Source organism: Epinephelus lanceolatus, chromosome 5 (genome assembly GCF_041903045.1).
Source record: "Epinephelus lanceolatus isolate andai-2023 chromosome 5, ASM4190304v1, whole genome shotgun sequence".
In the NCBI taxonomy this organism is placed as follows: Eukaryota; Metazoa; Chordata; class Actinopteri; order Perciformes; family Serranidae; genus Epinephelus; species Epinephelus lanceolatus.
In genome coordinates, this window is record NC_135738.1 from 27031690 (window position 1) to 27263178 (window position 231489).

The following is a 231489-nucleotide window of genomic DNA, read 5'->3' on the forward strand; positions in this document are numbered from 1 at the left end:
CACCTGAATAATATAAAAAAAAATATTACATAAAACAACTCTGAGGCTTTTGAGTGGCCGTTGAAATGATTGGAGGCTGTGATTGGTGGTTATTTGGCCTCAGAGGTGGGGTTTATGAAACATCAGGCCTAGTCACATATAAATGTGGCAGCACACATAATACTTTGGGTTGTCCTGGTCAAACTGCTGTGAAACCATGGCAAAGAGTTGGAGGGTCACCTCTTTGGTGGCACTAGCACTGCTAGGGTGCTTAGTTGGGACACAGGTAGGAGCTCAGGACTCAGTATGGTCTGCATCATCATTGACAAAGGGCGCTCCACCTCCTCAGGCACCACAGGTTCGTCAACCTCCAGCACCACAGAGGGTTTATGAACCAAGACCACAAGTTTCGCCACCACAGCCGCAATATTCTCAAGCTCCAAAGGTCCAACCTCCTCCACCACCACAGAAGGCTTATGAACCAAGACCACAGGTGTCGCCACCACAACCTCAGGTTTATGATCCAAGACCACAGGTTTCGCCACCACAGCCTCAGGTTTATGAACCAAGACCACAGGTTTCGCCACCGCAGCCTCAATATTCTCAAGTTCCAAAGGTCCAACGTCCTCCGCCACCACAGAAGGCTTATGAACCAAGACCACAGGTGTCACCACCACGGCCTCAGGATTATGAACCAAGACCACAGGTTTCGCCACCACAGCCTCAATACTCTCAAGTTCCAAAGGTCCAACCTCCTCCGCCCCCACAGAAGATTTATGAACCAAGACCACAGGTTTCACCACCACAGCCTCAATACTCTCAAGTTCCAAAGGTCCAACCTCCTCCGCCACCACCGAAGGTTTATGAACCAAGACCACAGGTGTCGCCACCACGGCCTCAGGTTTATGAACCAAGACCACAGGTTTCGCCAACACAGCCTCAATACTCTCAAGTTCCAAAGGTCCAACCTCCTCCGCCACCACAGAAGGTTTATGAACCAAGACCACAGGTTTCGCCACCACGGCCTCAGGTTTATGAACCAAGACCACAGGTTTCGCCACCACAGCCGCAATACTCTCAAGTTCCAAAGGTCCAACCTCCTCCGCCCCCACAGAAGGTTTATGAACCAAGACCACAGGTTTCGCCACCACGGCCTCAGGTTTATGAACCAAGACCACAGGTTTCGCCACCACGGCCTCAGGTTTACGAACCAAGACCACAGGTTTCGCCACCACAGCCGCAATATTCTCAAGCTCCAAAGGTCCAACCTCCTCCATCACCACCAAAGGTTTATGAACCAAGACCACAGGTTTTGCCACCACGGCCTCAGGTTTATGTCCCAAGACCACAGGTTTTGCCATCACAGCCTCAATATTCTCAAGGGCCAAAGCATTTTCCATATCCACGAGCATTTACTGATTTTCAGTCTCCCCAAGAACCACAGGCCCCTCAACCATATGAACCATACCAACCGGAGCAACCACATCAACCATATCAACCATATCAACCGGAGCAACCACATCAACCATACCAACCAAATAAACCGGAGCAACCACATCAGCCATACCAACCAACTAAACCGCAGCAACCACATCAACCATACCAACCAACTAAACCGCAGCAACCACATCAACCATACCAACCAACTAAACCGCAGCAACCACATCAGCCATACCAACCAAATAAACCGGAGCAACCACATCAACCATACCAACCAACTAAACCACAGCAACCACATCAGCCATACCAACCAACTAAACCGCAGCAATCACATCAACCGTATCAACCACAACAACCGCATCAACCGACATCACCACAGGCACCTTCCAAACACCAGCCTTCTTTCCAGAGTTGTGAGGTGGCAGAGAACCAGAAAGTCCCATGTGGTGGTCCTGATATCACTGCTGCTACATGTGAAGCGATTAGCTGCTGCTTTGATGGCCGACAGTGCTACTTTGGAAAAGCAGGTGGGTTTTCGACAAGGCTCTGACTCCAAAAAGCATAAGACTTGCATATTTGGTTGCAATGAGTAATTACTGCATTGTGTCAGCAATGGATGACTTTCCTTAGCTAGGAAATGATCCAGATAGAATACTATTTTGGTGCGTTGTTCTTGCTTAGTGTTTGCTGTTTTGTTTGATTTTTCTTCGAAAATACGATTCAGTGATCGGGTTAAGCTTATATAACCTTTCCCCACTTAGGCCTACAACATGTCTGATGATGTGCACATAATATTACAGTCACTTTAATAATAAGACCAAGATGTCACCTGATTTGACATCCTTTGGCATAGACCATCAAAGTCCCCTAAGGATGAATCTTCATGACTTTGGTGATCCCCTTACTTTGCCTCTAGTGACACCATCAAAGTCAAGATTTAATTACTAGTACTTACCTTGTTACTAATTACCAGATGTTTACATGCTTAACAAAGATGATCATGTCAAAATTGTCATTATCAGCATCTTAGTCTGCTAACATTAGCATTTAGCTTAGCTGTACCCGAAATAAACCCCAAAATAGTTTTCCAAACATCTGTGGACTCTTAAATTCTCTTTGATCTGCATTTCAAACCATTCAGCTTATAAACACCTGTTTTTGTTCCACCAGTGACTGTCCAGTGCACCAAGGATGCCCAGTTCATCGTGGTAGTAGCAAGAGATGCCACTCTGCCCAACATTGACCTCGAATCAATCTCACTCTTGGGACAGGGCCAGGGCTGCACAAATGTTGACTCGAACTCAGCATTTGCCATCTACCAGTTTCCTGTCACAGCCTGTGGCTCCGTTGTTATGGTAAGACTTTCATTTTCTCTACTTTTCAACCAACAAAGACAGCATTAAAACATTGTTGTTGTTCCCACAATTCCAATATGCTTTGTTTTTTTTATAGGAAGAGCCTGGTGTTATAATCTATGAGAACAGGATGGTTTCCTCATTTGAAGTGGGAGTTGGACTTCTTGGAGTCATTACCAGAGACAGCTACTTTGAGTAGGTCATCCTTGCTTAAAAGATGTTTGTGCAGTCAAAATAAAAGATCTGACTGAGCAACATAACACCAGTTTTCTCTTTACAGATTGCTCTTCCAGTGTAGGTACACTGGCACTTCTGTTGAAACTGTGGTCGTAGAAGTATTGCCATTAGATAATCCTCCTCTGCCAGTTGCTGCTCTGGGACCCATAAGAGTACATATGAGGTTGGCGAACGGACAATGCAATACAAAGGGTTGCAATGAAGGTAAGTGTATATCAGCCTTGCAGCACTGCTGTGTTTGTCAATAATTTTCTACAACTGGCTGTCTCACTAACTAATCTCTGTTCTTGCAGTGGAAGTGGCCTATAGCTCTTTCTACACGGATGCAGACTATCCTGTGACCAAAGTACTGAGGGACCCTGTGTATGTGGAGGTGCAACTCCTTGAAAAGACAGATCCCAACCTTGTCCTGACTCTTGGTCGTTGTTGGACAACCACAAGCTCCAACCCTCACAGTCTGCCACAGTGGGACATTCTGACAGACGGGTAACTACGACACCAACTTACATGTTTTACATTGCGGTCAGTTTGTCTGTTTGTTGTGAAGACTGATTATAATCTGATGAAGCTTACATAGTTAGCCAATGATAATAAAAACCTGTCAATTTTGACATTCTAGAGTTGAAAAATAATCTGCTTCTAAATTTCTGTACTGTAATTATTTTTGGGCCAACACGTGCCAAAACAAAGTATTGCAGGCAAGCTAATATCAGCAGATGTTGATGTATTACCAGGTTGAAATGACAGATACTGACTTCCTTACTCAATTTAATTTCAGTGTCATTGCCTCAATATCATATTCTTTTCCCCCAGGTGTCCATACAGGGATGATCGCTACTTGTCCTCACTGGTTCCAGTCGGTCTCTCCTCTGGTCTGGACTTCCCCAGTCACTACAGGCGTTTCATTTTCAAGATGTTTACCTTTGTAGACACCAATTCAATGGAACCCATGAAGGAACAGGTAATAAATATATCTGTTGATGATAAACAACAAAGCAACCAAATATTGTTGTTTTGCTCTGCTAACCGTGTTTTCTTGTTCAGGTGTACATCCACTGCAGCACAGCTGTGTGCACTGCTGCTGCAGGTCACTCCTGTGAACCATCGTGCTACAGAAGAAGTAAGAGATTAATTTATAAACTGCAGAATTCAGAGCAATATGCACATAAATCTAACCATCTTTGTATGTCTGTCTGCAGAGAGAGATGTCAAGGATGTGGACTGGAGGAGGGCTGAGCCGCAGGTTGTGGTTTCTTCCGGACCAGTGATCATGAGTTCCCCTCAGCAGTAAACAGCACCGTGTCCAGCTCAAGAATTTGGCCATGAACATTTAGTGAAAGATTTGAAGCATTAACATGGTTCACTTATTATTGATGTGAAATGAAAATGACAATGTTCATAACTGTAATGTTTGTAAAACATTTTGAAATAGACTCGAGTTAAAAGTGTGGTGCAGGAAGATCCCCAAATGACTGTAGTCGAGTATATATTTAATAAAACTGACTATGACTGACTTGAAAAGCTTACCAGTTATTGGGCAATACAATTCCCCTGATAAATCCCTTTTAAAGCTTATTAAGTTCAATTTTTTAAACTATGTCAGCGTGATGTCGATTTCACCGGTGATTTCTGAGGTTTTAATTAGTGGTGAAGTTGTATTGGATGGCATTATATTAAAATGTTTCACATAGTTAATCAACTCATGTCTGAAACAGTTCAACAATAAAAAAATAATAATAATTTGAAATGTATTTATAGCTTCACAAAGCATATCCTGATGGGCCAGTATCTATAGTATTGGATTGGACTGCATGAGAGTATATCATTGGTAAATTCAGGTTATTCCAAGTTGCAAGAAAATGTTTGAAAACACTGCCTTAAAGTGGATAGTACGCATTTATCTAAACTCACAGGAGGTACAACAGATGGGTTGAAACTCTGAAATCAGTGGCATTCTAATAGACATGGACTGTTGGTGTCAATAATAACACCAATGATGTTTCCAAAATAATAAATAGATGGAAGGAAATCACTTTTTGAAGAAATGTTTACTGAAAAAGAGTCATAAGTGCTCTATTGGACCTAACTGTTCTGATATTCACTGATATTTTATCACACTTAATTTAAGCAGACTTTGAAGTTGAGATTCTTTACAGTTAATGTTGAACTGCGAGGACAGCCAGGAAATGACTTTGCAGAAGGGCCACTTGTGCAAAATAATAGGAGGCCGGGGGCCAGTTAATAAAAAAAATATATATATATTTATCAGATAAAATGAATGAACAAGGCAAATGCAGTAGCAGCAGCCCCACACAGGTCAGGTGAACGTAGGGCCGCTTCTAGTTTCTAAGGACGAGAGTCTTAGCCTGGGTCTCTGTCAGAGGGTCCAGGGGATCCTCCCCTAGCAGTTTTTTTGTTTGTCTATAAAAGAAGCCCTCTGTAAGGGACTTAAAATGATTCAAGATCTGTATATACAAGACGCAGACACTATGATGTCTTTTGAAGAGCTGAGATCTAATTTTAACCTTAATAACAAACATTTCTTTAAGTATTTTCAGCTTAGAAATTTTGTTAAAGTAAATCAAAATAATCTGCTTACCAGGACTTTATATTCACTTCTGGAAAAAAGTATGATAAAGGACAAGTTGAGGAAAGGTATCATATCAGAACTTTACAATCTGTTGTCATCTTGCTAACCTGAAAACTCACAGTCTAAATTAAAAGCCTGGAAGGAAAACTTGCAACTTGAAATTTCAGAGGAAGATTGGGAAGCAGCTTGCACTGGTGCTCATATCAAATCTATAAATACACGTCATAAATTAATACAATATAAATGGTTAATGCAGACTTATTTGGCACCAGTGGACTTAAACTGGTTTGACCCAAATATACCAGATATATGCACAAAATGTACAGAAAACAGAGGGACTGTGTTCCATTGTATTTGGCAATGTACAAAGGTTAACATGTTCTGGGAAGAGGTAAGAGTTGTGATAGAGGAGGTAATTTCAAAACAAATTTTACTGGATCCTAAACTTTTTCTCTTGGGCTTATATCCAAAGAAACATAATTACAGTATGTTTTTTGTTGTTTTTTTTAATAATGCAGCAGGCCTTTATGTTTGCAAACATTGTATGAATGAAAATAGGCTGTGTCTTAAAATGTTCACAAATAAATAAAAATATTGTGGCAAAAAAGCTCTCTTTTGATGCTTTTTATGCACTCTGGCACCTTATTTACATTTAAAGTACAAAAAAATTCCCCATTGTTAATATATGTATTTTCATTGTGAATTAGAAATGGTTGGCGGGCCACCTGGCACCCTATCTGGCCCACAGGCCATAGGTTGAGTCTCACTGCTGTACACTGAGGATACTGTGTCCTCTTACTCTTAGAGGTCTGGGCTATCAAATATAATCTCTACTAAGAAAGGCCCATAGTGTTTCAGCCAGTCAAATAGTTGGAGTGGGTATTACAGAGAGGAATTTAGTTAATGTCTGTTGTGTAATGTTGTGTCAGGGAAACACAGCATTATTTACTGTATATCAAATGAAAATCATTTGAATGACGTTTAAAATCAACATAAGCCATACAAAAATTAATAGAAATAAAGATTAGATTTTACAAATTAGATTAATGGATACATTGAATCAAATACAAATTGAATAGACCAGAAATACAGTAATGGAGCAATACTATGTTACAAGTTGCCCATAATGCAACAAAGAGATTTAGGTGCATAGAGAAACTCTAGTCAGTCAAAGGCATAAGAGAGACAGTTTTCTCTGAACAGTAAGACAAAAATGGCACAACATGGCTAAGTAGTTTGTAGTTTTGGTAACCTTTTGAAGTTTCGTTTTTAAGTTTGGGGGAGACCGGGGGCAATTGTAACTTTTTTTTGAGTCATTACTCATAAACCTCTTGGAATATTTGGAAAAAATTGACCAATCCAAAATACTACCCACATAGTTACTGTTGCTAAGACAGACAAACTTTACATAAAGAAACATGGCAGTGCTGGTTCTGCTTAGCCAGGTGTTGCCGTGTTTATTCAATAGTTTCTCGATGTTAGGCAATATAAAGCTTCAAGAAGCCGACAACAGGACCACGGTGCTGACCTTGTGTTAGTCTCTCTTTACCGTAGAAAGTTATTGGTTACTTCAGGTGAGCACATAGCCTTACAGATGATATAAACAAAGGAATGTTAGCCTTGATCTTTCCTGGCTAATGATAATTCATGTCATCGTAAAAATATGCCAGCAGCCAACTTACCTGTCCTTTTCCAAATCTCTTTAACGTTACTACAGAACTAAGGAGGAAGCGAACCTGGCTGATGTTGTTGATTTGATGTTGGGCTAACTCCTCCAAATGTATCTGTATGTAAGCAAGTTATTTAGTTAGCATTTTGCTCACATTTGCTAACTTAAGATGTGACAACAATATAATGTGTCTGTGAGGATTGTGACATTCCCCAAGCCACATCTGTTAACCATCCTAATAACTCCTTGGGATCAGGTGGAGAGATCCACTTCCTGTCAGGAGAAATCCAGGAAAAGGAAGTATTTAAGTGTGGGAGTGGCCTATTGGAATCCATTTTGTTTGAGGCCATGCGGCAAGGTGAGTGTGCTTGCTGATCCTGTAAGTCCAGTTAGCTCCTTTAACTTTAGCTTATATTGTAGTTATGCTATGTAGTGTGTGAAATAGAGTATGGTGAATGTGACAGGAAAGCTAGTATCAGCATTGCTTCTGCCTGGAGCTCGCATGTATGGAGCCTGGGTTTGGTTGAAGATGGCAGTGCTGTTTGGGCTGAGAAAGCCATGTGTAAGTAAGGAGGAAATCCAGGAAGAGGAAGGTTATTTAAGTGTGGGAGTGGCCTATTTGAATCCATTTTGTTTGAGACCATGCTGCAAAGTGAGTGTGTTTGCTGATCCTGTGAGTTCATTTATCTCCTTTAACTTTAGCTTACATTGTAGTTATGCTATGTAGCGTGTGAAATAGAGTATGGTGAATGTGCTAGTAAAGGTAGTATCAGCATTGCTTCTGCCTGGAGCTCGCATGTACGGAGCCTGGGTTTGGTTGAAGGTGGCAGTGCTGTTTGGGCTGAGATCACTGTCCAGCCTCCTGGAGGTGTCATTGTTGTGAGGGCTCGTCTTGGGGAGGTAGACTGTACAGCCTAACCCGGCGGGGGAGTGTGATAGCCTAACAAGGCTTCCTTCCCTGGGTCTACCTCCTCTGTGGTAGTATAGGTAAGGTAAAGGAGGTTGTTCGGTTAGTGTGGGGAGCAGTGAGACCTGGCATTAGGGGAGTGTCTCTGGGATGCCAGAGATCACTGTCTAGCCTCCTGGAGGTGTCGTGGGACCAACTAGACAAAACACCGGTGAAAGGAGGTTCCCACCCGATGACCCCAAAGACATGTTAGTTATCACTGCTCACTGGTCTGTATAGTTAAGCCTTGCCATATAAAGCTTATCGTAGGGCTTAGGAGGTTATTCACTGAGTGCTGATCCTTTTTTTTTTTTTTTTTTTTTTTTTTTTTAAGAGCACAAACTTCTTGTGTTTATTTGAATTGAATTAAAATCTGGTTCATCACAAAGACAAGTCTAAATAGCATATGGTTATAGTAAAAACAATTGAATTTCCATTGATGTATTAATTCCATTTTAATTAAAACAGTATAATTTATCATATTGACCCATGACAGTTCTCCAAAGACATTGGCCAGCACTAACTAGTGAGTTGTTTTGGCCTGTTTAAGACATGGAGGAAGATCATGTGAGCGGAAATTCATAACACTGTCAGAATGTACTGTACGGTTATCAAAAGCACCGTGCTCTCAGAGTGGCACTCTAGGCACTTTGTCTGTGGAGACAGAGCAGCAGCTCATCGAGCAGAGTGAATGTGTGAACAACTTAACCATTCGTCAATTCATACAAAAATATAAAGCTCCATTTCTTTGTCCAACAGGGCTCTTAGTTTAGTGTAGAGCATCACTGAATGAATTTATGAACGCACCATGTCAGGTCACTCACTCTCCGGACCGCGAGTGCTACTTGAATAAAGTAAACACTGACCAACTGGACCAGACTCTTCGACCCGTATGCTTTCATTCAGTGGATGGATGATTTGACAGGATTGCTGTAGGACGACAAAGAAGGACGACACTTGACTAGCTTCTTCCAGTTTGTTTTGCTATGGAAACCACGCTAATGTCCCAAAAAGTTAGCATTAGGGAGCAATCCAGTATTCCTATTAGTACTTCCCAGTTTCTGATTAGGTGGGCATGATAACCCTTCATACACATTATACATCCCTACAACATATTTTTTCCCTAATCTGATATGAAGCTTGCGCTGCACATGCGAGCATTTTTGATGATCACGTCCATCAAGTCCTTTCTTATCACACCATAGTTGTCTTTGTTTTTGTTGACGGCCAATGGCGGCTGATAGAATTTGAGTTTTGAGCCATGACTCCTTCTATTCTGGCTCCCAATAACACAACAAGATGACATTTTAAGACTCCTATAGCCTACAGCCCTGTGGTGGCAAGTCGTGTTTCAACAAACTGACGTCACTGTGACTGTTTCCTTGGTTGTCTGCATTTTTTTTTTTTACAAACAGCAAGACTTCCTTGGTTTTTTGTTCAACGTTACTGTGACTTCGACCCTAAAAGGGTCTATAATTATACAAATATAAAACTAAACGTTGACGTGTATGAGACATCAGTTTGTCCACTGGCAGGCAGAGATCACAGAGTATGTGCAGCGTCTCATGCATTATTTAATTCTGATTACTGCAATTTCAGATGTAGCCATGAAGCTGGCATTTAATGCGTTAGCCAGCTTTGTTAGCAACTGCTTATCTGGCAGAATACTACCAAAGCACAACCAAGATTCAGAAACAAAAATGGTGTCATCTTTTTCCCTGCCATATCAAAACCAAAAACACAAGAACAAAAGTGTAGAGAGTTTTTATTTACTTATTTATTTATTTATTTATTTATATAGTTTAAAAGATTACAGAGACAGTGCACATTACTAAACATTTCTGTAAATGTGCCAGCCAACTTAACTAATTTTCAACTGTAGTCCCTGCGCATGTGTGATGGCAACTACAAAAAATAAATAGATAAATAAAACACATACAGTCTACATTTAAACAGGACACTTCATAAGAGTGCATAAAATATGCAAAAAAGTGCAAAAAAAAGTGCTTAAATATAAAAACAATGCACACTTCAGCTTTTGAAAAGTTACAGAGTATTGTCACACACTTAATTTTCTTTTAGCCATGACAGTAGGTTATTAATGACATGTATCACAGTCTCTTCTAAGTGTTTGTGGACTGTTCCATGTGGGAGCTGCTCTCATTGAGAAAGCTGGATTGAACAGTATGTTTGCTTTCTCCATCCAACCTATAGTAGTAACCATGCGTCATTTGCAAAGCCAAGGAAGACATTATTTACTGGCACATTGTTTTGTGGGGTTAATTTAGTAATGCAGCCCAATTCTCAGACTGGCTTGTGGCACTCCTCAACATTGTGTCAGGTTGAAACTAAAACTCCACTTATGTGGATAATAGCAAACATATAAAGTGCAGAATATATATATATATATGTATGTGTGTGTGTGTGTGTGTGTGTGTGTGTGTGTGTTTGTGCACATTAGGTTTTGGCAAAATAATTTTGTTCCAACATAAAATGTATGTGGTTGTTAAAAACAAAACAAAACATGCACTTAGAACGGACACAAATATCCTTCCATAAATGAGTACCACACAGTGAGGTGTGCAGACGATAAACAATAAAAAAAAAAAACGGGGGTATTGATATCACTAAAATAGCATGGCTCTAGATTGAAGCTGTATTTCACATTCATTCAGTAAATCAACTTAACTGCAAGTATTTGAACATCACACCATTTTATTTAACCAATGCCGTTGTACAGTTGGCAGTTATTAAAAGACCTGCCTTTTTCATCTGTTACCTCCCTAGCTATAATAATTTTGTAATACTGTACAGAGTCATATCGAAAAGTCTTTCTAGACTTTCACAGATGTCACGCAGTGGATATAAAGCTCTCTGTTCAGGAAACTGCAACATGGTGATGTTTAAAAAGTGCAAGTGAATATATTCATAATAGGCTACGCAGCAGCATACAGGCAGACCTAGGCTGGCTTGTAGCACATATTATGACAAATTTTGCCTCTGACCCAGAGAAAAGATCAATATGTTCGCCATTGTGCACTAGCAAAATAAACATTTGGTGACAAATAAAGTTTGAGGCCATAAAGACCTATGAAAGAGGTTTTTGTGACCCAAATGTTGGACTTGTCAATAAATACCTGAATGTCAAACTGTCAACCACCTCAGTCTCCTGATCTGATAGGACACGTGTCGCACACGTACAACTGATCTTGTGAAGTTGCCAAAAGGCTCATTTAAGTGGCTGTTGAAATGATAGGACGCTGTGATTGGTGGTTGTTTGGCCTGAGAGGTGGGGCTTATGAAACATCAAGCCCAGTCACATATAAATGTGGCAGCACACATAAGTTGTACACTTGGGGACAGTCCAGGTCAAACTGCTGTGAAACCATGGCAAAGCGCTGCAGGGTCACCTCTTTGGTGGCACTAGCACTGCTAGGATGCTTAGTTGGGACTGAAGTGAAAGCTCAGGGCTCAGCGTGGTCTGCACCATCGATGAAAAAGGGCGCTCCACCTCCTCCACCACAGGTTCTTCCGCGCCCTCAAGTGCCACAGGTCCAGCCTCCACCACCACCGCAGAAGGCTCCTCCGTATCCTCAAGTGCCACAGGTCCAACCACCACCACCACTACAGAAGGCTCCTCCATATCCACAAGTCCCACAGGTCATGCCACCACGAAAGGTTAATGTATATCAACAAGGACCAAAAGTCCAACCACCTCCAGCACCAAACATTCCTCAATATCAACCACCGGTCGCCCAACCAGCTCCACAGCCAAAGTATCCTCAATATCAACCGCCAGTCGCCCAACAAGCTGCACCACCAAAATATCCTCATTATCAGCCGCCAGTTGCCCAACCAGCTGCACCACCAAAATATCCTCATTATCAGCCGCCAGTCGCCCAACCAGCTCCACCGCCAAAGTATCCTCAATATCAACCGCCAGTCGCCCAACCAGCTGCACCACCAAAATATCCTAAATATCCTCAAGCATTCCATGATCAGGAGCCGCAGGACCCTCCACCGCAGCAACCACAGCGACCACAGGTCTATGCAGTGTCACAGACACAGTCCGCTTCAAGTGTTGGAAATCAGCCTCCTGTTCAGAGTTGCGAGGTGCAAACAAATGTGAGAATCTCGTGTGGAGCTTCTGATATCTCTGCTGCTGGATGTGAAGACATAAGTTGCTGCTTTGATGGCCGACAGTGCTACTTTGGAAAGGCAGGTGAGTTTCTGAAAAGACTGGAGGATGCAAAAAAGGTATTTTACATCTTTATGTACTTTTTAATCTATCAATGTCTGTTTCTGTTCCAACAGTGACTGTCCAGTGCACCAAGGATGCCCAGTTCATCGTGGTAGTAGCCAGAAATGCCACTCTGCCCAACATTGACCTCGAATCAATCTCACTGTTGGGACAGGGTCAAGGCTGCACACATGTTGACTCGAACTCAGAGTTCGCCATCTACCAGTTTCCTGTCACAGCCTGTGGCTCCATTGTTATGGCAAGACTTTCATTTTCTTTACTTTTCAACCAATAAAGACAACTTAAAATAGGACCTATGCATGTTTTTACCCCACAATTCCAATATGCTTTGTTTTTATAGGAAGAGCCTGGTGTTATAATCTATGAGAACAGGATGGTTTCCTCATTTGAAGTGGGAGTTGGACTTCTTGGAGTCATTACCAGAGACAGCTACTTTGAGTAGGTCATCCTTGCTTAAAAGATGTTTGTGCAGTCAAAATAAAAGATCTGACTGAGCAACATAACACCAGTTTTCTCTTTACAGATTGCTCTTCCAGTGTAGGTACACTGGCACTTCTGTTGAAACTGTGGTCGTAGAAGTATTGCCATTAGATAATCCTCCTCTGCCAGTTGCTGCTCTGGGACCCATAAGAGTACATATGAGGTTGGCGAACGGACAATGCAATACAAAGGGTTGCAATGAAGGTAAGTGTATATCAGCCTTGCAGCACTGCTGTGTTTGTCAATAATTTTCTACAACTGGCTGTCTCACTAACTAATCTCTGTTTTTGCAGTGGAAGTGGCCTATAGCTCTTTCTACACGGATGCAGACTATCCTGTGACCAAAGTACTGAGGGACCCTGTGTATGTGGAGGTGCAACTCCTTGAAAAGACAGATCCCAACCTTGTCCTGACTCTTGGTCGTTGTTGGACAACCACAAGCTCCAACCCTCACAGTCTGCCACAGTGGGACATTCTGACAGACGGGTAACTACGACACCAACTTACATGTTTTACATAATCTTATGAAGCTTACATAGTTTTGCCAATGATAATAAAAACCTGTCAATTTTGACATTCTAGAGTTGAAAAATAATCTGCTTCTAAATTTCTGTACTCTAATTATTTTTGGGCCAACACATGCCAAAACAAAGTATTGCAGGCAAGCTAATATCAGCAGATGTTGATGTATTACCAGGTTGAAATGACAGATACTGACTTCCTTACTCAATTTAATTTCAGTGTCATTGCCTCAATATCATATTCTTTTCCCCCAGGTGTCCATACAGGGATGATCGCTACTTGTCCTCACTGGTTCCAGTCGGTCTCTCCTCTGGTCTGGACTTCCCCAGTCACTACAGGCGTTTCATTTTCAAGATGTTTACCTTTGTAGACACCAATTCAATGGAACCCATGAAGGAACAGGTAATAAATATATCTGTTGATGATAAACAACAAAGCAACCAAATATTGTTGTTTTGCTCTGCTAACCGTGTTTTCTTGTTCAGGTGTACATCCACTGTAGCACAGCTGTGTGCACTGCTGCTGCAGGTCACTCCTGTGAACCATCATGCTACAGAAGAAGTAAGAGATGAATTTATAAACTGCAGAATTCAGAGCAATATGCACATAAATCTAACCATCTTTGTATGTCTGTCTGCAGAGAGAGATGTCAAGGATGTGGACCAGAAGAAGGCTGAGCCGCAGGTTGTGGTTTCTTCCGGACCAGTGATCATGAGTTCCCCTCAGCAGTAAACAGCACCGTGTCCAGCTCAAGAATTTGGCCATGAACATTTAGTGAAAGATCTGGAACATTAATATGATTCACTTATTAGTCATATATTGTAATGTATGCAAAAGACTTAAGAGTCAAAAGTGTGGTGCAGGATGAATGAAATGGATCCTCAAAGTATTGTAGTCACATTCGTATTAAAAAAAAATATTGGCTTTGATGAGTTGTAAATATTTTCTGATTATTTTTGTGCATGATTTACTTTTTAAAAAAATAAATTGGCAGTAATATTTATGGTTCATCTAAAATAAAACATAATACAATTAACTTTTCTGTAAATAATTTACTGTAAATAATAAATAGTGACTATTCGATTCTTCCTAATTGTCTTGATTTGATCTCAGAATAAATGTAAAGCCAGTAGCATAAAATTCATGTAATTTTACCAGTACTATATCTGTGTCACCTTGATCAGCCCAAACATTAAAACCACTGACAGATGACGTAAATAACACTGATCCTCTTGTTACAATGCAATGTTCTGCTGGGAAACCTTGGATACTGACAGTCATTTGGATGCCAACTGTCACACACCACCTACCGAAACACGTTGCAGACTAACTAAAACCCCTCGTGGCAACAGCACTCCCTGATGCCAGTGGATGCAGGACAATGCGCCCTGTCATACCGCAAAAGCTGCTCAGGAATGACCCGGGGAACGTGACAAAGAGCTCAAGGTGTCGACCTGGCCTGCAAATTTCCAAGATCCCAATCTGATTGAGCATCTGTTGGACATGGCGGTACCCCAGAGTTTCCATGTCTGACCCAAGGTTTACTAGCAGGACATTGCATTGTGATGAGATGATGAATGTTATTTAGCTGTCCTGTGGTTTTAATGATTCGGCTGATTGGTGTAAAGTCCTATTGAATGAGAACATTTTAGAATAAATCTTTAATACTACTACTACTACTACTACTACTACTAATAATAATAATAATGGCATTTAAGGTCGCTTTACATCACATAAAATTTGTAATATATCATACAAAAAGCAACAAAGCACCAGCAAAAAAATTGAATTAAATCAACTGTATAACTTGTAATAGGTAACAGAGAGCAGTGAGTTAAAATGGGCATTAAAATAAGATGCTGTTGTTGCAGTTAAAGTGAGTAAGCCATTTAAAAAAGACAGTTTTGAATTTTGTAATGGAGCCCAGTATACGGACATGAGGCTGAAGTGAGTCCAAGAGTTAGGGTGCAGCATAAGAGAAGGCCCTGGCACCCACTATGCTGAGGCTGATGGCTGGTAGTGCCAGTAGACCTGCTGATGGAGGCCACAGGAAGGGGGAAGGGGTGTACTTCTGAGAGAGGTCTGAGATAAGCGGGGGAAAGATCTTTTCAGAGGTTGTAAAACAGCTATATATGCTTATTTTATGTGAAATTTTTGACAAAATATTTGCAGTTTTAATTGTATTTAGTGTTTTTAACATTGCACAAAGCAACGCCGATGCTCCATAAAAATTGTACATCACAATTTCAAATAAATACTGACTACAGCATCGCAAATATGTTATCAACTGTGCCATTTTTTTTTTTTTAATAGTTCTTCTTGGAAAACATCCCTGACTGATGTTACCAAAAGCCACTTATCTTTTTGTTTTGCAGAGTGTTTTTAAAGTAGTGGCTCGGATGTTGTTCATAAAGTTTTACATTTACAGACAGAGCAATACGGTAATAAACTCAAGAACAACTAAGATACACACAAACAATACTGAAAAGAGTTGTTCTGAAATGCCTCTTTAGCACTGGTGGAGGAAAAAAACAGAATGAAGATTTCAAAAACATGGGGGGAAAAAGCACTGTGCAACTTGGAAAGAAATGTCCCACAAATTGCCAAAAAATAATAGATGCAGAAAAGTATAATTTAAAAAAGCTAGGTAAAAACTATATTTATTACTTTTTTTATTATTATTATTTTGCAGAGTTATTATAAATTTTAAGTATTTTTCCAGGTCATATTCTTGTTTGTTTCTTTCCCTTTTTTTCACTAATTTTCATGTTTTGAATTTTCTCTTTTTCCTAATTCCTGGGGTCATTTCTTCTTTCGTTGCTCATTGCCTTTTTTCCAGGTCTTTGAAAGAAATGAAGCCACTTTGTGTAGATTTCAAAGGGTTAAACAATAAAAATGATTCTCTAAAAATTTAAATAATTTGACAAATCTAAAACTAGAGCTTAAACCTGTATACAAGTTTCTGAAAATGTACAGATGAACTAAACATTTTAACGTTATTTAAGACAAAGTGTTTAATTTGTTTTTTAGTTTTACAGTATTGCAAGTTTTTGTAAGAATTATTCCAGTGCATACAGCCTTCAGCATATATTTCTTTATTCAAACAACTTCTAAATATAATATTGCCATGTTTCAATAAATTCTCATCGTTCAGCAAACTTCCAAACACTCTGCAACACTGATAAAAGCTCTGAAAGCTCAGTTCTACATCAAACAAGACTTAAATGGCATTTTACAGCAAAAGGTAGATTTACAAAAAGGCCTTTCTTATTTAAATGTACAGGTTTGTCAGCTTAAAAATGTACTTGACACTTGAAATTCGGAAAGTAATGTCAGGAAATCCAGCCATCAGATTCCTACAACAGTAAACACAGTGACACAGCAATACGGAGGAGCGTTAGGGTTGAGAACTGATGCTTTGAGAGATTTAGGCCCTTATGAAGCTTCTGTGTACGAAGGAGAGGTGCTAACATACTTCGATTTGAGTGTGACACTGACAAACATGTCACAGTAAAAATCAAAATATATAGTTATCCAAAATAACTGTCATGTACAAAATGTTATTCACTGAACATATACTCAACTAGTTTAGTCATAGTGAATCAGTTAACACTGTGAATGAAAATGAAGTTCATTGCAATCAAAATACTCTGAATTTTTCATTGTGAATCAGATTCTGTATCAAAAGTATGAGTCGCCTTCTACAGAGGTGAGGATATAACCACCAGAGGGCGACGTGACTGCAGAGGAAAACCAGTTCACCAGTGAATTCTTCACAACCAGCAGCAGTGATGGGTGAGACCGAACAAACTAATTGAATCAAATGACTCTTTTTAGTGTCCGGTACGTACTAGGTCAGCCTGTCGAACATTTGAGTGCTCATGAATCCCTGATTTTTAACACACACTGTTATTGTAGGGTTCTGATCACACAGCCTGCTACACTGAGTGAACAAGATGCGATTGAATCAGACTCGAGTCGAGACTGCGCATCCATGTGCCCCTCAAATGCTCATTCTTCTGACTTCGGTGTATTCATGCATTTTAAGGTGTATTGTGGAAACAAAATAGATGTTACAAAGAAGACATGTTTTTTTTATTGCTCAGAGTGTCTCACCAACACTTTGATAGCGATGAGAAAGGTAAACGGACCAGATGAGCCATAAAACAAGATCAGGGAACGACTTAATAGCTTACCTACATACAGGTGGATGATGATTAATGCATTTTATCTTGATAAATTTAAACTCAGTGGCTGGTAATGCATTGAAGATTTTTGTGGGGCGGGCAGCACTAGCTGTCAAACGTGCATGTGCTATGATTAAGTGTCACGGAGAAGCTGACACATTTTCGAAAAAGTGTCAAAGCTCAAAAGGTTCGACACATTAACACGCATCAACTCAAAAGAACCGATCCTGTGACAGGAGTCGGCCTGCCCATCACCAGCCAGCAGGTGGTTTTGATATTAAACTGGACTTTACTTTTCAGATGATGCTTTGATGATGATTTGATCAGATGTAGCGGCTCATTTGTGCAAGCGGAACTGAGCAGAGAGGTGATTAAGTCACACTAGACACATTTTCTGATCCATGTGTTTGTCAGTGAAACACCTCCTCATCAGTCGTAGATCATCATCAATCAGTGATTGTCTTGCAATTTGAAATTTAAGTGCATTTACACTCTGAGCTTTTCTCCTCTGGTGCTGAAGTTAACTGATGTAACAGGTGCAACAATTTGCAGTGAAAACAGTGTCGTCGCTTCTTATCAAAAATGAAACATTGACATTTTATTTGAACATTTTCAGGCACTGGTGATAATGGTGTAATTCCTTTAACAACAGAGCAGGAGAGTCTTTGTTAGTTCTTGCTTTGTGGGTCCAGGCCACATTAAGGGTATGAATGTGGGTTTACCAACAATCACTTTCAAAAACAAAAACTAAAAGAAAACAAAACCACAAACACCCCTCACCAAAGTGTGTACGCTAAACTTTTGAGTCCTCTGTTGCTCTTTGCCGGCTCATGAATGCTAACAGGCACAACACAGTGCGAGCCATAAAACCTCAGCTGTGTGCGTTCACTCTCCTCTCGCCGTTAGTCAGACTTGTCCTTCTTTTTGCCTCCTCCTCCTCCTATGGGAACTTTGCTGACCACTGCAGAGCCGACAGCAGACACTCCTCCAGCAACAGCAGACACTCCTCCCTTAACCAGGCCCACTCCATACCCAGGCAGAGCGGCTACAGAGCTGACGGTGGTCTTGGTGAGGTCGAGACTCTTTCCTCCTATCCAGGTCACACCGCCCACTGTCGCTCCTAAGGCTCCCTTGGTGGCGCCATACAGCCCCCCTGCTACCCTGCCGAAGATGCCTGGCTGCACCTGAGGATGGTCCTTGTTGTTGTCATCTGGTTTAAAACAACAAGAGCAACATTCGAGCAAAAATATGTCACTGGAAAATAAGTAAAAGGACAGAAATGCTCTAAACTAGGGCTGCAACTAATGATGATTTACATTATCAATTAGCCTGTTGATTATTCTCTAAATTAATTGTTGGGTTAATAAGCATCATCAAATAATGTAACACATAAGCAGTAAATGCTAAAATTTGAGAAGCTGGAACCATTTAGCATTTTGCTTAAAAAATTACTCAAACTAAGCAATCTGTTACTAGAATAGTTGCAGATTCATTTTCTGTGGATCGACTAATTGAAAAATCAACTCATCATTTCAGCTCTACACCAAACCGCATCCTCACAAGCCTTTTCAGACAGATACCCTCAAAATATGAGACAAGATTCTGCAAAACTGTCCGTGACACTATGGATGATTATTTATAATACTGATTAATCGGTTCATTCTGTTTTTGCCCAATTGAATAATTGCTTGTTAAAGGTCCAGTGTGTAGGATTAAGGGAGGATTTATCTGGAGAAATGGAATATAATATAATATAATATAATACATTTGTTTTCTCTAATCAGGTGAAAATAAGAATTGTCGTGTTTTCGATACCTTAGAATGAGCTGTTCATATCTACATATGGAGCGGTTCCTGGTCAACAGAGATGCCCCTGTCTCTACATTAACCCAGAACAGACAAACCAAACACTAGCTCTAAATAAGGCCATTCCCTTGTTTGCGTCGGCCACCCTAGTTAGCAGCCGGTCTATGACGAGCAGTGTCAGAAAAAAGACAGATTTGTAACATGACGCTGCCACATACCGTGTTTTTACTGGTTTTAATCACTTGGTCTGTTTGTTTTTAAGAGGAAGACACCTCTGTGGATAATTCTGTTCCCAGTAAAAACTTCCTGATCAATGAACACTGAAGGAATTCTAACCTAGAAAAGTTTCCACTGGTTGCAATCTGCAGTCCTCACCGCTAGATGCCACTAAATCCTACACACTGCTCCTTTAATATGAAATGTCGGTAAACAATGTAAACCAAAATTTCCAAGAGCTCAAGGTGAGGTTGTGAAATCATTCAGATATTCAATTTAAAATGGTTATTAAAAAGAAAATCATAAATTCTCGATTTTGAGAAGCTGAAAAAGTGTAATATTTTTGTTTTAAAAATGACTTGCATGATTAATCAATAATCAGAGCTGTTGCTGATTAATATTCTGTCCATCAAAAATTCAATTAAGTCTTTTAGTACTTAATCAAAAAAGTTTCTTTTGTTTCCTTACTCAGTTTAGATGTGACACATGTTACAATGCACCACACCTACAGTCAGTAACCTAAGACAACAGCATGAATTTGAAAAACAAACATTTCTATGAGCCAGAATCAGTCATACAAGGCTGCGAATATTGATTATTTTATTATCGCTAAAAGAGCTGTTTTTATTCTCAATTAAATCACTTTTTGTCTGGTCTATAAAATATGAGAAATAATTATTTAAAATGAATCCACACAGTTTTCTAGTGTCCAAAGTGATGTCTTCAGATTGTTTGTTTTGTTCAATAATCAGTCCAAAAGATAATCAGAGTTACATTATTATTATCATTATTATTATTATTATCATTATATATTCAAAGTAGGGAAAATCTGCAAATCAGAGAAGCTGCTTTGAGTTTTACATGAAATATGACTTTAAACATGAATTAATTATCAAAATAGCTCACGGTTAATGTTCTGCCAAACGACTGCTCACTTAATCTTCGAACTGTTTCAGCTCTACAATCCTTTCCTTTTTCCACAGCTTTGTCGAGCCCTTTCAGTTTAATTAAATTTTCATTGTATGAACAGGTGAAATTAAACATTATTACACTTGTGCCATCATTCAAAACTAAAAGCAGCCATAATGTGTTGAAGCTGTAATCTGTTACAGTTAAAATGTCTTTGGTAAAGAAAGGACACGGCTCTGTCTTGTTTGAACACAAACATATTGAGTCTGCACACGTTTACCAGAAGCGGATTACCCTTACTGCACAAACAGCTAATCACAATGTAAAATCCATAATCTGCATTTCCATATGTGCCCCACATCTAGTTCTTGGACTGAAAACACGATCTCAAACCTTTGAACACAGAGAAATGTGCCGCTGTCTAATGAGTTTTACAGCTGAACTTACCTGTAGCTACTGGCTCATCGTTGAGGTATGCAGGCATGTCCTCAGGCACCTGCTCCGCCTGACTCATCGCTCTGGGAAAATAAATGACACAATTACCAACAAACACAGATAAATGGGGCAGGGTGCTATAGGGAGAGAGATTCAGTCTTGTTTTCATGCTTTCCTCTTGCCATCCTCAAGTAATTTTTGCCATGGTGTAAACCCTGGTAAAGATCTGAGCCTGTGCTTATATGTTAAGAGCGCAACAGCAGAAACAACTATGACTTTTAGGAGTTTTTATGCCGTAAAATTTGCACACTTAAGTATGATTGTGTCATGGATACACACTCTGTATATTATTAAAAGCCTTTATCCAAATAGACAAAATGTTTGATATGTGACAGCCTACAGAGGAACCCTTAACTTAAGTCAATAGTTCAGAGCAAACAGCACGTAAAGAAAATAACAGGAGCTTGCTTTGGGTGTGCTGCTGATCCTAAAACAAGGCAGACCTGTTCACAGTCAGTTACAGAGCCGTGTAACAGGTTAAAAACTATGGCTGTGTATTAGCAGGAATCTGACAATACAACATCAATCACATATTGCTATATGTTGCAATACTGTGATTTCTTTTCATATAATTTTAACACAACTGTCACTGTATAAAGAACATGGGATCTGCATTAGTATTTAATAGTCCCTGTAACATTCAACAGCTCATGGCACTACTTTTTGGATAATTTTAGCAAAAGGAAGTCACGTGTTGAGGAAAAATATGAACACAATTCAAAATCAAGATACTCAAGAGTATCATTAAGCACCTCCCGAATCCAGTCACACACACATTCACACACATCACATTAGCAACAACTGGACTGGACTGTCCAATTTTATTTTAATTAAATTCTAATTTCTATTTATGCACTTATTTTAACTTGTTTTATTTGATGTCTATTTAATACCACTGTGTTGTTGTCGATGAGGGGAAGTGTGGTTGTTTTCTGTCTTTTATGAGCTGCTGGAAATTTCCCTTTGGGGATGAATAAAGTTTTTCCTATTGTATTCTTCTTTTTCTATTATTTTCTCACACCCCTAGTGAAAACATATAACAAGGGCATAGTTTACAAACTTAAAACAACTGATGCTGAAAACCAAAAATGTTACATATTTGGGTAGTTTGCTGGACTTTGGGAAACACTAACAGCATACACTGACAGTTTATATGTCATGTTATCAGTTTGCTATCACTTTTATATTATTTTCTGTATGCTAATGTATGTGTTTTGGGTGTTTTCAGCCTCTTCCTGCGATGTAAACTATTTATTTTTGTCATTTTTTTGTGATCTAACTTGTGCAAAAACATAAAACAAACTCCATATCCCCAAAGTAGACATGATGTCACAAATTGCTACCTACATTAAAAGCTTTGCTGGCTGCTTTAATGTCATCTGTTAGCCTGTAATGTTATTTCTGCTCATGAGAATAAATGGTGCTTTGTTAGGAAGTCGTGAAATATGCTCCGGGGAAAGTGTTATTCAGTCATGGCGTTTTATTAGGTCAGAGATGAACAAAGGGACGTGTTTAGCAGCTGCAACTGCTCAGTAAACACCATTATCACCGTGTTAGGTTAGCATAACGTTACAGTAGCAGTTGGCTAACGGCCCCACCATTGAGTACAGTGTAAAACTTATGCTAAGTGACGTTAGCTAACCGTCACTGTTTGTTTCGTGGCAGACCGCGTTAACTTATGCTAACCTAGAGTTAAAAACACGGACACTAGCTTAAAAGTTGGCGACTTACTTCGCAATTTAATTTTATAAAACGGTTTCCATCTCACTTTTAAAGCTAAAACATATCCAACTTGTCTTTAACACGCCCAAGTGTGAGGTTGTTTTGCTTTTAGTCGCCATAATTAGCTTATTTGTTCAATCTTGTAGCTGAGGCATCCAGACACGTCACGTCTCCCCCAAAACACTAAACATCACTTTTTTCCACACTTAATCATCGACATTTATTGAAGTTTCCTCCTCTTAGTTACAATAATAGTCGAGAGGAGTTTCTTTGAAGGTGGTTTAAAGGATAAAATGGCTCGTTTTTTGTTGTTGTGCACAACTTCTCATGGCTGACACCAACTGAACACCAAACTGTAACTGAGCACTTACCTTGCTTTGTGTCGTTATCAAACTGATCCAATGTGCTGTGCTGTGCAGTAACGTGAAGGACCTCAAACTACCTGAGTTTAAGCGCTCCCACGGCCTGTAATCATGGAGCTGCTGCTGGTGGAGCTGACTTGTGTTGTCTGTCTCTGGCTATATTTTGGAGGAGGACCTCAGTCTCCACCCATATAAACACACAGAGGTTCACACTGTCTGCGGGATGGAGCTCCAGCTGCCGGCTGCCTCTGCTATTTATGACCACATGCATACACATTAAAGTAGTTATTACTGCCTGGGTTATTGTTTTATTATTTAATGTTTTAGTTCACGAACAAACACGAGGATTTTCTTTTTTATTTATACATAATTGTAATTGTTTTCGTGATAATTAGGAACAGTTTTGTCAGGATGTTAGGGAATTTGTGCAGGATGTTGTGATGCATGTGAGGATAGAAATAAAAGGATAACATATGATGAAGGTTAATTTTGTTTGGGGTCCCTAACCGTCACTTTGGCGGGAGATGACACTGATCCAAATACCCCCCCAAAAGAACATCCGCCCCTCAAAGCGGAAGTGACGTCCATCCTATTGATCCTAAATCGAAGATCGTCTCTTGAAGAAGGAGACGTCACATTGTAGTATTTTAAATAGGCCAATATCAAATACCCCGGTAGAAATTACAAGTATTTTCATGGGGAAAGCAACAAATAAAATAAAATATAATAAAATAAAAGCACGTAGACAAGGCTGGGTTTGGGCTGTGGTAATCTTATTATTTGCAGATAATTCTGGGCAGCATCACTAAGGCACTTCGAAATGGTTAGTTCCCTTCATTACTACATGTACTGACTACTAGTTGTATAGAGCAGACCTGTGTCTGTCACTGGTCAAGAGGCAGGGTAAATCCTACACCTGACAAATCTGACATATTAGGCAGTTTTTGATGTGGTTTGCAATGAATAGTCACATTTAAAAAGTTACTCAAATATTATGAGCTGAAGGGATGTCCTGGTCTCACTGTCTGGACTTGCACATTCTAGTTCTGACCTGATCTTAATTTTTAGGGTGCCATCGTGCACTGAACACCTAATGTAGTGCGGCAACAACAGCACTGAATGAGTGAACAAGGACCAATTCAATCAGACGGAAGCGAGACCTCCGCCAGCCAAGGTCAATGGTGCATTCATGTGCTCCAAGGATGGTCATACTTGTGACCTCACTGTGTTCAAAGCCATGCTTGTATGCTTGGGGTAAGAAGAGGCCTTGTCATGATGTAAAAAAAATATTGCAGTTGTTTGTAGAATTTTGTACAGCCTGTTCTTCCATTGTAAATATTTGTCATCTGCAGCTGAAGCTTTCATTTCTATGTTTTGTTTTAGCCTACTGCTAGGAAGCTGAGGTTTTCTGCTGACTCATGAGTTACTTTGAACACTGTTTTTAAAAGCTGTGAGTGATGCTTTTTTTCTTTTGATGTGTAGAGAATCGTTGTCCCGTTTTGCTGCATCTGAAACTGGTAATTGGATGTGCTCAATGTTTAATGTGGAAGCAACATCAACACTTCAAAGAAGATGTGTTGTTTCATTGCTCAGAGTGGTTAAACAAATTGTTAATAAGGGAAAACAAAGGGAACAGATCAGGTGAGCAAAGAAATATGATTGGGAATTCATTTTTCAAATTATTCTGACACCACATGAATACAGCACCAGGCTGCGGAGGTAACTGGGACGTCTGTTACTTGCCCATAGACTTTAATACTAACTACATACCCAAGATGGTGCTTATTCATTTCAATGGAGTTGCTCACCTGGCACATACGGCAATATAATTTTCTAGTTTCCTGCAGCCCACTGAATATGCACAATAATGTTTTTCCTGCGAGTTACCACTCAGCTCATGAACATTACATTGTGATGATGTCACAGATTTTTAAATCACTTTTATAAGGCTGAGAAAAGTTTTACAAACATAAAAAGTGTTGAGAGTCATAACTGACCTTGTCTACAGTTGGATGTGTCTTGTCAACAGTTTTACAGACGTCTCTTTTACAGTGGTGGTCTATGGGGAAAATGCTTTTTGTGCCACAGGGCATTTTTTTTGCTGCAAACCCGCAGTGGCCACTGGGAAAAATTTGCTGCAAGGCCGAGCAGCTTTCCTGTTGGCCTGTACTTGCCCCTTAAACAACGACAGATCATTGGTCAGTGACTTTTCTATAACATTGTATTGAGCTTACATAGCCTACCTACATACAAGTGAGAAGCTGATTCAATGCATTAAAATAAATAGAGTGCTTCAGGGATGATGTTTTTCTGTAGGCCAACATGGGAGTTAGCATCACCCACCATCCTTCATCAAAAAGCCTGTGGGAATTTTCTATTGGATTTTGGATCACTGCAGAAAATAAGCTCTGTGGCAAACAAATGTTTATGATACATCTTATGTACAACATGACAATCTCCACAAATACACACCACTTTTATGACCAATGTTGTATGACTCAACGTCAGCCATGGTTGGGGTGATGACGTTCCATAATCTCAGTTAGCAACTTAATAGCAACCGCCATTAAGAGACATAAAAGCTTCAAAATAAACGAGTGGGGCACTGACTTATTTCATGTCAATAAACAACACGTAAAAGTCTCTTAAGCTTGTGTGAACCACAGACCTTATTTCAGGTGTCTAACCAAAAACCCATTTACTTCATGATGAGAGAACCAAGAATGGTAAGATGCTTACTCATTTCCAGATTTTAGGACTCATTCCTGAGGCACTCTATGTTTTATCTTTAATAATGTTAACTTATAGGCCTATATGATTACTGGTAATGCATTGCACAGAAGTTTTTTCGGGAGGGAAGCACTTGCTGTTGAACCTTCAGGTACTATGACAGACTCTCCTGGAGAAACTGACCATATTTTGGAGAAAGTATAAATACTTGACCATTTAAAAAGGTTTAAAACATTTAAATATATCAATATGTCTCCCCATCACTGAGTCCTATCTGACACAGGGGGTGCGTTCTGAATCGCATACTTTTTCTTTTTACTTTTAGTAGGCTATATACTGCAGCTGCCCTTAAAAAGTATGCACTGTTGCGTGCAGTATGCACCCAAGTGACCATACTAGTTCCTCATACACTCTCTTACACCCTCAACTTTTACCCTCTTGCTCATATATCCGTTACCATGGGGATAAAACAAAGGATTGTGGGAAAGGATAACCAGAACAGCATGCTGGCTTGCATGCTGCAAAATCAGACCGGATGTAGTTGGACATCCTGGCATTTTTGGCAAACTGCATTTGACATACTATATATTGGGACGTACTAAATCATTTTCTGGCACACTATATAGTATGGTAGTATGGGTACAGTGGGTACTGGAAAGCGGAAACAGAGCACCACGTGACTCCAGCTCTTGTTTCCCGCCTGTATTCGTAATGACTTATTTAGTACCCGGAAACAGCGGCAGAGTGACGTCTCTTTCCCTAAATCTCACCCCTCCAGGCTGCATGTAGATAAAGTGCATGTGTCTGAGAAGAGGAGACACTGTTACTGCGACTGGAGCAGATGTTTCCTGACTGCAGAGGCTCGTAGATTATAAGAGTTTAGAGATTAAGACGTTTGGTTTCCTTTTGGATGTGAAACAAACCGAGTGGCCCAACAGAGTCTGCAGTGTGTCGTCGCCGTCTGGTCAGCATTCAAAAGTTCCGCCGTCTAGAGAGACAGGTAGCTAATAGCAATATTAATATAACGTTAATGTGTTATTATTATTATTATGATTAGAGGTCTGGGGATGTGGAGCTCCACCGTTTAATAACAATGGCAGTGATTCCTGCAGAGCCCCCCTCCAGTCAAATATATGTTGTTCTTGTTGTTGTGTCACCTGGGGGTTTGTGCCTCACTGCAGAGGGGTTTGTGTAATACAGCTGCAGTGATAAGTCATTTAATCGATTCGTTGATAGACAGAAAATGGGTAGCAACTATTTTAATAGTCAAATAATTGTTTTAGTAATTTATTTAAGCAAAAAGCCAAGTATATGCTGGTTGATGCTTCTTAAATGTGAGAATTTAATGCTTTTCCTTGTCATACATAATACTCAATGGAATAGTTTTGATTTTTGGACTGCTGGTTGGACAAAATCTACCATATGAAGAAGTCACCTTTGTCTCTGGGGAATTACACAGGGTATGTTCGCTTTGTGAAACACTGATTGACATTTTAAATCATTTTCTGACTTTTCATTGACAAAACGATTGCCTGATTAGTTTGACACTAGAGGACTGTTTCACATTTAGCTACTGAAGGTGAAAGTTTGTTTGTACTCACCTGAAATCCTTGTTTAAGAGGTGTAGGTGTAGTAAGAGCAGGATTTGTGACATCACAACTAGTTTGACAGCCAGTCATTGTTCAGTATGCAACTTAAACAAGTGTGATGTGGATACTTAAAGCAACAGTTCACCCCAAAATCAAATATACACATTCTTCTCTTACCTGTGCAATACCACTCGAATATAATGGAACTATGTGGACCTCGGCTTGTGGTACTCAAAGCACCAAAACAATACATTTGAAAACTCAACAGGAATGTCATTTTCCAAAAACTCAGGACTTGGTTATGTAAGATAATCCACAGACCGTGTTGTGAGCAGTTTCATGTAGGAACTATTTCCTCTCTACTAAGTAACTCCCAGCAACTGTATCACCGTGCAGAGGGAAGCTCACCCAGCGCCACTGAGCCAGCTAACGTTAGAGCTGAGCTGAGGAGGACGCCATTAATGTTTTCGTCTTGCACTAGATGCACACTTCCTTCTGCGCAATTCTTCAGTTAGTGGGTGTAGTTCAGTAGAAATAAAATAGTTCCTACATGAAACTGCTTGTGTAACCGGGTCATGTTTGCTGGAAAGAGACATTGCTGCTGAGTTTTGAGTTCAGATGTATAGTTTTGGCACTCTGAACACCACCAGCCAAGTGCCATCTAGTTCTATTATATTGTAGAGAAAGCAGATATCTCTATGGCCGATATCTCCAACACTCTGCAGCTCACACCAAAACAATCTAGATTGATAAACAGCACCACAGGTAAGAAGGAAAATATGTACTTTTATTTTGGGGTGAACTGTCCTTTTAAAGGCTCTAGGTCAAATACACTGAGAGTGGAGGGGAGACATCTTGTATTTTCATAGACTCTGGATTGTAAAACATGTCTGGAGGGGATCTTTAGTATAACCAGATCCAGTAATGCTTGTACTCAGTAAATGTCCCAGATGCAGATGGTTCTCCTAATTCAGTGGCTTATTCAGTCTTATGAATATGTATAAAATGTACAATACCGCTGTATGTGATGTTAAAAAAACAAACTATGAGGTCCATCACAAGACTTATTACTCAGTTTAATCTGCATCTAAAACAACATAATGCTAGCCATTTTATAATCATTTACAAATGAGAAAGAGAAAACAAAAATTCTACTCAGTTATAAGATTTCTAATTAACTTTCTCTTGATCTGCCCATGAATGAATCTACTTGCACTTCGGTAAACTGATTTATAACAGATTACATAATGAATGGCTCCATCCTATGTTAGTCTGTTACAGTTAGCACAGTGTATGGGTTGATAGTTTTCATGTGCATGGCCTGTGTGCAGGTCCTTTGAAGTCTAAAAATGTATCAAATTCAGTTTTATAAATTATAGGCCTTAAAGGTTATTACATTTTCTTTAATTTGAATTTGTAAGGTCTTAATTGACACAAGCATTATATATTTAATGTAATTTATCCATCTTTTAATATATTTTTCTCAAAATGAGTCAAGCTGTTTTGTATGAAAGTTCACATTTACAAATACAGATACAAATCTTCAAACCACTGACCCTAATACTGGCTTTTTACTTTATAGTTGCACAAACTTGACCTAACTTACTCTAATAATAACCATATTCCTACATAAAACCTGCCTCTGCACAGGACCACATATATGCTACTTACCTTTATACTTACCTGCAATATTTGAATAAGAAAAAGATGATTTGTCCAAAAATCTGTCTTAATTTCAGTTAAAAATTATCTCGTAAAGGTCTTAAAAAGTGTGCCTGACACCTGTAGATACCTTGTGTGTAATGAGATTTTGGTCCCAGCAGGTGCCACTGTAGCCTCACTGTTAGTAACTCCTCTGTGAGATCTGAGACTGACTGCAAGTAATTCTTGCAGCTCTGCACAACCAAAAGTGATTCTTCTTCTTGTTTTTCTAAAAATCTGAATTAGGTCACACACAGTTAGACACACTGATGTGTCCTCAATGACATGCCTTGCTGACAGGCTAGGTAATGGCCCTTTTTATGTTCAATTATTCATTCATTCATTCATTTTCCATGAGCCCTGTGATAGTCTGGCGACCTATCCAGGGTGTACCCTGCCTCTCCCCAAATGTCAGCTGGGATAGGCTCCAGCCCCCCTGTGACCCCATTTTATATTTAAAAAGGTTAAAACTATTGTGCTTTCTAAAGGCCCATTCTTAGTATAACTCTTTGATTAGTCGATTAATCATTCGATCAACAGCTAAAACCCATCTTCAGGAAACAATTTTGGTAACCAGTTTGTTGTGATAAAGCTGTATTTTGTAACTTTTATAAAAAAAAATGTTTTTGTCACAGTTGTTGAAAGTGTCACTGTTTTCACACAGAACTAAAGGAGAATTATAATCTTTGAGAAAACAATCCGAGACCCGGCCGCCATGTTGAAAACAGTAGAGCAAAAACCAAGCGCTGCCACCAGGCCGGAGCGGTACACTTAAATATGTTTCTGAAAACATTTATAGAGATAGGCAATGCAGCAACAGAATCTTGATTCATATGCCTATTTTGACTGCAGTTCATGAGTCAGTGATTAACAGCAAATGCTATCAGAATCACTATAAGGAGGAGGAAGAGGAACATGATGTTTTTCACATGTACGACTGTGTGAATATAGTGACAGTTTCAGCAAATATGACAAAAGGTTATTTTCATAAAAGTTACCAACTTTAGCTTTAAAGGCATTTCTCAAACATAAATGACCAAAACATTTGCTGGTTTCAGCTTCTCAAATAAGAGGATTTGTGAATTTTGTTTGCCATATGCCCGTGATACTGAACTTGTGGCCCACAGGCCAAATGTGGCCCTTGGGTGCTGGGTGACCCGCTGACCATTTTTTAATTCTCAACAAAAATGAACTGATTCACAGATTTTTTTTTTTTTTTTGATTCTTTTATTGTAAATGGGGTGCCAGAGTGCATTTTTAAAAAGCATCAACATGCAGCTTGTTTATTTAAAAGAATAAAGTACCAGGGGAGGATCCCCCCGATCCCCCGACAGAGGTAGCTATATTATTCATATATTAATTATTAATGTTTATTTAATAACTGGCCCCCATGCAAAGCAAGTTGAGCATCCTTGCTTTATACGATTGAAATATATATATATACATATCAATAAATATCAGTGTGTTTTACAAAACAGTCAACATTTGACATTTTCTAGACTAAACAGTTACTTAATTTATTAAAAAAATAGTGGTGTGATGCAGCCCTGAATATCTTTAATTAACTGGGCAGCATATATTTTTTGTTTTCTGTGTCTTGTTCTGTTGTATGTCTGTATGTGTAGTTTTACGGCAGGACAATATATTATTATCATATTATTTAGATATATCTTAAATATTTTCGTCTCCTGGTTTTCAAGGCTGCATCACAGTAAAGTGAATTATTTTTCTGAACTTATCAGACTGTTCTAATATTTGCTTTTACCCACTTAGTCATTACATCCACATTACTGATGATTATTTATCAAAAACAATAGTAAACCTTACAATATTGTGACAATGTTTGGTCAAAAAATATCAACATAATTGATTATCTCCACATCACTCAGCCCTTTCTAGTATCATGAGTTATGGCTTGACATTTTTGTCAGGGTGAGAGTGGACCTGTGCTCAGTGTCTGTTTTTCAGATCCTGTTCTCTCAAAGAATCTACACGGTTGTACAAATAACATCACACCCCATTATTGTTAGATTGGTGTTTAATTTGGGGCTGGTGAGTCCTTCGAGAAGTAACAGGACAAGAGACATTAGTTAGCCATCAAACCACTGGGCAGCATTAGCTCTCCACCGCCCTCCTCCGCCTCCGTGTGAGCAAACAATAAACTAACACAAATTAGGGCTCGCTGCTTTGTGTCAGATTGAGAGTCCAACAAAGATGCTACACAGAGTGATATGTCATTAGTGAGCAGGTGGGGAAGGACGACATAGAGCTGTTGCCTCTCCAACTAAGTAATGAAGAGGTTTCCTTGGCGACCGGGCTGCCTGTTGCCATCCGTGTGTCGGGGGGGCAGCAGAGATCAAAGTCAGCTGTCCTCAATTCTGCTGTAAGTGGAGGGTTAAACGCCGGGGTTGCAGGGGAAAAGCCCCTCATTAAACTTAACCAAATCTCCTTTAAGACACAGCTGACGTGACGTTTTAGTCAAGAGGCAGCAGGTACATGGTTTTAACTCTCGAGACGGGACTGTCCACAGCTTCAGGCTGCTGCTGCTGACAGTGACAGAGGGTTTGGATGTGTTGACTGTTTATTTCAGTTTAGTAAAGGGTTATAAGTTCATAGCACTGGACCACACAGTGGAAACAAATCTCTAAAATACTGCTTTTGTTGTTCAAATTCTAGTTTGTTTTAATTCACAATAAGTAGACCTGATGAAAAAAAATAGATGAGTCAATTGACAGACAATTTATCAACAACAATTTTAATGATTATTTTAGTTTTTCTCTTTTTTTAAAAATATTTTGTATTTTGAAATGCAGTGTTATTACACTCACAGTCGATACAAATGGATATACAAGCAGTGAAAAACAAGGTTTTTCAGAGATAATGATTTTGTAATTTTAAATAGTTTTATATAATCTCTCAGCCTTGGTTTCATTTAGATTGACGCGTAATTTATTTCTCTCCATTTTCAAGAATGACTATGAAAAAAGTGCTATAATATACTGTAAGTACACATCCAGAGAGGTAGAGGTAAAGGGAAAAAAATAATAAAATAAGTAAAAATGTTTGTAGAAGTTTGGCCTCCCATAATTGCACATTACATTAAAATATGTAGACACATAAGAGCGTACAATAAGGAAAATAATAAAAAGCCAAGAATGTCCTTTTAATCAATTATCTTAAAAAAGTCAGGTGTCAGAGGTTTGACATGATTATTGAAGTTTTTCAAAGCAAAATATGCTAAAAATTGCTGGTTTAAGCTTCTCAAATGTGACAATTTGTTGCTTTTCCCCTGTTTTATTTTATTATGAACTAAATAACTTCAGGTTTTGGATTGTGGGTTGGACAAAACAAGTAATTTCAAATTTTCAAGACATCACCTTGGCCTTTGGAAAGTTGTCATAGGCATTTTTTACTGTTTTCTGACATTTTACAGAGCAAATGTTTAGTTAAAAAAATAGTTTAATTTAATTTTAAAAAAGTCATTCCCGTCAACTATATCAACCTGAAAAGAGTTTACAAACAGGAATCATATATTGTTAAAGTTATAATATGTATCAAAACAGTTGTTTTCAAAGTAGAAATTATCTTATTTAATTTATTTGTCTCATTTTTAATTTTTTTTATTCTGGGCTTTTTCCTATGTCACATTATTGTAACATTACAGACAGGAGCTCCTGTTCCTCAGTGAGCAGTAAATGTTGAGGAGAATCTGCTGTCGCATTTTCCTCCCACTGCTCTTCGCTGGTGTTTGTCTTCTGGTCCCAGCCTCTGGAGCTGTAAAGGGATTATCCATTAGCCTGGCTTTTTGGGGGGTTACTGGTGACCACTGAGGTGTGCCCTGTGTTGTAGAACTGTCCTAATAAGATAACTGTAACCCTCATATGAGCAGCGACACTGCTGGTGGTCCGGTACTGGTACACACTCAGCTTTTTGACTGGGGAGAGCTGCGAGAACAAGCAGTGTGAAAGGCCAAGTAATCCTTTTTAAGCCTTTTGTCATTTATACAGGGATTTATTTGTCATTAAAGAATGATAATGGTGTTTGTGGCACAATTAGGCCTCTATCAGATAAAAAAGTGGGCATTTAAAACACTGAAAAGCAGTTTGATGTCATAAAAAATAACTTTTGTGCACCTGTACAAGGGATGATTTTTATTATAACTTTAAATCATTTTAATTTGTTTTAGTTGCTGAAGTGTCCTCCATTTTGTCAACAACGTCCTTTCCTGTTTTGACTGTTTGTAACCCTGCTGCTGCCGCACCACAGTTTTCTGCAGCCACACTGATTGTTAGGTTTCTTTAGACTTCTTTTATGTATCTTTGTGTACTTTATTTTTTATTTTACGTCATTTGTGTGCATGACTTTTTCTTAAAGTGTAATTTCTCCAGGTATGATAAGAAGGCATTTTAACCAGGGGCGTTCCCAACAACTAATCTCTGATTAACCTTTTGAAACCTGAGCAAATTGGCTTGATTTGTTCAAAAACATAGGAGCGAAAGAAGAAATGACCAAAAAAATTAGCCATAAATTGGTAAAACGAGAAAATTAAAAACAACAAAATTAGTTTATATTAAAAACAAACAAACAAAGGAAACTAAAGTTAAAAACAAACAAATACAGAAAGGACCTAGAAAAGTGCTTGAAAATTAAAATATAAATACATTACTTTAAAATGTAATTATAAATGTAGTTTTTCTGCAGCTTTTTTTCTTTTTTCCCCTAGTTTTTTAAAATACATTTTTAATATATATATTTTCAATTTGTGGGACATGTCTTACCAAGTTGCTCATTGCCTTTTTCCCCGTGTTTTGAAAGAAATTGCACCAATTTGCTCAAAGTTCAAAGGTTTAAATACTTGTGAAAGGCATCTGAAAGCAGCACAAGTAAATTGATGTTGCTCCAGGTTTCAAAGGGTTAAAAAAAGTTCAAACTTTGACTAATGGAGTAGTGTAGAAGTAAGAAAAAACTCAGAAAAGAGAAAAAATTCTGCGCAATTTAATCAATAAGATTAAACATTGTCCAAAACATTACTGCATTAAAGTGCCATTTGAAATCGTTAATCACGTTTCAGTAACCAAAATCGTACTTTAAATGCCGCTGAAATGTGCTACACTTTGCACTGTGCATTATGAACACTGCACATAGTCTTACAAACAAGACAACAACTCACTAAATAAAAGTTAGTGAATAACATGAACTGAAAATGATATTCTTTAGGAAGAGAAGTCTTTCATTGGGTGAACACAGTCACATAAAATAATAGTAGTTTTAATAATAGGTTTAACCAACTAGTATTTCTGGTACCGACTAGTCAGAGTAGCAACATTAATCGACTAGTCAACTAATCGCCCACAGTCCCTAGTGTTGACGTACACTGCACCATCTGTGTGAGACCTTAATAACTGGGCTGGTGATTTATTGCCTGTACTCAGCAGTGTCTTTTTGAGAGGAGTCCAGACAAAAGCTGAGACCCTCACCCTCCCGCTGTTTTTAATAGTTCTTTAGGATGTGCAGGGAGAAGAAAACAGTAGTAATGTGGGGGCTTCAGCCTTCAAGGAGGCAAAGTGAGAGAAGATTGAGTGCAGAAAATGAAAGTAGTTTGGAGAATGTGAGATTTTTAAGATGGTTCAAAGGGTCATCTACCATTGTTAGAAGCTTGCATCAGTTTTAACTTGGTAATAATACTTTTTTTAGAATGTTAATGTTAAAGCTTTAAGGTGACATCGTCCCAAAGGCTGCTATGTTTTTTTTTTAATGTTTTTGGCTGCTCTGTAAGCCTTCAGTGACCCCTCTCCTCCTCTCCCGTCCCCTCCGGAGGGCGATAAGGTGCTGCTGGAGAAAAGCTGGTCTTATCTCCCTGCTGCCCTCTGAAGCAGTCATGTTTTATGGGTTGTAGCTCTTTTGTTTCCTTGTCCGCTGCCTCTCCCTGATCACTCACACTCATTCCTCATGGAAGTTGTTTGAAGGCCTAGAATAGCTTTGGAAAAGAAGCCCCCCCTCCTCCTCTTCTTCTTCTTCTACTCCTCTGTTCCCTCTTTATTGAATCCCGCCTCCGTATCATTTATCTCTGGACCCCCCCTTCTCTCCCTTTTCCTCAGTTTGAGGGGGCCGTTAGGGGGCATCCTCTTTTCTCTCCCAGCTGGGTTTGTTGACACACAGTCAATCTACGGTTCCCTTTCACCTCTGCCACCCCTCTTTTTAACTCTCACACCCCCTCACCCCTCCGCCTTACCCTCCACTTTCCCTCAACAGTAAAGCTGCCACAGCTGTGGACTGTATTAGCATAGCTGCTGAGGAGCGGGGGGGGGGGGGGGGGGGGGGGGGGGGGGGGTGCGCTAAATATATATTGCAGCCATTACCTTTTGTTCAACAGTTGACAGTTTTAAAACATTTCGGCCTGTCTATGTGCAAAGGGAGCGAAGAGAAAAGGATGATTTCAGTGTAACAGCTTTTTAAATATGGGACAGAGGCAGAGCAAATCACTGAAAACAAGTCGGTATATAATTAATGCAGTTTTAAAAAAAAAAAAAGGGAAATTAAAATATTTTCTATTTTGCACAACAAAAACATGTTTTCATGTCTGACATTTAAACGTCATTTGGAAACAGTCTCACTTTGTCCTGATAGCTCAGAGGAAAGGAAACCTGTTTTACAGTGATTGATGTTTAATTTAGGCTGAATGATTTTTTTATTCCTGCTGTCAGCAGGTGTGGGAATGAACAGGTCCAGGTCCAGGATGACCCGTAGCTCCAGCTCTCAGACCAGGCACAACGACCCCGCAGAGACCCAGGAGGACTCTGGGTCGGGTCTGTATGGAAAGCAGCGAAGGAAGCAGACAGACTCTGCTTTGGCCCAGGACCTCAGTCAGATGAGTGTGAGTGGACAGGACGGTTTACCCATAAGGTGCGGACATATTACAGTAACCTTTACTTGATTTTTTTAAAATGTATGATATGAGAAGATGAATTAGAGCAGGAGGTCACACTGTAATACCAAGATCAGCGATTAACAAACAGAAAAAAACACGTTTATCATTATTATTAGTAAGTACATGCACATACGTATACACAAATACCCACATATACGCACACTTGAACATACATGCAACAGGTACAAATCCCCAGATTGGAGTGGAAGCAATGTGTCTACTGCTAGCTCACCTAGCACCACTGAGCTAGCTAACGTTACAGCTCAGCCGAGGAGGACGCCATTAATGTTTACATCTCGTGTTGTCATGAGCCTCTCATCCATGAGTAGATGCACGCTTCCTTCTGCGCGGTGATGCAGTTGGGCAGTTTCAGATTACATTTCAGACCTGTTACCTCTGCATAGTTTGAGATCCTCGGGCAGAGGTCTTCTGCTTGTCCCAGAGTCCAGGCTGAGGACCAAAGGGGACAGAGCTTTTGCAACCAGGGCCTCAAGGCTCTGGAATGACCTGACCGAGGATATAAGGCTGTCTGAGTCACTGGCTTCGTTTAAGTCTCTCCTAAAAACATATCCTGACTTTATCTGAGCTTTCTGTCTATTTTTCTGCTATCTTATTGATTTTATTTCCCATTTATTATCTTGATTTTACCTTTGGCCTTATTTTATCTTTTACTAGCTGACATTTTATGACATGTTATTTGTTTTATTCCCCTTGTGTTTCAAATGTGTTAAGTTTTATTGTACAGCACTTTGTAGCTGTGTTTTGAAAGGTGCCATATATATAAAGTTTATTATTATTATTATTATTATTATTATTACATTTTTTGGTGGTTTGAGCCCCACAAGCCGAGAGCCATCTAGTTCTGTTATATTCAAGAGAAGGCAGACATCTCTATGGCAGATATTTCCACCACTCTGCAGCTCGCCCCAAAACAATCTAATCTTCATCTGAAAAAACTCTTTGTAAAGAGATTATGTCTCTTGGTTATACATAAACTGTTTAATATAAAATCATTTTTGTTGCAGGTAATTTTGTCAGGTATGTCACATATGGATCAAGTTGTGTGTATGTGTCTTTTCCTGTCCTGCTCTCCAGTGAAGGACAGATGTCTGAAGGTAGCAGTGACCCTGTTCTGGCTGTTCATTCCTCTGGGTCCACCTCTGGTCAGGACAGTCCATCTGCGTTAGCTGCTAAGTCCTCATCCCGGGGTGGTCTGGCCTCTGTGGCCCGGCTGGTGAAGCTCGGCCGCTGTAAGAACGTGGTGGTGGTGGCCGGAGCAGGAATCAGCACAGCCAGCGGCATCCCAGACTTCAGGTTGGTGTCTGTCGAATTTTGTTCTCTCCGCCCTCCTCTCCATCGTCGCGTTACTATTGCTGAGTCTTTTTACCTGAAGTGTAAACCTGTTCAGTGAATATAGAAACTGTCCAGACTCACTGTTACCTGCTCTTTACTGAAAGCATCACCATAATGTCAAAATGTCTCTTCACATTTTCAGGACTCCAGGAACAGGTCTTTACGCCAACCTGGAGAAGTACAACATCCCTTACCCAGAAGCTATTTTCAACATCGACTACTTCTCCAACGACCCGCAGCCCTTCTTCTCCCTGGCCAAGGCTCTGTATCCCGGACGTCACCGACCAAACTACATACACTACTTCATCCGCATGCTTCATCACAAAGGCCTGCTGCTCCGAATGTACACTCAGAACATCGATGGACTGGAGAAACGTAAGTGAGATTTTAAAGGGAAAAAATATACTAAGAAATTAAACTCTGTAATGTAAATATGATAGTATTCCTATGTACAGTATGTCTGTGAACGCACCACCAGGAGGCACACTGGATTTGTGCAGTGTCTCTTTTTCATGACCAGTAGTTGCACAACTTGACACTTCTGTTTTATTTCCCAGAATTAACTTTCTTGTTTGCTCTTGATGTCTGTTATAATATTCAATAACTTTTTTCACAGTGTGTGGCATCCCAGATGAAAAGCTTGTGGAAGCTCACGGTAGTTTTGCCACAGCTTCCTGTCACCTGTGTTATACTGCATACCCTGCAGAGGAGGCTAAGGTATGTCTGACCCCTTGTTAAAAAAACATTCTAATTCAATATAATAATTTGCAGCATTTGATGTTGATGTAATGCTGTCCTCATGTGTTTGTTTCGCAGCATGCCATAATGAACGATAACGTCCCCATATGCACATTCTGCGCTGCAACAGTCAAACCTGACGTTGTGTTTTTTGGCGAGGACCTCCCTCAGAAGTATTTCCTCCACACTAAAGACTTCCGCAAAGCCGACCTGCTGATCATTATGGGCACATCTTTACAGGTAAATATTTTTGATATCTGCATTCAGTTCCTAAAATGGGTTCTAGTACATTTTGTGAGCAGATAAACCCTGAGCTCAAACAAAAATTCACTGTTTCAGATTGAGCCATTCGCCAGCCTGGTGAACACAGTGCGCTCCACTGTGCCACGGCTCCTCCTGAACCGACACGCTGTGGGTCCCTTTGAGAAGGTCCCCTTGCGAAGAGGAGACCGCGTTGAGCTGGGTGACCTGGAGGATACAGTGCGGAGGTTTGCCGAAATGCTCGGCTGGAATGATGAGATTGAGGAGCTGATGAGGAGTCAGGAAACACTGGTAGGTTACATTTAAACACTTGGCCTTTAACACTAGGTTATACAAGAATTTACAAACTATTAATCACTTTTTTCCCCTACCTAATTTAGTGATCATCACATCTCTGTAGTGGAATTAACATCATACTATGCATGCATACTCTAATCCACCAGCAGATGGAGACATGAAATACTTTTCAATGTATATAATATTCACTCATTGTGCAAATTTAGAAAAAGCAAAGCCTCTTTCACTTTCTCTTGGCTCTATTTAAAAAAACACCTCTGCTGACTGTTGTAATAATCTCTCTCTTTGCAGAGCGTCCCTTCATTGATAAGCAGCCCTTCGTCAGTGAGTGGACAGACAGCTTGCCAGAGCAGAGGAGCTCCAGAGCCTGTAGGTGTGATGGAGACATCCAGGTCCAGACCAGCAGGTCAAAGAGCAGCCAGCAGCGGCGGCGAGGAGACAGACTCAGAGACGGACAGCAAGAGCTCCGTTTCATCCAGCCTGAGCAACTGATGCTGAATGTTTTACTAACGATGGCACTGGAAAGGTTTGAGACGATTACTTCTCTCCTTCGTTAACACGCGTTACTTTTTATCTGGTTATTTTCTTCTTGCTGCAAAATGGTTTTCATTGTGTGCAGTGGAGTGAAAGTACATCTTACCCCAGAAGAGTGTATTATGTTCATATGTAAATCAAATTATCAGTTTATCAAGCTACCGACGAGCATAATTAAAGCACTTATTATAGAGGGAGGGTCCATTCAGAACACTAGTAAATAAATATCAGAGCCCTGTAACAAATGTTTCTTCAGATGTTTTATACGTCCCATGTCAGTTCACTTGTTAATGTTTTATATCAGCTCAACACTGTATTTTAACAATATTTAATAAAAGTATTGTGTAATGTTTGCATCATTTGTCCTCTTTTTATAAGGTTAATGTAGTTTACATCCAAAAATGACAACTACTCTTATTCTCCAGTTTATTAACGTATCAGTGTAAATAAATGTGGTGCTATTTACAGTATTTAAAGAATGTGCAAAAACAAAAAACAGAATTACTGTAACATATTCTTTCCAGATGGAGAAGTGATCAGCATGCAATTTCATTTATCCCTCTATGATTGTGGAGGAAACAGAAGGCGTTACACAGGAGCACACAAGTAAACAAAAAAATATTATTCTACAGATGCATGACAAATTTTAAGGGAAAAAGCTAAAGAAATGAGCATTGAGACGTAAGAAATGGTGACTAAACGGTTTGGAAAGTATTAACGTTTTGCGAAACTTGTGCTCTGGCCTTTGTAGTCATCAGACTTCTATTTTAAAGGGCACCAAAATTGTTCTGGAGGCTTGTGGTGGCCTAATACCTCACTGAAACACTTAAAGGGTAACATTGTGTTTTTAAACCTGGACCTTATTTTCCCATGTTTTTGTGTCTAAGTGACTAATAGGAACAACATTTTTTATTTTGGTCCAGTATTTAACGAGAAGTCTGCAGCCAGCAGCAGTGGAACAAGCTACAATGTAACCACATGGGGCATTTGTGCACCATCTGCATCAACATAGAGCCTACGTCGTACCCTACGCCAAAACTTGAGGAGCACCTCCCCAGAAATATAACTACACCTCACGGCAATGCAGACCATCTGTCTATTTTTGTAAGCTGAAACCATTTCCCTCAGTGGAAACAAAGCTTTTGTTTACTTTTATTTCACAGATAAAAAGCAATACATTTTGAAGACAAAGCCTCAACAAAATAGCATTTTTAAGTCTCAGGTGTGATTTATCCTAGCTTCATATGAGCGGAGGAAAAGCCCGCTAGCGGCTAGGCTAATTTACACAATGTAAAATGGGATAGGCTTGTGCTAATAACGTTAGCATGTTGTATTTATGGGGAAAATGTGCCAGATAAAGACAAATGGTTTGTCTGTGTATACTGCGTGTTATAGTGAAGCCAATTTGTGTATTTGTGTTTGGAATAGTCACTATTAAGCCATGTTTAATGTGTGTTTTGAATCAACTAAACTTCACAGAAAACCTGCCACCGACCAGTGTTTTGGAGGTGTAGCTGCAGAGTGACACAGACAAACTACCGTACAAGTATAAATGCTCACGATGGCATAGGCCACGTCATAGACTCTGCATAGAGCTGACGTACAAGTATAAATCCTGCTTAAATGTCAATCAACATTATGGAAAGGATCCTTTTCGTCTAACCAGGAACAGACTCGTAAAAGAAAGAAACACCAATTTTAGCATGTATAGTGCCAACATATTTTCAAATCTAACTGGGTGATTCAGGGCTGTGTCTGGTTAAACAAATAGGATCTTCATCTAAACAAAAAAGTCCAACTTTGCAGGGATACTTCCCATATTGTTCTCAGACATGTAGCATAACAATCTGAGGCTGTCAGTGGCAAAAAACAGCACTTTTGGAGAACTTAAACTGACTGTGTGCAATGCCCCGAGTGGTTACACTTCAGCCTGCTTTGCCCCTGCTGGCTGCAGCCCTCTCGCTATACTGGACCAGTTTCAAAAACTGTTCTTCCCATTAGTCACTTGTACACAAACACATGACAGAATAGGGTCAGGTTTAAATATACACAAGTTAGCCTTTAAAGTTGGTTTCCCCTTTAATTTGTGACTCATCTATATATCTGACCTTTCACGACTTAACAAGTAGAAAAAAAATTAGTCACATGTAATTCAAAAGGTGACTCAAAGTCTTCTGTGCCTGTGTAAGGCCGACTCCAGGCAATTTAAATATTCCTTTTAATCCACTTATCTGAGTTACTGTGTGTGTGTGAGTAGGCAGTGGTGGTGACTCACAGGTCAAGTGAAACAAACATGTGCTCATCATGATTATTCACTATTAATCCAGTGAACTGTCACCGATTCCCGTAATAATGACACATGTTCTCTGGGTATAGTAATATTCTATTTCTCTGGATTGTAATCAGCTTTTTTTTTTTTTTTATACATCAAACGTCAGTAATCTGAGGCAGGGTTTCAGTTCGGAGGCCAAATCTGTTGTGTAGTTGTAGCCAAACATGCAGCTTGTTTCAGAATTGGCAGCTTTTATATTAAATTAATGTTTTACCAACACAAAGAAATATTACTTAGTTCATACAGACACTAAACATGTGGATTTGTATAAAATTAGCAAAAATTTCAATCTAGAAAAAGAAAAAAAAATATCACATCACCGAAACCTGATTTAACATCATGCACATTTGGCAAAAATAAAATAGATTAGAAAACAATCATTGTAGTTTAGACATTTCTTTGTCAAGAGTCCACAACAGGCAGAAACTATCTGTTTACTATCATCCAGCACAAGAAAATGTTGCATCGCTCTAATCAAATTCCTCATTTTACATGAAAGGAAGTGCTCTCGTCCAAAACACCTTTTCAGTGACAGTAAACCTGTAAACCAAGCCCTGAATTCAGAAGGTTTCCTTGGTGACTAACTGGTGTGCAACATTCATGATAATTACACAACCAAACACAGACTCACTGTGAGCAAATTAAATCTATCACACACCGACACGGCCCCATTTCTAAATATACATCAATCCTGTGGTCCATCTTGGACAGGCCCCATGATTTTAAACCAACAGTTTTCAATGATTTTATGTTTAAATGTGTGTGTGTGTGTGTGTGTGTGTGTGTGTGTGTGTGTGTGTGTAATGTGCACTTGAATCATCTAGATATACAAAATCATCATGTCGCAGAGAAAAACAAAATCAGATAAACATAAAAAAAGTGTAAAACAAAAAGCAGAGGTGAAGGAATGATTATTCAGACCCAATGACACTTTGAACAAACTATAATAACAGTGCTTTCAGTGAGATACACATGATCCAGCAAAGAATTATATTATTACCTCTATTTCTTTCTTTTTTTTTTTTTTTCTTAAACTCAAGGAGCGGTAAAGTAAATGAGGAAGGTGCAACAGTAACCATGGAGGCCTCCTACGCATTACGATGCCACTGTTTGTTGAGTCTTTCAGCCGTGCATCAAGTCCACTTCCACTGTGGTGGTGAACGTCTCACTGCTGTGACAGGGCCTCATGATGAGCTGTGTCCCAGTTCAGGGCTGGATCACCAGAAGTCATATTTCTAGACTGAGTTAATATCGTGATACCAGGATTTGAACTTTGATTCCAGTATAAAAAAATGACACTCAATGCCTCTTTTGATACCACAGCAAAATGACAAAAAGCTCATAAACTAGGATATTTTTTTTCTTTTTTTCATAACCTTGGATTGAAAACCTGATTGTAGATCTGTTTTTTGTCACTTTGCTAATTTTGATACTATCAAATGTGTAATTAACGGAGATCGTATTGTTTGAAACACTTGCTATCGATAAAGTATTACAGTATTTATACTTCTGACAACCGTACGCCAGGTTCACACTGGATGCGGAAGCACAGCGATTTTCTGTGGAGTGCTGCCCCCTTTCTTTCCGTGCTTATGTTCAGCGATTAAGCTGTTCACACAAGATGCACTGTGGCCCCGAGCACCACAGCCAGCATGCGATCTGCAGCGATAGTTTAGGGCATCTGGTCTATTTTTTTCTGCAAGCAAATCTGGTAAGAAAACACACTGATAATCTAGTATGAACAATATAAAGGATATATTAGATATAATATAAAAGATCTGATACTTACTAATTATATAATATACAACTCATGCTCACTTACTTCACATATTTGTCAGTTGTGTCTGAACAGAGAGCGAGAGAGACGATCAGACACACACACAAGCAGACAGAGAGATTTATGTGTAATTAGAAAAGAGCAGATTCGCAATTTGCTTGCTGACCGGTGCTGAGAAATGCGCTTCTGGTGTGAACATGACAACTCAAAGTGCACTTCTGCATCAGTGTGAACACAACAAACATGATGACAGACTAAATACATTATAACAAGCCAACATGTTGTATAAGTAGACCTGGCATAAACGTACAGATGAATAGACGTTACGTGGATACCTTTACCATTAACCTGATACGCTACTTGCCAGTTGTGCTGCATTTGAAGGGCAACTTCCTGGTAGTACGAGTTAAAAACCGGATCCTAAATTCCAGCATTAGTTTGAGTGTCAGTGAGACTGGTCCTGACTCTAGATCCACACACTGTGCTTATATCTACCAATTTAAGTTTAAGTTAATGGAGTATGAGTTATTGGGAGGTATCAGTACAGCGCGTGTATCTACTGACTGACCATTGCTACCTCTGCTCAGTTACCGTAAACAGGTTCAGCCATCTTTAAACTCCTCTAAAGGACCCATCTTCATGGACACCTTCCTTCAAAGGATCCAGACCTTCAAATGGGACACAGCTCCAGATGTGTACGGGCCAAGTGGGCTTCGCCTGGAAAATGTGGCCTAAATGTGCAGTGCACTAATCAGAGTCTGATCCAGAGTCCTCGGGTGGATCACAGAGTGTTTCTTCGAGAGGGGCTAACGTCCCATCAGGCCTGACCCCCATCGGGCGGATCACGTTCTGCCTGTGGACACAAAGAGAAAAACTGCTGCTTAATAACTGTCCACACTTTCGGATGGTTCTGGCAATCCATGGTGTGGAATGATTTAACTGTAGTGAAGGCCAGAGAGAGAAACTTTTACCAAAACTACAGGATTTTAAACCAACACAATCTGTAAAAAATCTGGGTGTGATTCTTGACTCTGAGCTCTGTTTTATTCCACATATTAAAAACATAACAAAGGCAGGTTTCTACCACCTTAAGAATATAGCCAGAGTCCGCCCGTTTCTCTCTCAGGCCAGCACGGAGGTGCTGATGCATGCTTTTATCTCCTGTAGGTTAGATTATTGTAATGCCCTGCTCTTCTACTCTTCCCAAAAAGAGTATCTCAAATCTACAGTTATTACAGAATTCAGCTGCACGAGTGCTGACGAAGACCAGAGGGCGGGAGCACATTACACCAGTTTTAAAATTGCTGCATTGGCTCCCTGTGCGCTTCAGGATCGATTTTAAGGTTCTTTTATTAGTTTTTAAATGTCTTAACGGTCTTGGGCCTTCTTATTTATCTGACCTGCTTTTACCATATCAACCTTCGCGGACGTTGAGGTCCTCCGGCACCGGCCTTTTAACCATACCACAAGTTAGGACTAAAACACACGGGGAGGCGGCATTTAATTATTATGGCCCCTGATTGTGGAACAGCCTGCCAGAGAACCTCAGAGCTGCAGAGACTGTTGATGTTTTAAAAAAAAGGCTCAAGACTCATCTTTTTAATCAGGCTTTTAACTGATCTCTTTACTTATCTATTTTAAATTCCTCTTATAACCGATTTATCCATCTATTATCTATTTTTTATTTATTTTTTTATATTCTTACCCTTCCTCTTTTTATGTTCTTATCTCATTTAACCTTTATCTATGGTTATTTTAGTTAGCCTATAGGTTTTAGTTTTGATGCATTTTATGTCTCTGTTTTAAATCATTCTTACCTAGCTACTAACTCAATTTTACGAGCTAAATATGTTTTTGTTGGGTGGGAGGGTTGGGTTTTGTTTGGATCTTTTTGATGTTTTTAACCTCTGTGAGGCACTTTGTGTTACTGTTGTATGAAAAGTGCCATATAAATAAAGTTGATTTGATTAGTGTTGGGTACACCTGCTTCCGTTGCACAAATTAAATTCACCACAGAGTCAGTGAATTCATCGATGTAATCAGTAACATCAATGGTGTCCTCGAACTCCAATTGGCTTTGGAGGAGGCGTCGTGATCCATCCACACATCCCGACCCCCAACAACACTCCTCCCGAATACGAGCGGCAACGCTCTGTAGCCACCTCTGCACGGCACACAGCAGTGATCCAGAGCAGGAACAGGACAGCACCTCACATTCCCACTGATACACCACTCCTTTTTTCACCATAAAACACACACCTCATCCCCCTCTTTCATTAGAGTTTAGGAAAAGAGTCCCCTGGCTAAATGGCACTGTCCAGGATTTAGCCAAGTTTTGGTGAAACAAAGGACCTAACAGTTCCTGACATCCTGCTGGAAGCTTATGCGGCATGTAGGTTGGTGAGTTTATTATCCAACACCAATACAGTGGCTAGCAGGATGCTAGTTCCGCTGGTGCCCATCTTCTCCACCTTTACTCAATGTTTCTACATTTGAAAACCTCGACCTAGCTAGCTAGTAGAAGTTTGAAGAAGGAAAGGTTACAGACTTGTGAGTTGATTTCCTCAGCCCAACCAGTGACTCACAGTCACCACTATCCAATGCCAACCACAAAAAGCACCACCAACACTTACAAAATAGACCTAAGAGCATAAATTTAGCACGAATTCAGAGAAAACATCTGCACCTATGTCGAAAAATAGTGTCTGACTGTCTTCATGTATGTTTCCAATTAAAATAAAACTCGGCACCCAGGACCCTTTGTATCCACGAACAGAGGGCTTTCACTTGTACATCTTTACTCTCTTACATCCAGAACTCAAGGACCCTCACTCTACAACCCCCCACCCTGCTTCATGGACACTTTTGCCCCTGTCTGACCATCCTCTCTCCCTCTCCCCCCTCCTCTCCTCTGGCAGTTTAATTACAGGATCAGCGCTCAGACTAATCTCCTCAAAGCCACGGCTGCCCCTTCATCCTAATCCAATTATACCTGCACTGTGTGTCACCACTCCCTCCAAGATGATTTATCAGAGAATTATCCGCCAAAGATTTAAAAAGGACCCATTTGCATTCATTTGAGGAGAGATTCAAATATAAATGGCCATGTAATTCCTACTGATTCCCCCAATTACATTTAATTTATCCTGGGAAATATACAGGTTATGTAAGTTCATTAACAAGAAGGTGGAGGGGACCTGTGGTGTGGTTATATCTGAAAATATTTAAGCATTTTCTCTGTGATAAAACCAGCAAAGAGGCATCACCTGTCCACAGCCTTGTATCACTGGTGAAAGTCAGCAGGTACAGTGAGGACTAACAAGACACAACAAACAAAAACATAAAACATCATCTCTCCCAATTAGTGTAAAAATAATCCCTCCTCTCCTCCTCAGCAGTGATGGAGGACTGGGGGTCTGGCAGATGTAAGAGGGGGTGGGTGGAGGTGCAGAATATGTGCTAATTGGAGGACCAGTTAAGCAGTTAGGGGAGCACATTCTTCCAGGGCTCCGACTGATCTCCTTAGAGTCTGTACTGAGGGAGCACCTCTCCCGTCATCATCACATCTCCTTCACTGAGGAAGAGAAGAAAGAAGATGCAGCCTCGGAAAGGAATCTTCCTCTTTTGGGCACACGTGCCTCATTACAGCTCAACCCCCTCTTTGGCTTAACAATGACGAGGTCAGGTTTCTTACGTCCACACATTTGTTCGCCCCTGTCTCTTCCTTTTTCGTCCACGTTCCACCCAAATTGCTTTGTTGTTAGTTGTGCCTCTGTCTCAGTCCACTCCCTGCCTTGCCAATGACTGGCTCCTCAGAATGACAAGAATAAAGTCGGGACACGTGTTATCAAAAAACCTGAATGCGGCACATAAAAGGAACCAGGACTCTGTGTCCCAATTAGGTGATAATTAAAGGAGCGGCGATAATCATGCTGCAGTGGCGTGCCGGTTGCTTCCATTTACTCTAGCTGAATGCTGCGGCGTGCTGGAAGTCCGGGCCTAATTGAAGCTGCTGCTAACAGCAAGAGATTCTTCCTTTGATGAATCGGTTGGCAGGGAGCGAGCGCACTGTTACCTTTGTACAGGTATTGTGCTTGACTAATGTTAGCCTCTGCTCACTAGAGAAAGGTCAACACAAATACAGCAGGGCTCTCTGCAGAGCAAACAATGAATAATACGAATAATTTGAGAGGGCGAAGCAACAGTTGTTCAAACTGAGAAAGTTAATGATCTTAGTCAAGCCTTTGATAAACAATGAATTGTGTTTCTTTTGCAAAGACTTCTGTGGCTTTTTTTTTTTTGCTGTTTAACGATCTTTCTTGAGAAGCATCAATTGTGAAATTCTGGGCCTACACTGAAATTTTAAGGTGCAGTGTTTATGATTTAGGGGGATATGCTGGCAGAAATGGAATTTAAAAAGTATGTTTTCTTAGATGTATAATCTATATAAAAAAATAAGAATTACTGTGTTTGCATAACCTTTAAATGAGCTGTTTATATCTACATAGGGAGCAGGTCCTCGTCTACAGAAATCGCCATGTTTCTACAGTAGCTCAGAATGGACAAACCAAACACTGGCTCTAGATAGGGCTATTCGTTATCTCGATGTTTTAACGTGAAACTGCTTTATTCAGTGTTTTTACCAGTTTAAATCAGCAGGTCAGTTTACTTTGGAGAGACAGAGACCTCTGTGGATAATTTGACTCCCAGTAAAAACCTTCTGAATGTGAGCACACATCAGCTGGTGCTGGGCTAGTGGCCTGTGTGCAACAAACCGAACATTGTCTAGGAAACACTGGTTTGTAATGTAAAAGTACTTCATTCAGTGTTTTTACCGGTTCAAATCACCTAGTCCGTTTGTTTTGGAGACAAGAGACTTCTGTGGGTAACTCAGCTTTAGGTAAAAACCTCCTGAACAATGAACACTGAAGGAAATTTAGCCAGAAGTTCACGCTTGGAAAACTGGAGAAGATTCAGCTGGTTGCAATCTGCAGTCCTCACTGCTAAGTCTTACACACTACTCTTTTAAAATAACAATGTAGCTGATAGCTGAAGCTGATGTTTTCTTGTTGTTTATACATCATACTGTCCTCCTCCAAATATTAATGAAAAAAAGGAAAAAAAATCTGTGGTGGCCTACTTCGTAGTAAGATGCGTGTTTTTCTTTACAAAGATGAGCATATCAGCCTTGTTGCAGCTCTATTTCTCTTCTCATCCAAGATATGAGATGCAGAGCTTTACAGCTGCTCACTGAAAGTAAATGTGAAAACAAACTGTACGTGTGCACAACAGTTGCCTTTTTACGTCATGTCAAAGTCAGGTCCAGCCAGTGGTGAATCAGCAGCTTATTTGTGATGTAACTGTCTTCCAAGTCTGATCGCAAATAAATGACAGCATCTAGCCTGCGTGAAATTAATGTGACATAATATAAACATCAGCCACTGCCATTGGGGACTGTCATCTTATTTGCCAATAGGCCGTTAGAAGTCAACAAAGTGAATACTGGCAGATACCAATGTTCGCCTGATGAATCAGTGATGCTGAAACAGCCTGTCAGGGGATCTGAGGAGAGCTCAAAATACTGATATAAAACTAAAACCTATCCATTTAGTCTGGCTTTTATGAGGTGTTTTATAATTTTATGGCTTTATTAGGTTCCGGGCAGCTAAGCTCCCAGGACACTATTGTAATCCTAGGTATTATTCTTTTTCTTTCTTCTTCTGAGGAAATCATACTTCCCATGGGTGAAAATTCACCAAACTTTGCACAAAGGTCCAGTCTCATGCCAGATAAACTCAGCTGTAAACTCAAGCCAATAGTCCTGATGGTGGCGCCACAGCAAGCGTCTCAAGTTCAAAAATTTGAAAATTCACAACAAATCAACCATACGTGTTACAACCTCACAACTTTCATCAAACTGTAGCCCCAATACTGAAGAAACTTTTGTAACTTTAAACCTATTAAATACAATTTTTGCTCAATTGACATCAAACTTGGTACGGGGCATCTTCAGACTGTCCTACAAAAACTACGTTTCTCAGATTTTTGATTTATCAAAAATTGAGCCTACAGTGCATCAAAATGTTTGACTGTAAACGGTACTGTACTTGCGAAATAAATCTTCAATGTTCATGAAAAAATGACAAAATTCTAGAGTCATGGTAGATGATGTGTGGCAAATTTCAGAATTTTATCTCAAAAACTGAATTTTTGACAGCATTTTGAATTTTGCTCTAATGTGAACAATTGGAGTCAATGTATAAATGGCAATTTTAAACATCAGTTTTTCACTTATGGAGCAAATCAATCATTGTTAAAATAAATTACCAACATCTCCATGCTGTCTAGATGCAATACGTGTATTTTCAGATTTTTGTTTCGATAACTGAATTTTTTACAGTGGTTTGAAATCTGCTTTTCCATGTATGGACGGCTGCTAAACCTGCACGTCTGGCTTAGTCAGTTTGTGAAGCTACACATGAATTGTCACTGACTAATTAGCTCAGTGAGACAGAAATTGATTCTTAGTCTCAGAGGTTGTGAGTTCAAACCTCAGCTGATGCAAAAGGCAGATTGTGTTGCTAAATTCCTAAATGTCTTCCAATTCTTCTGCTTGTTGCTCAGAATTGCCTAAAAACGCCCGGACCCGACCCATCACTGCGCAGCAGCTGTGATTACTTATTTATCATCATTATTTACTTTTTCATTTTTGTCAAAACTTTGTTGACCATTGTGCTTTTTTAACATTCTACCATTTTAACAGCCTTTTAGTCAATCGCCTGTACAGCACTTTAAAGTGCACTGATAGGTGCCATTTAAGTTAAGTTTGATTGATAATAAAAAAAATTTCCAGTTTACTATATTTACCTTGACAACTTGTCAAACATATTGACAAGTTTCTGGGCTTCGTACTCCTTCTGCTCCTCCGTCATCTCTTCGATGGGGTTCGGCATTGGCTCCTCCACGTGACCAGTGATGGGGTTAATGCTGCAACAAGCAGACGAGGAAGCTTAATGTAAAGCTGCAAACAGATTCATACATTATCAATGCGTACACATTAATGTGATAAACAAGCTGACATCAGATTGTCAGGGCTTTATTTTAAGACTTGTGCAGAGCACTCACAAGGGTTTTGCAGATTTGTATTCCTCTGTGTCTGAGTCTTCATCTTCAGAGTACTGAGTCTCTCCTCTCCCTCCTGCGAGAAGTCCTCGAGCCACAAGGAGCCCTGCTGCGTTTCCATATCCTGTATACTTCAACAGGTTGTCCACTACAAGACGACACCACAAATACACAAGGTTGTGAAGTTAAATATAATAATTTAAATGTGTGATGCTGAGCCATGCTGAAGTCACAGATATGCAGTAATCATATATCTGACAGTGCCCTCCTTTATCAACTGTGCCCAACTAGAGATGTCATTCCTGCTCTTTCACTCTCATGCTTTCTCATCTGGTGTTCGTGTTCTTCCCCTGACCCAACCACTGCTCACCGCTTTCTTTGCAGAGGACAAAGAGAAACTCTGCAGCCGTCTGCTTCACACCCATGTCGACGTGTGTCATAAGGCGAACCAACTTGTTTCTGGTGGTGGTGCCAATTTCTGGCCTGATCTTCACATCTTTCAGTGGGGGAAGTACCTGTACATACAGACATTATAAATAGTTCAGATTATTGTTTTTCCATCACTATAACCAAGCTCTGACACCTAGACACTGGCTAATGAACACACACATACACACACATTAATGGCTTTAAAGGCGATTAAAATCTGGCTGAGATGTCATTACTTTACTCAGACATTTGAGGAGGGCAGCTGCTCGCCTCTCACATCACATATTTTAATATTATCTCTGTTTAAACCTGCTACTGTACCTGAGCTTTGATATATCTGCGGATCTCCCTGTGATGTCTGGATCCTTCAGTCAGAAGGCTGAGCACCGGAGTCAGACCCTCTTTGTAGTTGGAGCCCTGCTTGGAGTGACACAAACCACAAACACTTCACAAGCTGCACAAGCTGGAACAGTGGACTGATTTTAATCTGTGGTGCACAAATGGGAAACATGAGGAAGCGTGGATGAGAAACTGAATGACATGCAGTACAGCACTGTCATGTGTGGGTGTATTTAAAGGGTACAAGGTCCAGCACTGCTTTTAAATATCAGCGCACCATAGCTGGCTGGATGTGAGTCTATCTATGTTTAGTGTGTAGTTTATACATAAGCTCAAAATATTTCTGTTACGTCCTGTAGCATCAACAACAGGTGTAAATTTACTCCACTAGTGTGATGTATTATATTTCACCATTCATACTAGTTTATTTTAGGGACATATTAGAATATTAGATGAACCATTAACCACACATAAACAGATATTTTGGACAAGTAACTTTCAGTGTGTAAACAATGCTGCTGGTTCTTCCTGTATTCACCACAGAGGATGAACTTTACCTTGTCCATCCTTTTCTCCATGAAGTCTATTAACTTCTGGATTGCATCCATGTTTTTCCCACCATATATCTCCAGTCCTCCCTGGACAGGCACGTCGATTAACACGTCCAGGCAGGACACAGGCAGGTTATTCAGCAGGTTGACAGCATGGCTGCAGATTAGAAAACAGAAAAAAACTCTGAATATTGTAGATCTTTACAAAATGTTTGATATTTTACAGTGGGGTACATAAAGGGGAGACATTAAATCAGCGGGGTCTGTGAGGCTGAAGAGGTCCAAGTCCCAAAAAAAAAGGTAGGTTTAAGAAGTGAAGTAGATGATTAAAGGATGAAAGCTCTGGAACATTTTGCCTGAGACAAGTTGTTCAAAAGTCAAAGACCCCTCGTGGCAAAGGACCAAATCACCTCTTGTTTTTAATCCACATTTTGGAACAGCTGATGGGGAGCTGCCAGATGACCTCAGGGTGCGATCTGGCTCACACGGGGTAAACAGGGGCTTTTAAGTGAAGAATGATTTGATTTTACTCCCACCTGTGCCACATTGTTTAGTCTACACAAGTCTGTGTTGTCAGGACAGCAAAACACAGAAAATAAAGTTTTATAATGAATATTTTATCAAGATAATTACGTCAATCCCCAGCTAGAAAATTCTACCCTCTAAAAAGTTGGCACATTCATCAAGGCTGCCCGAGTTTTGAGATTTATCTACTTAGTCTGAATATCGACTAGACCTGCAACAATTCGATAAAATGATTCGTTGATCGACAGAAAATTAATTGCCAACTATTCTGATTATCAAATAATTGTTTTAGTATTTTTTAAGCAAAACAGCCAAAAAAATGTTGATTTTAAGTTTCTTAAATTTGAGAATTTGATGCTTTTCTTTGTCATACATGATCATTGAAAAGTTGGGGACCTTTCATGTTTCACTATGACATTTTGTTAATAAAACAATTAGAATGAAAAACAGTTGATTTTTTTCTTTCTAATTAGAAATAAAAAATAAAAGGCAGGTTAATCGATAATAAAAATAATCGTTAGTTTGACAAGTTATTTAACAATACAGCCAAGAAATTACATCACTGTATTGTAATCTGCTGCTTTTCTTTGTCAAGTTTAATAGTAAATGAAGAGTCTTTAGGTTGTGGACTTTTTTTGACATTTTATAGACCAATTAATCAATTAATTATGAAAATTATCGGCAGATTAATGGATACTGAAAGTAATCATTGGTTGCAGCCCTAATATTGATGTTACTACTGTCTAAGAAGACTTGCAATAGCTAATCAGAGACAAATAATGAGGGTAAGGTAGGAAAGAGGACCTAAATAGTGAATTTAAAAAAGGATGTTTGTGTTTGGTGAGGAAAATCTGAAATTTCTTCTTATATTCATGATGCACACTGATTTTAAAGCTGGTTCTGATTTATAAAAAGTCAAAGGCCTCAAGGCCGTTTTCTATATAAAGACAACTTTACCCGTTTACACTCCCCCACTCCACCTGTCATATAGTTATATTCAAACAAAGTAAGGTTGGTCAATGGGCCAAATTCCCACGACCAGTTGAGCCACTAACTCGACAGGTCAAGAGAAACATCAGTCTCTTTTACATGACACTATTTAAATTTCAGTTTCTGACCACAGATTCTTGGCATTCCTGCATTTAATTACCATGAGAAGAAGATACTGCTGCAGTGTTAGGATAAGAGCATCTAGAGGATGATATCCCCCAACAAGGCTCTGGCAACACATGTCTGTTTTTGCCACAAGTCACTGCAGTCTGCTATCGAACCGTAAGCTATCAGTCTCACTTTGTGGCAAGGCTAGTCTCTCACTCACAGCTGCTCTGTGGACACAGTGCTTGTCCAGAGGGGTGCTTATATGCAAATCACAGCAGGTGACAGCAGTGCATGGGTTCAAGTTAGTTTGCTGAGTGGTGGTGGAAGCACTTCGTCAGTCTGTGTGCTTTTCAATGCAAATCAGTTTCAAATAGTCTGACCAGTTTCACAGGTTGCAAAGTGCAAAGTGCCTTTATTCAATGTTCACAGTGTATCTTACTAAAGATTAAAGGGTAACTTCAGTATTTTTCAACCTTGACCCTATTTTCCCATGTTTTTGTGCCTAAGTGACTTGTGGGAACAACAGGTTTTTTTAAATGGTTCAGTATTGCACAAGATGGCTGCAGTCAGCAGTGGCAAAACAGGCTTCGATATAACCAGTCAGGGCATTTGTGCACCAACAATTTAGATCTACTAAAAGTGCTCATTTTGCCACTGACTGGCTCAGATGTTTATTGTAAGTGTCTAGAGACTAGAGACAGAGACAGACCTTTTTGTTAAAAAGGGATCTCCTTTTTGATTAACCAGAAACAGCCCCGAAATCACCACTGCCAAATTTATCAGACACCAAAGAGGTCTATCCCTGTCGGGCCCTTTAAAGCAGTGGTTCCCAACTGGTGGGTCGCTGTCCAAAGTGGGTTGTGGGCCCATTCTGAATGGACTGCAAGTGACTTTCAAACATGTCAAGTTTGAAAAAACACACATAATTTTAAAGTACAGTAAATTTCCAGCACAGAGCTTTTGTTTTCAAGTGCCGTTTTCTGCTGTAGAGTGAGTGACTATCTGACAGCTCCTTGACAGAGACAGCAAACTAGCTCAATGACATGGCCAAACACAAGTATGAGACTGAATGTATTGAACTGTGGGACCTCAAACTAATAATTAAGGAGAAATCTGGACGCCGTGGCCGGACCAGTTGGGAACCACTGTTCTAGCAGACGTAGCAGACGTAGCAGACTAAAGCCCTGACTGGTTACATCGCAGCTTGTTTGAACCAACTTCAAAACCTTTGGTTCCCTTAGTCACAAAACATGGGAAAATAGTGTACAGGTTTAAGTTACCCTTTAAAATATTAAGATCAGTAGAGGTCAGACTTCCCACCTGTGTGCTTCCTCTGTTTTCTCCTCTGTCTCAGTCTTCAGCATCAACAGATGACGCAGGATGGCAGCAATGAGTCTGAACTGGTGGTCATCCTCCTATCAAATCAAAGATGTACAAAAACATGAATTCCAAACAGACACTTTGATCGTTAAGAATTAAAGCAAAACAATGTGGGAGAAAAATACTCAAGCTACAAGGACAGGGACCTGGAAGCTCAGGCTTAACTGCAAAAACAGCTGCATCTAAATTCAATGAAGCATCACATCCAGTCTAAACTGTAAACAGAGGAGCTCTAGGAGAGCTTTTTTTGTAGATTTCAAAAAACAGGATGAGGAAGAGGAGTCTTCTACAGTATCGAAGAGGAAAGCAGGGTCAAACTTAAAAACTACAATCTCAATTTGGTGTCATCAAGACTTACACTGTCAGATGCAGCCTTTGCGGTCATGTGTCCCCTTCAGTCCAAATTGCATGAAATGTGGCAAGACCGCTAAGTTTAATGGTGATTTTCAGAAATCAGCTGTAGCTACAAACTACTGCATGATACCTACATCATGAATGGCATCAATCAAAATCAAATACTTGCCATGCAGTCCAAAAGCATATGTACCAAATAGCGTCCCATTTCATTCACAGGATATAATGACATTGCTTCTTGGCCTCTGTGTGTCTGTAGACCTTTGAGCTGCTTTAGTTTCAGGGTCCTGGTGTTGTGCATGCTGGCTCCCTGTCACACTGTCTAGGACATCTGATAGAACAGAGCCACTGTAGATGTTATCAGAATCAACTGTGATTGTCCGACTATAGCATGTCAAATTGTATGCGGTAAAGAAGACCTATCTTAAGTTGGACATTTCTGACAGTAACTAGTCTGATTTACATGTGACACACTGGTTATTACACACCCTCAATATGAAAGATAATAAAAGACAAGCACATTTTGGTGAGTGCAACCTGTCTAATCATGTCTGTGATTTCCAACTAACTGTGTATTTCATGATCAAGTTGCAAAATAAGTTTGATATGGATGAATATAAAAGGCTTCTATAAGGATGACTTTAGGTCTGTCACAATGTTTCATGGATACTGACCCCAGCAAAAATCACATCATCATCATTTTAATATTTTCAGTGAAAATTACCTTTTTTTGGCATTTTTTGCAGCCCTACTCAAAAGTTGGGCTGATATGAGGAAATGTTACATTGCTGAATATCGTATATATTGTATGTTACTTACTTAATAAATAAAAAGATATTTAAGTGTATTCAGTTCTGCCTTTCTGCCGCTTTGTATTTACTGCTAAAACACAACAAATTATTATATTAGAAAAATGAAAGGGAAATATTTTCAACATTCTTTTACTGAACAAACTGAACTGAAAGCAAAAGGCATTGAATAAAAAAATAATGATGATGAAAAAGAAAGATCTCTTTCAACTAACACAAAAAATTCCTGTGCGTAATATTGCAGTATTTCATGATGTGTTTATCACATAAGTTGACATCACAAAGCTGCAGCCCTACTCAGAAGACCATTTTGAGTTGTCATCGACAGAAAAGCACAGGTGTAAAACACTAATATTAACAACAACTGTGTACTGAAACTGGCACACCTACACGAGGACTCCCCCTACACACCTGATACTGATTTTGTCACCAATTGTCTCAGCTGCTCTGGCCCTTTAACTGGTCACAGCTTATCACGAATTAGATGAATGTCCCTGATGGTGTGTAAACTGACATGTAATGATTATCTTAATGATGCAGTGCAGAGCTTGTGCATTAAATTTGGAAGTATCTTGAGCTGCACTGTTTTAATTAAGATACTCTACATTGTATGTCACATTTACACTGACAGTAAATTACTAACAGGTCAATTGTTTTCTTCAGAGAAACGTAAAAAGGATAAATGGTTAGTAATAGATATAATTTGGCTGTTGTGGGGAGCAGGTATATGATCTCTCTGGACAAGGACAGTCTGTAATTGAGCAAATGACAGAGCCAGAAACATTTACGTTTCTGGTGATGCATACTTGATCCTCTCTTAAACCCTGTGCGCAACGACTGAGAGAACAAACCCAAATCACTAGCTTGCTGCAAGAGATTTAAAACATATAACCACAACACACTCACCTCACCACCAGAGTCAGACAGTGTGAGGTTGAACAAGGCCTTGAGTGCCTCCATTGCTCGCTCATTGTCCTCAGCAGGCATGGGCAGGGCCTGCTGATCTGGACGGGCAGCTTCATAGGGACCAACCCAGCGCACATCCAGGGTGTGCTCCAGCACCTCTGTCAGTAGTCTCACAGCATGCCATTCTCTCCTCAAAACCCCTCTCACATCAGGTCTCAGTGCAGACAGCAGGAAAAGAAGGCGCAGTGTGAACAGGCCCACCTCATGGTGCCATGTGCGGGCTGTACGCAGGCTGGCACAGAGGCCGTGAGCCAGCTGCACATCTACACTGACCTGCTGGGCGGCAGGACTGTTGTACACCACATTGCATAGGCACTTCAAGGCCTCCACCACCACCCTCTCCTCCTCCTCTGACTGGGTGTCTTCCTGAGAGTTTTTCTGGTTGTCATCTCCTTCCTCTCCAGCATTCAGCCTCGCCATGCCTCCCAGGATCAACATGCCCTCCCTGGTGGCTACAGGTGCGAGGACACGCTTGTCTCTGGACAGGATGCGGAGTGTCACCAGACATGTTTGCTGACAGCTGGGCTGCACCTGCCTCCCGAGGACTGACAACACACTCTGACACAGCTTCTGAAATGACACAGAGCGACAAAATTATAGATTTCAACATAACTGAGCTGCCCTGATGACCTAATAACCAGCTGCTCATATAACTAGTACTTACACTCCGCAGGGTTTCTTCCTTTGGGTCAAAACTGAAGGTGTGACTGTTCTGAAACAGATAAGATGCTCATTGTGGACACCAAACAACTCATATCACAAACACATATTAAAAATGCCTTATAACAAATAGCCCAAAGCCCTAGCATCTGTGAAACGGATGTGATTATTTCCCAGAGATCTCAATGAATTAGCATATCTGTGATTATATTGCTACGTAAACTCTAACGTTGGGTGTAAGTTAGTAACATGGTTTGTGAGCAGGCAGTGTTAGCATTATCAGCACTACGTTAGTGTAAACAACGTGTCCAGGTCCTGTTTGCCTCATTCGTATGCTTGGTGTAATATGTTTAACGACACATCATATGGCAGTGCTAACACGTTAGCTTATTCGGCTAAGATGTTTAGCTAACTCAAAGCGAGCTGTTTAGCTAGCTAGCTAACGTTAGCGTCGCCGTTTGTTTTGGTTAACGTGAAAACGAGTAGAGACGCCGCTTACCTCTCGATTATACTGCTGCAGAAGCTTCTCGATATCCTCTTCGTTGGCAGTTTCAAGCTGCGACACGACGGTATTCAAATCCATGGTGGATATCTGATAATAGAGTAGTTAGCTTGGTTTAGACGTGACCAATGGGTGTTGTGCAGCTAGCTAGCTAGCTGACAGGCTAGCTTAGTGGGATAGTGCCAGTCAGGTCTGCTGCTGCTGTCATCAGGGAAACTCCCCTGACTGTCTCCATCACCGGGCTCACTCCCTGTACTACAAATACATGTGCAATACAGTTTTTTTTTGTTTTGTTTTTAATTATAGCATCTAAATACTCCAATCAGCAGTCTGGTTATTGACACTGACACTGTGTTAAACATATATAAAAACAAAATGCAGTGATTTGCAATTTTGTTTTGTACTTTTTACTCCTTTTTTTTCACTTGATGCTGCAACATGCTCCAAAAAAGTTGGGACAGGAGCATCAAAAGACTTGGAAAATTGTTGAATGCTCATAAACACCCATTTGGATCATTTCACTGGCAAACATTTTAATCAGTAAAAGATTAAAGTGTCATGATTGGGTATGAAAGGGACAGCCTCGAAAGGCTCAGTTGTCCAAATGCAAGAATTGCATTTGAACCACTGTGGGCAGAACTGTGTGGGCAACCAGTCCAAAAGTTTAAGAAAAATGCTTCTCAAAGCACAGTCTCTGCACATATGGAGCAAGGCTGTAAACCAACACTGAATGTGTTATTGACTATATTGACTGTGTGTGTGTGTGTGTGTGTGTGTGTATGTGTGTTTATATGTGGGGGTGGGAGGGGCGGGTTTTCAATATGTATGTAATATTTTTGTTTGTTTTTATTCTGTGAAGCACTTTGTGCTGCATTTTTAATGTATGAAAAGTGCTATACAAATAAAGTTTGATTGATTGATTGATTGAATGACTGTGACCTTTGATCCCTCAGATGGCACTGCATTAAAAACCGATATAATTGTATAAAGCAGTGGTTCCCAAATGGTGTGCCGTGGGATTTTGTGGTAACCACACATTATTATTGCAATAGTGAACTGGGCCTATACAAAAAGTTATCAACAATTTTTTTATTGACTGTATCAGTATGTTTTGTGCGAACTAATTTCTTAATAAAGATGAAAAACTCCAGCAGAGAAATGTAATTTAATTCAGTTTAATTTAGAAAAACATTCACAGGGAACCAATCTGTCACATTCACGCGTAGGGATTATTGGCATGTGACATATCAAAAACCCTGATTGGCAGCCAGTGTGAGAGGTGATAACATTTAAAAGAAGATTTCTGAGAGTGGGACACTGGATCACTTTATTATACAGAGCAAATTACAACAAAGCACCAGCGAAGACAACCCTACCACCAAAAGAAAAGAGAGTCGACAGTATCACGAAAGCTACCTGTCTTATTTTTTCTTATTTTTATTGTTTTATGTCATGATAAGAGTGATAACACACGTAATAGAAGCTATTGTGCACAGATATAAATACAGGCGTGCCTTGAGACTTTGGCTTGCCCTTTGGTGTGCCTTGGGCACAAAAAGATAGAAAAAAAAAAACACTTGTATAAACGATATTAATATATCAGGAACACTTTGGAAAAACACACAATTCGTCTCAGCATCTACAAATGCAAGTTAAGTCTCTACAATGCAAAGTGAAAGCCATGTATCAACAACATTCAGAAACATCACCGACTTCACTGAGCCTGAGCTCATCGGAGATGGACTGGCAGAAAGTGGGAAAGTGTGCTGTGGTCTGATGAGTCTACATTTAAAATTGTTTTTGGAAACCATGGACATTGTGTCCTCCAGGCTAAAGAAGAAAATGACCATCCAAACTGTTACCAGCTCAAAGTTTAAAGCCAGCATCTGTGATGGTGTGGGGCTGTGTTAGTGCCCATGGTACATACGGGTTTTGGAGAAAGATATGCTGCCATCCAGATGACATCATATTTCCATCACTGCTGATCGAAGCTAATCGGAGCTTGAGCCGAAATATATCTGTGACTACTGCAGAGTCATTTGTTCCAGCAGTGAATGCAGATTGCAACCTTTCCCATTAAATACAAGAGTTGGATGTTAAGTTGTAGTTATTTGTTTTTTTGTGCAGTGGAAAAGGGGTTAAAGAGATGCAAAACCACAGGGAGATTTGTAACGACTAAAAGGAGATACAAAACAACAACAAAAAGACGCTACACAACTATAAAGTCTTGCTCCTATGTTGGAGAGATGGTGTGGCCTTCTGCATGCCTGTGCCCAGTGCCCAGTGCCCCAGTGTCTCGTTATCGGCCCATGCTTCACAGAATATTATAAGATGTCCTTCAGAAGACTGGGTTACCACACACACTGATGTCAAAATATCTTCGTATGAAAAAAAGCTTGCATACAAATTCTTATTGAAAAATTAACAAACATGACTTTTTGCATTGGTTTAACTCGTAAATATCATGGTGTGTGACTGGGTCAACAGTGTTAGTGAGACAGAGTATGTAGCCTATGAAAACTATTTATTAATGGAAAACAAATACTGGAGTGTTGATTTGAGCGTACAGAAAAAAAGTTGGGAAGCTTTCTTACAAAGACTCAGACTTGCTGGAGCCACTTATGTGACTTTGCAGACATGTATGCCTCCTGATGAGTTATTGATGAATCAGTGCCACTTTCAATGTCTTTAAATGGGTTTAGGATATTTGATGGTTGCAGTTGGCTCACGTCAACAAACTCCAGGGTTTGAACCTTAGTTTGTTTTCTCTTTGTCCGTGTAGTTTTCCTTCAACAGTTCAAAGACAGGCACACGAATTGAATACTTTAATCTGGGACTATACGAACATTGACCCAGTTTGTTGTTTTTCCTATTTAGTTTCATACAAATAAATGATAGATTGAAGAGGAAATATGGTCAAATCAAAGTGTGATAGACTCATTTTAAAGCATATAAAAAGGGAGGTACATGTTGTATAAGCAGTGTCTTGGTGATTCCAGGAATGAAACCTTCTGGTCATGCAGCACGTTTCTCACAGCTGACAGTGATGTCCTTGTGCACACCCAGGATCACCAATCTTCCTCTGAAATCTTCAGCACATATTGATATTGACACTCAGGTCAGATGATTAAACCACAGTAGTGGGTTGCCATTTTATTTTGCTCTTTACAGTGTTTCTGCATTCAGAGTCTTGGTCGTGAATCCTGCAGCATTTCGGAGAGACACAACACAGAGGATCTATGTTCCAATAAATACAAATCTTGGCAGGGGTTAGAGGTCAAAGGTTACGGGACTGAGGTGCAATGACCCCAGCACAGCAGGACATTCTCTCTATAGAAATGTAATTCTTTCTGCAGTGTGGCCCTTGTGCTACTGGCCCAACCCCCCACTGTGTTGTCACCGCATGGGGAGAGGAGCAACAATCAGCTCAGACGGCTTCAGAAAATGTTTTTGCTTTTCCAACACCGGAACGTAAACTGGTGATTTGATGGAGGGTGAAAGTGGCATGATGAATTTTCAAAAGGTGACACATGTCAGTAGTTATAAACTCAACATATTTAGCACTTTGGTGACAGGTAATTAATTCTATTTAACTTGTACAGCTGTCAAGCATGGAAAGTATAACAAGAGGAGGGCTTAACAGATCAAAATGATTCAAGACTTTTCTTCAGTGCCTTCACTGATTATTAAGTATTATTATGGATACAATGATGTGTTTATTTAAAGGAGCAGAGTGTAGGATTTAGTGGCATCTAGTGATGAGGATTGCAGATTGCAACCAGCTGAAACTTCCCCCATGTGCCAGACAAGAACTCCCGGTCAGGATTCCTTCAGTATCCACTGTTCAGGAGGTTTTTACAAAGAGCCGAATTATCCTTCGTCATTCCTTTCCTCCCCAAACAAATGGACAAGGTGATTAAAACCAGTAAAACACTGAATGAAGCAGTTTCACGTTATAAATCAGTGTTCTGCCAACGCTGTTCGGCATGTCACAGATGGGCTGCTAGCACCTGCAGTCTGCTTACGATAACTTAAGATCCAGATGTGTAGGAAGTTTTAACCGGGAATTGAATTATCTGCAGAGGTCTCCTCCTCTCCAAAATAAAGGCCCAATGATTTAATTACAACATTAAGAAAATTAGCGTTCTTCCAACATAGCAGCTTCTAACTTCGGTGGCATGCATGGCCCTGTCTAGAGTCAGTGTTTGGTTTGTCCATTCTTGGCTACTGTAGAAACATGGCAGTGCAACATGGTAATCTCTATAGATGAGGCCCCGCACCCTATGCAGATATAATGAGCTCATTCTAAGGTAACATGACAACTTTCATTTTTAGGTGATAAGACACTATAGAAACACTAATACAAAAATATTATTGTATTCTATTCCCTTTCGGCTAATGCATCCCCCTAACCCTACATACTGGACCTTTAGTTTTGTGAATATTTGGACATGTTTGTGGATGGTTTCATGAATGGAAAAAGAAGACAATTTGACAAAGATTTTAAATTGTCACCACAGACAGTTTCCAGTGCTTTTATTTACAGAAAAGTGACTAGACTTCATGTTACTGTACACTTTGATAATTTCCCTTTTTATAAATACCCATAGGGTAATAGGTCCTCAGTAGCTTTGAGTGCATTATAAAACACACAACCCTAGGTTAATGCGTCTTTCACTAACCATACAAAACAGAGAACAAAGTACCAATTGTAACATAGAAAATAAAGGATACACCATGTTACAAAGTTACAGAAAATACATACTATATATATATGTATATATATAGTATATAGTATATATACATATATATATATATATATACATATATATATAAAAAATCACAGAAAAACAGCAAAAAAGCTTGCGACAGAATATACTCGCACAGTTGTTTTGAGTCACAGCATTCAATCATTTAAAAAACACTATCCAAGATGGAGACACCTTAACACACTGATCGAGAAGTTTATATCTGTCGTTATGATGTTTTGGCTTTGTGCCACTGTATGTAACTGGTGTCCCAAATGAATGTTAAGGCAGTACAGTTCATCCACATCCTGCAGCAAATGAAGCTGCTGCAGCGAGCCCACGACAAGATGCTGCACAGTGCTGAGCAACAAGAGGAGACAGCGGCGTCACTGAGATTGTGTCAGTGACACAGCTTACAGCACATCGATCCGTCAGTCATCGACAAAACTGACTGAGGGTTGGTGGTTGTGTGCTGACTCGTGAGACCGGCGAGGGAAACAGAGGTGTACATTCCTTAAAACAAAGGCACAGCTTGGCAGCAGCATTGCACTCTTATAATGATTTTGCTGCAGGTTTTGACAATCTATATGATTTGATTTTTTTTCCTCCAGCAGTGAGCAAAAACATCAATTGTTGAAGAAATTTCATTAAGCCTCCGCACAAGTTACACCACAATCATCAGAGTCTACTCAAATGCGTCCATACCATGATTCCTTATACCTTGCATTGGTACTCTCCTCTCTCTGCTCCTCCCTTTTGGACAGACTTGATTGGAAGTGTTCAGAGACTCTGCATCCACCGGTGTGGCAGGCCTGGAGCTTGAACACGGCTACCCAGAGCAGTGTTTACAGGCTATTTCGCCCAGCCTGTGGTGGCCTCTCCATTGATGTAGGCGAAGCCGGGGAAATGCTGCGAGTGTTCGTACTCTGAGTTCCTGCGTGGGCCCAGGGGAGAGTACATGTCCCCAGACGCGGCATAGCGAGATGAATGCATAGGTGGGCTGGTGTAACAGCTGTTAGCTGGCGACACATCTGGCCACCGGGGGGCGACAGGTGCGGGGTGCAACCGAGGAGTGCTGCCCATCAAGCAAGGCTCCATTCGAGACATCTGGCCGTTGAGCTGGTACTGTGGAAGAAAAGGAAAGAGGTTATGGTAATGCAGTAATGTCATCTATTGAGAGAAGTATAAAATATACAGTGAGTAGAGAGAGCCTCAACTAAAGATTATTTTCATAACCAATTAATCTACTGATTACTGTCTCCATTGTGTCTAAAATCGAAATATATTCAGTTTACTGTCATATAAGACAAAGAAAAGCATGTTTTGTTTGAAAAGTGACTCAAACAATTCATCACTTTTCAGCAGAGGTGGGATCAAGTCATTGTTTTACAAGTCACAAGTAAGTCTGAAGTCTTTGCACTTAAGTCCTGAGTCAAGTCCCAAATCTTAAACTTTGAGTTTCGAGTCCCTAACAAGTCATACACCAAATTTAATGCCATATTAACAAGAGATTTATATATGAAATTTACATTTACATCATGAATGCTTTATAAAATGTGTATTTATTTATCAAAACAAGTTTGTTGGAAGTTGTTGTGTCTTTGTGTATAATATTTTACCTGCATATGTTTTGCATATTGAAAATCTACCGTGTAGTTTTTATATGTGAATGAAATGATCTTTGGTATCATTATTCTAACCGTCACTTAGTAACAAAACTTTCGTTTGTCATGGTTCTCTCCTGCAACCTCACTGGGTATTGTCAGGTTTAAATAACATGGATCTGGGGAGTTAAGTGTCGACTTGCTGGTAATAAAAAGCGTTATGTTCGATGATTCAGGAAATTAACTGATTCACAGCAAACTTTTTAGATAACATACTTATTAATCTTTGGGTTTGGGGGCAGGTATCAAGTATTTTCAAGTCAAAAGGCTCAAGTCTGAGTGAAGTCTTGAGTCACTAGAGTTAAAGCCTTTTTTGATTTTGTTAAGTCAAGTATGAAGTCATCAATTTTGTCACTCAAGTATGACTGAAGTCCAAGCCATATGACTCGAGTCCACTCACAAACAAAAAAGCCTGCCCATGACCTCTTAAAGCGTTCAACTTCATCATTGACCTGAGCTAACATGTGTTCATATGATACAACTTTCTTCCATTTTTCAAAATCTGGAGGGGATGTATTTTTCCAAAATAACATGTTTTTTTAAATGCTGTGAGCAGTAAAATATAACACATATTCTTTGTAGTGTCCATGTTGTTTCCACATTACAACTTAAAGCTCATGAACACACCAAAGTCAGAAGAACGACCTCCCAACTCAAGAAATAAGACCATCTGAGGGGTACATGAATGCATCATATCAAACTAACAGATATGAGGGTGGTATGAATCTTCAGCTCAATGTAACTGTTGCAAAAAAATAAAAATAAAAAAGTGTATTTCCCCCAAAAAAAACTATTCCTTTAATGAGGGTCAACATGCTGCCAGGAATAAACTAGTGGAGAAATAATGAATCTTTTATAATCTAATTATGAATCAGCCTATAAAATCACCACCATGTGTAACTTTCACATTGTCTTACATAAACTCACTCCAGGTTGCTGAAACCAATAAACTGCCAGAGCATTTACAGAGGACATGACCTCAGTGTCCTCAAAGGTAGCTATAACCCTGTTGATATCATATTTGATGCTGCATTAGCCCTGTAGTGTCGGGCGTGAACTGACCCTGCCAATGGTAATTTCCTGTCAGCGGAAATTACTTCACAAGTTGTACCACAGTGGTCAAAATAGAAAATTAAGCCACTTAAGAAAATTAGCCATCAGCTCAGCTGAAAAAGTGTTTTTCCTGTGTTATTTTTGTTGCCTATGGTGACTGAACCCAAACAGCTCTGACTAAATCTGCCTGTTGACAAAAATATTTTGGACAGATGGGGATCCGACAAGGTTTTGTGTTGGCCTCAGCTCCATCTCCAACCTCTCACACAGACAAAGCGCAGGCATTGTGCCCGATTTAAGCTCAGACAGGCTTAAAAAAAAAGTGGAAGTAGGACCCTTTTCCCTTTTCTCACTAAATATAAACACGACAGTCGAATCCATTATGAGGGATCACGGCATGGAAAAAGACAGTCAGTGCAGGTCAGAGAGCAGAACAGACGGCTCAGCTGCCTCTTGTTCACAAGCAGAAAAGAGACCATTGAATAACAATATTTTAATAAACGCCCCCTTGCCCTGCTCTGTGGCTACTGGCTTAAACAGATGAAGAGACTATTGAGAGCTGGAAAGAGGAGTAACAGAGCAGGGCCCCTCTTGGCCCCGGCCGAGCCACCTTTCACTGTCTGCTTCCGCTGTGTGGAGAGGGTGATTCGGGGACTTTTAGAAACACTGCGACCGCTGAGGCCCAGCTGATCTCCTCCCACTATAAAGGCAGCGGAGGCTGGAGGGCCCTTGACAGGAAATTACCATCAAAAGAGTAAACTCACACCAGTCGCTACATGGGCTGTAACATCAGCAACGCCGTCGTTAGGATGAGAGTTAGTCTCGTATTTCTAGTCTCGTATTTACTTTGCTGCTGTGCAAAGAGCTTCAAGAATCCCCACACATCATCTGTTAACATCCACATGTTCATGTACTTGTTGTGTCTTGAGACATGTTTCTGGGCATAGTCATACACATATGCTTCTGGCAATGCAAATAAATAACAAAGCCCAGCTGCACACCGCTCTGTATTCTAGATACATACAATTTACCCATTAGTTACAGTTTAGAGACACACACACAATCATATTCACACACAACCTGCAGCTTTCACTGGACGCTGTTCTCGCCACTGAAAAGTGACTAAAAACATTTATTCAAGTACTCTAGCAAAAGTACAGGTTTGAGTTACTTGTATTTTGTTTCAATATTTCCATTTTATGCTACTTTATCCTTCTACTCCGTTACATTACAGAGGTGAATATTGGACACTTAACCCGACCACATTCACCTGACAACTACAGTTATTTTGCAGATTAAGACCATATGTCAAGGATTTAAAACTTAGCAGCGGTGGAAGGTAACCAAGTACATTTACTTAACTACTGTACTTAAGTACAAATTTCAGGTACTAGTACTTTAATCGAGTCCTTTCTTTTAATACCACTTTACATTTCTGCTCCACCACATCTCAGAGGGAAATATTGTACTTCACTGCATTTATCTGAAAGCTTAAGTTACTAGTTACTTTAAAAATTAGGATTTTTTTCAATTAAAAAAAAAACAGTTTATGAAATATGATGTTTTCTTATAACTTAAACTACCCAACAATTTATACAAGAACAGGTGAAATTAAAAATTGATCTGCTGATTAGTCATCTGACAGAAAATTAATACAAAACTATCTTAATATCCATTTTAAATACAAACACGTTATTGTTTCAGCTTCTCAAATGTAAAGATTGGCAGCTTTTTCTTTTATATTCTTCAACATGTTTTTAATAATTTTGATGCTTGGACAAAACTATCATTGTGTAGGTGTCACTTTGGGCTTTGGGTAATTGTGACGGCATTTCTCAGTATTTTCTGAATTTTTCCAGACTAGACCAAACAATTAATCTATTAATTAAAATTGTTAAAAAACGAGATTTTGCCTCAAAACCAAATCCTGTTTTCACATCAACGCACGATTAATAATAATCTAATGATATAATATATAATGGAAAAACAGTCACAGGGGACATTTTTCTGCATTGAGTACTTTTACTTTTAATACTTTAAGTACAGTTCCCTTAATATACTTACATACTTTCACTTAAGTACAATTTTAAATGTAGAATTTTTACTTGTTACAAAGTATTTTCACAGTGTGGTATCTGTGCTTTTACTTAAGTAAAGGCTGTGAATACTTCCTCCAGCACTCAAACTTAGTCCATCTTTACCAACTGCAACTTTACAAGTATGTATGTATGTATGTATGTATGTATGTATATACGTTGTAGGGCTGGGCAATGTATTGAAATTTTATCAATACTGTGATATGACAGTAGATATTGTCTTAGATTTTAGATACCATAAAATCATTATCTTGATTTTAAATACTGCATTACAGTAAAGTACATTATTGTCATATCAAGGTATTTTGTCAAAATATTGTGATATTTGATTTTCTCCATATCGCACAGCCCTGTTATGTAGTATGTATCAATAATAATACGTATAATAACACATGACATTTTTGAGTCAATTTTGCCGATAATATTAATGTTTGTTTAGTTATGTATAATAGTGAGTGGAGGACTCAAATTCCCTAACTGATTTACATTCATTTTAAATAAACTCAGGAGCTTGAGTGACTTGGACTGACCTGTGCAGACGACCGGTGATAGGCAGAGTAGTGGAGGGGGGCGGGGATCGCTGGCTCATGGGCCAGACTGGGATACTGGCTCTGGATGGAGTGAGGATGCTGGTTGGCGTAGCTGCCATAGTTGTAGCTACCAGTGTACCTAAAATGGAGTAAGCAGGTCAAAACTCACCACAGAAACTCTCAAACAATATGAAAATGAATTTTCATTATAAAATCCTAATTACCCGTGCTCCTCTCTGTAGACAGGCATCCGGTGGGTGGAGGACGGAGGTGGGACTGGAGCGGTACTCCTCATACAGGACAGCTGCTGTCCAGCGTCTGGAGCGGAGCCGCCGGCTGTTGTCACTGTGTATGTAAGGGACCAGGTATATGACTGAACAGCGCCTGGTAGACACATATATGGACACAGAGAAGATGTGTTGGCTCAAAGGAACTATGTGCGGTGAGACTTGTGCTCGTTTAGGATGTCTGTGTGTGACTGTGAGGCCTGTCTCACCTGTGGTGGTGGTGACTCCGGTGTACTCCGGGGACACGGCTGCTGTGGGGGAGCTGGCTGAGGAAACGCCCACAGAGTGGACCGAGCGAGCCGGAGAGTAGGATCCTGGGGACGGGGAGGTGGGGGTGGTTTCTGTCAGCGTGAATTCCTCCTCTCTCTCTGCTGAGAGTGTCAAGAGAGAACAGACAATCAGACAATGATAAAATATGCAGCTGAGAGCTCTTTGTGAGTTGTACCTGAATGTGTACACATACAACATATACATGGGGGCAAAGCATATGTGCCGTGTGTACAAAATACGGTGATAATATGCCTGATACATAAACAGTAAAGGTTGACTCAAAAATATGCAAACGTTTTCTTTTATTTCTTTTGACAACAAACCATTTAAAGGTTTCTTATACTGCATTTATAAAGGTTTAGATGGGAGGTATACTTCAAATAATTTGATATAAGTATTAGATACAGTAGTGGGTACAATTCATACTGTTACTGCACTGTGTATGAGTGAGCTGTAATATTACAATCAGCATTTTCAGTCAGAGCAGCAGTTAAATGGAACTCAATTCTCATTCATATCAGAGATACACAAGTTCCAGTGTTTCTAAAATAACACTTAAAACATGACTCAAGACAAACCCATCAACTCTGATCCAAAGTTTTTATGGAAACGACTGTTTTCTGAGACTAACGTTTTATATGATGTTCCGGCTGTAAATGCTTGCAAAGTGTTTGTATTGTACTGTCTGTATTGTCTTTTAATAATTCCCTCTCCAGGGACTGAAGATGCAAATAAGCTACATAGCTAACCTTGGCTTGACACTTGAGTTGTTCATGGCCCCTGCTGTTAAATGAACACATATACACATATAAGATCAGTAGCTTGAGGTCTCAAGCATTACAGTAAATATCCTTTTATACTTGTTTTCTTAAGAGCACCAAGAAACCAGTTAATTATTGAAAAATAGTAAAACAAAGTAGCTACTAACAATTGTTTTTGTTACTGATTATTCTTTTAATTTTCTCAATTATCATTTTGACAGTTTGGTGGAAAAAAAAGATTTAAAAAGTTGTTAAAATGTCCATCATGATTGTAATATCTACAATTTTCTTGTTTTGTTGGACCAACAGTCCAAAACCATAGCTGTTAAGTTTATTTTCCTCACAATTTGTGAGCTGGAACTGTATATTTGGGATTTTTGCTTAAAAAAACACTTAATCGATTCACTTTTCATAATGTCTTTTGTGATTTGTAACGTTTGTTGTATGATTTTGTTGTTTGATTAAATGTTGTTTTGTATTTTTTATATTTATAAGTATTTATCTGAAACAGTTGACATCATGGGACGCAAGTCAAATTTCATATTTTTTCTGACAATGAAGTGAAATCAGATCAAACCAAATTAAATCCACAAATAACAGGACGTAGTTGTTGGAAACTTCCAATGACACAACCCTCTTATTCTGCTACTACACAAGCTAAGGTGCAGGTTTCATTTCAACATTGGGGAGGACACATTTGAAACTGGGCGTTTGGAGATCTGCTGCCAAAAACTTTGAGCATCAAACACTTAATCTGCATTCTGGTAATTTTTTATGCACCAAATTGTGCCTTTTCTGCAGCTATTTATGGTGTAATTGTTTTTAATTGGCATGGGGAGTGGTGGTACATACATGTTCTAAATATTGAGGGGGACGTCTCCCCTTCGTCCCCCCAGAAATCTTCATCTATGTACACAAGACATTTTTACAGTTGTACTGTCATTAATAATTAATCAGACCTCCAGGTCGCGGTCTCACCTGTGCTGCCCTCTCCCTTCATGGCCCTCATGAGGTCGTTGGCTCTCTCCTGGCAGTGCAGGGACTCCAGCAGGTAAAGCACATAATCATCAAACATGAGGTGGATCAGGTGGAAGGACCCTGCGTACAGACAGACGGACAGATGGATAACAGGAAGTGTTATTTGTACTCAGAGGTCATATGGAAGTTTTAATGTGTAAAAAAATGCTGACATTGAGACTCGGATATGTGGAAAAAAGACAAAAGGGCTGTCCACGTTCAGGGATAGGAGATAAATGATGATGAACATTGAGACTAAATCATTTCTGAAAGCATCTGAGTGATGACATCACATCCTGCACACTGACAGGAGGGCCGCTGTTATTAAAAAGAAGCGAGCGCGCTTGTTTCCGTGTACCGAGTCACTGCCAGAAATATGTCAGCTGACCCCGGGGTCGCACGGAAGATGAGACCGTGGCATGTGAGGGAGTGTCACAATTGTGTCATTGTGCGGGTCGCTGCCGCTGCCGTGTGCATAATAAACACTTGTGGCTATTCAGGGGAGTGGGGTGTAATACTGAGCGGTCATAAAATGGAAAAGACAGGCAAACACATCGGGAGAGGGGAGGGGCGGCCTTTGTTAATTAGCTGTTTGTGCACAGAGACCTGCTTTATCAAAACACTGCGACCAGCTGTGTCTTTGATATTCACAGACAGGGCCAAAGGACACAAGCAGAGGAAAGAGAAGCCATTTTCTTTTCTTTCATTTTTACTACTTCACTTATTGGAAACCTTGGTGGTGCACAACAAGCTATTAAAGCAGCCATTTTACTTTACTCCTCCTCTCTCCTTGTTTCAGACTTGAGACCAAGACCCCAGAGGAATCTGGAAATGCTTATGTGGTTGCACTGAACCCTGAATAAAGTTTATAAATGTGCACCAGTTTTCACTTCAGGAGTGATGTGGACCTAAATGTGAGATGTTTTTTTGTGAACCTGTCTGAACAGCAGATCAGGACATGACTGGATTACTGATATGAAATCTTTGGGTAATAAGGGTTCCTTCAGCGTAAGTTAGATTCAAGAGTTTTTAAGACTTTAATTTCACTCTAAAGTAAATGTAAGACCATTTTTACAATTGCCAGAACCAAAGAAAAAAAAACATTAATCACTTTGGGTTAGGGACCAATTTTGCCCAAATGTTTATGGTAATATAAAACATGAATTTGTATAAAAAACTTTTATACGTTTTATAACTTACATTTTTTTTTTTTGCATGAAATACTATGCTATGGCAAAACAGCCAATTTTCGCTAAATTTGAACTTCCCCATGTCGTCCAGGGTGCAGTGACTAGCAGACAGTGGATCCTCTGGTCTGAGCATCTTGGCCAGCAACAAAATATGTGTGTTGTTTTTTCCGCTATCCTGATCTGTGTCACATTAATGTGAGAGGAATCTGATAAACTATTTAAAAAAAAGAGAGAGATTTTACCAATTGTTTTGAGATTCTACAAGGCAACATCACAAAAAAAAAAAGATTTCTTAAAATCCTACTTCCCATGTCTTAGTGTTATTAAGACTTTTGAAAGATTGGTTTAAGACATTTTCATACCAATTAATTAATTAATTAATTATTTTTATATTAATATATTAAATGCCTTTCAAGACTTTTTGTTTGGGGTGGGAATCACCAGAGACCTAATGATATATTATCAAGGTACGTGCGTCTCAATAGAATATAATTGTGATTTTAAACATTCTGCGATATACTGAGTATTGCGATAAAACATATTGCGACATTTTCCTTTCTTCAACTCCAAATCATGTCCCCATAGGAACTCTGCTTTAACTAGTAAGATAAAAGATTTCAGTCCATTCATCTCATTTTAATTTTGGCAAAATGTATTTAATAGGCTGAAAAAGCAATTGATTTTATTATTCCTTGAGGATAATAAAAGTTTTATTTGTATTTGCAATAATAATAATTCATATAGTAAGTACAGATACAATACTGCCATGCAAAATATCACAGTACTATGCTGTATCGATTTTTTCCCCCCACCCATACTTTTTAAGGATCTACAGGAACCCTGATTATTTTACAAAAAACAGTGAACAAATTATGATACTCCTTGTAAAAGGTTCCTCATGTATAAGGAAATATGGTCCATTGATATTAGGATAAATCTGAATTACAAACATATTGCCTCATGACAAAAATAAATTCTGCCTTTTGTGATCAGGATTTTAAAAAAAGTCTAAGATCTCAGTGTGCACAGTCACATTCAGGTAGATTACCATCAGCTGCTGAAGACACATAAACAGGCAGGTTTAATGTTCTCCTTTGAGAGGAAAGACTGTTTGTAAGTCACTGTCATTATATGGTGATTTGAGGGCCACACTTTGGATGGATATTTATAAAGGGATCGAGTTGTGTTTTACGAGAGAAGCTTTTATGGTTGCAGATTTTATTTGTTGAGCCTTGGACTTTGTTTGTAATGGCAGAAGTTGTGTTTTTGTCTGACAAATGTTTCACCACTGCAACGGTGTATTTCGTATCTGATAAGTCTGTAGTATGTGCCCTTGTAGCCTACGTGCATGACAAAATAACTGAATTTCCTGTACAGTCATTAGGCACTGCTGTGTGTTTCCTGTCTGTTGCATTCAGGAATGATGACAAAGCAGCTCACCAAAGCTGGGTGCGCTGTGGAGGGTCATATCCCGGATGACTCTGGTACCAAAACACGACCACATCAGCAGGAACTGTTGGGCCACCTTCTTCAGGCACCCGGGCCTCTTCCCTGCCACCTAGAGAGAACATTTCCATGAGAAAAGAGGGGGAAGGGTCGGGATGCCGGGGTAGAATTAACCCCTGGGTCCACATTGGGGCTTAACCCTCAGGAACGAAAAACATGTCAACAAGTCAACTATTTAATTTGCCCCCGGGGACACGCCTTCCTATTGAACTATTGTCTGGGCAGTCCAAGACGTTGCCAGGGTGACCAAATTTTACAAGCCCATATCTGGCACATAATGGACGCAAATGGGAAGCTTGAAGACATCATTAACTGGGAGGATTGCAACGTAAGTGCCTCTGTGTAAGAAAGACACGCCGAGACGAGTGGCTTTCAGCCGCAGGTGTCTTTTTAAGGGGGAAGTAATCAGACTACTGCTGCGCAAACACTTCAGACATTTTAGTTAAAATCACTGCTCAGCATCACACATGGAAAATTATAAACTTTATCGGTGCAACATAAAGAAAAGACAGAAACTTTATATAAAAACATGCTGAGTCAGACTGGGTTTAAACACCTGTTTTCCCAAGATGAGTAAAAAAAATTGTGTCTGACCTTGACGACACAGCGGTCCACCATCGAGTCCAGCCACTCGATGTACGCCTCAATTGGAGACTGCTCCTCCAATAGACGGTCAAACTCCTGATATACTGTGACAGGAGAGAACGTCAGGTTACATTTCTATTACTTGAAAACTAACAAACAGGAAAATCAGATGCACAAGGCTTCTTATGCAACAACTTCTCCGTATCTGCGACCTCTGATCCCGTCAGGACTGATTCAGAGGAGTGAGGCTGCAGTGAATTGGAGATGCTCCGCAGGGTGTTTCAGAGGAGAGTGAACTTGTTTAACCTTTTGGTCTCCATCATTAGTGCTTTGACTCTGCTGGTCGTGGGAATGATTGTCCCTCGGGGTGTTGTTTGTGTGGTAGTAAAGTGTAATTCTCCGTCTGGCCGGGTGTGTTAAGAGTGGCATCGGTTTAAAAGCGTGGACTTACAGTGGATAATAAGCTGCCTGTGCTCCTCTTGTGAGTCCTCCATGGTGTAAAGTGTCTGCTTGGTGATGCTGTTCAAGTCCACATTCCTCCAGTCCTCCAGCATTTGAAAGGTGATGTCGGCGCTGTTTATCACAGTCCTCGACGCCTTGGGACAGATAAATCGACAATATTACACACACGAGCATACCCATATCCCTTATCAGCTGTGTTTGTTCATATGGATTTTATTAAAAAACATTCAGAGCACGATAGCCACCTGACATAGATGATTTAATGATGTTTGCCGCTTTAGAATCTGAGAAAATCTCCTGGATACTGCAAATATAAAAGGACAAAAAACATGGTTAGTCCTGTTAATGTGTCAGCATTTAAACTTTCTTAAGATGTTAACCATTATGAGATGCAGATTTCACACTTACATTCAAATTTGATATTCCTCAGGTTTTCAGGAAGGTCGTGAAGTGCTATTTTTAGCCACTCATCAAGCTGTTTGGCAAATTTTCGGATAACCTGAGTCAAACTGCGTCAGCGAGAGAAAACAAAAAACACAGTTAATCAACAATGAATCAATTAGACACCATAAAAAGTGTCACACAATAGTAAAAATGATGCAGAGATCCCAGAACTGAGGGTGACGTCTGCTAATTACTTCTTAAATATTCAACTGAGCAACCTCAGTCTGCTGAGGAAGAATGAGACGTGGTGAAAAGCTACAGAAAAAGCCAGTAAGTGGACCTTGAGTCAAAATGCTGTCTTAGAGCACAAAAATAAACTTTCACACCCGACACAGACATTCAGTTGACTTTCGTATGTGACACAGAGAAGCAGAAAATCCTCACATTTGGGAGGCTGGAACCAGAAAATTTGAGTCGATTTTGTCACCTGACTCACACTTAAATTTCTCAATTAGTTTAATTTTTCATTTTTCTTAAATCCAGACCCAGGTCTCCTACTCGTTTTCCATTTTAAGATTCCATACTTTTCCAGAATCAAATGTCCAGACTTCTCTGATAATTGTTCAGACCATATTTGACATCTGAGTGCAAATAGCTACAATCAATGACTTGAAAAACTTATATTATCAAAGAAACAGGCATCTGTTCAGCCTTGTTATTCACTGAGTTCATGGAAACAAGATGAACACAGCCATAAAGATTTCCATATGCAGTAAAGACGACATCACTGCATAACACATTCACGTTCAGTCAAGCCTAATATTTGGTTAGTTGTGATGCTATTTATATACACAATTCAAAGATCATCTTTGGATGTCTGGAGTTGGTACAGTTAGAAGGCTGTGACGCACAGGCGTAGAGGCAGCGTTTGGTCGCCCGCCACACATCTTGCCTTGCTTCTCTCACACAGTGGTAAACATTCTGGCTGAGCAGGCTGCCTGCTACAAACACCATGAAAAACACTCTGCTTGTATCATCAATTTATTTTTAGAGATTCAGATTTTTTTAATTCTCTCTTTTCTTTTTTCCATACTTATCCAGACTTGGAAAGTAATCTTTTACTTTTTTTTTTAATTTAAATGTATCTTACTGATGTGTCCACAAAACATCTTTGGACAAGACATGTGATGGAACTGCAGGAACAATTTCTTTTACACAGTAATACACTAAAATTACACTGCTTACAAAGCAGAATAATATGGTAAAATACATAGTTAATGAAGTCCATAAGCCTTCATAGTAAATGGTATTATTAATAAAGAAAAAAAAACTTGTAAGGTCGCCTTCTGTTTGGTAAACAGCTTAATTCTCTGAACTAAATGATAACCATCATATTGTTTCTGCAGCACCTTAAATTCATTCTGTAGGTTTGCACAAATAAAAGAAAACATCTGCTGTTCGGTCAGTAAAAAAAAGAAACAATGCTATCCAGTTTTGGTAACAGCAGATAGGAGAATGGCATCACTTATTTTAGGAGTGAAGGTTACAGCAGGTGCTCACCTGTCAGGCAGTGCTTGCAGGACGGTGGGCATCAGCACCCCAGAGATGGCCTTGTAGAGGATGGAGTCGCAAACGCCGACTATGTTCACCACGGTGGGGGAGCCGAGGACAGGGAGCATGTGGGGCGGCATGCCCTGCCAGAAGTGCAGCAAGAAGCTTTGGACCTAAAAGTACCACACAAAACACACACACACACACACACACACACACACACACACACAAAGCACACACACGACATTCAACATTACAGGAAATAAAAGCTACAGGAAAGAGTTACATTCAATCAAAATTTTTCTTTAAATAGATTTGGGTAAAACAGACATGGATCTGTGAAATGATTTCAAACAGACTTGCCTCGTCAAAGTTGGCTCGAATAACAGTGTCCAGTATCCTCTGACAGTGCGTTCTGTACATCATGATGAAGGTTGACACCTGTGGGCGACAACAGAGTATTAATCAAATTGCATCACAAACTTAACAGTTTTTTTTTCTCCTTTGGGGAAAAGTACAAAACACAAAAACAAGAGAATAAATCTCGTACAAAGCATGTGAAGCAATAAATACATGTTACAGGTCTGGGCTGGAGTAATATAAAACGAGCTTTAGAGATCAGCAAAACACAAACCATTTAAAATCATGGCCCCTCTTTAAAAGCCGGACAGCTAGTGCCTGTCCTTTGTCCATTGCTAGATCTTATTATCTCCCCCAAAAGATTAAGAGTTAGTGAGGAGCCAGCACATAAATCCTCAAGGTCCTTCTCTAAATGCAAACCCAGTGAAGGTCCCGAGGCAGATAAAAGGCTGGAGCCAGAGGGGGCGCAGAGATGGCGAGATGGCAGGGAGAGGTGGGAGGGGGGGAGGTTGGCTGTAAGGATGGACTTTTAAAACTCCTGTTTACCCTCTCTTCTGGCAGGCTGGCGGGCAAATTTAGGTCTTTGACATTTGGAAACTCTGGCAGGAGCGTCCCCAGTTTGGAGCGCGGTGAATACGCCACTGTCTGCTTCGTGACCTCTTTCTTCCCCGTCTCGTTCACCCACGCCGCTCCCTTCTTGGAGTACATCACATCATAATACTGAGAGGTCTCCTTCACCGCAATGCCGTAGTAGTGGTACCTGAATGAGGGGAGCGGGTGAATAACGTCTTTAGAGTACAACTATAAACTATAGGAAACCGTGAAAAATAAAAACTTGGAATGAAAAATAATTCACACACACTTTATAAAGCAACATATATCTGTGTATCTGTTTTAACTAATACATGTATTATAATTTGTTATAAAGTAGTTTAAAAAAGTGAGTTTCATTAGATTACAGCTTTCTGTTTATATAAATCAAAAGAACAAAATAATCTTATTGAAACGATCCTTATCAATTAGAAACTTTGCTGCTGTGAACATGTATAAATGTAAAATTTTAAACAGCATGTAGCCTAATCAACTAGCTACTGTCAGTCCATATGTATTTGTTTATTTAATCTTAATTTTTATCTTATCTTCTAACTTTATATGCTTACATTCATTTTATTCATTCATTTTCCCCTGGGATATTTTTTTAATATATTTATTTTAACTTTCAGGTTAACTGTCTTCATTCTTCAGTTCAAAACAGAATAATGACAAAAGGAGCTTGCAACCCAAAATTGGACCTTATTTGACTTAGTTTTATCATTTTTTTCTTCACTTCTTGGTTTAAAATGAAAAAACAAAACAAAAAACAAAGATGGGACCCAGCCGCTTCTCTATTTACGGATTTAAGAAAGAAAAATGATTGAACCAAAGGTACACAGATTGAAATGTGTACCTTGTACAACTTCTGATCTTTACTTTTATCAAATGTGATGAATGCTTTGTGACAGGAAAGTGTAGATTTCCTGTAACATAGTTAGAAATTGTTTAAACCTTTTTTTTGATTAAAAACTTAGTCTCAGAAACGCAATGGAATTAAGAACCTTCCGTTTTAACAGATCTGGGGAAAACTGCAGTCTCCTTCTCTGCACCATGGACATGGAACAATCTTCAAAAATATCTAAAAATAGAGACACTGATGAATTTAAGGGCATAAGAAAGAATGTGGTGACAGACACATGTGCTTGTTTTCTTGAGAGGCCACTATGTTTGAATAGTTGTCGTTTCATTGTGGATTTTTGTATTATATGTTGTGTATGTTGCATTTTAATGTGTTCTGATTGGCTGCTACCTTGGCCAGGTCTCTCTAGTAAGAGATTTTCAGTCTTAAAGGGACTTCCTGGTTAAACAAATTAATAAACAATTTAAACTTCCAAGTGTTGTTATTCTGTGCTGTGCTTCAATTTTAGGCTTAACAGCTTGTTTGTGTTATAAGCTGTTTATAGTTTGTTGTTCCGTGCTCCATGTGGGTTTTTTTTATCGGAAGACTCTTGAGCTCTGAGCGCATCATTTTGATCACTGTCACTTTACCTTTGAACTAAACTTTTTGCACCTCTGTATATACGTACATATTTATTTACACTCTTGTCGTGCCTATACATTTTGCTACAGTATGTTCCTGTTACATTCTCTTTATTTATGCAACTACTGAAATATACCACTTTATTTTAAGTTTTATTCATATTTTATCCTTTGCACTACTTTATATCCTTAAATCTTCTTTCTTTTTGTTTCTACTTATGTGATTTTATAATTATTATTTTTATTTTTCATACATATGTAACTGCATTGTTGGAGTCTGTGACTGAAGTTTGTTCAACAACTGCTCTTACAAGTGTTGTACATTTGATTATAAACGACTTTGAGCTTTTGGGGAGAGAGATTGTGAGTGAGTGTCTAATATGTAGGGAGTTTATGACAGAATAAAAGCAAACCAACTTACTTCGACTGCCCTCTTGTCCCCAGCCTTCTGGTAGTTAACGCTGGAAACTGTTGTCTTATGATCTGTTCAGTGTAGGAGAGAAATAGTTCGTCAGTGTGCTGTAACTAAAGAGAGAGTGGTTGAATAAAAGAAAAGAGAAAAAGAAAAGGAGGAGGAAACAGGTGACACAATGAACCAAAATAAGATCTTTATAAAATACTAATGTGTGAGTGTTTTAAAGAAAAAAAGTTAAGGGTAAAGTGTTTAATAAAGTTTGTCAGGAGGAAGACATGAAAGTCTCATAGCTGTATCCACAGGGAGGTCTGTGAGGACAAAAAAGCTTTGAGAGCCATCCATTTATGACATCCAGGGGTATTACTTTTTTTTTTTCCTTATATCAACAGTCTCCTCTCATCTATCCATCCACCCGCCATTCTCTCTCCTTCTCACTCTCTTTCTCTCCTCCACTCCCTCCTTCTTCCTTTCCTCTCTTTTTGTCCAAAGAGATTGGCTCCTTGGTCCAGCTCCTGGTGCAGAAACTTTAGCAAACAGTGTAGCTCTCCATTGTGTGGGATGAAAAAAGAGGCCAAGCTGTGAAGTTTCTGTCAGGCCCCGCTTGATAAATGAGCAGACAGGGAGGCAGTCCGGGCCCTCTCTCGTTTTTTTGTCCTGAATCAATGAAGCCTTCCTAAAGGACACCCCACACTGCTCCAGCCACTGATCTAACATTCCGCAACATCTCACCCTTCCAAATTTCCTTTAATTACACATTAATCCAGGCCCCTTCTCTTTTTCAATATCTTCCGACAGGAGCTGCGGAGGGGCGGGGGTGGGCCGGGTTGGGGGTTGGGGCCGGAGTCCAGGGTACAGGGGATGGCTGGGGGTAGGAAGGCTGAGGAACTTCTTGGGGTTGTGGGAACAGACGAAAGCACATCTCCTTTGGCTCTAGATTATGTGTTCAGTGAACGACCGCAGAGCTTTGCTTGCCTCACACTGAGCAGCAGTTGATATTACTTCAACAGCAGCCAGAGCTGCAGCACAACCAATCAAACCAGGCATGAAATGGTCAGACTAATGCTTACGGCTGATTTAGTGCGTGAGATTATTGCTTTCATACGCCGTCCAAATGTTGTTTAGTATCTTCTTCTATTGAGTCATTTTCGATGATTACCTACAAACACTACAGATGCTAGTAGCGCTGCAGCTAACAGTGATTTTAATTATCTATTAAATCTTTGGTCTAAAAAATGTCCAAAAAAAAAAAAAAAGTGAAATGTTTATCCCTAGATTCTCAAAATCCAAGATGATGTTTTTAAATGTGGTTTTGTGAGCCTAAAATCCAAAGATATTCAATTTAATATGATACAAAACAGAGAAAAGCAGGAAATCTCCATGTCTGAGAGGCTGAAAACGACATTTTCTGCCAGTTTTGCACAAAGAATTACTTCAACGATTAATAGGTTATCAAAAACTAATCAGTTAGTTGTCCAATCATTGCAGCTCTAGATGCTAGCGAGTTCATGACTTTCATGTGTTTTCAGGTCATTTAAAAATGAGTGAAACTGGATGCAGGTGGGAATGATGATTTGCCAGACTGTTTAACCTTCATCTGCAGAGATGTTTAAATCTTACCTTTCCAAAGCTGGCCGCGTTCACTGGCTGTGTGTCGTGCTTTTCACTGAAGTCTAGGTAATGCATGTAGAGGGCACTTCGAGGGATACACACACCTTCAGCTATCTCATAGTTCTCTTCTAGCCTGTGAATGACAATAGGAATCATCAGTGTACAAAAAAACACATACAGAAGTTTGAGCATGGTTAATATGAATCAGAGAATCACAACTTTAAACAGGCCTCCTATGATTGTGGCATTTCTGGTAAATTGGTGAAAAATTAGATATTTAGGAATCCGGATGTTAGCAAAATTTGTAAATATAGTGAAATCAGGCAATTAGATTATATTAGATTATATGATGTTTAAGTTTCAAGTAATCAGCAGGTATACAGAGGCACACAGCTTTACAATACAGATACCACTGATCTCACAATTACACAGACATCAACACCTGCTCCTGGGGGGGACACGTGTGTAATAGAACAAAAGTACAAAATATATTTTTCCTTATGATATTAAGCAACCTCAACTCATTAACAGCCATTTTGAATAAATTCTAATATATTCTAGGCAGTGCAAGAGGTTTAATGTTTCAAAAAAATAAAATATCTGCATTTTTTGGTCTAATTTTTCTAGTATGAGCGGTTGTATTTCATTATATTTTTACAGCTGCTGTATGTTTTCAGGTTTTCTTTTATTGGTTTACAGTTCTTGCATGAATAAGGTTGCCATTTTCTTAAGAGTAGTCTTGCATGACTGTGTCTAATCGGTTCAAGTAATTTATGTGTTGGGAAAATAAATCATAGTACTGATTTGGAACTTCAAAGTCTCAATAAATGATTTAGGATGTACATCATATGTCATGTTGATGTATACTGATGTGCACTGAAATACTTAGACTCATGGACTACTTAAATCACCATATTTGACATCACCATTGAATCAAAGTACTCCCTGTAATGTGTCCGGGTTGCTGGTACTGAAGATCCCACTGAGAAGCAAAACACAACTTCCTGCAGTTGTCAGTGTCTCTAAATTGCATTTTGCAGTGTCAGCTGGACATGTATGTGTATGTGCATGGAGGCAACTATTTGCTAACACATTAGCCATAATTAGCTGTCTGAAAGACTATGGTGGCATCAATGACGAGGCTCTGGATTAGTTTATCTCTTATCTGTCCAACAGGACTCTCTCTGCTTAGACATGCCTCCTCCTCTCATGCCTCTCTCTTTTGTGGGGTCCCCCAGGGGTCTATTCTGGGTCCCCTTTTATTTGCCATGTGCCTGCTACCCCCGGGGCAAGTCATGCGTAGACATAATATTGATTTTCATAGCTAAGCTGGTGATATGCAACTGTATGTCCCGGCAAATCTTGGTACCATGAGTGTGTCCTTAATCATGAACTGCCTTCCTGTAATTTAAAACTGAAAGTTCAAAAATATATTTGTTGTAAATGTTTTTAATCATTTTATTGTGCTTTATCTTTCATGTTTTGGTTTTTATTTACTTTTTGTTCTCTGTTTTTACTGCAGAGACCTTTGTAACTTGATAATCCATTAATATGTTAGTGCTTTGATGCTTTAAGTTTGGAGTATTTTTGCCAAAAAAAAAAAAAAATACTTAATGCAGCTTCAAAGCCTCTTGTTTGTCAATAAAACATCTGAATGCATGTTTGCAGTTTGCTAACACAAGCATGCTGACATGTTTGTCAGCTAGCTGGGAATTCTGATCATCACACACAAATTTAATCACATTATTTGCGTACAACTTATAAGTAACAACAAAATGTTAAATAAATGAGAACGGATCCAAATCTGAGCCTTGAGGTTCACCAGCATCACTACCAGTGATTTCTGATGTGGTATTAACAGTGCAAACATGTTTCCTGTTTGAGATGTGATTTCATCCACTTTTGTAGCACATTTTGATATTTATGTGAATTTGGTCTGAATAGTTATCGATGACTATAATGTGGCAGCCATGTTTGAAATGAGTGTATTTACCTTCTTCTTTTTTTTAATGTTTGGGAGCTGTTCCAAACATCATCATTACTGCACTTATTTTGTGAAGTGATAAATCAATTTGTTTTACAGTAGGAGGAGCAATGCATCCTTGTTAGTTCCAATTAATATAATTCATTCCTCCATTCTGTAACAATCCTTAGCATTTGAATATTCAACAGAGGAAACCATCATATGCAGAAGAAACACCAGGTCACTTCTCTTAAGGTCAGAATAGAAAACATGTTTAAATGGGCAACAGGTTGATTGCAGAGAGGTAATTTCAGAATTGGAGTTATCAAACTGTTGAATCTTGCCCCCGCCTCACCTGCATCATTACTTAAACGTTTGTTCATGCATACAAATAATCTGTTAGTTTCTTGAATTGTTATCAGATTAATTTAGTACCACTGCTTCACTTATAAAGTTGCTAAAAATATTTTTCTACACTTTTTTACGTTTATCTCTCAGTCCTTTCTTTTCAATGATGTTTATGACAGAACAACAGAACAAAAGAGAAGTTATTACATGTAACAATCAAAGACATGTTCACTGCCCTCTCTTTTTTAAACAACTATCTATTGAACAAAACTAAAGGGAGTATAACAGACCTCAGTCCACCAATATAGACATTTTACCCTAAAATTATCCAAGGCTGCACACAGACATTAAATAGAGCTTCAGCATGAGACACAGCCGTGGATTAGAGAAAAACAATCTGAATCAACCAACTCCTCATATCAGGTGCTGTTTTTCTCAGACCTTAAAAAATGCTTCTTCGATTGAACTTTATTCTTATGGAAAATACGTATATGGCCACTCAAAGAGCGTGGTCCTGTCGTTTTTATGAGCTATAACTATATTGTTTCAGCCGCCACTGGAAAAGGATCTTTGTGACCTAACTTAGATTTCTTTTCACTCAGAAAGCTGTGAACTGTCTCTTGAATTACAGTCACAAAAGCATTATATAAATTAATGTTTTCAGTGGAATAACAAATAACTGCATTTTTTAAGACTGGTTAATTCACTTATGATTATTCTGTATTTTTCAGGTTTAAATATATAAACCTAATTTTAGTGACTTTTCTGAAAATCAAATGCAAATTATGGTCAAATAGTCCTGTGACCTAATATGTTATGTCTGGTTTAACAAAACCAAATCATCGTCATAGCTATAAACATAGAGATGTTGTTAACTTCTTCTGCTTAATTCCTGCAAGTTAAATTTGTAGTAAATTTCACCATATAGTACCCACAAGACAAAACAGCTCCATATGCACAGTGACATTGTTACAGAGGCCAATTACAGTATCATTTATGTCTATAATGCTTGTCTTTAAAAGGTACGTTGACCCAGCTCATGTTCCTCACACTGGGTTTCAGCCCCCCACAGAGTAGCTTAAATCACTATTAATATTCATTTATGTGCTTTTTGAATGCTATTAAGGAAATGGTGTCATCGGTCATGGAGCTGTGCAACAGGCAGGCACATAAGAACCAGAGGCATGTGCAGGGTTTGTATTCTACACATGCGGAGGGTGTGACAGGTATGTTGCATGTTGAGGCTGCTCTTTTTTTCAGTCTGTATGTCTCTACTCTTGAACAGAAGCTCAGAGTCCAAATCAAATGTCCCCATGAGGGTAAATAAAACATGAAATCTTAGCTCATCAGATTGTCATGATCAGATTTAAGGTTTCAAAAAAACACAAATGAGATTTTCTAAAATTTAGTGTCATCTGCGTGTGTCATATAAAACTATTCAGATTAAAAAAATAAAGGAAATTCTAGATTGAAATCCAGCATTAATGTTTTATGTTCCACATGGCGAGAGTGGGCTTAAAGTGAAAAAAAAAAAAAAAAAGCTGATAAAAAACCTTTTTAGAAGAATACATATATATATATATATATATATATATTTACATTAATTCACAATATTTGCATTTGATTTCAGCTGTTTGACATAAAATTTTGCAAATTTTTTTCTTTTCACTTTTCTCCCAGTTATTTTTTTTACATACAACTAAAAGAAAGAATACACAAATTTATTTTTTAGAACTCACCATTCCAGAGTAGCCGGTGTCGAATGTGGTTTAGAGGCTCTGTTGTTTTCTTTTTCTTCATCTGTAAAGTGCAACACAATTTATATTTTAAGGCAAAATTAAGTGATTCAAGTAAAATGAAGACAACACAAACATAGCAAAAATGAAAGTTTGTATGATCGACACATTCATGTGCATAACACAAATTGATTAAAAACTGTCATGTGGTGAAATGTCAATAATTGTACTGAACATGACCTAGAAATGAGGTTTAACAACAGTGGAGTCAGTAGTTTTAGTATAACAGTGTTCGTCCTGCTTACGTTCATCGTTGGACATGTTCCCCAGAGACGTGTGACTGGAGTATCGCTTACTCTCACTCTCGTTGAGGCATCTTTCAATCCAACTCTCTAAAAAAATAAAAAACATGTTGCACCACAGATCACAAACTGTGACGCTGATCCCTCTTAGCACAACATTTAGGAACACAGTTATTCTAGACCTTTTGATTAATTGTCATTTACCTAAAACATCAGTTCATAGCAGTTTGCTTTATTTCTTTGTCTTCATATTCATTGAAACTGTTCATTTAAAAACTCACTTTCTGAAGTGAACTCATTTTGTCTGCAGTAGAAAAGAGCCAAAGCTGTATTTACATAAACAGTGCAAATCACTGCCTATACAGGACACTTTAAATGTCACTAATGTGACAGGGCGAGCGGACAACAATCGATTGTATGGGCAGCGGTGCAGCCATGGCTCTATTTGAGATGTTTTCACCAAGACGGCAGGAATCCAGCATTGTTCCCAGGAGACTACGAGCGTACACACTCGCTTAAAAGGAGCCTGTGCACATTACTGAAGCAGTCTGGTGGAATAGAGGCCATTGTCCTGTTTTAATTTCTACTTAGAAATAGCTCGACTGGTGTGCTTTCTGTGACCGAGCAGCAGCAAAACACCAAAGCTTTCATGTAGGAACAGCCTGATACAAGAAGGGGAAGTCCATTTAAAATGCTTGTACTTGTCTCAGGAAAGGTATTCAGTACTAGATAAATGTGTTTAAGAGGGACTTTGAACATGTAAGTAATATTCTTTTGGATTATTTGAGTGCAACAAAGCATTTTCTGAGTTTCATATTTGTTTAATAATAAATAAGCTACAACATCTTCTTCACCAGACTCTTGTATGACTAAAAAAGTACAATATTTTCCATAAACTTAAAAACTTGATGTAACTATAAATGGAAATGGGCAGTTGAAACTACCTTAAAAGTTTACACAGTACTTGACCAGTTGCTTTTAACAAAATAAACACTTGATATGTCTGTAAATTGTCTTAATCGTTTTTTTCCTGCATGTGAGCTGACAACAATCACCATAGCAGCTGTTGCTAGGACAGACTGTTGGCAGGACGACATGTTGGTGCAGCCCGTGGGGGGATTCAGGGGACGTCACAGATATTCAAAAGTTTTAGAAGTTTACACTTGATGAGGAATCTACACTGCGATGTTCGGCACGTGCTGATAGAAAAGGTCAGACTGCAGTGAGAGCAGAAACACAAATCTCACGGCCCTCTCAACAGACACGGGAGAAGTTTTTATTTTATGCAAAATAATTTTATTATCCTGAGAAGCTCTTTAATGGTCTTTTTTACTCTGTTTCTAATGATTATCACCACCTTTATCATTACTAACTGATTAATAGTACTCTATAATGCCTCTTACACAATTTAAAAAAAGCATTGCATTTGCATTTTAACTCTGAATAAATGCCACCACTGTCACTGACGGCCTTTTGACGTGTCTCATCATTTACCGACAGCAAAAAAGAAAATCTAAGGAAACTAAAACCTGCAAAAGAAAACGTGAATCCACTGAAGTGAAGCTAATTCTCCACAGAGGCTCAGATCTCAAGCTTCATTTGCCACAGGAACAGATAAGTTGGGGATCTAAATAATTGGATTAAATTTGATCAACAAGTGAAACGGATGTTCACTCATTTATTAACACACATTCAGAGCTAAACTCCTCTGCACTGCAGCAGCATACCACCAATGTGAATTTCTCAAGTGATTCTAAAACCAATTTAACAAAATTTTATTCTATTAATCACCTTAACTAAATTTAACAAATTGAGCCACAGATGATAAATTGTTGCATAATTTGTTTTATTTCAATCTTTTAGTCAGACTGAACATAAATCATTATCTTTCTTAAAACCAAATAATGTAGTCAGAAATATTCTACTGATAAATTCTCACGAAAATTCAGTTCTTAAGTTGAATAATAATTTTAGTTTTACAATTTTGGGCTAAAAAAACTAAAGAAAAAGCCAAAAAGAGCAGGTGCACAATACTTTAAAGTCCACCATGATGTTTTATTCCTCCACTCCACTGATGAATAGACATTTTAAAAATTGGTTTAACTAAAGACACCAAGAAGCCACTTGACCGAGCAAATACTGAGAGATTTAAGGGCTGTTCCCTGCTTTCTGTGAGTCTTCTTTAATCGGTGACACACTCAAAACATAACAGCACATCTCATAAATGTGCGTGACCAAAAACACTCATTCACAAATAACTTCAGAAATTAAAAACTAAAATAAGTGATTTTAAAAAAAGGTGGAAAATCAACAGCCGAGCACCCAGACACCCTCTGAAGAGAAAGTTTGAGACTTCCAGAAGAGCAGCAGAAGAAGCTCACACAATGTTTCTGAAACAGAGGCTGGTTTTCTCAACACATCCCGACAAAGCAAAGCGAGCAGAGATTAACAGGACTGACCTGTGGAATCCATATCAGGCTCCTCCAGCAGCCCGCAATGCATCCTCTTCCCATCAACGACACTGGCTCCTCCAAGAAAATGGCTTAGTGCACGTTTCCCCCACCTCGGCGGCTCTCCCCTTGTCTCGCTCTGTGTTTCCGTGACCACTGCCCGTCACAGGAGATGTTGAGGATCTGAGGTTCGCCCAGAGAGGGGTGGTGTTGGCGGAGGAGAAGGGGGGAGGTGGGAATAAGGGAGGAAAGGGGGGTAGAGACTCCAGAAATCCAGCGGGGGGAAAGCCAGACCCGTCAAAATGTTTGCTGATGTTTCATGGGAAAGGGGCTGATTTTATAGGAGCCCTGATGGGGACATGTCATTGATAGGCTTGGAAGGCTGATGAATGGCCCCAAGTCAGATGGGGATGTGGCAAGGCTCACTGGAAGTCTTTTGTGGGGCTGTTTTGAATAAGAAAAGCTCCCTCCCAACGAAAAAAAAAAGAGGCTTAGATCTACGCAGTCCTAACACTGTGGCCTCCCCGTCTTCCATTATGGCATTTAATACGTTTTTATACACCCCAGAGCTCCATATAAACATACATCCCTACAAAACCACCGCTTCTGCCTCTCCGTCTCATTTTAACTCCCATTTCACATCCCATGGACACTTGTTGCCACATTTCTCACCTCATCCCACCATTAAACCATCTTTGTGATAACTTTTTCACAGACTGGACATATCACGGGCTCGGACGCACATGCAAACACGCTAAAAAAATGCCCCCGTGTGGATTTTTTGGTGGATTTCTCACCTGTTTTTCGCTCACTCTTTCTCTGTGGCAACCTTATTTTTGGTGTGCCTCTGAGAAGAGGGAACGGTCACAAAGGGGGGGAAGTAAAAGTGCAAAGCCCGAGGCTGGGAGGGCTCTGATGGAGTGCCTGAGAGCTGGAGAAGGGAAAGCTGTGATTAGAATATGAATGGAACCACAGGAGAGGGGGAGAAGAGAGGGGAAAGAAGAGGGGAGAGGAGAAAGGCGGATTATGGCTGAATTACTCACCACACTATGGATAGCAAAGGAGGACTTTCTCTACCAGTGCGCAGGCGTGGGCACCACTGCTGCCTGCTACTCACCGACACACACACAGACATACACACAACGTGTAGCCACCTGGGAGCACGTGTGGAACAGGGTGGCAGCAACATCTCATGGGACACTGTGCACAGGGTTTGTTTAAACACGTCTGAGCATCCATTTAAACTCATGTAGGAAGAAAGAAGCTGCTGGAGTGAGCAACAGGTCAAAATGACTACAGAAAAATCTAAAAATAAAACTAGCATCATAATATAATTTTGCCATGTCCGCAAAGACTCTAAGTGCTTAGGAAAAGATTTAACACAAAACACACTTTAACGACCCATTAATGACACAATATTCAAAGGCCTAAATGGTGGCTGGTGCAAAGCCGTGACCTCAAAGGAGGATCTAATTAATTTCAGTCAAATAAGGAGAAGGTGGAGTCTGCGTCTCCCTCAGTCCTCAGTCTGACGTCCCTTTTTTTTCATCCTGTTATCTGCTTATTAGAGCCTCATAAAAAAGGACAGGTGCAGCCACCAAAAGAGCCTCTTCCACCCTTCCTATTCTCACACACTCTGCCCGCACAAACGGATGTGTGCTGCTTTTGTTCAGTGAAAAGGCCCCAATTGAGTTGTGTGTGTATGTGCGAGTGGGGGGTACGGTTACGCTACATACGACATGTTGGTGGTATTAAGGCTTCGGTTTAAAGGAGGAAACCATATGACTCAAAGCAGCCCTCTCTTCCTATTGACATGAATGAGGGTGTTGCTCTGTGTTTCTGTATGTCCGCACTGAGCTGTCTGCTCATCACATTAAATTCATATGAGAGTGGTCCTCCACTATCTACTGCAAAACATCTTAGCGTGTGAGTAAAAGATAGAAAACACCCCAAACAAAACTCCTTTTGATGGTTTTGATTAGTTTCTAATTAATTATGCAGCAAATATGTGGAAACATTTTACTTGAATATCAAGTTTAATTTGAGCTGGCTGATAATTCAGTATTATTGCAGTAATCAAGACGTAGTGATGTTCAGGGATGTGTGCAATTAGTCGACCAGTCAATCGTACATCACTACTCTCACTAGTCAGCACGAGAAATGCTAGTTATATCATTATAATTTTATGTTACCTCATTACGTAATGAAAATGCTGTTGTAATGATCAGGTGCGTTTCCTTAAGATTTATTTGTCTAAAAAACCCATTAATTTTTAATATATTTTTGTTAACTTTTGTTTTGTGAGATGTTTTGTTAGATAATGTGCAATGTTCATGATGAGTGACGCAAAGTGTCATTTGCAAATCGGCATTTAAAACATGATTTGGCTTTTGAAAAACATGATTAATGATTTCAAATGGCTCGATTAACAGTTGGCCAGTTTTTTTCTGATGGGTTTTACCTTAATAGATTAAGTTGTGCTTAATTTTGGCTGTTTTCTAAGTGTTTTCTTACTTTGAGACAAGTATATCTTTAAATGTCAGGGAAATTAGTCATTAGGAACATCCACAGTGATGGTATGTTATCACAAGCTGTAAAATAAACAGAGCTGCAGCGATTACCTGATGAATCAATTAGACTGGTGGTTCTCAATCGGGGGTCTCATTTATATAACAGTGTGTAGGATCCATACTAAAAATATACCTACGGACAACAGCCAAAAATGGCGCGCACCAAAGAATATTTGAACACATTTCTATGATTGGGCTTCCACCTCACCATCTGCGTTGGCAATTTCAGTCTCCAAAATGTTCGTGAGCATGGGTCAAAGTTTCTCCCATCAAGTCTGTTTTTATAGATCACAACTTTTATGTAGTAAGTGGTGTATGCCTGTTTCAGGCCTCGTTTTGGACATACACAATGTTTATAAATGAGACCCCTTTGAGGGAGTTTCAGGCGTCCCCAGAGAAATAAGGAATAGTTTAAAATCATTTACAATTCTCGCGTGACTATTCTGATCATAGGTTTCACTTCCTCCATGATTATCTTCTTTATTGTTGAATTCTGGTCCTAATCATATCTAACAACCAAAATCTTTTCAGATGGAGGTCCCTAAAGTGACAACACATCAAATGGGGGTCTGTGGCTTAATGTGTATCCATTTGGATCCTTGGAAAAAGGCTGAAAACCACTGGATTAAACTGAATTAATTGGCAACAACTTTGACAATTGATTTGTGTCTATTTAAGGAAAAAATTACAATATTTTATGGTCTGAGCTTCTCAAATGTGAAAGCTGCCGTTTCGCTTTGTGTTCATTCCTCTGTAACTTTTAACTTAATATCTCTGGGTCGGACAAAATTAGACATTTGATAAAATCATCTTGGTCTTTGTGTAACAGATGGCCATTTATCACAATTTTCTAACATTTTTATAAACCAACAAACTCATCAGTTAATCAAGAAAGTAGTCAACAGATTAAACGCTAATGAAAATGATCATTAGCTGCAGCCAAAAATCCAAAGTTAGGTACAGAAACTAAGTTTGTTGCACACATATGGTCTCATGTAATGCATTACAGTGAAACACATTTATTTTATTAGTTTGTTAATTGTGACATATATTAATATCAGAAAATATACTTATTTCAGTTATTATGTTGCTTAACCTGAAGTTGACATTGCACTTGTGCAATCACACCATGAGTTATTTGTATTTTTACTCTGTTGTTGTTGATATTGTTGCTCGTTGGTGATGCACCGACCTCATACACAATCACCCATGTGATATAATCCACCTAGCAACAGAGGATTTATATTATTATTTTCATGATTTCCTGTTTTTGCTTGTTTTCTGGAATTTTTATCGAAGTAACTTGTGAATTAAACACTGTTCAGCTGCCAAATGTCAAATCTTAAATTTTGGAGCCTTGATCAGCACATGAACGCACCATAAGTGACCCTACAGACTTTTACTTCGAGTTTATACTTTCAGCTGTGTTACCACCCAACAGTGATCTCTTTATTTTAGAGATTACGTTTGTGACATTTTGCCTTCGTTAGAGTACAGTAGAGATGCAGACAGGAAACGAAGAGGCAGAGCGAGAGGGGTCTGACACGTAACAAATGTCTGCGGCTGCATTTGAAGCAGGGACGTCACCTGAATGCCTCAACAGAAAAAAAACTTCGGGAAAAATAAAGCAAGATACAACGACTGTGCTGGATTACCTCCAACTCAAGGGCATTTCAGGTGTCTGATCTGAAAACCAGTGGTTGCCTGAAGAGTAACAACACACATTCAACCATCCAAAATATTTGTGTTTGATTTGAAAACCTTTCAGCAAAATTAAAAAGAATAACGGCCCTGATCTGTAGCACTAAAACATGCAAAAGCAAAGGTTTTGTCTTTTAAGAAACAAAAGGAAAAGGGTTAAAAACTCCTCATGGACTACTGCTATTTTTCCTAATGTGTTATTATTCATGTTTGATCAAAAGTTGTATCTAGATTTGGGAGCAGTTTTCCAAAGTGCCTATTTTAATATTTGAAATTAAACAGGAAATATTACCACACACAGCAACGGAGTGCAAAATATTGTTTTTGTGTTTATTATGTACACATAAAAAAACATAACGGCGAAAGTATCAACATAAATGAGAAACTTCATTGTTTTAGTTCATGAACACAAAGTAAATGTCAAAATATTAACTTTTTTCAAACCTTTCACCTGTTTCTTTCTGCTCATTCACAGCTCTGATGTCTTTTACAATCAGTCCATTGCAGACTTTGTAATTTATATCTCTAACTCTTTCACTCACATAGACTGTCACTGTCACTGTCCCTGTCCTGTGTCCTGGTCACTCGTTGTAGCGCGACAGTTTGAGTCGGGGGATGATGTTCATGGACTGCAGCTCCTGGAACAGCAGTTTGCAGGCGTACGGGATGCGCAGGGAGGACACGTGGCAGGAGGACTTACAGTAGTGACACCTAGAAGACAGAAACTGAGAATCAGACTGGAGACAAAAAACAGAGGAATAATGGCTGTACTTGGATCCAATCTTAGGACTTGTACAGGTTTGATTGTCACCTGTAAAAATCATCAGAGTTTATAGATTCGGTCTGTAACCTGTGATCATGTCAGACATTTCTGACATTTACAGACCAACATCTCGACTGTTACTGAAGAGGTCCTGTGTTCTGACGCCGTCATCCAGACTCTGTGACAGTTTCTGGTCTGCATTATTATATATGCTAAAACATCATGTTTTACATATGTTAAACCATTTAACCCCTAGTAGCAGCGTCTTTCTAGGGGACAGCTCTTAAAGGGCCAGTGTGTAAAATGGGTTGAAAACCGTTGAAAACAGTGACATCAGTGGTCAAATTCTAGATTGCAGGGCTCACTCGCTCACCCCTCCCATCGGGTAAATGACGGTGGCCTCGTAGGGACAAAAAGCCTTGCGCAGACATGAGTTTTTCAGGAGTAGGTCCATCTAGCGACGAGGTGAATATTTATTTAGAAATCTAAACCATGTTACGATATTGTAATGAATCCCTCATGAGCAGGAGACCAGAGGAGCGTTCGGGAAAAAGGCCAGTTTATTTAAGCACTCCAAAAACTCCGGTAACACTCCAGGGGGTAAAAGACTCCGTCCCAAACTCTGACTCTTCTGGCGTAACACACACACTCCATACACACATTCTCGTTAGCGGGCACACCTCCCCTCTCTGCTCCACCAATCTCCAGCCCGCACACTGACTGACAGCGTAGCCGGTAAACAGAGCTCAGCTGTTTATTTAGCCTAGCAATATCTCCGGACTATAGTAGCTGCAATGGACGACTTTGAACGTGATTCATTCTCTCCTGCTGCATGCTAAGTGTGGTCCATTCGCAAACTTTATAACTAAAAAAACTTTTCACTACTCTCTATTGACAAACTACTAACACTCTCTGCTGTTTCCTCCTCCTTCTTCCTTCCTTCCGCTGTCTTCGTTGGTTTATTTATTCACGCGAAACTGACTGGATTGTCCGCTCGGGCAGCCTTACATACATGGCAGCGCAAGATGGCGATCTCTTTAAAGCAAGGCCCTTGCTATATATATATATATATATATATATATATAAAAGCATAATTATAAGGCTACGAAAACCAAACGAATTTTATTTTATAGCGATTATACACTTGCATAAACATATTAATGGGTAGAATATTCAGATTCAGATTCAGATTTGACAAAAAAACCATGCCAAATATTACACACTGGCCCTTTAAAGTCTGGGTAAAGTAAAACCAGAGGTTTCTGTCTGAACACATTATACATGTGAAAAAATACCTGTTCAAAACATGAGAGAAAACTGGGAATTGTATAGTACTGAAGTGTGGAGTTAGACTGTTAAACTGTTGGGCGGGCCTGTATCATGAGCTACATTGATGCACTGGAACTATCCTTATCATAACCTCTCCCCCACTCTACAAAAACTAATGTTAGAGCACATAGCATCAGTGCTGTTTCGTTCACCCCGGTGAGTTTGCTACATTCCATGAGTTCTATGGGCTCTTTTAGTCAAATAAATACATGAATAAACATCTCTGTTAAATGCCTAAATCATATAAGTATTACCAAAATAGCTAAAAATAGCCAAAAAAGTCAGTAATGCACATTTCAGTCTACCAGCCTGGACTGGCAACCCGGTCCATCGGTAGTTACTGCTCACTGCTGCGGGTTTGGGATTTTTGCTAACGTTAGCTGCCGAATGAGGGAAGCTGTTATTGTACATACAGCGGCTCGTTCTTTGGCTTTAAGTGTGTATGTTAAGATACTGCTGGGTGCTAACACGAGTCTGTGGCTTTACAGTGGCTCCTTTCTGCGGACATGTCACCAGCGTTTCAGAGCAGAGAACACTGCTTTTTTCATGATTTTAACACCTAATTGTAGATACTTGGTGATTTTTTTAATCATTTAAGTTTAGCTGAGTGAGTAGTGACGAATTTTCTTGTGGTGTGACAAACTCATAACACTTCTTTATTTTAGTTTACCTCACTTTAAAAGAACCTGGGGAAAGCTTTCACTGAACAATCTAAAAACTACAAAACTATACACTGAAATGTTAAGTTTGTCAGATTTTTAGCTTCATTGAGAGGTGAACAAGGACCAGAGTTTGACCCAAGCATACAAACCTAGTAGCCAGTGAGAGCCCAGTTACAATGGGGTAGTGTATAAATCATAAACTATAAAGATACAAATGTTAACTAATGTAATACTATACAGGATTTTCCTAAAAAAACAGGGTATGTACTCAAAAATAAATAATCCCTCTCAATCATCACTTATGACCCACTAGAACTATGTGGTGGTGTATTTATCTGCAGAGACTCTGCCCTCTGCCAGTCTTTTCATAATTTCTTCTTACAGTATTTTGCTGTGTTCAGGAAGTTCGCGCAGGTCAGGTTGGGATTTGTGAAAGGTAGCAACCAGATGCATCTGAGGATAAGCTACAAATATTGCGGACAAAGTGCAAAAATCACATATATCGAGGTGAAACACCAATCTGAGGGTTGGCTTTCCCCTTTACTGGTGATACTGTTTACAGTTAACAACAATTTCTACATAGCTTACCTTCAATGCACACTGGATCATGTGAGTAAATGACATACGCTCTGACATCTATTGTTCCAGGTGTCATACAATGCCTTTTCAAATCTTCACAGTGCATGGACTAAAAATACTGTTGCATGTTATCGACACCAACAAGATGTTCAACTTACCACCCAGAATATCCCAACAGGCCGCACTGCCCGCACACGTCCACCTCAAAGGCATCACTGGAGATCATGAGGCGCTCCAGCAGCAACATGCTCGCTCCGTAGCCGATCAGACAGTCACGTTCCATCTCGCCCAGACGCAGACCTCCATCTCTGGAGCGGCCCTCCGTAGGCTGTCTGATAACGGGACAGGCACATCATATTATCACTAGCATAATAGAGATCTTGATATAAAACAGCAATACTGTTGTATTTTTGTTATTTCTATGTGATTACAACAGGTGCGCTGATTTTACCTGGTGAGAACAGCTCTGGGGCCTCGGGCTCTGGCGTGCATCTTGTCGAGGACCATGTGCTTCAGTTTCTGATAATACACCGGTCCAAAGTAGATATAAGCCTCCAGAGGTTCCCTGAGGACAACACACAGATATCAAGCTAATGCAGCCATAAAGATGGAGTCAACACTACATTACAGAATATCTTTAATAGGATACAATTCAGTAATATAGATATCAGTATTTTATCTTACTTTTTTTTTTTAAGTAGAAATAATGTAAATAACATTTGATGATTGTAAAATAAATATTTGTGGGTTTTTTGAGTCTTGGTCAAACAGTTTGAATCACTTTGTTGTGGTTGGCTTTTGTTATGACTTTTAATTTTAAGACTTCATCTATAAATCAAAGTTGGATTATTGTCTTGTGGTGATGCAGGAGGGAGCAGGGGCTGCTTTAAAAACACTTGATGCTGAAAACATCATGAGGATGATGCATTCAGGTGTCTCTGAGAAGCTCAGACATCCTACAATTGACAGTCGGCTGCTATATTTTTACTAGCTATGTTGTTGGAAAATCAAAACCAAAATCTATCTATATTTATTTAATCGATTTATCATATCACAAAGGCGACTGAGAGCGATTCCTTTGTTTTGGAGGTTATACTTTTAGTGATGTATCAGCGTTTCTATTCTGGTGCTCTGCAGAGATCTGACACCTGCTTGCCCACCGTCATCCCAGGGTGTCTGAAGTTCTGCGCACCAAGGCGGCAGTTATGGTGGCATGGCACCGAGGTATGTAGTGATCGCCGGTAGAAAGTAACCTTATTTTCAGGTTTACAGCGATGCTGTTATGGATTTTCATATTTTATTTATATTTTGCTTCCAGTAAATTCACTATGAATAAGGACCAGTCTTATTTAGATGCAAAGATTTGTATTTTAGCAGGAATGTGGCACAACATGGAAGCAAAAGCTTTGTTAAATCAATGAATAATTGTGATCTCTATATTGATAAAAATAATTGGCAATATCATTTTGGCCGTAATTGTGCAGCTCTAAGACCCACTTTATTTCCCTGTAACCCACTCAAATGACCACCTGTGGGTCACTGGACTCACTACCAACATCACTGTGTTGGATATGACAATTTTCTATCACAGAAAGAGTAAGACAACCAGTAATGTGACCTGTGTATGAGTTATGTTTAATGGGATGTAACATGAACTCTTTATTACCCAGTGATTCCTGAGGTCACGTAGTCTTTGCCCTGGTAGTTGTATCCATAGCGGATGAGATCCTCACACACATCTTTCACCTTGCTGCCTCCGAAGGCCGTACCGTAGTGAAACCGTCCGTCCAGGACTCCCGCCTTCCCAGCCAGCAGCTCAATCAACTTTCCCACCTGACAGAATCAGACACACTCTCTGAAGTCCAGAAATGTAACAATGGCTTTAAATCTCTTGTGTTTACACTTTCTCCTGGCACCAAATGTTGATATTGTGGGTGAGATTAGATTACACATGTACCCGTTGGGGTGGGGCCAGCAGTCTAAGGATGACTGATTTCAACAATTCCACTGAGGTCACGCCCAGGGGACCCCTGACCCCGTCACATAAAAGGAAACACCTACTCTCATTTCACTCTCAGGCCACAGAAACATCCTCCCGAGCCAAACATTTCTGAGTGTTTGCCATGACAACCGCAGCGTGCAAACACACGGGCACTGACAACTCTAGCAGTAAAGATCATTCAAGTTTTTACAGTGCGAGGGACAAAAAGCCGGTGGAACCGGTGCCAAGTTTCGTGTCATTCACATTCAGCACCATCCTACAGTTCAGATGTACTGTGCATGTTTGATAAAACTTCCACACACTGCTACAGGCGGTGGCTTCGCTGGCAGCCGTCTCCGCAGCAACAAATATCTGTTTGTGAACAGTAAGATTGCTGCTTAGCGGCGTCAATGGACGTGTGCTCTGGAAGCCAATGATAACCCAGAGAGGAGAGGAGCAGGGATAATGAGGGTTTTGTCACGGAAGAGCCGACAAAAAAACTTAAGATGAGCGACGGTCAACACAGACACGAAGGTGATTCAGACTGAACTCACAAATAACAAACAAATAGGTTAACAGGTTTTGGATGAGGTGTCAAATCACCAAATTTTCACCATAATAAAGGTGACTGATCTGACAAATGTAACACAGAATATTAGTGATTAAATGATTATTTAATTAATTAACTGACCTTAAATTAATCTGCAACTATTTTTATAACTAAATAATCATTATAGTCTCTCCTTAAAGGGACATTGTGTAACATTTTCAGTTGTTTATTGGCAAAAATTGATGTCTGCATTCATAAATATGTCATCACTGGTGAACTATTACCTCCACCAATAATCTGACTTATTCTCGTAAAAGGAGAATTTTGGATTTGTTTGTACATTGTGCGGGTAAGTCGTCTGTGGGGGTCCATTACATTTCGCCATCTTGACAATACACCCGCCAGCAAGGGACATACAGCACCGCCTTCGGCGTTTTCGTTGAGAGCCAGGCCAGCACTGCGTGACTGAGGAGCCGAAGGAGAGGAGCAAGAGGCGCTTCGCTACTACCCTGGCAAATTTGAAACAAAGTCCCACTCTTTGAGCATAATGCAGGATCATGCATATGCAGCATCATGGGAGACGGAATCCTTGTCGCCAAGAAAGCGCAAAAGGGAATAGAAAAGGCAGCGTGACCGGCGAATTAAAAAAACGAAGGCCCACATCGGGGTAGCCTTTCCCAGGTAGAGAGAGCTGCTGAGGGAGAATGGTAATGCAATCACAGGCCAGCGCCGCTGTTGGCTGTTAGCCGCTGTTAGCGGCCAGTCGCTAGCCACTGTTAGCCGCTGTTAGCGCTGGCCTGTGATTGTATTACCTTTCTCCTTCAGCAGCTCTCTCCACCTGGGAAAGGCAACCCCAATGCTGACCCTTGCTTTTTTAATTCGCCGGTCATGCTGCCTTTTTGATTCCCTTTTGCACTTTCTTGGCGACGAGGATTCCGTCTCCCGTGATGCTGCATAATACATGATCCTGCATTATGCTCAAAGAGTGGGACTTTGTTATGCGGCAGTAGTGCCGCTGGCCACTAACAGCTGTTAGTGGCGCAGTAATGCGAGGAGAGGGATGAGGTGTGTGAGGTTGAGCCACTTGTCAGTTGTCAAAGGACAAGACGTGATTGGTTTGTTTCAATTTACATCCGCCCCAACAGTCCCACGTTGTAAACACAGCCAGCATGGTGAGGAGGGGGTTTGTCAACTCGCTTCACGTGTGTCTGTGTAGGAGCCTGAATGAGTACTCCATGTAGTATCGGATGACATGGTTTCATCAGTGTTATCATAGCTTTTTGGTACACAGCGGGTACAGTTGTTGCAATACGTGTTTGAAACAGTGAGGCGCTAGAGTGCGCCATCTGTTTGAATGCAATATATGATTTCAACGTTAGATGGGAGAAATTCCTACACACTGTGGCTTTAAACAGAAATTCAGAACATGAACTGGTTCTAGAGGCTCAAATTTGATCATTTGTTGCTTCAATTTCTCATAAATGATGGTAAACTAAATACCTCTGTATTATGGACTGTTGGACAGACAAAACAAGACATTGGGAGACATCTCCATGGGCTGGGGTAAAGAGTAACAGGCAAGCTTCACAATTTCCGGACAATTTGTAGACCAAACCATTGATTGGTCAATCAAGAAAATAACCATCTGATTAACTGACATGGAAAAAGCTTGTTGCAGCCCTATTTTAAATGCTTCGCTTTTGTTGAAATTGTTATCGGCACAGTTTTCTGACATCTTAAATTCAAAACAGTGAAATGACATTTTGAGAAAGTATTCTACAGATTAATCTGTGTTGAAAATGACTTTTAGTTTCAGTCCAACAAAACATGTTCGTGCACAACTGTGCGGAGTCATACCGTCATTCTGGAGGGATATCCGTGAGGGTTCATGATAATATCTGGACAGATCCCGGTGTCACAGAACGGCATGTCCTCCTGTGGAACGATGAGGCCACAAACACCTGATACACACACACAAGCAAAAACACAGAGAAAAAAATTAAAGTTGATGCACACATCTGTGGCATTATGACTGTACAGAAACTGCAGATAACGCACAACCAGCACTTTTACTCAACCCAGGAAATGACCATTTGTAAATCAATTTGTCACACTGTGTTACCTTGAATTCATGAAGAAAACTTGAAACAGAGAATGGCCAACATATTTTTTTATTGATTGACTGGGGACAATGTTTACAACAGCAAAACTATATCAAAACATCCATTTACAAACTCTTCCACAACTTGTGCAGTATAATTCAAGTCTCATTTATCCAATCGTATGCTCAGTAGTTCCAGAACATGCATTTTTACTAAAATGTTACAATATAAAAACAATATAAAATGTGTTTGAGAAGTACTGAGCATACAAAAGGATACATGAGACTTGAATTATACTGCGCGAGTTGTGTGAGAGTTTATTCATGAATGTTTTCATGTAGTTTTGCTAGGGTTAAACATGGTCCCCAATCAATAAATATGCTTGCTGTTTTTCATGGAGGCTGCAAGAAAAAAGTTTTCTTCATGAATTCAAGGTAACACTGCATGACTAACTGATGTACAAATAGCTATATTGTGCATGAAGAATTTCTTTAAGTGATTTATCTTCAATTAATGTTGCAATAATTTGAAAATTCAACAAAATGTATTTAAATATTTCCTTGATTGTTCCAGTAATTCATCTAGGAAAATGCCTCACTTGTTGCTGGTTTTAGCTTCTTACACATGAGGCTCAGATGCTTCTCCGTTTAACATCATTGTAAATCTGATAACTTTAGACAGCTCGTTGGATAAAACATCAAATGAAGATGTTACAATTTAAAACACGTAGATAAAAAATAAGTCTCTTGCACAGCCGAGCAGCGTGCCAGGCACTGGAGTGTGCTTAAAATCTGCTCAAGTGCCACTCATACGCATGCTATTCGTAGGTGGACATGTTTTATATTGTGACAGCTTTAGCAAAAATGCACTTGTTCAGTAAGTACTGAGTATACAACTTGATAAATAAGTCTGTAAACAGATGTTTTCATATAGGTTTGCTCTTGTTTACCGTGGTCCTCAGTTACTTTAACTATTTGTGAAGGATTTTCCCCTTTGTTTGATTCTCCGTTCAATGTCAAGGCATGCAAAAAACAGTTTTTCTCATGAATTCAAAATAACACGCGGCCATTTTGCAGGTATTCTTTTAAAGCCCACTAACGACACCAGCCACACACTTCTGACTAAAAAAAATAGCAAACTTCTAGTAAAACTTTGTTGTGTTTTGCTTCAGGGAGGTTTGGTGTAGACGTCTGGTGGAGCATGACATTTCCATACTCATGTGGACAGACAGGGTCCTCTTTGGATTCACATGATGTGGGGGACGAGCGCCCTGGTAGCCAGGAGTTTAAGTGTGAGTGCAAATGTTTGCTGAGGGGCCAAAGCACTCTTCCCTGGCCAGGGTAAACAGATTGTAGGCCCATTTGCAAATGAAAAAAAGAGAAAGAGAGAAGAGAAGGAGAGCAGGAAGTGGAGAAAGGTGCTTAGCTTGACAGGGAGACTGGTATTACACATCCATGACTTTCAGTTTAACTCAGAGGAAGTGGAGGGGATCAACTAGAGAGGAGAAATTGAATCCGCGCACGTGGGAAAAATTCACTATTAGCCGACCAGTCAGCGACACAGCCGCCTGTTGATGCCATGCAGGATGTAGTAACAGGATGTTGACTGGGAACAAGCACAGCGATTTGCTGGAAAGTCATCCAAGAGCAGGAAGAAGGTGAAAAGAGAGGAGAAAAGGCGAGTGCGGCAGAGCCAGAAGAAAAGGTAAAAGGGGAAAATAAGAAAGAAAAGGCAGTGTAAAAAAAAAAAAAGGTTTGAATATAAGGGTAAACGTAGGATAAAAGAGGAGGTGGAAAGAAAGTGGAAAATGGAGGAGAAGGTGATTAGAAAGACTCAGAGAGAGAGAGACACTAGTTCCCATAGCAGACATCCTCGGTGTTGTTTGTTTTGTGTGAAAGTGAATGATAAAAGAGGCATGAAATCAGCAGAGAAAGGCAAGACAACAGCAAGGGTCCAGAGCCCTCCATCACAGCTCATACAGCCCCACGCTGGCGGCTCGCACAATGGGCCCCTACTACTGACAACCCCTCCACCTCCTCCCCCACCTCCACAGCTGTGTGTGTGTGTGTGTGTGTGTGTGTGTGTGACCGGTAAATAATTAACTTATTCTGCTCTGCTGACCAGGACTTATGAGACTAGTCATGAGGAGCTGTGAGATCTATCGCTGCGACCAAATTCTAATAAAATAATAAAACTTTAATTTATGATTCAGTTTGAAATATTTGTAAAAAAAAAAAAAAAGAAAAAGAAAATGGTGATCCTACAAACAAAAACAATCCCACTAAGTTTTACACGCATTTCTTGACTCTGAAGTAGCTGTAAACACCTCAACGTGACCGCAAAGAGCTCTGATTTAAAACCAGTCGTACACCAGTTGCACATCTGGGACTTTCCATCCAGATCACCTCCAGCTAACCCCCTGGCGACCCCTCTCTCTTCGTCACTATCCGAGACAGGAGACATTGTCCCATCCTGAGCTGACCGCCCAGTGGCCACCGCGGTAATGAGGAGAGTAAATTATGCATGGCGCCAGTTAGCTTTTTGATTAAAACATCATACAGGCCCTCTATAGGGGAGGTGCTGCAAAACAATGGAGGTTGTAAACACTTTTTCTCCAGTAGCAGCAGAATACTGCTGGGGTGTAATAAATTTGCATAGTCTGGCACAGGACAAAGAGCCAATTAATTGAAAAGAGCTCTTGAAAGATGAGGACAGGGGGGCAGTGACAGAGCAACAGCTACTGGGACTTGACTCAACAAATGCTCCGGCACAGAGACGACCAAAGTTTGTTTTTTTTTCTCGGTCATTTGCAATCGTTCATGACAGGTTCAAATTCTGGGCTCCAAGTAGTGACGACTAACACAGTCCTCTGTATGTATACATTTAGGTTTAAGCTCAACATGCTGCTCTTTTCAGAGAGCAGACGGTGTGACAGTGCGGAGGTTGGCACCTTTCTGTCCATGCCGACTGCTGAATTTGTCTCCGATCTCCGGTCTCCTGGTCTGCCTCAGGAGGATCTTGATGAGGAAGGCATCTTCAGCGTTGGATGAGATCATGACCTTCTCGATGTACGAGTCTGTTGAGCCCTTATAGCTGCAGAAAGAAAAGGAAAAATAATAAGAAATCAAAATGTTTAGCTGCTTTTTTTCATACAGAAGCTGAACAGGTGGGTCCACATCGAGGTGGGTGGGTGTGGTGTTGGGAGCTGAAGTGCACTCACCTGATGGGCACGTCTCTGTACTGGGGCTGGCCTGGCTGGGTACTGCCCTCCAGTGGTGTCTGGGTGACAGTTGGCATGGACTTGTTCACCAGCACCTGCTTGTTCTCCACTTTCTCACCTGCGTCGCACATGAGACACATCACAGAGGGTTAGGATGGCCTGCCCAGGCTGTGACAGTACACACTCTTATATGAAGTGACTCTTAAAGAAGCAGTGTGAAGGATTTAGGGGCATCTAGCAGAGAGGACTGCAGATTGCAACCAGCTAAATCTTCTCCAGTGTGCCAAGCGTGAACTCCTGGTTGGGATTCTTTCAGTATTTATTGTTAAGGAGTTTTCAGCAGGAGCTGAATTATTTATAGAGGTCTCTTCCTCTTTAAAACAAACGTACCTGGTGATTTTTAAATGTGTAAAAAGTCTGAACACAGCAGTTTCACATTAAAAATCTGTGTTTTTCCAATGCTTTTCAGCTTGTTTTAGAGGGTCTGCTAACTACGGTGACTAACGCAAAGACGTGTAATGAAGCAAATGAAGCGTACTAATTAACTCATTGCACCGTGACAGCGTCCTTCATTAAATCATGGTGTGTGTATGTCAACATAAACTTAAGGTGTGATAAAGAAAGATGAATACTGCGTTTATGCTGTAATGCCATTAGTCAGTATTGGACTAGTACTAGTCAGGCTCTTTTCTTTTCCTGTAAAACTGTGACTCCTTTAATTGTGACGGAGAGTATTTCTCTACAAGAAGGCATAAACAGAATCAAGCCATCACAAATCCAACTGCTCTGACCCTCTTACCCGATCAAGTATGTCACACCCAGCATACTTCATAAATTCCAACATCAATTACATCACAATAAGTAAAATGTCATGGATGCTTTTAACACCTGTAACACTGAGTCACACTGCTGTCAGTAGAAAGCCAGCACCAGCAAAATAAATGGACATTCTGTAAAAGACTGCACATCAAATAATTCCTCATATTATTGTATACGTTATAAATAAATCTTGTTGTATTATTTATGATACAGCCATGTGTATTGCAACAGACTTAGACTTAGAAAAGTTTAATGTCCCAGTGTCACAGTAAACAATAAATAAAATGTCAACAGTTAAACACAGAACAGAACAACAAGACAACAACAAAAGTCCATGATCACAATCAGTCAATAAATAAGACATTGGTCACATCGGTCAGTCTGGTCAGTCAGTAGAGTTCAGTAAAGAGCAGCAAGCCATGCTGGGTTTCTTCTGGCCCTGCTGGTACTCACCAGGGGAGCAGATGCCGTCAGCATCCAGGATGTTGTGCCTCCAGATGGGCTTTCGTGTGGCAGCATCCAGCATGGGCCCCATCACCTTGTCAAAGGTCTGGTTGGTGTAACGCCGCAGTGTGCACTTGGAGTTTTTGTAGACAAGGCACCGGCCAAATCCTGGAGGGAAACGTAGAAATCACGATTTCTAAGTGTCTGCAACCTGAACAAGTTGTTCAAATGTAATATCATATGTAAGCATGTTGTAACAGGAGTCTTTTTTTAAAAAGTAAACTTCAATGTTAAATGTAGATCAAAATGCTAAAATCCAGTGAGACTGACAACACACTCCCTGCCAGCCTCAGACAAATAGCTCTCACCTCTGTCGAGCGAGGCTTTGTTGAGGACTAGAGCATCCTCAATATCGTAGCCGCTGTAGCTCATCACGGCCACGGTGGCGTTCTGACCAGCAGGCAGCTTCTCAAAGTCAATCAGCTCGATGGTTTTTGTTTTGACCATTGGCCTCTGTGGATACGCCAGCAGGTACATCAGAGTGTCGATACGGTTCCTCTGGTTGTAGCCAATAGTGCCTGAGGAGAGGACACATGGAGAGTAGATGAAGACCTCTGCTTTGTGTGGAGAATTTATCTCTGTGACTCACTCTTTGACATGGAACTATCTTATTCATGTTTACTGCATGTATCTTTAATTTTAAAGTTCCATTTTCAATGTGTGCAACTGTCTATATCTCAATTATTAGCCCATTATAGGCAGAGTTGGGCAGTAATGTGTTACTAGTAAAGTGTTACAGTAGTAAAATTACTTTTTCCAGTGACGACTAGTGTAATGAATTACTAAAGAACTTTCAGTAATAAAATCACATTTAGCCCCAAAAATAAAAAAACTTGGTACGCAACCTTACTTTTGTCGTCACACGTCAATTAATCACATCCCCAGATTCATTTTCGTAAACATAGAGCATGCACGTCACAAAGCAGCAAGCTAGTTTAGAAGATGGAAACACATTCAGCAGCTGGAAATATTTCCATAATTGTGATTTTGTCGGGGGGAAAAAAGACGAGAACATTGTTGTTGTTGGCCTAAGATGAAGAACACAACCTCTTACTTCCTGAAGAACCTACTACATCCGACAGAACAAGAATGTGACGCTCATGGAAATACACTGCACCAAAGGTGAGCCCTCTGCAGCCGCGGTTGATGGCTGTAACCCTACACTGGCTAAACAACTAAAATTGGATTTTAATAGTGGACAGCTGCAAGGCTACAAGCAAGAAAGCTAATGCAGTTGGGCTAACTGAAATGTTTCCTGTCTCCACAACTGAGTCACCATCTTTCAGACAGATCCTTGGGAAAAAATACTGGTGACAGACAAGAGAAGACCTCCGATTTTGAAGGGTGCTACAAAAAGTAATATAGAGCCCCTTTTCCACTGCATAAAAATCCTGCTAACAATCGCAAATATCAGCCTTTATAATGTAATGGGAAAGGTTACAATCACCATTCACATTCAAATCACTCTGCAGTAGTCATAGGTATTTATCGGCACTGGCTCCAAACGGCTTTGATAGAAACACAACACCAAGGTGAATGTGCTTATTTTAGCCCATTAACTGGCGAGATGCAATGAGATGCACCTTAAAATACCATCGTTCTCCGCCCAAGCAGCACTCAAACGTCGTTTTAATTTAGTCTGCACTGAGTTTGAGGGAGAGACTGAATACAAAAGAGATATGTGACCATTGTAACATTTTTTACAGCCCTCGATGCTGCTTTCTGCTGTTTACTAACCTGTTTTTGTGGCCTGTCTGTGACGTCAAATGTGACACATAAAAAAAAAAAAAAAAACAACACACAGAAAGGCACACTCATCTGTTGCAGGGCTGTGTACACAGCTCCGATCTACTGTCAATAGGAAAGGAGTCTATCACCTATTTTTAGCGCGTTTACCTGTGGATTTTGTTGGAAAAGAGGTCTAACAAGTAGTGTAACAAATAACTGTTGGCAGGGAGCAATAAGGAAAGTAATAATATTACCTTTAAAAAAAAATGTAACGAGTAATGAGTGATATATTTTTTTGTAACAAGCCCAGAGCTGATTACAGGTGTTTAATCCTCCTGCTGGGTGGGTCAGGGCTGGACCTGGTTAGCATCGTCTCAGAGCAGCGGAGTGGAGGAACGGGGCGAGTTATGGCATAAAGCCTGGCCTCCCTGGAAGCCTTGACATTTGTCAGATGCTATTACTTCACAATCAGGCTACAAGCACAGAGTCTGTGATAATAGGCCCGAGCCACACAACCAGATTTGCACATGTATAGGGCTGTCCACACAAAAAAGACAAGGCAGAGGATATTGGGCCAAATATAGTTCCAGTCTGTGTTTTTCTAATAATGGGGGGAGGGGAGGAAGGAGGTAAAGCGGTGGGGTGGGGGTGACGGTGGTGGCTCTTACGAATGTTAGCAGGGCCGTTTGGGGAAGTTTTGGTTACCAAGGAGCTGCGGGTGCGCACTCTGTGGTCTTTCGCAGCTGAACACACTGACCCCCTGAGCACAGCCAGAGCAGACACAATGAATTGCTAATGACACTCTGGGTGACTGGCAGGGAAAGGGCCTCCGCACACACACGGCACAATAGAGAACCTACGCAAGCGCCCCATGTTTGATGTCCATGCGCATACACACACTGACACACACATAAGAAAAACACTCAATCACACACACACAAATGTATTCTGACAAGAAGTAGAGCTGGAGCAGAGTTTTGGGGGAGACGAAGCAGCGGGCTGCTTGTATCTATAGTGTTTGTTATTCTAATGTCCTTTTGTATGATTTTAACTTGCGCAAATAAAAGTCTAAACTCTGAACCAGCAGATTTAGGAGGCTTAAGAATAGTCTTGATGTAAGATTAAATTACTGTCACTATCTGTGTTTGTGTGGATGCATGCACAGAAGTCAACACCGCAGCTGTGTGGAGGATGTTTGAGAAAGGATTTGAGATCTTCACAGTTTAATGAGCTGCCTGCTGACTGACGCTACCTGCTCAGCTTCAGAGTCTTACCCATGGCCTGCTTGCCCATAGCGCACTGGTATGTGTTCCTGGGTGACTGGTTGTGGTGGGGGTAGGGAATGAGGCCAGCGCACACCCCGAGCAGTGTGAAGGGCTCGATCTCCAAGTGTGTTGTGTCTCTATAGAAATAAAAAAACAACAAATTAAAGAGGCGGTGAAACCAGTGTGCTAACTGACATAAACAAAGTCAGGTGCATCACATGCCACTCACTTGTTGATCATGTGTTCATAGAGGGCGATCTGACAGTCGTTCTCCTCATTGACGTCCAGATACTCCACCAGGCCCTCGTGCAGAAAGTCTTCAAAGTTTCTGGAGCCAAGAAAAATGTGTTTAAGATATAAAAACAACTTAATCTTTACAAATATTGTGACTATCTGCAAGCAAATATGCTCTTAGAGACTCCTCCAGCCTCACCTGTAGCCCTGTGACAGATCTTCAATGTGTTTGTTTTTCACCATCGGCTGTCCCTTCTTCACGATGATGTACGGCCTGATAGAGAACAACCACACAGACCAAAGCAGAACGCTGTCAAACTGCTTGTTAGGGCTGTACTGGATGTTAGAAACCTTAAATTTAAGTGTAAACCTGAGAATGAGTAAAACAGATCCTCTTTTTAAACATTGGGAAGAAAAATGATGAAAGGTTGTTGAAATGTGCTGTGTTAAATTCACAAATTGTGTCAGCAAAGAATTAAAATTCCCTACATGAGAAAATTTAATTAATGTGTCATTCAAAGGCTTATTTTACAATGCTTTTTGTGTACGCCCTGTGTATGAGTGCAGGATTCAACTTCCCCACCTGCAGAGACGTCCTCCATCAGATGAGATATAGACACAGCGGTCGGTCAGGTTGGTGGAAATGGACACAAACTCGTTGATAAAACCTGCCCTGCGCATCAGTCTGAAGGTGTTGACCAGTTTGTGATGATCTCGAATCACACCGAGAATGTTACCTGTTGACATGATACAGATACACAGACAGACAGACATTTGACATAGTTACATAACTACATAAATGCTCAGTGCTGTTTACCACCATCAGCTGTCAGTGTGTACTGGTACCAATCTGGACATGAAGACATACTTTGTGAGTCATTACTGTATTTGATTAAATGTCTTCAAAATGTTTCAGCTCTGATTAAAAGGACATTTTGGGAAATATGTGTATTTCTTTTCTCAGGAGTTAGATGAGAAGTTTGAAGTGTTTAGTGGACCACACTCTTTGACTCTACAATTAACAATGTCACCACTGATTTCCAGTAACTAATTTGTGTGTGTTTCTGGATGTTATAATCGGTCCATTGTTTTTTCAACTAATCATCTTGTCCACAAAAAAGGCAAACCTTGGTCTGCTCTTGACTCTAAGGCTGACACACACATCAAAATTTGCACTGATGATGACTTTAATATGATAACTTTATGCTTCAATTTTATAATCATGATTTTTGCCTAGATATGTTATTAACTTAATATTGTATATCACTGCCTGCTTAACTTTATGATGTTTGGATACATTGCTGTTTGTTTTAAACAGTGCCTTGCAAGGTGCCCTTGAGTGTTTTGAAATGCGCCTATAAATAAAGCGCATTAATGTATAATTTTTATTATTATTATTATTATTATTATTATTACTGAAATGCCAGAGATGGGTGAAAAATGCCCATCATAGTCCAATGTGACACTTGTTTTGTCGGACAAACAGTCAACAATAGAAATATAGTGTGTTTGCTGTCACCTCAGACAAAGTTTTACCAGCAGATTAAGGTATTTGAGAAGCTGGAACACGGAAATGTTTGCTATTTTTTGGCTTGAACTGGCCCCTTTCGAAGAGAAGTAACAGCGGCCCTTCTGCGCTGCTCCTTCTCTTCAAAAGAGGCCAGTTGAGGTGGTTCGAGCATCTGATCAGGATGCTGCCTGGGCGCATCCTGTAGGAGGTGTTCCGGGCACGTCCAGGTTGGACCCAGACTCAGAAGACGCTGGAGGGATTTTATATCTCGTCTGACCTGGGAACGCCACAGGATCGCCCAGGAGGAGCTGGAAAGCGTTGCTTGGGAGAGAGGGACGTCAGGGGTGCCTCCGAGACCCAGCCTCAGATAAGCAGTTAAAAATGGTTGGATGCATATGACAAAGAGTGTTTATGTTGATGAACAAGGCAAATTGTGTGTGTAGTGATGACTGGTTTGGAGGTTTAGCGTGGGGGGTTTGTATGTATAATTTGTGACACATTTGTGATGCATTTCATTTTGTACTTCATTTTCTCTTAACTGACTAATGTTTCAGCTCTAAAGAAAGATCCATAACAAGTCAAAAAGTTGCAGCAGATAATTAAAGTTGCTGTGAGAGTAATAAACAGTGAGTAGATTCTACTTTTGGGTGAAATTTTGAGTCATCCACAAACTTTAAATGGAAAAAAAACAGCGTGCATGTACAGTAGTGTACTCTGAACCTCCACGACTGGTGAAAGCAGAGCTCAAGCTGCCTGCAGGGGTTTGTTCATATCAAGTCTGACAGACAAATGACTGGAGAACAGAGGAGACACTGTGCTCTGCCTCTGTGTGAGGGCACATTTCCACTGAACACACTCTGAAGGGCTTTGACACCTGCCGCTACCAACTAATTAAATGGTATGGCAGCTAATATAATTTGACAGTTATCAGTGGCGAGACAAACATATACAGTAATTAAGGGGCCAAGTTCTGACTCAAGAATAATACCTGCTGCTGCCATGAAATTAATGACTTATCAGCCTCCCCGCAAAATACAAAATTGCCTTCTGTAAACTAAACAGAATATTTTCCCTTCATGTTCATAGGCAACGCATTCAAAACAGGGAGGATTAAACTTTCTTTTCAAGTGATCTAAAGCAACAGCATCCACTGTTAATTCTCTTTGTGTATGTTTATGTATTACACTGCGCTGGTGCGGAGGAGTCTTACCATTGAGGAAGACCAGGAAGACGCTTGGGTAGGAGAGCTCCTCTCCACACAGCAGGTTGACGTCTTCAACTCCCAGGTTGAAGGCCAGTTTGATGATTGGACCGTCCTCCATGTCGGTGGTGATGTGGGTCATCAGAGCCAAGTTCTTCACCAGACCACAGGCCTAAGAAACAAAACAATGATATAAACCATGTACAGTTACTACATTATATAGAGGGCTATGTTTCTTTATATTCACACTGAGTAACGTGATGATGAAACAAGAAACCTGCAACACTGGTCTTTGTGAAAACCACACCAAATCAATCTACAAGTGAGTTTGAGAGTTAAAGAGAGGAGTGAATCTCTCTCTGTCCACTTCATACTCCATACTCTTTGCGTCCATGGTGGCAGGCATTCAAAACTGCAAAAGTACAGCCCGAGAGCCAGCTAAAATCTGTCAGATGACGTGATGACTTTGAGCTTTGACAGATGAGCAGGGAGATCTTGGCGCTGGTAGGATGGAGGAAAGTTTACCAGCTTATTTACACATGCTACCGACATTGTTAGGATACAAAGTTGGCTGAAAATTGACAAAATTTCCCTTTAATGGTAGCTCAGAGTTCTGAGTATCACAGGGATGGAAAAAAACATATAAAATCTTCTTAGCTTTGAAGGTTCAATGGTTTTTAATGAAGGCCAATGGACTACAATTTGAAATTAAAGCAGTACGTTTGATGTCAAGGCTCACTATATTTTTCTTTCCTTTCTTTCCTTTCTTCCATTCCTTTAGTTTCTCTACAAGAACCAGGGTACTGAACCAGGGTACTGACAAAGCAGTGTTTTTGTCTTGCACAATAAAAAACACTGCTGTAATGTTATTTAATCTGATCCAATGAACATTTCACACATTACATAAGGCAGTGATTGGAAAAAGACAAAGACAAAATAACCCAAATTTTGCCAGCAAACAGGTAGGCTCTATTTAGAAAATGCACAGGTGAGCTGTTTGTACACGCAAGAAATGACAGTTAATTTAATGATTCACATAAGTCAACACTGAACAGAATTAAGAAATAACTTTGCTTCAGGGCCTCTAGGCTAACTCTGATTTTAGCATTTAGCAGATATTCAACATACAGAGCTGTGTACATTCCCACAGAGGTGATGTTGGTATGAGCTCCTCACTGGGTGAGCACTAACAGGTTCAGGTGTGGCTGCTACAGCTCACTCACCTCTCCCTCAGGAGTGTCAGACGGACACAGCATGCCCCACTGTGACGGCTGCAAGGAGCGCGGCCCGCTGACCTTCCTGGTCTTCTCAAACTGGGACGAGATTCTGGTCATCATGCCAAGTGCCGAAATATAGGAGAGACGAGAGAGGACCTGGGTGACACCTTGACGGTCCATCTTGAATCTCTTCAGAGACCAGTTTCCCTGTGGGCAGAAAGAAAAACATTTTTATGAACAAACGTTAAAATTTGAACTTAAAAATTTAGGATTAATCAGGCTTAAAACAAGTATTCTGGTGCTTTCAAAGTTTTTTAATGGTAGGAATACATGTAGAGGTGTGTGATCTCAGCTCAGATGATGCCTGTTTAAATAAACAGTTGAGTAAAAAAGTCCAGGTTTGTGAAAGTAGTTAATAACTGTTTACATAATAAAAAAAGTAAAAACTATATATCATCATTTGATGGCAAAAATTTTTGTCTAAGCATTAAGTGTACCTCCTAACACTGTCCGTAGAGACAGACCTGACAGGGGTTTCAGCAGGCTGGATGTTTGCTGGCATAAGGTTTTAAACCAGGATCTACTGAAGGAGAGGTGCATCCTTTTTATTTAAACATAGCAAGATTTTAAAAAACATTTTATAGACTAGAACAGAAATAATGCCTCTTAATCATCACTTATGTCCCACTAGAAGTGTGTGGCAGTGTATTTATCTGCAGAGATTCTCCTTTTTTCATCGTATTTTCTGTGCTTGGGATGTTTATGGCCGTGTACCTCCACAGCGCTCAGGTGAGGTCAGAAACCATGTGCCAGGCTGTAAGCAACAGGCACCCAAGAGACACAGCACCGGAAAAAACACCAAATCGGAGTGGATCTGGGGTTGGCTTCGAGTTTAGCTTTCACTGGTGAGAGTGTTTACAAAAGTAACCAACAATCCTGCACACTCACCGTAGATATGGCATTGACCATGCCGTTGGTTATCTGATCCTGCCGCATGTGCTTCACCACATCAAACTGAGCTGCTCTCTGCTTGGGGATGATCTGGTCGGCGATTTTCTTAAGTTCAGAGTTAAACTTTTTGAACAGATCTTCAAACAGCAGAGACAGGAGCTGGAAAGAGAGAGAGAAACCATCGTCACTCAGAACGTTTCTGATGATGTTATTTACTTGTTGAGTCTCCAGTCGAGATGCTGAGTGGCCTAGTGGTAGAGTGTCTGCCCTGAGACTGGGAGGTTGTGGGTTCAATCATACCGAAGACTATAAAAATGGGACCCACTGCCTCCCTGCTTGGCACTCAGCATCAGGGGTTGGAATTGGGGGATTAGATCACCACATGATTCCCGAGCACGGCACCGCTGTTGCTCACCGTTCCCTCAGGGGATGGGTCAAATGCGGAGAACAAATTTCTCAATCAGTGGAACTTTACCTTTACCTTTGAGTAAGAACAATCATTTCAGAGAATCGTCATTTTATCTTCACACAGTCTCAGATCCACTGGCACCCCACATCTGTTCCTGTCTCCAATCAGTGCTGAGGTGCATTTACAGTCACATTTAATAACCAGGTGTGCCGGCTCACTGATAAGCCTGACCTGGCCTCCGTCCCAGGTCCCTGTCCTCCTCCGCCGGGCCTACAAGAGGCAACCTCTCTCACAGCCCCCACCCACCCTGTGAATTAGCATACATCAAAACAAACAGGCAGCGCTGCTTAAAATTAATAAAGAAATTAAGCTTCCGTTGCGCAGCCAGGCCAATTAGTTGAATGTCAGGGAACCATAATTGGAGAGTGAGGAGATTGCTGGCGTTGTTAGTGTGTAAGCCCCCTATTGAAAGAGGGCTCCGCGCCCCTCCTCCTCCCATCTCCTGCTCCTTATACAGAGCAGGTTGGGGGGGAAATTAAAGGCCTTAAGACAGCAGTAATTACATTATCAGAGCCGGGCCTGCGGATTAGCTCAATCGCTCCAGTCAAGGCAGCAATTCTATTGTCACGGTGCTGAAAAATCCCCATGCTTCCACAGCCTCTGGATTTTGGTGCCACCGCATATCTCTCTCCTGACAAAGCCAGGCTGAAATACAGGGGGAGGGGGGATGAAAACAAAACAGGGAAAAAAACAAAGCTGAGAGGAAAAATAATGAGAGTCTTATTAAAAGAAGGAGGCAGGAACAAAGATGCAGGTGAGAGATCAGGGCTGGAGCAGCCGCTGTCCTCTGGTCCAGTGCTGTGATCCATTTGCACTAAAGCATGTGAGCGTTATTTGTTCTCTTCTATACATGTATTATTAATAAGCATCAAGGCTGTTTTGTTTTCTAGTGGCTCTATGAGTAATGAAAATGTATTAAACACCTGTTCAACAGGGTGCCTTTTCATGTCAGAACAATTTCCTGTTGATCAGTTGACAAATAAAAATTAACCTACATGTTTTTTTAATGTGAAACATAACAAGACTGACTGAATGGTGGATTAAATATGTCATTATAAAGCAGTAAATGAGACCACATAGTGTGTAGAGGCTTACCTGTCCAGCCAACTCAAGACGCTTGTTGCCATAGTAATCTCTGTCGTCCACCTTGTTGTCCCCTTGAGCCAGGATCACCCTCCGAACCATCACAGCCAGGTAAATACACTTTGCTCGAAAGTTAAACTCTTTGACCTGCAGACAAAATACAAAATTAATATAGCTCGTGGAATACACGGAGTATACTTTATGATTCTTGTCTGTCTGTTAACATACAGGCACGTGTGTGAGGATGAGAGATGCCAAAAGCTCTCTGGCCTCCTCCATCTTGGTCTTCTTGGGGCCCCCCCACATGCGCTGTCTCCGCACTTTATTCCCGAGGTACCTCAGAGCCTGAAACGCAGATCAGAAGGTACAGCAGAGGTCAGAGAGCCATCAACAGGGGTGTTTAAAGGATTTTCGATGTTGGTGTCAATGTGATACCAATCCTCTCAAGTTGGATTCAGCTCAGGAAATATGTTGATTCATTCTTTCTGTGATCCAATGTCCACAATTCTGATCAGGCATTTGATGCAAACTTTTTTATACTTTTCTTAAGGTATTTTTTTGGGGGGTGTTGCTTTTTTTGACACTTGACAGCAGCAAAGAGGACATGCATCAAAGGTGGAGTCAAACCCGGGATGTTGAGATTGCATAGTAACAGTCTCCCCTCGACACCATGCAACTTTTGAAACTTCACAGAAGTTTTTATTTTATTTATTTAACCGGATAAATAAAAAAAAAAACTCTTTTAAAAAAAAATCTCTTTTTCAAGAGTGTCCTGGCCAAGACAGGCGGCAATATAAGTTACAGACATAGAACAAAATACAGAATAAAAATGTACAGCTCTAAAACAAACAATATAAAACACAAAATAAAATCACCACAAGAAAAGCCAAAAATATGTCAATGTATACGAGAAGACGTGCTGTCAAAAATATTAATACCTGTTGATACAGAACATTTGAAACCGTTTCGGCGCTCATTTTTTCACAGCAGTATCGATACGCCGGTGCCAGTTGTGCTTTCCCTCTTGTTGTCAGCTTTTCTCTGCCATTAACTATGGATAAAAAAGTTGTTGTCATGTTATAGCCTTATTATATTTATCTTTTATTAAAATTTTAACTTATTTGGCCTCAATGTCAATTTCTCCTTGTGTTATTGAAATAGTATTTTAATAGTTTATACTTCAAGGTATCATATTGAAGATAGAAATTCCAGTATCGTGACAGCACCACTGTTTTCCACACTGAAATTTATACAACAAACTTCACTTGCTATTCAAAAGGTATTTAGGTTCAATAACCTGCTCTGTCCAGTAGTTCTGTTGGTGATGTGTTCATTTAAACTCAGCATTTAAAAGCATTTGGTGCTAATGTTGTAAAAATGATTAATGTGTGTGGAATCTTCTAGAAAAAGGGCTCGTGGGAGGTCAAGTGAATCACACACACACGCACGCACACACACACACACACACACACACACACACACACACACACACACACACACACACCTGAGTCAGTGTTCCTCTGCAGCCCCTCTACTGAACTATAGTAAAGGTCAAAGGTTAATGAGGCTGAAGACTTTTTGCAGGACCACCCACCCTGCCCTCCACAATGCATCAAATATATATAAAATATATTCACATAAATGTGTAGAAAAAAACAAGTTATCGTCTAATCCATAGAAATAAAACAATATATATATTTGATGAAATCATGTGTCATCAAATCTGATTCCTAAATGTATGGACCTACCACTAGAAAAAAAAATGACAGTCAAATTTGGTTTGGACAGATTACTTATCATAATCTGATAACAATGTTTCTTAAGCCTTATCTGCCTTTAATTATATAGATTTAGGCCTCATTCTGCACAATACAATGACCCAATGAATACCATGAAAAGACATCATGGAGGCTGGCAGACAGAGGGACATGAGAGCGGCGGGGACCGGTTGCTAGGAAGCAAATATGGCCTCATCAATGCATCAGCGGTTCCTCTAACAACATAATCTTTATGAAAAACAAATTGGCTGATTGCATTCATCTGTAGATGTCAAAGAAAACACGCGGGCCTCCTGAATGAACCGCCCAAAGCATTACTTGACTGGCTGGTAAGACAAAACCTTCGTCATCTGATCACAGAGACACAAAGAAAATACCTTCTGTCAACAGACGCTTGTTTCTGTGTCCGAACAACAACATCCTGCTCTTCAGACCAGTTAATGGGCACATTAGGGCTCGCTGATGAGTCAATATCGGCGTTCTTTGACTACCAGCTGAATCATACTGTAATGACATGTTATCATTCTACAATTTCTGTTGGCCAAATCAATTATTCTGAACATGAAAATTAGCTCTATAAGTTTTTGTTTCACACAAAACCTTCAATAGCTGGAGAGGTTCATTTAATGCATCACAGAGAACTGTTACTGTTTGTCGACTGATTTGTCGAGTCATGATTCACGTTATTGGTTTACATTTTTCTAATTATCCTAAATATTTTGACATTTTAAGAAATTCTTATTATTTTTCTTGCTGAGAGTTGATTGATTCGATGACCACGGTTAGCTTAGCACAAACTAAGGAAACAGCTCTGAAGCTCATTAATTAACTTGTTACATCTCCTTTGTTTAATCTGTACAAAAACAAAAGAGAGAGAAGGACCAGTTGTTGAGTTGCTGTTTTACAGGGGGTGATGTGACTTCCTGAGTCTTGTCGTTCCTGTGAGGTTGCCAGGCAACCAGCAGAAACTCCAATTAGTAAGCTTGGTAGGCAGGTTTCTTTAGTGTTGGACAGAGCTAGGCTAACTGTCTCCCTCCGTATCCAGTCTCTGTGCTAAGCTAACTGGCTGTAAGCTTATATTTAACGAACAGATGTACAGTATGAACAGTTGTATCAATCTTGTCATCTAAATGTCTAACTCCACTACAACAGGGCCACAAAATTATTGTTTGATCATTTTCTTAAAATTTTTTTGAAAAAATGTCTGAAAATACACATTAATATGTAGTCAACATATTGTACAACATGTAGCCTTTTGCAACAACTTGTCTTTGTGAAAGTGGAGTTTCCTCTCTTGCCTACCTGAAAAGCAAAACCCTCTGCCTGACAGCCTCCATCTGCCCACTTTAATATACAGCTCAATTTTATATAATATTCAGTTCAGTTTTATTTATATAACCCAGTATCAGAAATCACAGTTTGCCTCGGAGGGCTTTACAACAGACAACACCCTCTGTCCATGGACCCTCACAGTGGATAAGGAAAAAGTACCCCCAAAACCCTTTAATGCTTAGGGCCTAATATATGCAGTAAGTGGTCCCTACTCTGTCTTTCTTTAAGCTAAGGGGTGCTTGGCCTGAAAAATGTTTAAGACCCCTGGTCACTGTATTTCCCAAAATGCTGACCTTCCTTTCACAAACTGCTTTATTTTAAAGGGGATTAGAAAAGGTCAAAATCATATAACTGAGATATCCTGACATTGAGAACCTGGACGTGTCAAGTTTTAAAAATGCTGGATCCTACTTTCAGGTAATGCAACAAATTGCATCTATTAATGAGACCAATCCTGCCTGGTAAATCCCCACACTGAGTACCACAGAGGCTCTGTATGAAGTGTCAAGTTCAGGCTTAGAAAACCTTGATAGCATCAAGGGTTATTTTCCATAGACTGTATGAACTAATGGACGTAGCTGCTGTGATGTCAGCTGTTGGTTTGTCATTTTGCCCACGGCCATCTTGGTTTTTCAGGGTTATAAGTGACCATATGTGGTTGAAAGGGTGGAGAAGTCGAGGACCAAGGGCTGGACTTAACTTGCAAATAGCCTGTCACCCAAAGAGGCTACTGAGTGAATGCTGACATTAGCTACAGACACCACAACCATTTTTTCTTACCAGGCTGTAAACATGTTTATTTCTGCTGTAAAGTTGGTCTTTTCAACGTGGGGGTCTATAAGGATTGACTCCCTTTTGGAGCCAACCCAAAGTGGCAATGAACTGCAATTTCTGCCGCTTCCACATTGGCATCCCTTTTCAGCCCTTGAGGTTGTGTAATGAAGGATCTTTGATGCGGCCCTATCATAGGATCTCTGTGTAAAAAGGGCTAATGACTAAGTGGGTAAAGGCAGAACAGCTAGAACAGTCTGGTAAGTTTAGGAAATTACATCACACTACTGTAGCGCAGCTTTAAAAATCAGTAAAAGAGAACACTTACAATATTTCCATATCCAAAAATTAAGAAGATATCTTGTCTCACATCACAATATTGATTACTCTTTGTTAATCCAGATTAAAACAGAATTTACATGCCCTCCTGAGGCTGAGTAGGATTCCCTCTGACTAGTACACTGACTTTTATGTGTAAAATCAGAAGAGTACAGTATTCCTATAACTCTGTAATAATGATTTCAGCCACATTGCCCTGCTCTGGCACACATAGCTCACTGAGGTACCTGTGTCTGTGTGAAGATCTGGGCCTTCTGACACTCCTCCAGGCTCGGGGCGAAGCTGGCCATGACGTGCTCCTCTGTACCGATCATCTGCACTATTTCCTGGTCACTCTCCACGCCCATACCCTGTGGGAATGACCAGCAGAGAGTGTGTGATGTGAATAACAATGAATAATATGACAGACTTAGATCTGATAGGTGACGTGAAATGCGCACACAGTAGATACCCTGGAACAAGAGGTGAGTCGGGACGCATGAGGAGGAGAAGTGTGTGTACAGGGAGGGAGAGGTGAACTGGGAGTCATAAGGTTGTCTGACATTTGCTTATGGAAATGTGAAGCTGTGGGAACTGATCCGCGTGTCCCACACTGGATCTGAGGTTGTTTCTGCAGCCAAACACTGAGACAGGGACGGGGAAGAAGTCACCCAGGATATACAAGTGCACAGCAAACAGAGCGAGCGTGCAAACTGTGTCCTGTGGATAATCACTTCGGCTCCAAACACTCGACGCTCACACAAGTTGACATGTTTGGAGAGATTTGTCCTCAGAGGGGGAATAAGTTAATGATGCCAGCTGGCTGACTGACATTTTCATTGAGAGCAGAGGGCGACACATGAAAATGAATCTGATCATGAATTACGGACACTACTGACATCTAACTACACATGAACATGCAACAAAAACTCTATGTTCATGTATTATTTATGCAAGGTGTCTACAAGCATCAGACACTTAAATTTAATGCTTTATAAATCCTTTTTAAGATAATTATACACAAATTTAAGACCAACAAATCATCTTTTTTCTTATTCAAGCACTGCTGGTGAATAAAAAGAAAAGTAGTACATATGTGGTCTCTTGCAGTGGTAGGTCTTATGCTGTGAAATGGTTATTAAAGATATTTTTTCTGGCATTTTTAAGCCTTTAATCGATAGGACAGATGAGCGTGAAGGGGGGAGAGAGAGAGGGAGTGACATGCAGTAAAGGGCCACAGGCTGGAGTCGAACCTGGGCCGCTGCGGCAACAGCCTTATACATGGGGCGCCTGCTCTACCACTAAGCCACCGACGCCCCTGTAATATGGTTATTAGATTGAGTTAGGTTATATCGACATTTTTCCCTAGGTAAGTGCATGTATGTCTTTAAGTATTAGGTTCAGTTGTGAGTTTAAAAATCAGCAACAATGTGGATGTTGCTGCACAACAGCCTGACTCATCTTAACAAAAAAGAAATTAAAAGATGAATAAATTAAATTAGAGAAATGTTTGTGGCAATTTACGACCTCACAAATAAAACATAGACTATTTTGTGACTTGTAAGGCCCAATATTTATAAAATTAAATTTAAGACATTTTAAGGCTTTTTAAAGAACCTACAATCACCCTGTTATGTTATGTGAAATCATCTGTTATGGACAGTTCAGGAGGCTGAAGTAAAACAGAGTCAAACATAAAACGTTATCTAATCAGATGAAGTTACTTTGGAAACAAACAAGAGATTTTGCTTCATCCCCTGAGGCAACAACATCCAAACATATCTAGCTGTCTTGTAGCTCCCCCTACTGGATGCTTGGTGTCATTTAGCCATGTCATCATCAACAGCCCTGTTACCTTCAATGTGAGCTCATTCTTGTTATGTTATTCTTATTTCATTATGATGCCTGAATGTTTTCTGCTGTCGTCTTGATGACACATGAATAGAAAAGATAAAGATTTTTTTTAAACACCTTGAATATGATGGCAATTGGAGCGTCCTCCGACAGCGTGTTGTGTCTCAGGTAGAATCTGCCTTGTTTGACGATCATATTAGTTCTGCTTTTCTTCTCATGAGTGGAGCTGGAGTAAAAGACAAGATAAAAAACAAAAACAGCTGATGAGGAAACAGAAGGTTTGACAAAGACGGACAATAGTTACACAATAATATGAGAACTGTAAACTATCCATCCATTCATTCATTATCTGTAACCGTTACTCCTATTTAGGCTCGTGTGGGGGCTGGGGCTGATTCCAGCTAACACTGGGCCAGAGGCAGGTACACCCTTGTCTACATCCACACTATCACAGGGCTGACACATACAAAAAGACAACTGTTCACTCTTATATTTACAGAAGCCACCGTGCAGCTTAATGTTCCCCTGTCACTGAATGTTTAGTGGAGATGTTGTTGCAGTACCTGGTAACTGAGGCTCCGACTGCTCCCTTCCTGTCCTGCTCCACGATGATTCGATTCTTGGACAGCTGCTCTTGGATCAGAATGACTTTCTCCTGACCTTTTACTATGAAATAACCCCCTGTGAAGAAATATGAGATACAAACCACTCTTGTGAAAATGAACTGATAATAATTAGCCTGTGTTACTGCTCTAAGTCTGTGTCATCCTTTGTGTACCTGGATCCAGAGGACATTCATTGAGTTTAGAAACCTCCATGGGAGTTTTTCCTGTGAGAACACAGTTTGAGCTTCGCAGCATGATTGGCATCCTGAGAAAAGCAGAGTTAAATACATTAATAACACATTATACTGTATATGATTGTCAAATGGTGAAGAGTTAAGTAAAAGGAAAGCTGTTTTAAGTTTTGAGATGTTAGATCTGATGAAATGGCTTTTTGGTTTGTAAAGTTTTGACTATGGAGGTCACAAATTAAGCCATCTGGACAGGATGTGACACTGAGAGACACAAAAAAACAAACTATGATACCTTCCTATGGGCAGTGCATTACGGATGATTCTCTGACTGCCACGAGTGTACTCTATGTCCACTGTGATGGGCGCTGAGTAGGTCATGTCTCTGAGACGACACTGGAGACAAACAGGAATGCTGAGTGAAATATTCTGTTACGTGACATCATCATATGTCAACACATTTTTCCCTTAATTATAATCACATATCCCTGTCAAGGTTCAGATATGCCCAACGTTATTCGTATATGGATATGGACGAAGCCTTCTGTCTGTACTCTTACTTTCATTTAGTCTGTGTTTGTGCACAACTTCTGAAAGTTTATAGATTTGGATGGAACAGAGCAGTACCACTAGAAATCGGGGTGTTGTGTATTTCAAGTGGGACACGGCACTAGGACCTGACAAAGAAATTTTAAAAATGGCAACACACAATGAATCAGTAACATAGTGAAAAGAATTCTCCGTCCACATGTCGCGATGTATTTAAAGGGCCAGTGTGTAAAATGGGTTGAAAACCGTTGAAAACAGTGACATCAGTGGTCAAATTCTAGATTGCAGGGCTCACTTGCTCACCCCTCCCGTCGGGTAAATGACGGTGGCCTCGTAGGGACAAAAAGCCTTGCGCACGAGTTTTTCAGGAGTAGGTCAATCTAGCGACAAGGTGAATATTTATTTAGAAATCTAAACCATGTTACGATATTGTAATGAATCCCTCACGAGCAGGAGACCAGAGGAGCGTTCGGGAAAAAGGCCAGTTTATTTGAGCACTCCAGAAACTCCGGTAACACTCCAGGGGGTAAAAGACTCCGTCCCAAACTCTGACTCTTCTGGCGTAACACACACACTTAATACACACATAATCGTTTACCATACTAAGTGGGGACCCCCTCCCTCTCTGCTCCACCAATCTCCAGCCCGCACACTGACTGACAGCGTAGCCGGTAAACAGAGCTCAGCTGTTTATTTAGCCTAGCGATATCTCCGGACTATAGTAGCTGCAATGGATGACTTTGAACACATCCAGAGCCATACCTGTTTGAGCCAGAGCACACAGATGAGGAATTCCATGTGTTTGATGCTGAGCGGGTGAGAAGAGAGGCTGAATGCACAGAATGGGATTCGGTGCTACTGCTACCATAGTTGGGAGATATATCATCAGGAGGAAAAGCGCCGCAGAGAGTGCATCACAAGGAGTGAAGTTGCGTCTTCTTTTCCTCGCAGATGACGGTTCGGGTTCATTCTCTCCTGTTGCGTGGTAAGTGTGGTCCATTCGCAAACTTTATAACTAAAAAAACTTTTCACTACTCTCTATCAACGAACTACTAACACTCTCTGTTGTTTCCTCCTCCTTCTTCCTTCCTCCTGCTGTCTTTGTTGGTTCATTTATACACGCGAAACGCGTTCTCTGGCTGGCTGGATTGTCCACTTGGGCTGCCTTACATACAGCAGGTAAAATAAATATTGAACACGTCACCATTTTTCTCAGTAAATATATTTCTAAAGGTGCTATTGTCATGAAATTTTCACCAGATGTCGGTAACAACCCATGCAATCCACACATGCAAAGAAATCAAACCATAGATGTCCACAAATTAAGTTATGTGTAATAATGTGAAATGACACAGGGAAAAAGTATTGAACACATGACGAAAGGGAGGTGCAAAAAGGCATGGAAAGCCAAGACACCAGCTGAAATCTATCAGTAATTAGAAAGCAATCCTGCCACTTGTCAGTGCAAATTAATATCAGCTGGTTCAGTCCCAAATGATGGCCTATAAAAAGGTGTCTCATTACCAAGGTGTCACACAAGAAGCATCTCATGATGAGTAAAACCAAAGAGCTGTCTCAAGACCTTCGCAACCTTATTGTTGCAAAGCATACTGATGGTATTGGTTACAGAAGGATTTCTAAACTTCTGAATGTTCCAGTGAGCACTGTTGGGGCCATAATCCGGAAGTGGAAAGAACATAATTTCACCATAAACCGGCCACGACCAGGTGCTCCTCGCAAGATTTCTGACAGAGGAATGAAAAGAATTATCAGAAGAGTTGTCCAAGAGCCAAGGACCACTTGTGGAGAGCTTCAGAAAGACCTAGAATTAGCAGGTACAATTGTTTCAAAGAAAACAATAAGTAATGCACTCAACCACAATGGCCTGTATGCACGCTCACCACGCAAGACTCCATTGCTGAAGAAAAAGCATGTTGAAGCACGTTTAAAGTTTGCTGCACAACATTTAGACAAGCTTGTGAAATACTGGGAGAATATAGTCTGGTCAGATGAGACCAAAATTGAACTCTTTGGATGCCATAATACACACCATGTTTGGAGGTCAAATGGCACTGCACATCACCCCAAAAACACCATACCAACAGTAAAGTTTGGAGGTGGGAACATCATGGTGTGGGGCTGTTTTTCAGCATACGGCACTGACAAACTTCATAAAATTGAAGGAAGGATGAATGGAAAAATGTACCGAGACATTCTTGATAAAAATCTGCTGCCATCTACCAGGATGATGAAGATGAAATGAGGGTGGACATTTCAGCAAGACAATGATCCCAAACACACAGCCAAGGAAACTCTCAATTGGTTTCAGAGAAAGAAAATAAAGCTGCTAGAATGGCCCAGCCAATCACCTGACTTGAATCCAATAGAAAATCTGTGGAAAGAACCAAAGATCAGAGTTCACAGAAAAGGCCCACGGAAACTTCAAGATCAGAAGACTGTTTGTGCGGAAGAATGGGCCAAAATCACACCTGAGCAATGTATGCGACTAGTTTCTCCATACAGGAGGCGTCTTGAAGCTGTCATTACCAACAAAGGCTTTTGTACGAAGTATTAAATAAATTTCAGTAAGCGTGTTCAATACTTTTTCCCTGTGTCATTCCATTTTATTGCACATAACTTTAATTTCTGAAATTATTTATTTTGGTTTCTTTGCATGCGTGGATTGCATGGGTTGTTACTGACATCTGGTGAAAATTTCATGACAATAGCACCTTTAGAAATATATTTACTGAGAAAAATGGTGACGTGTTCAATATTTATTTTACCCGCTGTACATGGCGGCGCAAGATGGCGACCTCTCTAAAGCAAGGCCCTTGCTATATATATATATAAAAGCATAATTATAAGGCTATGAAAACCAAACGAATTTTATTTTATAGCGATCATACACTTATATAAACATATTAATGGGTAGAATATTCAGATTCAGATTCAGATTGACAATAAACCATGCCAAATATTACACACTGGCCCTTTAATTTTCTATTGTCTGACAAATTGTTTCTAATAAAAAGTCTCTATTTTAAAAAAAAATATGCTGAACTACAGCTACACAAACTTGATTACCAATAATGGTTCATAATATTTTCTTTAATATAAGAAAACAAGCTGAGCTCACCTCATGAGGAGACACTGGTCTGGTAACATTGAAGCTTTCTTCAACATCAGGCATGCCAACGTAGATATTGAGGTATCTGAAAGAAAAATATTTTAATATATTCAAACCAAACCTAAATATAGAAGCTGTTCACAGACATACATGAAGCACATATCAGTGATACATTACTATCTGTTCATGCAAATGATGAAGGTTCGTGTGACTTACTTGAGGTACCACATGGGATCAGCATCACTTGTGATCTTCTCGTTCGCTTTCATTATTTTCTTTATCTGGAAAACAAAACATGAACAACATGAACATATCTACATGAAGACGCAGCTGCAAAAACTGTAACACATGCTCATGTTGGGATTCATGGTTGTACCTCTACATTGATGAAATAGTTGAACGAGTCGATGTGCTGCTTCACCAGTCCTTTCACCTGGAAACAAGATCGAACAATGGGTAAAAAACAAAAAAGACAGGAAAACTAAAAGAAGTGCAGAGTTAAAAAAGTTTGTAATGTGGAAACAATAAGAGGTGTGATAATATGAAATTCTGTGAATTCAAAGAAGACCTGAAGTTGGAAAAATATCTGCTTTGTAAAAACAGGAGGAAGGTCTTGACTATTTGTAACCTTCGAGTTTCTGATAGTAAATGTTCCAAAATGACAGAAAGATACAAAGTTCTGAAAAAGAATAAAAGGTTTTGTTATTTATGTAATGACATCCCCATCTGAGGCAAAAATACCATGTTTTGTTTGAGTGTAAAAACACAAACATTATGTAGAATAAGAAAAAGTATCTACAAAAACACTTTGTAAACCACACGTCCATCTTTAAACTTGTTATTGATGACAGATAAACCAAGGACTGCATGTAAACTACGTGCTATTTTGATGATGCTCTGCCTCTCTACAAAATCTATTCTGGTTGTTTACCTTTGTATTGCTGTCTTATAAATAGATTAAGTAAATCTAAATCTGATAAAAAAAAAAAACAAAACAACATTTTGTGACCATTCCTTTAAAAACGAAAAAAAAAAATGTAAATTACTGCTGAAATGTATCAACATACTTCCAGATCCACTGTCAATACCCATATGCTTGCACAGTGTTTAAAGAAGTATCTGTTCCTTTAATACATCCAGGTGTATGAGGCTATAGTACGCAAGGTTGCAAATCAATAAGCATAAGTGTTTTAAGGCAATATCAGATTTCAGTCTGACGTTGCATTGTTGTGCATTGCACAATACATTGCATTTCTTGATTTGTAAAACATCTGACACACAGCAAAAGGCCGCAAGGCCAGATTCGAACTTGGGTCGCTGCAGCAAGGACTGAGCCTTTGTACATGGCTTTGTTAAATGCTGTCATGCTGCAGGGATGTCCTGGCCTACATATCAAATTGTACAGACTTAAGAAAACATCTGTGCTTGGTACATTTCATTTTGATATGTTTTTCAATTAATATGAGAATAGTGATGTAAAAAATATCATTCTCTTTAATATCACAACAGGATGTCTACAGGTATCAGACACTAAAATTAAATGTTTTTTAAGACATTTTCAAGATATTCATTAACCAATTTTACAGTATAAAGTAAGAGACATTATTAGTTCATTGGTCGGTTTGAGGATTTGTAACATCACAAACTTTCACATAGAGGAGCTTGACTCATTTTGATAAAAAAGAAAATGAAAAGATGGATAAATTAAATTAGATTAAATGTTTGTGGGGATTAAAACCTTGCAATGTCAAATTTAAGACTTTTTAATGACTTTTAAGGGCTAATATTTCTAAAATATAATTAAAGACATTATAAGACTGTTGAAGGACCTGTAGACACCCTGCACAAATCCTATCGCCATTACAGTATCAGTCAAAATAACTGCAACTCAATATATTTTCAAAATCGTTCAGCCGCACTCCTCTGATTATTTTATCCATATATAGTTTGTGAGTTAACTTTCCAAAATAGTACTATTTTTCAATATAAATGGACATCACAGCATAAAATTACATATCATGTCATAACAGAATAAACAGACTTAATGAAGAATAAAACTCAGTAGATGTGTGTGATACACAGCAGGTGGATGAAGGAGTGTTCTGTTACCTTCAGGAAGGCTGGTAACAGTTTCCATTTTTCCTGTTAAAAAGACAAAAACACACATGAGGTTTTATTGGACTCTGTAGTTAACAAACAGTGGGGACAATTAGCTTGAAACACTTTTAATTATGTGACTGTACTTTAAGACAATGAGTTGTCAAAATGTCTTCAACCTGCAGTCTGACAGTTCCCAAAACAAACTGTAATTAAATGTGAGGCTCAAACCAGAACAAACTGACACAGTCTGTAGTTTAGCTTCATGTTCCTCTCCACACTGACCCTACAGCTGTTTATGTTTCTGTGTGCAGCTAGCCTCCATGTTAGCTCCTCTGTACTCGTGGTGTGAGTCTTTCAGTCTTTGTCTCCTCTGAACTCACCGCTACAGTGTTGACAGGAGCCGCCAGCTCCTGAGGAGTCATGTCACCAAACTCTCCTCCAAGTACCTCCATGTTTGTTCCTTCTGTTCACCTGTAAACACATAAAACACCGCTCATGCTGTCACTGTTGATGTGCGGCGGAAGTGGCACCAACATGCGACTCTCTCTTGTGTGTTACACTGCAAAACGTCCGTGCGGGCGGAACCAAAGAAAGTGTTCCGCTTATCGTAACATTCTAGTGCGGTAAAATCTAAACGTGTACATGTTTGTAGTGATGAGGTGTAACTAAGTACATTTACTCAAATAGGCCTACCTTGACGTATTTGACTACTTTTTTTTTACACTTCTCAGTGTTTCCATTTTTGTCAACTTTATACTTTCACTCCACCACAGTTCATTTGGGAAGGAAATATTGTACTTTTTACTACACTTCATTTGCTTGACACTTTAAGTCATTGGTTGGATGGATGCAGTACTATACTATTCATCTACCTATTAGTAGCCTATACAAATGTCGTAAATTTACCCTACATTGACAAACTAGAACATTAAAATGCAATATGTGTATGTGTTAGTGATAAAAACTATAATAAAATTTTATGATAATATAACACTGTGCGAGGAGCCTTTCTGCATATTAGTACCTTTACATTTAAAACTTTGAGTCGATTACATTTTTGCAGAAAATCCCCCTGTAGTTAAATTTAAGCAGCATTTTGAATTCAGGACTTTTAGTTATTCTTTACTCTTTTTTGGATCCACATGAGCTTCTGCATCCATGGTTGCTAACCCTCCTGGGTCCACATGAATTCATACAAACACTGGCAGAGCACAGACATAACATCAGACACACAAACATAACTAAAATCACATATTTAAAATCAGAGCTATCAAATATCAGTCACTTAACTAATACATGTACAGAGGTTATCAGACAAACTAGTTGGCTGAGTTCCCTAAACAAACTTATTTAACTTGTAGTGGAGTATTTTTAGACCGTGGAATTTTTACTTTTACACTGGCTTATCTGAGTACTTCCTCCACCACTGCATGATTGTAAGTATGATTATCTAGCAAGTGTCTATGAACGTCCAATTCATTGCACAACCAGAGGTGTTAAATTTAGACAGCCATTGTGATTTTAAAGTGCTGGTACTACTTGTGTATTACAATTTTGAGAGGATTCAGGGGCGTAAATATAGACAGTGCAGGCAGTGAGATTGCACTGGGGCCCCTGGGGTGGAGGGGCCCGTAAATAGACACCTTTGAAAAAACCTGTGTTCAAAGAATAATATTATTAATTAGAAAATGGTGCCATATTCTATATGTGTCCTCAAAAAGCAAACCTATCTGCATTATGGTTTTCTTTTCTTTAAAAAAAAATAGCCAGTGGCTATCTAAAACAAAATTATATGCTTTTTCTATATAAGCTATAAAATCTATAAATAAACTATAAAAACTAGTCAATTAAATGATTAATTTTCTTTGATATTTTTGTATGATTGTTGTAATATGTATGTTGATGTTGTCTAATGTCAAGTCTCTATGTGTGTCAAGACAGTACACATATGATAGTGTGCACTAGGGCCCGTCATAATAGTGTGCACTGGAGCCCATCGTATCTTCTTTACACCACTGTGAGGATGTCATCTCAACATCTCCTCCATGTTGAGTTTGTTGAGTCTGATGTTTCCATCTGAGTGGAGGTTTTGTCTCCCTACCTGTAGCACTAGGCGTTACAGATCTTCCTTTGTCTCGTCTGCTATTGCTTATCTTAATCAGCAGTGACCACTAACTGCCATGATTTAACCCTGACAGTGTGTGATACTGGATTATGTGTGTTATGTATTGTGCTGTCTGTTTTGTTGAACTAATGACTACTGTCCCTGTAATTGCCCCTCAGGTACATTAAACCTTACCTTACCTATCTTTTATGTACTGAACATAGCCATTAAATGACCAGTTTACCCAATTACAAAATACAAAAAGTATTGAAATGAAATAAAATGAAAAATATGTTGTCACTTGAGTTTGATTCAGTGTGAGACAGACTTCAGTCACTAAAATGAAGACATGAGGCTTGACTTAGACTTGACTGCTGTGAGACCTGACTTACTTCATACTTGAGTGATTCTCTAAAATCTAAAAGCAAAAATATTCAAGTCTCAAGTTTTTACCTGATAAAATCCCAGAACAACAAAGATAAATATGATTATGGCACTAAGGGAACTTGGTCTCCATTAAATATCTTATTATATTATTATAGTAACAGCATTCACAGATCTGAATGACTTACAGTTTGTGTTGCAATTTGCCTGTTAAGACTTGTGACTTGAGGTCTTAAGAGCAGCTTCACTCTGAGTAACCCACAGATCTCACTGCCAACTGTTATCATTTGAACTGCTTTCCAACAGAGTCTTTTTTTTTTAGCATTTTACATAATATATAGACCAGATGCAGCACTGACGTACTGGTCATATGTTAATGTAACACTCTTTGGGGGAATAATTCCTCACAGTTACTACTTTCAAAGATACTGGAGAATATTGTTGGTCATTTAAAGTTTATTATGTTATTGACACATTTACTGAAGAAAAGGATTTGAGTACTTCTTCCGCATACTTGGAAATTAATTCAGGACATCAGTGTAATGAAGCGATTCAAATGTATTACAGAGGTTAATTGAAAGCCACTTTATTTGCTGAGGCATAAACACACCAAATATTTGACTTTAAAAAGCAACAATTTCTTTCACTGAAGTAGCTTTTTATGACAAATTACTCAAGTTTACAGTGGTCTTGATAAAAAATAAAGACATGTTCACATCTATGTCCGTTTTAACCAAACCACAGGACATTTGTGCTTCAGATTCTTTGACATGAACATTATCAGGATCACTTTGTATCAGAAGATCCTCCTCCTCAGTGTGAGTGCTGCCTAACATGTCGGCTGTTGCTGCTGAGCAGCTTGGGGTACGCAGTCCCGAGGGAGCGTCCGTGTCTGATGACCACCAGCTCCATCTGACACTGGTCGATGTTGACCAGCACTGTGGTGCTCCTCTCTGTGTTCATGAGGAAGACGATGGTGAAGAGTGCCATCTCAAACTCAGGGCTGGTCCCAATGAAGGCGCTGCCGACGGGCTTCACAATACCGTGCCAGCTGAACTGGAGGTTCAGGACGTGGTCGTCTTGATCGGGCTGTGGACAGAAATATGTGAGCGTTAGAGTGAAGGAATAAAGACGGAGACAGCAGGCTGAGTTGTTCCAGAAAGATCTGATGAACTGTTACACTCACTAAGTCATGATCCCTGGCCTTGTAGCCTTTGTAGTCCAAGTGCGCGTTCTTTTCTTGCAGGTAAAACTGGATCCAGTTGTGAAAACCGATGATGTCCGTCCCAGATTTTGTCTCTCCAACAAACACATGCTCGAATCCACAGGAGTCCAGACTGGTGAATGTTTTAGTTCAGAGACACCACACAAAACAAACGATTACTTTAAAACAATTGACTTCATACTCAGTCATAGTGCATCCCTTGATTGCTTTCTGTACACACACTGATGCAATGATGGGTTCAACAAACAGATATGATGATGTGATGTTTGGAGATCTCACCCTGTGTTTCTCTGTCTGTGGTAGAGGTGGAACCAGATCAAGCGCAGCTGATTCTTAAAGAGCCTCACATTAGAGTTGGACTGTCCTTTAGTCACCAGGTACTGATGAGCCCGCTGTGGACACATCACATAAACATCACTGCAAACCCTGACTCCAGATCAGCTCTACTGCGCTGACTCAATACACAAACAGGCCTGCATGGACAAAAACATTTCAGGTCAAGCAATATTCATAAATATAATACTTTTAAACTTTGTAATACACTTTTTTAACTTCACATCTTTAAATCAGTCACCAGCAGCATCTACAATAACTAGGCCTCTTATGATGTAATACAATTGAGCAATTAAAACTTTGGACAGGAAACCAATAAGAGAACATCATTGCCATGTTCTTCAGAAACTAAATATATGTTATGTTTTGATTCTTTCATTAACTTTGCCTATTTCAAACTCATCCATAAATGCCTACATAATCAGGCTCCCCAGGTGATCAGTGACGGTGTGGTTCCACTTAGAGCTTCTGGCTCAATAACACGTGGAGCAGTCGATGAGAAATGTAAGGTTCCCCTGTGTAAGTCCTCATTTGAACAAACAGCTTTTTCTGTCCGTGGAATTAACATGTGGAATTATTTACCTGCAGAGCTTAAACTGGATCCTGTTTTAGCTCACTTTAAATTCAAACTGAAACAGCTTTTGAAGAGGAATCAGTTATACAGACATGACTAATTTGGTGCTTCCTATTCTGTGGTGCTAATTATGTATTGCAGTTTGTGTCTTGCATTGTTCTGTCTGTGTTTTTATTGTTGTTTGTACTTTGCATACTGTACTTTTCCATACTGTGTAAGAACCCTGAATTGTCCTCTGGAGAAGACTTTCATCCACTGCAACCCTCACATCCATCTAACAAACATGCCTTTCTTTCAAATACAACAAGTACTGCATGTCCACATTTTTCCACTGATCCTCTTTGGGGAGCACAGCTGAGGCCAACGCAGCATTCCACAGCTGCACACAGATGTTTCACATGTTTTTCTCTCTCTATAACATCCTGAGGTTGTGTGTTCAATGCCGCAGTGAGGCAGGCAGAGGCAAAACCCCCTCTGGAGTTCAGCTGCAGTCTCAAAAGTCTTAATATACACTCTTAGAAAAATGTCTTCCAAAAGGTTTCCTACTGAAGGGCTGCAGCTCTACCAAGACCATTAGCTTCTGAAAAAACTTTCTTGAAACAAGGGTTCTTCAAGCATGCTGTGTAAGACTAAGGGTGCCATGAAGAACCCTTTTCATCTAAGGCAGGGGTGTCCAAACTTTTTTTAAATAGGGGCCAGATTACATAATGTGACAATACCTAGGGGCCAGCTGCATCTCACATCACATCGCATCACAAACACAACTGTCGTCTGCCCTCGTTGTCGACTTCATGCTTCTTTGCTATGGCCATGTCTGCTACTGAGCAGGAAGTGTCAGCTGCTAGGTTATTTGCATGTTTACTGTCCGTTTATGAGAACACATTGGCTCCTCCTGTGTAGTTCCTACTTGGTGCGTGTCTACAGACTGTATGACAACTGTATGACTTGCTGATACACAAATTTTGTGTCAGGCCACATATAGTATATTTATGAGAAACAAGGTTCTAATTTGGAACAAAGTTTTGGTTTCCATCCCCACTGCACCACTGAAATAATACAGGCTATAGTAGTAGTGAATTCACAACATCTCCTCCACCTTAAAACCTGATTGTGAACCATTAGTGTTGTGGGTTGTTCTGGACCACATCAGCCGCTGCCCTTCAGGGACCTCATGAAGCCCAAGGCCGCTGGATGTGGTTTGTTTGGCACTGGGAACCAGTTATTGGCCTGCTAAACTGGAACCATGGCTAATGGGAGAGAGATCTATGGGTAATGTAGTCAACTTCTATTTTAGAGCCCTCCTGGGTGGGTACTAAATGAAACCCTTGGGATATAGAACAGTTCGTGTTAGGATACCCTGTGTGGGATCTAGATGAAGCCCTTGGAATGTAGAAGGGTTCTCGGTAGGACGCCCAAGGTGGGATCTAGATGAAACCCTTGAGGTATAGAAAGGTTCTTAGTAGGACACACAGGGTGGGTTCTAGATTAAACCCTTGGGATATAGAAGAGTTCTCGGTAGAACCATCTGGGTGGGTTCAAAATGAAACCCTTGGAATAGAGAAGGGTTCTTGGTAGAACATCTTGGGTGGGCTCTAGATGGAACCCTTGAGATATAGAAGAGTTCTTGGTAGGACACCCAGGGTGGGCTCTAGATGAAACCCTTGGGATATAGAACAGTTCGTGTTAGGATACCCTGGGTGGGATCTAGATGAAACCCTTGAAGTATAGAAAGGTTCTCAGTAGGACATCCTGGGTTGGTTTGAGATGAAACCCTTCTGATATAGAAGGGTTCTCGATAGGACACCCAGGGTGGGTTCTAGATGAAACCCTTGGGATATAGAAGAGTTCTTGGCAGAACCATCTGGGTGGGTTCAAAATGAAACCCTTGGGATACAGAGGGGTTCTCGGTAGAACCTTCTGGGTGGGTACCAGATGAAACCCTTGGATTGTGAAAAAGTTCTCAGTAGAGCCTAATAGGTGCATTGTTGTTAACACTCTTAGAAGGTGGAAAGGTGTTGGATTGAACCCCCAGAGAGGGTTGTAGGTGGAACCATTAAACCATAGAAGGGTTTTCTGTAGAACCTCTCCTAAGTGGTTCTGGGTGGTACCATTCATAGATGGTTCTAGGTACAACCATCTAGGTTGGGTTCTAAGTATTACCCTCTAACAGTGTTCCAGAAAAAAGAAAAGAAAAAAGTTTTACCAAGATGCAAAAATGGCTCTCCTATGGGGTAAGCAGATGAACTCTCTTTGGTTCTAATTAGCACCTTTATTTCTAAGAGTGTATGTTATACACATTATGCTCTTACTCTGAGGAGATTGAAAACAGACAGGTGTGAGGAAGGAGGACTTGTGCAACAGACACTGGTGACAGAACTGATAAATGCACATGGCTTCTTGGATGCAACTGGTTGTAACACGTCCAACGTACCTTCATGACGGCTGTCTCTAAGACGGCGTCTAGGAAGAGATTCATCTCTGTCAGCTCCTCTGTTGTAACTCGTTCAGCCACGCCTGTGGACCGCTCATAGTTGTCGAGGAGTTTCATGAAGCCTGCAGGAACAGAAATCCTATTTATCACAGTGAAGGCTGCAAATGAGCTCAAAGTCTATAGGCTCAGAAAGATGGAAACTATTTCTGTCTGTTACAGAGACACTTACGAGAGATGGTGGTTATGTTCTTCAGTTTGTTCTCATTGACATTGGAGAACAGAGGCTGTGAGGCGTGATCCTGGACGACATGGCTGCCCTGGGTTACAAAACCAGCTCTGCCCTGGACAGTTCAAAAAGATTATACGTTTGTAAAATCATAAGTGCAGTGTTGTCTGAATGAGACCATGCTTCATACCTGAACAGAGACTGTGTAGTCTGTCACAGGCGTCAGACGATTCACATCCAGGCTCCACAGCTCATTGAAAATATTGGATAGTTCCTGGTTTACAGCTGGTCTGTACAGTCAAGGAGGAGAAATACAGACAGCTGATAAATATCAGCAAACTCAGCAAACACAATAACTCATGAGAAATGTCCTTATAGGCTACTGTACCTTGATGCATTCAGTCCACTGAGAAACACAGTCAGAAGGACGAGGACTCCACAGAACCTGTACATCACACATTTAATACATGTTATATACACATCAGTGTGGAAATAAAATATTTAGTCTACTGACTAACAATAACGATAACAATAACGTTGTTGTACAGTCATAAAAGACAGAGTTACAAGCTGCAACACTGCGACCAAACTGAACTTACCTACAGGCATTAAGTTTATTTCCAGAGTAGTGTTTCTCAAAATAAATGAATAAATAAATACACACCTTGGAGCCATGATGTTTCTCGCAAACTTCCACTCCCAGAGCTCGGACTGCAGTGAAGTGCGCTCCTATCTGTTTCACTTAAAGTCCAGTCTCCACCCGCACTACATGTCCTGCAGGCGTTGAAGCGTGTGCCTTTACTGCGCATGTGCAGATCTGAACAAATTCGCTCAGACGCTTTAGTCGTACGGCCACCAGAGGGCGCGCTGTCTCATTGATTTGATAAGATAATCCTTCATTGATCCTCAGAGGGGAAATGCAGGTGTTGCAGCAGCACAGAGACAGAACTATGTACAAATAAATACTACTTTAAAAAAAGAAATAAATAAAAACAAGAGGCATACATAACTAGTATAGTGTAGAAGTAAAAATATAAACTGTACAAGAGCAATTAAAGACAGAGTTAAGAGCTAAAGAGACAAGTTAGGAGGTAAAGTGACACGGTATGACGAGTCTAGTTTATGTTAACAGTGTGCACCATAATAATTTATACTGTGATTAAGTAATACTTGTCAGTATTAATATAAAAAATAGAAGTACATTTGAGTGAATGATTCCTGGTTGTTTTTACACAGCTGTCTTACAGAGAAAGCATGGTTTGCAAATATCTAACATGAGCAGGCCTCCGACTCTGAGTCATTCTGCTCATAATATTCTCAGGCTTGTTGCTTGTTCAGCAAAGATGAATCTGTTTCTGGGGTGTGAACTCACATGTAGAGAGGAACAAAATGGGGTCTAAGGGTCAAAAAGGGTCTAAGGAGAGACAACATTTGTCCTGGATACAGGCAAGATGTGGATGAGTGAACAAACTGCAGAAAATATTTTCTCAATTTATTTTCAGTTTTGACATTTGTGTCACTTACTGTAAAAATTTGGCTTTCTGTTTATTAAAATCGTTCCAACAATACCCAGATGCTCTAAATTTATTGACACTGGAGAACCATAGGATTTGACCTAACCCTGACACCCTCAAAGCTCTATGTGTACCATACAGTCTATGATGCATACATGCATTTCAGTGTGCAAACTTGCCACCCTGCACAGGGATCACCCACCACTTTTGTGGGGTGGCATGTTTGCATACTGTATGTGCACATCTATAAAAGTGTTAGCTAATTTTAGAAAAATGTGGTATTCAAGATTTTAAAACTAGGTTTTTGATGAATAAATAATCTGTTCACCTGATTTTCTTTTTCATAAAACTATAACTTCACTCGTCTTCCATTCATCTTTCATAGAGAGGAGAAGAGTGGAAACATTAAGCTTGAACCCTTAAATGGAAACTATAAGTATCAGTTTATGTCTGTTTACCATTTTTTTTTTTTTTTTACTACAACTACCCTTGAAAGGTGCGCCAAATCTCTCTACAGTGAATGTTGGCATGACAAACAATGCAAAAAATGTCTTAAATAAAAAAATAAACAAGAGAAAATGTCTTTTTTCTGGATTTCATCTTCAATCATGTTTGTCTTTGTAATGGATATTATGCGTTGGAAAATCAAAGGGCCCTGTATGTTTATCTGGTTTAAATGTTATGTTATAGGTTGAACAACCTTCAGAAGGGTCACACCTGGAATTGGTCTCTCTTAAGTACAAGGATGGATGAATCAGTTGGTTCATGTCATTGTAAGTAGGTGTTCTAATATGTCTGCATGTAACTGTGTATCTTTTATGTTTTTTATTGTGTGGTTGTTTGGCTGTGACTTTTTTCTATGCTGCCATCTTGGCCAGGTGTTCCTTGTTAAAGAGGTCGTTGATCTCCATGGGACTTACCTGGTTAAGTATGGGTTCAATTAAATAACAATAAAAATGTTTTGTACGGTGCACACATTTTAAACAATGCTCATGGGGTGCAAACCATTTCCTGTGCCACCGTTTCCAAATGCTTCAGTTAAATGATCGTATAAAAATAAGGAAAACCTTGTAACCCTACACAAACAGAAAAGGCACAGGCAATACAGTGATAGTTTCGAAAAGTTTTAGTCATCTGATGTAGTTTTGAAATCTGAAATCTCAATTACAGTGTAGTTACCTGTGAGCTGTTTGCTGTGGTGTCCTCCCTCGTCTCTTAAGTACACTTGTCTTGCAGGTTGCTCAGTTTATATTTCTCCAAACAGTAAGCACAATCAAAGTTGAGCTATAATATCAATACAGAGGAGTGCAGGTGATATGCTTTCAATTTATTGCCTCTATCTGTAGGAAATAATTCACATTAGACTCTTTAAACAGCCATGTCTTTAGGACAGTTTTTAATCATTTCATCATCTCACTCGTCCTCTATGTTAAAGACGTCTGATGAAAACCCAAACTGATTTAAATTACTTTATTGATCTTAAAAATGGATAAACGTAAAAAACAACAAAAAAAAAAAAAGGTTTAACTTCTCCTTTATGGTCGAGGGTTGCATCACTATTATTTTTGAAAAAACCCGTCATTATCTCACAAACCTTTCCAAAAATACCTGTGTCAGCCAACAGGGGTCCATCAAAAATCAATTTATGGTAAAAAATAAAATAAACAAAAAGCTCTTATATAAATGTGTTGAATTCCAATACCATGCAATGATACCTATTAGGGTTTGTACTGTATGATATGTACTGGTGCAAATACATGTAGAGTATTACTGTTGAGCAAAAACCTGTAAAATGTTCAGCGTAGGATAAAATATGACAGTTCCCATGTAAGTAGCAGGGTTTAGTTCTGTAGAAAACATAGCAGCTGTTTCGGAGTTATCAATTTACACCCAAAAAAAAAGAGGGAAAAATCTTCTCAGCATATCACTTCTTTTTTTCAACATTTCTACAGTCAGAAGGCAACGTAAAAGACATATATTAAAATCTATATTGGCTTATTTTAGATGTCTTTTTCCTGCTGGTTGACACTTCTGTTCTATCAAAAATAGAAATGTGCCAAAACACAACTGAGTACAAAATATCTCCAGAAACCAGCTGGCAGGCGAGCAGTGGTGTTGCCCTACATGTTCCCACTGTCATCAGACGACAGTGATGGAGACAAAGTTCAGGAGTGATAGTGGCGACTGGACTGCAGGCTTTCACAACACCGTCGTTTAAAACTGAAAAAACAAAGACACTAATACTTTTGGCTCATCTTTGAACGTAACACTAAAAAAAGAAATGTGGGAGCATTTGGGGAGTTTGTTGAGACAAGTCTGTGTGCGAGTGGAGAGGATTGGCACAGAGTTTCAATCACAGCAGGACCAGGTCTCGTGGCGCTGGCAGTCTCATGCATTGGAGTCCTCGTCTGTTACGCTGGGGTTCGGTGAATTTGAAGCCTCTTTGAAGAATTCATCATCCTTTAGCATGCTCTGGTAAAAGCCACAAGACAGAACAAAATATATATTACGCTCATGACACAATTTTATCTATAAGTACAACATGCTATGTGTCCTGGTCAACGTTAACAATGTTTAGCACATGGGTCTTAAGTGCATTCAGGGCATGTTCAACCACTTTTGCGAGTTAAACAGTGCATACTCTGGGCACAAAGTGGGACACAAGGTGTAAAAGGATTGTATTTAGTCGCTTTATTAGTCGTAGGTGTGTATTTACATGTCAGATTTAGCAAATTGGAGAAGCAGGCAGTTTTCTGATGAGAGTACCGCAGTAATATCTAATACAGATTTGGACATTTAAGCAAAAAAACTCAAAAACTGTAGTTTTAACCTTGATGGAAGAAACAAAAATAAACTTTGAGCTTCTGAAATAATGAAAGTTACGCTGCTCCTTGTGCATAAATGCACTCAGCGTCTCTCTTCAGCCTTGTTTCCACCAAGCAGTCCAGCTCAGTTCAGTTCAGTTCAGTAAACATTAGTTATTTTTTTGTTTCCATGGTGCAAACTTGTGGACAGTACCAACATAACCGTCCCCTTTTTTTGTAGCTTACGGTTTTGTCTAGATGGAGCTAGAAACACTGCAGTCCGTTGATTGGTCAATAGAGATCTGTCACTCTTGCTCATGGCCGAGTTGTGTCTGGTTTTAAAGCTTATGTGACACATTCTCATATGATAACAGGTTTTACATATAGTAGTAAACTATAACTATAAAATCAAAGGATGTTTTGCTGCCTTTAAATTTTTACTACTTAACGCTTAGCAGTTATAGCCTTAGAAAATAATTTAATTCACTGGGCTGACTGCAGGCAGCTACCAGCAACGTTTGAGGTGGGACGATTTCTTGAAATGTTACTCAATGTGTGAGCTGACGATGTGAATCAATCAACACACACCTTACATTTCAATACGACAACTTTGATCATTCATTTTGTTTTCACTGGCTCCAGTCTATTTCAACCAGATTATATGAACTGCAACTATTCCGTTTCCTCACTTAGAGACAAAAATGAGTCGGAGCGTTGCTCCAGCAGCACTACACCCCTGCTTTTGCCTGACAAGGACTGAATGCACAACCCTGCTATTTTGAAATATTCCATTTAGAGAGATTCTCATGGCAACCTGTCTTTTTTGTTCTGAAAATGTCAACATGCAACCCCGTTCCGTGGATGATAAATGAGGTGCAAATGCTCCTCTGCATCACCGGTGAAGAGGACTTACAGGGAGACCTGGGAGGAGCAGTGAGCACAACAACCCCGCCTACATGTAAGAAGACTGTCTGCAGTAGAAACACTTTACAGATCTGGGACAAGAAACATGTCCTTAAGGGTTATTTATGGTTCTAAAGGTACTGTACTGAAAGTTTTTGGTGGAAACGCAGCTTTAATGGCAAGTCAGACAGCAGCCTCACTCTGCTTTTTGCTGTGTTCACATCTTTGAGAATGTAATTAGTATTCATCCTATAATGATGCATCATTTCACCCATCCACAACCCATCAGTGTGTTTCTGTATGAGCAACAAGCAAAAAGAGTGTTTTAAACCCGCCTATGTAAGTGGATCTTACTATTGTATCTGAAAAATGTGGGCTTTAAATAGTAGAAAAAAACTGCACCATAAACACTTTAGAACAAGTTTTTGTATGTCAATGGTGAAATTGCTTTCTGCTGCCTCAAAATAGCAATACACCACAATGCGCCTGACCACACCTTATTTTAAGACCCACTGTACCAGCCCATGGGCGCACAGACAGGCAAATGTATATTTACTACTTACACATCATGGGCGCTGGCCATGAAAATGACAAGTGTATCAGCCTGAAACTAGCAATGACAGTTGCACTGTGGGCAGCTTTGTGCTGTGTGTAGGACAGGGCCAGTAGATTCTTACCGTCAGGTTTTGAATCCCCTCAGAGAACGCTCCAATCTGTCTCACAGTTCCCTCAGAGTCCTCCATCTGTGAAACAAGAGGCAGCCTTAAACTCAATAAACTGAGACCACCAACAGAGCATAAAAACTAAAGTTGACCAGACATTTCTACTAAGTAAACATCTTGTAAAAAAAAAAAAGTCACCCTCCAAGTGACACTGGTGACAATGCAAACGTAAGACCACACCTCATTTATTTGTGTTTTCCCCATATAATGTACATATGCATTTAACATACATAGATTTCAGATATACTGTACATGCAATTAGATATAACCTGTTATTGCTCATGTTTTAAGTGATATAAAATCATCAGTCAACAGGCCCTTTGAAGAACAAGCTCACCTGTTCCAGCCTGTCGAGGTCGTCCTCATAGATTTGGAGCTCGAAACCTTTCTGAAAGCTTCGTCCCTTTGGCATCTCCACATCCATCGGACACACGTACTCCTCGTTGTCTTCATGCTTTTTCTTCCTCAGACTGCCAAAGTTACCAAACGACAGTTTCCTTGGCTGGTGTGAACAAGGGGAGAGAAGACAAAGAAATTCAGCATATCCATTTTAAATAGCTACATTGTGACATGTAAACTGGAATGCACATATCAATCAGGGTTCCCTTTTTTAACTAGTAAAATCTTGAACCTTTTGATAGCTTAATACCAAGTTTTTGTGACTAAACAATTGCTGCATAATCTAAATATACTTTAAAATGTCTGCTGAGTAAAAGTTGTTTAGTTTGGTGTAAAGTTTAACCATTTCAGTCTAGAGGTAGTCTTGGTCTACATATCCATAACCCTGGTAACACTTGTAACCACTGTAAGAGAAGTTCTTGCAGTAGTGTTTCAAAGTATAGACAGTCCATCCTCAAAAAGTCTTACCTTGACTTTAGTAGTGGCAGTAAGCAGAGTGTAGTCTGGGTTTTCAAGACACTCCTGTTTGAGCTGCTGGGCCTCTGAGCCAATGAGCAGGTTGAAATGTGTGGCGAGGTGACGGCGCAGCAGTGTCTTGTTGGGGGGGATGTTCAGCAGCAAAGCCATGGTCTCAACATTGAACCGTGGCTCCAAAACCTGCAGAAAAAAGAGAAGTGTCAGGAGTGGATACTTTTAGGAGAGAATGTGTTTTCCAGAAAGACTGACTGTCGGACTGTCTCACCATCAGGCCTCCGTGCACACCGCTGCCTCTCAGATTGGGAGCATATTCAGCGAGGTCCACAGACCGCAGCCACTCCATAACCCGATGGTTTGTCCACTGGGAAATCTCTGCTGGAGAAATATTGTTCTGTGGGCAAAAAGAGAAGAGTAAAAAAAACAAAAACAAATTAGAAACAGAGTATGTTTACAAACAGAAGAGCAGGCTGCTAAGCCCTATCAAATATTCTGTTTTATTTTGAGTGAATTCACCTCATCAGATGGCCTACGACGCAAGCAGTTGGGCTCGTAGTTATTAAGTCGGAGCACTTGGATAGCTCTCTTGATACTGAGGTGATGCAGGACACTCCCTACTTTCAGAGAAAGCAGGTCATCCTGAGGGACAAAATTAGACATTAGTGACTCAGTGCAGGAGCGTAGACAGTGGTAAACATTCAGGGCTTAGCCCAAATCTAGGGGGGTCCGGGCGCATGCTTTCCCTTGGAGATTTTTCCCCATTTACAGCAGCTATATGCACTATTTTTCAAACCAACTGAAGTTAAAAAAAATGCCTAAAAATCTGCACATCATTTGGGAAAAACATGACAGTTGCCAAGGGAAAAAAGAAAATCATCCTGTAAAGTCTACATCATATTTTGTATTGAATTGTTCTCCAACTGTCTTCATCTTTCTAAAACCACAACACAACAAATGTAGAAGATGACTAATTTTCACTACTGACACCTAAAAAGAGGCAAAAACTGGCAAAAGTGCAGTTGAAGTTGTGACAAATTTTAAGTAGTATGGAACAGACTTTTGCAGTAAAAATTCCCTGAAAAAGAAGCCTCTGTAAAGAAATCACAGTCTGAACAGAGGCAGACGCTGTTTTGTGTCTTCAGCACTGTCCCAAATATGGAGGGTGAGTCCAGGTCGTCTCCTGTCCAGCTCATCAGACTCTCTAAGCAATAATCCTAACATGAGATGACACTGGACTCATCAGACCTTATCCCTGGGGTCTGTGGAGAGAGTGCATGTGTCTCACCAAAACTCACCACTGTCATGTAGTGCAGCATGCGACCATCTACCCTCCCCTCATCAAACTGGGTCTTATACTGAGGCAGACCGATGTCATCCAGCCATCCTGAGCGGAACAGGAAAGAGCAAAGTGTCATGAGAAGGAAGTTGACAGTCAAATATACACCTGGTCAGTGATCAGGAAAGCCACTCAAATCAAGCAAGACCCCTCTTGACTCCTCAACCAATCCTTTCAGTTACTGCCATCAGGTCGATGCTACAAAGTCCCACTGGCCTGCAAGAACTCTGCCATTATCAACCTGAACAAATGCAACCGCTGTTAAGACTTGACTTTGACTGGCTCTCTCACAGCCCACCAGCACTTACGGTTTCTCAGCTCACTCATCTGTGTTTTGCTCTCAGCTCGTTGATGCGATGTCTCTCTTCCTCTCTCTGTGTTTATCAAAATTAATTACCGACAGCAAAACTCATCTTTACTTGTAATGTTATCAAACAATGAGAAATATTCTCCCCTTGTCTTAAATCAATACCTGTTACTTCCTTGTTCTATGAATGAAGCAGTAAATAAGTTGAAGCAGCAGCGCTGTGTGTGTTTGATCAATCAGGGATGGTCCTCCCTGCAAACCCCACCCCAAAGTTGGTGTTCTTTCAGCAACTACTAACCCTGATCAGGGACTTTTTGTGGGGTAAAAGAATGTCCCTAGAACTTAATTTAAATTCTGGTCCCTGCGGTCAAAATGCAGTGAGTTCCTAAAAAGGTTCCTGGGTAAAGTTCCTGCGGTTTGAGGGGTGTGTATTGCTTTTAAATGTGTTTTAAATGTGCGTTGTATGATTGATGTTGAGCCTTGTTGAAGGAGAAATTGTGTTGCTTTGAGGCCGACAAAGTATCTTACCGTGCAAAGTAAAGAAGAAGAAAAAAAAAATTGGCCTAAGATTTTCTTTGACCAGCAGAGCATTGACAGCTTGCTTCATGCTGGATCACCAGCTGGTACTCACTCGTCACCCAGTTGTAGTCCAGCTTTCCCTTATTATCCTCCTCCTCTGAGCCGAGGGCCTGCAGGGCCAACTGCAGCTTCTTTCTGTGCAGCGGGTGTTTGATGCCCAGCTCCTAAACATCCCCAAGAAGACAGGCTAAGATTACAAACAACATCCCTCACGTACTACCAACTGTAGTAAATTCAAGTTTGCTAAATCATAAAATTCTTGTTGTTCATCTCACCCTCTCCAGGTCCTGTTGGGAGGCCTGTAGCAGCGTTTGTCCAGAGGAGATCCACACACGGGCCATGTTCACATAAAGACCGAGACCCTGCCCCTGCAGCCAGTCACACACCTGGTCCTTTGACCAGCGTGCAAAGGGAGCATCAACATCACTAAGAAAAAGAAATGAAAACAGAAAAGTCAAAACTTTTTTAAAAGGTATACTGACACACCCTTGTGGTGGTATCAGAGGATAACAAACACATATAAGTTGAAATTGTGAATATAGAACAAGCATTTTTAATCTTTCTTTTCCCACTAAACGTCTTCAAAAGTTGTCACATGATCTCTGAATTTCATCGCACACCAGAGATTCAAAACAAGCAAACCACATTCTGAGTCTCATTATTCAGGCTGAACGCACAGACTTACTTGTTGGCTCTTTGGAGGTCACGAGACCAACCCAGTCTGGGTCCTGCTGTGGCTCGCACTCCACCCCTCTTGAACTCACCCTCTGGTAGGTTGTCATCCAGGTTAAAGGTGGTAGACTGACTCCTTTTTAACCTTACAAATATATGACATTCAATATACATTAAAACATCCTCACAATCATAGAAAATGGTAAAATATTCTTGCATATCTTTTTATATTTCAAGTTGAATATAAAAATGTTAGATGCACACATTTATATCCTTATTCTAGTTTTGTTATTACTTAAGAGTTATTTACTATCCTTCAAATCAAGAGCTGAGGATTCTCGTGTAACTTTCTACTCACTTCCCAAAGAGTTTCTTTATTCCTTTGGATTTTTTCCTGCCCTCTGGGGTCGTGGGGAGTGTGTGGGTACTGTCGCTGTTGGTTGATCTCTGTGGCAGCCCGGCCAGATCCAGATGGTCAGTGCCCTGTCGCTCTGTTTCAGCTGTACAAACAAATGGCCACAGAAAATCATCAGCAACATTAACATCAGTGTTGTGAGACGTGCACAGATCGACAGAGACAGAGCTACTGCACGGGGTCAGTGGAGAGACCCAGAAAACACTCAGACAGACACATGACATCTCCTAGACCTAGAAAGAATGAGAGGTCATGGTGATGGGCAGCATGCATCAGACACAGCTGGATGTCTGACTAAGACTGGAATAAAATAGTCTTATTTTATTAGATAAAAAGAAGGCTCATTAGTTGTTTTGTTTTAGATTTTTTTAGTTGGCAGCCCTCAAGATCCAAATAAATCATTTGATCTGATAATCTGGATCTTGAAAAAGATTTGTGTTTGTGGAAGGGTTTGATGGAAACAAAGAGTGTAAACAAATACATGCAGGCACACAGGTAAATCAACAACAGGCTCTCTGTATGTTGGACATTCAACTTTTGTGCAACAGCGGGTAGTGACAAGGGTGTGGCTGCTGAAGCACTGAAACGTGATATGATATAGAGATGTCAGCTGAATGGATGAGTTCAGAGAGGGCAGAGGTGTACAACAATACAAGATACATTCAGTAGTTTGCTTTGTTTCCTTCAGAGAACTACTGCAACCCTGTAATGACCTGCGGTCTATACTGTACCTAGCATAGGCGCGCTCGCACTCCGGCTGCGGTCTTCATGTGTAACAAAGCACACACAACACACGACAGGGTCCAACAGAAAAAGAACAAGACAAAGGGCAGAAATTATGATTGAAATACGAACAGGATTGGAGAGGTGGAACAAACACCGACATACATATGTAGAGTACACACATTAAAAAAAAAAAAAAAAAAAAAAAAAAGCACATACACAAAACGAAGGGCAAACGACAGCACAGAAACAGACTTCCATAATTAAATGGGGACCACAGTTTGTGTGGGCTGCAAATTATGGTCTTGGTCCATATAGTATATTCCACGGGTGTGGCTTGGGAAAATAAAAAAGTCGTCCATGGTGGAAGAAAAACCTCCCAAGAAAATTTCACTCTCTAGTAAACAATCAATTACACAGATATCTTAATGTCAAAATAGCCTCAATTACAGACACAGTCACCTTGCGGACTTGTCCTGACCCAGCTGCTACATCATGTGGTTTGCTCTTACCAAGGTTAGGAGTACTGTTTGTCTTCTTGCCACGGATCTTGAAGAAGCCCTTTCCAAAGGATGAACGAGCCTTTCTTGAGCCAAAGCTGTCGTCCTCTACGGTAGCAGGCAAAGTGGCAGAGGGACCCATGGGCGGCTTTTCACTGATTTTATTGATCTCTTCACTTGTATTCTGTGAATAAAAAACATTACTCCTTTAAGACTGTCATATAAACACTGTCTTACAAGTATAGTCATCTATAATATAACAAATTTACAGCAGAATATTTTTGTCTTTAAAATTTAAAATACTGTAACTTTTACCATAAAGAGAGTTTAGGGTGTAAACTGCACACAACATGTAGGATTTTCTAAAGACTATATGGATGCTATCATGGTGCATTTTACAGGCTTATGAGACAACTTTCTAGGAAGTAATGGTATGCATTTAAGGGATACTTTGCCATTTTCAACCAGCTTTGTATCATAACAATGTTGGTAGTGTGTGTCAATGAACTCTGGTAAACTTCTCTCCATATTACCAGCGTCCCTGCTCATCTGCCTGTAAAAATCTGGTGGATGTTTGTTGACTGTAGGGCTGTTGCTTGAACTACCGATTGTACTTCCTCATTTTTGCATGCCTCCCACCATGCACATTAAGAGTATAGAAGGGGATCAAGAGAGTGTCTCCCCTCTCTTGCTCTTAAATTCAGACCAAACTCAGATCAGTGCAGAAGTTGTAAAATGGAGAGATCAAATGCTAAAACTAAGCAGTGCTGATCAAATATGAACCAAGATTCTGTTACTGCGTTGCCCATTTCTCCCCTCAAATGTTTTCAGAAACATACTTTAACATACTGTTTAACTGTAATTAGAGATTGTTTGTTACCAGCTGGCAGCCATATTAATTTTTTGGACAAGCAGGCCAGAACCCACTTGTATTACATCACCCACCAGCGGGAGCATTAATTGGTCTGGTACAGTGCATTCTTGGTTTTCTACCTCTTGAGCAAAACCAAATGTCCCAGCCCTGTTACTCTGTTTTCTTTGGTCTTTTAGCAACATATTTGCATCTTTCCACTGCATAGACGGCCCAGTTTTATATAAAGACCATCTTTCCAGCGGTGAAATACTTCTTTAATCTCACTAAAATAAGATTTAAATTGTGTAACTTTTACCTTTTCATTATTGCTCTTATCCAGCTGGTCCTGGCTGCCAGTCTTTGTGGCATCTTGGCTGCTGAAATGACAAACCATACCAATGTTACTCATGGCAAAGTAGTGGAGATAGTGAGTGTGTCTCACAAGGTCATGAGAAGCAGCAGGGTCAGGCTACAGGATATGAGCTGCCACATTCTTCTCATGTGTAACTTGAAGAACGATACTTCCTCACACTCCATATGACTTCAGCAAATGAACATAACAGATGTCCGCCTGTTTACACAAACTGGATAGAACATTTCAATCACAGCACTACCTTAATAACAGCATGTTAGAATATTTGCTTAAGAAGTCCATATTCAAAATGATCCAAATAGAAGTTAAATGTTTGTTACATTAAGTCAAAACATCTTTTCTTGTTTTACAAAAACAGCCTATAATTTTCAAAACTTGTGTTTTCAGTATTTAAGATGCTACTTTTGATCCTACTAATATCTGAGTGAATGAGTGAGAATCTTTGTGTTAATTATCTAGAAACTATATGATGATTTGGAGAGCAGAACAAAGGTATTTTTGAGTTAGTGTCAAGTTATACATAGGTGAAGGGCAGCCCTCTACCATAAGTGGCCTGACTGCTTGGCACCTAAGTGCACACGTCTGTGCCTTATGCTGATGAGGAGATACCATTGTATTCAGCAGCCGAGTGTGACAGGAAACTATGTTAGAGACAGAGTACAATGACATGTTGAAGTCATTGTTCATAAATTTAATGTTAAACACGTGGCAAAACACCCCATGCACACCATACTTTACCCAAACCAAATGAATATGAGCAAGTCAGTGTCACTGACTATACCGAAAAGCAGTCAGATCAGATTTATCGGTACACCCTGCAATGACATCGACTTTTCTTTCGATATTTGATAAATGTGTCATGCAAAAAAAGGAGTGGCAGAGAAGATCAGCTACTGATGACTTAAGTATCTACTGTATCTACTTTATAAAAACCTACATTAGTCAAACTTTACAACAGAAATCCAATGTTTGTGAAAGAACATACAGCCTTTTTCACATTTCACCTTTCTTCGTCTGTTGGTGCAGACTTTGACACTCGTTCTGGGTCTGAAGGGCTCGGTGTTGGTGAGGGCTCTTCACTCAGTCCATTGAGGTTCTCCAGCTAAGCACAGATCAGAGCGAGAGAAGAAAAAAGAAAATACACTTTTTAAAATCAGAGTATGTCTTAAAAGATTAATGTGCATATTCTCCTGCGGCCATGAGAACACAGCAGTCTAAAACTGCACACATGCTCAGAGAACTGACGGGAGATGTTATTCAATTAATTGGATGTCAGGCCTGTCAACACTCATTTAACAAGTGTTAAATTTATGTGAGCAATTAGTGGTTTACTGAGCATTTCAGAGTTTAATGAGACTTGAAGTTGCCTGAGGGAATAAAGGTAAAAACCTACAGAACAAGAGTCGTTAGCACTCGTGAGCAACACATAGGAAGATGGCACAGCCAAAAATAATATGAGGTTTCTCACAAACACTGTTAAACATCTGAAACTGCTTGTAACATTGTGTTTTAATACATCACATTTGCTGTGCTATTATTTCATGCTGTAAACTGTCGGTATTTAATTTTCCAATGAAGCCTCCTTATTTATGACTGTTAGTTGATTTTTTTTTATGCTTTAAGTTGTAGCACCACATCATAACATGCTACACAAACCTCATCTGGGCTCCTCCTTTTCATTTGCTCAACATCTGTAACTTCATACTTTTCTGACTCCACAGACACAGGGTAGGTTGACATGAATGCGATGGATCCATCACTAGGACTCTCGACATGCTCGTTGTCTTTGCTTTTTTCTGCAGTGGACAATATATGACATGCAACTGAACTTTTCAAATGTAAGATTTAAGAATAGCCATTTTATTTAGCAGTGAATAACACATCCCAAAGCTCTTAGCAACAGAAAGAAGTTTATCTGAGAGGACTAACTTCATGTGTTGTTTCTACACAGATCTTAGAAAACAGCCTGAAAACAAACTCAAATGAAATGTGTTGCAGAAAGCAACGGGACAGAGCTGTATGAATGATTTTATCAGTAAACAGCAAGCTCAGAGCAATACAAATGAACCTGTAGGAAAACAAACAGGCAAACAGATAAAAAGGGGTTGCTGTTTGCAGCTCGACTCAAGTTTCAAAGAGTGTCCTTTAACACACCATTAGCAGCGGTCTACAAAGCATCAACCTCAAAGTTTTAACAAAAATTAGGCAGACTAATTGTTCCCTGTGGCGGATTATCTCTAGCTTTAAACCTATGATATGCTATAAAAATGGCATGCAGTAATTTAGGTAAACAAATTTTGTGGGAGATGGACTAAACCATGCAAAATCACCTATACTTTTTTTCTGACTTACTTCTTTATCTCTGACATTACATTCATTTACAAAAGTGTTATCTCACCTTTCTTCCCTTGCACTGACATAACCATGTCTTGAACTTTCTTATATCGCAGCAGCGACTGTTTCAGTTCCTCAATCTTACGATCCTAAAACGGAAAAGACATTTAAAACCACAGTGAGGCAAATTATTATTGATTGATTTGACACAGAATGAATCGTGGCTTGTCAAATGTACCTTCTCTTCATTGGCTGCCATCAACGACTCAACTGCCTTTTTCATTCTCTGCACTTCCACATCTAGTGAGGAGAGAAAATGATTACGAACAAGGAACTGTAGCGTTGATGGTGTCAAGTTTGAAAGGGTACAAAGAGGGGATGGATAAGCCTGAACACACAGGGTGTAACTGGAGGATTTAACACAATCAGACCATACAGGCCATTACTGTACATCATCCAGTGACATCACAGACACTTTTTTATAGACCCTAAAATTGATAGATCATATCCTTGTGTGAGCAGGTGTTTCACATACTTAACTTTGGTAGAACATGTTCACGTTTCAGAACAAACACACCGCTACAAGTAAATCCTCAACATTTGCAATCCTGTCTTTTCTTTAAGCCTTTTCCCCACTAGTTTATTATCACTAAATATTGCAAAACAAAGGCAGTTCAATGTGATCTCTAACAAGAAACTGACACACACTGGTCAATGGTTTTGAACTTGAATATTCATTTGACATTTGAGTGTTTGATTAAGGACTCCTACGTGGCCAATTCTAAAGATCTGACTCATAAAATGAGTCATGTTGAGGGAGTCTGTGCGCTGAATGAAAAGTGAAAATGTTCTACACACACTTAGTGAACGATCATTGATGAGGGAAGACACAGACGTGAAGACAGCCCTTTGAACAAAGATGCTGTCACACAACACTGAACATGACATGTTAGCAGGGCACACACTGGTTGTTGGTGTGAGCAGGGGAAGGTTTAGAGGGGAGATATTGACGGGTACAGGAGGTGATTATAGTTGGAGGACATGAGGCAGGAGCATGAGTGAGCAGCCTGAATGGTTATGACAAACAACACAGTACATTCCTCATTCCTCTCGAGAACACAAAGCAGACATTCCTTGTTGCTGTTCCAGGTTGGACTTTAAAAAACACTGATACGCAGCATTTGGATGACCTTGGTTTTGTTCAGTTTTTACAGTCCTTAAAAGTTGACGATAGTTGAACAGACTGGTGATGTGGCGCTCTGTGGTCGAGTATTAGCACTCCAATGTGTTATAATGGACAAGCTGAGTTTGGATGGCTCATGCTCGTTCATGCAAACAGGGGTTGGGAGGGGTGCAGTAATAAAGTGCAACAATGAACACAAGCATAAAAACCCCCCTTACGTTTTTCTTTCAGCCTCTTTCTAAGAGTTTCATCTGGATGAGAGACTAAACAGGACAAAGAATTATGAAACAACTGGTTGGTTGCAGATTTTGACTTCTTGTAGAATTAAGCCTATTGCTTTGCTAATTAAACATAAATATTACCACTCAATCATACAATGTAGACTTGAACATGAGTTTAAACATCATGCGTGCTCATCCTCACTAAGGCATGTGATTCCACCGGCTTTCCCACCTCTCTCTGTGGGATCTGAGCTGCTCGAGGCCATGGCTTTGAAGCCTGTCTCATCCTGTAGCCTCCTCATCTCTCCGTCTGAGCCCTCCAGCTGCCTCCTCAGTATGGCTAGCTCCTCCTGTCCGACAGAGGACAACAGTGAGGATATTCCCTCCACACAGGCACAGCCCTCCCACCCCCAACCAAACTCCACACTACAAACAAACCACAACACAGAGGTTCACATATGCTGACGTGGCGCACAGGCATGCAGGCCACACCTGCTCTGAGGGGTAACGTGTGTGAGGTGGGTGATAAGCACTCATGACTGGAAGGGCTGAGGTAATAGCAAATGCATTATATAAAAAATACACATTTAAGTGACCACTATAAGCATCAAGCATGAAGACAGACCTATTAAACTGTAAGGAGATTTTAATAAAGATGATCAGAAAAAAGGAGATGAGTGTGACAAGTGCAAAGTAGGATGAGAAAAGACACAGAGAAACAGAATGCTGCCAACTCTTTAAAAACCCTCAAATTAAAGCATGACTGTGGTTTGAAAAATCTGAACATTTGCTTAAACTGGTGCCCTGTAGATGCTGTAGATTATATTTAAGATTACTTTTTACTGTGCAGCATGGTTCAGTAAATGAAGTGATATCACTTTCTGCAAAAAGTGACATCACTTTGCCTAAAATGGTAAAACAAACTAAACAAAACCCTGGAATACTGCTGAAAACCCGATTTAATTATTTTTACTCTCAAAAATAAAAACAGAAGAGGAGCCAAAGGGAGAGGTCAGAAACCATAATCATACAGCAAGCAAAACAGCCATCCTGAGAAAAGCAAACCTTCATAGCCTGGAGTTTGTGCTCCTTCCTCTGTTTCTCATACTGCATCTGGCCCATTTTGATTTTCAGGCTAGAAAGCTTAGCCATTAGCGACTAGCAGTAGAGACAAACCGAGGAAGAAAGAGAAAATAGAGATGCAAGAAGTGAAAGATGTAAGCAGCTCAAGTAGGTGGAATACCAAAGATTCAAACTAAGATAGTTTAAGTACAAAGCACACTGAAAAAATGGACACAGCTGACCAACAGAGTGAAGTTTCAACCCAGTAGAACATGGAACATTCAACATCCTTGTGTTCAAAGAACAACGTATCCTCGCAATCAAATGGGGTCATAACAATAAGAAGCAACTCCATTGAGATCCTTAATAACAGCCAATAAACAATAAAATGAATAAATCATCAGAAGCAGGGCGATAGTAGAAGAATGATCTGGGGAATGGGTTAACAACTTGTTAAGACGTAAATCAGGCAAAGTCTTTTTAAGACTTCTTAAGACTATTTTAATGCTACATAGAATGGTAGAAAAGATTCCCGCGCACTTTATCTATGTAGTGTTTCACTTAATTGTTGAGCATTCAGTCTATTAGGCCTTAATCAGACAATACAGCACATTCTGATGAAGGTCTAATAGACCAAAAGCTCAACAATAAAGCGGAACACTGCATAGATACAAGTGTGTAGAAATCTTTTCTACCAGTTTGGACTTACTGATGTTTCCAGCACCTTGCCAAGACTGCGCTAGGTGGAGCAGTGGTTGTCCTGCATCAGTGCCACTTGGCATGAAATTTACGACCAATTTTACAAATACCAGAATTGCAGGGAAAAAACAAAAAACAAAACACAACCTAACAACAGCAACAAAAAACAGCAAAATGATGACAAACTTAAATAATAATAAGAAAACAGAGTCTACTGTAAAGGATGGATACAGAACAATCAACAACAAGTAGAAAATCATGTCTGTCAATTAACCAGAGCAGGAACATTGTAAAAACAACCATATCATCTAGGATACACTTAAAATGATCTAAAGACACATATTGTTCTAATTTAAATACCTCTTGTAACTTGTTCTATCTATTTGGTGTGAAATAACTAAAAGCTAATTTACCAAGCTCAGAACTGATCTGAGGAGTTTCAGGGATAAAAATTCCTGTGAGCGTGTGTGATGAGAGATGGATTTGATTTTTAAAAGAGAAGTGAAGCAGAAGGGCAGCTTTCCAAGCAATGCCTTATCAGTGAGAGGACACCATCCCACATTCTGATACAGATCACAGTGGTGAGATCTAAAACCATCTTCAGTAATATAACGGAAATAACTGTGGTAGACTATATCAGGTGATTTTAGTGTGGATTGAGCTGCATGCATACAAAATATCACCAGACTCTAAGATTGACGTTATAGTAGATTGAATAATTGTCCTTCTGTTTTCTAAAGAGAAATATGACCGAAATCTGTACAAAAATCAATTACATTGATAAGTCTGGGAACATTGCGTGGGATGGGTCTCCTACTCATTTGACTTGTACAGTTGCAGCTCTGTCACTGTGTTCAGACACCACAAGACCTCTGCTTTTTGTGTAGGTGTACACCCAAATGTTCAGAGCTCTCTAGCTGCTTATCTTGTTGCTGGTATCAGATATGGGGGTGGGGCTTGGTGGAGATGAGGGCAGGACAGAACTAGTGTTTGTTGCCAGATTTTTTTGAGTATCTTGTGTTTTTCGCACGGCATGTGTTTTGATTTCCATCATGCTGAGTTTGGAAAAACCGTTTGCATGAAATACACAGAGCCTTGTATACTTTACACCTTGTACTGGTTTCAACCATGCCACGATATCTTGGCTAAACAGCAAATTTTTATTGAATTTGCACTTCCCCAGGAAAGTTTAAGATGTAAGTCATGAAAGTTTTTCCATATGAAGTGGTAGTGTGTAAACATCTCTGTGACAACTCACCTTTGTGGATTTAAGTTTCTTTTCGTACTGTACTTTTTCACTCTCCAGCTCTGTCAATCTGTACCGCAGTTCATTAATTTCAAGAATCAAATCCTGAAAGAACACAAAGTGCATATCAAAGTGTGGTAGTAAGATAGCATGCAAACTCCTAAAAATACCGGTAATACTGTTAAATGAATTTCATTCTGGCAGCTCTCACATTCTTTAATCTCAGCTAAAAGTTCAATTAAATATAAAGCAACTCTAGCCATCTTTGAAGGCACTGAATTCCTTGGAGAGTAGATGCTTCAAAGAAGCAACAGTGATAAAATGAGGAAGCTGCAGAAAAAGAGGCGATTTATGTGCTGTGAGGCGGAACATGGACAGCAGCTTTTTGTTCCAGTGGGGTGGAAGAGACGGCCGCGCTGCTGCAACAATAACATGACGTGTTTGAAAGCTTTCCAAGTACTCTGCATGGTTCCTCTGGGAGCAGACATCTCCCCATCTCTAGTAAACAAACAGCTGACATCTTAATGTTTGTAAAGCCTTTAACCAGAGGGCACGGAATTCAACTAAGGTAAAACCACTTTGAGCAGTAAGGTTTTTCTAATCACAGCAAACACAGTGGTGATATTTCCCATGGATAGCTCAGTGAATGTTGATGTTTCCTTGAGGGGCTTTTTTTTCTAACTCAAAACACAGCTGCTTCGAGACTGACAATAAAATGAGATGTCCCTCTCCCACACAGGTGTCAGACAATATGAATGAGGGTTTGTTTGGTGTGTGTGGGCAAGTGTTTGTGCACTGAGGTGAAAGAGAGGTGAATTAAATTACATACCTCACTGTCCCTAAATCTGTCATCAAAGTCAAGTCTGTCCTTGTCCATGGTATTCAGCTTCAGCTTTAGGTTGTTCACTTCGGATATCAGCTCAAGCTTCTGCGACTCCAGTGCACTTCTGCACAGAAGCTCCTACGATGACAAATAAGGTCTATTAAAAAAACAAAAACGTTGCGGATGCTATGTGGTCAATAATGGCAGCACAAACAACATGGACAGTATGGGTATTCTTGCTGTTGTAAATATTTAAAACAACAATAGTGATTATTCAAAGGTCTATGTGAAAGGTGGACATGGAATTTGGCCAGCATTATCTCTACAGCTGATAGCAAGCACACGCAGAAACCCCTGCTACACCGAACACCTGGACTGGGCACAGCAGCACATGGGTAAATATGCATTAACCACACAGTAGAGGTGGATATATTGGCAGAAATGGAATATAATATAGTAAGTATGTTTTTTTTAGTGTATAATAATCTGAAAATATAATTTCATTGTGGTTTTGTTACCACAGAATGAGAGGTTTATATCTATATATAATTAAATATTTTTACCAGTTTAAATCACCGGGTCTGTTTGTTTTGGACAGGTGGAGACCTCTGCTGATAATTCATCTCACCGTAAAAACCTCCTGAACATCTGGATCGGAAATAAGGTCAGTACACATTAAGAAAAAGAGAGAAATTCCATGAGCGAACAGGGTTTGGGCTAGGGACCTGTCTGAGACAAGCTGAACCACATAAAGAACAACTGACTTGTAACATAAAACTGCTTTATTCAGCTTTTTTAGCAGTTTAAATCACCTGGTCTGTGTGTGTTGGCGATTAAGTGATCTCTGTCGAAAATTCAGCTCCCAGTAAAAACCTCCTGAACAATGAACACTGAAGGAATTCTAACCGGGAGAAGTTTCAGTTGGTTGCAGTGTGCAATCTTCACCATAAGATGCCACTAAAGCCTCCTAAATCGTACACACTGTTCCTTAAAAAGTCGATGTCACTTCTTCACATGTGAACCATATGTAGTTTTCATTACTAGCTGGCCCTTGATCTTGTGACCCACTCACACATGCACCCACACACCTGTTGCAGCATCTCCTCAGTGGCGTTGAGTTTCTCCCTGTGCTCGTCCAAACACAAGTCCAGGTCTCGAATCTTCTCTCCCTGAGCCTCCACCTGGTCTGTCAGCACACTCACCTGTGTGGAACCAAGAAGTCACTTTTTTTGGAAAGAGATTTTATTTCTATCTAACATAAAGACGTGAGTTTTTGTGGAACTGGTTAAATGGTTAACTGGTTTATTTAAGAACTGCTGGATTGGTACCTGAAGAACCAGAGATTCCTTATCACTCTCTATTCGGGTTAGCCTTTCCTGGTAGTGGTCACCCCCACTCAGAGAGAGGTGCCCATTGGACTGCAAGGACAGAAGAAGATATCTTTTAAACAAAGAACCATAAGAGAACTGATCTTCGACATACATAGTAAGTACAGACACAGGTAAGTGGTACAGGTAAGTAATTAATTCTGCAAATCTGATCATTCTTTAAGGTTTCAGTGTCTAATAATGATCTCAGATGAAATGCTTCACATCAAAGTAGGGCTGTAATCATCTGGTCAGGTGGTCAATTGTTTGGTCGTTATGCTGTTGTCTGACCAAACTCTCGTTGGTCCAATAATTGCTGGTGTTACTTTAAAAAGGCTGTGTGCTTACCAAAGTATGTCTTTTGTCTTTATCACTATGGATTTATTTTACTAAGTCTCCAAAAAGACAGTTCAAGGCTGGATTACAAAGCTTCTGAAAAGACTACCGTCACACCAGAGGTCTTGCTAGAGCGGCAGGATGGCTAACGTTAGGTTCTGGGCTAAAAATAGCAAGTCTCTCTCTCGCATGCAACATTACAGAGATATTTAACTTTAATAACATCATGTTGTATATGACAGCGTCAACCCCAGAGTTAACTTCTGTAGTGTCCAGTATGTCCGATTCATCAGTCCTGTTCAACACTTAGTGGTGAGACAGACTTGGCGCACACAGCTTAGGTGGGGAAGTGTGAGCCTACAATGTGCAGTTTATTTCAAATAATATTAAAGTGGACATCACATTTATTTTTCACTGGCGGCATTCCACTTGCCTGAACAGAAAGTTTACATGCTCTGAGCAAGTGTTAATGTCCAACCCTGAGACAGGAAAAAAAAATGATTATGATGATTAATCAATCAATTGGTTGAAGAGTAGGTACAGTTTCAGTCAAACAAGATTTTCTTTGGTTGATTATAGCCCTACATCAAAGTGTGACTGGCTGCACTGCATTACCCTGCACAAACAAAACCTTACATGGCTGAGAAGAAGGCTCACATTCAGACTGCTGTGCATAGAGTGACTTACAGCATTACACAAAAACTCTGGCATTTATCTGGCCTACAGCCCATCGCTCTCCCAAACACCACTCTGGTTCCCAAGAAGTCAGCGTGTTTCTTGCAGCACTCTGGCTGTGACATTGACAATACCAGCATTTTGTCTTGCATTCCCAGGGAACTCAGCAGATGGGGACAGTCATGTTTTTGCTTAGCAAACAAGTCCGTCGTCTACTTTCACACAGGACTGTTTGCCCATGCTTTGTTTAATGCAGCACACACAGACGGAGCACAATCAGAAGCAAACCAGATGTGCTGAAGCTTGTTTGCAGCACTTTCTGTCCAACAATCACAGACAAAACATCCTCCATGGTTACACAGCTTAAACTGATTCAGACATTGCAAGTGTTCCTTCTTTCAGTTCTACATTTTATTATTTTACATCAAGATGATCCAGTTATGCAACATTACCAGAGAAACTGATCTGACCTGAGGCTACACTATTCTGATGAAGAGAGGGAAAAAAGTCAACGTGACTATATTTTATGATATTCAGTTCCGAAAACTGAAAAACTAGTTCTTGCTCTCAACTGATGAAGATTACTTTTTATTTTACATAGTCTCATGCAGCATTTATGCATCTGTCCTACATGTAAATCTTACCAGGTGACCATGAAGCCACTCGACCAGACTGTCAGCTGTGGAGTCAGGGATCTGGCAGCGTAGACTCTCCCTTTCCTCTGTGTCCATCATCTCCAGGACACTCCTCAGGTCTTCCAAAAGGTGAAGCGCCCGCAGGCTGCCCATGAAAGGAGAGGTGGGTGACTGGCAGTCATACAGCCCATTGGAGTAGTCCAGAGCCTTGGAGCCTGAGGTGGAGAGAGACAAACATTAGGAGAAGCTAGAATTCAAAGAAAGACAAAGATGTACCATGTCATACTTCAAAGTAATTATTTTACTCTCTTAAACTACTGCTCATCAAAGTACAGAGGAAAGGACAAGGTATTTTGTTCAGGTTCTCACAGTGATTAAAGCACACATCTAGCTGTAAAGTAGGGAATCTCTGTATGTATGTATGTGTGTGTGTGTGTTTATGTACACGAGTCCTTCATATTTCTTGCGAACCATTCATCCAATCTACCTCACACTGTTATTTCAATTAGTGAGAATAGCAACATAATTCAGTTTTTTCCATACCTAAACATCAAGCTGGCCCGTGTTTTGAACAGGCACTGCACTAGTAGTAACAATTCACTGTGCCAGACAAGGGACAAGACTTTAACCACTTATAAATGGCAGTCTGCCATCATAGGCTGAACTAAAGTGAATAATTCCAATCATATTATTTGGAGACAGCCATTATTGGCACTGGTCTGACATCTGATCCTCTGAGGCCGCATCCAGTGTTTCTTAAATCCTTTGCAACACTACAGTTAGGGATGAAACGTTTTCCACGATAAACCACAATGAAATCACGTAATACCTTTTCAAATCTGAATTATCATGACAACTGTGTTTGATTACTGCACTTTGAAAACTCACAGTAAATACTGTCCAGCATCAACCACAGTTAGCAACGGTCTGCCAGACACAGGCACAGCATGCAATGTGTCTTGCATCAATGAAAACATGGCAGAAGACAGTGACAGCGCTCTGGCGATTTTTCATTCTTATGGTTTACAGAGTAGGCCTGCAGCAGGCAACCCCAGTGATGCTACTGGTTCCTTTTCCTCATCTACAGTGACACAGATACTCAAGCAAAGGTAGTGTACGGAAGGATTGCATGACTTTAAAACAGTTCAGTAATTTTTTCATAATAAGGATTTTTTTGTTTCTCTGGCAAAAAGGGGGAATAAATAACAACAAAAACAAGATAAGCAACAACAAAAAAACATTGGTACTGAAATCTACGAAATTGTAACTTTAAGCATCGGTGGCCAAGAATTTCACCACTGAAAATAATGTCACATGGTCCACTGGTACACAACACAAGGTGAACATGTTTATACGCCACACAGTCTAAATGAGCACAGAATAAATACTAAACCCTCTCTGACAAACATGGAGCTCCAGACACCATGTGATGTCCATTCAAAATGTCAGCTCTGCAACAAGCCACAACACTAAATAAACTCTTATCAATGTTGACACAACCTGACAGAGATGTATATCAGAGACTTTGTTGCTTTATGCTTTGACACAACTGTAAATAAATAATCACAACATGACTGTTCAAACAATCTGAATCATGATAAAATGTTATGCTGATGCTTAATGCTATAGGGGAGAACTTTACCTGCTATAATGCCGTCCATCTGCTCCAGGGCAGCTGCCAACATGTCGCTGGCATCAGCCATCATCTTCACTCACTGATGAACCTGTAAAGATCAATGAAATGTAAAAACTAGCTTCTTAACCGTATTTTAGTCAGTCTGAAGAATACCAAAAAGCACCATGATTATTGTAACTATTAACCCAACAGTGTGACTGATAATCACAGTTTAGTCTGTGGAATAAGACATCATGTGGCAGCTGCTCTGTGTGCTTGAAACGTAGATATCAACAGTGCAGGAAATGGACAAATTCAGCCAAACAGTTACAACAGTGGTCAGCTTTCTAGGCAAAAGAAGTGCAGTAAGTCTGAGTTAAGCATGTGATTACAAAAGGTTCCCACCCAGGAATTAGGCTGTAACTGCAGTACATCCTTAACAACCCTCAATGCCTAAAAAAGGACAGTGCCTGGTGAAATAGCTTGTTTGTGAGACGGGTTTGACTGTACAGACACAGATAAGCTGAGCACTGTGTATGAACAGCACCCCATCTAAATAGCTACATGATAACCGGGAGTTTGCGGCAGTTCAAAGAAGATCAAACTGAAACTAAAAGAACTGTAAGAAAATGATATTTGCTCCGCTGAGTTGTTCCACCTTCTTGAGCTCTATGCTGCAGATATCTTATGTTAATTTCATCAGAGCAAGTGATGAATAATGCATTTCAGAATATCAATCAGGCCATTTACTGAAAATATTGGCACAATGAATGTCCTGCCAATAGGACACTGGACACTCTGTCTGGAGCGGAGATACATTTTAGTGTCCCAGTATTGGACATCTTCCCAAGCAGCACAACAGACCCTTTATCTTTGGACGTTTAATCAAAAGGCTCTGCTGTATATTCACGCATGCTTAAACATGCATACACAGGCACTCATCTGCACACGCACGCAAACACACACGTCTCACTTTAATCAGCTGCCTCACATCCTGGGAGTGCCCGACACTGGGACATAGCACCATTTACAAACTTTATGGAAACCACCCACAGACCTAACACTGTTATTTCAGCATTCCTGTGGGCACATTTTCCATTATGTGTGAAATAAGCATGCACTAAAAGAATAGATTCGTCACAACACACAGTAGGCTAAGAGGAGATGTGAGGGACCAGCATGCCATCAGTGTGCTCCATAGTAAACTGCTGAGTGGTTTCCAGCAGTTAAAGTCTGAATTCTCCTCTCAGGTTGCCTAAAGTAACTGCTCGTCTCACTTCTTGTACAACATGACATTTTAAAAAGGCAGGATTAATTATTTTCACAAGACAAGAGTTTACAATGTCCTGCTAACATTTAAATAGATTTTATACTAGGGTAGGGAACAATGTGTTCAAAGATGACATTTCATGAGGTGTGTTTTCAGAGGGAACCTAAAAATATCACTGAAAAATTAGCACTGTTGTAAGACCTTGAATCAGCAGTAACACGCTAGTGGTATTTTATCAGACATGCAACATTAGCCAAAATACAGAAGGAGAACAAGAATGCAAAATAGTCTTTTGTTAAAAGAAAAAGGAGTATAGTTGGAGGAGACTTGCCCTAAATCCATGTGAAGGCTTTACTTGCTCTCAAGATTGGCATTACTTATTTCAACTACAACCTACAGCAGATTCAAGGAGGACCTTCATTACTGTGATGTCTCTGAAAGTGTATCAGTGCTGTGAAAAGGAGCTAAACCAGCTCCCTAGACTTCAACAAATGCCCAGCAGAAAGCCAGTCTTTAACAGCAGGTAACAAAGACAGAGTCTGGATCACGATGACTCAAACTGGAATGAAGGTCTGCGGGGCATCCCCCTCAAAAACCCTGAGTCAGCTCCTCTCTCACTGCAGAAAGGCAAATATGGGTAAGGTTAACACATGGCTTTCAGTAAATAGACTTCAAACACACCGGGCCAAGACCAGACATGCTGCTCAGAAACCTGCTGCCCACATGTCAATCAGTGCAAGTGTAAAGACCGTGTCTGAGCACTTTCATGGCTTCACCCTGGATTCAGTGGACATGAGAGTCCGGAAAGATCTCAGCACAAAGAAAGCGTAATGACAGAGAGGTGCACTCTGTCCTCAAGTCCTGGGATGCCTCCATGGTACAATAGTCATTTGTAAACACAAGAGGGTTGTCTAGCAAGCAGACAGGGTGAGTAAACAAAGGTTGTGAATCTGAGTATTTCTGGGCTGCAGCACGTTTATTTGTCTTGATTAATCATTTAATTTACAAAAATGTCACAAAATAGTGAAAATGCCTATAAAGATTTCCAAGGGTCCAGAGGAGCAACTTGTCATTGCTTGTTGCTGTCCAACCAACAGTCTAAAACCCAAAATACTGAGTTAACGATTAAATATGACAAAGAACATTAACATATCCTCACATCGGAGCAGCTAGCATCAATGAATGTTTGGCATTTTTGCTTTAAAGTTGGTTAATCGATTATTCAGATAGTTGTAGATTCATTTTCTGTCAATCCAATAATCGTTTAAGCTCTAGATTGTTTTAATTTTTGTTGAATTAATAAACCATCATGGAGAATATATGGAGAAGATCAAATATCACAACATGTTCGACCAAATACCTTGATATTAATCTTGTGACAATATTGTAGGGTTGACTTTTGTGCGTTCACAAAATATTTACACATTTAGATTTTGATCAATCATCAGTATTGTGGATATAATGACTAAGTGGATAGAGGCAAATAATAGAACAGCTAGTACTGTAATGAAGCCTTTAAAACCAGGAAAAGACAACGCTCACAATATTACCGTACAATATCCAAAATCTAAAACAATATCTAGTCTCATGTCACAGTATCTATATAATATTGATATTACCCAGTCCTAATATGTACCTGCACTGGCCCTCATCTTAACTTATCTGTAAAAGCTCGCTATCAAAGGAGACATCTCAAAAATCCCAACAAGCATGCATCACTCTCAAAAACAAAGTCCCACTGTTTGCCCGTCTATAAGCACCACTTGCATCAACCATAAGACACACAGAGAGGGCTATTGTTCATGATAGTGGGGTATTTTGACTGAGAAGCAGGAGAACACAAAGACAGAAAAAAAAACAATGCTACGCTACAGTACACATGGCATTTGCAGCAACACCTGCCTGCAGACTCTCTTCAGACTGAAAGAGCCTCGAACCACAACAAGAAACTGCATTCAAAAAGCAATCTTGCCCTTTGGTGAAAACAGCCATATAATTCACGGAGACATGCAGAGAATAATGAACACAAGAGGGAGAGTGGACTACTATAATGGCCTTTCAAATCCTTCAGCTCTGATCCCTTCAGGCGGGGACGACCATCATAACCCATCCTGACTGGACATGCTACAGAGAGCTGAAGTATTCCCGTTTCAAAAGGCGGAAAAAAAAAAAAAGATCTTGTAATTCCTCAGTCCCGATGGACCAGTCAACTACTCTCTTATACACACAGGAAGCAAAAATCAAAATAAGAGCCTCTGGGCCACTTGTCTCTGAGGGGAGAAAGTGTTTACAGCAGCCATGCAACTGGCTTTAACAGCCTGTGTTGAGACAAGTTGTCCCGGGTGGTAAAAAAAGCCTGCGGAAACAGGAATTTACAATCCTGGCATAAATTACACATCCATTTGCTTTACTTGTTCTTTTTTTATTCAGGTAACATTTAAAAAAAAAAAAGAAAAAGATATGTGTCGATTTCCGTGGACACGAGGGGATAGATCCAAGTCTCACCACATAATGACACTTTCCATGTCTTGAGTCATGCAGACCTTGACTCAGTCTTTACCTTCAGACAGTGTTTCCATGAAAAAACACTAATTCAGGTTTGCATACCTCATCCTGTTTTACCTCAAACCACGAATGCTCTGTCTATTCTGAAAGGCTCAGAAAATGCTTAAGGGCAAGCTTTTCTTTAGACATTATCTAGTGTGTTTGGGGACTAACTATATACGGTGTGCCACACACAAAATGCTTACAATAGTTCTATAATGAGCAAATTGTCTGCTGTGATTCGATCTTGTGACAGGGCTAATGTTATTGTCTACAAGTTTAAGGGTGCATGAAAGTAAGCAGGCTGTGTGCCCGCTGATTCACTGGGTGTAGACACAGTCAAGGCATTCACCAGCCGCCGGCAGGGCGCTGCTCTGGAATAACCTGAAGCTATTTCCAACCTGAGTGAGCAGGCAGAATACATCATCACTAATTTTATACCACCAAACAACGAGGGCTGTATGAAAACGAGAGGTGGGTGCAAAGTCGAGGGAAGCCTTTACTGTTTTTAGACCATCTGGAACTTAAAATAAGAAACCGAAAAGGCATCTGTGGAATGGGTGATGCAGTTTAAACACACAGAACAAAAGATGGAAGTTTAAGAAGTAGAGAGCTTCCATGTGATAACATCTTGAAGAATTTTTCCTGCCCGTACGTATGCAACAGATCATAGCTGCATTTCATTTATGTTGGAAAGCAGCACGCATTCTTTTCATATTACTCATGGCTGCACTGCTTGTGCCTTAAGGTGACTTGGAAGTTATCCGTCTTTGACATTTATGCAAAAAGCAATGCAACACTGAACAGTAGACACGTGGTGCAGAGGGTCAGGCTATGTAAATAAAAACAGCTGAAGGTTGTTTTGCTATGTACTGTACTAGACTACCCAGCACCACTCTACAACTAAAGTTGCTTCTTGCAGTTTTATGGGCCAACTTTCTACATTTTTAAGCATTCTTCCTAAAAAAATTCCTTGCATTTTTTGCTGCAGTAAAGACTAGTAGAAGGTGAAATGAAGGGCCCTGGGGGTTTCCTTGTAATCTGAACAATAATTAACATTTTGAAGGAAACCCCCAGATTTAAATCACCAAGTCTCAACTCAAATACCACACGTTTGCAGCATGGCTTCAAAAAGTCTTACTGCAGAGGCAGGAGTGACAGAAATGAACTGATGGGTACAGCCTACATTTAGTGAATGCTAAGGCAGTCTTAACTTTGGGAGCATCCTGTATCTGGGTTTCTGACTGTTTTTTTTAAACATTTGAGAAATGAGGCCAAACTGTTTTAAAGAGGTCGTCTGGAGGGCAATACAACAGCTGATCAACTTTCATAGCTTAAAAGAAAAACAGACAGTAAACTCTGGACAACCTTGCTCAGTTTACTAAGTCAAATCTACTTCAGGGTGTCTACAGGTATCAGACTGTTAAATTTAATGCTTTTAAGAGCTGTTCAAGACACTTTTAACCAAATGTCGGACAGATTTTTTGACAAATCATGTTTTACTTATGTAACCATAGCAGGTAAGCATTGCAGGCAAGTAGTATATGTGGTCTTGTGCAGAGGTAAATGTTATGTAGAAATATTGTTATCAGAGTTAAGTCAATCTACATTTTACCAACAGGTATGTGCAAGTATCAAGTAAATTACAGCATTATAATTTTTTTAAGATTGGCAACACTAGAAATGTGGACTTTAAATACAGAGGCTTCACTCACTTTCACAAAAAGGAATTTAAAAATGGATAAATGAAATTAGATCAAAGTATGTGGTAGTTAAGACCTCACAAATTCAAACTTAAGACTATTTAATGACTTTTAAGGCCTTATTGCTGTAACACTGAATGAATATAAGACATTTTAAGACTTTTTAGGGACCTGTAGTTAACTCCATCTTGTTAGGTACCAAATTTCATGGCACCTCGAGGCAACATTGAACCCAGTGATGTCTATGAAAAAAGATGTGGCCTCAGGCACTGGGAGTAGCTAACCACAATGTCTGGCAGAGTCTAAAGCAGTGGCAAAGTCATAAACCAACCTTAGACTGACTTTCTCACGTCAGAAACCTTTAACCCCCCAGTAAATAGTCCTGTCCCATGAACCCCCTTCGTTGTGAGGGCTAATATTTTGGTGTACAACATAAACGTTGACCAGATGAAACTTGACACGTAACAGTAGTAACTAAAGTGAAGATAACAATGTTATCGATAGGAAAACACTGACATGTTACATGTCAGTGTTTTCCTATCGTGCTAATTGTGCATAACGTTAAATAAAAGTGAAATTTAACTTTAACTAGCTAGTTAACTTGTGGGGGTGCCTGAACCCCCCCTAAAGGTACCCCAGAGGCCCCGGGACCCTTTTAAAAACACAACCCACGAAGGACAAACTACAATAGTAGCCGTTAACGTTACAACGGTAACAAAACGTGTACATACATCTGCTCTAGTTTGTCTCGACTACACGTTAGCAACCCATTAACCTAAGTTAGTGGACATCATAAATCACAGCTTAAACACCACCGGACTCACTTACCGAAACTCTGCTCGAAAAGAATTCGGGATTTCCGTTAGTTTGTTTCCTCTATTGTTTACAAAAACTCCACAGCGGTCGGTTTCTGAACTTCTCCGTACCCACCAGTGTTACCCCCGACCGTCCACATCGCTACGCCATGATGTCGAAGTGACAGGGTTGTTGGAAAACTTGGGACGTCATGGCTGAAAAATCCCGCCCCGCTGCTGCCGGGGCTGGTCTGAGAGCAGGAGCGTTTTATATGATGGCAGTCCTGGCGCGTTCACTGAAGCGTGGGAAAGATGGGAGATACGAGATTTGTACTACATAAAACCGCTCACTGTTGACGCCAGCAGTGGACAGGACTGAGATATTACTTTAAAAGTGATGAATCGTTATTTATCTGTTTATCTGTGTTGAAACTGACCAGCAACAACCACAACTGACAGCCCCTTGACGGCCCCAAAGCTCAACGCGTTGAGTTCAAAAACGCCGGAAACTTTCCATGCTTTTGTTGAACCATGAAAGCAGCATATTCCTCAAAGTGCCTGTGTATCAGCTTTAAAGAAGCACAGGCGACATCTAGTGGTTTATGGGTGTCAGTGATGGAAGAAGTAGGTACTGTATCCTGCAAAAAAACAATACTAGTGTGCCAAAATAGTCCAGTACAAATAAAAGTTATGAATTCAATTTTTTATTTAGGGTACAGAAGGATTAACATGCAACATGATGCAGGTAAGTATGTAAAAGTACTCAATATGTTTAAGTTTATTCACTTTATTAATCCGCCTGAGGGGAAATTCAATGTTTTCACTCTTGCTTGTCAATTACACACAGGTCTGAAAGACACACACATGCACAAACAGGACCTATACATGCACAAAGTAGGAGAGATCTCAGAGTGAGGGGGCTGCCCTTTGGTCAGGCGCCCCAAGCAGTTGGCGGGTTCGGTGCCTTGCTCAAGGGCACCTCGGCAGTGCCCAGGAGGTGAACTCCTGCCTCCAGCCACCAGTCCACGCTCCATATTTTGGTCCAGACGGGGACTCGAACAGGTGACCCTCCGGTTCCCAACCCAAGTCCCTATGGACTGAGCTACTGCCGCAGGCCCTTTGCAAATTGTTATGTTACATATTATATCCTCCTGAGACCTTGCGTCCTCATATGAGGACATCACATTTTGGGTTTACTTGACCTTAGACCTGTTGTCCTCATTCACACTTTTTTTGTCCCATCTAGTGGTAGTAAGAGCACAATACATTAATCCATGTAAATACAAGACGGCAGCCATCTCCGCCAAGTCAGTCCACAGCCAATCCCGATACAAAACTTGTTTATTTAAGATTAATAAGGTTTGTAGTTTGATATGGCAACAAATTTGACCAATTTTAGCAACAGTAATGTGCTAAGACACTGTTAATTAGGAAGTACTCATTTGAAGACATCAGGACTTAATTATTGTTGACATTGTTGGGTTTTTTATACTTTTTGGGTCCTATTGATCACAAATAGCTGGGAGAAATTAAAAAAGTATACTAAACAAAAGTTAGGGTCTCAGGAGGATAATAATACATTATTGTAACAGATGCATTGACATGTAAGTATTATCTTAATTTTGTAGCCAATGAAGGCAGATTGAAATCCTGATTAAACACTGACAACGAGAGCAGATTTGTGCCACATAGTAAATAATAGTTTAAATTAACACTACCAGACCAGAGCAGGGTGTGAGTCTGTGTCAGAGGAAATAACACAGTATTTGCAGTGATGTGTACAAGCTGGTTAGCAAGGTCAACATGCCTCAGAGGAATGTAAGGGAGGGAGATGTCAGAAATGAGGAGCTTCACAACAACAGTTATAGCTTTCTGATGAATAAAGTGGAGTTACAAGTACATTTTTTCATCTAAAATGAAGTGGAGTTACAGTATTAAGTGGCATACAATCAAAAAACTACAGACTTGCATTGAATACCAAGTGTATGCAGGACAGATGTTACAAGGCCCTGGGCAGCCAAGGGAAACTGAGAGCCATAGTAAATATTACAATATGTTTACTTTACACTGATTTAGGGTCCGTTGCCTGGTGCAAGTTAATGTGGCCACAAAGGCAGAATGAATATTTAATGATATAATATGAGAAGGCTCATTTCTTTGTCTCATTATAGGCATGATTTATTCTAAGGCATATTCTAGAAGGCAGCACTGGATGTTTTTCATACTGTAAAAACAATATCTACATTTCCTAGCACTCTCCAGCGTCTCCCTCTGAGTTATTCAACAGACTGTGATATAATTTGTCACAATGAATGGAAGCTGTTCCTGGAAATGTTGGTCCAAACGTCAACTGGTTAATTCCTCTTCTCCCAGTGAATAGAATACCCCACTTTGGGTCAACCATGGGTCCCCAAAGCGGTGTCCCTCCTCAGGGGCCTCTCCACCTTCACAGTGCTCGGGTCACATTCCAGCATCTCCCTGATCCAATCATCATCCAGCGCTCCCTCTATGAACTCCTCCAGACTGATGATGGCTACAGACATAACAAGGGGAGACAGTGATTATTACAGACAAAGAGCAGAAGACAGACTCAATCAATATCATCTGCTTCTGTTCCCTCTTAAATCTTTGCCTGCACGTGCCGATATCAGTGAGCAAGAGCTTACTGGTTTTAATGTTAGGTTACTGCTGCCAATGCAACTGCCTTATAGTCATATAACTATATCATTCATGTACAAAGAATTTAAGTTGTCTTCAATGTAAAATGTAAGTTTTATGTGGAGACTTATGTGCACCCTTCTGGTCTTTTTTTAGTGGGAGATAGCAGGTCAGTGGTATACGCCCCATAGAAGTGGTTTACATCATCTGAAAGCTAGGAACCTGAAGATTAATTTGAGGTGCATCACCACAATGTGTCAAGTTTTTCTCATCATAAATATGTAATCAATGCTGTGTTTTGGTTAGGTACCTATTCAAACATTTAAAGTTTAGATTATTTAGGGGGTAAGAACATAATGATAGAAGTATATGAAGGCCATTTCCATGCTAAATTATGTCTCATAAATTATTGCAGCAATTTTGGGGTTAATCACATTTGTTTCACATATTTTGTGCTAAATTTTACCACATTTTAGCATTTCAAAATTGATAAAAAATGGTCAAAAGGCCTTTCGAAATACCACAGTAAGACACCAAGATCTTTGGACCAAACACAAAAAAATCCATACTGTGTTTTAGTATCAAAAACTTTTGATATGTCGAGATTTATGGAAGAATGGCATTTTAATGGCAAGTGGATGGCAAGCACTTCAGTTCTGCTGAGAAACCCCCTTTTTGTAAATATCACTATGAACGCCATCTGAATGCCTGAGGTCTCTGATATTTTTTTAAATTTATTTAATTTATATACTTTATTAATCCCCCTGAGGGGAAATTCAATTTTTTCACTCTTTAGTCATTAACACACAGGTCAAAGAGACAGACACATGCACAAACAGGACCTGTCAGAATGGGGGGGGCCGCCTTGGTCAGTGGTGGGGGTTTCAGTGCCTTGCTCAAGGAGGTGAACTGGCACCTCTCCAGCCACCAGTCCACGCTCCATATTTGGTCCGGATGGGGACTTGGACAGGCGACCTTCCGGTTCCCAACCCAAGTCCCTATGGACTGAGCTACTGTGGCTGTAAAGTTTCACGAGGCTGTGCTTATCCAAGAGGTCACAATGGTCATTTTATACAAAGACGTCTGTTTGAAAAAATGGTCTCACTACAGTAAAACTGGCTACTATGGGAGTTAACATTATCACACATGAATAAAATTGGGCTCACTGAATCCACAAGAGTCTCAGCTTTCCAGTCAGACCCAATTTGTGCAATTTGAAAACTGTGTAGGGATGTGAATATGCAAAAATATTCAAACACAATAGGGGAAAATAACATATTTGCACTGGATGAGAAAAATGGCATGGTTTTGTCTCCAAACTGTATGGAACTAGCATAAAGTGAGCAGGTCTGTAAAGGCGAGACATGTCGGTACCCATAAAACCCATTTTCATTCATATATCTTGAGGTGAGAGATCATGGGACCCCTGTCAAAATGGCCATGCTAGCTTTTCCCTCGCCATAATCTAGCCGGAGTGTTATTTTGCCTCCTTCCTGACAAGCTAGTATGATATTTATACTTAGGTACTCGTTTCATATGGTACTAAAAGACAGTAATGTCAGCTGAGCTCTGTGGTGGCCCCGTGGGTCTCTTGCTTCATCTCTAAAATGATGCATGTCATATGAGGCACATGACTACTTCTCAGTATCTTGCGCAATATTTTTCACAACATCACGGTCATGACCAGTGTAGTGCAATATCATTTTCTCAGTCATGTGCAATACTACTTCTCATTGTTATATCATATTCAATATAACACTGATTATCAGGCTCAGTCTGTTTTTCCGCCATTTTAGTTCATGTTCAGTAACTCTTGTACTTCTCGCACTCCTATTGTTACTCTATTATGCACTGGTTTTTGCTTTTGCTCCTTGAAAACACTTTTATCTTTTGATACTTTGTTGTAATAAAACTAGGCCCAGTGAGTGACCCTGACCCGCATCACAAAACTGACATAAATGCTTTCAGATTAAAATAACTTTTAAAAGCCAATTTAACCTCTTTAGTCAGAGTTTCCATGTTTTCAGAATGGTGCCACACACACTGTGGAACCAAGTCTTGAGTCTTGTAAACCATATAACAGACTGAATGGGTTATTTTATTGGTATATTTACCTTCTACAGAAGCACTGCTATCAACTCTATGAGGTCAGTTTGTTGAGGAGAAAAAGACACACTGAGTGAAGGTGAGTGTAACATCTTAATAGAGTTGCTTCCATGCTGAAGTTACACTACAACACGACTTTAGTCAGAAAGGGAAAATCATTTCCTCACCGTTATTGTCTTTATCTAATCGCATGAATATCCTGTTGGTACATTCTTCAGCTGTGAGTGGGTTGGGTTGGGTTAAAGCAGCTGCGACACTCATCTTATACACAGCCTGTGAACAAAAGGAAACACACACCAGCTGAAGTGAAAGACCCAGTTATCTGTGGTCACATCTCATGATAAGTAAGAGACAGAGTTTGTGTATGACACAGAGACGCACACACAAACCTGCATAATCTCCAGCATTTCCTCCCTTGTGATGGCTCCGTCTCTGTCTTTGTCATAGAGCTTAAACGACCACCGCAGCTTCTCCACAGCTGAACCTTCAATGAGCATGCTGATGGCCATGACATACTCCCTGAAATCAACCACTCCATCCTAAAGAGGAGCACCCTCGTTAACATCTTTGTTTGTTATTCACTTGTCTTGGTTGTATGGTGCATTATCATGATTAAATGGCATTAATTATTGTCCTTTTAGTGCTCTTTGAGACGTTTTCCCTCCAGACTCGTGAGCTGTACAGCATAAAGTCATTCAGAGTTGTTTCCTTACCCCATTACTGTCCAATGTGCGAAATATCTGCTCTGCATACTCAGCTGACTCGCTGCCCACTGTCCCATCACAGAAATGCCTCTGAAACTCGTGAAGAGTGATCAACCCACTGGGACATTCATTGATAAACTTTCTATCACAAAAGGACAAAACATTTTTTAAATAAAGAGAGAGGAAGTTGTTGATACACAATATAAAGGCACTTAGAGTAAAGTGAGTCAGGTCTGTAGCAGCAGAAACGTGCCTTTTAAATTAAGAATTAAGAGAATTAAGGTCAACCTATCCCCTCTCTGTGGAGATTACACGTCTTTGAAAGCTTGTTTACACCCTGGGACAGGAGTGCTAAGATAATTAGGTCAAATGATTTTGAACCACTTTGCTACAACATGGCAAAGTGAAGCTCGTCAGCCGTGTGCTGTCATGGAAAGAAAGTAGGGCTATAGACACTACTCCTGTACAAGTGAGCAGAGGTCATTGTTCTGCAAGTCACAAGTAAGTCTCAAGTCTTTGCAGTCTAGTCCTAAACAAGTCATAATACACTCTTCAGCAAATGTTATGCTGTTTCAACCACAGATTTAATATATTAAATTTACAAAAATCATTAATGCTTTTTATAATTCTGAAATGTTGCAAGTTGTTGTGTCTCCATCTGTAATTTTCGACCTGAACATTTTGCATACAACAATTGGTTTTTATTGACCAACGTGTAGTGTTTGTTTGTGAATGAAATAATCTTCGGTATCATATTTTCCAACTGGTGCTCAGTAACGTTAGTTCTTCATGGCTCTCTTCTGCAGATTGACTGGATGTTGTTGGATTGGTCTAAACAAAGAGGATCTTGGAATTTAGGTATTGACTAGCGGGCAATAAATAGCGTTAATGTTAGTTGATGCAGGACAAAGAGGGAGATAAATTGATCCTTTTTAAACAATATACTTTTTAATATTTCAGTTTGGGGGAAGGTGTCAAGGCTCAAGTCCGCTTAGCCAGTCTCTGCACATTGCCTCTAAACCAGTCTTCCTGTAACCTTGCTATTTGTCTATCTAGCCTGTTTGTGTGTTTGTTGCTGCCTTTGTGTGGTTGTAGGAGGTGATGAAAGTTGGGGTTGAATGTAATGCCCACTTTTTTTATTTCAATTTATAATTTTTTCTTATTTTTAACTACTCATTTTATTTGTCATATCATGTCTGAGCTGCTTTGTTCTGTGTTATATGTTAAAAAATGTAATAAATATATTCTTTATAAAAAAAAAGCCTTAAGTCTAAGTGAAGTCATGAGTCCTTGGGGTTGAAGTCCAAGTTGAGTTGCAAGTCTTTTTCGACTTTGTCGAGTCTCAAGTCATTACATTTGTAGCTTAAAACCAAATCATGTGACTCGAGTCAACACCTCTGCTACTGAGTACAGACATAACGTGAGAAAATAAAGGAACAAAAGGCCAAGAAATGCTTTGTTGATTTGTCTACAAAGCAAAATAACGATCCACTTAGTTGTACACTTGTTGAATGTTGCTTCAAAAATCTGCAATTTCAGCTACACATTTTTAAGCTTCCTCTACCTGAATACACACAGGGTGTGGAGTTAAAAAACTCTGTAGAAATTTCAAGCCAAATGAAACTCTTACCTGAACCACTCGTACAGCTCAGTAACATAAGACTCCCCTCTCCTACATGGCAGGGTAGCAGCTTGGCCCATTCTGTAAAGGAGCAACAGCTCCGGATTCACGGATTCACCAATCACCACTGACTTTATATACACAACAAATCCCAGCTTATGCCATGCTTTCTAAATTGCACCAACCAGTGCCTTATCACACTCGACAAATTACACAAAGCTAATCTCCTGGGAGGGGGGGGGGGGGACAAAGAGGAAGGTTGTAAAAGTGGGTTCAGCAGAGGGCAAATGTAATTACTCATACAGCAGGCTGCTGCGTCTCAACCTGCCGCACTGAAGACAGAATACTGGTGCAACATTTTGAATTCAGTGTTCGCTTACTGTCTTTCTCTTCAATCCAAATACAGACATCTGAAAACAAGCCCCAAAGTTCCTGTTGAGGGTTTAATAAACTATTTATTAACAACCTGGGAAGACAGCCCAGACATGTTGATAGTAGCAGCAATAGACAAAAATGATAAGTGCTTCCACCGGGAACTAAAAATCAAACAAGAATGAAAATATAAAGTGGCAGGAAGTGGTACAATGGAGGCAGTAACAAGCTCCCAACAGCCCAATATAACCCCAAAAGTTAATGTCATTCCTCCTGTGCAGCAACACTTGGCTGAGTCACCAGTCTGTCTTAACTTCTCAAACTCTGATGCAACAACTTTAAAAAAAACTACAGAAAAACTATTTTAAAAAAGCAACATGCAACTGGACACAAAGCAGGGCATCAAATCAAAACTTTATGTTCCTATTTTACAAAAATCTACTGTTTTATTTCAAATGGAAACAGATGCAAGGACCGTTCGCCTTCAAATGAGCCAAAGTGGGAGCATGTTTTAGCTTACTGGGGAAATTACAGCTACTACACTGATGACTGAACAAGAATGGCGACAAAAACAACATAAAATGGACTAGTTGCCTTTCAGAAAGTGGTGTCTATGGCACCACTCCATAGCTCCGCTTGTTTGGTTAGGTAGTAAGTTTTGAAGGAACGACAAAGCCAGCATGTACAACTCCTGTTTTATCTGTCAACAAGCTTCATTCATGATGTGCACAATATGGGTCAAGTTAATCCAATGATACATTTTAGCCCTCCTTTCAGTCTGCGGAGGATGCCAGGTGGGAGAGGCGGTCTCCATGAGCAACACAGGTTTTACTGAGTGTCCGAGCAGACATGTCCAAAGGCACTTCGGACACGGGCAGGAGGGTCCTTGTGATTCAGCTGCTCCATCCACTGGCTCCTTGTAATTCAAGCATTAGAGAGAAAAGACAGTATTTGATTCACAACAACCCTTTTCAAGAGAAGAATCCTTAACAGTCCTCATGAGATGACTATAAACTGTGGCCCGAGACACCAGTATGAACGAGGGCAGGTCATAAGAGCTACACAGCTCCATGTATTGTAGATTTGGGCAGCAATGCAACCACTTATGTTTGACTCACTGGTTCAGGTTCTAATGACAGAGGTTGAGATAAAGATACACAGTCTAACAGAAAATTGAAGAACATATACTGATGTTGCTCTTTTCATTGCTCTCCCTGTGAGACAACAATCAAAATTATTCAGGTAAGAGAAATGTGATGTGATAAATGTAACGTACTGTAAAAAAGGGTATCAAAAAAGCCCAAAATTAATGTGCAATTTATAACAGTATTACTGGATTTTAGGTTTTGATTTTCTTTTCATAACAGGGGAAGTGTACTAAAGTGCTGACACTTTTTAGACAAGCAAATACAACAGCTATCTTAAACTATTTGGCATCAGCATGGCTTCTACTTCCATTTTTTAGAAGGAAATACTCTACTGTATATCAATAGGTCATGCTGTGTCACCTTGAATTCATGAAGAAAACTTTGTTTTTCTCGCATGCCTCCACAAAAAACAGTGAACACACTGATTTATTGATTGATTGGCGACCACAATAACAACGACAAAACTATATCAAAACATTGGTTTACAAAATCTCACACAACTCATGCAGTACAATCCAAGTCTTATTTATCCAGTTGTTTGCTCAGTACTTCACGAACACATGCATTTCTGTGAAATAACCTTAGTATTAGAGTTTGGATTTGAAGTAAGTGTAGAGTTTCACTTTCCGTTCAGTTTTATATTGCAACATTTTTAGCAAATATGCATGTGTTTGGGAAGTACTGAGCATACGACTTGATAAATAAATCTTGGATTATGCTGCACAAGTGTTGTGACAGTTGTAGTTGACAGATGATACAGTTTTGCTATTGTTAAACACAGTCTCCAATCAATTAATAAGTCAATATGTTTGCCGTTTTCCATGGAGGCATGCATGAAGTTTTCTCCATGAATTTAAAGTAACACAGCATGACTAATTGCGGAGAAATGGTCATTTTGAGGGTGAAGTATTTCTCTAAATATCACTTTGACAATAATTTGACAGACTTGGGCATTTCTACCTTATATCAACACACAGGCCGTATGGCTTCGTCATGACTCCCAGCAGTGGATCACTAACATACGAATCATCACATGGCTGTAGTTGTAAGATGTGCAATTGTAAACATGGGCCAAACAAAACTCTACATGAGGTAAGACAAAATGGATCCATATAAGTCAGCAACTCATTCAAGTTCTCACCAAATGCGATTTTTCTAGTCAGCAGCACAGTCTTATACCTTCATGCATGATATGGGAGTGAAACTTACACGGAGGGAGAAAGGAATATACCTTCAAATTGAGAATGTATGGAATGATCGCTCTGCTTAGTGTAATCCCTTAATAAATGTATGCATGAAGACAGTGTGCCTCTGACAAGCACATTAAACATGTCTTCTGAAAGACCGTCAGTGCACGATAATTCATGAGAAAAAAAAACAAACAGCTAAAGCTATGGTTTGCCTGCAAGATTATTAAGCTGACAACATGTGTAAGAACACAGACTCACAGGTGCACAGGTACAGACTCTGTATTAATGAACAGTATATAGGGAAGTATGTAAAACTTTAAACTAGAGGGTAAAAATACTGCAACAGTTACTAAGAACTGTCATCTCTGTTTTAACGGGGTGGCTCTGTTTCCATCATTCCCTGAGTTATAACCTCTACCATCAGACTCAGAGATCAACCTCCAGAATGTAATAATAAAATGTTACAGAAATGAAATGGGTTTGCTGCTCAAGCATTGCTTCTACACTTTCATTCCAGCATGTCTAAAGTGGCGTTTTATTTAGTAGTACTGCAGTGCTCATAAATCCATAGCAGCTCGTGAATGGCCAACCGTCAGAACTGGCTGCTCTCCCAACACTTTTATGAACGTGGATCATTTCTGCTGAGAAATGTTAAAGGAGCAGTGTGTCAGATTTAGAGGAATTTAGTGACATCTAGTGGTGAGAATTGTAGATTGCAACCAGCTGAAACTTCTGGTTAGAATTCCTTCAGCGTCCATTGTTCAGGAGGTTTTTACCATGAGTGGAATTATTTCGCAGCGGTTTCTTCATCTCTTAAATAAATGGACCAGGGGTCTCATTATTAAACCCTGTGTACGCACAAAACAAGGCCTGAAAGAGGCGTACTCAACTTCCCACGCAAAAGTTGTGATCTATAAAAACAGACTCGATGGGAGACACTTATCGAACAATTCTGAAACGGGAAGTTGGTGACGCAGATGGTGAGGTGGAAGCCAGATTTTAGAAATTGTTGGCTTTTGTCCGTATGTACATTTTTAGTATGAATCCTATGCAATGTTTTATAATGAGACTCCAGGTGATTTAAACAGGTATAAACACGGAATAGCGCAATTTCACCATACAAATCAATGTTTCTCCTATGATGTTCAGCACATCGCAGAAGTGCTGCTAGCCCAGCACGTTCAGGAGGTTGCTACCATGAGCCGAATTATCACAGATATCTCCATAACAAACAGACCAGGTGATTTAAACTGTTAAAAAGACGTAATAAAGCAGTTTCACATTAAAAAATTCAGTGTTTTTCCAATGCTCTTGTCACAGATTGGCTGCTAGCTACAGTGGCTAAGGACAAAATGCGAAGCCCTGGAATAGATCTGTAGCCAGTGTTTGGTTTGTCCATTCTGGGCCACTGTAGAAACATGGTGGTGCAACATGGAGGACTCCATGGATGAGTACCTACTCCCAATGTAGATATAAATGGTTCAGACTAAGGTAACAAAACATGTTTCTTATTTTCAGGTTATTATACGTTAAAGAAAACATACTTATTATATTATATTCCATTTCTGCCAATACATCCCCCTAAATCGTACACACTGGACATTTCAAAGTTTAGAGCAAGGGCAAATTAAATCCAGGGCAGCCGACTTTGGGATCTAAATGACTGTAGAAGTGTACATACTAAAAAAATGAAAATATTCTTCCTACACAACCTATCCCTTTAAGACAGATATGGCTTGAAGACATGGTGTATGCAATCATACCAAATCCACACATATACAGAATGTTAAAGTCAGAGTACAGGAGGGGAGGTTGCTGGGCTGTTCCCATGGAAAATGTTCAGATACTGACAAGAGAAAATCTCTGAGCGGCACACCACGAGGTGACTCTCAAAGTTAGAGGTTTTGGAAGTGTGGTCTGCCGTGGTACGCCGGCTACCTACGACTTGGATCCTGAGGGGGTCACAGAGATGGGCCAGGTTGTCATGGTGTCTTCCTTGTATTTTAATTAAACATACAGTACCTAATCAAATTACAACCTTTAAAAAAAAAACATGAAATCGGTTCAGTGCAAATTTTTTCTTTTTTTGCATCGTCACTCCCAACCTTTGTTCAAATGTAGGTGGAGGAGAGAATCCCGAGCCATCACGATCATATATCATGTCACTGACATTTGTGTTCATGGGTTCTTCGACTTTGTGAGGCCTCTGCAGGTAAACAGAGGATGACAGTAGATTTGAGGAAAGCGTTGAGAACAGCGTTTCAGGGCAGGCAGACCGCTGTAAGGCTTTAGAGGCACATCCTCCTTCTGAAGAGGGAAAGCAGATGTCCCTTATTGTCATCGATCCAGCTCCCTGTTAGAGCAGCCACACGAAGACTACACAGCTTATGTGGAAAAAACAGTAACTAATAAATAAAAAGTCCTTTGACAAAAAGGAATGCTGTTTCTTAGAGTGAGCATTCAAGCAGTTCTCATCACAAAAATGATGGTCCGAGTGTTTTTTAGTGTGCTACAGCACCACACTATAAGAGCAGGTTTTATAAAGACCAGTGCATCTCTTCAAAGTCCACAGCCTCGCCCAAGTTTGTGTCTGTCTCCAGGAGGCTCATGATCACTGCCATGGCTGCTTCGTCATTGCTAAGACTACTAAGGCCCGGTCCAACCACGCTGTCCAGATCCAGCTGGGAATTCTCCCCTAAGGAGAGATGGGGTAAAAGAAAAAAAAGATTAGGTATTGGATTTATGAAGGGAGGATTAAATATGGTCCTATATACTAGAGTTGGGTTGGTTTCTGGTTTTGCTGGTCCGGTTCAGTGTATGAGCTTCAACTGGTTTGATTTTATGCAAACTGGCTGAACCAACATTTGTCGTTATGGCACGTTTTGTCAAATTAAAAAGTAGCCTATGTCAGCAAGCTCTGCTGTCAGCATCATGGTGCTAAATCTAACTCGTATTGCATTAGTAATAAACAATATGAGAACGTGATAAATATAATTTTATGTTTATAAATAGACCAACAGAGCCCCTAGTGGCCATTTGCAATTTACTGCCAAGTGGAGCACCGGCAACATGAAGGAGATCAAATTCAGTAGAGGTGGGAGGGGGGACAAGCTGTGCATACTGTTTTTGTTCGCCAGAATGTTACGCAGTTTTTTTGATGATGAGGAGACATGACAGAGTGAGTCTCTCAGAAAAACTAAAACTGCCCCAATATGACAACATTTCAGATTCGAAGCCAAAGAAAGAGGTGTCCTAACTAGCTGTGACAACACGTCACACAGTTTTCAGCCCTGTTTCTATTTATCCCTTTCACTCGCATAGGAGGAGCCGCCGTGGACGACAAATGGATAATATATTAAACTCAACTGAGAAATTATCTACACAGTACCTCCTTATTTCACTACAAAACCCAAAATACGATGGCAGCTGGCTAAAGGGAGATCGTCAGGGAGCTGAAGTTTTGCTAATAACAAGCTACACTACTTGCTGTCAGGTATATTGTATGTCACTTCCTGTAAATATCACAATATAAAATGTGTTTTCTATTTAAAAAGTACAAACGTAGAGAGAGAGCAAGTGGGCCACTCACCCATCCTTTCAGTGGTTATGTCTCAAGTTTGATCTCGAGCACATGGCTTATATTTATATGGTTTACATGACATATTAAAAGTGCGTATTTAATAGATTTAGTGTGGGCAGAGAGCTCAGATGTTGCGCCATGCAACATGAAAATCAGATGGTCATTTTCTGTTCAGACACGGTATCATTATGTTCAGCTCGGGAGCAGCTGCTAAGTGTCTGACAGTGCGACACCTGGTAAAATTCTGAATACAGGTTCACTCCACTGTTTGGCTTAATATCAAACCAATTTGAAATACGACATAAAATTCCTACAAAAGCTTTTAACAGGATCAGACAGAGTACCCATGAGTGTGTCTCCTCCTGAGAATGCAGCTCCTTGGGGCTCATCCTCTGAGCTGGACTTTGCTGGGATCTCCATGTCTGTTGCCTCTCCGTTTGGCACCTAGAGACCAAAAGAGAAGCAAATTACAGCTCTAACAGTCAGTTAGACATGAGGGGGAAAAAAAGAGGAGAGTCAAATCTGTGCGGTCTAAATTATGCCTTTCAACCTGCCAGAGGAAATTCACCATAATTTCCCAGGACATACAGCATTATGGTTATTCTACTTCTAAGAAAATCTTCTTCTTTCCATTACTTTCCATTACTGGGAGATGCTTCAACAAAGGAGGCGGCAAAATATGAAAAGCCAGGCTGAGCTTCTTTGTTCAAACTGCCAGTTTGAAACATCAAACTAACCAGAATTACAAATATAGATGTTGCTGCAGAAAGAATTACGATGTCACAGACCTTTTACCTTTTTGATACAAATGCCATCACTTTGACCTTTTAGACATTTGGGTGAAATGTTATCGTTATTAGTGTATGAATTCTTGAGTTATGGCCAAAAACATGTTTTGAGAGGTCATAGTGACCTTTGACCACTAAGATCTAATCAGTTCAGGAAAAAATTACCTCAAGGCATTCTTGAAAAACCGTGCTCATGAGAATGGGACGTAGGACAACCTCAAATCATAATGGCCCTCATTTGTCAATCTAACATACAAACCAGCACAGACCTGAGCGCATAAATCATTTTGCAATAGGGTTCATGTGTGATTCAAGGAACGTTTTTATCTCGCTGATCACAGCAAAGGAATGAGCAGGTGTTAATAAATGTGGCAGCTGAAAAAAAAAAAAATCATCATTTACATATCACGCTCCAATATATTCTCGGTTTAGAAGCCTCTTCCTGAGAGTTTATGACATGGAGAGGTGTAATACAGCCAAGAAGAGAAACTTCTCTGAGCTAGAAATGGAAACACTGACGTCCCAGGTCCATTTTAACCAACTGGTTCTATTTGGCAGCCTGAAAAGTGGCATTAAAGGGAGTCAGAAAACGCAGTAAGTAAAGGAAGAAAACAGTGCTGCAGTCAACAGCGTTGCAGTGGACAACCAAACTCCAGCTGAGGTTGGAATATTTCATTTTTACATCCATGTTATGTAGCCTACTGAACTACAGCCTACATACATTAATAATATTAGCCCATATATTATATGGTATTGATATTGTTATAATACTCATATAAAAGCTTATAACTGACACAGAACGAGGAGAGCGTGGCTACACGTATCAGGTCTCCTTCTATTTCAGGAATTAACAGGTGGTGGAAGAGACACAGACGCACCACCTGTGTCCCAGTCAGACAATGGTAAAAATTTAATGACCTAGGCTACTAGTACTTAAATAATTATACTGTTGCAGGGTATTTTCATTTCTTTTTAATGCTGTTTTATTGATAAATGAACTAAACATGCTTTGGATGTGTCAGTGTTTAATACAACAATTTATTCATATATAAATATATACAGTACAGGCCAAAAGTTTGGACACACCTTCTCATTCAATGCGTTTTCTTTATTTTCATGACTATTTACATTGTAGATTCTCACTGAAGGCATCAAAACTATGAATGAACACATGTGGAGTTATGTACTTAACAAAAAAAGGTGAAATAACTGAAAACATGTTTTATATTCTAGTTTCCTCAAAATAGCCACCCTTTGCTTTGCACACTCTTGGCATTCTCTCGATGAGCTTCAAGAGGTAGTCACCTGAAATGGTTTCCACTTCACAGGTGTGCCTTATCAGGGTTAATTAGTGGAATTTCTTGCTTTATCAATGGGGTTGGGACCATCAGTTGTGTTGTGCAGAAGTCAGGTTAATACACAGCCGACAGCCCTATTGGACAACTGTTAAAATTCATATTATGGCAAGAACCAATCAGCTAACTAAAGAAAAACGAGTGGCCATCATTACTTTAAGAAATGAAGGTCAGTCAGTCCAGAAAACTGCAAAAACTTTAAATGTGTCCCCAAGTGGAGTCGCAAAAACCATCAAGCGCTACAACGAAACTGGCACACATGAGGACCGACCCAGGAAAGGAAGACCAAGAGTCACCTCTGCTTCTGAGGATAAGTTCATCCGAGTCACCAGCCTCAGAAATCGCAAGTTAACAGCAGCTCAGATCAGAGACCAGATGAATGCCACACAGAGTTCTAGCAGCAGACCCATCTCTAGAACAACTGTTAAGAGGAGACTGCGCCAGTCAGGCCTTCATGGTCAAATAGCTGCTAGGAAACCACTGCTAAGGAGAGGCAACAAGCAGAAGAGATTTGTTTGGGCCAAGAAACACAAGGAATGGACATTAGACCAGTGGAAATCTGTGCTTTGGTCTGATGAGTCCAAATTTGAGATCTTTGGTTCCAACCGCCGTGTCTTTGTGAGATGCAGAAAAGGTGAACGGATGGATTCCACATGCCTGGTTCCCACTGTGAAGCATGGAGGAGGAGGTGTGATGGTGTGGGGGTGTTTTGCTGGTGACACTGTTGGGGATTTATTCAAAATTGAAGGCACACTGAACCAGCATGTCTACCACAGCATCCTGCAGCGACATGCCATCCCATCCGCTTTGCGTTTAGTTGGACGATCATTTATTTTTCAACAGGACAATGACCCCAAACACACCTCCAGGCTGTGTAAGGGCTATTTGACCAAGAAGGAGAGTGATGGAGTGCTGCGGCAGATGACCTGGCCTCCACAGTCACCGGACCTGAACCCAATCGAGATGGTTTGGGGTGAGCTGGACCGCAGAGTGAAGGCAAAGGGGCCAACAAGTGTTAAACGCCTCTGGGAACTCCTTCAAGACTGTTGGAAAACCATTTCAGGTGACTACCTCTTGAAGCTCATGGAGAGAATGCCAAGAGTGTGCAAAGCAGTAATCAGAGCAAAGGGTGGCTATTTTGAAGAAACTAGAATATAAAACATGTTTTCAGTTATTTCACCTTTTTTTGTTAAGTACATAACTCCACATGTGTTCATTCATAGTTTTGATGCCTTCAGTGAGAATCTATAATGTAAATAGTCATGAAAATAAAGAAAACGCATTGACTGAGAAGGTGTGTCCAAACTTTTGGCCTGTACTGTATATTTTTTAAAGCTGGGCAGAAGCAGCGATCAGCCTTCGATCAGCCTGGAGCCAGTCCCACAGAGCCAAGCAACTGTGAGCAGTGATAGAGAGCCCGCGTCCACATGGCAGCTAAACCTTTTTAAGTGATTAATATGTGGCTGCAAATACTTAGACACCAGTCAGAGCATGGTCTCATTACAATTCTCCAACTTAGCCAGATTTATTATGCTGCACTGCAAAACCATGCTGACTCAAAACTGGGTACACGAGCTGAGACCTGATGTGATTGATCGTAGAATTCTCTCATGTCCATATTGATTAATGCCAAGCTTTGCTGGGAAATCACTGTACACCCAGTTTTCTGTCCTACGTTCGTTATGTTGATGAGGGCCAATGCCTCCGGCCTCAGCTGTCGCCGGTGCGGAGGCATAAAAAACAACCACAGACTGCAGTCCCAATCATTAGCTTGGTGCATGAACAGTTGTAAACATCAATGAAGATGGTAAAGTTTTCATGACTGCATTTCATATCAAATGTTTGGCGTCTAATGCAAATTACTCATTTCTATTGCAAACCTAAATATCATTTTACTGCTAAAACTTACACCCTATTCAGGTAGTGTCAGGTATTGACTGCATGTGCCCAAACACTGGGACAAAAAATAATGTTCACATTATGTTGAAAACATATTTGGTGTTATTTAAATTTACAGTAGCAGGTTGTTTGACTGACATGAAGATGTGAGGATTCCCACCAAGTAGCACTGCAAAAACATTTACTGTAATGTAGGCCTATGTCCCAATGGACACTACACACGTGTAAACATACATGATTTATTAAACTATGGACAGTTTTTTCATTAAATACACTCAGCCATTTTAGACTGGACTAGTCTGAAAGGACTCATGCAGTTTGGTGAATGGGAACACAATTTCGGGGGGCTGGGGGCTTCCCCACCCCAGGAATAACTGAGGCAGATGCACCAGTGATGAAACATACACATGCACATTGACTTACATTGTTGCTGAGTTGATTGTGAGTTTGTGGACACTTATCCTGGGGTCCACTGAACGGGCTGACGCTGCCACTGGAGGGTGACGAGTTCATCCTGAAACAACACATACACAAATCAACTTAACTCTTACAACAACTGATGAGCACAGCAATTGCAATTACAAAAATATAAATAAATAAATAAATAAGTTAAACAGTAAAAAGGACTTGCTGTGCTGTGAGGCCACACCTGTTGAAATCCAGCAGCTCATTGGCGATCTGGGTCCCTATGCTTCCAGCATAAATCATAGCTCCAGGTGAAGTGGAGATACCTGGTATGACTGGAAGGGACTTCTTGCCATCTTCTAACAGAAAAACGAGAGAAAGGAAAAGACAACATGTGCTTGACAGTGTGCTGAGGCTACACAATCTGTATTTTCAAGCATCACAAGGCATCCGAGACGTCTTCATTTAACTAACCTTCAGAAGTCTTGGAATTTCTTGACTGTTCAGACTTGTTTCCCGACCGGCTGGTTCGACTGTTATCATACCTTGTCGTGGGGAGAGTGAAAAAAGGTGAAGTTCTTGTTAATATACTGCGCATCTATCTCAAAGATATCTTGGTAATACACAAAGGAACTGAAGCATATACTCACGATATAACTGTGTTAGTTGACACTATGTATTCTACTTCTTTGGTCCAGGGATTTACAAAACTAAACCACTGACTTTGCAGAGTGACGAAAGAGCCGTATTTTGTCTTGAACTTATAGCAGTTTGTCTCTATTTTGTCTTTACTCCGCAGCACTGTGGAAGAACAAAAGAGAGAGGACAAGTTAGAGGACTAAAGAGTGGAAAATGAAGCATGATCTGCTTAAAGCCACGAGCACTCTGGTGATTTATTTATGCATCAATGTGTGGTGGAAATGTCTTTATTTAATAAGGAATAATAAGTAGTAATATTAGAATAATAAACTCATAATTTAATAATAACAAAGTCATAGTATTTCCTATAGTCTGCTGTGCATTATGTTCTTCAAATCATTGGACAGACAGAACCCCATGAGGGACTCTGGTATCCGAATGAGGCTGAGTTCAAGAGGCTATGTGCTGCTCTTCGTCAGAGCAGAGGTGAAAATCTGAGACAAACTGAAAACAAGTCAGTCAGACATAAATCTCACCATTGTGTGACACAAATATTAACTTTACCATCTCCGATAAAGTGCAGCTCACAGCCGCTGTCCTCAGCTTTTCAGTGGGCAGCACACAAAGACAGCTACCCGTCAAGAGATTGCACATCTTGTTGACAAGGTGAGATGTAGCTACAGCCTCTCACATATTGACAAGAAACGGTGAGGCCAATCTAATTAGCGATACTGGGTTAGGGAGGCAGGACTCATAGTATAGAATGAGATCTGTGGACTGTTTATATACTAAATACATTGACCAGACACAGACAGACAACAGTGTCACTGGATATTTGTAGGGACATGTCCCCATCACCCTACCCCATTCTACGCCTTTAAGCACAGGACCAGTGGATGTAAAATATGGGCAACCCAGTGATTTACCTGTGCTTTAGCACTGCAGCTCTACTGTAAGCAAAAATTGGATCTAAATAGGCCTACATGATTAATGAAGGATCCAAGACAATTAGGAGAACCAGTGTGAGGTCACCGAAAAACTCTATTTACCTTTTCGATGTCTGTCTGCTAAATGTGGTAAGTCGTCTTGATGGAAGTACTCATAGCATGACGTACCCAGCAATTCTTGGGGAAGATAACCAAGAATGGTTGTTGCTCTGTGGGAGGAAAGGAAGAAGCAAAGTGTTAAAAGAGCTCACAAATGTATCATGTTAGTGCAAATTACTTTTAAATGACTACTGTATTATTTAGAATACTGTATATGTCTTTTGTGTTGATCAATAGAAACTCCAACGCCCTACCACCCCCTTAGTCAAATCCAGTTCTACCTTTGATCGACAAAGGTGAATTTTCCATCCATGGCATAGCGTGTGATGAACTCTGTGGGTTTAACTCGGACCTCTCCATTTATCTGGGGAGATGAGTGGGAGTGGACGCGTCCTACCGCCACCAGGCAGCTGAAGTGAGAGCTATCCTGCTTGTCTGCCTCGCCCTCCCCATCTGCTCCCAGCTGACTGGTAGGCCAGCTGCGCATGTAGCCTGTACAGTGGACGGTGCAGTACTTCTGCGACTCTAAGCAGATGCAGAGAACAAATTATGACATTTTTTTTAATCTTTATTTAACCAGAAAATTAAGATAAGCAAAGTTACATGTCTGGTACACATTTATTACATACAGACAACTCTCTACTTGCACAATGCAGTGTGACGTACAGTACAGGCCAAAAGTTTGGACACACCTTCTTCTCGATGAGCTTCAAGAGGTAGTCACCTGAAATGGTTTTCCAACAGTCTTGAAGGAGTTCCCAGAGGTGTTTAGCACTTGTTGGCCCCTTTGCCTTCACTCTGCGGTCCAGCTCACCCCAAACCATCTCGATTGGGTTCAGGTCCGGTGACTGTGGAGGCCAGGTCATCTGCCGCAGCCCTCCATCACTCTCCTTCTTGGTCAAATAGCCCTTACACAGCCTGGAGGTGTGTTTGGGGTCATTGTCCTGTTGAAAAATAAATGATCGTCCAACTAAACGCAAACCGGATGGGATGGCATGTCGCTGCAGGATGTTGTGGTAGCCATGCTGGTTCAGTGTGCCTTCAATTTTGAATAAATCCCCAACAGTGTCACCAGCAAAACACCCCCACACCATCACACCTCCTCCTCCATGCTTCACAGTGGGAACCAGGCATGTGGAATCCATCCGTTCACCTTTTCTGCGTCTCACAAAGACACGGCGGTTGGAACCAAAGATCTCAAATTTGGACTCATCAGACCAAAGCACAGATTTCCACTGGTCTAATGTCCATTCCTTGTGTTTCTTGGCCCAAACAAATCTCTTCTGCTTGTTGCCTCTCCTTAGCAGTGGTTTCCTAGCAGCTATTTGACCATGAAGGCCTGACTGGCGCAGTCTCCTCTTAACAGTTGTTCTAGAGATGGGTCTGCTGCTAGAACTCTGTGTGGCATTCATCTGGTCTCTGATCTGAGCTGCTGTTAACTTGCCATTTCTGAGGCTGGTGACTCGGATGAACTTATCCTCAGAAGCAGAGGTGACTCTTGGTCTTCCTTTCCTGGGTCGGTCCTCATGTGTGCCAGTTTCGTTGTAGCGCTTGATGGTTTTTGCGACTCCACTTGGGGACACATTTAAAGTTTTTGCAATTTTCCGGACTGACTGACCTTCATTTCTTAAAGTAATGATGGCCACTCGTTTTTCTTTAGTTAGCTGATTGGTTCTTGCCATAATATGAATTTTAACAGTTGTCCAATAGGGCTGTCGGCTGTGTATTAACCTGACTTCTGCACAACACAACTGATGGTCCCAACCCCATTGATAAAGCAAGAAATTCCACTAATTAACCCTGATAAGGCACACCTGTGAAGTGGAAACCATTTCAGGTGACTACCTCTTGAAGCTCATCGAGAGAATGCCAAGAGTGTGCAAAGCAAAGGGTGGCTATTTTGAGGAAACTAGAATATAAAACATGTTTTCAGTTATTTCACCTTTTTTTGTTAAGTACGTAACTCCACATGTGTTCATTCATAGTTTTGATGCCTTCAGTGAGAATCTACAATGTAAATAGTCATGAAAATAAAGAAAACGCATTGAATGAGAAGGTGTGTCCAAACTTTTGGCCTGTACTGTATGTCCAATTTATGAACTTCACGTCTGCTTACTTCCTGTCAGCTCTACAATTATATTACCTTTACCTCCAACCTTAGTGATAAAAGGGTTTTTTTCACCCTCAAGTTGGTTAACGTTACTTCACTTTTCACAGATAACACTGTTGGTAGTATTTACCATTTGTATTTGTATATGGTGTTTTTGATCATTTGAATAGCAAGGTGGGCCAGTCAGCTAGCCTAGCTGGCCACTGAAATCATTTTAATATTTTTGGCAGCTCTTCCAAGCACTAAGGGTAAACTGGAGGCACCTCCTCACATGTGCCTCTACAAACCAGTCAAGTTGCACTTGCGGTTTATATCCATGTCTTTGAAAACATAAATGTTTCAAGCCATAACAACATTAGCATGCATTGTAACAAGATCAGTTTGTCATATGGACTTGAGTTAACTTTTGTTTAAAACGGGACAGAAAGATGAGGGAGTCGAGATTGCATATAGCATGCAGGTCATTCCAAGACCAAGGACCAGATTAAAATAGATTCCTATTTCCAGTCTCAGTTCGCATAGGTGGCAGCCATAAGTGTGTTGTTTAACGTACACAATATATACACACACATAAAACAAAAAAGAACATAAATACATTCATTCACACCAGAGGGTTTTATAGTCTGACACTGTGGGCCCAACTTCAGACAAAATCAGGACCAATGGGACATTCTGAGCTTGTCATGTATGTTATGTCTTTGTCTTACTTCTATATGGGGGATAATCATACTCCAGATGTTGAAACCACAATTCCCATAATTCTTTACGAGATGTAACCAGGAAGTATAATGTTGCCATGGATTCGGGGAGTTACTTCGTGCAGTGAGCGACAACTTGTTCCCCATTTTTTGGCCCATACTTGTTTACATTTTGGCAAATTAAAAGCTGCATTAGCTAATAGCAGTTCCTTTTTGTAGTGCACCCACTGATGTACAGACAACTATCACTGATTTACTTTGATACCGATGAAAAGTTAATAATGGGAAGATTCCTGCGCAAGTGCTGGAGTCATAAGGAGCATATTTTTTCTATGATTTCGAAGTGGATTAATGGACGTTAATGCAAATCTTGTTAAGTTGTGATCTGCAAAGGACTCCCTAAACTCTGCCTCACAGTTTGAAAACCTCTGCTTTACACTAACACTTCATGTGAATGGAAGTGTGAATATTATATTAGCATTTATACATGAAACCAAATAAATTTAAAGCCTGAATGTACAAAATCAATCTGTTGAATAATCCACTGGATAATTTCCCCACCTTTCTTTTTGGAGGTGCCTGCTTGGAATTCCTTCTCCTCCACCTTGACAGAGATTTTGTTGTACTTCATGCGGCAGAAGAATGAGCGGCGTGCGCCTGAACACAGCCGTGATGCACCGACTGGGAGGTCAGCCTGGACCTGCAGACCGGCTGGAGACATGAAGGGAGCGTTAAATATGCTCTCTCTTTCTCACACACTCACTCACACAGCAAGACACAAATAATTGCTTTACTTTTAGCATCTATTAGTCGTTCACGAGGGTATAATTCAGAAGCTGACAGCTGCTCCTTCACTTTTCCCATGTCCTTTGGGTGTATGTAATCAAACAGGCTCTGTCCAATCAGCTCCGCCTGTAGGGAGAACAGACAGCTCGTCAAACTGACCTAAACGCAATTCCCGCTCTGATAAAAAGAAATGTCAAAACCATTCTGCATCTATGGCAAATCCTGCAGACAAATAATAAATTGACAAAGTAAATGGACTGTGGACCCCTGGAGCACACCAGACACTGTGTGGAGCAAAGATGGAGCACATTTAGATTTAAGTAAGACCGAAGCAGAAAAAACGACAGCTCATTCCTCAGAGGTTTCTGAAAGGACCGTATATAAATGTCCTTTACCATTAACTTAACTTCGCTCCAACACCCACAAGCATTTTGCATTGAAATTGATTTTTGACAACACCTAAAAGATTTATCAGGATTCAACTGAGCCATTACAGCACTAGAATTTGATCATGATCTGCAACAGTACCTGAAAAAGTATAATACATTTCATTTTTTGGATTAATATATTCAACACAAATTAAAGACACACTAATGTGCTTTTTTCAAATGTCACAATGCAAATAATAACATCAATTTTGTATTTCTAAAGCATACTGTTCTTCTGTGAAATCTGTGCACACAATGCCAAATACGGTGCTACAGGCCAACACACACGTGCTAGTGGGTTCTAGTCCATTACCACTGGTGCCAAGACAAAGACAACCCATCTGGTGCGTCCGGGGGTTTCACATTAACAAATATGCTGCAGACAGAGTGACAAATGTAAAAGCATTACCCGACTATAATTTAATATCTTCGTGACGGACTCCGAGACAAAAACTATTTTCCCACGATCACAGCCCACTACAAACAGGAACCCATCTGCAGCCTGCACAACAGAGAAACGTGGGGGGGGGGGGATAGGGGGATCCAACATGATGACATGGTCAAGACAAAAGGATGACATTAAATACATTTTTTCTATTAACATTAATGTAGTTTTTTAAACTAAACAGAAGCATTGGTGCATCAGTTACAGTCTACATAGTAATTTAAACTGAAAATTCAATGCATGTATTAGAAAAGATCTCTCTCTCTCTCTCGATAGTTACAGATGAACAGAAACCAAAGTATAGCAGAGGCATTATCACTAGCATCAGATTTTAGCCTGATGGTGGCTTTTGAATAAAGTGTTTAAGACATCCTCAAATTATTGACAGGTGATAGTTACCTGAAGTTTGTAATGAGTAAAAAATGTACTGGTGTTTCAGTTGCCTTTAACACCTGTGTCCTTACCTTGAGGACAAGGTGTTTGAGCTCCTCGTTGGGAAGGAACGACGGTTTGTAGTTGACTTCAGAAAAAGAACTTGATGAACCTTAAAACACAGACAAAAATGCTTCACAGTCAGCCCAATAGGAGATTATTATATAACACTCTGACATTAGTTTTGTAATTCACTTTTTATAGCTTTTTAAAAAGGATGCTACATCAAAAAAGAAAAAAAATAACTAGAAAAGTGCACTTAATAAAGCCACAATGTGTCGCGAAGAACAGAGTATTCTTGCCGACAGGAATAGTATGTGAAATATAAATATATTAAAGTTAGACAAATTAATTTAATGTATTATTACTGACTAAAAACAGCAACAAATATTTGATCCATGTTGTTCATACGGGACTTTTAACAGTACTAACTTTGTCTGTAGGCTACGCACAACAAAGTAGGACATAACAACAATAATCACAACTAAAGAGGACAAAAAAGAAAAACAATTTAACTACACAGCTTGCTTTTTTACTGACTGGGAGAAGCACAAATGTTAAGGATTATATATAATGTGGTACCTTTGAGAGATTTGAGGTGCTGCACGGCCATTCTGAGCACAGTGAGTTTGTCCAGTTTACGGGACATGGGGTTGCAAGTAGGGATCATGGCTGATAGTTTGTCGATGAGATTATTCATTTTGTCCCGTCTCCTCTTCTCAATTTGGCTGTGTGGTTCCCTGCAAAGACGTTAAAGAAGAAATGATTCAGATGACTCACCGGGGTTTCCTCATTTCACTTTACAAATCATCTGCATCATTGAACGTAGCACAGTCTAAATTTTAGAGGACTTAAACAATGGAGATTTTAAGATAACATTACACAATTATCTAATATAACCTACCTGAAGCATTTAATTTTGACATGTTGGTCATCTCCATCTGACCTAAAGAGGAGAAAAACACACACTTGAGACTGACAGATAGATGGAGTGACAATATACAACACGGATCAACAATACATATGTATGCATGTATGTCAAACAATAAGCAAATACACAACAGCACAAAATAAACAGGTCAGCTCTGAAGTCCTTAATTAGTGCACAGTACCCATCGTCTTCCATATCAACGTCAGGGATGGAACCAGATTTTGTGTCCCTAGGAAGAAAATGCATGACTATCAATAGCAACTCACAACAATTTAGGTCATTGGATTTTATAGGTTTTCTGTGAGCCACTTTAAAGCAATCAACTACTTACTGGTTGTCCACGCTGCCCTTGCGTTTCCGGGGCATCTCCAAGCTCAATGACATGCCAGCAGCTGAGGAGGAGGTCATCATGCTGGACAAAGACACAGAACCGCTTTGGTTTTCCTCAACCAGCACATCTTCTGAAACACACAGGACACAGTGAACTGTAACTGGTTGTAAGGGGTGGGGACTTGATTTCATTTGCAGGCACATCGATATGTTTCCCCGCACTGCTGCATTTCATGTCAGATTGCAATTTCTCAGATGTCTTGCCCAAAAATTATCAAAGAGTTTAATTAGGGAATTCACAAAAAGCTTTGTTGGGCGGTTACTCACAAACTGCATCTGTCACACCACTCTTTTAAAAATGGCCACTTACCAGTCTACATAATAGCAGGAACAGTGCTAATAAAGTGAGGTCTGAACAGTCTATCTGTTCATACCAGGGAAATATGAAATCATAAGGATGTCCATTAAATGCACAAAACAACTGTACAAGTGCAGATAAATAGCAACAGCTCCCTTACCACTCCATTTTAAAGAAGTGGTTTAATGAAGATGCTATTGTCAGACCATCCAGTGGACTGTGTGCATGACTGTCTCCTAGGATTGGTATCACTGTCAGCATTTATTGCAGTAATCATCTGAGTACATAGAGGTAGGGTTATTGCAGCAATAACCCTCATTTCCACTTCTGTATGGTGTCAGCATTTAAAATGGTAGAGCTTTTAGCATTGTCTCTTTGTATTTTTTTTTTATCTGCTACTTATCTAAAGATAAGTAGCAGATAAAAAAACTTATCTAAAGACCCACACCCAAAGTTCTTCCAGCTAAAGAAGTATTTTTTATTGATGGAAAGACAGCCTTTTCATAAAAGTGGGTTGTCTATCCAATAAAAAGATGCAAATAGGTTTGAAATTAAAGTTACATGATCAGAGAAAAAGGTCTGTGGCATACGCTTTTGCTCAAGAGGTACAAAGCCTAAAACTGCCAGAATGCACTGCCCCACACTGGACCAATATTTGCTCCTGCTGGTGGGTGATGTAATGTGAGTGTGTCTTCTTTTTTCACAGTAAACAACACAGCAGCCAGCTTGTAACAAACAATCTCGAATTACAGTTAAACAGTACACTAAAATATTTTTCTGAAAACATTTGAGATGAGAAATAGGCAACACAGTAACAGAATCTTGGTTCATATTTCATCAGCAGTGCTTAGTTTTACCGTTTGATCTCAGTTTTTTCAGCCTGTTTCTTACAATACAGGAAACAGTATGGCGTCCAATTCCTGTTCACTAATTCTCATACTACAGCCAAACAGTACACTTAAATATGTTTCTGAAGACATTTTAGGTAAGAAATAGGCAATACAGTAACATAGTCTGGGTTAATCTTTGATCAGCACTGCCTAGTTTCACACTTTGACTGAAGTTTGGTCTGAGTTTGAGAGAGCTAGAGGGGCAATTTTCTCGCTTCTATAGTTTTTGTGTGCGTGGTAGCAGGCATTTAAAAATGATTAAGTACAATCTGTAGTTCGAGCAACAGAGGAGTTAACCACAGTTCATTTACACCTACAACCTGCACTGTTATGGTACAAAGCTGGTTGAAAATTTGCAAAACATCCCTTTAAGAAACTGGGGCCAGTTGCACAAAACACCTACGTTTTCTCCCTAAGTATGACACTTAAGGCTCAATTTCTCCTTAACTGAGGGACTTACACAGTTGCACAGAATCCCTTAAAAAGGTTTCCTTAGTTAAAGAAAAACGTTAACTCATGTAGTGAGTTAAAAGTGATTTTACAGCAGTAAAAGTTTCCATGGAGATTGTTTGTTTGCTTGAACTCAAACTTTTGATGCCTGTCATCTCACAAAGTTGGCTCATAGTTGGATAGTGCAAAGATGGCAGAAGAAGACAAGAAAACCGTATTGGTCAGAGAAGGAAAAGATTAAACTTGGTCATGTTGCAGTTAAGATAGAGTTATAGGTAACTTCAGTTTGTTTTGTTGTTGTTGTTTTTTTTAAATTGTTTTTCCTTGCTTTTGTTGCTACATTTTAAGGAAATCTTAAAGAGAAGACTTAAGGGTGTTTTGTGCAACAGATTTTATTTTGAGGAAACCTCAACAAGGACTTTCAGGAAAATCTTAACTTTAGGTGTTTTGTGCAACTGGTCCCTAATGTTACAAAAAAAGGTGGTCTGGCAGGTGGGCGGTCAGTGGTACTTCGGTTGACCGATTCCGACAAAACATCAATTTGCAGGCAAACAGTACACTAAAATATGTTTCTGGAAACATTTGAAGCAGGATATACGCAATGCAGAATCTTTATTTATATATCATCAGCGCTGATTAGTTTGACCACAGTTAACAAGCAATGACTGACATGATTGACAGCCTTGTCAGAGACTCCTCCGCTCTGATGGAGACTACGCATAATTCCATTTTAAGACTACAGCAGGTGATTTTCCTGAAGGAGGGTTAATCAGTGAAATCACCAGCTGTCATCTCAGCTGCAATGGAAACTTGTATGCACTTTACTCTCCATGGCTTGTGAATGAGAACCCTTAGCCTAACTGATTAAACGGCTAATCCTGTCAGACCTACATCTCACCCCAGCTAAAAACAACCCATCAGTGCTCATCAGTTGTCAAACAGAAACATGCATGCTTTCAATGCTTTAATGGTGTTGCTCGCTCACAGGTGTCTTTTTTTTATTGGATGCGGGCATGTGTCGTATGCTGTAAAGCCCTGTGAGGCAAATTGTGATTTGTGATATTGGGCTTTATAAATAAAATTGATTGATTGATTGATTGATGTGCTAATAGAGATTATTAAAGCCCAAGCTGCTGTGGTGGTGCTGTTCAGAGAGACTACAGACAAGACAGTGCAGCTACTCTACTGCCTCCTTCTCTGCTGTCTCTCAACAGCTTGCCATCTATTCTGGTAAAATGAGGAGCTGCCATGACTGTGATTAAGTCACGGCCTCAGAAGCATGTGCAGTGTATGTGTGGGAGAGAAACTCGAGAGAATGGCACGAGACAGACCAAACGCGGCTGACATGTGTGGCACCTATTTTCAACTCTGCTCCACAGACCCTGTGACCTAAATAGCCATTAACAGATCAGCAACAACCTGATTTTTAATCCAGCTCCCCCTGTCAAGATCTGTTGGATTACAGGGTTACAGTGAAGGCAACTAGATGACTGGACATCAGGCCGCAACAGACATCCCTCTGCCAGCTCCCATAATCCCTCTCTCCTGTTCTCACGTGTTCGTTAACTTGTTCATTCACTCAATCCATGAATGAGCACCTGCTGCACTTAAGTAACCCCACAAACTGTGCTGTCCTCCTCAGACTGTCACTCAATCACAGCATCACGAGAAAAAGGCCGATAAGTTTACAACATAAACACTGTAAATGGGTCTTTTTGTAAATCCTGTTGGAATGTTTGCATGGTGGATAACATCCGCTGACAGGAAGTAAACATGGACGCAAGCTGTTGCCTTGCAATGCATTGCCAGTGAAACAGTCGATAATTTATATATATCACATTAAGAGCTGCAAGACTAATCAAAAAAATTCATCACGATCTCAATTCATATGTCCATGTGACCTCATTTCTAAATGACTTGATTCAAGAATCCCAGTTGCTATGAAGTGTTCAACTCAACGGCTCAACTCATGTTTGTGCAGCAGCCCAGAGTTTTAAAGGTGTTTAGTTTCTCTCCTGCGTTGCTGTTTGTGCTTTCAGATATCTGCCGTATTTTACTGTGTTATGTTTACTTTCAGATGGATAGGATTATGCGTTAAGTCACTGCAGACGAAAACCCAGTATTTCCTGTTTTGGCTGCTTCACAATAAAAGTTAATTATAACAAAACAACGTATGTCTTTTGTCGTGGCAGGAAATGAATCATCCACTGTTTTACAGACGCTTCACTCAAGATAGGTGTGTCATATTATGGTCAGTGTATGTGTGTATGCATCCTTATTCTATGTGTATGTGTATGAGTGTATGTGGTCAGTGTATATGTGTATGCGTCTTTATTCTATTTTTTAGTCAGCAGAATTTTAGTTAATCACCTAGATGTTACAAACTAAGAGACTAAAAGAGACTTGAGGGTTTTTTTTTTGTTACAAGAGACTTTTAAGTGCAGCACTTTGGTATATGTTATATGTAAGTCAAGCACTTTGATAAGTGTTATGGTAATGTCATCTGCTTCAAGCCCTGTGTAGACAGCAAGCATCACAGACATGTTTTTTCACTTGAGCTTCTAAAGAGTGCAATAAATGTCTTTGTTGAAAACATAAGAATTACATGAGAATCGGTATCTCAGTTCTTAGAGGGAAAAATCATGATTCACATTTTAGCAAGAACATTGCAGCCCCAATTATTTTATTCAAGGCATTTATGTTTATGCAACAAGAGTGAACTGTGCAGTGAAACTAGGTCATGAGCTACCCTGTGCCATCCTGCTTATTGTTTATTAAGTTAATCATACACACACACACACACACACACACACACACACACACAAACACACACATGATCTGCCCAGAAGTCCACAGCCTTTGATTGATGGCCAACACAACAGTTTGATAACACTCGCGTCCCCATGAATCATTTATGCTATTATAACACACAGTCAACAGCATGCAATACCAATTATTGTGTTGTTAGGCAGAGAAAAACATGTTTTACTAAACAACAATCTGCATAGAGAGAACGAGGAGAGACGACTTCAATATTCCTTTCAGTATTGGTTGTTAATTTCAACATGGTATACAATTATTTGTCCCGAAAACAAATTAATCAGCAACTAATTTGAGAATTGATTAATCAATCATTTCAGTCATTTTTAAAACTGATTCCAGCTTCTTATATCAGAAGATTTTCTGGTTTCTTTCTTTACTCCTCTGTGACAGTAAATTTGAGTATCTTTGGGTTGTGGACAAAACAAGACAACTGAGAACATCATCTCAGGCTTTTAATCAATGTATTCTGATATTTTATAGACTAAACTACTATTGATTAATTGAGAAAATAATCAACAGATTAATCTGCTTTAAAATTAATCTTTAGTTGCAGCCCTAGTTTAAAACTACTCATATAAAAACACAAAATAAGATCCTCTGGTGATTACAAGTTCAATATAGCTATGATGAAAGGTTCACTGTGGCATCCTGACTGGGCATTTCAATGAGCATGCCCTGCAAAATCTTCTCCAACTGACGAAGGCTTTCAAAAGTGGCAGCCATTTTATCGCTCTAAAAATCAAACTTCCTCACAGAACAGAATGCTTTACAACCAACAACAGGTTCAAAGCCAACTAAAATGGAATATCCTCCAGAGCTAAAACAATTGAGATTTGGGAATGAAATATTTTGGTAATTAATCGGTTACATGATTTTTTCTGAGAATAAATGTCAGTTGATTCCAGCTGTGAGGATTCGCTGGTTTTCTTTGTCTGTTTGCTGATGTCCTAGTAGCTTCACAATACTTACAAAAATTTGTCAACGACTCCACAATCAATTCAAGCATAGTTGTTGAACTAAAGCTTCCAAAAAAAAATTATAAAAAATCCTCCTGTATTGATTCCAGATTCATCAGGCAGTTCAAGAACAACACAAATAGATCTGGGCTGTTGCACATCTACAAGATGGTTTAGGCACACTAATGAATGTTTGATGTTTAAATGTTTAGCCTTTTCAATCTTCCACTCCAACAAAACAGCATGTCAATGTCATAAACATAAAACAACAAGAGCCTATGAAACAGGCAGAGTCGTTTCCATTAACCCTAGAAATGCACAAAACCTAAATATCGCAATAAAAAACTGGGGGGCGTCGGTGGCTCAGTGGTAGAGCAGGCGCCCCATGTACAAGGCTGTTGCCGCAGTGGCCTGGGTTCGACTCCAGCCTGTGGCCCTTTGCTGCATGTCACTCCCTCTCTCTCTCCCCCCTTCACACTTCACTGTCCTATCAATTAAAGGCAAAAAATTCCCTAAAAAATATCTTTCCAAAAAAAAAAAAAAAAAAAGGTAATGGAAACACATTTCGAAAAAACTCAAATATTGAGAAAAAGTTTATACGCTCTCATGAGGTGGTTTTTCCAGACGTGTTGATATATATATATAAGTATATCGCAAAAGTGTAATGGAAACACTTTTGTTGCAAATATACATCACCGGACATGACATTGGTGAATTCTTCGTTCACGATCCTCTCTCAGAAATCCTTTATCCGTGGTCGCTGCCACACATAAGGACTTTGCCTTTGGAATACCACTCGCTCTCTTCGTCTTCGGTTGTAGACTACTGCAACAGCGGCAACCGAGATGATTGTTCCAGCTCGCACGAGATTTGGAATGTCCATCTTACTTCCGCAAACAATGTGGAGTCTCGTGGGATGAGATTTTACAAGAATTACAGCTCATACTTTTTAATGGAAACACCTGCAAGTCGCAATTGTACTTTGACCAAACTTTAGAAATATCGCATTTATTTTGCGCAAAACTGTAATGGAAACGCAACTATAAAGGGCAGGGGCTTTTTCATGGACAGTGTTCCTAAAATTAGCCTAGATATGAAAATTTATCGTCTTACCAACAGTATCGCAATAAATTGCAGTATACTGAATAGTAACCACTGTATCATTTTACGATTTTTACGGATACACAGCCCTTCTTAATTATGGCTGCAATGGTATGAGATTTTTACAATACAACAATCGTTGATGGTTGAACAAATTCTTCATTACTAAAACTGAAACTTGAAACCATTTTGTTAATAGAAGTATGTGTAAAAAGTCTCCACTTATAGATAACTACAATAAAGAGGGGATGACCTGTCCAGCTACATTTATTTTTTTTATTTTTATTTTTATTTTTTTTATTTTTTTTTTTAGATTTGGTAGATCGTAGATCAGCAAATGTACACGGCAGGATAACCATCAACTTATATGTCACGGTAGATCTTAATACTGGTATATTGCTGCACCCCTTTTACAAATCTAGTAGGGATGCACAATATTGGAGCCGATTTCCGATATGCTGATACGTAATAACTCATTTGACCGATAACTGACACCAATATCAATATATCTACTTATTTCCCCACCTAATGTAATGCATGCATACTCTTATCGTAATGGCCCACTAGCACATGAAATACAACACTTTTCAATGTATGTAATATCTATTCATTGTGCAAAATAAGAAAAAGCATCCTGGTCGATTCTGTGATAGTTCATTTTAAAGCCTTATGATGTGCCGATATTATCATGCGTCCCTAAAATCTAGTGTGTCTAAAATACACTTAAAATGGCTCACGTTGCTGTATTTATATTTCAGGACATACATTCAATATAAACATTTTAATTGATCTCTTGAAACAAAAAGCCCATAGTATGGCTCAGTTTAAGCCCTGTGATGGCTGTGTCTGATCTGTCCTTCGCTTTAATAAATGGTGTTAAACACATAGTAACAGGGGTGGCCATCAGTAGATTACCATGGATGTTTAACCAGGAACACTACACTCACAGTTTCCATCTCATGTTTATTTCGACAGGTGCAGTAAAGTTAGTCACTGACTTACTGATTTCATTTATTAGAGTAACTTTTTTGACATGTATCGTTGCAGTGACTGTCAGGAGAACATGAAGATGGTACACGGCTAACGTTAATTTACAGTAGCGCCCGCTTCGTCCTAGCTAACATCAGACCGCTGGGTCGACCGACCATGTAGTTATCTATTCGGCCTAAACTGCACCAAACATCAATGCTAGCTTGACACACAAAGCTTGGACTATCAGAGAGTCAAAAATATCCACAGTGACAACTTCTCCTGGGCTGTGAGACCATCTTTAACTCGGTCGGTTTGAAACCGTTGCTCCGGTAAACAGGCCTTGCTACCAATGCTAAGCTAACACTTGGCTCAGTCAATCATGTTAACGCTAGCAAACACCACACATACAACGTACATTTAATTAACGTTAGAAGCGATGACAGGTAGAGGTATAACGTTAGTCATATCGTGCAGAATACGTTAGTGATATGATAAACAACGTCGTGCAGCGTTACATAAATGGCGTAGAGGGCGAGTTTGCTCTACTGATCTACTGACCTAGTTTTGGGATAGCGCAAAGTTACGGTCAACCGGTGAGACGTCGCTAAAAAACACACCGCTGCGCTTCTCTGTTGTGTGAGTAAACCTAAAGGTCTGCACATGGTCACCCACCGTAAACATTCAAACTGGTGAAAAAGCTTTAATAGTGTTTCAATTACCTGCCGGTTCGCCTCCCGCTCTGTCACCGCCGCCAGCCGCTGCATTCATGGCCGACATGGCTGGAGCCGGAGCCGGTGCACTGGGGCCCAGGACTCCAATGCATGGATGAGACGGGGAGCCGGGACGGCGGCAGAATGTTGTTCAACTCCCTTATAATCCCTGTATGAAGACAACCGTTCACCGGGTGGCTGTATATATATATCTATGGTGTACGGTGCCGTCAGACCGGAGGAGAGAACCGGAGGGGGGGAACGCGGAAGACAGGACACAGACTCCTCCTACCGGCACACCGGAGTCACCGTTGCAGCCTCATTGCTCCTCTGCTCCCTGGTTACAACCGGAGGATCCGTGTAAGTGCAGTGTTGCATGGCCCGTTGTATGGAGAATCCCCCAAATTTTAATTCATGGTAAAGAACGTTCTGATTATATGTATAATAATCACAGAAAAATACTGACCTCACATCAGTTACTTTGCAAAATCAACTTTTTTTTAATGATGGAAATCTTAGCAGAGACGTTTGGTCAGACGCTAGTTAAAGGCGCTGTATGTAAGAATGTGGCCAAAACGGTTACTGCACTCAAATTCAAAATACTGCCGCGAGTCGTGTCCGCCCCCCTTCCCTACAGATTCGAGGTTGCTGGACAGCGGCATGCTGGAGACTGATTTGTTCGCCCACGGACGGCTGCAGTGGCAGGGCCACTTCGCCGCGTCTGTGATCTTCGGTTTTCCAGCGGACTGTTCGAGCAAGTCCAGCTTCTCTGCTGCTAACGCTGCTTAAAATATTTTTTTAAATGTGAATATTCTGGCTGTACTATTGTTGTCGGTGAGATCAGTATGTTATATGAACATTATTCCTTAGTGTCTGTGACATTAGGAGGATTTTATGACTATTTGCTTTAGATTTCTTACATATAGCTCCTTTAATTCCTCATTCCAAATAAGGGACTGTTCCTTACTTGTGAGAGGGAAAGGTGTGATGCAAAAATATGGAGGCATGTCAAATATTTTTTTAAGCACTGGGGAGGAACTTGTGTTTTTTTTATCTTCATACAACTTTAATTGGCTGAATTTTTTATATATTTTTTTACAGACGATTTTTAAAGAAAATATGTCGTTTGAACCCACGTTTTCTTTAAAATTGCCAAAATTGCACCATTTCTGTAAAAACAGAAATTATTGTTGGAATTTCACATGAACACATGATGTGGGATGAAAGCTTCTGTCACAAATAAAAACATAAACAAATCTAAGATTAAAATAGTGGTATTTTGCCCAGGAGGCATACTGATCAGATGCCCGAAACACCTCAACTGACCCCTTTCGACACGTAGGAGCAGCAATTGTCACAGACCACAGGAATAACACTTTTATTTTCAAGTGAACTTATCTTTCATATAAATTTGTGCATGTCTTCCACCGCTGCCATGGTGTAAACCACTGACAGGAGACTCTGAAAATATTACAGTACCTAATGTCTCTATTTCAGCTGAGGAGAGAACGCAGCCATGGCAAGACAATATCAAAGTTTGTCATGGGGCATTATCAGAGTGTGGTCACAGAGGTCAGTCCTCTTGCTGCAAGGTTTGTCTTTGACATTATCTGTCTCGTGAGAGAGCAGCAGTGATTGGACTAACTAATGCAGCAGCTGCACAGCGAAGGGTTGGGTCCGGGCATTTTTAGGCAATTCTGAGCAACAAGCAGAAGAATTGGAAGACATTTAGGAATTTAGCAACACAATCTGCCTTTTGCATCAGCTGAGGCTTGAACTCACAACCTCTGAGACTAAGAATCAATTTCTATCTCACTGAGCTAATTAGTCAGTGAAAGTTCATGTGTAGCTTCACAAATTGACTAAGCCAGACGTGCAGGTTTAGCAGCCGTCCATGCATGGAAAAGCAGATTTCAAACCACTGCAAAAAATCCAGTTATCGAAACAAAAATCTGAAAATACACATATTGCATCTAGACAGCATGGAGATGTTGGTAATTTATTTTAACAATGACTGATTTGCTTCATAAGTGAAAAACTGATGTTTAACTAGTTGAGCTATGTGCAAAGTGAGAAGCCTCAGATGGTTTCACACTGAAGTATTGACACTGGATCTTTGTGCAAAGTTTAGTTTATTTTCAAGCATGAGAAGGCAGATTTTCTAGCAGAAAAAATACTTGAAGATGCTGCACAGTGATCAGTGACGTTCAGGCAATTTTAAGCAATAAGCTGAAGCACAAGAAGATGATTGCATTACAATGTGGATTCTGTACCAGCTGAGGCGCAAACCCGCAACTTCTGGAACCTAAGACGGTCATCTACTGCTCTGAGCTAATTGGCAAGTAGTAACTCAACAGTGGCTTCACAAATTAGGTAAGCCATTCACTGTTGTGTAGGAAAGCAGCCATCTGTGCATGGAAAGGCAGATTTGAAACCACTGTAAAAAAATTCAGTTATTAAGACAAAAATCTGAAAATACACATATTGCATCTAGACAGCATGGAGATGTTGGCAATTTGTTTGTAACAATGATTGATTTGCTCCATAAGTGAAAAACTGATGTTCAAAATTACCATTTTTACATTGACTCCAATTGTTCACATTAGAGCAAAATTCAAAATGCTGTCAAAAATTCAGTTTTTGAGATAAAATTCTGAAATTTGCCACACATCATCTACCATGACTCTAGAATTTTGTCTTTTTTTCATGAACAATGAAGATTTATTTAGCAAGAATTTGCATGTATATGTTTACAGTACCGTTTACAGTCAAACATTTTGATGCACTGTAGGCTCAATTTTTGATAAATTAAAAATAATGACAAGTGACTGCAATTGGTTTTACAAATATAAACGTTATAATGCTTTTTCCGTTTTATTTGGCGCTGACACAGACACCACTACTGTCCCTTTGGTACCAGATTGGCTCTGCCCATCATCACTGTTTACAAACACAAAAAGGGTCTATTCATAGGTTGGTTGGATAAATTCCCAAATGCGTCTCTATTGTTGGGAGGGGACATAAATAACATTCTGGATGGTTAGATGGATGAATGGCCACCTGCTTGGCAAAATAGAAGTAGATTTAACCTTGTAGATATTTGGAGTGTCCTAATAATAGATCATTTACACAGAGTAAGAATGGTTCAAATCAATCAAGGTTTGACAAAGATGGCATTAATGAGAATAAATACCCCCCCCTCCTCTCACAGATCATGAAGCTATATGTGAAGCTAATCTGATAATCAGAAAAACCTGGTTTACATGATTCAGTCCTTCAGTTGGATTTCTCCCCAAGTACATGACATAAAACTCAAACTTCCTGTTACAGTAGGTACTCATATCCTTGAAAAACCTCGAAAAGTACGCAAGTCATATACAGTACAGGCCAAAAGTTTGGACACACCTTCTCATTCAATGCGTTTTCTTTATTTTCATGACTATTTACATTGTAGATTCTCACTGAAGGCATTGATGGACTACCTCTTGAAGCTCATGGAGAGAATGCCAAGAGTGTGCAAAGCAGTAATCAGAGCAAAGGGTGGCTATTTTGAAGAAACTAGAATATAAAACATGTTTTCAGTTATTTCACCTTTTTTTGTTAAGTACATAACTCCACATGTGTTCATTCATAGTTTTGATGCCTTCAGTGAGAATCTACAATGTAAATAGTCATGAAAATAAAGAAAACGCATTGAATGAGAAGGTGTGTCCAAACTTTTGGCCTGTACTGTATTTGCAAAATAAAGCATTCATCATGCTGACAGCTTATATTCTTACAGTAGCCTACTATTTGTTTTTATCATTAACAAATACATGTGAGAGCATTCTAATGTGTAGTTTATCAATGTGGAGCCAATTTTACATACTTTGGGTAGATTCAGAGTAAAAGTACTGCAAAGTGCAATATACAAGTGTATTGTATATAAACTTGTCACATAAAGTGCATAACATATAAGTAAGATAAAATAAAAGTGACAATTTAAACACTGAGAATATAAAAATATATTATTTTATGTAAAATCTTTATCTGAAAGGAAACAAAAGCTGTCAGATTAACGTAGTGGAATAGAAAGTACAATATTTCCCTCTAAAATGTAGTGGAGTGGTAGTATAAAATAGCAAAACCCGAAAGAAACCAGATTAAAGGGTATACATGCACTGAATAATCTGACTATTGGGGAAAAAGCTAGATGTGTTTATCTGATTTCTCATAATCAGATAATCTGATATCCGATAAAGCCTATCAGATTATGCTGTTTACATACCACTTGAATAATCAGGTAACTCCAGAAATCAGATAATGATCGGTTTATTAGTGTGCATGTAAACGCGCTCAATGAGAGACTTCATCCTCACTTGAGCTGGCTTAATTGCAGAACATCACAACATGACCATCATGCGGTTACAGCCTCGACTAGCTCCGGCATATTACTGCCTACTGCGCTTCTCAATAACACTGAGGCCCTCTACTGGTCTTAAACTGTAACAGCATACAAAAGTTACTTTATAACATCCCTCAACTCTTAGATCTAACTTCACCACAACACACAACAACACACAAATCCGACTTAACCAGAAACATTAAATGAATTAGAAATAACAAAACTAAAGAAGTTTATCCACCGTATTCCTAGCATTGCGTGAATATGGGTGCAACTTCCGGCTTGTTACGGTAGCCTAAATTAGTAACAAATTCTCAGCCCTAATGACTTAATACATATTTCAAGGTATGTTGCTGAGTTTATTTTATAGCGATCAATTTTCTAATGTAGGTTGAGAATGAAGTCAGACAGGGAAAGACAGGGATATCATGCACTGACCTTGAGTGATGGTTCTGTCAGTCTAGGTGTCATTCTCCTCTGCAAATTCTGATTTAATACTTTTTCGCTATGTCTCGTGAAACTCTTGTGGTTTTATTTCTGATATCAGTGGTACCATTGGCAACAGGAACAATCCCTTTTTGTTCTGGTTACATGTTCTCCAAACAGTTGCTGAGGACACAAATTTATCTTAGACTGGTTGTTAGTTGTTACAGACACAGACAGTGCAACAGGTACCAGAGCTTGGCAAAGACATTTTAGAAAATGCTAAGTTATCATTAGTTAAATATTTGTTAAAAAATAAATCAGTATTTGCTAAACTGAAGGCAAATTACTTTAGAAAAGAATCAGCGCTGGAGGTTAGCCACCAAGAGTAGCCATTGGGACAAACCACGGACAGTCTATGGGACTAACTAACGTTAGCTTACTACGTCATATGCTCTCACATGTGTCTTTAACTCAAGAAAAATCTTTTATTTGAAATTATTCGTCTTTTATGCGACTTGAGATTCTGATGTGAACAGCCAAATCTTTATTTAAGACCTGACCGTGTGTTTTTTGAACATGACTACAATGTAAGAGAGGGTAGGCAAAATCCAGAGTCCTCATTCTGTGCCTAAATTCTGCATGCTTAAGTTCAGCTCAATATAATGCAAGGCTCCAGTGGTCTAATTTGGATTAAATAGTCCATCCGGCATGGTTTAGGAAGGACACACTGGCAAAAAGAGAGGCTTAAAAACTGTGACTGTAAGACACCCACATGATTTTCTGACTGAATTTTTGTCAGATTCTTTAAATGAGACCCCATATGGCTTGACCACAGGTTTCTTAGGTGCTCACAGGAACCATATTGCCACCCCTGAAAAGAGATATTTGATAGCCAGCCCAGTAATAACAATGATTAGTTAAATATGTACTCAGTGTAAGTATTGTGTGGATAGAGTCTGCTGGTTCTAATTTAGTTCTCATTTTAAACACTGTTGACTGTTCTGCAATGACAAACAGGTTCATAAAGGTGCAGTGTGTAAGATTTAGGAGGAATTAGTGGCATCGATCGGTGAGGACTGAAGCAACCAGCTGAAACTTCGCCTGATAAAACTTCCTTGAGTGTTCATGGTTCAGGGGGTCTTGACCAGGAGAAACTGTCTGCAGAGGTCCTCTCGTCTCCAAAACAAACAGACCAGTTGCCTTGAACAGGTAAAAACAGTGAATAACGCAGATTCTGACACTGCTTGTGGCATAGGGGCTGCTGACTACCCTGACCAATGTGAAAACACTAACGCTGGGTTCACACTGGATGCAGAAGCACCACGAAGCGTGCTGATTTTCCGTGAAGCGCCCATCTTCTTTCGGTGCCTGCGTTAACTGATTGGGCCTTTCACACTGGATGCAGCATCGAGCCGAGCACCCTGGCCAGCTCACGATCTGCAGCGGTAGTTTCAATCACATACACTCACACACACAGCCACAAGCAGTGGCCAGTGTTTGGTTTGTCCCTTCTGGGCTACTGTAGAAACATGGTAGTGCAACATGGCGATCTCTGTAGATGAGGACCTGCTCCCTGTGTAGATATAATCAGGCAACTGAAAGGTCATGAAAACACATCAATTCTTTTTTTTTTCAGGTGATTATACACTGAAGAAAATCCCATACTCGTTGCGTTATATTCCATCTCTGCTGATATATCCCCTAAATCCCACACACTGGCCCTTTCAGTCAAGTTAGGTGGAAGATGATCTTTACATTAATTCAACTTTGCATTTTTACTTTCACACATGGCGAGGTTTGTTTATTATCATTTTACCTTGCCTAGCAAACACAACTAAAAAAAAACAGAATTTAAAATAGAATAAAATTTGTTAACCAAATACAGTTGATCAAAAACTGTTTTAAGTGAATGAAAAAAAATAACACGATGACAATAAGAGTAAAGGTGCTAATAGAATAGGTGAATAGAACAGAGTTGAAAAGTTGCTTATAGAACCAGTCAGCTCACACACACTGTATCTCCATGCCAACCCAACCCTTCACCTCCTCTGCACCACAGTCCCCTACATAACTCTCAAACTTACAACAAAAGATGATGTTGTAGATATGAGATATATGTAGAATTTATACCCAGTTTAGATGTGGATACACCCATTGGAGCAGTGTAAAATTTGGCAAGGTAGTAGTACCCAAAATACAGATATAATACATCAGAATTTCCTCTTAAAACATGCTTCATTAAAAAGATTGACCCCAAACACTGTTGGATATGTGTACATAGACCCTCCAATATTAACATCATCTCACCCAGACCGTGTAACTGTAAAATATCGATTTGCTTTTGACCATGAAAAAAAATGTTCCACTAAATCCATGAAGTATACTTTAAATGTATGATGCAGAGCATTAGAACCAAGAAAAACTATGAAAATTTACCATTGCAACTTGGATTTTAGACTGACTGAAATAAAAGCACAATTATTTCTCATGTTAGTTTCACTTCCACAATGGGTAGATGATGTCTCTCTGCAGAATCATCTGGTGATGTGTCATATCCTCCTCCTAACACTAGATGGCAGACATGACTTACTCAGGAATGGAAAGATTTAGAGACTATGCTGGTTCAAAGGATCCATGGCCTCATATTTAGATTTTACATTTAGAACTAGTGTTGCATCACAAATCCATAGATTAGTACTTTAAACAAAACTGTTTGCTAAATTTAAGAACTGCATGATTGTGGTTTAGGAAGCAGTACAGCTGAGTGGAGCAGAAACAAGTTCAACATTTAGTTGATTAACATCTGGAGTGTTTGGCTGCACTGTTGCCACTGTGATGTATGCATGTGCCTCCTTACCAGACTGCTATGTAATTATAGCTGCATCATTGCCATTCACTAACTTAAAATGTGATCACCGAAGCATCAAAGGTCTTGCTGGTTAAATCTGATAATTTTGTTAACCTCAAAATTGTATTTATGCTGTAAAGACTGTCTACTGTAAGCCACCAAAATCTATTTATTTAGATAGGTATTTGATTTACTTAGATCACACAAACTTTCAATCTAATTTCTGAAGTAGTGTCTTATTTCCATGCCATGCAATACCTGCAAAAGAGAAGTCTGCTCCATTCATATTTCCTGTAATGGAGCTGTGATATTTCTGGTACAAAGAACCTTATTTATTGAAAGAGTGTCCACTGGGGACTGAGCTCTCAGTGTATTTATGGAGTGCATAAACAGCCGGAGTACCAGCATCACGCTGAGCAGTCGCTCCGCAGCAGCCCAACACTAAAACAGGCTCTTAGGCTCAGGCCCACACCATCCGGTCGACTGTTTAAATTTTAAAATCTCAATTTCTACATTTAAAAAGAAGGAAACTCACTCTTGGAGATGTGAGTTTCCCCCTGCTTGCAAGAACACATTTCATGGGATTGCCCATCAGTGTCAAATAAGAGATGTGGTGTTGGTGCTCCCTCACAAATGCAGACATTGTGAAAAGGAGTCATGGAAAAGCTGGTGTGTAGACCTGGAACTTGATGGCTCTGTCTAAGGTTTCACCTGCTCCCGTTTTACACCACAGCCGTCCAGCTTCTCCTGTCTCTCCTCAATGCAACTTGTCAAGCTCATGCATATTTAACTGTTGGAGCTGCTATCAGATGAACCTAACTACCTGAAGGGGTGGTGCTGGGGAGATGATGGCGATGATGATGTGTAAAGTGAGGGGGCTGGGTTTTGGAATACCAGCTACACCTGCCCCTCCTCACCAGGGATGGATGAGTTATGAGATGGAGAGGAGATCTAAGCGGTTCATTCAGTTCAGCTGCAGACAAAAGGGGGCCCGGCTCACAATGCTTAGAGACTAAAACCTGGATTCTACACTTTTATCTGCTCTCTCCATTCTCTTCACTGGATCTGTAGAAGATGAGACAAGTTCCAGAGGCTCTGGCTGCATGGTGCTGTGGACATTAAGGAATACTTCAACACCATACTCCCCTCCACATCTCCACTGAATCCTCACACCACAGAAAAGTGGAGAGGACAAGCCCGTTTTAACTCTGAGGGATTCGTGGCACCACTTAAAGGTGGAGCCAACCCCGGTGCCACAAACTCTGGAAGGATGATGAACAGCTTCTAGTGGATTTTCTCTCTTTGTCAGAACAGAGTGTGTAGTGAGGAATCAAGACACTGTTTTCAGATAACGGGGGAGGAAAAACATAGGCGCAGAGAAAAATGCCTTTTGGTGGTTTAGCTGGTTTGAAGGAACAGGTGCTGAAGCCTGGGAAGGAGGAAGTGAAGAGCACAGTGGGGGACTCTCTAGGAAAGCTGCAAAGGTGAGAGGGTGTGTATGGAGAGTGGTGGGAAGGAGGGTGTGTTTGCAGTTCAGATGTTGTTGGACTGCACAGGATAAGCATTTCTCTCACTGTCCACGTATTGTGTTCACAGTGGAGATTCATTAAATGAAATAACTGTAATGGAAACATCTGCTGTCAGAGGGCTGTGGAGAGCCTGGAAGCGAGCACATTAAGCCCAGCGTGTTCTAAGAGATCCTGACGATAAATAAATATTTGATTCTTGTGCTTGCCAGGCATTGCCAGTGATGTAATCACAGATTTTATTTTAAGACATTAATACATATTTCATATCTGATACATATTTCACAGAGGGATGTGGTGTGTGTGTGTGTGTGTGTGTGTGTGTGTGTGTGTGTGTGAGTATGTGTGTGTGTGTGTGTGGTGGGGGAGCCCCTCATTCTGTGAGGGAGATTGTTGTCATTTTAAGAGATAAAGGACTAAGTAGGCAATTTCCTTGGATATGAATTTTGTGTGTGTATTCTTAATGTGCATGCACCTTTGTCATGTGTAATAGGAATGCATTAGGTTATATTACGTTCAAGTGGAAAATGGGGATATTTTATACATAATATACTCATTGTAGATTTTGAAAAAAAATCTTTACTTTCAATTTAAAGAACAATCAGAGTAATTCATCAATTTGCTCAGTGTTTTTTGCAAGTGATTATTGTTGTATTGTATGGGACTGATGTAATAATAATGGACCCCAGGAAGAGTAGTTGCTACCTTGGTAGTGACTAATTGGGATTCAAATAAATCTATTAATCAATAAATCAATCAATAAATAATACATTATATATACAATTATTTTATTTTATTTTATTTTATTTTTATTTTATTTTACAGGAACAATACAATTTAACATAGTTCCAATACAGAGTATGGGACTGATGTGTTTCACAGAGAGTTTATAGCTATTGCTAATTTTCAACACTTGTTCCTAGTTGGACTTTTACATGTCAGCTGAAAATGTTACTACATATATACAGTCTAAAACATCTACTACGATGGACATACCACTATACACATACCACAATATATACACCAAAATACACATTCTACATACCAAAACACTTACACTAATACCCCTAGTCTGAATGCATTTCGTTACACTTTTCATCTACAGTTCATATATGATGTGAGTCTGACACTGATCACGTCCTGCTACCCTAAACACACTTATGTTATATTTTAAAAAAAACAAAACAAACAAACAAACAAAAAAAAACAGATAAACAAAATACTGGAAAACCAGACTTTTTGAGGACTTCAGAATTGGGAAGTTCATTTTTGGTGGCCTTTTTTGTTTAATGCACCAATGGAAATGTTGCTGAGATGGCTTTTTAATGTGGTTTAGAATTTCTGATGCAGCTGTTTATATGCTGAGACGCCTACCACCTGTATTAACTGTTGTTTCAAAGAATCGTGTCTGCAGTAAGTCTGATATGAGACTATATTTATACTACATATAGACTATATTTTGAAATCATTCCATTTTTTTGACTATGATGCAAAAGGCTTTGTTTTCAAAACGGTGTATTATTTCCACACTAGATAATAAAACGGCTGCAGGATTCCCAGTTTTGAACCCGCCAGTCTGCCATGACCCTACTGTGTGGAGTTTTCATGTTCTCCCTGTGTCAGCTTGGGTTTCGTGGTTTCCTCTTACAGACTATATACATACATGTTAGGTTAACTGGTGACGTTAAATTGCCTGTAGGTGTAAATGTGAGTGTGAATGGTTGTCTGTCTCTATGCGTCAGCCCTGTGATAGTCTGGTGACGTGTCCAGGGTGTACCCTGCCTTTCAGCCAATGTCAACTGAATAGGACAAGCAGTTAATGATAAAAGATTGATGTATAATATAATAACTGTGAAGACACTAGAACCCTGAGCTCAAAAAGTGATGGTCTGAGTGCTTGTTATCAGAAGTTTCTGTATAATTTGCTGGATAAGAATTGTAGCAAAGATCTGCTGCAGGCTAATGAAAGCAATTAGTAGGGGGACAGAGACAGAGGTGGATTCTGGGTAGTGGATCAGGTGTGGAGAGTGCTGCACCTGAAAGCAAACTGATCACAGCAGTGTGGTGACCTTTTTAAGTTGTGTGTCTTGACTTCACCTCCTGCCCTCTGCAAGAGAGCAGAGAGACTCGTGTTACTGTGCTGTGTTACAAAATCACAGAAAAAAGTGGTAGGACTATGGTGCGGTTATCATTCGAATATTATGTAGTCTGGAGATATTTGTATGACTTGAAATTAAATTTAGCTTAAGCACATTTTTGGATACTGAGGGTGGAAGACTAAATGAGAAAGAAAACTGGATGAAGACATATTTTTATTTCAAGCTGATCAGATTACACCTGACTAGTTCCACTGACGTTCACATGCTCTCACTGTGATTTCTTTCCCTGCTATTTGCGTCCTAGGAAAATAGATGGTAGTAACGTAGAAGAAGAGGATAACATTGAACTGACAGAGGATGGACGTCCGGTGGCTTCAGCGCCACGTTCTCCCCCACTGCTGGACTGCAGCTGTGGAGGTCTGCCCAAGCGTTACATCATCGCCATCCTCAGCGGGCTGGGCTTCTGCATCTCCTTTGGCATCCGCTGCAACCTCGGTGTGGCCATTGTGGAGATGGTGAACAACAACACCGTCTACATCAACGGGACTCCTGTGCTTCAGGTAGCTGGATCACATCAGACAGGACGCTGGGGGACTTAAATGCATAATGTGTGTCTTTTTTTCTTGTTGCACAGAAGATAGTCTGGCCCCAGAGAAGTAAACTAAATTGCAGTTTTAACCATTTTAATCAACCTATCTATGGTGCAGCCGGGTAGATTATGCCAAATGAATGCAGTTTCCAGATTTAAGCGCGCATCTCTTTTCTTTTCCCTCTCCAGAAAGCTCAGTTTAACTGGGACCCGGAGACAGTGGGGTTGATCCACGGCTCCTTCTTCTGGGGTTACATTGTCACTCAGATCCCTGGTGGTTTCATCTCCAACAAGCTGTTTGCCAACAGGTGACATGCACTTCATGACTTTCAATAGTTACACTGTGACACTGTCATCTCTGTTTTATGTCAGCATAAATTAAACTGAGACTTTTGGTCAGAAAACACCTGGATGATGTTGCTTTGTGCGCAACAATTTCTCAGCTATTTCATAAACCAAAGAATTAATTGATGGCAAAACTAATGATTACTTGCAATCATAGGTGTGTGTGTGTTCATGTTTGTGGGTGGGTGACTGGGATGCAAGTAGGAGAGGACTTTTATTTTGACAAGTTGACATTTACACAATACATTGGTGCAAAAAAGGCACAAATTGGTGCTTAATTGGCTGATGTCCCCCAACCCATATGTGTCCCTTATTGTTGCAACGAAACCTAGACTGAAAATTTTTTGGAGTGGCATTCACTTACTACGGGAAATCCCCAACAACACTCTTTACGAGTAAATTTCACTCAGACTATCTTTACATCTTATTACAAAACCCCCATAAAAATGTATGTGTGTATTTCAGGTTATTAAACTAGCTTTTATTTACTTTCTTTCAAGAAATTTTAAAGTAATATTTACATGATATCTAATCTTTCTACCACTCAACAGCCGTTGATATGGACTTCTTGCATTTGTAACATTTTTTTCTAGATAAAATTGTCTTAATTTAAGGTTTCAACAAAACATGAAATGAAAGATGTAATAAGAGCTGTTTTTAAACAGCACCTTTATTTCCACACTCTGTTGCAAGAGGTATTAAAACAGGAAACTTTAACAGTTATTTGCAACAACCACGCCACAACAAGACGAGCCTCGTAAATGGTTTATAATTGTGTTATTGATTACGTTTTCAACCCTTTTTACAGCAATATAACAACTACAAACAAGTTATAACACAGTTTTCAATAGTCGTGATGAGTGATGAGTCACTATTTGGCAAGATCTAGACACTGCTTTATATCTTAATCATGAGTCACCAGTTCTATTTAGCAAACAGCAGGTCACTGTTGCCCTTTATATCTAACGTGTTGCTTATGATTTAGTGTTTACAACCTAATTGATAACCCAATTTGAAACCATTTAAAATGTATTTATATTGACAGTCTATGCCCTAAACACAGTGCAGTGACAATTGGTGCTGTCCCTCATGACAGAGAAACTGTGATGCTATGTGAGGTATTCAGACAGATCATGTCTTTTTGTCTTTTGTTGATGTTATTCCACGGGTTGATGGTGATGTCATGGATGCTGCAGCCATGACATCACCACCACTAAGAAAGACTAAAAAACAGGCAAAGGTTTTGGGAGAGCACCTCCTCAGCCTGCGTGGTTAAAGGGTTAAAGCGGTATGGTGTGGTGAGCCGTGCTGATGGAGAAGATAGCAGTCCTGTAATAAAAGCTTCACAGGAAAAGAGGACACGCCACTGACAGAGTTAATAATGAAAGATCCTGCCTCTGATTTCTTTCTGAAACAGCAGCCACTGGAATATTACAAGTGTCACTTACACACTGTTTTGGAAAAAGAGAAGGAAGGGGGGATGAGGTGAAGGAGAGAAGAGATGGGCGCTAAGCGGCACCGTGGTGATGAAGCAGAAACTTGCGGATTGAATGGGATGTCTTTATCTCAGCGCATGAAAGGCAGAGGCGTGAGATCTGTCTCATTATAAGGCTGACTGAGATGCTTTGGCCGTGAGATATTTGGAGATATACTGCCTGCCAATATTAGACATCTACAGTAGCTTTCAGCTCTGGGTAGATGTGTTTGTTGTGTCTTTACCTGTTACTGACAGATCTGACAAATATCACAATGTAAGTCAACAATATGTTGTTTCTTAGGACTTTCTGTGGAAGAATTGTGTAGAAAATAGGACTCCTTGAAAGAGCTGCTCCATTTAAACTGAAGTAAATATTATTTATTTATTATTAGAATCCTTACTCTCATCCAGCTGTTGTTTCAAATGTTTCCCAAATGTTTTGGGAATATTTTTGGGGAGGATTTGGCAACGTTTATTGAACCTTCCTGCATAACATTCCCTAGAGGTTAAAATGGCAGCTTTTCCAAATAATGTTATCGTTATGTTCCCAGAACGTTTTGGGAAGGTTAAATGTTCCAGGAAGGTTTCTTGACAATCCTGCATAACGTTCCCTAGATGTTACAACGGCAAGTTTTCCTGACCTGGAACTAATGTTATTGTGACATTCCCAAAACATTACTGAGGGGTTACCTAAAAGGCTACCAGCACACAACCTAAGGGAAACGTCACAAAAAAACGTTATATCATGTGGTTAGTGGAACATTTTGGGAATGTTATGTTGAACAAAAAAAACTTTCTAGAACATTGTGGGAGGGTTACCTAAAAGGTTACCAACACAGAACCTCAGGGAAATGTTATGAATATTAGCCCCAAAACATTAGTTCATGAGGTTATCAGAACATTTTGGGAACATTATTTTGAATGGATTACTTAAAAATAAGTAATCAAAAACTCAGGGAAATGTTACAAAAATTACCCCCAATATTTTACTTCATATGGTTTGTATAGCAATCAAAGAATGGACTATATCAGTATAACATGGAACCCTCATATGTGAGACCTGCATATTTAATATGTAATATGTAACTGCTTCAGCAACATGTTTTTTTTTCATGCCAGTTAAATTTGAATTAAAAATGTGATGAAATTAAATTCAAGTTAAAAATTCTAAATAGAATTTTTTAAAAGACAAAACAGAATGTTATGATGTCATCATGTCTTTGAAGTTCAAGGCGATCCTGTGATATCATGATGACATCATTTTGCTTGCTGCGAATTGCGGTGTGGTTCAGACACATTTCTCACAGACTCAAATTTGGTACAGAGCCTTTGACTGTTTCAGTGCAGATCAAAATTGTACCTAATCTCAAACGGGGAGAAGGGAAACGAGAAATAACACAGAGGTCCAGCAGAACACGAACCTGCAAGTCATAGATTTATATTCTACAGACTTGGAACCTCAAATGAATTTCTGTCTAAGTTCACTACAAGAACAAGTTCGTTGTGAACTAGGTGATGATGAGGCCAGGCTCAGAGACGTAGGCCTCTAGTTTCGCAGACCGGGCGAGGCGGAGGCGCAGCGCACCTGCGCTTCGCTAACTGGGTGTGGCCAGGTGGATTTTGCAAGTTTGGCACACCGTGCGCGCTGGCGCAGCTACTCCTCTTTCCCACCTCCGTCCCTCCTACCTGTGCAAGTCGGAAAGAGGGAGGAGATAAGGCGTGGAGTGGGATTTACACAGCCGATTCACATCACACCAATCAAATGAGCCCCTCTCCTCACCCTTAAATGCGCCGCGCGAAGACGTAATGAGAGCTTCCTCAATTCGCCATGACAGAAGAGAGCAGCAGCGTCAGACGGCCAAACTTCTCCCAGGAGGAAACTGATGTTTTGTTCCGGGAGGTCCAAGCTCGCAGTGTCTGAATATACGGAACTGCGAGCAGACCTCCACGGGTTTCCATTACGCGTGCCAAACGTGCCAAACAGTGCCAATCTCCTTTAATCTGACATCAGATGTGACGGGACAGTCGATATAGATACATTTATGTGCTGATTGCAGATAGTTGCATTGAATAGTAGTTTTTGTGGGTATTTATTGCATTGTTAATGTGCCTGACATATTGGAAACCTGCCTGTGAGGTTTTGGTGATGTATGCACTGTCCGCCAGTCAGCCAAACTTCCGCTACACCGGCTGCGCTCCGCCTGCGCTGACAGTAGACCTGGTTTCAGCTGGCGAGCTTTTAGCGCACCTTCGGCGAAGCCTTTGGGCACGAAACTGTCACTGCGCCAAGCTGGATCTGTCGACACCTCCCCCTGCTGCGCCGCCACACCCATCTCAGCGCACCTTGGTCTGCCAAACTACCAAACTGAGCGCGCCTCGGGTTGCATTGCTCGAAACTAGCTCTACACGGGGTTTGCCACCCTGCGCCACACTGTGAAACTAGAGGCCAGAGAGTCCTCCTGGACATCAGAGAGGACTTGCTGGCCGAACTCCTCAACAAGCTCCAAGAGCAGCGGGAGAATGTCTGCGACCTGACCACTCCAACCAGCGAAACAACACTGCAGTTGGAAAGGATCAGCACAACACTCAGAGAAACCCAGAATGATCTTGAGCAGCAGGCAAGCATCAGTGAGGAACTGCATGCTGAGCTGGAGCAGATGAAGGGTGAGGATTGGAAGAGGCCCTTGATAATAACGTGGAGGCCAAGAGGTTGGAGGTCTGTCGTCACATGGAATTCCTTGCAGTGGCTAAAACCAGTGCTGAGCTTCAGATGGAGCAGACTGAAACCACCATGAGGTCGCACATCGATGATCTTGAGAGGCAATTTGCCAACAAGATGACGGCAAAGAAGTGGTACAACTACTTCTGAGATTGTTCTACTACCTATTCTCTCTCCTACACACACACACACACACACACACACAAAAATATATATATATAAATAAATACATAAAAATTATTTTGTATTTGTTGGTCTGTTGTTTCAAAGTCGTGCTTCAGTCGTATGTGATATTAAATGCTTTGTTTGATGGATATATCAGGGTACAAGCACAAATGAGTTCTCATTTGCACCCCTATAGCCTGAAAATATAAGTGTGCCAAGTACATATATATATATATATATATATATATATATATATATTGTTATTTTGTCCAGGGTTACATGTTGGTCATCCAAAGAAAAATGATATGTCTACATGGCTAAAGACCTTAAAGGAAAGGCAGGTTTATTCTTTGTCCCAGAACCTTTCAAACACAGCTGCAGTTCAAAGTTTCATGGCAAAGAAATGTATTAGAATATTTGAAAACACAGTAATGAGAAAAATATTCATCAGAATAAAATATAATCATCAAAATGATGACTTGAGATGTACTCTTGATTTTATTTTTCAAGGCACTGTGGTGTTCCTTGAGTCTCACGGCAGTCACCTTCCAAACAGGTGCATTGTGTTTTTCATGCATTTCCATAAACCAACATTAATCATACCAATCTGTGGTCACTGGTTTCACTGGGACCAAGCTCATCAAAAGTTAGCGAAAGGTTGTTGATATCTCATTGTGTTTAGATGATATTGACCACTGACCTTTAGAGAGGGCATGGCTCAGCACATATATGGACCGTACTCTTTAACCGTTGAGCCAGTCATCACAAAAGGTGTAGGAAATGTCCACATAAGTACCTGAATCAACAGGACTTTGATTTAACCGTCCCCTAACTTTTATCCACACAATATGATGACACTCCAGTATTTCTACAGGGTGTTTGGGGCTGCCATTTTCCTGACGTCAGTGCTCAACATGTTCATCCCGTCAGCAGCGAGGGTGCACTACGGCTGTGTCATGTTTGTCCGCATCCTGCAGGGCTTAGTGGAGGTAAGAAAAAACATGTCGTCAGTAAAAAGGTGAAAACGTTCGACTTGAAACAATTAAACATTTTGGAAAAATATGCATATTTGATTCCTTGTTGAGAGTTAGATGAGAAGATCAATACCACTGTCATGTTTATAAGATAAACCTTAAACTGTTGCCAGTAGCTGGTTAGCTTAGCTTGGCATCAGCACGAGAAACAGGTTGCCGGGCTCTGTCTGAATGTAACAAAATCCGTCTACAGTACTAGCACCTCTTAAGCTCAGTGATTGGTTCACGTTGTATCTTGTAAGTTTAATTTATACCATAATTGTGCAAATTTTTAAAAAGTGCAAAAACAACTAGAGACCATCTTGTGATGGGATCACTCCCACTATCCACAACTTAAAGGCCCAGACACTCCAAACCATCTTCAAAGAACTAGTGGCAGTGAGAGCCAACTCTTGTGTCGCCTCATGTCGCCTGTGGTTTGGCCAAAAAGTTGCACATGAACACACCGCAAAGACTACAGCTGACGGCCTGCGCCCGTGTGAGAGGAAATAACTCTCCACACCAGCAGACGGCAGTAGTCTGTACTCATCACCCTAATGGGAAACTGAAAGACCATCTGGACACAATCCAGTGTTGAAAGAACAAAGCATATTTACCATGCACCAGTGAACAATTACACAAACCATCACAAAATGTTTCTGCTGAAGCGCTAAATGGAACTTCAGAAGTTTGTTTACTTTCCTCACTTCAGTTTCTCTTCTCATGCCAATCAGAGTGATTTCGTTCACTGATGGGCTCAGTTGACGCTGATTCACCATGCTGAATTAGCCCAAAAAAAGCCAGAGGCTTGATGTGTTAGGGCCTTTTGACCTATGGCTAAGTCCTGCCCTCAAACGCGATGAGCCAATCACAGTGCATATAGCCATTCCCATACACTCGGACATTCTCTGCCTGGACGTCCATTGAAATGCATTACAGAAAGTCAGTTTTGTTCGGTTTTATGAGCTTTTTCGGTTTAAAAATGGTTAAACGGTGTGCATGGGGTACATGCAACTCTGACACAAGGTATCCTGAGAGGCTGGGCGACGGGGTGTATTTTTTACACTTTAAACCACATCTCAACTGAGAAAAGTGTCTCCTTTGGATAAAGTTGTGTGGTAACGTTAGACCACAACATCAACTCAACATGAATGATGTCTACATCTGTTTTAAGGTAAGTCAACACCATGTTTGAGGCAACATATTGTCACTTTGCTGGAAAGAAATATAAAGTTATCTTTCACATCTCTAGCTAACGTTAGCTAAAGTTAGCCTGACGTTAGCCCCTAGCTGCGTTGTTCATTATGTCACCTTGTTTGCTGGGAGTTCATTAGCCTGTTTCGTTCTAGTTTTGTACTTCGGTGATCGTACATCATTGTTAGCCGTTGTCCAAAGGGCTCTAGTTAAGCTAACGTTAACTTCTGGAGCTTAGCTTCATTAACTTATCTGTAATCGCAGAGATAACAAAGGTTGGCAAACGTTATGCTGAATGATTCAGTGTAAATACTGTAGCACCAAACTAACGGAGAGACACTCTTGGTAAAGATGGTAAAAAGGCCGTTATCCTTTTCTCATATTCTGAGCCAAAAACCTTAACTGTGACACTTTAACTTGTTGTCTTTGATGGCGATGGCAACGAGATGCGGTTCACAAGCGTACACTGTGACCTGTAAATTTTGGCTTGTAATGTAAGCATTTCATCGAGCTTCTCAACAATGAAATGATGAATATATCCCTCCAATGCGTAGTTTAGGCCCTTTTGGTTACTTCTCAATGACATCTGATCGTTACGTCTCCAAAAATCATCAATTGCCTCCTGCAAAATGCCGTGTACTGTGACACCTGCCATAGCGCCCGTCACTGAATGTTGATAGTTTGTCTGAGTGAGTGGAGGGGGGCGTGGCTTAGCCATAGGTCAATTGTAATGGGAACTACCACAGAGGCTATTTTGAGTATTTGCCAGGCATTACATGTTAGCTTGTCTGTCAACAGATTATGTCAGCGTGCTAGAGTAGGGGGAGTAGGAAATCAAACTAAGCTAAGGAACTCTATTCAATAGCTTCATATTTATCATGCACTCACCAGAGTGGTATCAATCTTCTCATCTAACTCTCAGCAAGAAAGCAAACAAGTGTATTTCCAAAAAACATTTTTTTAAGCATTTCCAGATAAATCCCAAGTTTCCTCCCAGTCAATCTTTGACCTCTGACATCTTCCACACCATGTCCCTGCTAGGGTGTCACCTATCCAGCATGTCACGGGATGTGGTCAAAATGGGCGCCACCTCTTGAACGGAGTCGACTGGCCACAACTTCATTCTGTGGTGAGCGTTGCCTCTGGTTTCCTCTTGTCAAAATACTCAGTGAACGCTCCCAAACTGACCACAACACAAAGCTTTGCACTGACACAAACCAGTTCACACAACCCTGTCCATCTGTGTGAGGCTGGTCAGTAAATGAACATGAGAGAGGTCATTTTGTTTTGCAGATTTAGTCCACTGCCGTCTCTACTGAAATTAAAATAACCACGTTGCCCTTTTAACTGGTACCATGACAACCCACGCATCAAAACCCTCTTGACATTGTCTGTAAATGAGCACGGCTCACCTGCGTACTCAGACGGAGCTTCTCCCTCTATTCACCTAAATGAAGCGTCACATTGCTTACAGTCCAAAAGCACTCTCATGCTCCCTGCTCCATTCAAAACCACAGTGTTCATGAATCTGTCTGATAATAGAAAACACATTAACACGCCCTCTCTGTCTCGGCAATGCCAACGACTCAGCATTTAGTCAACGAAACTAATGCGTTTCTTTGATGTGTTTCTTTTTATTCAGACACAATTTCACTATGGTGTATTTTTTTGTGCTATTGAAGGCTGTTGCACTGTAACCTCATTAGGTTGAATATTTCTGGTATATTCAAACTTGTGAAAAGAAAATATAAAGAGACAAAACATTTTCTCAGTATGTATTGATTTAATATATATTATATATTATAATATTATATAATATTGTATTTATATAATATATTTTATGCCACTGTGATCTGATATTCCTGCTGGTATAATCATACTTTGACACTGACATCTGACATCAATTGTTCCCAGGATCCTACGCAGGAGCAGTGATCGCCATGCCTTTAGCTGGAGTGCTCGTTCAGTACGTTGGATGGTCTTCGGTCTTCTATGTCTATGGTAACACTGGTGCTTGAATAAACATTACAAACACAAAATCGGCACAAATGTTTCAGTCACTCAAATTTAAATTCAAATTCAGATTCAAACAAATTTATTAATCTTACCAGGGGCAATTTGTTTAAACAGCTTGCATCATACACATCCTATAACATACCATACAGTAACATGTAGACACATAAGTAAATGTGTAACAAGATAAAAAAAACAGAAATAAAAAAATATGCTAAGGAGTTCAGTGGAATAATATAGAGAAATTAAAAGACAAATAGCAGAGGGATCTAAAGGTTTTGAATACTGGTTAGTTTTATAAGCAGGTAAAGTGTAACGACACCCTGATGGCAACAGAGAAATTAGCCTGCAGCAACATGTCCAGAAGACGCTAAAATAGTTGCAACTTTTTGGAGGATTTATTGATTGCTAAAACCAGTCAAGTCCTGTAGTGTCATTCCTGTGATCTTAGAGCAGATTTAAGCAATGTTTATGTCTTTTAGTGTGAGGTTGTGAAATCAGCAGATAAATGAAAAACACAGAAGGCTCTCAGTGAAAGACTGATGGAAATGGCAGAGGATGACGGGACTGACAGAAAAGGAATTTAGTTTACGGAGAATTCTTTGTTGCCCTTGCTTCACAATAGCCCCTTTTACACTGCCAGATTTTCCAGCAAATGTTGGGCCGTTTTTCCGGCCAGCTGCGAGCGTTTATACACACAGAGGCGGAATAGCGAGTTGATCCGAGGCACCCAATTTTCCGCCTCGTTGGGTAGGCGGCCTTCCGCAACGGGAGGGGCTGTTGATGACTTGTGGGAGGAGCTGTTGATGACACTGCACGTGCGACCCACTGGCGGTGGATAAACAGGAAACGGCTGATAGCAGGAATTAGTGAGCAGCTAGTAACAAGAGGGAAACGCAAACCTGACAGACACTGTAAGATGAGCAACTGGGGAGACAAGGAATTGCGCACCCTCCTTGCCCTCGCAAACAAAGAGGCCATTAACCGTCAGATGACAGGAACGGTGAAGAACGGGCCGACATACGAGAGAATCGCCACCTGACTAGCTGCGGCTTCCCTCCCACGTCACTGTTTACGTCACACGCTCAGCTACACGTTTTGTTACTTGCTCACGTCTCCATTGCCACGAAAAATGCTGAAAAAAGACTGATTGGGCTTTCCTGCAAATGTGCATAATTCCAATCTAAAAAGGGCTAATATCTTACCTTTGGACGGACCCAGGCTAGCTGATTTTAGTTTTTGTGCTACGCTAAGCTAACTGGCTGCTGACAGTAGCTTCATACAGACATAAAAGTGGTACTGATCTTCTCATGTAACACTCAAATACGAATATTTCACAAACTGCCAAACTACTTGCTACCATGAAAGGGGTCTCTGTGTTTTTCCAATAATTTTAAAACTGAGGTTAACAACACAGTTTGTTGCCATTTTAACAAATGGATGTAAACAGAGGCATTGTAGTAGGGGAACGTGGGACTGATTGCCCAGGGCCCCAGTGGGAGGGGGGCCCTCGAAAAGCCTGGAATGAATAGTTTTGGGGTTTTTTTGTAATGTATTATTTCTAAGTGATTATTGCCATAACTTAATTAAAATTGGCTGGATAAGTTGGTTGAAAGACTGAACTTTGTATTAAAATATAATGGAGGGTCTCTAAGGCTCCTCTCACCCTTTAGAGGTGCAAAATGGTTCAGTCCGCCCCTGCAGTGGGATTTGTTTCTAAATGCAGCTAAAGACAAGGATGTGACTGCTTATTCTGCTGGAGCACTGACATATGCTGTCCTGTCTTTCCCCCAAAAAGGGAAATTGCAAAAATGACAAGAAAGAAATCAAACTGACTTTGTAAAAAAAAATAAATAATAATAATTCAGTAGGCGTGTAAGAGAGACATAGATCTAGTGAGGAAGGACAGGGGGCCCACAGAGACTGCTTTTGCATAGGATCCATTTTTACACCTGTGGATTAAAACCATTCCTACTAATTTATATATATTTGACCTATTCATGTTATGGTCTATATGCTATAGGGTGTTAAAGGATAACTTCAGTATTTTTCAACCTGGGCCCTATTTCCCCATGTGTATGTGTGCGTATGATTCATAGGTCCAACTCGTTTTAAAATTGGTTCAGTATTGAGGGAGACAGATGCAGCCGGCAGCCCCGAAACGAGCTAAAACGGTAACGGGGGCAAATGCATCCCATATAAATTTGCGCATTAAAAGTGCTTTTTTTCGCCACTGACCGGTTCAGATTGCCAGTGCTATCTCTGTAAATAGCATACTAACCGTTTCCCTTACCTCTGGGTTGTGTGACGTCATCTCGCGAGAGCTTTGCTTGTTGCCAGAAGAAAACAGAGGAGCCATGCTGAACGCCGCTCAGAATGGCACTGGTTGTCCCGGAGTACAGTTGAGAGTTTTACTGCATCGATTGAAAACAATGGTTCGAGTTTGTGCTTATCCAAATTGCAAGAACAGGATGTCGCGCAACACCCCGTACAGCTTTCATAGGCTGTCTTTGTTGGACGGCGAGATGCTGAAGTTGGGGCTAGTTGTGCTACAAATGGATGCTAACACTCCTGTCCAGACACTGCGCCTTGCAGACCATCGGGTCTGCAGTGCTCACTTCTCCCAAGATGACTACTGCAAGCCAAAGAAGAGAAGACATCCAATCCCGAAACACCTCTATCTCAAGAAAATGGCTGTCCCATGAGTAGAGAGAGCTACAGACACAGTGGAGCAAAGCTCTCACGAGATGACGTCACAGCCCAGAGGTAAGGGAAACGCTTAATATGCTATTTACAGAGATAGCACTGGCGATCTGAACCAGTCAGTGGCGAAAAAAAGCACTTTTAATGTGCAAACTTATACGGGATGCATTTGCCCCTGTTACCGTTTTAGCTTGTTTCACGGCTCCTAGTTGCATCCGCCTCCCTTAATACTGAACCAATTTTAAAACGAGTGGTACCCATGAATCATACGCACACATACACATGGGGAAATAGGGCCCAGGTTGAAAAACACCGAAGTTATCCTTTGAGGGTTTGAGTCAGTCATTATACACACTGGGCACTGGCAGCTGTACTTTGTATGCTTCACACAGTAAGCGTTATCTGAATTGCTTTAGAGTTTGATTAAAATGATTAACACTGACATAAAATTCATACTTTGCCAAATGTGTTTTAATAAAAATCTACCCTGGTTCAGCTCTGATATAATCTCATGATTTATTGATGTAAATTAGCATTTTCCTGTCTGGGCTGTGTGACTCATACCTTGTTCACTTCATTTTTAATAATGAAAAATCTTGTGGCAAAGAGAAAGCTCTGCCTTGTTTTAATTAGTCTGTCCTACGTCTCACAAAGCCGTCACTATAATTGTCATGTTTTGTTGCTGTCATTTTATGAAAAGGTGTTTTTGGGATCATATGGTATGTCACGTGGCTCCTGCTGGCATATGGAAGTCCTGCTGAACATCCCACAATCTCTGACGAGGAGAGGACGTACATCGAGACCACCATTGGTGAAACAATGCGCCAACTGAGTGTCACTGAGGTGTGTGTGCATAACATGCTGCCACTTTCAGGGTATCACAGAGTAATGTTTGATCATTCTGCAAAAATTCTGACATCTCCACACATATCCACACACACATTATAAATGGTATACACTGGCTTCTGTCTCCCAATCACAGAAATTCAAGACTCCATGGCGTCGTTTCTTTACATCCATGCCCGTCTATGCCATCATCGTGGCCAACTTCTGCCGCAGCTGGACCTTCTACCTGCTCCTCATCAGCCAGCCGGCATATTTTGAGGAAGTCTTTGGCTTCCCCATAAGCAAGGTTGGCCTCACTATATTTGTATAGTATATACCATATTTCACAATAACCATTCAACTGACTATGAAAAATAAAAATCAAAAAAGATCATTAAAGCTGGGGTAGGCAGAAGTCCAGAGAAGGAAAATTGCCCTCCTCCTACAGCTCTTCTCCCTAACCTCTCTTTCCTAAGCCCTGCCCACCAGACGACCACACACTTCATACAGTGACTCAGTGTTTCCCATACGTTGATTTATTTGTCATTTAATTGCAGAGTTGTCCGCTCTCGCCTTCTCTCTGTTTATCAGACAAGAATTAGCTAGCTAAGCACTCCACCATTCCTATGCCCCACCCCCTGCCCCTGTGGACTGCTTCACTAGGGGGCGAATGTGCAACAGCACCAAAGATGGACCCTCAGTCATCAACTGTAGCGGCTCGATTTTTTGCCAGTGCAACCCCCCCCAGCACCAGGTGTCATAACAGTATTGGGGCCAGCAGCAGTGCCAGCTCTCATGTGTCATAGCAGTGAGTTGGGGCTTTCTGGTCCCCCAGAGCTTGGGTTTGCGCTGGCTGGATTCAAGATACTGCAGCCACTGACTAGGGGTCCATCTCCAGAAGTGAAGGGGAGGACACACTGTAATTCGATGCTCTCACTAATGTAAGCTACATAAACATGAACTTGATGCCACAGCCATGAACCTTTAGCTCCGGTCTACAGAGGGCTAAACCATTAGCAACATCTTCTCTTCATCTCTGAAACACTTTGCTGATATGTTCGGTTTCATTTATTGTCAGATTCTCTTTATTGATAAGTCCATCTTCCTTTTTTGGGTTGCTCTGCAGTGTGGGCAGTTGTTGCCAAAGCTTGAATAGCATCTTTTTCTGCAGGAGTCTTTACCATTGAATCAGGCTTTCACTGAAGAGACGTGCACGTGCATCTGCATTTATACAGCAGCCATTATGACCTGTGATTGGCCAAAGTCTCCCATCATAGGCTAGATTTTCTAAAGCCTGAAAACAGAGCCAAAAGGAGGTGCAGAAGTCTAGTTTTCTCTCATTATTAGTAACTACAAAATGCTGAAAGTTTATTATGAGTGCCAAAATACTAAAATGAAACTTCCTACCCCAGCTTTAATAACAGGGTTGATTTACATTATGACTTCCTGATTGTGTGATCTCACAACAGGTGGGGATCCTGTCCGCCGTACCCCACATGGTGATGACAATTGTAGTTCCTATCGGAGGGCAGCTGGCTGACTTCTTACGCAGTAATAAAATCATGTCTACCACAAATGTGAGGAAACTCATGAACTGTGGAGGTACGTTGTGGTAAATAGAGGCAATACTTTTTGTCATTATTTATCTTTATATTGGAAACTAAAAGATCCACTCTCCGGTTTTATAGTTATTGTGCCCAGTAAGGGTTTTCAACCGTTCTTGCATGAGCCAGTAGTTGTGAAAGTGGTGAAATGTTAATTATTTCTTCTGTAAACATTAAAGTAACATTATATTATTTTTTTAATAATCTCCGTATCACTGTCAGTCATTGCTCTTGTGCTGTGTTAGCTTTAACTGGTACTGGTGTGTACAGATTTAAGGAGATAACGTCTTTTTGGTGTCAGCTATGTCTTTTGCTGAACGTTTTCTGTACATTTTAGGAACTGTTAAAAAACAGCAACACATATTTAAAAACATGGCAGTACAGTGTACAAAAAGTACCTCAGGCAAATGTTTTAGTTGTAAAGTAGTCCAGTGGGAATGTTGCAGGTAAAATGTTGATGGTGTTGTTTCCTACATCACATTGTCTGGTCCTGTATTTTTACAGGGTTTGGTATGGAGGCTACTCTGCTGTTGGTGGTGGGGTTTTCTCACACTCGAGGGATCGCCATCTCCTTCCTCGTTCTGGCTGTAGGGTTCAGTGGATTCGCCATCTCAGGTATTGCAACATCTGCACCATGGTAACAAATGTTTTACCTGAAAAGGTCCAATAAAAACATTCAAATAGACAGGATATTGCTCTTTTTTAATTATGTTGTTATGGCAATGTATTTTTTTTCTCCACAAATTTATTCACAGAAACAGACAAAGAAAAAGTACATGTACAATTCACAAGAAATAATGGAGAGTGAAATGGAACGCCCTGATAAGCTATTGAAAGCTTGAGAATAGGGGCCCAGATTGCTGCCTGGATTATGCTCAGAGACAACGTGTCTGTCAGAGAGTGAAACTCTACATTCATGTACCATATAGGCTTTAGAAAGAGGTGGTTGGGGAGGATGGCTGATGTATGAAGTGTGAGACCTAGTTCTGCCAGAACTTCAGGTTTGTGTCCAGACTCCTGTCTTAGGTCTAGGTGACAAAAGTCCTTCGGTTTAGGTTTGGGAAACATTGTGATGTCAGTTGTATGTTAATAAAAAAAGGTAATTAAAACAAATTATGTTGTAGTAACTTGTCACAGTAGATACTATTGCAAGATATTTTGGTGGAAAATAACTCCTAATACATTGTCAGTGAGCATTTTATTTTGCTGATATGTTCAGTAAAAACAGATTTCAACCTGCCATGAATAAGCAACATTTCTTCATTATGTTGTAGTGCACTTCGCAATGTGCCTTCAAAATGTATTTTCTGTTTCAAATTAGTTGTATATAACATCATTTCTGGGAGACAGGGCTGTTTTCTTGGCGTTTTCTATCTTTTGTATTATGAAAGACTTCCTTTGGGTGTCATGCTGCATCCGTGCATTAGCTTGCCAAGCCCTCACACAGCACTTCTCCTAAATATTTTATAGACTGTTGTCAAGGCAACCGAAAAATCTAAACTATGTTCATGGTTAGTCAAATGTTTCTGTGTGTCTTCAGGTTTTAACGTCAATCATTTGGATATTGCTCCTCGCTATGCCAGCATCCTGATGGGCATTTCTAATGGGGTGGGAACGCTGTCAGGAATGGTGTGTCCTCTGATTGTTGGAGCCCTGACAAAACACAAGGTATAGCAAGATCGATTTATAACGGTGACAATTTGGCACATATAATAACAGACCTGCTGGGAGTAGTTGTCATTCATCCTGGGTATTTTGCTCTTATCTTGACTGTGATTAAATTCCTATTCATATTCTGTTGAAATTGTTTTTAATTATAAGGGTATAAAACATAACAGGGAATTTAGGAACAGTGTTCACTGACACAGCAGGTTTGGTTTTTGGTGAAACCCAAAGTCAGTGTATGTAATCTTGCACCAATCAGTGGCAGTTGTTAATAATTTATTTCTCTGTAAAATTTATTATACGCACTGCAGTTACAGTTTTTCCAGTGCCATGAGTAAGGCAGTAGATTTACAACGCTACCTCAGCTTTGGAGAGGAAATTCATTGACTCCATTCATCTCCCCACAGACTCGTCTGGAGTGGCAGAATGTCTTTGTTATTGCGTCCATGGTGCATTACTCAGGGGTCATCTTCTACGCTATCTTTGCCTCGGGAGAGCAGCAGGACTGGGCCAACCCTGAGAGTACCAGCGAGGATAAATGTGGCATTATTGATGAGGACGAGCTGGCTGAAGAGTCAGAGCTCAACATGGAGAGTGCGGTGGCTCCAAAAAGGAGTTACGGCACCGCAGACAATTCATCTGGTCGAATACAGGGCTGGAAAAAGAAGAAAGGGGTGACCATGCAGGAGGAGGAGGAACATTTTGGGAATGGCGACTACCAGGACCGTTACCAGTGAGACGCCCTGTGGGGCAAAGGACTTCCAAAACATTCTGGAGGAGGCTTAAAGATTGATATCACACCTGTGGAAATGTCAGAAACATCAGAGAAGTGACAGGAGCAGCAACATCATATGTACCTCAAGACGGCCGTTTTTCATTTTTGGTCAATACTCCAGTATAACTGTGATGTACTGTAACGTCAAAAAATGATCAAATCAAGCATAATGTTTATTAGAAATCCATTAGGACAAAATAAGAAACAAGGAAACAACAAATACATGATATAATCAGAACAATAGATTTAATCTACACTGACATAAACTGTAGACTAGTATGCTTAGTGTAACAGAAAGTGAACCACAGACCAACATTCATGAACCAACTGTGTTAAAAGAATGTTAGAAACACATATCAGCTTTTAAACCTGACTTTACTTTCCCTGTGAACAGTTTTTAAAATGTTTTGTGTCAGCTATGCAACGTGAAAAGAGATGTGCTTCTGGAATGTAATAATGGGTTTAACAGCAGTGCTAATGTTATGAGCCTTATTTTTATTTATTTTGCTTGTATGTATTTGCTGTTGCTGAATGATTGCACTTTGTCGCCGCTTAGCTCGCTCTCCTCATCCGAGCAGGTCTTGGTTCACCATGCACTTCCTCCGGCATTATTGTAGCTCCATTATTTATGGTGTTGTGAGCTCATAATGGGACGTAATGGATGGGGAGTTCAGTGCTTACGTCACTCCATGAAGCATTTAGTGTAACTATTTATTCTCCAGGTGTTTGTCTTTTTTGTAATTCCTCAGTGTTTGATACATGGAGACCCAGTTTGGTTCTAAAAACAACGTACTGTAATGTTTAATCATAAAAGAGTATGGGAACACTCACTGTTTATCATTACTGCTAAAGAAGAGACATTTTGTACAGTAAATTATTATCTTATTGTTTGAGAGCATTGATTTGATTTGCACTTTACTTGAAAACACTGGAGATGTAATAAACTACATTTCTATTCTGTATTGAGATTGTTTAGAGACATAAAGTCCTGTGGAGGTTTTGAAATATTGAGTACTTGTATGAGGTTCATGTTAATGTGTGTATTCAAAGAAATTATAAAGATAATCATCAAATTGCAAACTGTGTGCAATGGAGAACAAAACAGAGTCTAACGCCATGCTAGCAGCTCTCCAGGGCTGTACTTTGTGGCAGCCCGTTGTTGCATTGTGCTGGCAAAGGGGCAGAAGTTGACGCATCCACCCGAGTGTTGTATTTCCATCACTGCTGATCAAAGCAGATCAAAGCTGGAGACAGTAAATACCCATGACTACTATAAAGTCTCACCAGAGGGAGATATTTTGTGATCTAGGGACATCTGATGAACCTAACAGACCTAATGGAGTCCAGACACTGGTGGTGGTGGCTGCTGACTCTGAGGCTGCTGACTGCTGAGGCAGATGAGGCTGATGAATCTGTAAAGACTAGGTGGCAATAGGGAGGTAGAGGGTGCGCACGGCGGCAGTAAAAAAGAACTACGCCAGAGTAAGAACCATATTTAAAATGAGGAGCAGTAAGATGATAGGCTGACAGAGAAGGTGTGTCGCTGTGCTATTGGTTGATTGTGATTCAGCGGATGACTCAATTGACACCGGGATGACACCTACAGATAGTGAGTGAGCATGCGTGCAAGGAGTGAATGGCAGAATGAGGAAGAAAACGTTCAGCCTGAGCATGAAAAGTATTGTCTACCTTACTGAACTTTTGCTAGAGATACATTTGTCCTGAAAGTGGGAAAGGGGCTTTAGCGTATCTGCTCTCTAGGTTGGGGTGGAGTTTTAGGTGTCCTTGGCCAGGGGCTTATTGTCTAATATTCTGCCTATGCTGCTAGATGAAACATTAAATGATCACGGGAATTATTGCAATTCATCCCGAGATATACATGAACATCGTGACCAAATTTCATGAATGATCACCACGAATGTCATGGCAATCTATTCAGCAGTTGTTGCGATATTTCAGTCTGGATCAAGAACGTTTTCACTTTCAGTATAAGTACCCTTACAACCAATACTTAACCTATATGGACATGTACCTAAACTCTAGATCTGTTTTGCATTACCAGCGAACATCAGCACCTCGTAGATCTTGCTCAGAATGGGTTGGCATGCCGACATTTTCAAAACAAAAAAGAATAGACTATGTTCTCTCTCATAATTGATGGACTTTTTAAAAATAGTCTGTTTGTGCATTGACTTTCTCTTGAACATTCAACAGACCGCAGTGTTTCTAGCTCCTTGTAGTATTGGATCAGTGTGTTAGGTACCTTAACAGAGGGGTAACAAAAATGGAGTGACCGAATGGAGTGGTACCATCCACAACTTTTGACAATAGAGATGCAAAAATAACCGTTGTAATGTGTAACAACCTGAACTGGGCTGCTTGGTGGAAACAAGACTAAGGTGGTGGACCGACTGATTCTGCTATCCTCAGAGCTGTGCTGATAGCATGAATAAAGAGAAACTGTTTTAAAAGATGAACGAAAGTAGCAGAGCATGTTTTGTATAGTACAATTCAGCTTTTTAAAATTTGTTTCCACCTCTCCAGCTCATTTAAATCATTAACATAAAGCCTTCAAGAAGACACAATGTGCCCTTTATACAGTTGGTCCAATGTTCAATACGTGTCAATATATGTCCAATGTTGGCCAGTTTATTATACCAACGGGGTACCTGATGACTGCAATAATAGCAGGATGTAAGATGCAGGCAACCAACATGGAGGACCAAAACCAAGTGTCTGGCATACTGTACAGGAACATCTGCAATGATTATGGGCCAGAAGTCCCAAGGTCAGAATGGAGGACACCTGCGAAGGTGGTGGAGAATAACCAAGCTAAGATCCTATCGGACTTCCAGATCCAGACTGACAAACTAGTGATGGCTAATAAACCGGACATTGTGTCAATCGACAAACAACAGAAGAAGGCAGTGGTGATAGATGTAGCAATCCAGAGTGACAGCAACACCAGGAGGAAGAAACACAAGACTGAAAAATACCAAGGGCTGAAAGAGGAGCTAGAAAAGATGTGGGGAGTAAAGGCAACAGTGGTGCCAGTGGTAATCAGAGCACTGGGCACTGTGACCCCCAGAATGGGAGAGTGGCTTCGGCACGTTCTAGGTACAACATGTGAGTTCTTTGTCCAGAAGAGTGCAGTCCTGGGAACAGCTAAGATACTGCTCAGAACCCTCAAACTCTGAGCTTGAGGAGGACACGCCATCACCACCACACACCAATTAGCCAAAACATTAAAACCACTGACAGGTGAAGTAAATAACTTTGCTTAGATCCATCCAGTCCAGTGGGTTGTGAGGTGGGTTGATGGCACATGCCACAGATGCTCATTCAGATTGGGATCTGGGGAATTTGGAGGCCAGGCTGTCACTTTGAGGTCTTTGTCACATTCCTTGGGCCATTCTTGAGCGATGTTTATAGTGTGGCATGGTGCATTATCCTGCTGGGGGGCCACTGCCATTAGGGAGTACTGTTGCCATGAGGCGGGGTACTTGGTCTGCAACGGTGTTTGAGTGGGTGGAACGTGTCAGGTGGTATCCACATGAATGCCAGAACCAAAGGTTTCCCAGCAGAACAATGCATTGCATACATATATATACACACATGATAGATTCTTGTTATCTTATGTAACTCCTTGACAGAATAGGGTGTCCTTAGTGCTGCCTGTTTATGTTAGTGAGCTCAAATTAGACATTTTTAAATATTCCAAAGACTGCTCTGTTTTCCATCACGCTGTAGTAAACATCCTCTGTCTTATCTGTCTTTATCCGCCTGCTTCATTTTCACCACAGAAGATAATTACTGGACAGGATATTTCTCACCACTGTCAGACTCACTTCTACAAAACCTAGTACTGCTTGATAAGATTAAAGTTAGAGGGAGTCCTTATATTGTGAAATATACACATACACAGATGTTTAACACTGCACATTTGGTGATCTATGAAAAGTTTTAACACTTTTGTTGCTGGCCGTCCTTGCAGATCATGTGGGTGATTATGACACTATCCAGGGTGTGTTCCTGTTATTTAGTGTGGACGTCACTCACAGTACAGCCTGTCTGGAATAAGTAACAAAGCACCAAGGTGACGCACAACACTCACTATCTGTTTTCATCCTCATCCTCACCACATAAAGAGATGTATTTAAAATAGATTTAGATAAACCTGCGCCTCAACTGCTGTACATGTAATTTCTAAATATGTTCAGTAGAGTTGTGTCCGTTCTTTTCCAGAGGCCATCGCTG

At 40.1% G+C, this 231489-nt stretch overlaps 10 protein-coding genes and 2 pseudogenes across 27 annotated transcripts; 4 read left to right on the forward strand and 8 right to left on the reverse strand.

Moving 5' to 3' along the window:
- Positions 1-237: 237 nt before the first annotated feature.
- Positions 238-4365, forward strand: LOC117262487 (uncharacterized; annotated as a pseudogene). Its single transcript, XR_013491626.1, has 8 exons — positions 238-1946; positions 2590-2774; positions 2872-2969; positions 3055-3215; positions 3305-3497; positions 3825-3972; positions 4056-4131; positions 4211-4365. The product of XR_013491626.1 is annotated as an uncharacterized LOC117262487 (transcript).
- Positions 4366-11766: 7401 nt separating this feature from the next.
- LOC117261892 (zona pellucida sperm-binding protein 4-like) lies at positions 11767-14408 on the forward strand (annotated as a pseudogene). Its single transcript, XR_013491627.1, has 8 exons — positions 11767-12438; positions 12531-12715; positions 12818-12915; positions 13001-13161; positions 13251-13443; positions 13734-13881; positions 13965-14040; positions 14120-14408. The product of XR_013491627.1 is annotated as a zona pellucida sperm-binding protein 4-like (transcript).
- A 2150-nt stretch (positions 14409-16558) lies between these two features.
- tmem263 (transmembrane protein 263) lies at positions 16559-23385 on the reverse strand. The gene is made up of 3 exons (XM_033636014.2): positions 23186-23385; positions 21045-21115; positions 16559-18876 (listed from the first exon to the last, which is right to left on the reverse strand). Exons 2-3 carry the CDS (start codon positions 21109-21111, stop codon positions 18569-18571), a joined length of 375 nt encoding a protein of 124 aa, XP_033491905.1. The 5' UTR covers positions 21112-21115; positions 23186-23385; the 3' UTR covers positions 16559-18568.
- A 3256-nt stretch (positions 23386-26641) lies between these two features.
- LOC117261914 (NAD-dependent protein deacetylase sirtuin-3) lies at positions 26642-39663 on the forward strand. Of its 4 annotated transcripts, none has more exons than XM_033634508.2 (8): positions 26642-26906; positions 35901-36099; positions 37220-37438; positions 37620-37852; positions 38094-38194; positions 38294-38455; positions 38555-38767; positions 39065-39663. In XM_033634508.2, the coding sequence occupies exons 2-8, from the start codon at positions 35912-35914 to the stop codon at positions 39263-39265; spliced, it is 1317 nt and encodes a 438-aa protein (XP_033490399.1). In that variant the 5' UTR covers positions 26642-26906; positions 35901-35911; the 3' UTR covers positions 39266-39663. The 4 variants fall into 4 exon arrangements, with proteins under 4 accessions (XP_033490399.1, XP_033490398.1, XP_078024118.1 ...); XM_033634507.2 differs by having other exon boundaries at positions 35904-36099; XM_078167992.1 differs by lacking the exon at positions 26642-26906 and adding an exon at positions 27754-28260.
- Positions 39664-39719: 56 nt separating this feature from the next.
- Positions 39720-58356, reverse strand: ric8b (RIC8 guanine nucleotide exchange factor B). Of its 2 annotated transcripts, none has more exons than XM_033635274.2 (10): positions 58149-58356; positions 57654-57701; positions 56930-57559; positions 54801-54895; positions 51864-52014; positions 51289-51384; positions 50909-51053; positions 50542-50686; positions 50284-50403; positions 39720-44269 (listed from the first exon to the last, which is right to left on the reverse strand). In XM_033635274.2, exons 1-10 carry the CDS (start codon positions 58230-58232, stop codon positions 44164-44166), a joined length of 1620 nt encoding a protein of 539 aa, XP_033491165.1. In that variant the 5' UTR covers positions 58233-58356; the 3' UTR covers positions 39720-44163. The 2 variants fall into 2 exon arrangements, with proteins under 2 accessions (XP_033491165.1, XP_033491164.1); XM_033635273.2 differs by having other exon boundaries at positions 51289-51387.
- A 4296-nt stretch (positions 58357-62652) lies between these two features.
- rfx4 (regulatory factor X, 4) lies at positions 62653-87676 on the reverse strand. Of its 2 annotated transcripts, none has more exons than XM_033635926.2 (18): positions 87520-87676; positions 85064-85150; positions 84762-84822; positions 80721-80844; positions 79110-79171; positions 77162-77375; positions 76619-76696; positions 76265-76428; positions 74729-74829; positions 74566-74624; positions 74310-74454; positions 73868-73962; positions 73208-73325; positions 70539-70658; positions 68739-68900; positions 68467-68587; positions 68243-68381; positions 62653-64024 (listed from the first exon to the last, which is right to left on the reverse strand). In XM_033635926.2, the coding sequence occupies exons 1-18, from the start codon at positions 87560-87562 to the stop codon at positions 63752-63754; spliced, it is 2166 nt and encodes a 721-aa protein (XP_033491817.1). In that variant the 5' UTR covers positions 87563-87676; the 3' UTR covers positions 62653-63751. The 2 variants fall into 2 exon arrangements, with proteins under 2 accessions (XP_033491817.1, XP_033491815.1); XM_033635924.2 differs by having other exon boundaries at positions 68467-68626.
- Positions 87677-92093: 4417 nt separating this feature from the next.
- Positions 92094-127121, reverse strand: polr3b (polymerase (RNA) III (DNA directed) polypeptide B). The gene is made up of 28 exons (XM_033636098.2): positions 126954-127121; positions 126583-126615; positions 124850-124906; positions 124690-124754; positions 124483-124558; positions 121090-121190; positions 120780-120871; positions 120565-120682; positions 120119-120227; positions 118396-118518; positions 114177-114293; positions 113961-114095; positions 112394-112555; positions 111452-111652; positions 110238-110400; positions 108101-108254; positions 107717-107791; positions 107513-107611; positions 107293-107420; positions 104599-104808; positions 104240-104398; positions 102968-103085; positions 102698-102840; positions 99503-99606; positions 96781-96947; positions 95566-95679; positions 95273-95446; positions 92094-92492 (listed from the first exon to the last, which is right to left on the reverse strand). Exons 1-28 carry the CDS (start codon positions 127023-127025, stop codon positions 92363-92365), a joined length of 3399 nt encoding a protein of 1132 aa, XP_033491989.2. The 5' UTR covers positions 127026-127121; the 3' UTR covers positions 92094-92362.
- A 2510-nt stretch (positions 127122-129631) lies between these two features.
- Positions 129632-134647, reverse strand: endouc (endonuclease, polyU-specific C). The gene is made up of 8 exons (XM_033634549.2): positions 134515-134647; positions 134239-134295; positions 134041-134140; positions 133854-133965; positions 133625-133746; positions 130566-130678; positions 130248-130398; positions 129632-130150 (listed from the first exon to the last, which is right to left on the reverse strand). The coding sequence occupies exons 1-8, from the start codon at positions 134523-134525 to the stop codon at positions 129875-129877; spliced, it is 942 nt and encodes a 313-aa protein (XP_033490440.1). The 5' UTR covers positions 134526-134647; the 3' UTR covers positions 129632-129874.
- Positions 134648-136672: 2025 nt separating this feature from the next.
- Positions 136673-165174, reverse strand: ppfibp1b (PPFIA binding protein 1b). Of its 9 annotated transcripts, none has more exons than XM_033635046.2 (27): positions 164966-165174; positions 158648-158729; positions 157015-157220; positions 155321-155410; positions 155081-155194; positions 153999-154130; positions 153182-153274; positions 150395-150512; positions 150160-150204; positions 148997-149058; positions 148823-148907; positions 148081-148220; positions 147429-147526; positions 146368-146425; positions 145211-145382; positions 144707-144739; positions 143919-144060; positions 143574-143705; positions 143164-143314; positions 142941-143052; positions 141962-142050; positions 141183-141305; positions 140935-141060; positions 140661-140849; positions 140131-140295; positions 139749-139814; positions 136673-137836 (listed from the first exon to the last, which is right to left on the reverse strand). In XM_033635046.2, exons 2-27 carry the CDS (start codon positions 158709-158711, stop codon positions 137753-137755), a joined length of 2889 nt encoding a protein of 962 aa, XP_033490937.2. In that variant the 5' UTR covers positions 158712-158729; positions 164966-165174; the 3' UTR covers positions 136673-137752. The 9 variants fall into 9 exon arrangements, with proteins under 9 accessions (XP_033490937.2, XP_033490936.2, XP_078024120.1 ...); XM_033635045.2 differs by having other exon boundaries at positions 146368-146428; XM_078167994.1 differs by having other exon boundaries at positions 150365-150512; positions 164966-165173.
- Positions 165175-165619: 445 nt separating this feature from the next.
- On the reverse strand, positions 165620-172124 carry LOC117262867 (guanylyl cyclase inhibitory protein). Its single transcript, XM_033636039.2, has 5 exons — positions 172030-172124; positions 170409-170541; positions 170085-170234; positions 169863-169968; positions 165620-167464 (listed from the first exon to the last, which is right to left on the reverse strand). The coding sequence occupies exons 1-5, from the start codon at positions 172098-172100 to the stop codon at positions 167328-167330; spliced, it is 597 nt and encodes a 198-aa protein (XP_033491930.1). The 5' UTR covers positions 172101-172124; the 3' UTR covers positions 165620-167327.
- A 4594-nt stretch (positions 172125-176718) lies between these two features.
- bmal2 (basic helix-loop-helix ARNT like 2) lies at positions 176719-199155 on the reverse strand. Of its 3 annotated transcripts, none has more exons than XM_033635242.2 (17): positions 198872-199155; positions 190604-190733; positions 190454-190501; positions 190246-190287; positions 189924-190081; positions 189374-189453; positions 188874-188966; positions 188045-188162; positions 187812-187961; positions 184724-184967; positions 184446-184552; positions 183408-183558; positions 183232-183302; positions 183002-183116; positions 182776-182866; positions 178655-178754; positions 176719-177425 (listed from the first exon to the last, which is right to left on the reverse strand). In XM_033635242.2, the coding sequence occupies exons 1-17, from the start codon at positions 198927-198929 to the stop codon at positions 177268-177270; spliced, it is 1914 nt and encodes a 637-aa protein (XP_033491133.1). In that variant the 5' UTR covers positions 198930-199155; the 3' UTR covers positions 176719-177267. The 3 variants fall into 3 exon arrangements, with proteins under 3 accessions (XP_033491133.1, XP_078024125.1, XP_033491134.1); XM_078167999.1 differs by having other exon boundaries at positions 183002-183113; positions 198872-199141; XM_033635243.2 differs by having other exon boundaries at positions 190604-190730; positions 198872-199081.
- An 8315-nt stretch (positions 199156-207470) lies between these two features.
- slc17a8 (solute carrier family 17 member 8) lies at positions 207471-228222 on the forward strand. The gene is made up of 12 exons (XM_078168000.1): positions 207471-208004; positions 210450-210705; positions 210924-211042; positions 216315-216429; positions 218689-218776; positions 219562-219648; positions 223064-223206; positions 223346-223495; positions 224658-224790; positions 225297-225407; positions 226333-226460; positions 226865-228222. Exons 1-12 carry the CDS (start codon positions 207904-207906, stop codon positions 227192-227194), a joined length of 1761 nt encoding a protein of 586 aa, XP_078024126.1. The 5' UTR covers positions 207471-207903; the 3' UTR covers positions 227195-228222.
- The last annotated feature ends 3267 nt before the right edge of the window (positions 228223-231489 follow it).

What these genes read in the sequence shown, in the direction of transcription:
- tmem263 (XM_033636014.2), bottom strand. Translation starts at nt 21,111, where the DNA reads ATGAGTCAGGCGGAGCAGGTGCCTGAGGACATGCCTGCATACCTCAAC. An exon ending in CGATGAGCCAGTAGCTACAG is followed by an intron (nt 18,877 to 21,044) that starts GTAAGTTCAGCT and finishes GTTTTAAACCAG; the next exon opens with ATGACAACAACAAGGACCAT.
- LOC117261914 (XM_078167992.1), top strand. Translation starts at nt 28,194, where the DNA reads ATGGCCGATATCTCCAACACTCTGCAGCTCACACCAAAACAATCTAGA. An exon ending in CAGGACGGTTTACCCATAAG is followed by an intron (nt 36,100 to 37,219) that starts GTGCGGACATAT and finishes CCTGCTCTCCAG; the next exon opens with TGAAGGACAGATGTCTGAAG. An exon ending in AGCGGCATCCCAGACTTCAG is followed by an intron (nt 37,439 to 37,619) that starts GTTGGTGTCTGT and finishes TCACATTTTCAG; the next exon opens with GACTCCAGGAACAGGTCTTT.
- ric8b (XM_033635273.2), bottom strand. Translation starts at nt 58,232, where the DNA reads ATGGATTTGAATACCGTCGTGTCGCAGCTTGAAACTGCCAACGAAGAG. An exon ending in AGGAAGAAACCCTGCGGAGT is followed by an intron (nt 57,560 to 57,653) that starts GTAAGTACTAGT and finishes GTGTCATTTCAG; the next exon opens with AAGCTGTGTCAGAGTGTGTT. An exon ending in TGGAGAAAAGGATGGACAAG is followed by an intron (nt 51,388 to 51,863) that starts GTAAAGTTCATC and finishes TGTCACTCCAAG; the next exon opens with CAGGGCTCCAACTACAAAGA.
- rfx4 (XM_033635924.2), bottom strand. Translation starts at nt 87,562, where the DNA reads ATGCATTGCGGGCTGCTGGAGGAGCCTGATATGGATTCCACAG. An exon ending in TTCGAGCCAACTTTGACGAG is followed by an intron (nt 76,429 to 76,618) that starts GCAAGTCTGTTT and finishes TGGTACTTTTAG; the next exon opens with GTCCAAAGCTTCTTGCTGCA. An exon ending in ATCACCGGTCGTCTGCACAG is followed by an intron (nt 64,025 to 68,242) that starts GTCAGTCCAAGT and finishes TTTCTTCCACAG; the next exon opens with TACCAGCTCAACGGCCAGAT.
- polr3b (XM_033636098.2), bottom strand. Translation starts at nt 127,025, where the DNA reads ATGGAGGTACTTGGAGGAGAGTTTGGTGACATGACTCCTCAGGAGCTG. An exon ending in CAATTGCCATCATATTCAAG is followed by an intron (nt 118,519 to 120,118) that starts GTGTTTAAAAAA and finishes TCATTCCCACAG; the next exon opens with GGTATGGGCGTGGAGAGTGA. An exon ending in AGATCTTCACACAGACACAG is followed by an intron (nt 114,294 to 118,395) that starts GTACCTCAGTGA and finishes TCTGCGTTTCAG; the next exon opens with GCTCTGAGGTACCTCGGGAA.
- endouc (XM_033634549.2), bottom strand. An exon ending in ACTACACAGTCTCTGTTCAG is followed by an intron (nt 133,966 to 134,040) that starts GTATGAAGCATG and finishes TGAACTGTCCAG; the next exon opens with GGCAGAGCTGGTTTTGTAAC. An exon ending in CACAGACAGAGAAACACAGG is followed by an intron (nt 130,399 to 130,565) that starts GTGAGATCTCCA and finishes AACATTCACCAG; the next exon opens with TCTGGACTCCTGTGGATTCG.
- ppfibp1b (XM_033635044.2), bottom strand. Translation starts at nt 158,711, where the DNA reads ATGATGGCTGATGCCAGCGACATGTTGGCAGCTGCCCTGGAGCAGATG. An exon ending in GATGGACGGCATTATAGCAG is followed by an intron (nt 157,221 to 158,647) that starts GTAAAGTTCTCC and finishes TCTCCACCTCAG; the next exon opens with GCTCCAAGGCTCTGGACTAC. An exon ending in GTGTGCACGGAGGCCTGATG is followed by an intron (nt 140,850 to 140,934) that starts GTGAGACAGTCC and finishes TTTTTTCTGCAG; the next exon opens with GTTTTGGAGCCACGGTTCAA.
- LOC117262867 (XM_033636039.2), bottom strand. Translation starts at nt 172,100, where the DNA reads ATGGGCCAAGCTGCTACCCTGCCATGTAGGAGAGGGGAGTCTTATGTT. An exon ending in AAATGCTGGAGATTATGCAG is followed by an intron (nt 169,969 to 170,084) that starts GTTTGTGTGTGC and finishes TTTTGTTCACAG; the next exon opens with GCTGTGTATAAGATGAGTGT. An exon ending in ATTAGATAAAGACAATAACG is followed by an intron (nt 167,465 to 169,862) that starts GTGAGGAAATGA and finishes TTATGTCTGTAG; the next exon opens with CCATCATCAGTCTGGAGGAG.
- bmal2 (XM_033635242.2), bottom strand. Translation starts at nt 198,929, where the DNA reads ATGTCGGCCATGAATGCAGCGGCTGGCGGCGGTGACAGAGCGGGAGGC. An exon ending in TTCACCTTTGTCGATCAAAG is followed by an intron (nt 184,553 to 184,723) that starts GTAGAACTGGAT and finishes TTCCTCCCACAG; the next exon opens with AGCAACAACCATTCTTGGTT. An exon ending in AGGAGGAGACACACTCATGG is followed by an intron (nt 177,426 to 178,654) that starts GTACTCTGTCTG and finishes ATCTCTCCTTAG; the next exon opens with GGGAGAATTCCCAGCTGGAT.
- slc17a8 (XM_078168000.1), top strand. Translation starts at nt 207,904, where the DNA reads ATGCCTTTTGGTGGTTTAGCTGGTTTGAAGGAACAGGTGCTGAAGCCT. An exon ending in AACAAGCTGTTTGCCAACAG is followed by an intron (nt 211,043 to 216,314) that starts GTGACATGCACT and finishes GTATTTCTACAG; the next exon opens with GGTGTTTGGGGCTGCCATTT. An exon ending in TTGGCTTCCCCATAAGCAAG is followed by an intron (nt 223,496 to 224,657) that starts GTTGGCCTCACT and finishes ATCTCACAACAG; the next exon opens with GTGGGGATCCTGTCCGCCGT.